The following is a 288358-nucleotide window of genomic DNA, read 5'->3' on the forward strand; positions in this document are numbered from 1 at the left end:
TGCTGCAGGATTATTTTTCTGCTGTAGTAAAGTGACTCAAATTATCCTACATCTGTAATATAAAAACAGTACTCGTCGTTTTTTATTATAAAAAAATGCTGTGCATCACTTACATAAGTATAAAAATTGGTTATTAAGTCTGGGCCTAATGACCACAAACTTCAAAGAGAAGCTGGGATTACATTAGAGAGATAACTGCACCCAGGTGAGTGGCAGAGCTTCAGTCCATCTCACACTGGCCTCCCCTACAGCAGACAATGGGCCTTTATATGTAATAAGCTAGCATTGCCTCTCTCTCTCTCTCTCTCTCTCTCTTCTCTTAGATGAGCGGATACTTGATCTCCCTGGGCCTGAAACTATTTGTCCAACTAATCTCCTCAACCTCCCTATAGCTCTGCCTTTCATCCCCAGGCTGAGCCCTAGAATGGAAACACTGTATTGGAGGAGTAGGCAGAGCACTAACAGAATGAGACTGCTAGTGAGAGCCTTGCACACGTCAGGCACAATCTTACTTTAGGAGGTTTGATTCCGTATGGAAACACTAAGGGAAAATACACTGTTAACATCTGACAGAGAGACACCATACTTGTCCCACTGCCAGTGGCTGCAGCAGTGAGTGAGTAGGGTCTGGGTCTGGGGGTCTACGTCTGGGGGTCTTGTGTCTGGGGTTCTGTGTCTGGGCTGGAGCTCTGCTCTACAGTGTGAACTGGAGGTGAGCATGTGGCCAGGGAATACAGTATTCTGTAGTCCAGACTCTTTGATCTCTGAAGTGGGCAATAATGGATCCCTGGTATTCATCTCAGCATAATACAGTTCATACTTTACACACATTGATTATAAAGTCAGAAATCAGGCATGTATCTCTAAACACATCCTGCCAGATAGACACACAAAGAATTAGAAATCCATCAAATACAATTAACTTTTCCAATAGTGCAAACAAACACAAAACGTTGCTGACAGATAATTTGTGTAATAGCTAAACATATTTAACATATAAATGAAACATAAACTATCTAGCTATTTGTATGCTTCCTGAACAATGGTTGACTGATGAGATGAGTGCATCATTCCTGTATCATGTAGCAGTGAGGTTTGAATGGGGACCGGTGCATTCTGCAGTCAGGAAATGGTTTCATTAAGGGGATGACGTGTAGCTGACAAGGTCATCGCTACGGGTCAGACTGGAAGATGTAAACAAAGACCATGTCACCCAGAGACCTTAGTATGAAAGAGCACCATGTGAAAGACTCCTGAAGGAAGGTCCAGCTCACTGGTCCCCAGGCAGGGGGGAATCTGTATCCAACGGGTTGACCTAACAGTACATTATGATGGAGGACCATAAATCAAAGGCTTAGACATAGGTATGAGGATGATCTGCACCGGCCATGTGTCTAAAAATGCAGCTGGGCAAATACACTCCATCATCCCCAGCTTTATATAGTCATCAGAGATGTTACGAGGACGTGTCCTGTAGTAGAATTATTAGAGCGGGAATATTTACAGATGAGTAAAAAGGGGGTGAACACATGATGTAATACTGTTGTTGTCACATTCTATTTTTAGGATAGATCACTACAGATTACAGAATTTCTGATGTTCTACAAGGCCATAAGAAAACCTTTGTTTATTAAGGATGTACCCACATGTGCTGGCAATGAAGAACCTTGCTTCATATGGATCTGTTTAGAGGAGTCTCTGTCTTCTGGCTAAAGTATAATACCCCATGATGAACTAAATAACAGCAAAGAAAATCTTTATATGGCAAAAACAAGCATGTCAATGTCTATCATAGACGTAGAGTAAACAAACCATGGGCTAATAACCAGGATGAACATACATACACTGTGCTACAGTACATCAACACAATCACAACAGTGGGATTCCTAAGCAGTTCTGTATTTATCACCTGGGGACAATAGTGTTACTATAGTGAGCACAGCAGCAAATGTATTTGACATTAAAGTCTACAACCTGATCATCACAACTATGAAAAGGTTAGTGAATTCTGCCTACAGTATCTAAATGGTCTGGTGGTTCCCTACCGTGTAAGATGCTCTCCATTGACCCTCCAAACACAATCCAAAGAGGAAAGAATCCAGCATTAAGCAGCCCAGTATCCAGGTAAAACACTGCATGGCTACAGTACATTACAATAGGAGAGCACCACTCCTACTACACCCCTCCTAGTCCACAGGAGTCCTCCCTGGCAAAGTATGCAGTGCTCTTTCCCAGTGCCTTCCCCGTGAGCAGGAACACATAGACACACCCTGGGCTGCGCTCCCACTCTCAATCTCCCACCCACAGCTCGGCTTGGCTGCCTGGGATGGGGTGTGGTGGGGTGTGGCGGCTGGGTAGGCTGGCTCGGTGTGGTGGGGTGGTATGGGATGGAGTGTGGTGGCTGGGATGAGATGGGATGGGGGCTGGGTGGGTGAGGTGTGGTGGGTTGAGATGGGGTGGGGTGGTGTTTGATGAGGTGTGGTGGTGGTGTGGTGGTGTGGGTTGGTTGGGTGGGGTAGGATGGGATGGGGTGTGGTGTGGTGGAATGGGGTAGCTAGGTGGGTGGGATGGGATATTGTGGTGTGGGGTGGCTGGGCGGGCGGGCAGGACGGATGGGGTGTGGTGGGATGGGGTGGTGTGAGGTGGCTGGGTGGGTGGGTGGGTGGGTGGATGGATGGTTGGTTGGGGTGGTGTGGTGTGGTGTGGGGTGTGGTCGGATGGCTGGGTGGGTGGGTGGGGTAGAATGGGATGGGGTTTGGTGGGATGGGGTGGGGTGGCTGGTTGGGTGGGGTGTGGTGGGTGGGTGACTGGGTGGGATGAGGTGTGGTGGTGTGGGGTGTTGTGGGGTGGCAGAGTGGGGTAGGGTGGGATGGGGTGTGCTGGGATGGTGTGAGGTGGTTGGGTGGCTGGGTGGGGTAGGATGGGGTGGGTGTGGTGGGATGGGTGGTGTGGTGTGGGGTAGGATGGGGTGGGGTGGGGTGGGTGTGGTGGGATGGGTGGGTTAGGGTAGGGTGGGTGGGTGGGTGGGTGTGGTGGGGTGGTGTAGGGTGGGGTGTGGTGGGATAGGGTGTGCCAGGCTAAGCCAGAGGACAAGAGGATGGATACCCATCACCTCATCACTCTATCTCGGCTGCTGAGGTCCAGGTGGATCTTAGGACTTCCACCACTAGACTTCCTGTACTTAGTGATATGAATGTATGCACTAATGTTGTATGATTAAACATACCAAGCTGTGAATGAGATAACTTGGTGGTAAAATAGGAAGGAGAACACACATACTGTAGCTGGTAAAGATACTTCAGAGCTGTTGAAATGGCACAGAGGCCACAGAGGCAGATGTAATATATAAAAAACCACAGCTATGATCAGCTAATGATCTGACAGATGCTAATTTGATTGAAGAAAACGATTAAGCTGGAGACCTACAGCATTCAGAATCAAAGCAGCAGTGACCACAAGGAGGGATTATGGGTATTAATGAGAAACCATGGCAATAGCATAAACCAAGGGAAACCACTACAGAATACGCTTTACTTAAGAGTGGGAAAAATCTCTTGAGGTTTCCCCCATTTTCACTAGACTGGAGACATAAGAGGAAAATCCCTTAGCAAATGAACTTGCATCAGTACCATCACCAATCTACACAGGCTTGCTAACTGCTCCCAGAGCCTCTGTCTATGGAATAAGCTGCTGTCTACACTTACCACATCGAGGCCAGGCCGCAGTATATGGCATGTGGTTTCCATTAAAACATAAGGTGAGAGAACACATTTTTCTCATGTACATTTTAGCAAGGGTGTGAATAGAGATGGGAGACAATAGGCTAGTAATAAAGCAACCCTTTTTTCAGCGCCTCCCTCTCTTCTCATATATTTTTTTATTTGGCTTACTAAATTATAGCCCTGTGAATATGATTACAAGTTTCAGTGGTCTGAGGTCAAAGTCGCAGATGATAGACTAGAACTGCCAATGTGGACGAGAGATGAGAACACAGAGCTGTGTGATACAGTACCAGCTCAGAACAGAACTCCCACAAGCCTGGGCCATAATTACTCTGCTCACTAGTGAGGTACAGTAGCTTGGCAACCATGAGTCATGACTGCTTCTTTCTTGTTCCTCCCTTTTGCCATTTCAATGATGTGACTTACAGTATAAGCTACCATAGGTGGATGCATGCAGTACAGCGACAAACCTGTGGATGAATGTCCCAATCTCATATGCTGATAGATGGCAGAACAGTCAAGAAATGTTATTTCGAACCTGCTACTTGGGATACAATGTAATAAAACACCACCATAAGGTTGTGAGTCATGAGGTTGAGGTTTGCGTGAAATAGTTGGCAAGTTGTAAATGGTATTGCTCTTGGGCTGATGTCTGATCTAGATTTTGCCTTGACTTGTGCTAAATGGCCCTTGCAAACTCACCTTTTATTCTATTGCCCTTTGTAAAGTAATCCTCTAATGGTGGTTCATTAACAGGTTAACCTATGCATTAGTGACAGTATGGACATCAGGTCAACAGTCCTCACACTTTCACTTTCAGCACAGAGGTTGTAAGGTAATGGATAATGGAAATAGACCTTATCTGATCCTGAGTTTCAGTACTTGTGAATTATGATCCAGAGGCTCTTTGGCACCTTCTGTGGCCCATATCGCTCATCTTAAAAGGAGAAAGTGAGTACACATCCTATGGGTGTATTATGGGGGTCAGACAAGAATTTTTTTGAATCATTTGACCTCTCAACAAGTGAAGTGGAGCCCACAAGGCCGACTGCAAGTCTTAACACTTTGAGATGAAGATACAACTCAGTACTTCCCCCCCATTTAGTGGTTGACTGATGATCTAAGACAGGTATGGACTGGTGAAACTATCATTGTTATACTAAAGGTATGTTACTTTGGGCATTTGAGGACTTTCAGTTCAGTTCAATAAAAAAGTGAAAACCCTTAATGTACTTCTCAAACATCCTGTGTACGTAAAACAGATTAACAAAGACCATTTAAACAGAGCGTCATCAAGTCTAGAACTGCCACGGACAACCAGATTTCAATAAAGCAAAGAAATGTCAACTTGAACATAACAATAATGAGGAAAACGTCTTGTCCAATGTTTACACTGAAGTGTATACTAATGCTGAAGTATGCACTTGGTCTTTTTAAGCCTATAGTAAAGAGCCTGTGCGGTGGGTAATGACATTTGAGGACAGCTGGTAAAAGTACTCTGGATGTATTTGTGAGCTGCAGTCTAGTGTGTGAGACCCAGGGCCAGGGCAGCCCCTTATCCCTCCCTGATGGGGCATTTGTCAAAGCCAGCGCCGCTTTCAGCACACACACACTGCTCTGAAGTGGCCAGCGCTGAACCAGGCTTGTTCCCAGTACTCTAGTGAATCACAGCCTTCCCCATTAGGAAAATAAAACTAGGGGTTTATGGGGACAAATGAGAAATCAGTGGAATTTCCTCACCTCACCTCCATCAATGATACACTTCCCAGATTGTTCAGGCAATATCTCTAACCAACCACTACATCTGTCACTTATTTGCCTTTAATAGTGTCGTAAGCATAGATTACTACAACTGTTACTACTGGTACACTGGAACACTGTACAAAGCACATGTAAGGGACCCATTATCCCCTAATGCACTATAATTCAAAAGAGATTAAGGACTTTAAAACCAGGCAAATCAGTGGCTTTTGTCTAAATTGGGCTGACTCACATGGCTTTACATCAACTACTGTACATGACAATGGAATTATCTCCCTATCAAAGGTACTCACCATGACAGCATCCCCTTTATCTGTGGAACTCTCTCTGGAACTCCCTGTACTGTATGTCAAGTAATCTAGCAGGTCACCAGAGGACAACTCGGCATCCTAAAATATTAAGAAATTAAAAATTAAAAGGCAGTAGATGTAAAAGAATAGATCTAAATGGCATACTGTATAATAAATTGTCTCGTTTTTAATTCCAGTATAAATTACATACATATTGTCTTATTTTGTTATTATTATTATTATATTTCATAAAAAATTATCTTGATATTTCAGAGAGGACTGCAAAGTTCTGTAGTTAATTAGTACCTGGTGTGTGTGGGGTGTTCTTGGGGAGCGTGGAGCTTTGGGGGCTGTTCCATCACACATAGGGAGGTGGAGGTTACATTGGTGTCTGGCTGCGTCGGGGTCACCCATCACAAAGGTCATCTGTCTCAGAGCACCCTGAGACAGACAGACAGGTAGAAACCTGAAACACTGTTGCTGAAAGGTAAGGAGATCCCTCAGACACACAGTAAGGAAGGCTTCACCTTCCACTTTCCACTTTTCACCCAGCCTAATTACTTACAACAGTCACAGTATAAAGTACTGGATTATCTCACTGATCTATGTGAGATTTCTTTAGGACAGGTCAATTGGACAGGCAGCTAAGTGTAAATACCCATGGATATCCAACCCCGACTGTGAAGTTCCCATGCCATCCCTTCCAACGAGCCCAGCCAGCTCTTCGGTCCCCAACCTTTAGTCTTTGCAGTACAGTAGGCTGACATCATCCAGATAATTTGACAGTACAGTGATAGTAATATTGGAACTGACTAGAGCCAATAAGATATGGCAACCAGACCCTGCCTGTGTCCGTCCGTGATGAATTGACACCGAGAGTAACGGCTCTGGATTCAATTAAAGTGAAGAGAAGCTGGTTTCAGGAGAATCAGTAAACTCTCTCTGGGAGGATTAATGAGCAGGCAGAGAATGACCAGATTCCCTAAAACAATTTCTGTTTACATTTTGTCACATAACTTAAGATGACAAACTTTATTGTATGATTGAATTCAAAAATACATTTTGGATTTATGATATATAGTATTACAACTGCAGAAAACCAACAGCAAATTAAGTGAAATCATTCTCAGCGAGTAAGTCAAGCTGACAACTGCCTAGTAATTGGTGACGGGACATTAACTTCTCTCTACTGCCATCGAGTGGCAGGCACCTTCTCTCTGAACATATCAAGTGCTTGAAATCATGAGGAATAGAAAAATATTCAGATTACTATTTATTATATAACGTTACATTACTAGTGAATACTGTAGACGAAAGTGGGAGTGAAATTTGAGTATCCGAGAAACCCTTACCTCAAATGGAGTCTCAAAGCCCTCTATGATGCCCCCCAGCATCAGCAGACCATCAGTGGTAATGTCCTGTCCAGGGTAGGTCCAGTTCACCCTCTCCACCAGCTCACAGTCCACATAGAGGGCCAGCCAGCTGGAGGACACACCTACAGAGACCTGGTGCCACTGGCCGTCAGGCAGCATACCTACTGGGAACCTAGAGGGACAGGACGGAATGGGAGGTAAATTTACTTCACTTGTTTTGCTTGACTTATTGTTTTTAGCTGCAAGTGGAGCAAAGCACCTCAGCTTCATTTACTATACTGTACAAAAAGTCAGAAAGACAGAATTCATCTAAACTAGGAGGTGAAACTAACAACGTACTCGTAATGTCTGTGGTGAGTGGAGACGAAGGTGACCGTGTGTGGGCTGAGACGGAGCTGCAGCTGGATGTGGCTGTAGGGACTGAGCACGGTGACCAGGCTACTCTCCTCCTGCTGAACACTATGCAGCTCCATCAGCACACTGAACTCATCTACAAACCTGGGAGGGAGCACAATATATGTGAGGTAGCACAATATAAATAACTTAAACAAAATGTTAATTTACGTCAGTATAATATAATATAGTATGTTAATAGGAATAATACCTTGGTCCAAATGCCTGGTGTGTGGGCATTGCCAGTGTGGCGTACAGGCCAATGTGAAGAGTCAGACAATTCTGGGTCCCCACAGATAAGGATACATTAGTGGTGTTGACGGCCAGCTGGGACAGGTGCTCCAACACGTTCACCTTCTCTGTAGGAAGAACAGGACAAGACAGCAGCCATTCACTACACCTCTTTCACTACTGAGTACCCTGGCCGACATGACAGATTGAACAGCGTTTCCATCCGGGTCTCATTCTCCTTTAAAGACTGCACTTCTCCACATGTAGTCACAGTAGAGCCAGTCTAATCATTTAGCAGAGCAGGAGCACAGAGAGCAGTATTTTCTCTGAGTGCACACAATGGGTGAGAAATGACGCCCTAATATTGCTCATTTATTTTTGAGTGAGGACTGGGGTAGCAGCCCAGGACAGCAACAGCCTTGAATGAAGGATGATGAACAAACAGACACTTCATCACCGCTGCAGAGAGAGGACCTCCGGCCGTCAAGACGTTAACAGTAATGGAGCCACAAAATGGTGCTGGAGTCATGCACTGTGTCACTTGAATTTTAAATAAGAATAGACTGCGTGTGAGTGTGTGGTGAAAACACTCATGTTAACTGCAGATCACATGAATCTTTCAGTCCCCTGTCTCTGCAAACAATACCCCATAACGACAAAGCACTTTTTTTTTTTTTTAAGTTTGCAAATGAATTAAAGATAATTATTCTGAATAAAAATACATAAGTATTCAGACCCTTTGCTATGCAACTCGAAATAGAGCTCTGGTGCATCCTATTTCCATTGATCATCCTTGAGATGTTTCTACAATTTGATTGGAGTCCACCTGTGGTAAACTCAATTGATTTGACATGATTTGGAAAGGCACACACCTATCTATATAAGGTCCCACAGTTGACAGTGCATGTCAGAGCAAAAACCAAGCCATGAGTTCGAAGGAATTGTCCGTAGAGCCTCCCGAGACAGGATTGTGTTGAGGCACATATCTGGGGAAGGGTACCAAAAAGGGGAAGTGTACCATCATTCTTAAATGGAAGAAGTTTGGAACCACCAAGACTCTTCCTAGAGCTGGCTGCCTGGCCAAACTGAGCAATCAGGGGAGAAGGGCCTTGGTCAGGGAGGTAACCAAGAACCCGATGGTCACTCTGACATTGCTCTAGAGTTCCTCTGTGGAGATGGGAGATACTTCCAGAAGGACAACCATCTCTGCAGCACTCCACCAATCAGGCCTTTATGGTAGAGTGGCCAGACGGAAGCCATTCCTCAGTAAAAGGCACATGATAGCCCAATTTGGAGTTTGCCAAAAGGCACCTAAAGACTATCAAAACATGAGAAACAAGATTCTCTGGTCTGATGAAACCAAGATTCAACTCGTTGGCCTGAATGCCAAGCATTACAACTGGAGGAAACCTGGCACCATCCCTACGGTGAAGCATGGTGGTGGCAACATCATGCTGTGGGGGTGTTTTTCAGCAGCAGGGAGAATAATAAGGATCGAGGCAAAGATGAATGGAGCAAAGTACAGAGAGATTCTTAATGAAAACCTGTTCCAGAGTGCTCAGGACCTCAGACTGTGGTGATGGTTCACCTTTCCCCAAATACAGGTGTCATACCCAAGAAGACTCAAGGCTGTAATTGCTGCCAAAAGTGCTTCAACAAAGTACTGTGTTAATTATCTGAATACTTATATAAATGTAATATTTCTGTTTTTCATATTTTTTTATAAATTAGAAAACATTTATAAAAGCTGTTTTTGTTTGTCATTATGGGGTATTGTGTGTAGATTGATGAAGGGGATTTTTAATTTTTTTAATCAATTTTAGAACAAGGCTGTAACCTAACAAAATGTCGAGAAGGTCAAGGGGTCTGAATACTTTCCGAAGGCACCGTATATGTGTACTGAGAGGATCAAGACATCACAGGCCTCAGGGTTCTCCTTCTTCAATGCCAAGAGTTCCAGAAATATCTGATTTTACCCTTTCATCTTGGCGGATGGGTCCTTCTTGAATTACGGTAGCATTTGGACATGGCATTTTTAGATACTACTGCACTGTTACATAATGCTGCTCTGTTGGAGCTAGGAACACAAGCATTTCACTACACCTGCAATAACATCTGCTACATATGTGTATGTGATCAATACAATTAGATTAGATTTGATTTTTGGGAGGGAAAATGCTTATTTTTTCTAGATGTGGTTACATCTTCCCATTCTAAATAAACTAATATGGCAGCTTAATGACTTTAAATCATTTTTACCATAATATTGTGCTACCAGTAGGAGTAGCACCACCAATTATGGTAACACCAATGAGACATTTTAAGTTATTGAGGATGATAACAGATGATCAAATCTAAGGTCATAAACCATTCCAAAATAATTTATAAAAAGTATATGATTAATCATTTTGCTCACAATGTTATTTCCATTCATTTAAATTGAGTAACACCAAGTGACACCTTGGATTTAGACACAGCAAATTATCAATGGAATCCTCAAATTTATGACATACTATAAGGGTGTGATTAGCTAATCCTTTTCATTAATAATAGACCCCTCCCCCGATAACTGTTTGCACACTGGAGGGAATACTCAATATAACACCAATGACATAAAACTGAGGGACAGACATTATATTAGTAATAAAGAAGTATTTTAATAGCCTTCTTTATTTTTATTGATCTATACAATATATTAAATAGTTTTGTTCAAAATAATAGATATCTCTAAATCCACAAAACATGTCACTACAACTCTACACATCACTACTGGGACAAGTCAATTTGCTTACCCTAAGTACATTAATCAATGCATAAACATAAAGTTTTGCAGTATAAAGGACTTGCATTGTTTTATCATTGAAAAACAGTTAAACATAAACAAAAACATGTAGGATGTGTAACTATTTGTATTTTAAAGTGTTTTTCATGGTTGCAAAGGCAAGGGATGCAAATACCACAGCAATTCAAGAACGACCCGGATATACATACGGAAAGCCATGGATTTTTGTCTGAGTTTCAAGTGTTATTAGTCGTATGTACGTGATACACATGGTATACACCGGCCAACGAAATGCTTACTTACAAGTTCCTTATCTTGAGTGTGTGTGTCACAGGAGGCTGCTGAGGGGAGGACGGCTCATAATAACGACCGGAATGGAGCAAATGGAATGGCATCAAACACCTGGAAACCATGTGTTTGATGTATTTGATACCATTCACTTATTCCGCTCCAGTCACTTCAATGAGCTTGTTCTCCCCAATTAGAGTGCCACCAACCTCCAGTGGCGTGTGTGTGTGACTATGTGTGTGTGCGTGCATATGAGTGTTCCTGCGTGCATGTGTGTGTGTGGTGAAAACACTCCCATGTTAACTGCAGATCACATTAATCTTTCAGTCCCCTGTCTCTCACACTACCAGCCCGCAGCGCAGCAATCTCCCTCCAGACCTGGAGGACTCCAGTCACACATGACTACTCTCTGATAACGTGATGAAAAGCCTGCTGTGAGCCACATTCAGCATTCCACAACTCACCAGGGCATATAGTCTACTGTACAGCTACAGCACGGTACTGAACAGAGCAAGGTGTTGAAAACAAGGTGCTTATGGTTGGACATTCCAGCATGCCTGTATTAAGCCTAATCCATTGATTTCTGTATTGTTATGTTCCATTATAATACAACATTATCAAACGGTACACATCTTCTTATGCACGTATCAAGGTAAATCCTGAATCAGAGATTACAAGAAAAGGCCATTTACCTGAGAACCCCCCACTTACCACATACTGGCACAGCTGAAAACATGTCTCTCCCGCTAGAAAAGGTTAAAATGAAAACTACCTGATAGAGATTATACTCTAATTGGTTGGCTAGTTGGGCTTTGTAACAACATGTCTAGAAGTCCATATTCTCTGTTGAACCGAATTCTCAGAGAAAACGGGTAACATGGTGGGTCCATGCTGTTACCTAGACAGTGCAGTAGAGCCGTCAGCGGCTCTTTTTAAACAGCTCAGTATGACATGTAGAGGCTAACAAAAGGGAACACAGCCATATTTGTGGAGTAGGAAAAGGGAATTTCAAAGCCGACTGAATGACCTGCATACAGGTGGGAACGGAAAACTCTGACAAGCATCTTGAGTCCATGTGCTGAGAGAGGAACCGGGAAAGGAGGAGATGGTGAAGAGGTGGAGAGACATGAGGAGAGGAGGAGAGACAGGAAGAGAGGAACAAAGTGGAGAGGAGATTATAGGTCCCTGCCAGTGCCAACACTACAGTGCATCTGTACACCACAGGGAACTGCGAAAAATACCTGACAAACTAACAACTAAGACCACAGTAGAGTGGAGTCTGCTTTTGTACAAAGTAAAACATCTAGGCTGGGAAACTGGGAGATAATCTCAGCTGAATAATGTGTTTTAAACCTGTCCCCCTAAAACTGCCTTTCAGATTCTGCAGGACAAACAAAACCTATCTTGCCTCCACACTTCAAGTATCGGCAGAGTTGTGTTTTCCTAGAGAGAGAGAGAGAGAGAGAGAGAGAGAGAGAGAGAGAGAGAGAGAGAGAGAGAGAGAGAGAGAGAGAGAGAGAGAGAGAGAGAGATAAGGCTGCATTATTAGTGGAGGAAGGGGATAACATCTATTACCTAAGGAGTTTACTTGACCACAATCCTCTTGTGTAGACAGACTGACAGATTGGAGCTATTGGAAAATGCCTTGTAGCCTATGCTGTTCCAACACAGGGACAGAACATGCTTCAGTTGTCATGTCTGTCTGGCAAACCGAACAGGGAATTGTTGCCAGGGTTGTATACTCTGGCTGGTTCATCTTGAATTACATTGTAAATTGTTAGGAACACATAGACAGGAACTCTGTTGACTGCCAAATAGTAATCTCAGTTCATTGAGCTGGGAGAGTTCAGTAAAGCCTTGGGGTCTAATGTCTGGCTGCAGTTGCATGGTCAATTAGCTCCCCCTGCACTGGTGTGTGTTTCATTTACATGGATGGTTAACTGAAGTTCAGTCTTGTGGGACCCATTATGTTTGTCTGGGGAATAAAGGGGAATAAAAGCTGTGTTTCTTTCCCTTAATTGTGCTCTTAAAGGTAATCAAGGATGGATCGAGTACACTGGCTGACTAGGGCACTTCCTGATGGGATTGCTGGGTTACATGGCATTATTTAACTCAAACATAGGATAGCCTATAAGACAGTACGGTCATCCAACACTGTAACTTTAAATCTATTTTATATCTCTTCACAGTTCATACGATTAGTAGTGGGGTCCCTACAGGGTAGCCTAGCAGTTAAGAGCTTTGGGCCAGTAGCCAAAAGGCCACTAGTTCAAATCCCAAAGCTGACTAGGTGAAAAATCTGCCGATGTGCCCTTGACCAAGGAATTTAACCCTAATTGGTCCTGTAAGTCACTCTGGATAAGAGAGTCTGCTAAATGACTAAAATGTCCCAATTGGGGTTCCATCACTCTTGACCTCCTTGCAGATTATCAGATCTTCAAATTCCTCAAGGCCTTGTTGATTGTGCATTCATGGCTATGAATGGTATGAGTGACAACTTGCAGAGGAGTGTTGTTATGCACCTTTACCCAGAGTGAGATGATACACATATGGAATGGCATCTGCTATACTGTTATGAGCCTGGACCATCTCTGCGGCACTTCACCAATCAGGTCTTTATTGTACAATGGCCAGACCGAAGTCACTAATCAGAAAAAGGCACATGACAGCCCACTTGAAGTTTGCCAAAAGGCACCTAAAGACTCTCAGACCATTAGAAAGAAGATGTTCTGTTCTGATGAAACCAGGGTTGAACTCTTTAACCCAACGGTGAAGCATGGTGGTGACAGCATATGTTGTGGGGATGTTTTTCCTTGGCAGGGACTGGGAGATTAGTCAGGATCGAGGCAAAGATGAATGGAGCAAAGTACAGAGAGATACTTGATGAAAACCTCCTCTAGAGCACTCAGGACCTCAGACTGAGGCGAAGATTCACCTTCCAACAGGACAACGACCCTAAGCACACAGCCAAGACAACGCAGGAGTGGCTTCGAGACAGGTATCTGAATGTCCTTGAGTGACCCAGCCAGTGCCTGGACTTGAACCCGATTGAACATCTCTGGAGAGACCTGAAAGTAGCTGTGCAGCAATGCTACCGATCCAACCTGACAGGGAGAAACTCCCCAAATACAAGTATGCCAAGCTTGTAGCGTCATACTCAAGAAGACTTGAGGCTGTAATCGCTGCCAAAGGTCTTTCAACAAAGTACTGAGTAAAGGGTCTGAATACTTGCATAAATGTGATATTTACGTTGTATTTTTAAAAATAAATGTGCAAACATTTCTAATTACCTGTTTTTGCTTTGTCATTGTGGGGTATTGTGTGTAGATTGGTGAGGGGAAAACATTATTTAATACATTTTAGAATAAGGCTGTAAAGTAACAAAATGTTGAAAAAGTCAAGGGGTAATGAATTCTTTCCGAATGCACTGTGTGATGACTTATTCATAACAAAAAACAGATCCCTAAATATAATAACAAGATGCAATAATTTGCTGTTAGTGAGAAGAGCGAAAATCTATTCATTTTATCTTTACATTCAAAAATAATTAATCTATTTCCGATTATTTATTTAATTATCATTCCACAATAAATTCCTTATCTTTTCTGACTGTGATGGTTTCATATAGGGCTAAGAAAATAGGGATAAGAATTGAGATATATAAGAGAGCCATGTGAGTGAGAGATGCTTCAGAGCACGGCAGCCAGGAAAAGGTATGGATTTTTTAGGGGGCATTACAGCAACACAAGTGGGATACCGCCGGGAAATACGAGGCCTGAATGAGAGACTGATGAAGTGTGTGCAGCCTGCACAAGAAACAAATCAGAGCTCATTCTTTTCATATTTTTTTTCTCATTAGAGTCGTATCATGCAGCATTAGAATGTATTAAAAATCATACAAAACATATAAGCCAACGCATATAGGAAGATTTGTTTCTTTGTTTACTGCTCAAGACAGAGTGCATGTGCGCACTTCCTTGCAAATCATTTGGAGAAAAGATCCTTTCTATTTCATTCAGCTATGTTCAATTGTATTCTTCGTACTATAAAATATATTTTTTAAATGCCACAGAATTGTAAGCAAATCGTGTCTGCTAAATGAACTAGTGTAGCCCACACCCATATGGCATAGCCAATTCAGGGCCTAAGAAATTCTGTTTTACCTGATAATTAATTCCACCCACCTGGTGTCCCAGGTCTAAATCAGTCCCTAATTAGAGAGCGAGCAACAATGAAAAGATGCAGTGAAACTGCAGAGTTGAGTTTGAGGGGTGTATGCTATTTAAAATAGATTTTTTTGACTTTTTAAAATGTAGACGTTCCAAAGGTCTGCATCAGTGGCTTGTAGGCTATGTGTGGAAGCCAGGAGATGCTAAATGTGTTTATGTTAATTGTTGTGGAAATTACTGGGGAGCCAGGCCCAGCCAGTCAGAATGAGTTTTACCCCACAAAAGGGCTATATTATAGAACAAAATACTCCGCAGTGTCATCAGCTGTCTGGGTGGCTGGTCTCAGACGATTCCGCAGGTGAAGAAGCCAGATGTAGTGGTTCTGGGCTGGCATGGTTACACATGGTCTGCGATTGTGAGGCCGGTTGGACGTACTGCCAAATACTTAAAAACGACGTGTGAGGTGGGTTATAGTAGAGAAATGAACATTCAATTTTCTGGCAATAGCTCTGGTGGACATACCTGCAGTCAGCATGCCAATTGCACACTCCCGCCAAACTTGAGACATCTACAGCATTGTGATGTGAGACAACACTGCACATATTAGAGTGGCCTTTTATTGTCGCCAGCACAAGGTGCACCTGTGTAATGATCATGCTGTTTAATCAGATGGATTATCTTGCTCACTAACAGGGATGTAAACAAATTTGTGCATAACATTTTTGTGTGTGTGAAAAATTTCTGGGATCTTTTATTTCAGCTTATGAAACATGGAACCAACACTTTACATGTTGCGTTTATAATTTTGTCAGCACTTTCTTTTATGAACTGTCATGGCCCAGTTTCAACACCTCCAAATCATGCAGCAAATTAGGCCATTTTTGTCAAAGGTGAATGGAGATCGTTTTCCACACTCATTTATGAGCGCAGAAATAAAGTATGGCTCTGATTTATCAAAGAAAACTTGTATATGTTGCGTGCAACAACAATTATTTGTTGCGCATGTGAATTCTAGAATCTCCACCACATACACCAGAATTTTGTTAGAAATATATGCATTGTTGATACTGTAAATAAGGCCCCAGATGTTGTTGCATGCTACTGATGAGTGATGTAGTCTATTGCATTTAGAGTGGTTATGTGGATTTGCTAATGGTTTAGTAATGGGTTCGTTTTGGTAAATTAATGGTTTATTGTTGTAATAATTGTTCTAAAAGCCATTTATAACCATTGCATACATTTTACACTAAATATCTGCGCACGCTATTTCTGCGCACGCACAGATTTACATTTATAAACGTGGCATATGCCATACATACACACATTTCCCGTTATAAAGCAGACCTGTCGAAGAACTGTGCGTGCGTGAAAGAGCATTATAACTAAGGCCCACTAAATACAACATGCTTACCATGAAATGGGCAGAATGTTGTAATCTTAAGCAGTGACTTTTAAAAAATATGAATAATGCATGCTGCCTATAGCGAGTGTCAAACACTGGCCACGCATTCAGCAAGATTGATTGTCTATTGAACAATTTAAAAGTAAATGCTGCCTACAGCCTACATTTCTATGCAAAAGATGAATTGTTGTTCAATATTTTGTTTATCAATACATGATTGTGTTTCTATCTCCTGCCTTGGTATAGGCTCTGAGATTAAATAGGCTATTATGTCGCGCTCCTATCGCACAGCAATACTGTAGCCGACCCATACTGTCTTAGGCTACTGGTCTACACTACATGACCAAAAGTATATGGACACCTGCTCGTCAAACATCTCATTCCAAAATCATGGGCATTAATATGGTGTTTGTCCCCCCTTTGTCCCCCCAGCCTCCACTCTTCTGGGAAGAGACGTTGTTTCCAGAGGCAATATGGAACTCGGTAGTGAGTGTTGCAACTGAGGAGAGACGATTTCTACGCGCTATGCAATTCAACACTCGGTGGTCCCGTTCTGTGAGCTTGTGTGGCCTACCACTTCGCGGCTGACGCTTTGTTGCCCCTAGACGTTTCCACTTCACAATAACAGCACTTACAATTGACCGGGGCAGCTCTAGCAGGGAATACATTTGACAGACTGACTTGTTGGAAAGGTTGCATCCTATGATGGTGCCACATTGAAAAGTCACTGAGCTCTTCAGTAAGGCCATTTTACTGCAATGTTTGTCTATGGAGTGTGCTCGATTTTATACACCTGTCAGCAACGGGTGTAGCTGAAATTGCCGAATCCACTAATTTGAAGGGATGTCCAAATACTAATGTAAATATAGTATATTTACTTTCTAGCATGGTTGGCGATTGAATGAGCAGGTATAAACCAGTAATGTCAGAAAAGGAGAGACATGCCCTGCATTATGATTTTGATTTAGGCCTATATAATAAAAGTACAATTTATATTCTAGCGAATTTGAGTGGTAACCCCGACTAGGACTCAAACCCGGGTCCAACTTAATCTTTATGAGGTCGCTACGTGTTGGTTTAAGGTCGTTACAATATTTTAGGCAACATGATGCTATGCGATCTTCTTACCAACGGAAAATGCATCTGTTAGGCCAACATTTTGGAATTACTGAAAAGATGGCGCTGAAGAACATGGCTGACGCTGATCCTTGTACTTAGTCCCCTCCAGTATTCTGTGTTCACCCACGACTGCGTGGCCAAACACGACTCCAACACCATCATTAAGTTTGCTGACGACTACAGTGGCACTACTTTTAAACTCAGACAAAACAGAGATGCTTGTTCTAGGTCCCAAGAAACAAAGAGACCTTCTGTTGAATCTGACAATTAATCTTGATGGTTATACAGTCGTCTCCAAAAAAACGGTGAAGGACCTCAGTGTTACTCTGGACCCTGATCTATCTTTTGACAAACATATCAAGACTGTTTCAAGGACAGCTTTTTCCATCTACGTAACATTGTAAAAATCAGAAACCTTCTGTCCAAAAATGATGCAGAAAATGTAATCAATTATTTTGTCACTTCTAGGTTAGACTACTGCAATGCTCTACTTTCCGGCTACCCAGATAAAGCACTAAATAAACTTTAGTTAGTGCTAAACACGGCTGCTAGAATCTTGACTAGAACCATTTTTTAAAATCATATTACTCCAGTGCTAGCCTCTTTACACTGGCTTCCTGTTAAGGCAAGGGCTGATGTCAAGGTTTTACTGCTAACCTACAAAGCATTACATGGGCTTGCTCCTACCTATCTTTCCGATTTGGTCCTGCAGTACATACCGACATGTACGCTACGGTCACAAAACACAAGCCTCCTAACTGTCCCTAGAATTCTCCTACAGAAGCCTACCCAAGTGAGGGACGCAGACTCAGTCTCAACTTTTAAGTCTTTATTGAAGACTCATCTCTTCAGTAGGTCCTATGATTGAGTGTAGTCTGGCCCAGGAGTGTGAAGGAGAACGGAAGGCACTGGAGCAACGAACTGCCCTTGCTGTCTCTGCCTGGCTGGTTCCACTCTCTACACTGGGATTCTCTGCCTCTAACCCTATTACAGGGGCTGAGTCACTGGCTTACTGGTGCTCTTCCATGCCGTCCCGAGGAGGGGTGCGTCACTTGAGTGGGTTGAGTCACTGACATGATCTTCCTGTTTAGGTTGGTGCCCCCCCTTGGGTTGTGCCATGGCGGAGATCTTTGTGGGCTATACTTGGATCTTGTCTCAGGATGGTAAGTTCGTGGTTTGAAGATATCCCTCTAGTGGTGTGGGGGCTGTGCTTTGGCAAAGTGGGTGGGGTTATATCCTGCCTGTTTGGCCCTGTCCGGGTGTATTGTCGGACGGGACCACAGTGTCTCCTGACCCCTCCTGTCTCAGCCTCCAGTATTTATGCTGCAGTAGTTTGTGTCGGGGGATAGTTTCAGTCTGTTATATCTGGAGTATTTCTCCTGTCTTATCCGGTGTCCTGTGTGAATTTAGGTATGCTCTCTCTAATTCTCTCTTTCTTTCTTTCTCTCTCTCGGAGGACCTGAGCCTTAGGACCATGCCTCAGGACTACCTGGCCTGATGACTCCTTGCTGTCCCCAGTCCACCTGGCCGTGCTGCTGCTCCAGTTTCAACTGTTCTGCCTGCGGCTATGGAACCCTGACCTGTTCACCGGATGTGCTACCTGTCCCAGACCTACTGTTTTCAACTCTCTAGAGACAGCAGGAGCAGTAGAGATACTCTTAATGATCAGCTATGAAAAGGCAACTGACATTCACTCCTGAGGTGCTGACCTGTTTCACCCTCGACAACCACTGTGATTATTATTATTTGACCCTGCTGGTCATCTATGAACATTTGAACATCTTGGCCATGTTCTGTTATAATCTCCACCTGACACAGCAAGAAGAGGACTGGCCACCCTGGCTGATGTAAGAAGGGCTTTATAAATACATTTTATTTGATCACCGACAATGATGAGACGGCCTATAGGGAGGAGGCCTGATCACCGACAATGATGAGACGGCCTATAGGGAGGAGGTCAGAGAACTGGCAGTGTGGTGCAAGGACAACAAATCAAATCAAATCTTATTTGTCACATACACATGGTTAGCAGATGTTAATGCGAGTGTAGCGAAATGCTTGTGCTTCTAGTTCCGACAATGCAGTAATAACCAACAAGTAATCTAGCTAACAATTCCAAAACGACTACCTTATAGACACAAGTGTAAGGGGATAAAGAATATGTACATTAAGATATATGAATGAGTGATGGTACAGAGCGGCATAGGCAAGATACAGTAGATGGTATTGAGTGCAGTATATACATATGAGATGAGTATGTAAACAAAGTGGCATAGTTAAAGTGGCTAGTGATACATGTATTACATAAAGATGCAGTAGATGATATAGAGTACAGGATATACATATACATATGAGATGAATAATGTAGGGTATGTAAACATTATATTAGGTAGCATTGTTTAAAGTGGCTAGTGATACATCATTTCCCATCAATTCCCATTATTAAAGTGGCTGGAGTTGAGTCAGTGTGTTGGTAGCAGCCACTCAATGTTAGTGGTGGCTGTTTAACAGTCTGATGGCCTTGAGATAGAAGCTGTTTTTCAGTCTCTCGGTCCCAGCTTTGATGCACCTGTACTGACCTCGCCTTCTGGACGATAGCGGGGTGAACAGGCAGTGGCTCGGGTGGTTGTTGTCCTTGATGATCTTTATGGCCTTCCTGTGACATCGGGTGGTGTAGGTGTCCTGGAGGGCAGGTAGTTTGCACCAGATGATGCGTTGTGCAGACCTCACTACCCTCTGGAGAACCTTACGGTTGTGGGCGGAGCAGTTGCCGTACCAGGCGGTGATACAGCCCGACAGGATGCTCTCGATTGTGCATCTGTAGAAGTTTGTGAGTGCTTTTGGTGACAAGCCGAATTTCTTCAGCCTCCTGAGGTTGAAGAGGCGCTGCTGCGCCTTCTTCACGATGCTGTCTGTGTGGGTGGACCAATTCAGTGATGTGTACGCCAAGGAACTTAAAACTTACTACCCTCTCCACTACTGTTCCATCAATGTGGATAGGGGGGTGTTCCCTCTGCTGTTTCCTGAAGTCCACAATCATCTCCTTAGTTTTGTTGACGTTGAGTGTGAGGTTATTTTCCTGACACCACACTCCGAGGGCCCTCACCTCCTCCCTGTAGGCCGTCTCGTCGTTGTTGGTAATCAAGCCTACCAACAACCTCTCCCTCAATGTGAGCAAGACAAAAGAGCTGATCGTGGACTACAGGATAAGGCGGGCCGAACAGGCCCCCATTAACATTGACCGGGCTGTAGTGGAGCGGGTCGAGAGTTTCAAGTTCTTTGGTGTCCACATCACCAACGAACTATCATGGCCCAAACATACCAAGACAGTTGTGAAGAGGGCATGACAAAACCTTTTCCTCCTCAGGAGACAGAAAATATTTGTCATGGGTCCCCAGATCCTCAAAGGTTTCTACAGCTGCACCATTGAGAGCATCCTGACCGGTTGCATCACCACCTGGTATGGCAACTGCTCGGCAGCTGACCATAAGGCGCTACAGAGCCCATCACTGGGGCCAAGCTTCTTGCCATCCAGGACCTATATATTAGGCGGTGTCAGAGGAAAGCCCAAAACATTGTCAGAGACTCCAGTCACCCAAGTTATAGACTGTTTTCTCTGCTACCGCATGGCAAGCGGTACCAGAGAGCCAAGTCTAGGACCAAAAGGCTCTTTAACAGATTCTATCCCCAAGCCATTAGACTGCTGAACAATTCATAAAAATCGCCTACGGACAATTTACATTACCCCCTTGTACACTGCTGCTACTCGCTGTATGTTTGTTACCTATGCATAGTCACTTCGCTCCCACCTACATGTACAGATTACCTGAACTAGCCTGTACCCCTGCACACTGACTCGGTACGGGTGCCCCTGTATATAGCTTCGTTATTGTTATTCTTATGTGTTACTTTTTATTTAAACTTTTTATTTGAGCCTACTTTTTCTTCTTCTTGAACTGCACTGTTGGTTAAGGGCTTGTAAGTAAGCATTTCACGGTAAAGTCTATACTTGTTATATTCGGCGCATGTGGCAAATAAAGTTTGATTTGATTTAAATGTTTTTATTAGCCTAGCATTATTATAATTTCCGTACATCAAACAGCTCCATTTCCCCCAAAATAACAGTATTTACTTCCAATACAGTTGATCAACCACTGGAAGTTGTGCGTAAACATGGTCTGAGATTTGCGTAGAAATACACTTTCCCGTCAAGTTCAACAATTAAAATTGTTGAACTTGACAATTGTTTTCCCTCTGCGGGAAGTATTTTTTTGTGCGCATGCACCTTTGATAAATAAAGCCTCTGCTCTGTGACACATGGCGAATGAATGAGGGATAGCACTATGGTTTGCCCTGATAGGACCTGAGCAGAGTCATGAGCCGTGAGCCCTGGGGCCTGTCCTGTTTAGACCATCAGTGAGACCAGGACCAGGTCATGCAGTGCAGTGCAGTGAGGTGTTTAGGGCTCCGAGGCTGCCTGGATCTGGGTTCACGCTGGGTTACAGGAGGGCTCTGAAATGCTCTGCAGCCCATCCATCACCTGTCTGTCTGCTTTCTGGTTTTGGCTCCCACAGCCTCTCACACTACTCTGACTGTCCAGTCTGTCACAGGGCACATCCACACACAGCCCAGTAGCCAAGACTGAAAAGTAGAGGTTAGCGAGAGGCCTCCTTTCAAGAGCTCTGTACACTACTACTAATTAATACCATATGGTTCATGTATTAAGTACAACGAATGAAAACATTACAAGGATGTTTTGAAATCCAGTGATGCACTACTTTAGTCACTTTGAACATGTTCTCATCTATGTTAGCCAGAAGGAATTCCCTGCTGAATGCTCTGTCAGATAACAGACAGAGCAAAGCCATGCTGTGCATAAGTGCTCTGGCATATTATTTTTACAGGTGTTGCCACACTTGGAGGACAGACAGAGACAGTCTGAAAGTCATATATCATGTCTATCTCAGTGCTGTCTGACTGGTGAGACCTAGCAGGAGCACTGGCTGCCTCTCTGTAGGCCTGCTGGGAAGCAGATGCCAGGAACAAAGGCAAGAGGTTCCTCTATATGGACAGATACTGTAGGAATGACTGCACTGAACATCACATCCAACATACAGTATTTTTAAACTGTAACCCAAATGCTGATCTCAGCTGATTGCAGACTGCAGAGGCCTCTCTCAGACCCAACATCCACATATGCTACGGTCAAAATGTAAACTCACTGCTCACCAGCCATTCTAGCAACATTCCTTAAATCAACCATTTTAGAGATGTTTCGATGACATCGCACGTCTTAAAAGTGATACACAGTACAGTGCCAAATAGGGAAAAAGTCTGCACAAACTTTGTTCTGCAGGAGACAGAAAGTCCAACAGGAGACCCTAAGATGGCAATGATATTTCAGTGTCAATCAAATGAAACAGAGCTCTCTCGGGTGAGGCGCTCGAAGGAAAACAAGCCAGATGACACTTACTAGACACATTTAGGAAAAATCTCAAACAACAGAAGAATGGGATATAAAAACACAAGTTTTGTTCCCAGACTCCCTGGAGAAAAGGTGATTCATATCGAACACACACAGCTAGGGCAAGGGAAGGAGAATTCAAGATGTAAAGAATAAAAAAGACCAAGGTTATTCTGCCAAGAAATGTACATTCAAAACTCATTATCACCATCCGGTAGTTGTTTCTCAGTCAGAATCATTTGTGATGTATTTCCCAGATGTTACCATGACAACTTGATTCCCTAGAAAACACCTGTTGGTTCCCTAGAAAACCTGGCCTTTTCAGCAACACAATTAATTTCAACTGAAGCCTTTTTACATGTAGCGTACTGGCACATTTCTTTATGCATGGCTTATGCTTTGACTGCAACTAAAGTATTCAACTCTACATAGAGTATTAAAGTTCCTGTGAGGAGTCACGTAGACAAGTAGCTCTCAAAGCTCTTCAGTGGCGATGGCCAAGGGTCAGGGTCAGTCTGGACGAGCTCTTTGTTGAGAGATGGAATCAGAGGCAGTGTACAGTAAGAAGGTGCACATTCCTCCTATTTAATGAATCCAGGGTGCTGAACACACATGGAGAGATTTGAGACTGCGAAGGTTGGTTTGACATAGACCTGTCAAAAGCTTTCTTTCCTGGCCTCTGGCCAAATATCAACTTTATCTTTTTGGAAGGGATTCAACTATCCACCACATCTTGCATTAACATTCACCATGAGATCATGTCAAGATGCTTGAACCGCTGTACTGTACATTTCCACAATGAATTCATCTGCTTAATGGAACTCTTAGGAAAAATCAAGACTATAAAGGTGCTGATATACTGAACAGACAAATCCGAAAATATTGGCACCCTTGATAAAGATGAGCACTTAAAATAAATAATACAAATACTGAGCTATATATTTATGCCAAATATTTTGGGGGAAATTATATTATTTTATACTAATACAATTGCTCAGAGAAAAAGATAGGTGTTCAAATTATTGGCACCTGTTTTCAATATCCTCCTCTTGCGAGGATAACGTCACTTAGCCTTTTTCTATAATGTTTTACGAGATTGAAGAACACATTGGGAGGGATGTTAGACGATTCCTTAGTTCATAGAGAATATTTCCCGATCCTTGATATGCTTCGGTCTGTGCTTATGGACTGCCCTCTTTAATTCAAACCACAGCTTTTCAATGGGGTTCTAGTGCAGAGATGGCCATTGCAAAATGTTGATTTTGTGGTCAATTAACCATTTAATTGTGGTACTTGGTAGAGTTCATGATGCCGTTGACCTTACTTAATAAGGGCCCCAGGACCAGTGGAAGCAAAACAGCTTACAGCGTCAAAGATTCACCACCATATTTTACAGTAGGTATGAGGTTATTTTATGCATCCTTATTTCGATGCCAAACCCACCACTGGTGTGCGTGGCCAAAGAGCTTTATTTTTTGTCTCATCTGACCATAGCACTCAGTTCCAATCCAAGTGCCAATGCAGTTTAGCAAACTCCAGGTGATTACATTTGTTGATTGCTCACAATAAAGGATTTTTTTCTGGCAACCCTTCCAAAGAGCCTATTGGCATGGAGGTGTCGTCTAATTGTAGATTTGGAGACTTGGTGACCCTAAGATGTGGCCAAGTTCTGTAATTCTCCAACAGTGGCCCCTTGTTCTTTTCTTTGCCTCCCAAACCATCTTTCTCATGGTGTGTGGGGACAAGATAAACTTGGGTCTTCTTCCAGGCAAGTTTACCATTGTTGCTCTAATAGTGTTGAGGTTTATTTGTATCCATTGCCTAATTTATGAAAGTCAAAAACCATTTATCATTTGTGAGTTCTTTGCCTTTCCCCATGGTGATGGATGACAAATGGATTTTACCTGGGCGTTACCTCATTTCTATAGGAAGCCATGATAGGCCACAATACAGTTCCTTAAACTGATATGAATGCAAATGAAATGTTGTTAGATTTTATCTTTAGGAGTGCCAATAAGTTAGACACTTACCTTTTTGAGATTTCTTTAAACTAGTTAAACAAAATCTCTTTCTCTGAGCAATTGTATTAGTATAAAATAATATAATTGTCCCATTTTTTGGAAAATACAATATAGATTTTTTTGCCCTTTAATCAAGGGTGACAATCATTTTGGATTTGACTATATTCATATCGGCACCCAGAACAAAATCAGCAACTTTTAATGTTAAAGCTATAATATGTAACTTTTTGGGCGACCGGTCTAAATTCACATAGAAATGTGTTATAGATCTATAATTTTCATTGAAAGCAAGTCTAAGAAGTGGTAGATCTGTTCTATGTGCACTATTTCTATGCTTCCCGTTCTTAAGTTTTGTTTTCGCGTCTTTTATTTTCAGATTTGTACACCAGTTTTAAACAGCTGAAAATATAATATTTGGTTATGGAAAATATATTTCACAGCTGTTTAGATGGTACAATGTTTCTCTACACTCTACTTGATTGTTTTGTCACAAACTGAAATTAGGCAAACTGTTGTAATTTTAGCAAACAGGAAATAGCAGAGAGATTTCTGCATAGTGTATCTTTAAGGCTGCCACAAGAGACTAGCCTACTACACAAGTCAGTTGATAATATTATACCGTTTTACAAATCATAGCCACGAATCACGTTTTACTGGTTTCTTAACATTTCTGTTGAGATGGATTTCACAAAAAATGCCTTTTATAGGCCTTGTATTTTATGACATGTACCCAAATAGTCTTTCATAGTTCACTGTTACAAGCACAAAGCACAAGCATCCCACCAATGGAGCTGGAATGAGGTCTGTCAAGTATGTACTTTGTAGATTTTTATAGGACTTGACCTCTGATGTTGACACATGATTTTCGTGCTGACCCCCCAGGGCCAGCCTTGTGTTGCCCCGTCCTCCTCAGGGGCTGACAGCGTCTAGGGGGGCAGACTGCCACAACATGACATTACAGCATGACTTCAGTATGCCAGGGCTCCAGCTGGGTAGAACCTGCCCTGGCGGAGCCAAACAGCCATGGCACTGTGCACTTGAAAACCATCAGGAGGAAATCCATCATTCTTACAGTACATTGCACTGCGCATCACAGGCAATAACTACATCTGAGTGAGCCTGAGAGCTACTGAGCTGCTCCTTTCTAGTTGCTGCAGTTGGACAAAAATATTTTAACAAGAGTTTTACAATGCGGTCATGAGATGCAGGTTTAACTTGAAACATTTCAATCGTCTCCTCACTGTAGGTGGAGTATACATCATAAATGGTGTGTGTGTGTGGGGGGGGGGGGGGGGGGACTCGTCTGTGAGTTACAACAATAATTGAGGGAACACTAGCCCTGAGTGTTCTCAAAGCAAGGAGGTAGGCCTAGGTCTGAATGTCAGTGCTGTTGCAGCCAAATCCACCAAGTGTGTTTGCAAAGTAAAGCAATACTCTGCATTTGGCATCTATAAAGGAAATCCAGACTGACATATGCCCCCTTTATACATTTGAGAATAATGTTGTGTTAATTTTAATCTGGATAGACATCATAGAGGTCAATAAATGTTTTGGTTAGGGGCTGGTGTGTTGTGAATATGAAATAATGCCATATGGAATATTCAGAGCAACAAGGCAGGCAGATCATAATTGTATAATGTATGTCATTTCTGTCTGCCTAAACCAATTTGTGATCAATTATAAATTGCTGCATCTGAAATCAAGGTTGGAAATGAAATAGCCTACTTGGAATTTCGGGTTTCCCATGAGCTAGCTAATGGTGCCAAGGAAAGTCAGTGATTGTTATTAACCACAACATATCTCCCTTAGTCTCCAACAGGCCAGCCCCTGTCTGACTCTTGCCAGGCTAAATCCATTCAGCACCTCAGCTCAGCCAACTGTTGTTCTTGGATATCCCTGGCCCGAACCGTCGGTCCATAATTGAAAAGACACTGCAGCTCTTAGTGGAGCTTTTCACAGTTCTGACTGGTGTTTGGAGAGCCAGGTCGCTGATGTCAGGACCCAGACCCCCAGACCAGGAGACAGAGATAGAATTCAGGTTAGGGAGGATTTAAGTAACAAACCCACACAAACCAAATGTGGCCCTGTGGAGAGGGCTGGCTATGGAGGTCAGTTGAAAGTGAAGTAAAGATAAAGTCAAGTCAATCAAATCAAATCAAATTGCAATTGTTACATGCTTCGAAAACAACAGGTGTAGAGGAAGAGTGAAATGCTTACTTACAGGTCCTTTTCCAACAACGCAGAGTAGAAATAGTGACACAAGGAATAAATACACAGTGAATAACGAATAACAATAACGAGTAAAAATAACATGGCTATATACAGGGAGTACCAGTACTGAGTTTTTGTGCAGGGGTACTATGTACATATAGGTAGGGGTAAAGTGACTTGGCAACAGGATAGATAATTGACAGTAGCAGCAGTGTATTTGGTGAGTGTGTGTGTGTGTGTGTGTGGCGTCAGTATGCATGTGTGCGCGTGTTATGTGTGTGTGGGAGTATGTAGTGTGTGTGTGTGTATCTTCATGCATTGGGGTGTCATTGTATAGTATATGAGAGTGTGTGGGTAGAGTCCAATGTGTGTGCATAGTCAAGTCAGTGCAGGAGAGAAAAATAATAATAAAGCGAACTGGATGGAATATGGGGAAAAATGCTGTCAATTATTGTTTTTATCTTCAACATAGAAAATGCTACCAAAAATTATTTACTGAAACTTGTTACTAATAACAGCGTCACCGATGATTCACCAAAATATATTTGAAAGAGGAATCAAAGTACTTTTAGCATATGTTTTCATTTCTCCAATTAATAATAAAATGAACAGCTGTACAGAAATACTAATGTGAAGCCCAAATTACAGAAGAGGAACTTCTTGATGCAAATAAAGCCTTTAAGTCTGGCAAAACCAGGGCTGGATGGGATACCAATTGAGGTATACCAAACCTTTTAGATGTACTCAGACGACTGTTATTAGCATGTTTTAACCACTCCTATAAAAATGGTAGATTAGCAAATACTCAAAAAAAGGTCTGATTTCATTACTACTGAAAAAGGACCCAAGTGGTAAATATAAACATCCAGTCCATTTAAAAAATTTGAGGTCCCTTACACTTCAGTGTTGTGATGCCAAAATTCTAGCAAAATGCATAGCGCAAGGAATTAATAAGGTATTGTCGACATGGACGATAATTTGGAGATAATATAAGACAAGTACTGGAAACAATAGAACACTATGAAAAATCTGGGAACCCAGGCCTGATATTCATACCTGACGTTGACAAGGCTTTTGATAAAGTACGACTGGAATTTATTTCCATTTTGGAGAATCTCTTATACACTGGGTTAAAGTTATGTATAGTAATCCTAGGTGTAAAATCGTAAATAATGGCTACTTCTCAGAAAGTATTAAACTGTCAAGAGGTGTAAAACAAGGTTGTCCACTATCTATTGATAGTCTCGAACAAGTTTGTTCTCCAGTGACTGCACATTTGCCAGCCACGACTGTAAGAAACATAGAATATAGGGCCTCCCGGGTGGCGCAGTGGTTAAGGGTGCTGTACTGTGCCATCATGGGCGCCAGCTGTGACACCAGAGACTCTGGGTTCGCGCCCAGGCTCTGTCGTAACCGGCCGCGACCAGGAGGTCCGTGGGGCGACGCACAATTGGCCTAGAGTCGTCCGGGTTAGGGAAGGCTTGGCCGGTAGGGATGTCCTTGTCTCATCGCGCACCAGCGACTCCTGTGGCGGGCCGGGCGCAGTGCGCGCTAACCAAGGTTGCCAGGTGCACGGTGTTTCCTCCGACACATTGGTGCTGCTGGCTTCCGGGTTGGATGCGCGCTGTGTTAAGAAGCAGTGCGGCTTGGTTGGGTTGTGTATTGGAGGACGCATGACTTTCAACCTTCGTCTCTCCCGAGCCCGTACGGGAGTTGTAGCGATGAGACAAGATAGTAGCTACTAAAACAATTGGATACCACGAAATTGGGGAGAAAAAGGGGTAAAAAGAAAAAAGAAACATAGAATATTGTCTTGTTGATTTTTCGGGTCTTTCGGGTCTTGTTGATAGTCTCGAACAAGTTTGTTCTCCAGTGACTGCACATTTGCCAATAGAACAGTTTCATCAGGATGTTCATCCAAATCAAGGTTTGTAAATGCTGTTCTGATGTCCAGAAGCTGGTTACGGTTATAGGAAATGATAGTAGAGACATTATGTACCAAACAAAGTTGAGATCAGTGTTAAAAAAAACACAGAATTGGTCAAGAGGAGCCCGTAACATGGCTACTACCCACCGCAGAGCCATTGTGTGTAAGCGTAAATAAGAACTTGGAATGCTTTTCCAGTACTATGGCCTATTTATTGCCTTATGTCCTTTGCACACACTGTATATAGATTTTTCTATTGTTATTGACTGTACTTTTGTTTATCCCATGTGTAACTCTGTGTTGTTGTTTTTTGTCGCACTGCTTTGCTTTATCTTGGCCAGGTCGCAGTTGTAAATGAGAACTTGTTATCAACTGGTTAAATAAAGGTGAAATAAAACATTTTAAAAAACATAAGCAAGGTTAATTAATCTAAACACTGCCTTGAGTTCCTGACCCATGATTAAAATTCACACAGATGACAGTGAGCATTTATTCATTCTAAGCCACAGCATAACAAAGTTTGTAGATTTCTGCCAACAGCAGAACTGCAATTATCCTGCCTACTTAAATTCTTTAGCAATCACCTCACCAAATAGGCCACCTAAGCAGACAGGCATGATGATAACTCACAAGAGATGACATTGGGACAGCTGGATGGCTAAAGCCAAATACTGTAAAGTTTTAGCTGCAACTCCCAATACAGTACTTAACCACGCATAACAATGTCATAATTCAACATGGCCTTCTAAAATTGTGAGGACATGTCTGACATTTCAGAGGGTTTTTAGCCACCACTGTTGGTTTCCAAACTGAGCAACCTGAAAAATTAATTATTTTGTCCAGCATGTCTAATGCAGGTTGGCGTTTATTGTCATGAATCTTGCTTGCCCTAGAGGCAGAACTGAGTGATTTCTTCTAAATGCGCCAGCTGCAAAGTCATGATTGTCTATATCGTAAGTCATGAAAACAAAAGCACTTAAAAAAAAAAGTTTTAAGGTTAGTGTTAGGCATTAGGATTAGCAGTGTGGTTAAGGTTAGGGTTAAGGCTAGGGTTAGGTTTCAAATCTGATTGTATGACTTTGTGGCTGTGCCAGTTAGTTATCACTCCGTAGAGCTGCCTACAAGGCAAGATTCATAACAATAAATACCAACCTGCATGTCTAGCATGGATAGCCCTCCCAAATGTATTATATAATTATTTTGACTCAATCTGACAATCGCTCAGAAAATAATGTTTTCGTGTTTCCCCTGAATGTCAAGTTTCTAAAATATTCTCAGCCATAGTTCCACCAGGTGCCCCTGGCCTGGCCTATGTAATGCTGCCCAGACACACAATCAGCAGGGAGATGTTATTCTCCCCTGGACACATAGTTATGGTTATAAAACCAGGATAACATTAATTACTGTCTGTATGTCTGGCATTCAGGCCTCAGTAGTATGGCTTTGGAGTGGTGCCCCTCAGACCCAGACAGCACAGACGCTTTGATCTGCACTCAATGACACGATATAGGAACAGAGAGCAAACAGATCCCATTCCTGTCCAAGCCAGTTAATTATACAATTAAAACATGACATTACATACCATAATTTACATGGTTAATCATTGGAATTACTTTGTTCCGATGTCACATAGCAAAGCTTTAATAACAGATAGATTAGAAAAACATATTTATGGAGCTGTTACCTCATGGTAACATATTGCATTTTTTTAGCACAATAATTATCACTAAAATGTGAATAAATAAATCTCAGTAAGGTTATGGTCGATATTCTGCAATATAGCTTTCTTTAGAGATACTGGAACCAGTATCTTTGCATAGGCTAATTGAAAGTCTATTCACAGAAAAACTGCTCAAGCAACAGTGTGCTAAGTGGGCTTGGGTTCTGCAATCCAACCTAACCCAAGGGACCCTCTTGTAACAATGTGGGCAGCCGCCCCTTGCTCTATTCAATGAACCAACATGGTCGCCAAGAGGCAGAACCAGACCTCCCTCATTCTCATACAGTCCAGTCTATAACTGGCTCTCCCAGGCCAGACCAATTAATTCTGACCCTGAGCCTGTGGGCCTGTTCACTCGCAGAGCTGCACTGGGAGCAGCTGGATGAAATGTGGCTCATGAGATCTTATGGTAGCACAAGCACTATTAGAAAACATTATAAGCATATTTCCCCTTCACATATGGACAGCGTTGTATAAGAGCAGATATTATGGAATGTTGGAATGAGGTGGTGACATTCTATGGGAAATTATGGTAATTACTTAACTCTGTGTTTACTGTCTGAGGCTACTATGCATATTCTGTAGCCTATATGAACCAAATTCTATACTTATTGATTTTCACAGGTACAGCAGATAATTAAGTGATAGCCGGTGTTTGGAGGATATATTTGCATGGGTGTGGCAAACCGTGCCAATATATCTTCCAAACACCGGCGTTGAGGGCATTATCACTTTTAAACAGTGTTACCAACCTATTCAAATTATAATTGACATATTTTCATAAAAAACATAATTATTTTGATGAATTTATTCATACTATTTCATCCTTTCACGAGATATAATCCCGACACAAATCTAAGGTTGCTACCCAAGCTGGCTGGTTGTTTGTTCTGTCGGTTTGGTTGCCAGAGACGTGACCCAGTTGTTAAGTCTTTTTGTCCGGTATCTATGGACGTTCATTCACTCTAAATGTTTCATTGCCATATTGGCTGGCAACGTTCTTAAACCTTGCTTGCTAGCTAGCCAACTACAGCTAACCTTTCAGGCATGTTAAACAGTGCAGCCAGAATAACAGAAAAGTAGCTCCATTTGTGTTTGTTTAAGCTGTTTTCTAGTGACATTTATTTGGATACATCCATAACAATGAGTTAATGATGCGTGATTTCGCCTAGCATAGAAATGTGCTCTCTCATCAGAGGAGGTAGCCAACAACACAGCTAACACAATCACTACAAACTGAAGCTGGAAAGACTGCAAACTATCTGCATTTAGTTTAACCTGTTTTCTATTGACATTTCTTTGTATATATCCATAGAAATTATGCCAGCTGATTCATGATTTCAACTGGCTGACAAAAGTTGTCTGCCTGTGTGTCTCATCCCAACATGTTCATTACTAAGGGACAGCTGGAGAACGAATTTCAATATGGTAACAATGTTGCAAATGTTGAAGAAACAGACAGCAAGGTTTATACAAATCTCCATTGTTGAAAACCAAATGCTAATCTAAAAGACATGGGAGACAATGTCTAGATGCTTTTATAGTGGAGATCAAGTTTATAAATTGCTTGGCTGGGCTGATGAGTCAGTGGATTGGGCAGTCTGATGGAATAGAGTAAATAGGCATTTCAACGTCATAGTTTTAGCCGGTGGTAACTTGTGGAACAGACATCGTCTGGAATGCGTTTTTAACCAATCATCATCCAGGATTAGACCCACCCATTGTATAATTAAAAAATAAGGCCCTAGGGGTGTGGTATATGGCCAATATACCACAGCTAAGGGCTGTTCATAGGCACAATGCAATCCAGTTTATAATGGAGGTTAAACAACTCAACCTGCCTGCCTAGTGGTGCCTACCTGAGCCTCTTTCCCTCAATGATAGAACAGGGAATGTTTGGAAAAGCATTGATTTTCTATTAGAACTAAGCAGAATTTCCAGAGTAAAACACATTATTCCCATCTTGCCTCAACATGATATAAACTATTATTACGCTATAACTGTAATACATGCTTGTTTGTGGTGACAATGTAGTTTACTAAAAACGATCAACAGCTGCTCCAAGTGGTTGAGCATGGTATTACTGCATCGTGAATATCAACGTCTAAACAGACTGGGGTACAGAAATATGGGCTACTTAAGTTCGTAATATTAGCAGTTGAGTTAGAACAGTGCACGAAGTGTCTAAAATGTTTCATTCTATCATAGAAAATATTGCAAGAGAGATTAGTTTTTTCAGACACCCGTTGAGACAACACATTTGCCAATACCAAATTCATATGAACGTTTTAGAAGATGGAGAAATAACATCAAAGTAGAACGATACAAAGTACGTGTGTGATACATTGATGTGCTCTGTCTTACCTTTCCCAAGATTCTCCGAGCCCATATCCTGTTCAAAATCATCAATAGCGGCTTCAAGAGAGTAAATAGCCACTAATAATATCATCAATTCTATCGGATATAACATAGCTCTTGTTCTGTTTAGATACACAACAGCAATGACAACAAAAGTAACAAAACATTATCATTAATTCAAATATCTTTGTGGAAAGACTCCTCTATATGTTAGGTTGTCAATATTACTTTACATCGAGAAAAAAACAGAGGTATGTTTGTTGGTAAAGTGCTGTCTTGTTTTAGGCAGGCTCGAGATAGTTGATGCTTCAACCGTTTCCCGCGACTCGAGCATCACCGGGATGTTGAACGATGTGTATTTTGGGAAATGTCTCCGCCCACTGTGGGCTGTTGACCAATGACATTGCGCCGTTGACACCTACAGAAGATACACCTTCACCCATCCATCCTAAATCGATAAACATCTACTGGTCATTCATTGTCTGCTTATGCCATAAATAAAACATATTCCAGCTATTATACATATTGAAGCATGTTTGTTTCATATAATTTTTTTAATTCAAGGAACTTGGTTGCATACAAAATGTAAATGTAGAAACAACTTCAGAATTCTAAGTCTGGCCAATAAACATAATCAGGCAACAAACATCTCACTTTCAAGACCCAAATAATGTTCCAGCTCTGTTGCATGGCTGGAACTATCAACATTGTTCAATACTGTTTCTATATAAAGTTTTTTTTTTCCAACAAACCCCACAGTTTATATCAAAGATCAATAAAAATGAACAAGAAATGAACAGATGGCATCAAAAAGTACCAATATTTACATGCACATACATTGTCAGAACATGCAAACATTATTTTCTCCAGAAGCCACATGTACACTGCAGTTGGTATGCAGAACGAGAAATAGGAACAGTTCAATGTTTGGCAACCAACTGTTAGAGACTAGGGTGTGGATATGTTTCTTATGAAATAAATAATACAGAGGCCACAGAGATGAAGGAAGAGACTGATTGTATATGTATGTTTTTGACCCACTATGGCAACATGTCAAGGGGTAATCAATGAATGTATCTGTACAATAATGTGGAGAATTTGTTCCTGTCTCATACAAAATAAAACCATTACAGTTTATTCAATATTTCTGAACACCCTCCACTGAAGCGATCACCCCTCTCAGGTGACCTGACACGGAACAGATAGAAATAACCATAACATTGTTCACTTACTGTTTAAGACACAGGTTTACCTCTTGACATCATCAAAATGGGCAAATTGTATGCATGCAAATATATAGAAGTTGCTGTATTTCTAAATACTTTATGAATTTCCACTTTACTCGTTGTGCCTAATGCATTTTTAAATACATTTTTATCATTTTTAAAAAACAACGTTTTATATAAAACATTTGGTCACAATCATGCTGAAGAATGAATCTGGAGATCTCAGCACGTAAAGCTACAGAATGGATGAAGTATATGACCTTAGTGTCTTGTTGCATAGCCCTACTTTCCCTGTCATCAAAACCCTGCTTCTGGGAAATATGCAGTACAGAACCCAGACGAGTGTGTGGTCATGGCAACACCTGGTCCAACCTACAGTATCTCTGCTACTATCAATAATTGAGCAACACCTTCACTGGAGTAGAGCATCCTTTATGCAGCATACCTTGTTACATTCCACCCCCAATGTACTGTAGAATAGAAAATAGCAAAAACTTTTAGCTATCCAAGAATTAGATCATCAAACCCAGGGCAACATTTTCCATGATATTATATTACTATCCATGTATAATATCTGAAGCTTTTTAGAGGCAGATGTGAATCATCAACATCAGCGGTTATCATGGGACGGGTAGATAGAAAGATAGAAGGTGTGAACCAGATTTATATTATAATCTGACAGCTGGGAAATCCTCTTCTTAAAAATGGAAGCTTAGATGGGGGGGCTAGATCTTAGTCACGTGGGTCCGAGCCAATGGGGAGACTTAAAACCTTACCACAGAGGGGTCTGAGCCAATTGAGAGACACAGAGGGTTCCGGTGTGCTGGTGCTAGGGCCCCAACTCAGCACACTCTCTCATCAGGGATCTGTATTCATCTTTGCTTCTCAAGAACATCCATCCAAAAAGTGCACACTGTTTGTTTATCATCAGATTCCTTATGTTCTTTACTAAGTCTGCAGTTCTAACATTGAAACAGAAGGCAATACAGAGGTTGCAATGCTATCGCAGTTGAGTATCCTCACAAGGAAAATAAATATACACTACTACTATCTTCATAACTGTGGTCAACCAGGTTTATGATTTAAACATGCAGTTGTGTTACTCTGATAATGCCTTCCTAACTGGACTGATATGCTACTAATGCAATTAATGCATGTTTGTTAAGTGTTCATGATATATGCTTTTGCACTAGCTTTCATTGTACCCCTCACATTGATTAAATATATTTACCAAAAAGACAATTAAACAAGAAAAATATCAGCAATCATAAGGTAATTAGTCATTTCCATTCAAATGTTATGTTTTTCTCAAATAAAAGTTAGCGTTTCTCAGACAAGGCTGGCTGTACATCTTGTTCTCCTGCAGAACTAGCCAATTGAATAAACTGCTTAAGTGTTGATGCTTTCCAAAAACGGTTGACTTTGCATCTTTACTACAGTATATCTAAAAAGGATAGGCACTTTGTATTAAACATTGGAAGCAGAGAGTATGTAAGAAACATTAGACCTGAAATTATGACAAACTGTAAGCAATTTACATAAACAAAGTGGTTTTTACATCATACAGAAAATGCAGACAGTGGAAAGATAACATCTACAATAGTTTTATATAAAACAAATAACATTTAATTTCCATTCCTAATTTCTCTCTAGTAGTGGTAGTGAAGTTTGATGGTTAAACAGCAGCAAATCAACAATCATTGTCTGGAATGACAGCATCAATCCCTCTGCTCTATCAGGCTGTATCTTCTGACAGGAAAGGATTGGGCTACTATATAATGGATTGGGCTACTGTAAATCCCTTTATATTATTGAATGGTAAGAGTCCCAAAGCAAAGCAATAGCTGTTTAGGATATTTTCCCGTGTGTTTCTTAGGGAAGTTTCGATAAGTATTTCCTAATCATGTGTTATTACACTTGCTTAACAGTGTCTAGGTATTGTCATGGGACTTTGAGCCGGTCATGGGACTTTGAGCCATTGAGCCGATCACTCTGCTCATCGCAGAGACAGCAACGAGGGCTGCTGCTCACCCATCTCTACTCTGTGTACCTGTAGGAGGGTTTCTTATGCTACTATCTGGGTCAATATCAAGACTGAAAAATAATTACATTTGATAAAGAAGCAAAGCAAAAGAGCCCTCAATGAAAAATGCCATTGTCTTCAGTGCATAAGACACCTTACAGTTGGTCAGATCCAACTGAATTACCAACAATTCACCAAATCCACATCCACTTTCATATTCATCCAGGTCCTAAAAATGCTGCTGCTTTGTTCGCATTCAAATGAATTCCACCCCTCCATGATTTATTTCCCATAATTAGCTTATCATACAGCAACCGTGTAAACTAAAGCCTTCAAAAAAGATGATAAAACTCATCACGATTCCTCAAAATGCATTAAAAACATCTGTTCAAAGCCATGCTAGCACCATTCATTCTCCTCTGCCTCGTGATAGTACCTGGGTGGCCTGGCACCAGAGTCAGAGCCCAGGCTGGCGTTGCCATTACCACCAAAGGTAAAGTGGCATTCGTTGGGCACCACACGTCTCTTCTGGGGTGGTAGAGGCAGGTGGAGGGCCCCCGGCCTCATTTGAGGACGTGCAGTCCGAGGGGAGCGTGCTCTGGCAGCATAAGGGCTCATCAGCTCGTCCCGGAGGTTGCAGTACGGGCTACCCTGGCCCTGGGGGTCACTGTGACTATAGACCAGGAAGGGCTCAGAGCTGATGCGGGTGATGGGGGAGGGGATGTGAGAGGTGCCACTATGCAGCAGGGCATTGTGCTCAGACAGCCCACGGCTCAGCCGGCCAGGACTCAGGGTGGGCAGGCCGCTGCCACACTGGGCAGACACAAAGTGCACAGGGGAGGAGTTTGCAGTCTTGAACGTCACCCCGGGGCGGGGGGTCAGGGGGGTCTGTGGGAGTTGCCTGCGTCCACGGCTAGGTGTAATAGCCCCTGAGGTCAACATCACTGGGCTGCCTTTAACCGAACCACTACCCTAGATGAAAATTGGACAAATCAATTTGAAACAATAAATAAATCAAAAAGATGAGACCGCACAGGAGAGGAGGTGACAGGGGGACAGGGTCACCAGAACGAAGGGAAGAGGAGAGATGGTAAAGAAAGAGAGCATAGTGGGAAAGGACAGACAAAACAACCAGGAAGGACAGAGAGATGAAAGGACAGGACAGTCATTGATGGGAAGGAAAAGATAGGAGAAGACAGACAAAATGGACAGAAAATGGTGAAGAAGAAGAAGAGTGGAAAGAGAATTGAAAGGCCATGAGTGGTTGCACTAAAGGGCAGAAAGAAGAGAAAGTTGAGTTTCAGTGGAGACAGAAACAGAGAGCAGACAGATCATCACTAAGAGAGTTGCACACAATATACATTGTGCTGTACTAAATCAGACAGACATAAACTTACGGATAATGTCTAGAGTGTGTATTATTCATTGCATACCCTGATTCCTTTCCATGCCCTGCCCATATCATACCATGCCCCACCTTGCCAGACCCATACTGTTTCCTGCCCTGCCCATATCCTATCCTACCCTGTCCATGCCCTCCCACCTGCTTGTTGATGTTGGGTTCCTGCACCTTGCTTGGGGAGGTGGCACAGCTGGCAGACTTGGTGGTGTGGCAGTGTTCCCTGCTGCTGTAGCGATCACAAGAGTAGTAGCGCTGCTTCTCCCCTGCCGTCGAGTGGTTCTTCCTCTCATGGGAGCGGCCGCGGTCCTGCACCCTGTCTCTAGGTGAGGGCTCTGCAGCCGGGTCTCCTGGTGCACCTTAGTGGAAATACAAACCAGGGTTAGTGTTAGGCCAGGGTTAAGATTGAACCGGGATGTTGACATGAAGCTAGAGTTAGCGTTAGGCCACGGTTAAGATTGAACCAGGATGTTGACATGAAGCTAGAGTTAGGGTTGAAGTTGTGGTTGAGACTAGGGTTAGGCTTGGATGTGGTCAAACCTAGCCTAATCCTAATCCTAGCATTACCCCAATCTTGGCATAATCCTAACTCCAACCCTAGCATATGTTCAATCCTGGCCTCAACCTAACCCAACCCTAAACCCCCTCCACCTCTGAATTCCCAATTCAACAGCTGATTGCACCCATTCTTTACCCTACTCTGAAACATAAGATTCTTAAACACGTACAAAGGACAGACTACTAGCAGGCTTTTTCTTCACTAAAAATGATCCTCTCCTCAGCATTGCCCTGCTGAGACAAGAGGTGCCCATAAATTAGCAGGTCATTGGGTAGCCTTTGGTCTGTCAGTCCCTTTTATCTGTGTAATAAAGATCAGCTGCAGAGCTCCACTGTAACACCCATTCCTGAACGATGCCTCCATTGAGCATAGTGCTGATCTCTATAACAGATGAATCCCAGCCAGCTGGGCTGTGGTCTGCTTCTCACACTCTGATTGGATGGAAGGCAGTGAGGCAGTGAGGCAGCGAGGCAACAAGGAAGAGAGGCAGTAAAGCAGCGAGGCAGAGAGGCAGTGAGGATGTGAGAAAGAGAGGCAGCAAGGCAGTGAGGAAGAGAGGCAGCGAGGCAGTGAGGAAGAGAGGCAGTAAGTAAGAGAGACAGTGAGGAAGAGAGAAAAAGAGACAGTAAGGCAGTGAGGAAGAGAGGCAGAGAGGGCTATACATTCTAGTAACACTGGGGGAACAGTGGACTTTATGGTTAAATACTCACATTTTGTAATCAGGGTATTGGCATCACTCGTATAACATATAACACAAAGAGACCCCTAATTGCACATTAAAAACATGATGTGTTTATAGCGTGTGTCTGTGCACTAACCAATGGTGCTTGGCGTCCTGTCCAGTGACCGCTGCTTCTTGTCCCTCTCTCGGTGGTGGTGGCAGCGGTGGTGGTGGTGGTGATGGTGAGGCCTTTCTTGGGTGCTGGGCCTCTCCAGGGTGTATTCATGCAGGTTCACCTCCTGGGGGCGCTGGGGGGCGTGGGTGGACGCAGAGCGTTTCACTGGGCTGCAGTCAGGAACAGGCTGTGTGGGACCAATAGGAATAGGTGGGGATCACTGACTTGTCCATGAGGATAGGGATCATTGACTACTCCATGAGGAATAGGGATCACTGACTAGTCCATGAGGAATAAGGATCACTGACTAGTCCATGAGGAATAGGGATTAAAATGAGCCCGTCCTCCTATAGCTCGTCCCACCAGCCTCCGTGGTGTATTCTACAGCTCTCTGACTCCCTTGTGAAACACCATTTCCACCTAGTGGAGATACATCTGTCCTGCAGAGCCTTGCTGCAAAATATAATACATTTTCACTGTCCTCAAAAACATAGCAGCCTACCTAGATTGTTGTTGGTAAAATCATAGACACGACTACCAATTTCCCTAAGTCTTAGATGCCTGCTTGAGGAAAAGAGCATTAAAGAGGAAACTAAGGCAGTTTCCACCTGTAGCAGCATACCATTCTCTCTCCAAAACAGCTCCCTCAGATCACTAGTTTACTACTGACAAACTCCATGGGCTTGGTATCTAAGAGCAGGTTGGCATCAGCAGCTGTGTTTTAATGAGTGTTGTACAGTCCCCACAGAATGATCAAAGGAACAGTCTCCTCGACGAGGCACTGTACCTGGCTAGACCTTTGATTTACAGTTTTACAGTGAGCTTAACTCTCATCCTAAAATCACACAGTATAGCCCCCACATTGTATATGATAGAACACACATGTATACTGGGTTGTTAATGTCCTACCTAGTGTCAAACACTGACATACTGTACAATCATATGCTTGCAGAACCTACCATTTTACACACCTGTGCAGCCAGTTAATACTAAATAGAATCTAGTTTAACACATACTAGTACTTTGGGATCAACAAACAAAGTAGAGGAGGTGTAGAGGAGATGATGAGGGAGAGGAGACAGGGCTACGTACTGCCAGCAGGGTCCCCGGGGAGTGGCGCGACTTGCTCCTCTGTCACACAGCACAGGTGGAGGAGGAGGAGGGGGAGGAAGAGGAGAGGTCCATGGGAAAGCATCAGGCCAGAGAGACCGGAGACAATAGGAGGGTAGACAGAGAGAGGTGACATTGAACAGTTAGGAGAAGAATAAAGGAGAAGCAGCAGGAAAATGATATGCTTATTAAAAATAAATGATCCGCTTGTAAATATGACATCGTTACGTTTAAATGGCCACTGAGGGAATTTGGCTTTCAGTATGCTCTTTTTAAAGGAAGGTGATATCTCATTGTGTTTCAGCACCTGGCAATAAGGCAGAATTACCCATTCCAAGCAGACAGAACTCCCCCATGTCTTTAGATACTCAATAACTCCTTGACCATTAATAGTAAGATATCCTAGAAAACACATCTGGCTCTTTAGCTTTTGTTGTTGTGAGCCAAGCTACTGACCTGGCAGAGAGCCAGGTGGGGCAAGTCTATCGGCCAGAGCTGCCTCTAGGGAATCAAAAGGGTTTCATACATATTAAAAGGTGCTGAAACCACTAAATCAACAAGTACAGCCTCTTATCATCCAGCACTCCAGTTTAAAAGGATTTGGGCTTAGCTTCTCACTGGGCTTCTTTGAAAATGAAACAAGGGGCATTTTCCCTCTTCGAGAGGCTTCATGTGAGGGTTCATGTCTGCCCTGGGTGTCACATGTCACTAGTGCACAAAGAGGATGTTGAGGAGGTGGAGGCATGCTGGGAGATTTACGGCCCTGATCGTGCTGGCATCGCCAGGGAGAGGGAAATGAGGCATTACCCCAAAAAGGAAGGGAAAAAATGTAATTAAGCGATGGAAAACCAACCCGGAGACAGAGGTAAATCCATCATCTGTTTCAGGGTAGAGTTCAGGGTACATGCCTCCACATTTCACTCTAACAATAGCAAGCCATCTCAGAAAGGCCATCTCTAAATGTATTGTTGAAGGATTTCCTGCCCTTAGAAGAGGTGAGAAAAATTACACAACAGGTCACGATGCAATCCTCTTCTCCTCTCATCCCATTTATCGCTCTTTACATTCTCTATCCTATAGTAACTTGATTACTCTCTTCTTCCCTGACCGCATGAAGGATCACCCCTCTCATTTTCTACACCCATCCATTTTGAGCCACTATAATCAGTTTCCAGCAGAGGAAAAACGATACTGGACAAATAGTTGGCGGTCTGCCAGACTCTAATCAAATTCTCAAAGACTTCTTCTGTGCACTAAAAGTAGGATCAACACACATCCATTCTAACCTGAAAGGAATGCACTTAAACACAACAATCGATTAACATCAATATCACTCAGGAAATGAGGAGCTATTTATATTTCTTGGGATGAATTGAAGGAATTTTTCTTTCAGCAGTTATACTGCAGTAATATCGAATGAAATTCAACCCCCCCATAGAGATGGACACCTGACCATAGTAATCTACCCACAGTATAGCCAATGAGAAACACCATGCAACCATGCTTTCCCTAAGAGAGTTTAGTTATGGCATGGAGCATCTGCTGTGCTTCACAAATGATGTGTGTGTGTGTGTGTGTGTTAGGGTGTATCTGTACCTGCAGCTCTGCGTTGAGGCGAGGCATGGACACAGCTCTTCCCTGGCTCTCCAGTCCAGACCCAGGACCAGGCACTGTGCTGCAACTGGTGTCCATCTTCCTCATCTCCACTGACTCCTGAGGGACATATCACACACATACGTACACATACACGAATGCATGCATGCACACACACAGATAAGTGCTTGCACAGAGATAAGTACATCCAGTCAAGTAAAGTACTGTGAACAGATACATCAGGAGAGAAAATGCAGGTAGCAGGCCATGATGTTCATGTGTGTGTAATAAAGCAGAGGGCAGTCTGGTCTGGCTACAGTACCTGGGGGATGGTTAGGTTTGGGACATCCTCAGACTGGCCCCTTTGGACATGTGTCTTATTCCTGGGTCTGTGGACCTCTCTAGACTTCTCTGACACCCAGGAGGATGATCCTTTCATGGTGCCATCATGGCCTGGCCTGAATTATTAGACATAAACAGATGAAGATGTTACTGTCATTCTATTATTATTTAATCTTTTTGCCAGGATAGTCCACTCCACTCAGTTACAATTGCCACTGTTTTCCAGGTGGTCCGGTCATAGAACTATCATCTGATTGTTTTAAAGTTAAAAGCTTTAAAATTATAAAGTATTACAGTATTTTATCCCAAGACAAGAGAGACATGGCCACTGGCTGTATGTTAGTGAACTCACAGTGTGCCTCCATTGTTGAGCAGGGTGGAGCTGGGTCTAGGTAGGGCCTGGGGCTGAGGCAGTAGCTCACAGGGAGGCTCCACGTTGGTCATGGCCTTCTCCTTCCCTTTATCCTGCTTGTGAGTCAGGGGCAGTATTGGTTTAAACAGAGCCCCCACCTTCCCCTGTGGATGAAAGACGACAAGATGCTGATATACTGAACATACTGCACAATATTGATCCAGGTCTCTACCTTCAGAATATAATCAATCAAAACTTGAAATTTGAATCAGCATATTGGTTTTGGCAGGACATGGTAAAAACATTTTCATGGGGGGAATTTGTGACTCCTGGGTATCAGTAATAATGTGTGTGTGTGTGTGTGTGTGTGTGTGTGTGTGTGTGTGTGTGTGTGTGTGTGTGTGTGTGTGTGTGTGTGTGTGTGTGTGTGTGTGTTTGTGTGTGCTACCTGGGAGCCAGTAGCATTCTGCTGCTGCTGTTGCTGTTCCTTGAGCCTCTTGGCTCGGTTCTGCTTGTAGTAGTCAAAGATCATCAGGGCTGCATACACCTTCCCAACAGTAAGCTCATTGGCTGAAAGAGAGACAGAGAGGAGTGGGTGAGGAAAACTGCTTTCTCATCCATCTCTATTGGTCTCATCCAAACCCTTTGATATCACTTCATCTCCAATACAATTCAGTCAAGCCAAAGGTATCACTTGTAACAAAGAGTGATTTAGCTGTTTGAAGAAATTTGGTGCATGCCAGGCTTGAGAGAAGGAGCATCTGTCTAGAATATCATTGTTCTCAGGTGAGATACTTAGATCCTGCCACAAGATGTCAGTGGAGACAAAGCCAATGACTAGAATCTTAACTGATGGCAAAGTAAGAGCAAGGGTTCTGGTTGTTATGGCAATATATGTGTCATATTGTTTCAGAGTGAGGAGTCTGGGGCTTGCCACTTTAAGATGTAGCATGAAATACACTCCAAGTATCCTTTTTGTAAATATTAAATATATCAGTGACAAGGACAAGGATCAGTGACAAGGTTCCGAGGGGACTGCCATGCAGATGTGCTTACGTTTGTGTGGTGTCACCAACAGATCCATAGTTTTCTGTGAGAGGCTTGGCCAAACCTGGGAGAGCTCTTTCTTCAGCTCAGCATCAGAGAGACGCTGGGCAACCATCCCTGAGGAGAGGATCACAAGAGAAAATATAATCTTCTAGCATCAAATACACACAATGATCTAATTCAAGAAGTACAGCATCAAGCAAAAAGACAGGAAAGTAAACATGAGTTTTTAGAGTCTTTGTGGAGGTGAAGCAGACAGAGAATAAAGAATAGCTCATTAAAAGCGGCAGTGAGCAGTGAAGCTAGAGAAAAGCACAATGTACAGTGCCATCCTTCACTCTGCAGGCCCTAAACACATAGCCCACCAGAGTAGGCTAATGACACCCAATGGGACCCAAATATACTAATGCAAACCCCTCTGTAAGCAACAAACAAGCAGCATTTGCACCTGCTACACATCCAGGGGACATAATGTCTGTCTGTCTGTCTGTCTGCCTGCCTGCCGGCCTGCCTGCCTGCCTGCCTGCCTGCCTGCCTGCCTGCCTGCCTGCCTGCCTGCCTGCCTACCTGCCTGTCTGTCTCTGTCTGTCTGTCTGTCTGTCTGTCTGTCTGTCTGTGAAGACAACAAGCTACATTTACAACTCATGTTTTTTGCTTGAGTTAAAATGAATTGCCTCTTTTATTTTTATTTCACCTTTATTTAGCCAGGTAGGCCAGTTGAGAAACAACTGCGACCTGGCCAAGATAAAGCAAAGCAGTGCAACAAAAACAACAACACAGAGTTACACATAAACAAACGTACAGTCAATAACACAAAAAATGTAGAAGATTAGGGAGGTAAGGCAATAAATAGGCCATAGAGGAGAAATAATTACAATTTAGCATTAACACTGGAGTGATAGATGTGCAGATGATGATGTGCAAGTAGAGATACTGGGGTGCACAAGAGCAAAAAGATAAATAACAATTTGGGGATGGGGTAGTTGGGTGTGCTATTTACAGACTGGCTGTGTAAAGGTACAGTGATCGGTAAGCTGTTCTGACAGCCAATCCTTAAAGTTAGAGAGGGAGATATAAGTCTCCAGCTTTAGTGATTTTTGCAATTCGTTCCAGTCATTGGCAGCAGAGAACTGGAAGGAAAGGCGGCCAAAGGCGGTGTTGGCTTTGGGGATGACCAGTGAACTATACCTGCTGGAGCGCGTACTACAGGTGGATGTTGTTATCCTGACCAGTGAGCTGAGATAAGGCGGTGCTTTACCTAGCAAAGACTTATAGATGACCTGAATCCAGTGGGTTTTGCCAACGAATATGTAGCGAGGGCCAGCCGACGAGAGCATACAGGTCGCAGTGGTGGGTAGTATATGGGGTTTGAAGACAAAACGGATGGCACTGTGTTAGACTACATCCAGTTTGCTGAGTAGAGTGTTGGAGGTTATTATGTAAATGACATGGCCGAAGTCAAGGATTGGTAGGATAGTCAGTTTTACGAGGGTATGTTTGGCAGCATGAGTGAAGGAGGCTTTGTTTGCGAAATAGGAAGCCGATTCTAGATTTAATTTTGGATTGGAGATGCTTAATGTGAGTCTGGAAGGAGAGTTTACAGTCTAACCAGACACCAAGGTATTTGTAGTTGTCCACATATTCTAAGTCAGAACCGTCCAGAGTAGTGATGCTAGTCAGGCGTGCGAGTGCGGGCAGCAATAGGTTGAAAAGGATGCATTTAGTTTTACTAGCATTTTAAAGCAGTTGGAGGCCACAGAAAGAGTGTTGTATGTCATTGAAGCTCGTTTGGAGGTTTGTTAACAGTGTCCAAAGAAAGGTGCAGATGTATAAAGAATGGTCTCGTCGGGCCTCCCGGGTGGCGCAGTGGTTAAGGGCGCTGTACTATCAGAGTCCCTGGGTTCGCGCCCAGGCTCTGTCGTAACCGGCCGCGACCGGGAGGTCCGTGGGGCGACGCACAATTGGCCTAGCGTCGCCCGGGTTAGGGAGGGCTTGGTTGGTAGGGGTGTCCTTGTCTCATCGCGCACCAGTGACTCCTGTGGCGGGCTGGGCGCAGTGTGCGCTAACCAAGGTGGCCAGGTGCACAGTGTTTCCTCCGGCGCATTGGTGCGGCTGACTTCCGGGTTGGATGTGCGCTGTGGTAAGAAGCAGTGCGGCTTGGTTGGGTTGTGTATCGGAGGACGCACGACTTTCAACCTTCGTCTCTCCCGAGCCCGTACGGGAGTTGTAGCGATGAGACAAGATAGTAGCTACTACAACAATTGGATACCACGAAATTGGGGAGAAAAAGGGGTAAAAAATAATATTTAAAAAAATAAAAAAAGAATGGTCTCGTCTGCGTAGAGTTGGATCAGAGAATCACCAGCAGCAAGAGCGACATCATTGATATATACAGAGAAAAGAGTCGGCCCTAGAATTCAACCCTGTGGCACCCCCATAGAGACTGCCAGAGGTCCGGACAACAGGCCCTCCGATTTGACACACTGAACTCTATCTGAGAAGTAGTTGGTGAACCAGGTGAGGCAGTCATTTGAAAAACCAAGGATATTGAGTCTGCTGATAAGAATGCAGTGATTGACAGAGTCAAAATCCTTGGCCAGGTCGATAAAGATGGCTGCACAGTACTGTCTTTTATCGATGCCGCTTATGATATCGTTTAGGACCTTGAGCGTGGCTGAGGTGCACCCATGACCAGCTCGGAAACCAGATTGCATAGTAGAGAAGGTACAATGGGATTCGAAATGGTCGGTGATCTGTTTGTTAACTTGGCTTTCAAAGATTTTAGAAAGGCAGGGCAGGATGGATATAGGTCTATAACAGTTTGGGTCTAGAGTGTCTCCCCCTTTGAAGAGGGGGATGACCGTGGCAGCTTTCCAATCTTTGGGGATCTCAGATGATTTGAAAGAGAGGTTGAACAGGCTAGTAATAGGGGTTGCAACAATTTTGGCTGATCATTTTAGAAAGAGAGGATCCAGATTGTCTAGCCCAGCTGATTTGTAGGGATCTAATCAAGTTGGCCTCATTAAAAGTGAAGGATAGATTCCAGAGGCACAGTATGCACCGCTCCTATCAGGAATCACACATTCCAAGAGTGTGTTGTGTGTTGGGCAGTGGAATTTTTACAGACACCCAGCAGCTGACAGGGCAGGGATAGGGAGAGAGAAAAGAGAGGGGTGAGTGGACAGGCAAGAGGGGGCACAGGATAGGGAGGGAGAGGGAACAGAGGAGGGGGACAGGGAGGAGGGAGAGAGAGGGGGCAGGGGGGACAGGGGAAGGGGGAGGGGGGCAGGGAGAGAGAGAGAAGGGACAGGGGTGGGGACAGATGATAGGAAGAGAGAGGGGACAGGGGAGAAGGGAAGAGAAAAGGGAAAGAGAGGGGACAGGGGAGAGGGCAGAGTACAGGGAAAGAGAGGGGACAGAGCTGTCTGACCTGAGGCCAGTTTGATCTCCAGAGCCGTCCGGATCAGGGCCATGAGTGTAGAGGTGAAGTGGACTGTGTTGTCATCAGCGATGGGCATGTTCATCTTGACTAGCCGCTGGAGAGAGTGTGTGGACAGAGGGGAAGGTTAGAACACACTTTTACTGTTAACACTTCAGCCAGACCATTGGCCAATCAGAAGAAACCAGACTGTGTGCTGCTGGTAATATTCACAGAGGACTCATGTAGAGTATATTGAGTGCTTTACCATGCTTTTATTTCAACAATACAATAAGATGCGATTGTTTGTTCTTCAGATTTGGTCTTGTAAATGAATCATATGGAAGGTTTTAGGATTTGGTCGGGATAATTTAAGTACAGCACACAAAACGCTTTCTCAACTAGTACAACAAGGAGACAAACTAAACATTGCCATTCACTGCTATTGGCTACAGTATGCACTATGCTGCAAGTCAAAGTGCACCGGTGCAAGACTGACATTGATCAAAATAATGGTGAGAAAAGGCATGTACACATAACCATGGAAGTGCCTCAAAGATCTCAGGAGCTCGACTCTGTGGTTGCCTCCTAACAATCATAAAATTAGTTTAAAAAAGAATCAGTCCTGCTCAAGTCAATAACACCTTGAGGGCTAAGACCTAGCATCTACAGAAAAACCACGTGTCACACACAGTCCATTCAAAATCACCAGAACTGCTTATCAAAGGGATGATATCTACACCACTACATGCATACATAGCACTATGTTTGATATTTAAGCTATTGTGGTAGAGTTGAGCTCCCCTGAACACAAAAAGCATTCACCTACTATCAGAGGCAGTGCAAAAGTAAGGCTGACCCAAGTCAGAATGAGAGAGGAGAGGAGGGGAGGGGTGAGACAAACACACCTACCCACACATGGGAACACCCATCGATAGAGAGAAAGTAGAGATGAAAGAAAGGATGAGAGAGAATGAGAGATAGAAACAGAGGGAGTAAAACACACAGAAGCCACACACACTGGCAAGACAAAACCCTCAGTAGGCACACAACTCGGGGGATAGATTCAAATAAGGTAAGGGAGAGGGAGAGCAATACTAAACCCCTTTCAAATAAGACTGTATATTGATTGATACATGATTGAAATTGTCTGGGGACAGTGCTCGATAGGTCTAATATTACTTCTTGTATGCATTGTAAAATAACATATACAGATAATTCCAATTATTCATCTGTGCATGTCTGCTGTGTTGGATGTATTAAATGACAGAGAATGGATTATATGAAATCTTATGATGTAATTATTATCCATATTTTAGGAGTTTAACACCTACCACTGTATATGTAACAAAATGCTTAGTAACAAGCATTCACATAGTGTTGATACTGTATGTATCTCATGGTCTACTGTTTCTCTCTGCCTTTAGCGGATATCACCACACCAGCTGCTCCAAAGAAAGAGGGGGAGGGAGGTGGGGGGCTACACCAAAAAGATCAGAGCACTAGCAAAACAAACAAGAGAACATTGCAGAGCACAGAGATTGGCAGGAGGTTAAGCCAATGGGAAGGCAGGTCAAGCAGAGGGAGTGGCTACCTTGTAGGCGACTCTTGGCGGACATTTCTTTCCCAAACCTAAGGGTGGGGACATGTGGAGGAGTATCTGATACATATCGAGGTACTTGATACGGCCACTTCACAGAGTAGGAAACAAAAAAACAAATATAGAATAATAAGGAAGTTAAAGAAGGAGGAGAGGAATACAAAGGAAAAAATAAATACAAAATTAACCAAAAGGAAAAAACAAAAAACAGAAATCTGTGTTATTTAGATTTCCAGTAGTGACATGGAGATGGATGCCATCTTTGGCCACGGTGGACCAGGGATGCATCAGTGCGGTGGTGAACTCAGCTCAGGAAGAAGTGAGCTGCTCAGATCCCTGAGGGGAGACATGGAATGGAAGAGTGAGTCTGTAGTGAGACGCAGAACACACAGGATGCTAATGGGGAGAGAATGACAGCATCGTACGTAGTGAGGATGTCTGCTTCCGCATGCTGAGAGACATCCAGGGGGAGGGGGTTCACCAAGAGCACGGAAACAAAGGTATCAATGCCAGAATTAATTCAAGCCTTCTCTTCTCTTTACAACGTTTACATCTAGGATCCCAAAAAACACATTACAGTATGTAAATATGTGGATCCAATTCAGATGTTTTCAAGATCTGAATCAAATGATCAATTTGGGACTAAACATCAGTTATTAATGTTTAATCTAACTGTACATAGATAGGAGACGGACCAGGTACAGACCAGAATGTGTTCACTTTATACCTCAACCTACCATATAGAAAGCAGGCATTGTGTAGGGATTCAAATGTCAGGCAAAGTTGGGGCTTTGAAAGCTTTGTTTCCTGTCCGGCGTCATTAACCAAAGCCAGTCAGTCTAGAAGGGCAGGAGCTAGTGTGTAGGCGAGTCATTGGTGCACAGCCATTCAGTTTTGTCTCTTGGCATAGGAACACAAAGCACCCTTAGTGGAGGAAATGTTCTGGGGTTGCTAACCTTGTACGCTACCCTATTAGGGCAGTTCTTCCCTAAGCCAAGGGGGGGCGAGATAATTCGTAACAAGTTGTACATATCGTTATAGCGAATCCGTCCGCTGCAAAAAGAACAAGCAGATATATAGAAACAACAACTTCAGGACAGCTTCAAGAGAACAATGATCATCAGAGGGCTGACTGCGTACTAAGAGGTGTGCTATCATACCATCTACATAGAGGATTGTCAGAAAGTCACAAAGTGTCAGGCAGTGTCAGTCAGTCCCCTCCATACTAGTAGCAGTAATACTAGATTCCACTCTGACTGGGTCAGATACAGTAGGAGCCCCAGCCAGCCAGATGGAGGGAGGGAGGGAGGGAAAGAGAAAGGGCAGGGGACACATACCAGGCAGCAGGGTCGTACTCAGCCCAAACACGGATGAACTCATCCAGATGATGAGGCCCCAGTATAGAAGAGTCTCGAGTCAGGTATTCAAAGTTATCCATGATCACAGCCACAAACAGATTAAGCATCTGGAAGAGAGGTTTAACAAGGATTTAAAGGAATAGACACAGTATGACAACAAAATCGACAGCTAAATAGTTTTGCATAACATTAGGGCAAATCAAATATTTTTTTTTTCTATTTAAATAGTTTTGCATAACATTAGGTAACTACTAATCCTACGTTTCAGACTTATTACCAGGCTGCACATCAGTGGAGGCCAAATTCCAACTGACATTTACTCCTGAGGTAATGACTTGTTGCACCCTCGACAACTACTGTGATTATTATTATTTGACCCTGCTGGTCATTTATGAACATTTGAACATCTTGGCCATGTTCTGTTATAATCTCCACCCGACACAGCAAGAAGAGGGCTGGCCACCCTTCATAGCCTGGTTCCTCTCTAGGTTTCTTCCTAGGTTTTGGTCTTTCTAGGGAATTTTTCCTAGCCACCGTGCTTCTACACCTGCATTGCTTACTGTTTGGGGTTTTAGGCTGGGTTTCTGTACAGCACTTTGAGATATCAGCTGATGTAAGAAGGGCTTTATAAATACATTTTATTTGAAATTTGATACCATTTCACGTCAGTCATTACCATGAGCAAGTCCTCCCCAATGAAGGTGCCACCAACCTCCTGTGCTGCACATCAACACAAATCTAACGGTTATGTGTGTATGTTTGATGACATCAGTACTAACCAGGAAAGAGCAGAGGAAGATGAAGGACACAAAGTAGAAGTAGGCAAAGTCACTGCCACACTCCTTCCCCAGGTTGCCTGACCTCTCATCACAGGCTCTGTGACTCAAACACGACAGCATGATCTCATGCCACGCCTCCCCTGTGGCACTCCTGGAGAACACAGGGGTGGACAGACAGACGGACAGACAGACAATGGACAGACAGACAGAAAATCAGCAGACAGACAGTGGACAGACAGACAGACAGCAAATCAGCAGACAGACAGTGGACAGACAGACAGAAATAGTGACATACAGCAACAACAAAAAAGTGATTTTATTTTGAGTAATTTGGAGATGTTCACAGTGTACTAAAACATGTTCCCAGTTCCTGTTCCAACTCTGGTGGAGGATCCTTCAGAGTAGCAACTCAAACTGCATGCTCACTCTGCTGCTTGCCAGAACAGGGAAGAGGCCAGACAGAGCAGGGTGGCTGTTCAAATAATCTGTTTCCTGGAGTTAGTCGACTAATATAAACCTATCATCATAAACCTGATGATCTGGACTGGAGGGCCCTGAGGAAACAAAGGGATGGTGTGGCAGGGTCGGAGAGGAGGACACAAGACCACTTTCATTCCCAGGCAACGCTACCCAGAAGACCTGGGGGTGGGGGGGGGGGGGGGGGGGGGGGGGTGGAGCCTGGCACAGTACAGAGCACACAGCCCACTCTGCTGCATGCACCAATTACAAGAGAATATATAGAAACCCTGGCTTACAGTCACAGGAGGGAAAGGGAGAGGGAGAGGGAGAGGGAGAGGGAGAGGGAGAGGGAGAGGGAGAGGGAGAGGAGGAGATGAGAGAGGGAGAGAAACAGGGACAGGGTTATTTAATCATGTACCTGAACAGTAGCATGAGAGCCTGAAGAAAAGTGCGGAAGTTGTTGTGGTGAGTAATGGATGTGTCCTCGTTGAGCTCAATGTTTCCGAACACCTGGAAAAGTAAGGGATCGATTATACCCACAGATCATGACAGTAAATGCCTTACATTGCATAACAATTTTCTTATTCAATAAAAAACACAATTTCACACCATTAGTCTGTAGGCATGTATAATCAAATTATTTTGAGGGAACATTTAAGGAGATAAAGGAAGCAGCACCCACCTGCATACCGATGATGGCATAGATGAAGAACAGCATTGCTATCAGAAGGCAAACATAGGGCAGGGCCTGGAAGTAGAGGATTTTTTAGGCTAGAGTGGGTGGGATCATTAGTCCCATGGCAGTGGGTGAGTGTCACTAAGTTCTAGGGAGGGGCTGTACAGTCATTGCTTTTGTCCAATCACAATGCAACTTAGGTTTTGGGTTACACAGCTACGAGGTGAAAAAGGCAATGCTTGTGGAATGATCTTAGAGAACTGTTTATTCTCTGTGGGTTGGGGAGTGATAGTGACTACGGTGGGTCATCTAGGTGATTAATGGTTCATGTTGGCCTGGTATGGTTCCCAATCAGAGACAGCTGTTTATCGTTGTCTCTGATTGGGGATCATATTTAGGCAGCCATTTCCTCATTGTGCTTTGTGGGATCTTGTCTACGGATAGTTGCCTGTAGCGTCACGTTTTGTTTGGCAGTTTGTTGTTTTTGTTCGGTGTTCATTTATTAAAGGATAATGTACGCCTACCACGCTGCACCTTGGTCTCCTTCTAACAACGGATGTGACAGAAGATCCCACCAACAACGGACCAAGCAGCATGCCCGGGAGATAATGGCATCCTGGTCTGTGGAGGAGATTAGGGAGAGAACATCCTGGACTTGGGACAACATAACAGCAGGAGAGAAGAGCCTGCCATGGAGGCAGGCGAAAGCAGCGAAGGAGGGACAGCGACGAAGTTGGGGAGGTAGGCCACAGAAACCCCAATATTTTTGGGGGGGGGCACATGGTGCAGTCGGCGGAGCCGAGGAGTGAACCAGAGCCAGTCTGGGAGAAAGAGAATTTGGAGGAGAGAGAAATGGGAGAATTGTTGAGTTGGTGGAGAATGAGTTGGTGGAGAATGAGTTGGTGGAGAATGAGTTGGTGGAGAATGAGTTGGTGGAGGATTTTAGAATAAAGGAACGTGTTGTCAGTTTGGTGCCACCTGAGTCAGCTCCCCGTACTCGTCCTGAGAAGTGGATTAAAGTTCCGGTACCTTTGATGCCGGCTATACGCACCAGGTCTCCAGTACATCTCCACAGCCCGTTACGTCCTGTGCCTGCTCCTCGCACTCTCCCTCAAGTGCGTGTCCCCAGTCAGGTCCGTCCTGTTCCTGCTCCTCGCACTCGCCCTGAGGTGCGTGTCATCAGCCCGGTGCCACCTGTACCGATCCCACGCATCAGGCCTCCAGTGCGCCTCCACAGTCCAGTACATCCTGTGCCTCCTCCCCGCACTCGCCCTGAGGTGCGTGTCATCAGCCCGGTGCCACCTGTACCGGTCCCACGCATCAGGCCTCCAGTACGCCTCCACAGTCCAGAGCTTTCGGCGACAGTTCCCAGTCCAGAGCTTCCGGCGACAGTTCCCAGTCCAGAGCTTCCGGCGACAGTTCCCAGTCCAGAGCTTCCGGCGATAGTTCCCGCACCAGAGCTGCCATGGAGGAAGACGTCGTATCAGCGAGCGGAGTGGGTACTTCGCCCCGCACCGGAGCCGCCCCCCCGACGGTAGATGTCCATCCTGACCCTCCCCTATTGAGTCAGGTTTTGCGGTCGGTGTCCGCATCTTTGGGGGGGAGGGGGGGGTTCTGTCACGCCCTGACCATAGAGAGCTGTGTAATCTCTGTTAGTTGGGGCGTGATAGTGACTAGGGTGGGTCATCTAGGTGATTAATGGTTTATGTTGGCTTGTTTGTTTTTGTTCGGTGAGTTTCGATTTATTAAAATATGTGGAACTCTACGCACGATGCGCCTTGGTCCAATCATTATAACGATCGTGACAGTGAGGTGTGTATGTGTGTCTGTGTGTGCAGGTGTTTGTGTGTGTGTATCACCTTAAAGGACTGGACGAAGGTCCACAGCAGGATACGGATGGTGTAGCCTTGCCTCAATAGTTTGATGAGACGAGCTGCTCTGAACAGCCTCAGAAAACTCAGGTTCAAAAGCCGGTCCTGTGGGGCCGGGTGACAAAAACCTTACAGCCCATTCACTGGAGGCATTCAAAACATGACCCCATCACTACATAACGACAATAATGCAGATTAAATAACATGATTGTATTTGGTTGGTCTAGTTTCAATTTGCTGAAGGAGGCCAAACAATGCAGCCACACAGATCTGTACACACAGTGCTGTAGATAAAGTAAAGACTGGAAGGAGAAAAAGTAATGGGACGGGAGGGGTAGTCATTCACCCCGTGGTGGAAAAAGTAATGGGACAGGAGGGGTAGTCATTCACCCCGTGGTGGAAAAAGTACCCACATGTCATACTTGAGTAAAAGTAAAGATACCTTCATAGAAAATGACTCAAGTAAAAGAGAAAGTCACCCAGTAAAATACTACTTGAGTAAAAGTCTAAAAGTATTTGGTTTGAAATATACTTAAGTATCAAAAGTAAATGTAATTGCTAAAATATACTTAAGTATTGAAAGTAAAAGTATAATATTGTCCCTATATTAAGCAAACCAGACGGCCACATTGTCTAGTTTTTTACATTTACGGATAGCCAGGGGAACACTCCAACACTCAGACATAATTTATAAACGATGCATAAGTGTTTAGTGAGTCCACCAGATCAGAGGCAGTAGCGATGACCAGGGATGTTCTCTTGATAAGTGCATGAATTTGTCGAATTTTCCTGTCCTGCTAAGCATTCAAAATGTAACGAGTACTTTTGGGTGTCAGGATAAATGTATAGAGTAAAAAGTACATAATTTTCTTTAGGAATGTAGTAAAAGTGTTCAAAAATATAAATAGTAAAGTACAGATACCCAAAAAAACTACTTCTGTAGTATTTGAAAGTATTTTTACACCACTGCACTCACCGTTGTCTATAAGAGCAGTTGTTTAGCCGTAGCAGATGGTGGGCACATCAGTGAAGACATTCAACAAGAGGACAATGCAGAAAGGGCGACAGGGAGAGGGAGAGAAAGAAAGACAGAGAGAGAGAGAAACAAGGAAAAGAGAAAAATAGAAACAGTAATGACAAAGCCTGTAAGCTCAAAACACACACTTAAATCAGTCAGAGCATTGGACAATGATACAGATACTGTAGGATACTGGACAGATAAAGATATTGTATCACTACAGTAGGAGAACATTAAAAAGTACTACAGGGACTGACAGAAACATGTTGAAGGATTCACATAGATTTGCTCATAATATGACTAGGAGATGATAATGATACACACAAATCCCATTCCATGTTGCACTCAGCTGAACTGCCTCACGTTCTCACTCAGAGCCCATATCAGGCGCCAGTGAAGAATCAATAACGTTAACATGTAGCTCTGTTCACAAACTCTTTCTCTCCTTCTCTCCCCCTCTGGGCCCGAGCTAAGCCATCTTTGCTGAGACGGCTATTCAGCACATCAGGGTTGAGAGTGTGTACAGGTCAAGCCGACTCTGTTTACACAAACTGTCTATACAGCCTTATGTCTCTGCATGTCACTAAACTACCAATACTTTGCCTTATTAACCTTTTACTGCAGTGGGATAAACAGGGCCACACAGAGTGTTTCTTGCTTGTCTTAAACAAATCTACTTCGAAACAAAAGTATACAACCTCACACAAATGGTTACGAGCTTAAAAATAAGACACTATGGCAGATATAGAGTTGAAATGTATCTAATTTTGGTTTGCATCCAAATATAATACTTTATATACACCACAGACGACAAAAATGTAACAAAACCGTTTGACAAAGAAACACCAGATTTTTGGTGTTTGAAAAATACATGTTTATTATTTATGAAATTATGAAAAATATTAATAACATTCCACTACCATGTATTGTAATGTATATAGAGGAAGGTGGAAGAAGCACATTGTGTGCTCTGCTGATTTCTTAGCTTACATTGATTTCTGTGACCACGATGTCAGTTATACTTCCCAGCACGGTCACAAAGTCAAACACGTTCCAGGCATCCTTCAGGTAGTTCTGGAACGAGAAGGGATTGAATATCACTCACAAACTCAAGGCGGCATGCAGTGCACCTTCAAATCATTGATAACCTTTGCCATATTGATAGCATGCAGATAAAGAGGAAGGAGGACAGTAAACCCACCAGTGGTCCGAAGGCGATGATCTTCAGAATACACTCCAGAGAGAAGAGGGCAGTGAAGACGATGTTGAAGTGCTTCAACATGGCCTCGTAGAAGTCTGGAGCTCCATGGAACTGGTGCAGGGTGGGTGAGGGAATGAGATAGAGTGAGAAAGAGTGAGAAAGAGTGTGAGAGAGAGAGCGAGAGAGAGAGAGAGAGAGAGAGAGTGTGTGAAAGAGAGAGAGGGAGAGAACGAGAAACTTAATAAGCAGATAGCTAATATACCTCCTAAAACATCAACACTGTGTGAATAGGAGTTTTTCCTGACCACTCGATCAGACAAGGAAAATCTCCAGGCCATAGTTATATCCTGCTGTATTTTTTTGTGACTGCGATGGACTGTACCAACCTTCATCATGAGCACCACGGTGTTCAGGGCGATCATGATCATAATGGAGTACTCAAACGGAGGTGACACCACAAACTTCCACATCCGGTACTGGAAGGACTGCACGTTCTCTGGCATGTAACGCGTCAGTGGCTTGGCGTTGATGGCAAAGTCAATGCAGGCCCTCTGAAAAGAACGAGACGAAAATGACATGCGTCCAATGTTCCCTTTCAAATTCATTCATCCATTTCCTCATCATCATGACCATCAGCACCAATCACCAGTTATCAATCCATCACTCTTTCAACCATTACCTTCATCAGGACCACTGAATCTGTATCATCAGCTCAGAAGGAAATACTGTGAAGAAAACAACTCATATCTTACGAGACAGCAAGCAGAGAGTCCTGATTCTATCAGAGCCATGTGCAGAGGAGATGTCTGAATCCAGAGGATGGATAAATGGCTAGTTCCTTCTGGCTGTACTATGGCTCCAGTTAGCCGAGTCAGGTTAGGTTAGCAAACAAACAGACACATGGAGACGTATCTGTTGTGTTAGTTCAGAATAGGGACAGAGGGAGATATTGTATATCTATCTATCTGTGGTTGCCTAATGGGGTCTTGGTAGACATGGGGAAGGGGGATAGGGGATGACTCGCTGGGTTGGTGTCCGCCTGTGGAACCACAGATGGGGCTCCAGAATGAATCGTGGACCTGTCACACTGGCGCTCACCAAGTAGGCTGTACTGCATCGGTTGCTACTGCAGGATCCACTGCAGCCTTACCGACTCAACACGCACAACTGAACCCAGCATAAAAAACAGCAGCAGCAGTGAGAGAAAGACGGTACCTGCACTGAGTACTCAGCATTATATAAGGGTGGTAACATCTACAGAGCATCGTGAGCTTTGCACTGCACAGGGCACTGATGCCCAACACGTCACAAATGAAGAAAGTATACTTGGAAGAAATACGAATTGTTATTGCTTTGCTTCAAAGTGAGTTATCGCCCGTGCTGTACCTCGTTTTTCTCCAGGCTGCACTCTGACATGGCCTTGTCCCCTTGCTCCTGGAAGGTAATGATGATCAAGGCCACAAAGATGTTGACGAAGAAGAAGGGAAAGACCACGAAGTAGACCACGTAGAAGATGGAGATCTCTATACGGTAGCCTGGACTGGGACCCTGGTCCTCAAAGGTAGCGTCCACAGAGTGCTTCAGAACACTGGAGAGAAACACAGGAACCATGCTGTCAATATATGGAACCACTCACAACAACAGTCAGCTTTGGTTAAACTGCTACCAAGTTTCCTACAGTAACTACAATACGACTAAAACCTAACTGGAAACGATTCAACTATTTAAAGTTCAATATCTAAAATTAGGGACATAGGCAATTAAAATCCTTTGTTAAAATGTAATAGGCATGTGATTCATGTTCAACGTTGCTGATACAAAGGTTCATTTTCATCTGCCGTGTTAAGATGGTCCTTACAGTAAAAGTCCAGCTGAGTGAGAGAGAGACTGGCCACTAACCCCCTAGTCCTCCAGGTCATGAGGACTGAGTCTTATTTAATGGACTTCATTTTGACATATCATAAATCACTGGATTGTTTAATAACATAGCTAATTCAATTATTTCATTGAGGAGGACAGAGGAGTTGGAATAAGAAGGAGAAGTATGGACAGGCTGGAAATTGCAGAGAAGGCACTCTGGTGTGCTGACCCGACAAGCTGGCACACTTTGCTTGATTATATTTAAATCTCATTTTGTCCTCATTCGGACTAAGTCCTTAAACATTAAAATACAATTTATAATACAATCATATTTTCACATATAACACACGGTTACAAACTGACATATTGACCAGATAAATACTGTGACACTGAAAATGTAGATTGGTTCCTTAATCTACCGTAGTCATGCACAATCTTCCAATGTATTATATGTAAGTGGCTCTATGGTATTGTTTGAATTTAGATATTGATAGGTTTCTGGTTTGCTCAGATAAATTATTCATTTTCTTTGATGCTCTGAATCTAAATGTTATTTTGCCTATTTCTCTTCTCTGCCAGGATCCGACTGTAGGTGGTGGACAATCTATTCCTAGTATTGCCTGAATGTGTCTCTTACCAAATGAATCCTGTTGGGAATGGAGTTTGGCCATTTAAATGATGTACATTATGAAATCAAATAAGCATGTTTTTTTTTCCAATAATCTTGTTGATTGATGACCACCCAAGAGCATTGTGCATGACTACAACAGAATAATCATATTTCTACCTTAGAACAATCCTTGCTGCTTTATTCTGGGCAGTTTGCAGCCTCCTAATCTCACTTGCGGATGCATTTCCTCAACCACAGAACAGTAGTTCATCTGACTCCCAATTAATGATTGGGTTGTTTGCTTAAGAATCTTTCATGGTAAATATTTTGCATGCAGTTCTAATTATTTTCTTATATAGATGAGTTATTTGAGACAATTACAGAGACTAGCACAGCACATTCTCAGAACATATCCCCAGGGCAGGCTTATTCACAGTCTACTGTTCTAATGTCAGTCTGTCGGTCAGTCTGTCTGTCTGTGTATCTGCCTGAGAGCCACAGCACATTCTCAGAACATATCCCCAGGGCAGGCTTATTCACAGTCTACTGTTCTAATGTCAGTCTGTCGGTCAGTCTGTCTGTCTGTGTATCTGCCTGAGAGCTACAGCACATTCTCAGAACATATCCCCAGGGCAGGCTTATTCACAGTCTACTGTTCTAATGTCAGTCTGTCGGTCAGTCTGTCTGTCTGTGTATCTGCCTGAGAGCTACAGCACATTCTCAGAACATATCCCCAGGGCAGGCTTATTCACAGTCTACTGTTCTAATGTCAGTCTGTCGGTCAGTCTGTCTGTCTGTGTATCTGCCTGAGAGCTACAGCACATTCTCAGAACATATCCCCAGGGCAGGCTTATTCACAGTCTACTGTTCTAATGTCAGTCTGTCGGTCAGTCTGTCTGTCTGTGTATCTGCCTGAGAGCTACAGCACATTCTCAGAACATATCCCCAGGGCAGGCTTATTCACAGTCTACTGTTCTAATGTCAGTCTGTCGGTCAGTCTGTCTGTCTGTGTATCTGCCTGAGAGCTACAGCACATTCTCAGAACATATCCCCAGGGCAGGCTTATTCACAGTCTACTGTTCTAATGTCAGTCTGTCGGTCAGTCTGTCTGTCTGTGTATCTGCCTGAGAGCTACAGCACATTCTCAGAACATATCCCCAGGGCAGGCTTATTCACAGTCTACTGTTCTAATGTCAGTCTGTCGGTCAGTCTGTCTGTCTGTGTATCTGCCTGAGAGCTACAGCACATTCTCAGAACATATCCCCAGGGCAGGCTTATTCACAGTCTACTGTTCTAATGTCAGTCTGTCGGTCAGTCTGTCTATCTGTGTATCTGCCTGAGAGCTACAGCACATTCTCAGAACATATCCCCAGGGCAGGCTTATTCACAGTCTACTGTTCTAATGTCAGTCTGTCGGTCAGTCTGTCTGTCTGTGTATCTGCCTGAGAGCTACAGCACATTCTCAGAACATATCCCCAGGGCAGGCTTATTCACAGTCTACTGTTCTAATGTCAGTCTGTCGGTCAGTCTGTCTGTCTGTGTATCTGCCTGAGAGCTACAGCACATTCTCAGAACATATCCCCAGGGCAGGCTTATTCACAGTCTACTGTTCTAATGTCAGTCTGTCGGTCAGTCTGTCTGTCTGTGTATCTGCCTGAGAGCTACAGCACATTCTCAGAACATATCCCCAGGGCAGGCTTATTCACAGTCTACTGTTCTAATGTCAGTCTGTCGGTCAGTCTGTCTGTCTGTGTATCTGCCTGAGAGCTACAGCACATTCTCAGAACATATCCCCAGGGCAGGCTTATTCACAGTCTACTGTTCTAATGTCAGTCTGTCGGTCAGTCTGTCTGTCTGTGTATCTGCCTGAGAGCTACAGCACATTCTCAGAACATATCCCCAGGGCAGGCTTATTCACAGTCTACTGTTCTAATGTCAGTCTGTCGGTCAGTCTGTCTGTCTGTGTATCTGCCTGAGAGCTACAGCACATTCTCAGAACATATCCCCAGGGCAGGCTTATTCACAGTCTACTGTTCTAATGTCAGTCTGTCGGTCAGTCTGTCTGTCTGTGTATCTGCCTGAGAGCTACAGCACATTCTCAGAACATATCCCCAGGGCAGGCTTATTCACAGTCTACTGTTCTAATGTCAGTCTGTCGGTCAGTCTGTCTGTCTGTGTATCTGCCTGAGAGCTACAGCACATTCTCAGAACATATCCCCAGGGCAGGCTTATTCACAGTCTACTGTTCTAATGTCAGTCTGTCGGTCAGTCTGTCTGTCTGTGTATCTGCCTGAGAGCTACAGCACATTCTCAGAACATATCCCCAGGCCCGTTCACCCATTCTACTACCGGTCTGTCAGAGCAACCAGTCCACCAGAGACCTCAACTTTACAGAGCAACTCCAAAGGAACCTGGAAAGTGGACTTACTCGGGCCAGCCCTCTCCGGTGGACACAGTGAAGAGAGTGAGGAAGGCCCACAGCACGTTGTCATAGTGGAACTCATACTTCTTCCACACCCGAGGCTGGGCGGCCACCTCATCCTTATCGTAGTCCAGGAAATTACCTCTGTTTAGGGGAGAGAGAGAGAGAGAAACAGGGGGAGGGGAGAAGGAGAACAACTTACTGCACACATGAACACATACACAAATATAAATACTCAGATACTATTTTGATTATAGACTGACAAAACATGTCCCTGTGAAAAATCAATAGGATCCTCAAACAAAAACACATAATTACTGCAATCATTTTCAAAGCAGCACTGGGCTGTGCTTCTCTCTATTGGGGAAGATACAGTAATTGTACACTGGCATAGCGGCATTCAAAGCTGCAAGCCAGAGCCAGGCAGGGCTGTACCACCACAGCTGCCTTGGAGGGGGAGCCCTCCCCTGAGCTGTTACCGTTATTAAATGGTTTATTCTATCATTGTTGGGCCCAGTGCCTTGGTGCCAACGATGTTCATACTGTATGCCTTCTCCTGTTTCATTTCATAATGCTGTAGAACTACCTGCAGTCCTTCTCCAGTGCCTTGGACTCATCGGAGCAGTAGAAGAACTTCCCCTTGAACAGTTGCACAGCGATGACAGCGAAGATGAACATGAAGAGCATGTAGACAATGAGAATGTTGAAGACGTTCTTCAGGGAGTTGACCACACAGTCAAACACAGCCTGAGAGAGGACACACACACACACAAACACACACACACACACAGAAACATGGGGTTGGATTAGATACTGTACACACTGATGATTATGTTCTGACAACAGCAGTGAATACGTGTGACGGTAGAGCAGTGTAAGTCCATACTGTACCTTCAGCTTTGGCAGGCGCTTGATGGTCTTGAGGGGCCGTAAGACTCTCAGAACTCTGAGGGACTTGATGGTGCTGATGTCCTTTCCTTTGGACCCTCTGCACAAGAAAAACACTAAGTTAGACATCACACCTGTAAGGTCATCACTCAACTGCTAAACCCTGTGAGAAGATAGTTGTGTACAGAAACTGCTCAAACAACAATTGCATTACAAAAGAGGCAAACCACGTGTGACAGAAACCAGTAGCTTGTTGATAAATCACTGTTGGTTTTAAATGTTTCATGAATTGTAAGGTTTCGACTAATAAACAAAGTGTTTGAAGAATGCTCTCTAGAGGTCTTGACCAAACGTGACAGGAAATATTTAGTAGGAGAACGGATGGTACTATCCTCCCATCTCCCACTACTTTAAATACATTGTATTCTATACAAGACATTCAGAATGATTTGTGGTCGAAAGATACAAGGCATAATACATGGGTATGAACATGTTTGTCAAAGCTATAGATGCCCTTAGGATGGTAAATTGTCTGTGACAACCAAGCACCCAACCCCAACTGAGAATGGATTAGTAATCTCACATAGGATCATGCCTCTCCAAATCATTCAGATAGGCGTGGCATGTAATCCTGGATTACATGAGAAAATTAGACACTTTCAGGATTTATTGCATGCCGATAAATGCACCTTCTCTGAAGATTATATCTCAACACATATTTCTCCATGCAAATAATACCAGACAATAAATCAAGTAAATACCAACTATAGACTGTGCATCAGATTTCTGCAGAATAACCGCTAACCAGTGATACAAAAGAAACAGTGATGTTTATTTTTAAAGGAACCAATGCTGTTTCATACACACATCCTCGCTAAGTCGTTAAGCTGGGATGGTGAGACAGACAGGCGACTGAGGGAAAAGAGAAAAGGATGTACATGAGTGTGTAGAGTATTAAGACTGATGGGGAAATACAGGAGCAAGTGATTTAATAGACTTTCTCAGACACAGTGGGTGGAAGAACAGAAGATCTTCTGAACCGACGTCAAGAATTCTGAGCAGAATCCCATTAACACTCCGTGTACATTAATGTTCCCTACAGACTCAGAAAAGCTCTTGCTGAATCAGCACCTTGGGGAGCTGTGGGAATAGCAATATAAATGCCTCACAATGCAGGCATCTCCAAACGAAATACAATGAAGTGATTGAACATATTGCATGTTATCTAAAATCATGGTGCAAAATCATGTCCCGATGTATTGTACAGTACACAAAATGGCAATGATTTAAGGGAAAGCATCCCATTTGTGAAAGAATGAGGGATTTCAATGACCCCAATAAACAGTCAACAACACATAAATAACCAGACATTATCAGTATGTGATACTTCACATCAATAAATGTCAACTTCTATATCATAACACAGGGTAAAATGTTCCACACCCATGTCACTTCATCTCATCTCTGTATTTCTAAATTTGGAGAGATTACTCTTAAATACCACGTGAATTCATCTGTTGTTAAAGTCAATCCTACACAGCAGTCACTGGCCGTTTCTCACCAACTGATAAAGAGAGACTTGTAAAAACACTTTGTCCTTTAATGACTAACATGCACCAACAATACAGTCCAGGAGGAGGAAAGCAACAAATTTGCCAACACACCACATCTTCCCCTTCCCTACCCTGCCTCCTCTCTGTCTGCCGGCAGCTGGAATCGCACACACACACACACACACACACACACACACACACACACACACACACACACACACACACACACACACACACACACACACACACACACACACACACACACACACACACACACACACACACACACACACACACACACACACACACACACACACACACACACACACACACATCACTTCCCATTGAACTGGGAATAAAAGCCATCCTGTAACTCTCGTATTCCCAACATAGCATGGTCATGTAATATGATGGTGTGGTTCCTCCCTCCCAGAGGCTCTGTTATAGCTCTACTCTACCACAGCAGCATGCAACGTTCATGCTCTGATGCACATTAGTCCAGCATGCTTTCACAGTAAATAGAGCCTGTGGTTTGAGATCACACAACACCCACACATGACAAACCACACATGACATTCTGATAGCTTTCAAAGAACGTCTGATCAGTTTGTAGAAAAACACGTGTGACTTGGGAGGTTCATTGGGAGCGTTTGGAGTTTTCTGCAGGGTCTGGATGGTGGCAGCTATGAGAGAAGCTGGCTAAATATTTAATGAAGACATCATTATCAGGTACAGGTGGCTGGTCTGTAGCATACTTCATCTCCCTAGAAGGAGAACCAAAACTGTCAGCCAAAATAACCATCATGTTCTGTCTCAGCACCAGCTATTTTTACCACTACTCTAATGGTAGTCTTAGATTCTCCCTCAGTACAGTCTGGTTTCACAGGGACAATGTTTTAATGTGTGCACTGATAGGGCTCTGCTTGGTGTGTCACCTAGAGAAAAGAGTTAACAGAATAAGCATGAATGTGTGTTTACATTAGCTGAGAATGTTTGACTTGGGCATAAAAGAGTGAAAATAAATACTAAGAGTCTACATAATGATTATAATTGCAAGTATAGCCAGTGTTGATGCTGGAATTTAGGCCAAGCATCAATTATGAACACGTTTTACTTGAGTCTCCAGTTACAGTCAGATTGGAGAGAGAGGTTTATATTGAAAGCTATCAGAGTGAGATGGCAAAGGCTCCTTGTCTGTAAAGGAAACCCTTTACTCATACAGGTTTAGAGACGTGATCCTGGTCTAAGCAGAAGAAAGAGGGGTAGAGGGGAGAGGGGGGTCCCCACCTGGGCACACCTTGTGGCGGTCTGATGGGGAAAACAGTGAAAAAACACAAAGTACAGAGCACAATTATGGCGACTTCCAATACAAAGAAAATATGAATATGTTTGCATAAACAGGTACAATCTAAACAATACAATATTATGAATGGAGATGGGCCTATAATATATCAAACAGATGTTTCTAGTTTGCTGTAGTACTCATTTATCAGCAACAGACAGTTGAATGCTGTTGTGGAAGTGAGAGGATCTGATCCAACTAGAAAAAGCCCTATGCCACATAGCATTTTAGGCCATAATGACACTTCATCAAGGATAATTGGGTTGAATAATGTCATTCATTGTTCAAGGCAATGTTCATAAAACAGACACAAATCAAGTTGTATTTGCCAAGAAGACACTCCTGCCACTTGTTTGGGTTGCACAAATAACAGTTTGTTTCTTCTGTACGATCAGGCATACAGTATCTAATGGACAGAGGGCACCTGACAGATGAGGAATGTCTGAAGGAAGACAGAACAACGCCATGTTGTTGAGAGATTTAAGGAAGCAACTTCCCCTTAAACACATCCTGCAACATCTCCTGAGCGGCGTTCGAGGCAGCTAGCTCCACAGTTTGTCGCAGCAGGATGGATGTCAAGAGGTGCATCCAACACAACGACAGCTGCAGATCACTGAGCCAGGCAGTTAGAGTCCCCTGACAGTGTACAGTAGTGGGTGACACATGGCCGTGGCGGTACGGTTCACTCACAATGAGGCAGTGGATCACATGGAGAATGAGTTCCGAGACATGCAGGGAGAATAATGTCCATCCATCAACACGGCCGGCTGTCTGTCAGAGTGGCTAGGGGAGGGTGTTGTAAACAAACACACGAGTGGGAATGGAGGCTGGAACTGTCTGGTCACAGTAAGCAGTCACCAATTTAGATACCTTGATGACACCAGTTTTGAAGACACTGTAAAGTTCCATGCAGAGAAAATGGCTTTCTTTCTTACTACCTTGTATTAGTAGTCACTGCTTAACTATGTGTGTTTTGTAATGAAAGCATGAGCTGCTATAGAGTAGAAGGATCATTCTCATCACAGCAACAGATGTATTTGTCTAGTGCAGTCCAAGTGAATATGTAGTCATGATAGGAGACAAGGAGAATGAACACTGAGGTGACATGCCCCCTGTAGCAGAGAGGAACATGGGCACCACAGATGATCTATGGTCAAGCAGATGAATGTGAGAGAAGACAAGTGGATTATGAAAAGATGAACAGCAGAGAAAGAGAGATGATTGTGTCCCAATGATTGAGCATAGACCCTGCTACCTCTCACACACAGAGACAGGCAAGATGAGAGAGAGCGAGTGTGAGAGGGAGAGAGAGAAAGAGAGTGAAAACATTACCCCATGAAGCTCCTTCAAGAGATCCAAGCCACAAGGAAACAGAAGAGTAACTTTGAGTCAATAGCACACAAAACACATGTACACACACACACACACACACACACACACCATGAAATATGGCATTTTGTGGAGGTGAATTTAACGCAATTACAACCCCTACTACTGCAAAACACACCAACCGGTTGCTCTATCAGCATATAAACGACTAGGACATTAGGTATTCCTATTCTCCAATTGTGTTTTTATGGAACTAATGGTAAGTTCAGTCAATACCCCAGGCAGCAGCAACATTAGCAAGCATACAGGAGTAAACAAAGTGTTTCAACTGAATGGCCCTATTCTCATAACAAAAACAGTTGGACCAAAAACTGAGCCAATAATGAATACAATATTGCAGCAGTAAGAGGTAACAGACATCATTATTCAGGAGTACATATTCTACAGTATTGTACTGATGCAAGGAATTTCATGATAAGGAATTTCTCTGATGGGAAATTACAGACTAATTATAGTGTATGTAAAAATGCATGCACAGCATGTCTACATATTTTACAACCAGTGTCTGGGAAAGTGCAATGAATCAGTTCTTTGGTCAAATTTGACGTGTGCAATTCTTCTTCTTTTTTTTTTAAATGGGGGGGATTATGAATGTTAGTAAGAAAATATTAAACTTACGAAAATGCAAATGCCACCAGTGCTCCACTGACCACAATGAAGTCCAGAATGTTCCAGAGATCTCTGAAGTAAGAACCAGGATGGAGCAGAAGGCCCAGGTCAACCATCTGGACCAATCAGAGAGCAGGGTTAGATGCTACAGTACACTGAGTGTGGCAGAACCTCCCATAGTCCTACACCAAATGTATTAAATTAAAGCTCCCATGCAGTCTTTGTCATTTTCTTTTTAAATCATAACTGTATGTCTTATACATCACTGTGTGTGTTTATTTGAATGAAAATAACTCCAAAATAGATATTTTATCATATATTTCCCTGAACCTCTTTGTCCGTTGAAATGCTCAGTCTGATCATGTGGGCTTCAGGAAACACATTTGAAGATATTTACATACACAGCTCTGACTGGCTCATAGGATAGTCTAGAACCCACTCCCTTGCCCAGATGAACAGTCATTGGTCTATTATAATCAGATCACATTTTGACATCATGATGTGGGCTAAAAGTTCCGTCCCACCTGAAGAGGATGAAATTCCAGGCATAAAAAAAAGAAAGGGCATTCCCATCATTTTCACAATTTCAGAGTGTTATTTCGACCTCCTTGAGTGGAAATATTATTGAACAAATGAGAAAATCATGTTTTTAACTGCACTGCCCTTTTCATCAACCAGTTGACATGGTGCCCTAATAGCAGCCTAAGCACAGATCTCCTTTTTGGTGTTTCAAATATATATATATTTTTATTATAATTTGTTGATAACATCACATTTTTATTGCTTATATCTGGAGTTTTTGAGCCATGGATTTGCAAGTAGACTGACTGGTTAACACTTTTTGGCTTGGCTAGCTAGTGTCATGACTCTCCTGTGAGGGTCCAAAGATCAGGTTTTCAATTAATCAACTTCTATCAGACCCCTCTCCAAAATAATGTCTTTGTCCGCCAGCCCAAAGCTCTAATGTCCAAAAAATTCACTTTGGAACAATATTTCTAACATCCGAATGTGGGAAATAGTCAGATGTAAAAAACTAATGTCATATTGTGTGAACCAAATACTGTATCTAAGGAAGGAAACCCCCTTTAGCTGTCACGTTTTCATCCAACCTGATGTGAATAGAATATGAAGAATGATTAAACTATTTTTGTTAAGATAAGAATGTGATTTTGGTTTTCTAATGAGATAATGGTTTTTGATGTCCTTTGCACATTAAGTAGCCATGCCCCAAGTGAGGTCAGAAAAACCCTTTTCGACCAGAGTGCTGAGAACTGGCTAAGAATTAACATGTCAGACCAGAATGACGTGAGACTTTTGTACACACGTTGAAATCGTAAGAAACTCAAACTCTCAATACAAAAATGTACTTACAAGACAAGGACATCGCCAGTCTGCAACTGTGCGTGTAAAGTGGTTTGGAACTTTGACTATCTACCCGAGGAAGAGGAGAAGAAACCTCCCCTCTCAGACAATCAATTTGTATGGCTAAGTAGCTGTTCTTTGGAAACAGCCCATTGGAGAACAGACAACTAAGAAGAAGGACATTGTGTTCTCTAGTGGACAATCAGAGCATGTACAAGTGGCCCACAGGAAAGGCTCACCGAAACAACTTTCCGAGAGGGCTTGGTTCCGACCGAGGTAAGCGATGAACGAATGGCATTCAACTCGTACATTGATTCATTATTAATTTTTTCCAAACAGGCGGCGGTTTGTGTGCAAGGTATATGATTAATGTGAAGACAGTCCTAGAATGTATCCGCAATAAATGTCCCTTTTTCTCTCGCTCTCTACTTTCCCCACCCCCTTCTCCATCTCTGTGTAATAAGCCAGCATATCTTGTCAGTTGCCTAGGGACCTTTGTCTCATGTAAGTGTGTATGTGTATTCTGTGTTATTGTTTAGTTAGCTAGTAAATAAATAATTCAACCAATTTGTGCAGATCCAATAAGGTTACAACTGTTCAGAATGAGACTGATATGAGGTAATGATTAATAAGTTACTTATCAATATATAACTTATCTATCTTCTCGAGTTTAATTCGGGAGATGGTAACTCGTTAAACAACTTCTTCTGTGGTGCCCTAAATCCTAATGAGTTAATTGTTACATCATTCATTTAATTGAGTTACAATTCAACATAGTTAGTGGATTAAATAAATAACAGCCATTAGATTAATGAAAGTAAAGTCACAACACTAGCTAAAAAAATGCATCTGGACACCTGTTTCACCTGGCTGCCAATTCCAGATCTTTTGAGAACATCATTTGAGGAGTCGCCTGAAGCATGAGAGGAATGGGAGACAGAGGAATACAGCCGTGCTAAGGCCAAGGGCTCATAGTGTGGACAACTGGCTACTATTCTGAACTTTGTGTGGTGAGCTTTCTGGCGCCCAAAGCTGCTGAGACATCACCCAAGTAGATGCTACACAGAGTGGAAGAGGAGAAGTCCAGTGGCTATAGGACTCTACAAGATCATCAGCAGACTCCATCACCATCATCTACCTTCCCCTGTCCAGCTCCCTTCACTCAAGCAATGAACTGACCCTCTCCATCTTTGGATGTTAAAGACTTGGCCTCTATTGGTTGACCTGTCATGATATATTGCTTCTTTGTTTTTTTTTGCTCTTGAAGCACTTTGAGATTCTATGAAAAGTGCTATAGAAAAGTAATACATTATTATTATTAAAGGGCTCTCACTTAGTAATGCATTTAATTAAACATGGGATGTGGCATGAGGCCAATACAACTATAGAAGTAACTGAGTGAAAAACAAAGAAATCAATCCTAGTCTAATATAGTGGAAGACTAAGACAGCTGCCAAAAGGATCTGAAAACATCAGTCATTTAGCATGTAGTAAACATCACATGCTACCCAAGCTCTTACCTTAATCACCATCTCAAATGTGAAAACTCCCGTAAAGACGTAGTCCAGATACTTGAGCACCTGAACAGGAGAGTGAGTGCATTAGTAACTAAAAAACACAGCTAAGAGGCCATGCAAAATTAATTATTCCTCCAGCTCATTTGAACAGCTGTCTGGTCCTCTCCTTGCTTACAGATCGATTTGGAAGAACTTTGTTGTCACACCTGTCATTATTTTTCTGACTGAGTCATCAGAGATGTCATAACAGTGTAGATATAAACCAGGGATGGGCAACTGGCAGCCCGCAGATCAATTTCCCCAAAATGTTGTGTATCAGCAGTTTTTATCTCGGTATGTCAGTCACTGACAGTCACTCAATTAGCACTTGTCAGCAAAAGGGCCCGCTCTGACTGCACCTCAGATTTTTTGTGGCCCCCACCCCCATAAAAGTTGTCCATCCCTCTGGTGTACATGTAGATGTACGGACTATGGCTGCCAGATTGAGGGGACGTGTGTGTGTCTGGCATGTCTGCCTGTGTGTGGTGTGTGTGTGTGTGTGTGTAGACTCACATTGTTGCGTGGAGCGTTGGCCTGGACAGGGTCCTCAGCAGCCAATGCAATGCTACTCATAGATATCACTACCAGGATACACATCTCAAAGTACCGCAGGCTCACAATGTAATGACACAGACGCCGTACCCTGGAAAAGACGGAGAGAAAGAGAGAGTGAAATATATACACAGCTAACCTGCGAGACATCATCTAATGTTAACACTGTTCCTAGTAATGGCTGGCTGCATATAGACAGGCTATCACAGTGTCTGGCTGCATATAGACAGTGTCATAACTCTCCTGTGAAGATCTGAAGGATCAGGTTGCAGTGGGTCCGCTCTACAGCGCCCTCTCTCTCTCGCAGAGGGAGGGTGGAGGGGGCCACTTTATGGCGGTCGTAAAATACGCTGCCTCTATGCTCTGTAGTGTTTGAGATTGGAATGTAAACTCTGGAACACAGAGACACACTAGGACACATATGTCAGAGTCAAGGCCCGCGGGCCACATCTGGCCCGCAAGAAGGTTTTTTACGGCCCCTGGGATGATCTTGATTTATTATTAGAACCGGCCCGCAGCAAGCCGGCAGCCCGCAGATCTTTTACACGCACCAATACTACATTTCCCACAATGCAAAGGTGACGCACCGAGCAGTAGGCTGCTTCATTTCAATATTTATTGGCACAGCAGTCGTCAGCATCACAGTAAAATTAACTTTCAGATACCCATCAAAAATGGCAAAACGGAAGGTGGATACTGAGAACCGGGGGTTTCAAACAAGGTGGGAGTCGGAGTATATGTTCACGAAGGTAGCTGGAAAACCTGTGTGTCTTCTGTGTGGAGAAAGTGTGGCGGTACTGAAAGAGTATAATCTGAGACGACATTATGAAACGAAACACGCGGACAAAAACAAGAATATGGACATGGAACAAAGGCTACAAAAGGCAGAGGAATTAAAACGAGGCCTCAAATCTCGACAGGCTCTGTTCAAAAAAGCCAAATCACAAGGCCAGGCTGCTGTCAAGGCCAGTTTTATTTTGGCAGAAGAGATCGCTAAATCAGCCCGGCCATTTACGGAGGGGGATTTCATCAAAAACTGCATGATTAAAGTTTGTGACGAAGTTTGCCCAGAAAAAAGGCAACTCTTTTTAAATGTGAGTCTGAGCAGAAACACCATTGCCGAGAGAGTAGACCAGTTGTCCATCAATCTAAAAGAGCAGCTTGTGAAAAAGGGAAAAGATTTTATTGCATATTCCTTGGCTGTGGATGAGAGCACCGACATTTCTGACATTGCCCAGTTGTCAATTTTCATCCGCGGAGTGGACTCCAGCCTAAGCGTGACAGAGGAGTTTTTGGCTTTACGTCCTATGCATGGCACAACTACGGGGCATGATTTGTATGAAGAGGTGTCAAGATGTGTAAATGAGATGGAGCTGCCTTGGGAAAAACTCGTGGGTTTGACAACCGACGGAGCACCTGCGATGTGTGGACACAGGAGCGGACTGGTGGCGAAGATACGGGAAAAGATGCAAGAGGAAAACGCGACAGGTGAGCTGACAGCTTATCATTGTATCATACACCAGGAAGCGTTGTGCGGTAAAGCCTTGAAAATGGAGCATGTAATGAGCATCATCACGCGCACAGTTAACTTTATCAGAGCCAAAGGTTTGAATCACCGCCAGTTCAAGGCATTTCTGACGGAGTTAGAAACGGAGCATGGTGATTTGCCTTATCACACAGAGGTGCGATGGCTAAGCCAGGGAAAGGTGCTTCAAAGATGTTTCGAGCTTCGTGAGGAGATTTGTCTATTCTTGGACAGCAAAGGGAAAGACACAACACAACTCCGAGACGAAATGTTTCTGTGTGAAATGGCTTTTCTGTGTGACATTACGAGTCATCTGAATGCAATAAACTTGCAGCTGCAGGGTCGGGATCGTGTCATCTCTGATATGTACAGTACAGTGAAGGCATTTAAAACCAAACTGACTCTGTGGGAGACGCAGATGCGGAAAGAAAATTTGAGCCACTTTCCCAGCTGCCAGACCATGAAAGAGAAGCTCTCTACCAGTGCGTTCCCGAGCACACAGTTGGCTGATAAAATAGGTATGCTTACCACTGACTTTCGACGCCGATTTGTTGACTTTGAAGCACAAAAAAGCAGGTTGGAACTGCTCGGTAACCCATTTGCTGTTGACGTGGAAAGCTCACCACCAAACCTCCAAATGGAGTTGATTGACCTCCAATGCAATGATGCACTGAGGGAAAAATATGCGGCAGTGGGTGCTGCGGAGTTTGCCCGTTTCCTCCCCGGCACAATGCCCCAGCTGCGCATCCAGGCTGCTCAAACGTTGTCTATGTTTGGCAGCACATACCTGTGTGAACAACTGTTTTCTTTGATGAACCTGAACAAAACATCACACAGAAGTCGACTTACTGCTGAACACCTCCACTCAATTCTGAGGATTTCTTCAGCTCAGAGCCTTACCCCGAACATTGATGAACTTGTGGAAAAGATGGGACACCACCAAGTATCACCCTCAACCTCAAACAAGTGAACATTACTGTGCAATCACATATTTAGAGTTTTTACTCAGTTCAAGTTTAAAAGTTAAAATTTAATATTTGTTTTCACTGCATGTTACTTCTCCTTAAACAAAGTGTTGTTTTTGATTAATAGATTTTTGCACTTTATTTTTTTGTATTTCAATCCAATTATATTTTAAAAATATTTCAGTTGAGTGGATGATAGAAAATTGCTATTATTGTTTTTTCTTTGAAGTAAATTTAGCCCACTTTTGCTAAAATAGAAAATATAGTCTACTGATGGTGCCTTGAATACCGGTTTCTTTCATTTAATGTTCATGTTATGGGGATATTTATATAAAGGAAATTTGTCTTTTGTGTCTGTTGAAAATTAAAGATTACTGACAGAGCCATAAGAAAATATTGCTTTATTTATCTGATCATATTGTAATATATTTGTTAGGTTTTCAGTAGGTTCAATTAGGTTCACTAGACTATATGCGTCATTTAAAAAAATTTCAATGAACATTCGAACAGTCCGGCCCTCGTCTTGTAGCTGATTTTTTTATTTGGCCCTCCGTCCATTTGACTTTGACACCCCTGCACTAGGACATCAAAAGTTTGAATAATTGAACAGTATTTCTGTATTCCAAGCAGTTGAAATGGTCCGTGGACACTTAAGGGACAATCAGGTTGAGTTTTTTCATTTGGTGACCTCTCGAAGGACAGGAAACACACATTATTGTATCTTTGGTTGTGTCCACTTCTCAATTATGGGGTTTACATCTAAATGTTGTGAAACGTATATGATTACATATGAAACTATTTGTGAAAAGATTAAATGTGATGTTAGCCTTCTAAAAGAGAGGATGGGTTTTCATATAAAGTTTAACTAGTCAGTGGCTACGCCCCCGTGAGTACATACATTTACATTGGCGTCATAGAAAGCCCCCTTCTTCCACAGAGTATAAAACCACTTGTGACAAAATTTACATTAGACCAGAAAATATGGCACTGTCGCTACATGTTGAAATGGTTGGCAATACAAACTAGAGTCAAGATAACGCCCGAGACGAGGTCCCCACGTTGGAATGGCTATCACTCTAGAGACCAAAACATGCCGGGTGAAGTACAACTCTATCAAAGGACAAGACCAGAAAACATGAAGCGGTAGCTACCCGTTGAAATGGTTGGCAACTCTACAAGAGTCAAAAACGCAGGGACGAGGTCCCCACATTGAAATGGCTAAGAAATCTACAAACTAAAGAACAATTATTCAGGCTGCAGCTGTTTAAAAACTTTAGTCTGGTAAACGCATCCAATCTAAGAACATTTCTGAATGGGACTCTGAAGTATCCATTATAACAACCTAAAACTCAGATGGACTCTGATCTCTGGTGGACAAACCAGAGGCTTCCTGTAGACTGACTATCTAGCAGACGGACCGGCGATCGCAGAGAGGGACAGCCAAAAATTGTAATTTGCAATTTATTTTTGAATGAGCGGTTGTTCATGTTCAAAGTATTAGCAATTGCTATGAGTGTAGTTATCCTCTCTGAGTTTCCCACTCTTGAGTGTCCCCACACCCTTTCATTGTCTACCAAGCCGTCATATCGGCTTAGTCCACTAGGGACTTTTCTATCAAGTCAGTAACCAATGTATGACCTATTTGTGTGTGTGTTTTATGTAATTCTGTGATTGATTAAGTTAGTTAGTAAATAACTAATTAAGCCAATTTGTATATTGCTGATTCATTATCTAGGCTAGGTTTCGAGCAGATAGCCAAGGGTTTGAGACATTCAGAATATGACTGATGAGGTTATAATCCATTAATACGTGAATGTAATCGATAAGACATGAAAATATCAGAAGAGTTATATTCGGGAAATTGAAACTCTATAAACAACATATTCCCGTGGTGCCCCGACTTCCTAGTTAATTAAAGTTACATGATTAGTTTAAATTGCGTAATTAAATTACACATAGAGAATTGATTTGATAATATACAGTGATGATATGATGACATATGAATGATAGTGAATGATAGTCAACACTACAACGAAAGGCTAACACAATGGCTGGCTGCATATAGACAGGCTATCACAGTTTGCTGTTAATTGATCGTAGGTTTATGCAAAGGTTTACAGGAAATCTACAAAGATGGACATTTGAGTGAGTGTGTGGATTTAAAGGAAAGTGCTAGTCAATTGCCTTTAAGATATGCACTATAATGTTAACAGGAGTTAAAAGTGGGACCATGTGACAATGTTCTCATGGACGGCAGAGTGCGTGTGGTTTGAATGGTATGAGTTGTGTAGCATATAGTATAGAGCTGCCCACGCCACGTGGCCCACTCACATGTTGGTCTGGCCAAACACAAACATGGAGCTGTAGGGGAGGATGGGTCTGGGTCCGGTCCGAGTCAACGCCTCCAGGGTCTTCTTCTCCTTGTTCATAGGTATGGTCTCACAGTCTATACTGTTCACTGGGACACATATACAAAGCTTTAGATACACCTCAGCAACACAGGACACTAAACTAACAGTACTAGAGTGAAAATAGATTTACGAAACTGACTGGGGATGAGTGTTAGGGTTAAGGTTGGTACTGACTGGGGATGAGGGTTAGGATTAAGGTTGGTACTGACTGGGGATGAGTGTTAGGGTTATTGTTGGTACTGACTGGGGATAAGGGTGGTCTCCCCAGGCGGGGAGGTGATGGTGACAGGGGGGATGTGGATGGCCGTCCGTCCTGTCCGTCTGACATTCCTCTGATTGTCTGAGTCCTCAGGTATCTCTGTGCCCCACCTCTGATCTCCAGGGTCCTGCTGGGTGCTAGTGGCCATGGAGTCGCCCTCAGATTCCACATATCTGTCCCTGGGAAACAGAGGAAATGACCATAGAGCAAAACTCATTGATCTCTGGTACTAAGTATACATATGTTCCTCTAAAATAACGTTATGGGATATGCTTTCATCATTGCAAAATGATATGCCATATAGATTTGCAGTAGTTAACCAATACAGTCATGCAGAAGTCATCTGGAGACGTAAGAGAGACAGCCAGGGACTGAGACAGTCTTACCTGTGGCCCTTCCCCCTCTCCCTCTCACTGTGCTCCTCTCCCTCCAGTGTGGACTTGCCCCTGTAACTGTGGGTCTTCTGTCTCCTCCTCTCCCCATTGGCCCCGTTCTCTCCCCTGGAGCATATCTCTCCCGAGCGGCCATCTTTGTGGCGTGACCTGCGCTCATCCTTGCGTCCGCTGTTGACAGTGCCATTACCCTCTCTGGCCTGTCTGTGGGAGTGGTGGTGGTGGTGCTCTCTCTCTCCCGTCCCAGTTCCCCCTCCACCTCCCTCGTCCACTGAGGTCTGGTGGTGGTGCCTCCTGCCACCCTCTCGACTGTGCAACCGCTCACTCTTCCCCTCCTTGCACCGAGTCCCGTTGGGGTCCTTGCTGCGACTGTGATGGACATGGTGCCTACCCTCTTTGCCTGAATCTCCAATCTCATTGGCCTTGTCGATGGGTCTCTCCCTGTCCCGGTGGCGCCTACGTGGCTGGGGGCCGGCTGGGTCCCCAGGGTTATCTGTCTTCTCAGGGGTCCAGGGCTTGAGGTAGCCCATGGGGCCGGGGCCATCGTGGGGCTCCACGACCAGGGGCCGGTCCAGGTGGGTCTTCATGTCAGGGCGGATGTGCAGGGCGGAGGACATGCGTAGCCTCTCCTCAGGGTCCAGCTCGCTGTACAGGGCCTCACTGCTGGCCCGCAGGTTGTGTCTCCTCAGCTGAGTGGTGCGCTGCTCCCACACTGTCATCATCTTCAGAGACTTCTGCTGCTCCATACTGCAGGTGGACAGACAGAACAGAGGGACAGGGTAGTTCACCTTTAATAGGGTACACTGAAAAACTCTCCTTGACTGCATGAGTTACATGTATTTGATGTATTTGAAGAGAAGGATAAAAACAGAATTATGGAATACATCACATATCAGAAGACATAAAACTCCTGCATGCTGAATTATATACAGCATGCAAGTACAATGGACGTTTCTTCACAGCAAAACAGTCTGTTCCCACTCCATTACCACAGGTAAAAAGAAAGCCTTTATGGACAGGCCAAGCATGGTAGACCAAGGCCATGTTCTGACATGCTTCATTTGCGTGTCTTTAGAGTATTTTGAAATGGTTGAACACATGTATTCTAAATCAGTTGTCTTCCTACCACATGTATTCCAATACATCATACATTACTTCCTTTGCTGTGTATAAAACAGAATTAACTTTCCTACAACAGCATGACAACTATATACAGTTGAAGTCGGAAGTTTACATACACCTTAGCCAAATACATTGAAACTCAGTTTTTCCAAATTTCTGACATTTAATCCTTTAATTCCCTGTCTTAGGTCAGTTAGGATCACCACTTTATTTTAAGAATGTGAAATGTCAGAATAGTAGTAGAGAGAAAGATTTATTTCAGCTTTTATTTATTTCATCACATTCCCAGTGGGTCAGAAGTTTACATACTAGTATTTGGTAGCATTGCCTTTAAATTGTTTAACTTGGGTCAAACGTTTCAGGTAGCCTTCCACAAGCTTCCCACAATAAGTTGGGGGAAGTTTGACCCATTTCTCCTGACAGAGCTGGTGTAGGATTTGTAGGCCTCCATGCTCGCACACGCTTTTTCAGTTCTGCACTTCAAATGTTCTATAAGATTGAGGTCAGGGCTTTGTGATGGCCACTCCAATACCTTGACTTTGTTGTCCTTAAGCCATTTTGCCGCAACTTTGGATGTATGCTTGGGGTCATTGTCCATTTGGAAGAACGATTTGCGACCAAGCTTTAACATCGTACGACTGATGTCTTGAGATGTTGCTTCAATATATTCACATAATTTTCCTGCCTCATGATGCCATCTATTTTGTGAAGTGAACCAGTCCCTCCTGCAGCAAAGCACCCCCACAACATGATGCTGCCACCCCATTCTTCACGGTTATGGCCAAACATTTCTATTTTTGTTTCATCAGACCAGAGGACATTTCTCCAAAAAGTACGATCTTTGTTCCCATGTGCAGTTGCAAACCGTAGTCTGACTTTTTTATGGCGGTTTTGGAGCAGTGGCTTCTTCCTTGCTGAGCGGCCTTTCAGGTTATGTCAATATAGGACTCGTTTTACTGTGGATATAGATATTTTTGTACCTGTTTCCTCCAGCATCTTCACATGGTCCTTTGCTGTTGTTCTGGGATTGATTTGCACTTTTCACAAGCAAAGTACGTTCATCTCTAGGAGACAGAACGCGTCTCCTTCCTGAGTGGTATGACGGCTGTGTGGTCCCCATGGTGTTTATACTTGCGTACCATTGTTTGTTCAGATGAGCGTGGTACCTTCAGGCGTTTGGGAAGGATGAACCAAACTTGTGGAGGTCTACAATTCTTTTCTGAGGTCTTGGCTGATTTATTTTGATTTTCCCAAGAGGTACTGAGTTTGGAGGTAGGCCTTGAAATTCATCCACAGGTACACCTCCAATTGACTCAAATGACGTCAATCAGAAGCTTCTAAAGCCATGAAATAATTTTCTGGAATTTTCCAAGTTGTTTAAAGGCACAGTCAACTTGGTGTATGTAAACTTCTGACCCACTGGAATTGTGATACAGTGAATTATAAGTGAAATAATCTGTCTGTAAACAATTGTTGGAAAAATTACTTGTGTCATGCACAAAGTAGATGTCCTAACCGACTTGCCAAAACTATAGTTTGTTAACAAGAAATCTGTGGAGTGGTTGAAAAAAAATTAATTGTAATGACTCAAACCTAAGTGTATGTACACTTCCGACTTCAACTGTATACTATCATGTCTACTTGTTCTAGCCTAGTGGTCATTTTCAACCCCAGGGCTGCAATCTTTCCTCCATTACTTACCTGACAACAGAGTATAGCTCTAAACTATGAGGTCTCTGACTTGGGGTGAATGGAGGGGAGGCAGGGGATTATTTGAGTGAATTTACAGTATAGTGTACGGTATACTACTGTATAAGGAGGAAATGATACATGCTTATGTAGGGCAAAATAAAGAAGAGGGACAAGAGTTTGGTTCCATCCTGCTTCAATAATGTAAACACGATGATGATGATCATCACCAGGAAGGTATGTATGCTATTCAAGTAGATTGACATGGCCACCATAAGATAGTTGACCTCAAGTAGTGATGGACTGGGGAGCAGACATAACTCCTAAAACACATAAAGGAGCACATTGAAACAAACAAGGGGCAGACTAAGAGTAAGCTCCCTGCCATTAACAGGTTAGGAGACATTGAAAACAAACACAGGTAGAAACAAGAGTTTATAAAGGCTGACAGAGGAGAAACATGGGGCGACACAAATAACACAGAATCCAAATAACTTACTTCACTGAGAGGAGAACTAAAACTAAAGGAGACAAGGGAAAGATCCAGATGTTGGTATTGCACTACGATAAGGAGATTTAGTACTTGACTTTATCTTAAACACGTGTGTGTGTGTGTGTGTGTGTGTGTGTGTGTGTGTGTGTGTGTACCTGCGTGCAAGTGTGTGTGTGTGTGTGTTTTGCCTCTCCAGCTGCTTGACAGTGGCATCTGGTCCTGTGGCACATGGTGGCCATTACAGAGCTGCTCAGATGGAATTGCTGACTCACTGAGCGTCAGCGACAGTTTCTAGTGGCTTTGCTGTGGGTCATTAAGACAGGGAGTGAGAACGGCTTTCAGTATCTCCCCTACAGAACGTCTACTCTACACAGCAGGGGCTTGCTGTTAACCCAGCCCAGCCCAGTCCAGCAGCACAACAGACTACCTCTGAGTGGTAAACCCAGTATAGGCAGGAAGTCATTCTTTAGAGAGGGAGAGTCACGAGGAGAGCTCAGTCACTGCAACTGCAAGTGCAGATGTACAGTATTCAATACATTCACTGGTCCATCATGACAAACATGCAGTATGTAGATACAGCATGAGCATACCATCTCATGACACCCATTACTGAGGCAGGCTTCCACATTCATCTGCAACAGTTCAACACAGTGGAAAACTCATAATGGTATGACACCATGCTCAGTTGGGAGTCAAGGGGGAGATGGAGGAAGGGGAGGGGAGGGGGGGGGGGGGGGGGTAGCCTGGTGGTCCAGTGTGGGCTTTAGCCAACTCTTCTCTGTGTTCGTTTCCAGCCAAGCCCAATATTAAAGGCATGATAACGATAGAAGAATTGGCTACTGTACATAGTGAATGGGACCCAGGCTAGGGAGGAGGAGGAGAGTGATGAGGTAAAGTGTAACGGAGAGTAAACACTCACAGTGAATTAACGCTGCAGACGGACGAGCTGCAAGAGAGTGCACCTCGACTTTGCTTTACAAAACTGCACATGCAAAAAAACAAAAGTTGGGGAGGGAGAACAAAAGAGGGGGAGAGTTCAGGGTCAGAAGGAGGACAGGACACCCTCTTTCCATCCATCCACCTGTCTGTCCCTGTACTTTCGTATTAGACGTCAACTCAATGGGAGTCTCAGTTTGAGACCAGCAGACTGAGGAAACAAAGGAATGATAGTAGCAGTTTTGAGATGTTCAACCTCCAAGACAATAGTGAATATAGTCATATCTCGCAATGCAGAGACAGAAATCTCTGTGCAAGAGACTTAAAGGTGCCATGTTTCAAGTCCAGTTACATTACATTTATAATTTGTTTGAGGAAATATGGAGGAAAAAATACTCAAAACAAATATTAATAAGCTTCTCAAATTGATGGCTACATCACATGTTTAAAATAAGATAAAACAGTGCCTTGAAACATTTAGGACAAAACATTTAAAACAATGACAGAATCACATATCCTGCTACCATCTACTATGAAGACACTAATTGCAGATGTTATACATAGGTGAACGGCAGTACAAGGATATAGTGCCACATATAATGACTGATATGCTCAATATCTCATGTGGACTATCTATTTAGATAGTCAATTGACATTTTATGTTAAGTGCCTGTCACTCAAAAGAGATTAGTGGTGGAGTCCAACAATGGTATACACCACAGAACCATATGTCTGAATGCACAGCATTGCATGCTCAATCTATGCTCATTATTTATGAAATTACCTTGCTGGCATTGCCCTCTCCACTCCATGTTGGCCTGTGTACAGCATACTGTGTAGCCTATGTGGGGGTGGGAGCCAGAGTATTAAGGTATCTCTGACCCTTCTTAATCCTTTTACTAACTGCTTCTCACACATTTACAACATTGAGCCCTACAGTGCCTCAAAGAGAGACCACATGATCAATCAAAACACCAGACATTGGGAACAGAAGGGTTAAATCATTCGAAACTCAGAACACCATCAACAAAAAAACTGGGCCTACAGACAGTATATTGAGCCACAAGCAACACAACCTCTCATGTAGACAAAACTAAAAATAATATAAAAGAGCATCTCTCAGGAGGGGAAGACAGAGTGGTGTGCTTGGAGGGGGGGGGGGGGGGGGGGGTAAGCAGGGGGAAACTGGATCAAACGCCATATCATGACTTACGCTGTGATGGAGATGTTAGCTGCCGAAATGGGGCTGACCTCCTTCACCTCCTTGACCTTCTGGAGGGCCATCTTCTTAGTGATGGCCACCTCCTGCTCCTCCTCGTCCTGGGGAGTACACACACACAGAGGAAAGAAGATCACACAGGGGTGGGTAGGAGGGCCATCAATGGAGACATGATGATAAGCCCTGCCACAAGCCAACAAATCAACGACATCAACTCTTTCTGGAGTGACCACTAAGATTTAAGCCTCTTCCCCATAGCTGAAATATTAATGGTCGAAAATCCTACAACCAGTTAGGAGATTCATTGCTTTGAGTTATTGACCAGGAAAAACAGCAGTCATCCCAGAACAGCACCAGACGACAGGAACTAGTAAAGCAAGGCACTCTATATCCTAATAGGAATATTACCTGTCTAATTCAACAAGCATCAATGAAATTAATTCACATGTGTCGTTTGATTAGACAGCTGACTTTTATGATGGATCATCAGCTGAACTCTTGCTCTCTCTCTCTCGTTCCGAGGCTGGACGCCCTACTGTAATATGTACCATTACCTTAGTGAGCTCCTGTGCGTTTGCAAGGTTGTCAACAGCGATGGCCAAGAAGACATTGAGCAGAGTGTCTGATCAGTGAGTGGTCAGGTAAGTTCAAACAGTCAATCAATCAATATTTACATCAGATCTTAATCTTCCTATACAGCAGAGCTTGACATGAACTATTTGTTGCCACTTTCCTTTCAGACAAGTAGGACTGATTTTTCACTTGCCCCCCCCCCCCCCCCCCCCCAAAAAAACTTTACACTTTACAAAATAAAATGCATTACTATATTTTTTACCATAGAGAATCAGACCAAAATGTAGGCTACACGCTGTCTATTGGCTTCTTTGCATATTCAAGCCTGCCTCAAAATACAACACTGCCCCTTTAACACAAATCAAACATTTTATTTGTCACATGCGTCGAATACAACAGGTAGACCTTACCATGAAATGCCTAGTTACAAGCCCTTAATCAACAGTCCAGTTAAGAAAAAATAAGAGTTAAGAAAATATTACAATAACGAGGCTATATACAGGTGGTACCGATACCGAGTCAATGTGCGGGGGTACAGGTTAGTCAAGGTAATTGAGGTAATATGTATGTAGGGTTAAAGTGACCGTGCATAGATAATAAACAGCAAGTAGCAGCAGCATAAATAAAGGGGGGGGGGGGTCAAGGCAAATGGTCCGGGTAGCCAGTTCATTAACTGTTCAGCAGTCTTATGGCTTGGTGGTAGAAGCTGTAAGGGAGCCTTTAACCCAATTAGTTCCACTATACCGCCGGCACATTTTGGACGAAGCCCTTTTAAATATTTTGTGTTTGAGCTACAGACCATTAGTTTGTGTGATAAACAGGGACAGAGCTAGAGCAGTGTTGGTGAGACAAGGGTGGATCCCAAATGACTTTATACAAACATTTCCGTAGAGTCCAAATGGTTTGAGTTAAAAACTGTTAAAAGCTATCTATGAACAGCTGAGACTCTCATGAACCTGCACATGTAACATGTTTTGTTTACAAGCTACACAAGAGTGGTTAGAAGGTAAGGGGTTCTTCTACATAGAAGATCATAGGAAAGTAAATGGTGCCGGAGGGGATGGCTGCTGTTTTACGGGCTCCTAACCAATTGTGCTATTTTGTGTGCTTTTTTCCCACATTGTTTGTAACTTTTATGGTACGTAATGTTTCTGCTTCCATCTCCTATGACCGAAAAGAGCTTCTGGATACCATAACAGCAATTACTCACCTCGATCTGAACAGAGATTATTTCTTTAATGAGTCTGACGCGAAGGATTTACTGCTGCTTCAGGACCAGGCCCCAATCCCCCTCATTCACATGAAGAGGAGACTGAGATACAGAGGCGCGGATCCGGGTGCCTTGTGAGAATTTGTTGGCGAGTGGGTAACCCATTTCTACCCTCTTTCCTATTGGCCAACATGCAATCACTTGAGAATAAACTGGATGAGCTCTGTTCGAGACTATCCTACCAATGGGACAGTAGTTCGTGGCTGAACTACAACATAGATAAACAGTTGGCTGGATTTTCTGTGCATCGGCAAGACAGAACAGCTACCTCAAGTAAGATGAGAGGTGGTAGCCTGTGTTTATTTTTCAATAACAGCTGGCGTACAAGCTTTTGAGTTTTTGCTCCCCTGCGGTAGAGTATGTGATAAGCTATAGACCACACTATCTACCAAGAGAGTTTTCATCTATATTTTTTGTAGCTGTCTATTTACCACCACAAACCAATGCTGGCACTAAGACCACACTTAAATAACTGTATAATGCCATAAGCAAACAAGAAAATGTTTATTCAGAAGCGTCGCTCCTAGCGGCCAGGGACGGCGCTCCTAATGACAGGTACAAAGCTCTCCCTCGCAATTCATTAGGCAAATTTGACTATAATTATATCCTCCCGATTCCTGCTTACAAGCAAAAACTAAAGCAGGAAGTACCAGTGACTCACTCAATACAGAAGTGGTCAGATGACATGGATGCTAATCTACAAGACTGTCTTGCGAGCACAGACTGGAATATGTTCCGGGATTCATCCAATGGCATTGAGGAGTACACCACATCAGTCCCCAGCTTCATCAATAAGTGCATCGATGACGTCATCCCCACAGTGAACGTACGTATATACCCTAACCAGAAGCCATGGATTACAGGCAACATCCACACTGACCTAAAGGCTAGAGCTGCCGCTTTCAAGGAGCGGACAATAATGCAGACACTTATGAGAAATCCCGCTATGCCCTCAGACGAACTATCAAACAGTGAAAGCGTCCATACAGGACTTAGATTGATTCCTACTACACCGGCTTGGATGCTCGTTGGATGTGGCAGGGCTTGCAAACTACTATGGATCACAAAGGGAAATCCAGTCATAAGCTGCCCAGTGACGCAAGCCTACCAGACGAGCTAAATGCCATCTATGCTCGCTTCGAGGCAAGCAACACTGAAGCATGCATTAGAACACCAGTCCTTTGAAAGGCAGGTCATGGCTCACAACAGCATCACCCCGGAAAACGTAGACCCATTCCAATTCGCATACCGCACCAACAGATCCACAGATGATGCAATCTCAATTGTACTCCACACTGCCCTTTCCCACCTGGACATGTACTCCACACTGCCCTTTCCCACCTGGACATGTACTCCACACTGCCCTTTCCCACCTGGACAAAAGGAACACCTATGTGAGAATGCTGTTCATTGACTACAGCTAAGTGTTCAACGCCATAGTGCCCTCGAAGCTCATCCCTAAGCTAAGGACCCTGGGACTAAACACCTCCCTCTGCAACTGGATTCTGGACTTCTTGACGGGCCGCCCCCAGGTGGTAAGGGTAGGCAACAACACATCTGCCACACTGATCCTCAACACAGGGGCCCCTCAGGGGTGCATGCTTAGTCCCCTCCTGTAATCCCTGTTCACCAATGACTGCGAGGCCAAGCACGACTCCAACACCATCATTAAGTTTGCCAATTACACAACAGTGGTAGGCCTGATCACCCACAATGGTAGTGTGGTGCCAAAAAGTGCTTCAGCTGCACCATTGAGAGCATTCTGACTGGTTGCATCACCGCTTGGTATGGCAACAGCTCTGTATCCCAATGTGGGGCCAAGCTTTCTGCCATCTAGGACCTCTATACCAGGCGGTGTCAGTGGAAGGCCCTACAAATTGTCATAGACTGTTTTCTCTGCTATGGCACAGCAAGTGGTACTGGAGCGCCGAGTCGAGGTCCAAATGCTACTTAAAGCTTCTACCCCCAAGCCATAAGTCTGCTGAACAATTAATAAAATGGCTACCTGGACTATTTGATTTGACCCCCTTTTTTTACGCTGCTGCTACTCTGTTTATTATCTATGCACAGTCACTTTACCCCTACCTACATGTACATATTACCTCAATTACCTTGACTAAACTGTACCCTCGCACATTGACTTGGTACCCCCCGTATTTAGCCTCGTTATTATTATTTTATTGTGTTATTTCTTTGTTTGTTAGTATTTAGTAAATATTTTCTTAAAATTGCATTTCACGGTAAGGTATCGGTTTGGACATGAGGCTGCAGCCAATATGCATATCACCTAAACTTTGACATGTAGGCTTTTTATTTATGTACATGAAAAATAGATTTTAATATTATTCCAATGTTAGCCTCTCTGATCGGAGGAATTGTTTGACATTGTGATTTTAGTTCGATTTTTTTATACTTTTCTTTTCGGACAATTGAAATCTATATTGTTGTCCAAGACAAGAGGACAAGTGTTAATGTCAAGCCCTGCTATACAGTATACACTGAGTAGACAAAATATTAAGAACACCTGATCTTCCCACGAGATAGACTGACCAGGTGAATCCAGCTGAAAGCTATGGTTCCCTTATTGATGTCACTTGTTAAATCCACTTCAATCAGTGTAGATGAAGGGAAGGAAACAGGTTAAGGAATCATTTGATTGCGTATGTGTGCCATTCAGAGGGTGAATGGGTAAGACAAAAGATTCAAGTGTCTTTGGACAAGGTATGGTAGTAGGTGCCAGGCGCACGGGTTTGTGTGAAAAACTACAACACTGATGGGTTTTTCACGCTCAAGTTTCCCATGTGTATCAAGAATGGTCCTCCAAAGGACATTCAGCCAACTTGACACAACTGTGGGAAGCACAGGAGTCAACATGGGCCAGCATCCCTGTGGAATGCTTTCGACTGCTTGTAGAACCCATGCCCTGACGAATTGAGGCTGTTTTGAGGGCAAAATGGGTGGTGTTCCTAATGTTTGGTATACTCAGTGTATATTTAAATTCTTATAGTGTACAAATCTGTGCCAAATCATGTTACTATCACAGGCCTCGTGATGCTTATAGAGAAGTTATCATTCGTTACTCATTGTGTACTTATTCTCCGTGCTACTATCTTTTTTTTCTCTCTGCATTGTTGGGAAGGGCCCATAAGTAAACAATACACTGTTCGTCTACACCTGTTGGTTACGAAGCATGTGAAAAATACTATTTTATTTGATTTAATCAATGCAGGTCGATCATCCAGAGAGGATACAGTTTCCAAACAGGGTGAGAACGATGAAGTAGATAGAGGAGAACATTCCCCACCGAACGCCCCCCTGGGACTCTATCCCATGATACATCACTGCATTCCAGTCCTCTCCTGTCAGAATCTAGGAGACACAAACATATTGTCACGGATTTAGCTAATGGTATTACAGTAATTACAATATAAAGTGATTTTCAAAAGGCAAACAAAGCACAACTTCATTGAGCATTTTGTAAACATCACCTGGAAAACTGTGAGAATGGCTGCTGGAAAGGTGTCGAAGTTTGTTGTTGGTGTCTCCTCTTCAAAATTAAACCTGCAGTCGGAAACACAGATTAGAGAGGTTGTTAACTTTGAGCTATGCCTGGCTATCACACAGGTTCACACTATATTTTATAATCCCTCATCACTTTTGTGACCATTGAAAAATGTAGAAGAATCACACTTAGTAATAATATATTATTGCGTTGCTCCAGCAACAATATTTATAGTACATCTTGCTACTGTCAGAGCCCTAACAGCTTGGTTGGCTAACGTAAAGCTCTCCGTCAAGGCTGATCTCACAGCAGAACACATTCCTAGCTAATGGGGAGTTGAAGATACATTTATGCTAATCTTGATATTCTGTATTGCTATGTGAGAATCTACAGGGACCTCATTACACTTTCCAACAATGAGAGTGATGTAGAAAGCAAACTAAATGTGTCTTCTCTCTGCCTGCTAAAATCCTTGGTGCATATACAGACATTCATTAGTACATATCTCATTAGTTTCCCAACTAGAGAAAATACAATGCAGGTCAGCATAAAACCCTGTTTAATCCACCCTACTGTAAGGTACAAATATGTGCAACTGTACAAGTGAATCATGATAAAATACCAAATATAATAGATAAATACAATAGAACACAATAGATAAAACAAGTGACTTCGGGTATAGTGTGCATCTAATACTGTATGCATCTCACTATGCATCTCACTATGCATCTCACTAAATGTGTTTCTTTTCTTTTCACTGGAACAGGCATGATGTTAAATATACACTGAATGTACAAAACATTATTTATCCTTCATTATATTTCTCAAACACGACTGGCATTTAGCCTGTATTTACAGTGCATTCGGAAAGTATTCAGACCCCTTGACTTTTTCCAAAATATTATATTATTCTAAAATGGATTAACTGTTTTTTCCCCCTCATCAATCTACAGCCATAATGACAAAGCAAAAACTGTTTTTTTTTTTAGAAATGTTAGCTAATTTATCAAATAAAAAAATAAAAATGAAATATCACGTTTACATTAGTTTTCAGACCCTTTACTCAGTACTTTATTGAAGCATCTTTGGCAGCGATTACAGCCTTAAGTCTTCTTGTGTATGACGCTACAAGCTTGGCACACCTGTATTTGGGGAGTTGGGCTGTCATGTACCTTTTACTGAGGAGTGGCTTCCATCTGGCCACTCTACCATAAAGTCCTGATTGGTGGAGTTCTGCAGAGATGGTTGTCCTTCTGGAAGGTTATCCCATCTCCACAGAGGAACTCTGGAGCTCTGTCAGAGTGACCATCGGGTTCTTGGTCACCTTCCTGACCAAGGCCCTTCTCCCCCGATTGCTCAGTTTCGCCTGGCGGCCAGCTCTTGGAAGGGTCTTCGTGGTTCAAAACTTCTTCCATTTAAGAATTATGGAGGCCACTGTGTTCTTGGGGACATTCAATGCTGCAGATTCTTTTGGTACCCTTCCCCAGATCTGTACCTCGACACAATCCTGTCTCTGAGCTCTACGGACAATTCCTTCAACCACATTAATTGTTTTTTGCTCTGACATGCATTGTCAACGATGGGACCATATATAGACAGGTGTGTGCCTTTCCAAATCATGTCCAATTAATTAAATTTACCACAGGTGGACTCCAATCAAGTTGTAGAAACATCTCAAGGATGATTAATGGAAACATGGTGCACCTGAGCTCAATTTCGAGTCTCATAGCAAAGGGTCTGAATCAAATCAAATGTTATTTGCTTACTTATATGCTTACTTACAAGCCCTTAACCAACAATGCTGTTAAGAAAAAAAGTGTTAAAGTATTTACTAAAATAAACGGAAGGAATGTTTTTTAATAAAAAAAATAAAAAAAATCAATAAATACTTACGTAAATAAGGTATTTCTGTTTTATATTTATAATACATTTGCAAAAATGTCTAAAAATCCCTTTTGCTTCGTCATTATGAGAGATTGTGTGTAGATTGATGAGGAACATTTTTAATTATATCAATTTTAGAATAAGGCTGTAGCTTAACAAAATGTGGAAAAAGTAAAGTGGTCTGAATACTTTCCGAATGCACTGCATGTAATTAAAAGTCTCATTAAATTCGTTCAGGCGCCTCCCTCATATCAGCATCAGTTTGGACACAAGGCTGTAGTCAATATGCATATCATCTACACTGACATGTAGGCTTTTTTTATTCATGTACATGAAAAATAGATTTGAATATAATTCCAATGTTGGCATCTCTGATTCAATTCTAATTGAAGTAATTGTTTGATATTGTGATTTTTATTACTTGTCCATTCGGACAACTTAAATGTAAAAAATGTTTTACTTTCCTGGACAAGAGAACAAGCGTTAATGTCAAGCCATGCTATAGAGTATAGACTAAGTATACAAAACCTTACACCTGCTCTTTCCATGACATAGACTGATCAGGTAAATCCAGGTGAAAACTATGATTCCTTATTGATGTCACTTGTTAAATCCACTTCAATCAGTGTACATGAATGGGAGGAGACAAGTTAAAGAAGGATTTTTAAGCCTTGTGACAATTGAGACATGGATTTTGTATGTGTGCCATTTAGAGGGTGAATGGGCAAGACAAAATATTTAAGTGCCTTTGAAAAGGGTATGGTAGTAGGTTTTTCACGCTCAACAGTTTCCTGAGTGTATCAGGAATGTTCCACCAAACAAAGGACATCCAGCCAACTTAACACAACTGTGGGAAGCATTGGAGCCAGCATCCCTGTGGAACGCTTCGACTGCTTGTAGAGCCCATGCCCTGACAAATTGACATTCTTCTGAGGGCAAAAGGGGGTGCAACTCAATATTAATAAGGTATTCCTCAGTGTAGATGATATTCAAGAGTGCATAATGCAAAATGATTCATGCACCTGGATGGAGTACCTCAGCTCAAGTCGATTTGTCTAGCATATACATTACCAGTCAAAAGTTTGGACACACCTACTCATTCCAGGGTTATTCTTTTACTATTTTCTACATTGTAGAATAATACTGAAATATGAAATAACACATATGGAATCATGTAGTAACCAAAAAAGCGTTTTTAATTTTTTTTTTATATAATACAAAAAATAAATATATATGAGATTCTTCAAAGTAGCCACCCTTTGCCTTGATGACAGCTTTGCACACTCTTGGCATTCTCTCAACCAGCTTCATGAGGAAGTCACCTGGAATTAGTTGTGTTGTGACAAGGTATTCCAGGTGACTTCCTCATGAAGCTGGTTAGATTTTTTAGATTTTAGATTTTTTCAACACTTTTTTGGTTACTACATGATTCCATGTGTTATTTCACGAATTTGATTATTATTATTCTACAATGTAGCTAAATAGTACAAATAAAGAAAACCCCTTGAATGAGTAGGTGTGTCCAAACTTTTGAATGGTACTGTATTTCCTGAACAGCTTGAGGGGTCAGGCTTTGGCTGGATCTGGCTGTGTGAAGCAGCTTCACAACAACTAGTCCTTAGTATATTTCTGATTGAACACTGCACTGCACTGGAAGGTCCTGGACAACACAGATGGAACACTGCACTGGAAGGCCCTGCACACCTTATACTGACTGAACACTGCACTGAAAGAGCCTGAACACCACAGACTGACTGAACACGGCACTGGAACAGCCTGAACAACAAAGACAGAACACTGCCCTGGATGGGCCTGAACAACACCCATCCTGATTGAACACCTCACTAAAAGGGCCTGAAAACACACACACTGACTGAACACTGCACTGGAAGAGCGTGAACAACACACAGGCTGATTGAACACTGCACTGAAAGAGAATGAACAGCAGATTGACTGAACACTGCACTGAAAGAGCCTGGATAACACAAACTGAACACTGCACTGAAAGAGCCTAAACAGCACACAGCCTGATTTAACCTGTTGAGTGTAGGGGGCAGTATTTTGATGTTTGGATGAAAAACTTACCCAAATCAAACTGCCTATTTCTCAGGCCCAGAAGCTAGAATATGCATGTAATTAGAAAACACTCTAAAGTTTCCAGAATTGTCCAAATATTGCCTGTGAGTATAACAGAACTGATATTGCAGGCAAAAACCGGAGGAAAATCCAACTAAGACGTGCCTCTTATTTTGAAAGCTCCCTGTTCCATTGCATGCCTTCCCTCCATTTAAAGGGATATCAACCAGATTCCTTTCCCTATGGCTTCCACATGGGGTGAACAGTCTGTAGACATAGTTTCAGCCTTTTATTCTGAAAAATTAGTGAGAATGATCACATCACATCAGTGGATGGCTGGGTGCCAGCAGAGTTTTGCATGCGCAACAGCTTGGAGCAGACATTTTCTCTCTCTCTCCTATTGAAAAAGCTACGGTGTGGTTGAAATATTATTGATTATTTATTGTAAAAACAACCCGAGGATTGATTATAAAAAACGCTTGACATGTTTCTACCAACTTTACGGATACTGTTTGGAATTTTTCTCTGCCCCGTCGTGACCGCTCAAGCTTGTGATTTCTGAACAAAACGCGCCAAAACAAATGGAGGTATTTTGGAGACAAAAATAATCTTTATGGAACAAAAGGAACATTTATTGTGTAACTGGGAGTCTCGTGAGTGCAAACATCCGAAGATCATCAAAGGTAAGCAATTCATTTTTATTGCTTTTCTGACTTTCGTGACCAATCTACTTTGCTGTTAGCTGTTTGTAATGCTTTGTCTGCTGAGAGAGATGTCCTTACATAAACGCTTGGTTTGCTTTAGCTGTAAAGCTTTTTTGAAATCTGACTCGCCAGGTGACTTAACAACAAGCTAAACTGTGTTTTGCTATATTGCACTGGTGATTTAATGAAAATTAAATATTTTTAGTAATTTAATTTGAATTTGGCGCTCTGCAATTCAGCGGATGTGGACAAAAATGATCCCGCTAACGGCATGGGTGCGCCAATAAGTTTTTAACACTGGACTAGAAGGGCTTGAACAACACATATGCTTTAACAAAGTTAACCATTTTCACCGTAGTGTCCAAAACATCTTTCAAGCCATCAGGCATTCCTTTGGCAGCAAGAGCCTCTCGATGGCTGCTGCAGTGTACCCAAGTGACGTCGGGAGCAACTACTTGCATGCGCGTTACCACTCCACTATGTCTCCCTGTCACTACTTTTGCGCAATCAGTACAGACACCAACACATCTTGACCACCAAAGTCCATTTGATGTCACAAAGCTGTCCAGTGCTTTCAAAATATCCTCTCCTGTTGTCCTGGTTTCCAGAAGAGGATGTCTTCCTTAATTGACCCCCCATAAACGTAACGGACATATACCAGGAGCTGTGCCAGGCCCGCCAGGTCTGTTGACTCATCCAGCTGTAACGCATAGCATTAACTGGCTTGTATGCGAAGCAGTAATTGTTTCAAAACATCTCCTGCCATGTCACTGAAACAGTGTTGTTTGATGGAGCCATTGTCTGTATAGTTTTTGGGGCCTTTTCCCCCAGCATTGTCCCAGCCATATCCGCGACAGCAGGAAGAATTAAGTCGTCCACAACAGTATGGGGCTTGCCTGTCCTAGCCACTCGGTAGCTCACCATATAAGACTCTTCCAGCCCCTTCTTATTAAATGTATCTGTTGCTTTTATACATGTCTTACCACTCAAAAGTTGTCTTTATTCTCGCTCAAAAAACTGCTGTCTTATTTTTCAAATGGGCATGTTTTGTTTCTAAATGTCTGCACAAGAGTGAAGGTTTCATCGAGTTGTGAGATAGTACTTTTGCACATATAACACACTGTGGCTGAGGAAAGGCACTACTCCCAATATAAGTGAACTTCAAATCAATGTATTTCAAATCAAATCAAAATGTATTAGTCACTTGCGTCGAATACAACAGGTGTAGTAAATACAGATAAGAATAAGAGATAAAAGTAACAAGTAATTAAAGCGCAGTAGTGAAATAACAATAGCAAGACTATATACAGAGGGGTACCGATACAGAGTCAATGTGAGGGGGCACTGGTTATTTGAGGTAGTACAGTGCCTTGCAAAAGTATTTTGCCCCCTTGAACTTTGCGACCTTTTGCCACATTTCAGGCTTCAAACATAAAGATATAAAACTGTATTTTTTTGTGAATAATCAACAACAAGTGGGACACAATCATGAAGTGGAACGACATTTATTGGATATTTCAAAAAAATTTAACAAATCAAAAACTGAAAAATTGGGCGTGCAAAATTATTCAGCCCCTTTACTTTCAGTGCAGCAAACTCTCTCCAGAAGTTCAGTGAGGATCTCTGAATGATCCAATGTTGACCTAAATGACTAATGATGATAAATACAATCCACCTGTGTGTAATCAAGTCTCCGTATAAATGCACCTGCACTGTGATAGTCTCAGAGGTCCGTCAAAAGCGCAGAGAGCATCATGAAGAACAAGGAACACACCAGGCAGGTCCGAGATACTGTTGTGAAGAAGTTTAAAGCCGGATTTGGATACAAAAATATTTCCCAAGCTTTAAACATCCCAAGGAGCACTGTGCAAGCAATAATATTGAAATGGAAGGAGTATCAGACCACTGCAAATCTACCAAGACCTGGCCGTCCCTCTAAACTTTCAGCTCATACAAGGAGAAGACTGATCAGAGATGCAGCCAAGAGGCCCATGATCACTCTGGATGAACTGCAGAGATCTACAGCTGAGGTGGGAGACTCTGTCCATAGGACAACAATCAGTCGTATATTGCACAAATCTGGCCTTTATGGAAGAGTGGCAAGAAGAAAGCCATTTCTTAAAGATATCCATAAAAAGTGTCGTTTAAAGTTTGCCACAAGCCACCTGGGAGACACACCAAACATGTGGAAGAAGGTGCTCTGGTCAGATGAAACCAAAATTGAACTTTTTGGCAACAATGCAAAACGTTATGTTTGGCGTAAAAGCAACACAGCTGAACACACCATCCCCACTGTCAAACATGGTGGTGGCAGCATCATGGTTTGGGCCTGCTTTTCTTCAGCAGGGACAGGGAAGATAGTTAAAATTGATGGGAAGATGGATGGAGCCAAATACAGGACCATTCTGGAAGAAAACCTGATGGAGTCTGCAAAAGACCTGAGACTGGGACGGAGATTTGTCTTCCAACAAGACAATGATCCAAAACATAAAGCAAAATCTACAATGGAATGGTTCAAAAATAAACCTATCCAGGTGTTAGAATGGCCAAGTCAAAGTCCAGACCTGAATCCAATCGAGAATCTGTGGAAAGAACTGAAAACTGCTGTTCACAAATGCTCTCCATTCAACCTCACTGAGCTCGAGCTGTTTTGCAAGGAGGAATGGGAAAAAATGTCAGTCTCTCGATGTGCAAAACTGATAGAGACATACCCCAAGCGACTTACAGCTGTAATCGCAGCAAAAGGTGGTGCTACAAAATCTTAACTGAAGGGGGCTGAATAATTTTGCACGCCCAATTTTTCAGTTTTTGATTTGTTAAAAAAGTTTGAAATATCCAATAAATGTCGTTCCACTTCAGGATTGTTGTTGATTCTTCAAAGAAAATACAGTTTTATATCTTTATGTTTGAAGCCTGAAATGTGGCAAAAGGTCGCAAAGTTCAAGGGGGCCGAATACTTTCGCAAGGCACCGTATGTACATGTAGGTAGAGTTAAAGTGACTATGCATAGATGACAACAGAGACTAGCAGTGGTGTAAAGAGGGAGTGGAGGGAGCACTGCAAATAGTCTGGGTAGCCATTTGACTAGATGTTCAGGAGTCTTTTGGCTTGAGGGTAGAAGCTGTTTAGAAACCTCTTGGACCTAGACTTGGATCTCTGGTGCCGCTTGCCATGCCGGTAGCAAAGGGAACAGTCAATGACTAGGGTGGCTGGAGTCTTTGACCATTTGTAAGGCCTTCCTCAAACACCGCCTGGTATAGAGGTCCTGGATGGAAGGAAGGTAGACCCCAGTGATGTACTGGTCTGTTCGCACTACCATCTGTAGTGCCTTGCGGTCGGAGGCCAAGCAGTTGCCACACCAGGCAGTGATGCAACCAGTCAGGATGCTCTCAATGGTGCAGCTGTAGAACATTTCGAGGATCTGAGGACCCATGCTAAATCTTTTCCATCTCCTGAGGGGGAATAGGTTTTGTCATGCCCTCTTCACGACTGTCTTGATGTGCTTGGACCATGTTAGTTAACTTGAAGCTCTCAACTTGCTCCACTGCAGCCCCGTCGATGAGAACTGGGGCGTGCTCTGTCATATTTTTCCTGTAGTCTACAATCATCTCCTTTGTCTTGTTCATGTTGAGGGAGAGGTTGTTGTCCTGGCACGACACGGCCAGGTCTCTGACCTCCTCTGACCTCTAGGCTGTCTCGTTGTTGTCTGTGATCAGGCCTACCACTGTTGTGTCATCTGCAAATTTAATGATGGTGTTGGAGTCATGCAGTAATGAGTGAACAGGGAGTACAGGAGGGGACTGAGTACGCACCCGAGGGGCTCCAGTGTTGAGGATCACTGTGGCGGATGTGTTGTTACCTACCCTTACCATCTGGGGGCGGCACATCAGGAAGTCCAGGATCCAGTTGCAGAGGGAGGTGTTTAGTCCCAGGGTCCTTAGCTTATTGATGAGCTTTGAGGGCACTATGGTGTTGAACGCTTAGCTGTAGTCAATGAACAGCATTCTCACATAGGTGTTCCTTTTGTCCAGGTGGGAAAGGGCACTGTGGAGTGCAATAGAGACTGCATCATCTGTGGATCTGTTGGGGCGGTATGCAAATTGGGGTGGGTCTAGGGTTTCTGTGATGATGGTGTTGATTGATGTGAGCCATGACCAGTCTTTCAAGGCACTTCATGACTACAGAAGTGAGTGCTACATTTAGGCAGGTTACCTTAATGTTCTTGGGCACAGGGACTATGGTTGTCTGCTTGAAACATGTTGGTATTACAGACTCGGACATTGATAATGTCAGTGAAGACACTTGCCAGTTGGTCAGCGCATGCTTACATTACACGTCCTGGTAACCCGTCTGGCCCTGCGGCCTTGTGAAAGTTGATCTGTTTAAAGGTGATCACACACTCTTCCGGAACAGCTGGTGCTTTCATGCATGTTTCAGTGTTGTTTGCCTCGAAGCGAGCAGATAAGTAGTTTAGCTCGTCTGGTAGGCTCGTGTTACTGGGCAGCTCTCGGCTGTGCTTCCCCTTGTAGTCCGTAATGGTTTGCAAGCCCTGCCACATCCGACGAGCATCAGAGCCGGTGTTGTATGATTCGATCTTAGTCCTGTATTGACACTGTCTGTTTGATGGTTCGTCTGAGGACATAGCGGGATTTCTTATAAGCTTCTTATAAGCTTCTGAGTCCCGCTCCTTGAAAGCAGCAGCTCTAGCCTTTAGCACAGTGTGTATACTGCCTGTATTCCATGGCTTCTGGTTGGAGTATGTACGTACGGTCACTGTGGGGACGACGTCATCGATACACTTATTGATGAAGCCAATGACTGATGTGGTGTACACCTCAATGCCATCGGAGTATGGATGTGGGCCTTACTTTTTAGAATAATTTATCAATTTTGAGCAAACAGAATGAGCAGCAGCTACGTATGGCTACATAAGGACCGTTAGTGAAATTCCCGCGAGAGAGTAACAATTAATGTGATTGGATGTTAATTATTTGACTAGCCTACCTGTATTTGACATTGTGATGTTATTTCGCTGAACACTAGATGGTTTAATGTTATTTTTGGCAATGAAACGAGGCTACTCATTTTATGTGACATTTTATTTGGCGTACCCCCGACAGCACTGCGCGTACCTCTGGGGGTACCGCAGTTTGGGAATACCAGTTTGGGAATACCAGTTTGGGAATACCTGTACTAGAGCAACAATGTAATGTACTAAATGGTAATGTTAACAATAATACAACTGGCTAATAATACAACTGGCTAATGGGTATTACAGTACAGTGCGTATTCTGGACAGGACCTTTTTACCATCGATGACCACTTTGGAAACAAGCGTTTTAATTAACACTTTTAAGTGATATCCTCTGGGTCCATATTGTACATTTTGTTGTATATGTCTGTTACCCAAGTCAATTAAGTTGACTCACATTCCCCCAAAGAGCTGCATGCCCAGTAGGGCGAACACCACGATGAAGAGGAAGAGGAGGAAGAGCAGGCTGATAATGGACTTCATGGAGTTGAGTAAAGAGACCACCAGGTTCCTCAGAGAGTTCCAGTACCTTCAGGGACACAGGAGAAGGACGAAGAGGGGAAATAAGGAGAGGATAGCGCTACATGTATAAGATTGTGTCATGTAAAGTTATCATGTCATGTTTTGGATGACAGCGTAACAGATCACTCACTTAGTGACTTTGAAAATCCTGAGCAGACGGAGAGCTCGCAGGACGCTGATGCCGTAGGAAGCCCCAGGTTTCACAACTGCCCAGATCACCTCAAAAATACTGCCTATAATCACCTGGAAGGAGAGTACATTGAATTACTTAAAATGTGCTTCTCCTTAATGCAATGCAGTGTAATGTAATTCTCTACAATACAGTTTTCAGCAGTGCCGGTTTTATTGAATTTTAGTCTCACTCACTCCAAAATCAAAACAATTGAAAGAGGAATGGAAGTAGTTCCTAGGTCCTAGTCCATACATTTTCATGGACATCTCAGTCAGAAACAAGCCCAGGAATACAAACTCTGCCAAATCTGCCGGGGAGAGGTAAAACACACAGATAAATTCACTGAGTCAAATATGTCTTCACCCTGATGTCTGAAGTGAAGGCACTGATTAAATATGACTAATACACTATAGATTGCATTGTACAAACAGCAAATAAATAGAACGACAGGTTTGGTTGGTGTTGGTGGGGAAATCAATGGTAATGTACAGTATTCCCTCCCATGCAGGGGGGGCATTGGGCAGGACTTACACAGCGCATAGGTGAGCCACTCAGGCTGGTCATAATGGACAATGGCCACACACAGTGTGTTGAGGCCCACCAGACACAGGACTGTCCAGTAGAAGCTCTGGGCCTTCACCAGGCGTCTGATGGTGAAGCGGAGCCGCTTCTCTTTCCTCCGGAAGTAGGAAGCACTGTCATTCTTGCTGCTCTTCAGGCTGGCCCGGGTGAACGGAGAACCTGGGGGAGTAGCCCGGGTGAACGCAGACCCTGGGGGAGCAGCCCGTATGAACGGAGACCCTGGGGGAGCAGTGGGGGGAACAGCACACACACACACTGGACATAAAGCAACACAATCATCAATACTGTATTTCTCATTAAAATCATTTTAATGTAACTTGATGACCTGAAGGTTTTCACTTAGTGGGGACAGCCTACAAACATTGTTAGACACCATGAGAGGAAAAATAACAACATTACAGCTAATAAACCCCAGCTCTGTACTGTGGCTAAAACAAACCACAGCATAGAATGCCAAATACAGCAACTTCTATGTAAATTAGAGGTAATTTATAATATGACCAATTGCAGATTGATCTTTACATTTCTCTTTAATAATGATGCATCATATTGTTCAGATGGACAGTATCCTTCTCAGTGTCCTCCTGGCTAGTTCATGGCATCCATAAAGAACTCTGTGCACTGCCCTCCTCCTTTCTCCTACATCTCCCAGCCCCTGTGCCGTAATAAACCCTCTGTAACTTAAATTAGTGGGGCTGGACCAAAAAAATAAAGGTGAAAAATGGTTCATTAGCATCTTGTTAGTGGCCCAGCAGAAGAGGGAGAATCATAATTTCCTGGGCTATTTTCTTCTCCAAATCTTACTCTGTGTGAAGCATCATAAACTAAGTACCAAGTCAGGTTGCCCTTTTCCTTTCTCTTTTTCACTCTCTCCCTCCATCTCCCTCTCCTTCTCTGTGTCATTTCTCTTTTTATGGGATTCTAATACTGAGCCAAAACACACAATTTCCCTTTAATTACTGTGCAGTGATGCAGATCAAATTAAGGAGTATTAATAATCACTTATGCAGCAGGACTGAGGAGTTCAAACACATAGTAGTTAGCAACCAACCGCCAAGAAGGAGAGAACAGTTGGAGATGACTTTATTATTTTTTAATAAGAGTCTATTGCAATGCTTCTGTCATTAGTCTTTCTTAAAGGTCACTTGTCTAACAGAATAGACAAAACCAGGAGTCATTATGTCACATATTGTAGGCAATTGGCCCAATACCGCTGAAAAGACAAACTACTAAAAATACAAAATGATTTAATATGCAACATTATTCAATCGAAGGACAGTTTGAAAAAATATCATTCCAGACTTGCAGTTGAGACTGACATTAGAGACACGAGACAGCCAGTACATAGGTAGATCAGTATACAGCAGTGAGCAGTGTGAAAGCTAACAGGTTGGTTGAGAGGTCAGAGGTCACGGGCATTGGCCTTACCAACAGATGAGATGTCAGTGAAGTGGTCTTCGCCCTCCTCAGCGTTGATCAGGTCATTCTTGCTCTTCTTGGCTCTTTTTAACACTGAACACACATTAGAACAATACTGTAGGGTTAGCAGTACTGATGGGTATGACATCGGCTCTCAGAGAATTAAAACCCTTAGCCTACAATTTCCACACCCCCGCAGAATTCTAATTAACATAATACAAAGATTCCCATCAAAATCCATCTGTTTAAGCTAGAGATATCTGTTTTTGCATGGGCTGCTTAGACAGGGCTTAGACTCTAGAGGGTTATTAATCAGACTTACATTCAAAAAAGCAGCCCACAACTTGAACCCTTCACATTTATGACAGCTTGTGAAACAGCATCTCATGAGAGGCCTCTTAGGTCTTGTTGGCGCAATAGACCATTCAAACTTGACTGGCAACACAGCCCCCTCACACACACTCTCCCAGGCAGGCTCTCTCTGAACTGTAGCACTGTGCACCTCTCTCCTGTTTTAATCGAATTTACATGTTGCCCCAACACCCAGAATTACTGTGGATTCACACTCGGGCTGTGATTCATTCTGTGCTGGGCTAACAAGCAGCAGCACAATATCTAAATCAGAGAGGGTGGGTGGCATCAGCCCAAAGCCTGACATAGCCACAGCCAGAGAGGAGCCTGGGAAGACAGTCCTGGGCAGACACAGGGAGACAACATAGACAAATCTCATCCCCAAGGTCCTGAGTTTTCCCTGATCAGATCAGGCAGTCTGAGCAGCCTAACTCAGGGCCCGACTATACCCTTCACCTGGGTTGTTGTATTTCCTCTTGTACCACACTCCATCCAGAGGAGACATCTCTTCAGCATGCTTGTCCTCCTCTGCCAGCATCACCTCCTCTGAAACAAATACATAGCCACACACCATAACATGAACACACACACACGCGCGCACGCACACACAGATTTCCAAACCATCAGCATAGTTAATATTACATATCATAAAACCCTAGGACTAATGCTATGTCAGCATAATGTAATATACTGTATATTTCTAGGCCATATAGCTAGATATAAGAAAATGTGCGGTAGATTACTGCATATAGTATCAACTCCCATTTGCCTGTAACTAACCCTTGAGCAAAATCTGAAGCAGTATTTAAGTAAACTTAAGTATTAGAGTAAAGTTAAAGTTTTAAAAGTAAAAGCGAGAAGGAGTAGAGGGCAGTCTGACCTGCCTTGCATATCCATTCCAGGTATCCAGTCAGCTCTCTCTCGATCTGCTGCTGCCTGCGAAGCTTCAGAAACTCCTGCCTCTTCTCCACACGCTCACGCTCCTTGGCAAACTCCCTGCGGGGACAAACACACACACTTATCGGACAAGCCTGGGAGCAACACACACAGTTGTAGCTACAGGTCAGAGCCTGGAGCACTCATCTGCTGACAGCAGTCTGCCACCCAACTGTGGAACTGGCTGTGAGTGAAACTTTTTGGAGAGACACTTCTAGTCTTTGCTTCCTCTACATTAAAAATTTCAAAAAGCATGATTTTGCGAGTCCATATTGCCAATACAGTCAGGGGTGTATGAAAACATCAGATCTCTGTGGTTACACCATGAAGCAATCATATTTCTGACACAATCTGATAATATCTTGGAACAACAAGCAACCCAGTTTCCCTTGCAGAAAGACAAATAGTCAAACCTATTTAATAAACAAACATTTACCCGACACAGGCCCAGAGATCATTAGCTGAAAGATAAAGTTTCCTGCACTGTACAGTAAAGGATGATATACTGTAACTGCACTCTACACCAGTGTTTTCCAACCCCTGGCCCTCGAGTGCCCCAACAGTACACCGTTTCGTTGTAGCCCTTGACAAACACACCCACATTGAGGGCTTAATGATTAGTTGAGAAGTTGAATCAGGTGTGCTTGTCCAGGGTTACAATAAAAATGTATACTGTTAGGGGTACTGTAGGACCAGGGTTGGGAAACACTGCTCTACACAATGCATGCAATTTCACTTTGGAAATCAAATGAGCGTCATTCATTTGCATCAGTGCTTGTTCCGAATGCACTCACAACAAAGAACAGTCAATTAAAGAAACGCTGAAAGGTGCATGTGGTGGTTTGTGTAACCACAGACCCACAACTCATTATCTAGCCAATTAAATAAGCCCATTTAAATTATTATTATACAGGTGTATCCTGGGAATAAATAGGCCTACTGCTGATTGGGTAAAGGTTGGATTACCAAGACAAAGAGGGGGAGGTCTCACTCATTAACCTGCACTGTGAAGCCACAAACAGAACATCACTGTTGCCATCTCCCTGGATTGAGTAGCTGAGGTTGAGGACATGCTTTTATTTATCTTCCTCCTTCCACCCACAACTTCTCTGTGTGTAGTACTAGCTCCTTAAGACCTGTTAACGGAGGGATGGGAGGGGAGGGAGGAGGACAGAGACACACAGAGAGAGAGGGACAGTAGTGAGACAGAGAGAGAGAGACGGGGAGAAAGAGAGACAGGGACAGGGAGAGAGAGAGAGGGAGAGAGAGAGAGATAGGGAGAAAGAGAGACAGAGAGAGATAGGGAGTAAGAGACAGAGATGGGGAGAAAGAGAGATATCGGGAGAAAGGTCCACAAATACCATCTAGACACCAATGCCCTAGAGCACACAAAAAACTATACCAACCTCGGCCTAAACATCAGGACCAATTCGACATCCCAATTAGGATCTGCCTAAAAATACTTGAATCAGTTACAGATAACCCATTGCTCTTTATGGTTGTGAGGTCTGGGGTCCGCTCACCAACCAAGAATTCACAAAATGGAACAAACACCAAATTGAGACTCTGCATGCAGAATTCTACAAAAACATCCCGGTGTTCAAAATAAAACACCAAATAATGCATGTAGAGCAGAATTAGGCCGATACCCGCTAATTGTCAAAATCCAGAAAAGAGGAATTCTACAACCACCTAAAAGGAAGCAATTACCAAACCTTCCATAACAAAGCCATTACCTACAGAGAGATTAACCTGGAGAAGAGCCCACTAAGCAAGCTGGACCTGGTGCTCTGTTCACAAACACAGACCCCACAGAGCCCCAGGACAGCAGCACAATTAGACCCAACCAAATCATGAGAAAACAAAAATATAATTACTTGATACATTGAAAAGATTTAACCAAATAACAGAGCAAACTAGAACGCTATTTGGCCCTAAATAGAGAGTACACAGTGGCAGAATACCTGACCACTGTGACTGACACCAAATTAAGGAAATATTTAACTATGGATAGACTCAGTGAGCATAGCCTTGCTATTGAGAGAGGCCGCCATAGGCAGACCTGGCTCTCAAGAGAAGGCGGGCTGTGCACACTGCCCACAAAATGAGGTGGAAACTGAGCTGCCCTTCCTAACCTCCTGCCAAAATGTATGAGCAAATCAGAGACACATGTTTCCCTCAGATTACACAGACCCCCAAAGAATTTGAAAACAAATCCAATTTTGATAAACTCCCATATCTATTGGGTGAAATACCACCGTTTGCAATCACAGCAGCAACAAGAAAAGGGCAACCAGTGAAGAACAAACACCATTGTAAATACAACCCATATTTATGTTTATTTATTTTCTCTTTTGTACTTGAACTATTTGCACATCGTTATAACACTGTACATAGCCATAATATGACACTTTATATGTCTCTATTCTTCTGAAAGTGTAATGTTTACTCTTCATTTTTGATTGTTTATTTCACTTTTGTTTATCTATTTCACATGTTTTGGAAATGTAAACATATGTTTCCCATGCCAATAAAGCCCTGTGAATTGAATGAATTGAGAAAGAGAGATTTTAGGCTGGGTTTCTGTACAGCACTTTGTGACATCAGCTGATGAAAGAAGGGCTTTATAAATACATTTGATTGATTGATTGAGGTATACAGAGACAGACAGAGCAAAAAAAGAGAGAGAGGGGCAGATGCAGAGAAATGAGGGATCCCCTCCCTGTGTGTGTGTGTGTGTGTGTGTGTGTGTGTGTGTGTGTGTGTGTGTGTGTGTGTGTGTGTGTGTGTGTGTGTGTGTGTGTGTGTGTGTGTGTGTGTGTGTGTGTGTGTGTGTGTGTGTGTGTGTGTGTGGGAGGGCTGTGAGGAGGTGGTACAAGCTCCACAGCAGTCCCTCAGGTGGGGGAGTGAGTCAAAACACTCCTCAGCAAGCCTCACACCAGCACTGAGCGCAGACTCTCTCTCATCTTTCTTTCTCTCTCTCTCTCGCATCTTTCCCTCTCGCATCTTTCTCTCTCTCTCTCATATTTTTCTCTTTATTTCTTTTATACACAAACAGATTAGCTAGACATACAGGCGATCCCAGCTACACACTCTCTCACTCAGCCTGTACAGTACACACAGGCTCACCGAATGCAGAGAGATTGCAGAGTAAAACACACACAACAAGCAATCACTCATAGACACATTTTGCAAGCAGCATGGAGGGCGCACAATATCAAACTGCTCAGAGCTGGGATACTATGCCTGAAAATGGGAAACTGTTTTAAGCTAAAGCTACAGTATAATAATAAAGGACCTGGAAAATCTAAAGAAACTGTAGCTTACATATCACACACAATATAAGCAACAAGAACATGAGTCAGAAGTCAAGGTTCAGACCAAGTGGTACAGTATGTGAATATTGATTTACAGCTGTACAGCTGTGAGTTGTGGAGCAACAGGACACAGCATGAGCCTCCACCTGACTGACAGATGGACATTACCCTGCTGGGAAGGATCTGAAAAACCTGACCTTCTACTCCACACAGAGGAAAAGAGGGAGGAGGAAAACATAAGGGAGAGAGAGAAGGTGTACATTTCTATTGTGTATTTCACTTTAGTTTATTATCTACTTCACTTGCTTGGGCAATATTAACATATGTTTCCCTTTTTTTTCTTTAACTAGGCAAGTCAGTTAAGAAAAAATCGTATTTTCAATGACAGCCTAGGAACAGTGGGTTATCTGCCTGTTCAGGGGCAGAACGACAGATTTGAACTCGCAACCTTTCAGTTACTAGTCCAACACTCTAACCACTAGGCTACCCTGCCACCCCATGCCAATACAGCCCTTGAATTGAATTGAGAAGGGGGGGTAGAGAAAAATATTAAAAGCCAGTGTTGTGCCTCAAGCTGGGCTGTCTGTGGCACTCCCTTTGTTCTAATCAAAGCCCTCACAGAGTAAGCTGATGGGGTGATTTGGGCAGGAGTGCAAGATGAGCCTTGCTGTCTCTGCCCGCTGCTTCTGGGGCTGTGGCCTCTAACCCCTGTGTGTGGCTGCAGCCCTGGCCCCGGCCCCCTGCAGGACAGACAGTGGCCTTTAGAATGTGACACAGCCCTGTCACAGTGCATCAGTGACCTTTATCCCTTCTGACCACAGTAAACACGGCTGACATGTTTTGGTATCCTTCCCCAGATCTGTGTCTCGACACAATCCTGTCTCTGAGCTCTACGGACAATTCCTTTGACCTCATGGCTTGGTTTTTGCTATGACATGCACTGTCAACGGTGGGACCTTATATAGACAGGTGTGTGCCTTTCCAAATCATGTGCAATCAATTTCATTTACCACATGTGGACTTCAATCAAGTTGTAGAAACATCTCAAGGTTGATCATTTGAAACCGGATGCACCTGAGCTTAATTTCGAGTCTCATAGCAAAAGGTCTGAATACTTATGTAAATAAGGTATTTCTGTTTTAAATTTTTTATGAATTTGCAATAATTTCTAAAAACCTGTTTTCACTTTGTCATTATTGGGTATTGTGTGTAGATTGATGAGGAATCAAGTTTATTTAAAACCTCTTAAATGTTAAGGCCCCATATTTGGGGACCCTATTGGATTTGTTTTATTCAATTCATTATGGTATGAGAACAGTAGCCCCTATTTGCAAAAGCAAAGTGTCTGCGGAGAGTTGAGTATCTTGGCTATTGATCGGTATCTTAAAATATTTGGTGTGAATTACTACCATACATGGGCATACAAACTTATAAGGGCAGGCTGAGCTGATGACCTTATTTCAAGATGGCTGCTACCTACATTCCGTTTAGCATTGTGAAGCATAAACAAAATAAACACGGAATACGTTGATACACACCAAAAGCCGGGACTCCATAGATCATGAGGATGTCTTATTTGTCTGCCTGGGACCTATCGTTATTGATCACCATACCCGAGAGTCAAAAATTTTATTTTACACAGCGTTTTCACCAAATATCTTACAAGATAAGCTTCCATTTGGTCTGTGTTTGAGCTATGGCTACATGAGGGGTATACAATTAATCCCTATGTTGGTAGGAACAAATATTGCCTATTGCCGATGTTATCTGATGATGTATGACTTAATGGACACATTGAATGTCCACATTCGCGTCACATCTTTGAGCTTAAAAAATATGACGATACCTGCTTACTCGCTGTAGACATCCATTACACAGGGGATTGGCTACTGGGGCACCTTGACAGTCTTGTAGCCAACGAGATAAGCTTTCCAGGGATATGCAGTTAACCTGGGTGGGACAAAGCAAGGCCTAGAACCTTTTATGCATACCGCAAACTATTACTACCGGGCTCAGAGACAAGACGCACCGAGCACGATTTAATTTAATTTCTTTAGCATAAACGATAGTTTCTCAAGGGTGAAAAAAAGGTAAAAATTAAGAATATCGAACAGGAACCTAAAAAGAAGGCAGCTAAGAATAATTATACCGACATAGAAACTTTGAATAAAATACTGGAGTCGGACACGGATTAGGGGAGCGATTTGGACAACGAGAATTTCGACGAATTTCGGACGACGAAGATTGCTTTCTAGAAGGATTGGATCCACTGTTAGATCTGTAAGTAAATTATCTTCATGACTTTATATAGCTAATTTACTATATGTATTTCATTTTTATAAGTTGTCTGCTTTTTGTGCTTTGGCTTTAGTTTACATAGGCCATTGTAACAAGTCATTTCAATGTTATATAATTACAAAGTAGGTATTGTCTATGTTTCATATTAGTTCACTGTTTGCTGTTCTAAGTTTCATCCTTGTAACTTTGAAGAGGCCACTAAACTCTTATGGCCATTGTTGATTTGTGGTTCTCACCTCTTCCTTTGTGTGCTTCACACCTTCTATGTGAGTCACTGCACAGGTAAAGTTGACCCTAATGTTGTTTTGTACATTTAGTCAACTGTGATTCTGTGTGTCTTATAACGAACGATACATCCCTTTATTTTATTCACAACAAAGTGGAGGATGCAGAGGATTTGGATGATGACGTTTGGGAGCCACCTCTCCCCAGCAACCGCACCTGCTGGTCAAGGTCTTCATCCACTACCGCTATGTCAATCACCCTGTCTAATGGTTCCACATCCACTTTTCATAGACTTCTTGAAAAAGAAAATACAGTTGAAGTCAGAAGTTTACATACACTTAGGTTGGAGTCATAAAAACTAATTTTTCAACCACTCCACAAATTTCCTGTTAACAAACTATAGTTTTGGCAAGTCAGTTAGGACATCTACTTTGTGCATGATACAAGTCATTTTTCCAATAACTGTATCACAATTCCAGTGGGTCAGAAATTTACATACACTAAGTTGACTGTGCCTTTAAACAACTTGGAAAATTCACAAAAATGATATCATGACTTTAGAAGCTTCTGATAGGCTAATTGACATCATTTGAGTCAATGTGTACCTGTGGATGTATTTCAAGGCCTACCTTCAAACTCAGTGCCTCTTCGCTTGACATCATGGGAAAATCAAAAGAAATCAGCCAAGACATCAGATTTTTTTTTTGTAGAACTCCACAAGTCTGGTTCATCCTTGGGAGCAATAATAATAATAATAATTAAAATAAAATAATACAAAAATGGAAAGATTATGGCACCACAACAAACCTGCCAGAGAGAGGGCCGCCCACCAAAATTCACAGACCAGGCAAGGAGGGCATTAATCAGAGAGGCAACAAAGAGACCAAATACAACCCTGAAGGAGCTGCAAAGAGGAGATTGGAGTATCTGTCCATAGGACCACTTTAAGCTGTACACTCCAAAAAGCTGGGCTTAACGGAAGAGCGTCCAGAAAAAAGCCATTGCTTAAAGAAAAGAAATAAGCAGACATGTTTGGTGTTTGCCAAAAGGCATGTGGAAGAATCCCCAAACATATGGAAGAAGGTACTCTGGTCAGATGAGACTAAAATTAAGCTTTTTGGCCATCAAGGAAAATGCTATGTCTGACCCAAACCCAACACCTCATCACCCTGAGCACAACATCCCCACAGTGAAGCATGGTGGTGGCAGCATCATGCTGTGGGGATGTTTTTCATTGGCAGGGACTTGGAAACTGGTCAGAATTGAAGGAATGATGGATGGTGCTAAATACAGGGAAATTCTTGAGGGAAACCTGTTTCAGTCCTCCAGAGATTTGAAACTGGGACGGAGGTTCACCTGCCAGCAGGACAATGACCGTAAGCATACTGCTAAAGCATCACTCGAGTGGATAAGGGGAAACATTTAAATGTATTGGAATGGCCTACTCAAAGCCCAGAACTCAATCCAATTGAGAATCTGTTTTATGACTTAAAGATTGCTGTACACCAGCGGAACCCATCCAACTTGAAGGAGCTGGAGCAGTTTTGCCTTGAAGAATGGTTAAAATTCCCAGTGGCTAGATGTGCCAAGCTTATAGAGACATACCCCAAGATCCTTGCAGCTGTAATTGCTACAAAAGGTGGCTCTACAAAGTATTGACTTGGGGGGGGGGGGGGTGAATAGTTATACACACTCAAGTTTTCAGTTTCTTGTCTTGTTTGTTTTCACAATAATATAAAAATTGCATCGTCAAAGTGGTAGGCATGTTGTATAAGTCAAAAGATACAAACCCACCAAAAATGCTTTATTTAGGGATAGACAGGAGCACACTCCAACACAACAAACAAAGTATATTTGTGTAGTGAGTCCGCCAGATCTGAGGCAGTAGGGATGACCAGGCATGTTATCTTGACAAATGCATGAATGTGACCATGTTCCTGTCCTGCTAAGCATTCAAAATGTAATGAGTACTTTGTGTGTCAGGGAAAATGTATGGAGTAAAAGGTACATTATTTTCTTTAGGAATGAAGTGAAGTAAAAGTAGCGCAAAATATCAATAGTGAAGTACAGATATCCCAAAAAACTACTTGACAAATGTAGTAGTAGTACTTTAGAGTATTTTTACTGAAGTACTTTACACCACCGGATTGTATGAAGTACACAGAGTCTTACAGAGTCAGAGTTTACGCCATCTTCGCAGATGGGATACTGAGTGCAGCCAGTGACGAGACAACAGGTAGGAGGACTGACTTTCTGACAAAGTAACACACAAGTCTTTAAAGACCATGATACACCGGCGTTTTTTGGGGAAATTTTGCTGGAAATGGAGGTGGGTATGAGACACTGGAGCAATGAGCAACATGAACATTAATATTAGATCAATAGATCAATTTAAGCTTATTTCCCCCATTTATTTACTCCTCTCCTATAGCTTGTTATTGACTGCCACATCTGTACTGAAATTCACAGCTGTGCTCTGTCCATCAACTCAACCTGCTGCCAGTCAAGTCAATGGCAATATAGACAAAGATAACTAGCTACATTAAGCAAACTTCCAACTTCATAATCGTAAACTAGAAAGATGTAAATGGTTTTAAGATAGCTAGCCAGCTAGTTAAACATACAAAAAAACTATCTAAAATGAAATGTACACAGCTATAGCTAGCTAACACTCTACCTGGCTAGCTAGATAGCTAACTTAGCCAGTTTGTCCCATTGACTTTGCATGAGCTCTGGTTAGCATCCAACCATGGATGTTTTTGTCAGTTAAACATGACAAACTGTGCACAGTATATATTTATTAACATATGACCATATACTGAGTGTACAAAACACCTTCCTAATATTGAGTTGCACCCCGCCTTTTGCCCTCAGAACAGCCTCACCTTGTCGAGGCATGGACTTGACAAGGTGTCAAGCGTTCCACAGGGATGTTGGCCCATGTTGACTGAAATGCTTCCTACAGTTGTGTCAAATTGGCTGGATGTCCTTTGGTGGAGGGCCATTCTTGAAACACACGGGAAACTGTTGAGCATGAAAAACCCAGCAGCGTTACAGTTCTTGACAAAAACCGGTGCGTCTGGTACCTACTATCATACACAAAGGCACTTAAATAATTTGTCTTGCACATTCACCCTATGAATGGCACACAAACCATGTCTCAAATGTCTCAAGGCTTAAAAATCCTTCTTTAACCTGTTCCTTTCATCTACACTGATTGAAGTGGATTTAACAAGTGAAATCATGATGGCCTAGCAGTCAGACGTCTTGTCGTGTCCCTTGTATAAATAGTTTTTTTTACATATTTTTACATATTTTTCTTCGCATATCTTTTAAAACATGTTGCTAAACCTCAACATCTAAATGCTCTCCTGCAACCCGCCTCACCCAATGTAGCATGGATCTGCTTTTTTTTCTAGAGTATTTATATTTACTTCGGATCCGGAACCCCTCAAATGAAGCTAGCCAGCTAACCATTGCTAGCGGTCATCAGCTAACCTTTAGCTCGGAAAGCTCTCGCCAGTTCGAACAACGCGACTCTAACCAGAGCATAACGGACCTATTATTTTTATCCCCCGATTCCCACCGCAAACGGAACATTCTCATCTGGATCTTCACAACTAGCTAACCGCAACCCCGGATGATTACTCCTGGCTAGCGTTTCCATCCACTTAGCTTGAAGTTAGCCCGGCCAGAGCTCCTGTGCTACCACCGAAGCATACTCCTGGGCTACAATATCCGGATCCACGACCGGTCTATCGATGTCACCGCATGAAGAGGCATAAACAGACTTAACCCCATCGCAACGTCCCCCAAAGGCTAACTTTCTAGCCCTTGCTATCTGCTTGCTTGCTAATTCGGCCTGCTAACTGCTAGCTTGTTTAGCCCCGGTCTGCTAACTGCTAGCTTATTTAGCCTCGGCCTACTAACTGTAAGCTTGTTAGCACAGGCCTGCTAACTGTCTGAATCGCCGCATCCCCAGCCAGCCCAACCACTCACTGGACCCATATTTACTTTCAATCTCTTTTCGATTTTTAATTCGATTATACCTCCCGGTAACCTGCCTCACCCAATGTGATACGGAATCGCTATTATTTTAAATTTTTAGCTACAAGCTATTTAGTCATTGTTAGCCACTGCTAGCGGCTTTAACCTTCTGCACAGCCAGACAGTTTTTTTTAACCTGGATAATACCTGCCAGTCTAGCTTCCCTGCCCCATCCACCGCTGCCCCCTGGACACTGATCACTTGGCTACATAACTGACGCATGCTGGACTGTCCATTTAATCACGGTACTCCATTCTGCTTGTTTATGTTTTATCTGTCGGCCCCAGCCGACCCTCCCTGCCTAGTCAACGCCATTTTACCTGCTGTTGTTGTGCTAGCTGATTAGCTGTTGTTGTCTCACCTACTGTTTTAGCACGCCCTCCCAATTCAACACCTGTGATTACTGTATGCCTCGCTGTATGTCTCTCTCAAATGTCAATATGCCTTGTATACTGTTGTTCAGGTTAGTTATCATTGTTTTAGTTTACAATGGAGCCCCTAGTTCCACTCTTCATACCCCTGATACCCCCTTTGTCCCACCTCCCACACATGCGGTGACCTCACCCATTATAACCAGCATGTCCAGAGATACAACCTCTCTCATCATCACCCAGTGCCTGGGCTTACCTCCGCTGTACCCGCACCCCACCATACCCCTGTCTGCGCATTATGCCCTGAATATATTCTACCATGCCCAGAAATCTGCTCCTTTTATTCTTTGTCCCCAACGCTCTAGGCGACCAGTTTTGATAGCCTTTAGCCGCACCCTCGTACTACTCCTCCTCTGTTCCGTGGGTGATGTGGAGGTAAACCCAGGCCCTGCATGTCCCCAGGCACCATCATTTGTTGACTTCTGTGATCGAAAAAGCCTTGGTTTCATGCATGTCAACATCAGAAGCCTCCTCCCTAAGTTTGTTTTACTCACTGCTTTAGCACACTCTGCTAACCCTGATGTCCTTGCCGTGTCAGAATCCTGGCTCAGGAAGGCCACCAAAAATTCTGAGATTTCCATACCCAACTATAACATTTTCCGTCAAGATAGAACTGCCAAAGGGGGAGGAGTTGCAGTCTACTGCAGAGATAACCTGCAAAGTAATGTCATACTTTCCAGGTCCATACCCAAACAGTTCGAACTACTAATCTTAAAAATGACTCTCTCCAGAAATAAGTCTCTCACTGTTGCCGCCTGCTACCGACCCCCCTCAGCTCCCAGCTGTGCCCTGGACACCATTTGTGAATTGATCACCCCCCATCTAGCTTCAGAGTTTGTTCTGTTAGGTGACCTAAACTGGGACATGCTTAACACCCCGGCAGTCCTACAATCTAAGCTAGAGGCCCTCAATCTCACACAAATCATCAAGGAACCCACCAGGTACAACCCTAAATCTGTAAACAAGGGCACCCTCATAGACGTCATCCTGACCAACTGGCCCTCCAAATACACCTCCGCTGTCTTCAACCAGGATCTCAGCAATCACTGCCTCATTGCATGTATCCGCTACGGAGCCGCAGTCAAACGACCACCCCTCATCACTGTCAAACGCTCCCTAAAACACTTCTGTGAGCAGGCCTTTCTAATCGACCTGGCCCGGGTATCCTGGAAGGACATTGACCTCATCCCGTCAGTTGAGGATGCCTGGTCATTCTTTAAAAGTAACTTCCTCACCATTTTAGATAAGCATGCTCCGTTCAAAAAATGCAGAACTAAGAACAGATATAGCCCTTGTTTCACTCCAGACCTAACTGCCCTCGACCAGCACAAAAACATCATGTGGCGGACTGCAATAGCATCGAATATTCCCCGCGATATGCAACTGTTCAGGGAAGTCAGGAACCAATACACGCAGTCAGTCAGGAAAGCAAAGGCCAGCTTCTTCAGGCAGAAATTTGCATCCTGTAGCTCCAACTCCAAAAAGTTCTGGGACACTGTGAAGTCCATGGAGAACAAGAGCACCTCCTCCCAGATGCCCACTGCACTGAGGCTAGGTAACACGGTCACAACTGATAAATCCATGTTTATCGAAAACTTCAACAAGCATTTCTCAACGGCTGGCCATGCCTTCCGCCTGGCTACTCCAACCTCGGCCAACAGCTCTGCCCCCCCCCGCAGCTACTCGCCCAAGCCTCTCCAGGTTCTCCTTTACCCAAATCCAGATAGCAGATGTTCTGAAAGAGCTGCAAAACCTGGACCCGTACAAATCAGCTGGGCTTGACAATCTGGACCCTCTATTTCTGAAACTATCCGCCGCCATTGTCGCAACCCCTATTACCAGCCTGTTTAACCTCTCTTTCATATCGTCTGAGATCCCCAAGGATTGGAAAGCTGCCGCAGTTCATCCCCCTCTTCAAAGGGGGAGACACCCTGGACCCAAACTGTTACAGACCTATATCCATCCTGCCCTGCCTATCTAAGGTCTTCGAAAGCCAAGTCAACAAACAGGTCACTGACCATCTCGAATCCCACCGTACCTTCTCCGCTGTGCAATCTGGTTTCCGAGCCGGTCACGGGTGCACCTCAGCCACGCTCAAGGTACTAAACGATATCATAACCGCCATCGATAAAAGACAGTACTGTGCAGCCGTCTTTATCGACCTTGCCAAGGCTTTCGACTCTGTCAATCACCATATTCTTATCGGCAGACTCAGTAGCCTCGGTTTTTCTGATGACTACCTTGCCTGGTTCACCAACTACTTTGCAGACAGAGTTCAGTGTGTCAAATCGGAGGGCATGCTGTCCGGTCCTCTGGCAGTCTCTATGGGGGTGCCACAGGGTTCAATTCTCGGGCCGACTCTTTTCTCTGTATATACAGTGCCTTGCGAAAGTATTCGGCCCCCTTGAACTTTGTGACCTTTTGCCACATTTCAGGCTTCAAACATAAAGATATAAAACTGTATTTTTTTGTGAAGAATCAACAACAAGTGGGACACAATCATGAAGTGGAACGACATTTATTGGATATTTTAAACTTTTTTAACAAATCAAAAACTGAAATATTGGGCGTGCAAAATTATTCAGCCCCCTTAAGTTAATACTTTGTAGCGCCACATTTTGCTGCGATTACAGCTGTATGTCGCTTGGGCTATGTCTCTATCAGTTTTGCACATCGAGAGACTGAAATGTTTTCCCATTCCTCCTTGCAAAACAGCTCGAGCTCAGTGAGGTTGGATGGAGAGCATTTGTGAACAGCAGTTTTCAGTTCTTTCCACAGATTCTCGATTGGATTCAGGTCTGGACTTTGACTTGGCCATTCTAACACCTGGATATGTTTATTTTTGAACCATTCCATTGTAGATTTTGCTTTATGTTTTGGATCATTGTCTTGTTGGAAGACAAATCTCCGTCCCAGTCTCAGGTCTTTTGCAGACTCCATCAGGTTTTCTTCCAGAATGGTCCTGTATTTGGCTCCATCCATCTTCCCATCAATTTTAACCATCTTCCCTGTCCCTGCTGAAGAAAAGCAGGCCCAAACCATGATGCTGCCACCACCATGCTTGACAGTGGGGATGGTGTGTTCAGCTGTGTTGCTTTTACGCCAAACATAACGTTTTGCATTGTTGCCAAAAAGTTCAATTTTGGTTTCATCTGACCAGAGCACCTTCTTCCACATGTTTGGTGTGTCTCCCAGGTGGCTTGTGGCAAACTTTAAACAACACTTTTTATGGATATCTTTAAGAAATGGCTTTCTTCTTGCCACTCTTCCATAAAGGCCAGATTTGTGCAATATACGACTGATTGTTGTCCTATGGACAGAGTCTCCCACCTCAGCTGTAGATCTCTGCAGTTCATCCAGAGTGATCATGGGCCTCTTGGCTGCATCTCTGATCAGTCTTCTCCTTGTATGAGCTGAAAGTTTAGAGGGACGGCCAGGTCTTGGTAGATTTGCAGTGGTCTGATACTCCTTCCATTTCAATATTATCGCTTGCACAGTGCTCCTTGGGATGTTTAAAGCTTGGGAAATCTTTTTGTATCCAAATCCGGCTTTAAACTTCTTCACAACAGTATCTCGGACCTGCCTGATGTGTTCCTTGTTCTTCATGATGCTCTCTGCGCTTTTAACGGACCTCTGAGACTATCACAGTGCAGGTGCATTTATACGGAGACTTGATTACACACAGGTGGATTGTATTTATCATCATTAGTAATTTAGGTCAACATTGGATCATTCAGAGATCCTCACTGAACTTCTGGAGAGAGTTTGCTGCACTGAAAGTAAAGGGGCTGAATAATTTTGCACGCCCAATTTTTCAGTTTTTGATTTGTTAAAAAAGTTTGAAATATCCAATAAATGTCGTTCCACTTCATGATTGTGTCCCACTTGTTGTTGATTCTTCACAAAAAAATACAGTTTTATATCTTTATGTTTGAAGCCTGAAATGTGGCAAAAGGTCGCAAAGTTCAAGGGGGCCGAATACTTTCGCAAGGCACTGTATCAATGATGTTGCTCTTGCAGCGGGCGATTCCCTGATCCACCTCTACGTAGACGACACCATTCTATATACTTCCGGCCCGTCCTTGGACACTGTGCTATCTAACCTCCAAACGAGCTTCAATGCCATACAACACTCCTTCCGTGGCCTCCAACTGCTCTTAATTGCTAGTAAAACCAAATGCATGCTTTTCAACCGTTCGCTGCCTGCACCCGCACGCCTGACTAGCATCACCACCCTGGATGGTTCCGACCTTGAATATTTGGACATCTATAAGTACCTAGGTGTCTGGCTAGACTGTAAACTCTCCTTCCAGACTCATATCAAACATCTCCAATCGAAAATCAAATTTAGAGTCGGCTTTCTATTCCACAACAAAGCCTCCTTCACTCACGCCGCCAAACTTACCCTAGTAAAACTGACTATCCTACCGATCCTCGACTTTGGCGACGTCATCTACAAAATAGCTTGCAACACTACTCAGCAAACTGGATGAAGTTTATCACAGTGCCATCCGTTTTGTCACTAAAGCACCTTATACCACCCACCACTGCGACCTGTATGCTCTAGTCGGCTGGCCCTCGCTACATATTCGTCGCCAGACCCACTGGTTCCAGGTCATCTACAAGTCCATGCTAGGTAAAGCTCCGCCTTATCTCAGTTCACTGGTCACGATGGCAACACCCACCCGTAGCACGCGCTCCAGCAGGTGTATCTCACTGATCATCCCTAAAGCCAACACCTCATTTGGCCGCCTTTCGTTCCAGTTCTCTGCTGCCTGTGACTGGAACGAATTGCAAAAATCGCTGAAGTTGGAGACTTTTATCTCCCTCACCAACTTCGAACATCTGCTATCTGAGCAGCCAACCGATCGCTGCAGCTGTACATAGTCTATCGGTAAATAGCACACCCAATTTTACCTACCTCATCCCCATACTGTTTTTATTTATTTACTTTTCTGCTCTTTTGCACACCAATATCTACCTGTACATGACCATCTGATAATTTATCACTCCAGTGTTAATCTGCAAAATTGTAATTATTTGCCTACCTCCTCATGCCTTTTGCACACAATGTATATAGACTCTCTTTTTTTCTACTGTGTTATTGACTTGTTTATTGTTTACTCCATGTGTAACTCTGTGTTGTCTGTTCACACTGCTATGCTTTATCTTGGCCAGGTCGCAGTTGCAAATGAGAACTTGTTCTCAACTAGCCTACTTGGTTAAATAAAGGTGAAATAAAAAAATTACAAAAATAAATAAATAAGGGATCATGGCTTTCACCTGGATTCACCTGGTCAGTCTGTCATGAAAAGAGCAGGTGTACTTAATGTTTAGTATACTCAGTGTATATTGTAGTAAGACATCATTTGAGACGTGGAAGTCCAACTTTTCACTCCAAAACGGGAGTAGTTTTTCTCTCACTTCAGATCAAAAACGGTTGTTTTCCAAAACATTTTAGGATGGTAGACTGATCACATGACCAATATCTGTGCTCTGATTGGAGGATTTCTAGAATTTTGCCCATTAGGTGGCGCTACCGATCAAAACCCCGCAGATAAAAAAAAAAATGTAATTTTCAAAGATTTTTTTGTTAGTTTATCATGGCTTTATGAAGAGCATAATGCCACATTGATAGTAGAGAAAGAGCTGAAGCCATTTAGTGGAACAGCAAGTGAGAATTAGATTTGGTTTCCGAGAAGTAATAAATTCAAGTCCTAATAGCAGCTAGTACAGCACTCATCAGGAGGCCTTCCATTAAGCTCTGCCAGTTTGTGTGTTTGTGTGTAAGTGAGAGAGAGAGAGAGAGAGAGAGAGAGAGAGAGAGAGAGAGAGAGAGAGAGAGAGAGAGAGAGAGACATGCCCCCAGGGCTTCAAAACAATGAACAGAAAAAAACATATACATTCCAAATTACATAGCATTGGCATTACACTCGAGTCTACGACATGATTCACCAGACATTGATGGTATATGTGTGGGAGTAGCTGCCTTCAATCCAGGGACTACTGTACTGTAGTGTAAGGACAGTAAATGCTATAAACCAATTTAACAGAAATAAAATGCTATTTTCCCTTGACAGTAATTTGAACAGGGTACAGAATGGATGACACATTCAGAAAACACCTCTATTGTCTATGTAGGACTATTCTACCTCCAGTGTTGTCCTGGATTACTCTGCTGTTCAGTGAATCTAAAGGAGGGAGTCTAATACAGCTCAGCACTTAAGAGCTCTGTACTGTTCTGTTCTGTACTGCTCTGTACTGCGCTGTACTGCTCTGTTCTGTAGTGTTCCGTTCCGTACTGTTCCTTACTGTTATGTTCCTTACTGTACTGTTCTGTACTGTTCTGTTCCTTGCTGTTATGTCCTGTACTGTCCTGTACTGTTCTGTTCCTTACTGTTATGTACTGTTCCTTACTGTTATGTACTGTTCTGTTCCTTACTCGTTATATTCTGTACTGTACTGTTATGTTCCTTACTGTTATGTACTGTACTGTACTGATCTGTTCCTTACTGTTATGTCCTGTACTGTACGGTCCTGTACTGTTCTGTTCCTTACTGTTATGTACTGTTCCTTACTGTTATGTACTGTTCCTTACTGTTATGTACTGTTCTGTTCCTTACTGTTATGTACTGTTCTGTTCCTTACTGTTATGTACTGTACTGTTCCTTACTGTTATGTACTGTTCCTTACTGTTATGTGCTGTTCCTTACTGTTATGTACTGTACTGTCCTGTACTGTTCTGTTCCTTACTGTTATGTACTGTTCCTTACTGTTATGTACTGTTCTGTTCCTTACTGTTATGTACTGTTCTGTTCCTTACTGTTATGTACTGTACTGTCCTGTACTGTTCTGTTCCTTACTGTTATGTACTGTTCCTTACTGTTATGTACTGTTCCTTACTGTTATGTACTGTTCTGTTCCTTACTGTTATGTACTGTTCTGTTCCTTACTGTTATGTACTGTTCCTTACTGTTATGTACTGTTCTGTTCCTTACTGTTATGTACTGTTCTGTTCCTTACTGTTATGTACTGTTCCTTACTGTACTGTTATGTACTGTTCCTTACTGTTATGTACTGTTCTGTTCCTTACTGTTATGTACTGTTCTGTTCCTTACTGTTATGTACTGTTCCTTACTGTACTGTTATGTTCTGTTCCTTACTGTTATGTACTGTTCTGTTCCTTACTGTTATGTACTGTTCTGTTCCTTACTGTTATGTACTGTTCCTTACTGTACTGTTATGTACTGTTCCTTACTGTTATGTACTGTACTGTTCCTTACTGTTATGTACTGTTCCTTACTGTACTGTTATGTACTGTTCCTTACTGTTATGTACTGTTCTGTTCCTTACTGTTATGTACTGTTCTGTTCCTTACTGTTATGTACTGTTCTGTTCCTTACTGTACTGTTATGTACTGTTCCTTACTGTACTGTTATGTACTGTACTGTTATGTACTGTTCTGTTCCTTACTGTTATGTTCTGTTCCTTACTGTTATGTACCGTTCCTTACTGTACTGTTATGTACTGTTCCTTACTGTTATGTACTGTACTGTTCCTTACTGTTATGTACTGTTCCTTACTGTTATGTACTGTTCCTTACTGTACTGTTATGTACTGTTCCTTACTGTTATGTACTGTTCTGTTCCTTACTGTTATGTACTGTTCTGTTCCTTACTGTTATGTACTGTTCTGTTCCTTACTGTACTGTTATGTACTGTTCCTTACTGTACTGTTATGTACTGTACTGTTATGTACTGTTCTGTTCCTTACTGTTATGTTCTGTTCCTTACTGTTATGTACTGTTCCTTACTGTTATGTACTGTTCCTTACTGTTATGTACTGTACTGTTATGTACTGTTCTGTTCCTTACTGTTATGTTCTGTTCCTTACTGTTATGTTCTGTTCCTTACTGTTATGTACTGTTCCTTACTGTTATGTTCTGTTCCTTACTGTTATGTACTGTTCCTTACTGTTATGTACTGTACTGTTATGTACTGTTCTGTTCCTTACTGTTATGTTCTGTTCCTTACTGTTATGTACTGTTCCTTACTGTTATGTACTGTTCCTTACTGTTGTGTACTGTTCTGTTCCTTACTGTTATGTTCTGTTCCTTACTGTTATGTACTGTTCCTTACTGTACTGTTATGTACTGTTCCTTACTGTTATGTACTGTTCTGTTCCTTACTGTTATGTACTGTACTGTTCCTTACTGTTATGTTCTGTACTGTGTGTGTGAAAACATTCCAGTCAGGTCACTCCCAATGCAAACTCTTGGTGGGCAAGCATATATTTCACAAAACACTGCTTCAAATGTGAGAAAACAGGGAAAATACAAACACTGTAAACTATGTAAATTAATACTCCCATTCGATTAGGCTAACGCCATGCCAATATAGTCAGACAGAAGCTTCATGTTAAACAGAGCCAGCAGGTAAGTGAAATGACTTGTAAAGAGCACTATACTGTATGTGCTTCATAATAGTGGGTTGATAACAACACCTTTCCCACAGACAGGGATGGTGTCAGGACATGATGTTGACACTCACCCAGACAGGACTCCCAGGACCAGGTTGAGCATGAAGAAGGATCCGATGATGATGAGGGGGATGAAGTAGATCCAGTTCCAGGTGTTCCCTGAGGCATCGTTGGCCTGCAGAAACACACACAGAGAGAAGGACGGGTGATACTTTTTTACATTAGCAACGGTGCTTATTGAACATTGTGCCTGGGGAAGAAAAAGAGTAGCAATAAACAATACCGTTTTCTTTTGGTGTGCTACAAAAATTACAAGATTCTGTTTTATTATTATTGCTATCAATATGATGACATAATGGGGGGAAAAACTCAAAGTAGGTTTTAACTGGAGGGCTGAGTGATGACTGACATAGATGAATGACTTTCCTAAGAATGACTTTCCACCTGCCCGCCTTCTCCCTCTCCAGCCGATCCCATCGACCACAACTCCCGACCCCCCTCTCTTTCTCCTGTTCTCCATGATCCCACTCTATAAGGATGGAAATTCATGGCAGTGATGGTAAGAGTAACAAACACTTTACAAGGTCAGATCTTCTCTTAGGCCATTTCAGTGCAACCCAATGTACTGTATATTATCTGTAATTGCGAGAGGGACCTGGGGCTGCTGAATAAGCAGACAAAAATACAAATTGCAGACAACCCCCCTCACCCCCTCATAATCTCTAAAGCATCCAATCCACTGGATAAACCTCCGCCCTCTTCCCCCCTGTCCGTTTAGCATGTGTATGTGTATATTATTATTATGTATGTGTATATTATTTTGTAAGGCAATATTTTTGGCAAGGAAGCACAAAAGTAGCATCCTCGGTTATGCCAAGTTACAGTATTGACTCAGAAATGTAAATACATTTTGTAAGCGCTGAGTTGAGGGATATATTATATGCTCCACAGTATGGGTACGATACACAATGCACGTTGGAGAGTTGCAATCTGTAATCGTCCTTGGGTCCGAAGCAAGATATGTCACGACACCTACCGAAGATGGCTCCTCTTCCTGTTCGGGTGGTGCTCGGCGGTCGTCGTCACCAGTCTACTAGCTGCCACCGATCCCTTTTCCCTTTTCTGTTGGTTTTGTCTTATTAGTTACACCTGTTTCTTGTTTACGTTTAGTTGGGCTATTTAAGCTGGTCGGCCCGCCTGCTCTTTGTGCTGGCTTATTTTTCCCACTGTGTTTGTGTGTGGTAGTGTATTGGTAGCGTGTTTCGTTTTGGGGTTTTCCCTCTGGACTTGTGAGGTCCTGGTTTCATGTATCGTGTTTGTTGCGCCCGTGAGTTTTGGCGCACACGATTTTCCCCGTGCCAAATAAAGCACAACTCAGTACTTTCTGCCTCCAGCGTCTGACTCCGCACCCACTACGCTTAAGTGCGTCACAAGATATTACATTTCTGGTGTATAGAGATCTTTTTCTGCTTGAATTACAACTGTCCCACTGGAAAACTAAAAAAGTCAGAAGAGGGAAAAATCTAAATCTTTATCTGGAGTTAATCCAGTTTTTTACATGGCAAGAGGCGAATGTGGCTGTTTCTAAAGTCTGAGAGCCACTACATTACAGTAGAGTAGGTCCACTCCACTCTAAAACCTATCTACTATAAAAGCCAGGTGTTCAGTAAACGCTTTCTCAGTTGAGAGACCCCTAGACCATGACATTCAGAATGCAAGCCCAATAGAGATACTGGTTTAATGTTAAGAGGGCAAATATACAGCAGGGGACTGAGACAGTAGGAGTCAAAGTCATTGTCTGTGGTGAATTGGATTTGTATGTCATAGTGACATCTAAATCCCCACTGCAACAATGTTTATTCCGGCATTTCCCTGCTCATCTAGGGCCCATATGGTTTTCATGACCCCTGTGAGAAAAGCAGAGAACCTCAATGGAGGCTCCTAATCAATTACTAAACCTTATCTCAGTATTAAAATATATTTGTTTCTCCATGTCTACGCCACAGTAAAAACTAGATTATGTGAGGGATTTCTATGTGAGGAAGTCTACTGCTGAGGGCAATTGGATCGCTGAAAATTGGCTGAGACATTAGCGGAAGAAATCTTTCTTGGTGGGTTTTCTTTCTGGATAACGCCGTTAACGGATTGTCAGTGAAATGCTTACACATGCAGAACTCCCTCACCGGCATGTGCAGTGCCTACAGAATCAATGCCTAGGTTTACCTCCAATGTACTCACATCCTTCCTTACCTTTGTCTGTACACTATGCCTTGAATCTATGATATCGTGCCCAGAAACCTGCTCCTTTTACTCTCTGTTCCGAACGTGCTACACGGCCAGTTCGTCTAGCATTTAGCCGTATCCTTATCCTACTTCTCCTCTGTTCCTCTGGTGATGTAGAGGTTAATCCAGGTCCTGCAGTGCCTAGCTCCACTCCCACTCCCCAGGTGCTCTCATTTGTTGACTTCTGTAACCGTAAAAGCCTTGGTTTCATGCATGTTAACATTAGAAGCCTACTCCCAAAGTTTGTTGAACTCACTGCTTTAGCACACTCTGCCAACCCGGATGTCTTAGCCGTGTCTAAATCCTGGTATAGGAAAACCACCAAAAACCCTGAAATCTCCATCACTAACTATAACATTTTCCAAGATAGAACTGCCAAAGGGGGCGGTGTTGCAATCTACTGCAAAGATAGCCTGCAGAGTTCTGTATTACTATCCACGTCTGTACCCAAACAATTCGAGCTTCTACTTCTAAAAATTCACCTTTCCAGAAACAAGTCTCTCACTGTTGCCGCTTGCTTCCTCCCTCTGCCCCCAGCTGTGGCCTCGATACCATATGTGAATTGATTGCCCCCCATCTATCTTCTGAGCTCGTGCTACTAGGTGGCCTAAACTGGGACATGCTTAACACCCCAGCCATCCTACAATCTAAGCTTGATGCCCTCAATCTCACACAAACTATCAATGAACCTACCAGGTACAACTCCAAATCCGTAAACACGGGCACCCTCATAGATGTCATCCTAACTAACTCGCCCTCCAAATACACCTCTGCTGTTTTCAATCAAGATCTCAGCGATCACTGCCTCATTGCCTATATCCGTAATGGGTCTGCGACCAAACGACCACCCCTCATCACTGTCAAACGCTCCCTAAAACACGTCTATGAGCAGGCCTTTCTAATCGACCTGGCCGGGATATCCTGGAATGACATTGACCTCATCCCGTCAGTAGATGACGCCTGGCTATTCTTTAAAAGTGCCTTCCTCACCATCTTAAATAAGCATGCCCCATTCAAAAAATGTAGAACTAGGAATATATATAGTCCTTGGTTCACTGCAGACCTGTCTGCCCTTGACCAGCACAAAAACATCCTGTGGCATTCTGCATTAGCATCGAATAGCCTCCGTGATATGCAACTTTTCAGGGAAGTTAGGAAAAAATATACACAGGCAGTTAGGAAAGCTAAGGCTTTGCATCCTGTAGTACTAACTCAAAAAGGTTCTGGGAGACTGTAAAGTCCATGGAGAATAAGAGCACCTCCTCCCAGCTGCCCACTGCTCTGAGGCTAGGAAACACTGTCAACACCGATAAATCCACTATAATTGAGAATTTCAATAAGCATTTATCTATGGCTGGCCATGCTTTCCACCTGGCTACCCCTACTCCGGGCAACTGCCCGGCACCCTCCACAGCAATCCGCCAAAGCCCCCACCATTTCTCCTTCACCCAAATCCAGATAGCTGATGTTCCGAATGAGCTGCAAAATCTGGACCCCTACAAATCAGCCAGGCTAGACAATCTGGACCCTTTCTTTCTAAAAATGATCTGCCAAAATTGTTGCAAACCCTATTAGTAGCCTGTTCAACCTCTCTTTCCTATCGTCTGAGATTCCCAAAGATTGGAAAGCTGCCCCAGTCATCCCCCTCTTCAAAGGGGGTGACACTCTAGACCCAAACTGCTACATACCTACAGTGCCTTGCGAAAGTATTCGGCCCCCTTGAACTTTGCGACCTTTTGCCACATTTCAGGCTTCAAACATAAAGATATAAAACTGTATTTTTTTGTGAAGAATCAACAACAAGTGGGACACAATCATGAAGTGGAACGACATTTATTGGATATTTCAAACTTTTTTAACAAATCAAAAACTGAAAAATTGGGCGTGCAAAATTATTCAGCCCCTTTACTTTCAGTGCAGCAAACTCTCTCCAGAAGTTCAGTGAGGATCTCTGAATGATCCAATGTTGACCTAAATGACTAATGATGATAAATACAATCCACCTGTGTGTAATCAAGTCTCCGTATAAATGCACCTGCACTGTGATAGTCTCAGAGGTCCGTTAAAAGCGCAGAGAGCATCATGAAGAACAAGGAACACACCAGGCAGGTCCGAGATACTGTTGTGAAGAAGTTTAAAGCCGGATTTGGATACAAAAAGATTTCCCAAGCTTTAAACATCCCAAGGAGCACTGTGCAAGCGATAATATTTAAATGGAAGGAGTATCAGACCACTGCAAATCTACCAAGACCTGGCCATCCCTCTAAACTTTCAGCTCATACAAGGAGAAGACTGATCAGAGATGCAGCCAAGAGGCCCATGATCACTCTGTATGAACTGCAGAGATCTACAGCTGAGGTGGGAGACTCTGTCCATAGGACAACAATCAGTTGTATATTGCACAAATCTGGCCTTTATGGAAGAGTGGCAAGAAGAAAGCCATTTCTTAAAGATATCCATAAAAAGTGTTGTTTAAAGTTTACCACAAGCCACCTGGGAGACACACCAAGCATGTGGAAGAAGGTGCTCTGGTCAGATGAAACCAAAATTATACTTTTTGGCAACAATGCAAAACGTTATGTTTGGCGTAAAAGCAACACAGCTCATCACCCTGAACACACCATCTCCACTGTCAAACATGGTGGTGGCAGCATCATGGTTTGGGCCTGCTTTTCTTCAGCAGGGACAGGGAAGATGGTTAAAATTGATGGGAAGATGGATGGAGCCAAATACAGGACCATTCTGGAAGAAAACCTGATGGAGTCTGCAAAAGACCTGAGACTGGAACGGAGATTTGTCTTCCAACAAGACAATGATCCAAAACATAAAGCAAAATCTACAATGGAATGGTTCAAAAATAAACATATCAAGGTGTTAAAATGGCCAAGTCAAAGTCCAGACCTGAATCCAATCGAGAATCTGTGGAAAGAACTGAAAACTGCTGTTCACAAATGCTCTCCATCCAACCTCACTGAGCTCGAGCTGTTTTGCAAGGAGGAATGGGAAAAAATGTCAGTCTCTCGATGTGCAAAACTGATAGAGACATACCCCAAGCGACTTACAGCTGTAATCGCAGCAAAAGGTGGCGCTACAAAGTATTAACTTAAGGGGGCTGAATAATTTTGCACGCCCAATTTTTCTGTTTTTGATTTGTTTTAAAAAGTTTGAAATATCCAATAAATGTCGTTCCACTTCATGATTGTGTCCCACTTGTTGTTGATTCTTCACAAAAAAATAAAGTTTTATATCTTTATGTTTGAAGCCTGAAATGTGGCAAAAGGTCGCAAAGTTCAAGGGGGCCGAATACTTTCGCAAGGCACTGTATATCTATCCTACCCTGTCTTTCTAAGGTCTTCGAAAGCAAAGTTAACAAACAGATTACTGACCAATTCGAATCTCACCGTACCTTCTCTGCTATACAATCTGGTTTCAGAGCTGGTCATGGGTGCACCTCAGCCACGCTCAAGGTTCTAAACGAGATCATAACTGCCATTGATGAGACATTACTGTGCAGCCGTATTCATCGACCTGGCCAAGGCTTTCGACTCTGTCAATCACCACAATCTTATTGGCAGACTCGACAGCCTTGGTTTCTCAAATGTCAAATGATTGCCTCGGCTGGTTCACCAACTACTTCTCAGACATAGTTCAGTGTGTCAAATCGGCAGGGCCTGTTGTCCAGACCTCTGGCAGTCTCTATGGGGGTGCCACAGGGTTCAATCCTCTGGCCGAATCTCTTCTCTGTACACATCAATGATGTTGCTCAAGCTGCTGGTGATTCTCTGATACACCTCTATGCAGACACCATTCTGTATACTTCTGGCCCCTCTTTGGACACTGTGTTAACTAACCTCCAGACGAGCTTAAATGCCATACAACTCTCCTTCCATGGCCTCCAACTGCTCTTAAATGCAAGTAAAACTAAATGCATGCTATTCAACCGATCACTGCCAGCACCTGCTCGCCCGTCCAGCATTACTACTCTGGACGGCTCTGACTTAGAATACGTGGACAACTACAAATACCTAGGTGTCTGGTTAGACTGTAAACTCTCCTTCCAGACTCACATTAAGCATCTCCAATCCAAAATTAAATCTAGAATTGGCTTCCTATATCGCAACAAAGCATCCTTTACTCATGCTGCCAAACATGCCCTTGTAAAACTGACCATCCTACCGATCCTCAACTTCAGTGATGTCATCTATAAAATAGCCACCAACACTCTACTCAACAAATTGGATGCAGTCTATCACAGTGCCATCCGTTTTGTTACCAAAAGCCCCATACACTACCCACCATTGCGAGCTGTACGCTCTCGTTGGTTGGCCCTCGCTTCATACTCGTCGCCAAACCCACTGGCTACAGGTCATCTACAAGTCTCTGCTAGGTAAAGCCCCGCCTTATCTCAGCTCACTGGTCACCATAGCAGCACCCACTCGTAGCACGCTCTCCAGCAAGTATATCTCACTGGTTACCCCCAAAGCCAATTCCTCCTTTGGTCGTCTTTCCTTCCCGTTCTCTGCTGCCAATGACTGGAACGAACTGCAAAAATCTCTGAAGCCGGATACTCATATCTCCCTCACTAGCTTTAAGCGCCAGCTGTCAGAGCAGCTCACAGATCTATCTACCTACCTCATCCCCAAACTGTATTTATTTATTTATCTTGCTCCTTTGCACCCCAGTATCTCTACTTGCACATTCATCTTCTGCACATCTACCATTCCAGTGTTTAATTGCTTTTTTGTAATTACTTCGCCACCATGGCCTATTTATTGCCTTAACTCCCTTATCTTACCTCATTTGCACTCACTGTATATAGACTTTTTGTTTTTTGTTCTACTGTATTATTGACTGTTTTGTTTATTCCATGTGTAACTCTGTTGTTGTATGTGTCGAATTGCTATGCTTTATCTTGGCCAGGTCGCAGTTGCAAATGAGAACTTGTTCTCAACTAGCCTACCTGGTTAAATAAAGGTGAAATAAAAAAATGTAACTTCATGATTCCATATGTGTTATTTCATAGTTTTGATGTCTTCACTATTATTCTACAATGTATAAAATAGTAAAAATTAGGAAAAACCCTTGAAGGAGTAGGTGTCCCAACTTTTGACTGGTACTGTACATTGGTTTGAAAATCTATGGCAAAGCTTAAAAATGGATGTCTAGAAATGATGAACAACCAACTTGACAGAGCTTGAATACATTTTTAAAGAGTGGACCAATATTGTACAATCCAGGTGAGACTTACTCAAAAAGACTCACAGTTGTAATCGCTGTCAAAGATGATACTAACATTGCTTCAGGTGGTTGAATACTTATCTAATCAAGATATATATTACTGTTTTATTTTCCATTAATTAAATATTTTTTTTGAATTGTTCTTCTTTTTTGACAAAATAGTATTTTGTCTTGATCGTTGACAAAAATGACGGTTCAATCCATTTTAATCCCATTTTGTAAAACAGATAAATGTGAAAAAAGACAAGAGGTGTGAATACGTTCTGAAGGCACTGTAGGAAAAGCATGCTCCACTGTGAATTACATTGACAGTAACATAACAAAGCAGGAAAAACACTATTCTACAGAGAGAAAATACATTCTATATGTACAGTACCTTCAGAAAGTATTCTTACTTCTTGACTTATTCCACATTTTGTAGTTACAACTTGAATTGAAAATATAAAAAAATCTCACCCATGAACACACAATACCCCATAACGACAAAGTGAAAACATGTTTTAAGAAATGTTTGCAAATGTATTGAAAATTAATAGAAATATCTGATTTTCACAAGTATTCACACCCCTGAGGCAATAACAATTACAGCTGTGACTGCTATGTCTATCAGCTTAGGCACATCTGGATTTGGGGAGTTCCTCCCATTCTTCCTTGCGGATTTTCTCAAGATCTGTTAAATTAGATGAGGCGCGTCGGTGAACAGCAATCGTGGTCTTTCCACAGAATTTCAATGGAATTCAAGTGTGAGCTTTGGCTTGGCCACTAAAGGACTATCACATTCTTGTTCTGAAGCCAGGGTTGCTTTGGCTGTATGCTTGGGGTCATTGACCTGTTGGAACAAATCTCCCCCCCCCCCCAGTTTAGGTAAGACATACAAAACCTTGCAGAGGACCTAATCAACTGACAAGTTCTTATACATAAATATATATATATATTGTCATGACGCTGGCCTGGGGGGTAGGTTCATGACAGTCATAAATACCTCTTCCCCACTTTTTCCTCTCTCTACCCTACTGATGTTACATTGGCAAAACCCATGGTTAACATAGAGATTCTGGGAACATCAGAAGGTGGGGGGAAATGAACTATATTCTGGTAATCCGAACAATTGAACATATGCGGTGGTACTTAATGAATATGATGTCAGTTCGGTTGTCATCTGAGACATTCTCATCAATGATAAGATGACATAAACTCTACAGTGGAAAGTCTACACATCAGAGTTATGGTATTCACATGTAATTGTTGTTCAATTTAAATGTTTGAATATGAAATTATTCGTGATGGGATGAAATGTGATTTTAGCTTCTAAAATGTGAGATTTGGGTTTTCATAAGATAGGGCTCTGCTCAATCAGTGGCCCGCCCCTGTGAAGGGACATGGGCTATAAAACCTTTCAATCACACCCTCCTCTCCCTTCCTATATAAGCCCTTGAAGACAATGTAACTTCCTGTTCCGAGGATGTAGGACGACGGTCCGATGTCAGAATGGTTCAGATAATAACTACAAAATGAAGCCAACATCAGCGTGAGCTTTGGTTGCGAATGGTATGAACTTTGAACTCTTATTCACTACAGAAGTTATACCTCCTAGCCGTTGAGTTAGCAACAGCAGCTGCAAACGCAGGTTAGGAAGGAACAGACAGAGTATCCCGTCTATCACACAACGACGTTACTACAACTTATCCAATTGACCACCAGAGACATTCTTCAAAGGACAAAGGACTCGGTTTGACAACACGGTCTTCCATCTACCACCAACCTACTGAAGCGCAGCTCAGAGTGAATATTTATTGCATTTTCCTTTTCCAAATGGGCGGTAATTTAGAATGCATAAGATACTGTATTTACGATAGCACAGCTTCGCCCTTCATTCCTCAGTCTTCCCGCTCTTTCACTCAAACCCAGACCCTTTTCTTTTGTGTAACAAGCTGTCATATCTGTTCCGCCCGCTAGGGACGTTTTCCTTTAGGACGTCATTTGTAATCAAGTTATTATTTAATTATGTGTATGTGTAATTCTGTGTGATTAGTTAGGTATTTAGTAAATAAATGATTAAACCCAATTTTGTATTGCTGATTCAAGTTGTTAGCCAGGGTTCGTGCAGATAACCAAGAATTTACAACTTTCAGATGAGACTGAATTAAGATGACGATTAATATCGACTGCTATTGATGTAAAATATTACTAGGTCTTTAAGAGTTTATTTGGAAGATAACAGCTCTATAAATATTTTTTCATGGTGCCCGACTCTCTAGTTAATAACATTTACATGATTAGCTCAATCAGGTAATATTAATTACGGAGAAATGATTTTATAGAATAGCTTGTCATATCACTTAATCCGGCATAGCCAAAGACACAACAATAAATATATAACTATTGGAACTTAAAGACTTAAAAATACTTAAAAATAACTAATATTGGTACAATACGGAGGGAGTGATGGAACATAATTAATGAAATTACAGTAAATGAAAAATTACACTTAATCCAGTCTAAACTCATTTACAGAATTTATTATATAAATGACAACATTCATAAATTCTACAACACAACAATAGAGTTATGTCTTAAGTGTCAAATGAATAATGACTCAATAATTTAGGCCTTCTAGAAATACTATGAAGTACAAAAGCTATGAGTGGAGTTAAAGTTGGTTGTCAGAAGTTCTGGAATGTAAATGTACTTTTAATCTGTCTATCTGCATACTGTAAAACATGGTATATGATGGTGCGGTGAAATACCCAATGGGTTGGACCATACTTTTCTCATCAATCATTTTGGAAAGAAAATTACTTAAACTGGAAATCAAATGATCCTCCATCGTTAAGAGAGTAGAACAATCAATTATTTCAATATTGAAAAAGTGTGGGGGACAGAGAGAAACAGAATAGCACAATTTGAGGCCATATGGCTTAGAGTCTTATAAGCACTGGAAGATAGATGTGGTGGGAACATGTGGGTCTGAGCAGGTGTGATGTCATTGATGTTTGCGTGCGTCTGTCTGTCGTCTTTTGTCTGTATATGTTAATATTGTTTGAAAAATATAAATAACGTTTTTTTGTTGTTGATGGGATTCAAGTCTGGGCTTTGGCTGGGCCACTAAAGGACTTTCACATTCTTGTTCTGATGCCATTCCAGCGTTGCTTTGGCTGTATGCTTGGGGTCATTGTCCTGGTGGAACATAAATCTTTTTTTGAATTCATGCTGTAACACAACAAAATGTGGAATATCTCAAGCGGTATGAATACTTTCTGAAGGTACTGTATATAAAGGCTTTTCACTTGTTCAAAACTGAATCAAACATCCCCAGATCAGGCTGTACAGTACTGTATATACTGAACTCCTACGAATGCACTGCCACTGACTGAATGAGGACAGAGGAAATTTGTGCTGGGTTAATGTGGGCATGCCTGATGAGAGTATAACATGCTAAGCACACCAAATGAGAAGTCAGGACGGGGGCAGTAAGGCAGCCATGTACAAAGCCTGCTACTGTACTGTAGCACACCAGACAGAGACCGACATTTTACACACTTCCACACTAATCTCATAGGACATAGAAATCCAACCACAAGAAAGACTGCATCGAACCACACTTGTGATAATATCTAATCTCTATATACAATTATCGATGTGGTAGCAGCAGTCCATTTGGGCTGTTGAACTGGAGTGCAGAGAAAGGAAGGGCTCTAGCCCATGGAGAAGAGCGGAGGCATATTGACCCAAAGTTCTTGTTCAGGATAACATGATTAAGTGGGAGAGAGCAAAGCTAGAGTCTGGCAGGCAGGCTGGAAGAGAGGGGCATTTGTTTCCCATTATCCTCTGGTCTCCTGCAGCAAATGCTCGCATCGCTTCCCCCCCCCCCCCCCCATTCTTCTTCATCAGGCCCCCCAGGGAGAGAGCAGAAGAGCAGCACAGCAAGGCCCGGCCTGGACAGGATGGGAATGTTATCTCATACAGCCTGAGTACTCTGTCTCTCTCTAATACAGGCTACAGGCAAGGAACGGCCCGTACCAGCATTCAGGAGGGACTCCAAGAGCAGATACAGAGGATGAATAATTTTCATTTCACTGTAATTAATTTCAATGTATACGTGCATTGATGTGGAAGTTGTTACTTACATTTCAGCAGTGTTGTGAAAGCTACCAAGCTACCAATTACTTCACACTGGTAGAAGTTAAGCGACACTAAAGCTAGCCTTAAGAAACATATTGTTAAATTAACTAAAGATACTTTGGAAAAGTAGTTCACTACATCCAAACTACCTCGTGAAAATGTATCCAAATCTGAAATGTTTTAGACTACAAATTGCAACAACAAATCACTCCTGGGTCAGATCTTAACAGAATGTGTAATATAGCCTATTAAACACAAAAACTGTGTATCAAGTGAGAATTAGACGGGTCTGATGTCAAAAAAGAAAGGAAATTCATGCCTACTTTACCCATATTTTATACTGAACAAAAACATAAATGAAACATGCAACAATTTCAAAGATTTTACGGAGTTACAGTTCATGTAAGGAATACATTTTTATCAATTCATTAGGCCCTAAACTAATCATAAGGCCTTGAATCAGAAAACTAGTCAGTATCTGGTGTGACCACCATTTGCCTCATGCAGAGCGACACATCTCCTTCACATAGAGTTGATCAAGCTGTTGATTGTGGCCTGTGGAATGTTGTCCCACTCCTCTTCAATGGCTGTGCAAAGTTGGAACACACTTTTAGAGAATTGGAACATGCTGTCGTACACGCCGCTCCTGAGCATCCCAAACATGCTCAATGTGTGACATGTCTAGTGAGTATGCAGGCCATGGAAGAACTGGGACATTTTCAGCTTCCAGGAATTGTGTACAGATCCTTGTGACATGAGGTTGTGCAAATCATGATGAAACATGAGGGGATGGCGGCTGATGAATGGCACGACAATGGACCTCAAGATCTCTTCACGGTATCTCTGTGCATTAAAATTGTCATCATTAAAATGCAATTGTGTTCTTTGTCTGTAGCTTATGCCTGTCCATACCATAACCCCACCCCCACCATGGAGAAATCTGTTTACAACATTGAGAAAACCACTCACCACACAACACCATTCAAGTGGTCTGCTTTTTGTGCGTATGGAACATTTCAGGTATCTTTTATTTCAGCTCATGAAACAGGGGACCAACACCTTACATGTTGCGTTTATTTTTGTGTTCAGTGTATTTTACAAAAATGCAAAAAAAGCAGCGTGTAGTTCCAGTAGTTAGCTACACCACTAAATGGCAAAAAGTTATTAACTTCTGAAAACACTACCAAGATTTTAATTTAGTTCAACTGCCACCAAGCTACAGCAAAATGTAATGAAATTACTAGTTGAACTACATGTAGGTCACTAGTCCCCATCACTTCATTTCAGCACCATGATCTTGTCGTCTTTCTACCTCTTTCTTTTGTTACAGGCTGCTGCTGCACCAATGAATTAACTAACACACCAGTCTCTCTCTGTTGCATTGGGTCATTTAGAATTTCAGAACCATGGACATCAATATAGCCAAGTTGCATTCATTTTCCTTTCCAAGCATTGCATGCAGTCTCAGAGTGTGCTGTTTTATGTCTGTTGAAGAGAGCATATGCCTTTCCTTTACTCTTTATTGTATTGGGGTGGCAGGAAACCTAGTGGTTAAAGCATTGGACTAGTAACCGAAAGGTTGCAAGATAGAATCCCCGAGCTGACATGGTAAACATCTGTCGTTCTGCCCCTGAACAAGCCACTGTTCCTAGGCCGTCATTGAAAATAAGAATTTGTTCTTAACTGACTTGCCTGATTAAAGGTAAAATAAAAAAAATTGCTACTGCACCAGTGATGTAGCTAGCTAACCCACCCAGACAGACTGGGCTCTCTCTTTGTTTTGCTGCTGCACCAGTGAAGTAGCTAGCTAACCCACCCAGACAGACTGGGCTCTCTCTTTGTTTTGCTGCTGCACCAGTGATGTAGCTAGCTAACCCACCCAGACAGACTGGGCTCTCTCTTTGTTTTGCTGCTGCACCAGTGAAGTAGCTAGCTAACCCACCCAGACAGACTGGGCTCTCTCTTTGTTTTGCTGCTGCACCAGTGATGTAGCTAGCTAACCCACCCAGACAGACTGGGCTCTCTCTTTGTTTTGCTGCTGCACCAGTGATGTAGCTAGCTAACCCACCCAGACTGGGCTCTCTCCTTGTATTGCTGTTGCACCAGTGATGTAGCTAGCTAACCAACCCAGACAGGTGTGGCTCTCTCCATTGCATGTAGTCATCATCCATCTCTGCTCCCTGAAACATTTCACGAGTGATTAATCAATGCAGCAATCAGACAAACAAAGCAAGGGGCAGCAGGCTGGGTGGGTGACACAACTGCACAGCATACTGACGGACCTTCTATTTCCACAGACTCAACAGTTTACAACCAACATCCTCCCAACAGGTCCATATATGCAGCTAACTAAAGGTACACACATAAAGTTACTATATAATGACATAATACTAGAGACTAAGCTACTTGGTAGACCATCACTTATAATATGCTCTTAGCTGGTGACAGATAAACAGAGATTTGAACCTTGGCTTAAAGAAGAGAGGGAATACACAAGCAACCCCATAAGCCTCAATGAGCTTCACCTAAAAGGGCAGCCATCAATCCAGGGGAGTTAACATTTTCAAGCCTAACCCATCACAACATTGAGGACAGTGGTCATTCAGAGTGTAGCATAAAATACATTGAGTGTCGTAAAAACTGGGCAAACATCAGGAAAATCTGAATTTGGATTCCGTGACGCAGTTAGCCTCAGTTAGTGGAACCACTTTATCTGTCCAGGTAGCAGCTAACGTGCTTGCCTCGAAGCGAGCATAGAAGACATTTAGCTCATCTGGTAGGCTCGCGTCGTTGAGACACTCAGACTCCACCAGAGTTGGCATAATAGGATTAGCAGGATTTCTTATAAGTGTCTGGATTACTGTCCTTAAAAGCGGCATATCTCGCCTTCAACTCAGTGTGGATGTTGCCTGTAATTCAAGGCTTCTGGTTGGGCTATGTACGTACGGTCACTGTGGGGCAGAGCACGTGAGCAGAGCAGAGCGAAGAGCGTAGCTTGCCCAATTTGCTTGGAGCGGGAGCGAGATTCCCAAAGGCTGGAGCGTCGTCCTTCTCGCCCTTCTCGCTCTTCTCGCCCTTCTCGCCCTTCTCGCCCACTCCAATTTCACTTCAGTAGCGCTCCAGTAGCACTCACTTCACGAGCTCATGGAATGTCTGCCCCAGCATGCATTTGTAGTCTAATTGCGTGCTGCTATAGCCCCTTGCTTTAGCTACTCTCATGGAGTAACACCTGTGTTAAAAAATGTATAACGCAGGTGTTAAACCAAGGTGAGGGAGTGCTGGGATTTAGTGTCCGCAATTAAATAATCATTGTGGAATCTGAATAGACACATATCCCAAAAGCATGCTATGCGCACATGCTAAAAGAAAGGAAGGAGGTGGGTAGATAACTAAGTGTGTCATTGTAGTATTTATAAACTAAACATCAGATCTCTTAAATGTTTTGTTCATTTCCTTTCTATTATCTATACTATAGGCCATAATTGATTTTGGCCCAATAGGCCTGGCATTTTACCATGTTCAAGGAGCTTTCCGTTTTGATTGGGTTATTTTGTCTAAAAACCTTAAGGCCTACCTACAGAAAAATACAAAAAACAACTCTGCATCTCTGCCCAGCCTGGCAAGAGTGGTCAAAAGGGTGTTAAGCATCCTCAGTGGCTCTGCAAGTGTGGAGAGGATATTCTCTGCTGCTGGCCGGCTCTCCATGCACCATCGCATGAGCCTGAAGCCACAGACTGGCGTTTCTAAAAATGATTTAAAAAATGATGTCATTTTTCATTTAATTTGTATTTAAATGCTGAGGGCTTTATGTCTTCACAATATATTCACAATGTATTTCTTTGTAGCTATAGCCTTGAAATAATTTAAATAATATGGTCTAAATTCACATTTTTCGCTTCTTACATTCACCTTTTCATGTTTATTCAAATACTTTTCATTCAAATCCATATGGTTTGGTTTCAATACTTAAAAACCAATTGGTAGGTCCAGGTATCACAAAAATAGATGGTGTTGGTTAAATTGTGATTTTAATGAATGGAGCGCAGAGTGTTTTTTAGTGGAGCAGTAGGAAAGCATATGGTGCACAAGCACCGCTACCATGAGTGATGAGCGGGATTTTCAACAGCTCAATTGTACCACTTCCGTATTGATCGTGTCACTGGTACTTCCTGTTTGAGTTTTTGCTTGTAAGCAGGAAACAGGAGGATAGAGTTATGGTCTGATTTTTCAAAGGGAGGGCGAGGGAGGGCCTTGTCTGCATTTCTGTGTGTAATGACTTACTATCTCATAATTATCACTTAGTATCTCATTATTGTGACATAGTAAGTCATAGTTATGAGATTCTATCTCATAATAAGGACTTACTATCTCATAATTATAGCTTACTATCTCATAATAATGACTTACTATCTCATAATAATGACTTACTATCTCATAATTATAGCTTACTATCTCATAATAATGACTTACTATCTCATAATTATAGCTTACTATCTCAAACTCGGTCAGATGTTTATTTTTTCGGTGGCAGGAACGAGCTTCCATAATTTAGAGAGGACAAATCTTGTGACAGACAGATCTAAACAGAGTGCATATATCCTCTCTGCTCATGCAGCCTCCTCCTCTCCTCCCCTCCTCCCCTCGCTATGTCTGCATTGTAAACATGGTGTTATCTGTTGCCAGGATTCCATCAGAAGAACTGGAAGAGTGCCCGCTTTTTACAGGTGGTTTGGAATCCATGTCTGAGTCACATGGAGGCCAGGGCCCTCTCTTCCGGGTCAAGTTTCATCTGACCTTTCCCTGACCTTGCACTGGACCTCACAGAAGCAAAACCAGGAAAATATACAATGGATGGAATACATTTTTTTCCCGTTTTTCACATGTTGAGCATGTATTTTGTCCTACAAGCCTCACCATGCCTTTATGAGGATTTGCTGAGAAAAGCTACACTAAAACATTATCCTGTCCCCCTGGACATTTCTGGGATTGCACACACATCGCCCCAGTCTCCCCCATTAGGGAGAAGGGAGCAGGCAATAGCATGGTATCACATTACATCAGACTGGAGTGTGTTAATCTGAAAGGGAGCCAGGCCAGTGAACACAGCATAGGCTCTCTCTCTCACTCTCTCTGCACTGCCCTTTGTTAGGGCCAAAACAGCACTGTGTTACTGCTATTGCATCAGGGACCTTTCACAACTATTTACTACATAGAAAACACACCATTTCGTTTCTGCTCATACCGCTAGTGCATTAAGAGAAGGATATTTCTCACCAGAGGAAGGATATTTCTCACCAGAGGAGCAAAGGATTGTGGGGAAGGGGGAGATTTAATAGAAAGAGAAGGGAACATGAAGACAACAGTGTCAGTAGCTTCTAATTTATGTTAGCTGTAAACATCCATATGATTAGCACTCATTGGGATTGGATGATTGAAACAACAATACTGATGGACACAACTTTAAAGGAATATAACTATCCCAAGATGACAGAGAGATCGAACCATAGAGATACAATATAATACTATTTATTTCTGTGGATCGAACATCCAATATGAGCGTTCTCTCCCATGCCATCTGAGTGTTCTATCTGAGACTGAGACATACAGTACATTAGGTGCAGTTATCAGGGCTGATAGATGACAGGGCTGATGAAGAGAACACAGGTCCGATAATACGATACGATCATCTCAGCATGCCCTCCCTCCCGTGCTCAAAGGCTAATTCTGGATTAAAAGACAGTCATTCAATGTGATTATTAATCATGCTAATTGTGACACTCTCCGTGTCCGAAGACCCATACTTGAATCCTAAATTGTAGGCCGTTTGAGTATGCAAAAAAATACATTTGCAAAATTTTGAAAATCGAGTATACTTTAAATGCCAGGATGTCATTCTCATTTTGGCTTTGACAACGGCTGATCAATTAGATATGGGAATGTGCTACCAAAATCAACGAATAGCGGGAAACAATGCAATCAAGCATGAATGTTTGAGAGTATGTGAATTTTATACTAATTTTGCCTCTTCATCAAGTAGAATTCGATGCACACTTTTCCACAATGCATTGGAAGAGATGGGCTGCAAGTGATCGGCCCTAGTTCTTTTCAAGTAGCAAAACAACAAAACTAGGCTACTTAATTGGGAAGATGTCGAATAGCAAAGCTTCTGAAAACAGAAGACAGAAGTCTTTTAAACTAAATACTTTACCATCTTTTTTTATTTCTGAATGTATCGGCACTGAGGACTCAGGATGTGGCTGCTTTAATGATGTCATTTTATTTAGGCCTTTTGATTTGAACATATAGATTGTTTTAGTTTTGAAGTAGACTACCTATTTAATTTATGGATCAAGCCTTTAGCAGTCATTCTGATCTCTTTCCCAATGATCAATGCTTTAGTTGATTATGTTGCTGTCCAGTGGGTCGGACTTGGCCATGCACACGACTGTCCACGTTTCTCCGTACAATAGCCTTTTGGTTTGAACATTTGTAACGTTTTGGTGTCTGTACTAGGCTATTTGATTGAATTAATATGTGTTACAGCACTTTGGTTTCACTGATAAATATTTGTTATCTCTTTCTGTCTTCAGTCCCATAAAGCCCATCTAGGATACAGTAGATGGCTAAGGTTGAATGTGATAGTCTGCCTATAACCAGCCCGAATAAGCTTACAACTCCCTTCCTATTCTATTCAGGGTTAAATGAATAATTAAATAATAATTAAATTAATAGCTAAATTAATATAATTGGAAATGAGCTATTATCAGTCTGGTTAATGCCATGCATGTCTGGTGAATATGGAAAAATCCACCCGCACTCTGCCCTCCCCACCTACTCAGCCAGTCAGGATCCGCTACTGCGTTCCGGCCGTGTATGCGACGATAAGAACATAGTATGCAGTTTAAGTATGGCTATTCAGACACGGCCAGTGTCTAATGCTGACGGAGAAAAGGGGGAAAATATGCCCCACAATATTGAACGCAGAGATGGTAATGTGTGCTATTACGGAGTGAACCAAGGATCAGATCTATTCAGCAAACTTGATAAGCAGTCAATAAAGAGTGGATCAACTTCAGTAGGACACTTCAAGTGAATTGGAGCAACAGCTGACAGAGGAATGTGATTTCAGATAAACCATAATGAGGTCACATAGTTGGTCCCTCTCAGCATTCTGAGCATGTCTCCCCTCCCTCTATTTCAGGGGAGAGAGCTGGAAAGATATAGATCCCTCCTCAGCTGGAAGACTCCTCCCTCTGCCAGCGTCGGGGCAGCAGAATGGCACTGTGTTGCTAAGCACCAGGGAAGAGAGAGGCGTAGCAGAGTGAAGTGGTGGGCACCAGAAGACGGGCATATGCTGCTCCCCATCAGGCGTGGCAGGAGAGCGGGCATGAAGCTGGGATTGAGACACCACATGTGTCCATCCCTGGCTGTTTCTGAAGGAGCCTCCTTAATATAGACCAGTGGTTCCAAAATTGTAGGGTCGGAAGGGGGGGTGTGGAGAACCCTCCCTCCACTCAGTCAGGCTTTCAACTTACTCTTGGAAGTTTTAATAGTAATGTGCACAAGGAGCCATTTGAAACTTGGTAGTGCATCATCAGTTTTCCTCTTGTCATGTCAGTCATTGCATACCTTTGAGAGCTATTCATAACCTGTCAGAAATGTCCAGATCAACTAGCCCATGTCAGCTAATGATTTTTAGCTAGTTTTTTTAACCCATTGATATTGTTGTAATGTTTGACTCAGATATCACATGAACACACATAAAACTTGACTAAATGTGTATATTAAAACTGCAACAGTTTCTCTCCACCCCATGGCAAATACAAACAAATGTGACACGCAGGGGGAAAAGGCTGAGTGAAAAGGTTTGGGAACCGCTGATATAGACCACAGGGTGCATGGATGTGCATGGTTTAACATAGAGACTACTGTATTCACACAACATGCTCCTATCAGATAATGATAATTTACTGTCAAGTATTGGAGCTCAGCAAGTATTGTTTAAAAATGCTGTAGAAAATCCTACCAAGAGACAAATGCTGAGAGTGGTGTATAAATGAATCAATTCTGAACGCAACAGTATTCTAAAAACACCCACAGAAAGTCTCATTGTAAAATAGTAGATTGATAGCCTATCCTGGTTGGTAAAGTGTGGCACAAACCTTAGGAGAAAGAGTCCCGACTGGAAATGTAGGGGAAACAATGATTTGACATCCGAGAAGAAGACACCATCTCCCTGTCCCAACTTTACAGCTTTCAGCAGCAAAACAGCTATTGAGTAATCCAATCCCATTCCTAGGAAAGGCTCCACAGGTTGCAGAGAATGAGCACACTGTCTTCTCACTCAAGCTATTAAACATTTCACACTGTTACACAATCATAACCTTTTTTATTATCTAAATGTGACTCTTGTGCAAATGTCACAGGCTGGGATTTGTTGAAGACCAGGAGTAAACCTTGAGTCTGTCTCTAACATGAATCGACCCTGTGACACAGCCTTCCACATCCAGCAGACTCCGTCTCTGTCTAATAATGCCTCCAGGGTGCACTGGGACTGTACTACCAACCTGGGACAACCCTCCATGCACACAACAACCAGTTTACATGTCACTATTCAAGATCAAATCTTCTCACAAGTTTTTTCCCCGCTCCAAACGTTTCCACAAAAAAGGTCCATTGCATTCTATAGTGAATAACATGGAAAAGGGATCACATCAAAAACTTCATGAGAGCACATGAGCTCATGGTGCGCAACATTTCTATAGGCTATGCAATTGCATTAGAAAACAGTTTATTAAAAAGAGGAGGATCCCATCAGCTTTCTATAGGCTAGGCCTACTATATTTATTTCTCAACTTTCCTAATATTAAGCACATTGCTTCGCTTTACAACAGGAGTACAGCCTACCTGGCTGGCATGAACGTTTGCTATTAAAGTGCATAGATGACATGTTTTTCCCCTGCTCTGAGACAGGTGCATGATAATTGTCCATTCTAAATCAAAACTAATTTCACACATATTATTTAGTATATGTAAAGACAAAATTATTAGATCCAGCAATCTTCTGGTTACTGGCCCAACGCTCTAACCACTAAGCTACCTGCCGCCCCGGTGTAGAGCCTAACTGGCATACATAGGCAGCACGTGAGTTTCAAAATTGGGGAAGATAATTTTCACCATAAAAATATACCTTTATAATAAACTATTACATGCATAATCGCATTTGAGGTCATTTTTGCAAATGGCATTTTCCCTCTGATTGCATTTTTGAACATTTGCGCTTATAGTTTACTGCCGTGTGAGCATTGCTGCACTTGTAATGTGAAGAAATAGCCTAATAGTTTATCAACAATATGAGGCTGTTGCACCAGCAGTTGTATTAATTTGATATTTATCGAATCCCACAACTGTCCCAGACTATGTTTGGGAATATTTATTTCTCGTACAGAAGGACAAGTTGACCAATAGAATAGGTCAACTTTTGTTATATCACAGTAAAATGTACAGTAGGGTGAACTCACGTTATAGAGGATGTCCACCCATCCCTCCATGGTGATGCACTGGAAGACGGTCAGAATAGCAAAGAGGATGTTGTCAAAGTTGGTAATGCCGTAGTTGGGGCCGATCCAGTATTCCTGACACACAGTTCCATTTTCACAGGTCCTCGCTGGAGCCTCCAAACCACAGGGGAACTCTGCTGCCTGCTCACCTGAGACACACACAAACACAACAAGGTAAGTTCTGTGTGCAAACATGCAAACACAGACGAACATGCTTACAGTAGCTCCCAGAACTATAGGCTGTAGCTCAGTACATCATTTATATCAACTCTACATATGCAAGCTATAGCAGTTACACAAAACACAGGTGACTTAAGATTTCATAGCGATGTGCATTGTGCATACCTGTATCAGTCCTGAAGCAGGTCCGGTGGAACTTGCCCATGTAGAAGTCCAGGCCGATGATGGCGAACATGAGGATAGCGAAGAAGAGCAGCATGCCAATCTGCAGCAGAGGCACCATGGCTTTCATGATGGACTTTAGAACTACCTGAAGACCTGAGAGAGAGAGTTTTAACACGCATCACAGGAGAGACCCCAAATGGCCCTTTAAGTTCCTTCATTTAACATTTCTGGTTATCAGAATTACATAAGATGACATGAACAAAAATTAAATATGTAAATACATGTTTTAACGCTTAAATGGCAATCTTCAAAAATGTACATATCCAATCATTAAATTGTTTCTCCTTTTTCCAGTGATTCCAAAGTCATTGTACTTACTAGGGATTCCAGACACCAGTTTCAGTGGCCTCAGGACCCGTACTGCCCTCAGAGTTCTCAAGTCAAAGTCTGCTCCCACTGTAGCCAGCATCCTGGTCACAATCAAACAGACAATCAGACTGACAATACTACAATCTGTACCACTATCCATCATAAACATACAATATATCATTTGCATTATGAACGATTGAGGAAATTCAAGAGCTTCAATATAACATTCATTCCCATCTCCAAACATTACATTCCTGAAAAGAATGAGGAATGATTCCTTGTGTATTTTTAAAACCATTATCTAGCATTTCACGCCAATGTCAAATTTCTCCAGCATTCATGAAGGACTTGTATGTGAGATAAATCAAATTATAAACTGGGTGGTTTCAGCCCTGAATGCAGATCGGCTGACACCCATGATACATCAGACATAATAACATAAGTATGACAAAACATTTATTTTTACTGCTCTAATTACGTTGGTAACCAGTTTATAATAGCAATAAAGCACCTTGGGGGTTTGTGGTATATGACCAATATACCACGGCTAATGGCTATATCCAGGGACTCCGTAATGTGTTGTGCATAAGAACAGCCCTTAGCCGTGGTACATTGGCCATATACCACACCCTCCCGTGCCTTATTGCTTAAATGTCTCTGAAAAAGACGGCCTATGTATTGTATTACCTAATAATACAGGGGCTATCATGCGCTTTGTGTCAGACACTTATGTGTAATAGAGTATCAGCGGGGTGGTTTAGAATACATTACTACATCATCTGAAGCATCTACCAGGAGAGAGAGACAGTGTGGAGAATATGAATGATTTCACATGGATGTTGATATGCAGAGGGGGCCTTGACACAGAGAGTGAATACACAGCAAATTTGCTAATTGAATTTTTACACCAACAGTGTTACATTTTACACTTTCTTATAAATATGTGACTATCTCAAAGTAGTGTTAAACCAACACTTTTCAAAGTGTTTATAAACTAACACCCTGAAAGTGTTGGGAACCCTAACACCAAGGACGTTGCAAATTCCAACTTAAAATGTTTTATTTTTAGAGCTGATATTGTTAACACTTTCTCAGTGTTAAGGAATCAACATCTGTGGTGTTACAGTAACTAGGTTTGAGGTGTTGTTTTAACACTGTAGGGTGTAAAGCCTTATTTGTATATTTATTTCCCAGTGTGCCTTTCGAGTGAATTTTAGAGGTACCAGTACCGCCCATGACTGAGGTTGCTAGTGACAGAGACATGATTGTTGCATTGGATGGCTTTCAGAGTACCTAAGTTAATATTTTATTATAAATATTGTATTTTATATGACAATATATCACTTTTTTTCACAATACCATACTTCAACATCCCAGTTTTACCCTAACACAGTGGTCTGAAACTCCTGGTTTGCAGGCCACATTGGCAAGTCACATTATGCTGGCTCGCAAAGTGTTATATGATTTCTATTTGCATCCAACCAGAGTTAGGATAGCCAACAATTGGAGCTTTTAATCCCCTGCAACTGAGGTTAGAATTACTGCCAAGGTAAGGAAGATTGATAGATGACACTACCTAAACTGGAACAACCATCTCAATAAATAAGTCCTACCACTTACAGATGGGATTAGTTTACAGAAATGTATGTTATTTATCTCTGTGTAGTGTAAGATCCATTAATCCATGTGCATGCAGAAACATGGATATATGGCCAAAAACAAACTATTCTAAAAAGCAACCTTCCACAAAGCATGCTTGGAAATATAGAGGCCCCTCCCATGTCTTTTTCACTTTGAAAGAGTTCATGGAAATGAACTCAACACAGTCAAGTAACACCACCACACGGTGTTGATTCCACTGTGATTCAAGTAACACTTCATTTATTCACTGCAGGGGGTGTCAATTTCCAGCCTACTGGGGTTAACCCCACTATAATCAACACTGAGATTTTAACACCCGCAAATTGTCTGTGTAGCAGCTCATTAGAAATAACTAATTCAGATCCTCACTTTCCTTTTAGATTTCAGATGAAGAACCATTTCCTCATTCTCCTGGGGGTCTGACTGCATAATCAAGACACTTCTGCCTAAAACCTCACCACCATCGTAAGAGGATCTGACTGCAGTCTCATGGAGGAGAGGATGGGAGAGAGGAGAGCTGAAAGAGAGAGAAGGGGAGGGAGGGGAGGGGAATAGCTCCAGGGGAATAGTGTCATTGCTCAGCCTCTCCAATCTGAGGGAGGGGACAGCAGAAAGCATGGGGGGGGGGGGCAGCAGAAAGCATGAGGGAGGGGATAGCAGAAAGCACGAGGGAGTGGACAGCAGAAAGCATGAGGGAGGGGACAGCAGAAAGCATGAAGGAGGGGACAGCAGAAAGCATGAGGGAGGGGACAGCAGAAAGCATGAGGGAGTGGACAGAAGAAAGCATGAGGGAGGGGACAGCAGAAAGCATGAGGGAGGGGACAGCAGAAAGCATGGCGGGGGGCAGCAGAAAGCATGAGGGAGGGTACAGCAGAAAGCATGGGGGGGCAGCAGAAAGCATGAGGGAGGGGACAGCAGAAAGCATGGGGGGGGCAGCAGAAAGCATGAGGGAGTGGACAGCAGAAAGCATGGGGGGGGGGCAGCAGAAAGCATGAGGGAGTGGACAGAAGAAAGCATGAGGGAGGGGAGTGGACAGAAGAAAGCATGAGGGAGGGGAGTGGACAGAAGAAAGCATGAGGGAGGGGACAGAAGAAAGCATGAGGGAGGGGAGTGGACAGAAGAAAGCATGAGGGAGGGGAGTGGACAGAAGAAAGCATGAGGGAGGGGACAGAAGAAAGCATGAGGGAGGGGACAGAAGAAAGCATGAGGGAGGGGACAGAAGAAAGCATGAGGGAGGGGACAGAAGAAAGCATGAGGGAGGGGACAGCAGAAAGCATGAGAGAGGGGACAGCAGAAAGCATGGGGGGGCAGCAGAAAGCATGAGGGAGGGGACAGCAGAAAGCACGAGGGAGTGGACAGAAGAAAGCATGAGGGAGGGGACAGCAGAAAGCATGACGGAGGGGACAGCAGAAAGCATGAGGGAGGGGACAGCAGAAAGCATGACGGAGGGGACAGCAGAAAGCAGGAGGGAGTGGACAGAAGAAAGCACGAGGGAGTGGACAGCAGAAAGCACGAGGGAGTGGACAGCAGAAAGCACGAGGGAGTGGACAGAAGAAAGCATGACGGAGGGGACAGCAGAAAGCACGAGGGAGTGGACAGCAGAAAGCATGAGGGAGGGGACAGAAGAAAGCATGACGGAGGGGACAGCAGAAAGCATGACGGAGTGAACAGAAGAAAGCATGAGGGAGGGGACAGCAGAAAGCATGACGGAGGGGACAGCAGAAAGCATGACGGAGGGGACAGCAGAAAGCATGATGGAAGAGACAGCAGAAAGCATGAGGGAGTGGACAGCAGAAAGCATGACGGAGGGGACAGCAGAAAGCATGACGGAGGGGACAGCAGAAAGCATGATGGAGGGGACAGCAGAAAGCATGACGGAGGGGACAGCAGAGAGCATGACGGAGGGGACAGCAGAAAGCATGATGGAAGGGACAGCAGAAAGCATGAGGGAGTGGACAGCAGAAAGCATGACGGAGGGGACAGCAGAAAGCATGATGGAAGGGACAGCAGAAAGCATGAGGGAGTGGACAGCAGAAAGCATGACGGAGGACACAGAGATGTTGGTGTAGCTGCTAGCGAATCCAATTACTAATGGCAAAAGAAAGGTTTCAACATTACCTAAAACACAAACTGTTTTTAGAATAATACGATCATGAAGTATACTTCATATTAACCAGAATAATATACCTTGCTTTGTGAAAATGTGTGCCACTTTAGGACTCTACTGTATGCAACAAAGATGTGATACCCACAGAAAATAGGTTAACATATGGAAAGTAGGAGTGGGGTCTCTGCCAGTATAGCTTCACTGCAGGGCGGTGAAACCTAGAATTGTTTTGGTTCTTTCCATTAAAACTGACATTTCCTTCCCTTTCCCCTGGATGTGAATTAATCACAGCCTACTAAAACACTCCCAGATGGGATTACCTTCATTACAAAGGAAAGAATTAGGAAATGAAGTGAATCTCATTTTCCCCACATCAACTAGTACGTATCAGACTCTAGAAAATATATGGTACGGCTGGAGAGGAGATGGCCATCATCTCTTGCTTATGGCTTCTCCCAGTGAGAACACCCCATCTTCTAGCATGATCTGGCTTGCTATTCTAATGTTCCAGACTGCAGCTGGCATCCTGAAATATAGATATCTTATCTTCAGTGAAATCAGCCTCCCAAGACTCCCTCTCCTCTCTACTCTGATCAGAGCACTGCTTTTCTGCCTGCCTGCCTCCCTCCCTGCCTGTTTGCCTGCCTGCCACTATAGAAAAGACAGAAAGCCTCAGGACCTGGTACATGCTCCCAACTGAACCAATCCCAACATGAGGCAACACACTGGTATGGCCAACACAGTGGTCCCTGGTATGGCCTCATTTTTAGGGCTTATATTGTAGCTTTACAATACATTGCTTTAATATTCCAAAAACAGGTTTGAGATGACAATGAATGAAAAAAGTTCAACACCAACCCAACCAGGACCTATCTGACTCGGATATCACTGGGGTTTAAGTTCTGCTGTCACTGCTTCAGCCACCAGAGAGAACAAAGCAGGTTTGTGTGTGTTTCCCCATATTCAAAGTGGCCAGCATGGGTCAGAGGACAGTGCAGTGAGAGGCCTACACTGGGCTGCTCCCAGGGGTCTTTCTTCAAGCGGATCAGAGACTCTTTCTGCCATCTCTCTATCTATACTTACGCCTGCCAGCAGACAGAGCAGACAGAGGGAGCACAGTGAGGGCAGTGAAAACAGAGCGCCAGCCAAAGACAGCATTACGATGTTGCCCGAGCATTGCAGAGTAAGGGAGACTATGAAATGCTAGTCCCTTAAGTATAGGCCTCCACTAAGCTGCTATAAGAGGTACAACGTGGCAGATGTCTTTCTTCACTATGAATATAGAAGCTCCACTAAGCTGCTGTAAGAGGTACAACGTGGCAGATGTCTTTCTTCACTATGAATATAGAAGCTCCACTAAGCTGCTATAAGAGGTACAACGTGGCAGATGTCTTTCTTCACTATGAATATAGAAGCTCCACTAAGCTGCTGTAAGAGGTACAACGTGGCAGATGTCTTTCTTCACTATGAATATAGAAGCTCCACTAAGCTGCTGTAAGAGGTACAACGTGGCAGATGTCTTTCTTCACTATGAATATAGAAGCTCCACTAAGCCGCTGTAAGAGGTACAGCGTGGCAGATGTCTTTCTTCACTATGAATATAGAAGCTCCACTAAGCCGCTGTAAGAGGTACAACGTGGCAGATGTCTTTCTTCACTATGAATATAGAAGCTCCACTAAGCTGCTGTAAGAGGTACAACGTGGCAGATGTCTTTCTTCACTATGAATATAGAAGCTCCACTAAGCTGCTGTAAGAGGTACAACGTGGCAGATGTCTTTCTTCACTATGAATATAGAAGCTCCACTAAGCTGCTGTAAGAGGTACAACGTGGCAGATGTCTTTCTTCACTATGAATATAGAAGCTCCACTAAGCCGCTGTAAGAGGTACAACGTGGCAGATGTCTTTCTTCACTATGAATATAGAAGCTCCACTAAGCTGCTGTAAGAGGTACAACGTGGCAGATGTCTTTCTTCACTATGAATATAGAAGCTCCACTAAGCTGCTGTAAGAGGTACAACGTGGCAGATGTCTTTCTTCACTATGAATATAGAAGCTCCACTAAGCTGCTGTAAGAGGTACAACGTGGCAGATGTCTTTCTTCACTATGAATATAGAAGCTCCACGAAGCTGCTGTAAGAGGTACAACGTGGCAGATGTCTTTCTTCACTATGAATATAGAAGCTCCACTAAGCTGCTGTAAGAGGTACAACGTGGCAGATGTCTTTCTTCACTATGAATATAGAAGCTCCACTAAGCTGCTGTAAGAGGTACAACGTGGCAGATGTCTTTCTTCACTATGAATATAGAAGCTCCACTAAGCTGCTGTAAGAGGTACAACGTGGCAGATGTCTTTCTTCACTATGAATATAGAAGCTCCACTAAGCTGCTGTAAGAGGTACAACGTGGCAGATGTCTTTCTTCACTATGAATATAGAAGCTCCACTAAGCTGCTGTAAGAGGTACAACGTGGCAGATGTCTTTCTTCACTATGAATATAGAAGCTCCACTAAGCTGCTGTAAGAGGTACAACGTGGCAGATGTCTTTCTTCACTATGAATATAGAAGCTCCATTAAGCCGCTGTAAGAGGTACAACGTGGCAGATGTCTTTCTTCACTATGAATATAGAAGCTCCACTAAGCTGCTGTAAGAGGTACAACGTGGCAGATGTCTTTCTTCACTATGAATATAGAAGCTCCACTAAGCTGCTGTAAGAGGTACAACGTGGCAGATGTCTTTCTTCACTATGAATATAGAAGCTCCACTAAGCTGCTGTAAGAGGTACAACGTGGCAGATGTCTTTCTTCACTATGAATATAGAAGCTCCACTAAGCTGCTGTAAGAGGTACAACGTGGCAGATGTCTTTCTTCACTATGAATATAGAAGCTCCACTAAGCTGCTGTAAGAGGTACAGCGTGGCAGATGTCTTTCTTCACTATGAATATAGAAGCTCCACTAAGCTGCTGTAAGAGGTACAACGTGGCAGATGTCTTTCTTCACTATGAATATAGAAGCTCCACTAAGCTGCTATAAGAGGTACAACGTGGCAGATGTCTTTCTTCACTATGAATATAGAAGCTCCACTAAGCTGCTGTAAGAGGTACAACGTGGCAGATGTCTTTCTTCACTATGAATATAGAAGCTCCACTAAGCTGCTGTAAGAGGTACAACGTGGCAGATGTCTTTCTTCACTATGAATATAGAAGCTCCACTAAGCCGCTGTAAGAGGTACAACGTGGCAGATGTCTTTCTTCACTATGAATATAGAAGCTCCACTAAGCTGCTGTAAGAGGTACAACGTGGCAGATGTCTTTCTTCACTATGAATATAGAAGCTCCACTAAGCTGCTGTAAGAGGTACAACGTGGCAGATGTCTTTCTTCACTATGAATATAGAAGCTCCACTAAGCTGCTGTAAGAGGTACAACGTGGCAGATGTCTTTCTTCACTATGAATATAGAAGCTCCACTAAGCTGCTGTAAGAGGTACAACGTGGCAGATGTCTTTCTTCACTATGAATATAGAAGCTCCACTAAGCTGCTGTAAGAGGTACAACGTGGCAGATGTCTTTCTTCACTATGAATATAGAAGCTCCACTAAGCTGCTGTAAGAGGTACAACGTGGCAGATGTCTTTCTTCACTATGAATATAGAAGCTCCACTAAGCTGCTGTAAGAGGTACAACGTGGCAGATGTCTTTCTTCACTATGAATATAGAAGCTCCACTAAGCTGCTGTAAGAGGTACAACGTGGCAGATGTCTTTCTTCACTATGAATATAGAAGCTCCACTAAGCTGCTGTAAGAGGTACAACGTGGCAGATGTCTTTCTTCACTATGAATATAGAAGCTCCACTAAGCTGCTGTAAGAGGTACAACGTGGCAGATGTCTTTCTTCACTATGAATATAGAAGCTCCACTAAGCCGCTGTAAGAGGTACAACGTGGCAGATGTCTTTCTTCACTATGAATATAGAAGCTCCACTAAGCTGCTGTAAGAGGTACAACGTGGCAGATGTCTTTCTTCACTATGAATATAGAAGCTCCACTAAGCTGCTGTAAGAGGTACAACGTGGCAGATGTCTTTCTTCACTATGAATATAGAAGCTCCACTAAGCTGCTGTAAGAGGTACAACGTGGCAGATGTCTTTCTTCACTATGAATATAGAAGCTCCACTAAGCTGCTGTAAGAGGTACAACGTGGCAGATGTCTTTCTTCACTATGAATATAGAAGCTCCACTAAGCTGCTGTAAGAGGTACAGCGTGGCAGATGTCTTTCTTCACTATGAATATAGAAGCTCCACTAAGCTGCTGTAAGAGGTACAACGTGGCAGATGTCTTTCTTCACTATGAATATAGAAGCTCCACTAAGCTGCTATAAGAGGTACAACGTGGCAGATGTCTTTCTTCACTATGAATATAGAAGCTCCACTAAGCTGCTGTAAGAGGTACAACGTGGCAGATGTCTTTCTTCACTATGAATATAGAAGCTCCACTAAGCCGCTGTAAGAGGTACAACGTGGCAGATGTCTTTCTTCACTATGAATATAGAAGATACATTAGTCAACTTACTTTCCATTCAATTAACTAAATTGACCGTAGCTAAGCAGGTTTCTAAATGAATGGCCGTACACCAAAATGCATTAAAAAAGTATATAATTTACTTAATTATGTTACATTTGTGATAGTTGTTTTCCTCTCAGCTGCAATAAGGAAATAAACATGTGATTCAACTGTTTCCTGTTGGTGATGGCATGTACAGTATGTGACTAACCGTGCCCGTGTCCTTTAAATCATTCCTGTTTCTATAATGGCTCTGCTCTTTGAGAGTGATTTCCTTTTTCTTTTTATATACTTAAAAATATATATATATTTGATCCCACCTTGTGGCAGTCTGTGAAGCATGCTAGAGAACGTAGTCCCTCTTCACGAAACAACATCTGGCCAACGCAGGGTAAAAGCCCCGTCAGTATCACTGCAGAGGCATGTACCATTAGATGAGTTACTTAATGGACCTTTAGGTAGTGGAGAAACACCATCCTCTCTGTTTTTAACAGCAGAACTGGCATCTGTTAGACTGTTGCTACGGCTACTGAATGACCATCTTAACTAAAGAAACAACCAATACTTTTATCTGGGACTAATATTGTATGGTTGTTTTTGTTTTGCCTACTTTCCTAATAATAATTTGGCAATGAATGTAAACAAACAACATAATATCACAAAGTGACTAGTTGATTTCCCTGAATAATTCTTTAGGGGACCTGGAAGCAAACTGCAATGTAGCGAAGGAATTGATCATAACCTATGCCTGGGGGAGCCGTATGATTAATTATGTTCCTCACATACATAAACTCTGCTGACATGAGAGTATAAAAGTCAAACCCATTATCTTGATTATCAATTAGTCAACCATGTATGTTTACAGCACCTCCCTGGAGAAGCCTGGGAAGAGAATCTCATTCTGCTGCTCCAATGGCAGGGAAATATAGGTGAAAACTAACACAGTCACAAGCTCTGTCTGGAGTAACACATCCATGTTAGATATGAGTGATACAGGATACCAGGGGGTGCAATATTTAAGAACATGTAGGATACTGAGCCAGGCTCTATTGGGGATACTTCTCTGTCCACATGTTCTATGGTTCTACCTCACTGACAGGAAAGTAGCAGGCTATCAGACATACCCTGTCTGTCTGTCTGGCTTGCTGGCTGACTAGCTGTTTGGCTGGCTGAATGTCTGTCTATCAATCTGTCTGGTTGTCTGGCTGAATGACTGTTTGACTGGCCGACTGGTTGTTTGGCTTACCCATTTTCTGTCTGGTTGTCTATCTTTCTGTCTGTCTGTTTAGCTGTCTGTTTGACTGTCTGGCTGACTCTACTGTATGGGATGTGATCTTATAAGAGGCTTGGCAGTATAATGACCTGCCTCCTCCCCTGTTCTGTAAATGACAGGCGGGACCATGTGAGTGGTCTGAGACGGAGGGGTGAGAGAGCATAAACACAGCAGACCCTGTCTGGTACTGTCTGGGCTCGGAGGAGAACACATTCATTTCAGCCCTGAGGGTTAGTTGAAAACAATACACTCTTCAATGTGCCTTTCATGATTAGGATCAAGAAAAAAGATCAGAGCTAGCTACGTACGTTTGTATGAGACTGAATGGATAGAATTGAGGTAAGATGTCTGTAAATACTCAATATGTAAAACTGCTTAACCCCCCTCAGTCAAACAAACGCTAAGGGAAAGACACATTTCACATTGACATTTTAGTCAATTCAGTGCAAAAGATAGTTTATAAACTGTTCAAGCAACATTTCAAAGTCCAGAGTACTCTATTACATAAGCCCATGAACGCCCAGTGAAGTGCCTGAGCAGCAGTTAATGGCTATGCCCACAGAACACTGTTATGCTCCTCAACTCCATCGGGCTCAAGCATGCACAATCATCAGTGTCATGGCTAGGAATGGGGAGGATTCAAAGAAATTATCAAAACATCCACTGACAGGTGAATCTGATTGGGGTTTCATAGGGACTAAGCTCTCCGATCATAAACAAATTATGTCAGAAGAGGGTGAAGGGTGAAATTGTGCAATGTCAGCATATTTCACAATTAATCTAATGCAGTTGAGTGTGAGAGGGAGGTTTTACAGAATTGACACAGTCACTGCTTTGTAATTTAGGAACTTTCTCCAGCTGATGAACTGTACATTTTGCAAATGGCTGTCTCGGTGTGTAGAGGGCTCTTACTGAGCATACTGCCTCGTGTAAAGAGGGAACTTACTGAGCATACTGCTTCGTGTGTAGAGAGCTCTTACTGAGCATACTGCCTGGGTGTGTAGAGGGCTCTTACTGAGCATACTGCCTGGGTGTGTAGAGGGTTCTTACTGAGCATACTGCCTGGGTGTGTAGAGGGCTCTTACTGAGCATACTGCCTGGGTGTGTAGGTGGCTCTTACTGAGCATACTGCCTGGGTGTGTAGAGGGCTCTTACTGAGCATACTGCCTGGGTGTGTAGAGGGCTCTTACTGAGCATACTGCCTGGGTGTGTAGAGGGCTCTTACTGAGCATACAGCCTGGGTGTGTAGGTGGCTCTTACTGAGCATTCTGCCTGGGTGTGTAGAGGGCTCTTACTGAGCATACTGCCTGGGTGTGTAGAGGGCTCTTACTGAGCATACTGCCTGGGTGTGTAGAGGGCTCTTACTGAGCATACAGCCTGGGTGTGTAGGTGGCTCTTACTGAGCATTCTGCCTGGGTGTGTAGTGCTCAGTAAGAGCCCTCAAAATGTCTATGTTATACTCCTCTCTGTGTGAGATGCATTTGATTGATTTCAGGTGGAAACAAAAGCAACCTGTTCATCAACATGTGAGATGCATACTGCATATGCAGGTCAGCAAGGGCCATGGAAATGATCTGAATGGAAAAGGACGATATCAGCACTTTCATCTCACATCAGTGGGCCAGCATGGATCAGTTTACTCTCCACAATAATGTAAGATAAAGTGCAACTCGAACAGAATTAGAAAAATGAAGAAAGCACTGCATTTCTGAGGAAAGCTGTGAAAGGCCATGCATAGCACTGAGAGAGAATCCATAAAGCTTTGCTCTACACAGAATGTGTCGCTTTGTAATTGGTGTTACAACACGTTTAGAGAATGCATGCATTATTCAGACCATTAAACCTGTTTTTAGTGGCCCTTACCTCACATAATGTTTAGATACATACAGTAGGACTCACTACACAACTCCCAGAATTCCAATGCTTAATGCAATGCAAATGTCCTCCCAGTTTGCACAACAACTCATTCAACATGCATTACAACTCCATTATTTGCAGTCAAGGAGACGCTCAGTGACTCAGTAATTACACCGCGTGCAATACGGCTGAGCACTAGAGATATGCCCCATGCACAGCACACGCACGCACAGCCCACCTCAGCCAGTTCCCTCTTCCAGCACCACGCAGCTGGGAGTAGTAGAGGCTGAAATAGATGACTATCTCACCCTGTCACTGGAATAGAACATCACACAGTCAGCCAGCAGCATCATCTTGCATAAACCAGGGAGGCCCATTAGCCCAGTCTAGTGCAGGTGAAGTGGAAAAGAGCCCATTATGTAAGGAGGACCAGCCGGCCAGCGGCACTACTCTACTGTATACTCACACTCAGCAGTCAGCTGGCAGGGCATTAGTTGGTCTAAAGCCAAGATTCCCCTGAGAATGATGCCTCCTCTGTCTTTCTCCATTTCCTGTCTGTTTGTCTGTCTGTCTGTCTGTCTGTCTGTCTGTCTGTCTGTCTGTCTGTCTGTCTGTCTGTCTGTCAATATCTTAAAAACTGGATGACATAATCTTTGTGAGAGCTTTACATTTCACAAATAACACATTCCCTTCATATTCTCATTGACTTTCGATATCTTAACAATGTCATGTTTGCAATAGGCATCTAATACACATCTAGTCATATAATGTGTTATCCATTTCAATAGCAGGACTGGGATTGGGACTAAATTATGGTTGAGAGATGTGAAGAATATGCTCCGAGGAAGCAGTAGGAAGGGAGCATCCTGTAGTGTGGAATCAGCCCCAGTGAGATGAAGGATGAGAGCTGGCAAAAATCACCTGCTCCTGTTTTATTAGAGGATCCTGAGGTCGACAAGGCTGGAATGGCTGCTGGCAGGCAGGGTAAAGGAGAGGAGCACACTCTTTGATGGATCACTGGGGTTGGGAGTATTCAAAAAGAAAGTGTGATTCTGCCTGAAATATGCTGTGATTGTCTCAGTACTTGCGACTGAACATGCAATACAGATGATGCCAAAAAGGCAATCTTTTTCCAACATGGCCTGGCACTAAGTTAAAGTCTATGACGGAGGTTCAAATTCCATTACAAATCATATTATGTGGTCCTTGTTTCCTTACAGTGAAGCACACTTTTTTTCTATAGAAGTTGGTGATCCTATCATCCATCCCACTGAACTGTTGTATCTTGCTCACTTTACGGCTGAAAGGTCAGGGGGGGAGAGAAAGAGAAAACAAAGAGAAACAGAGAGAGAGAGAGAGAGAGAGAGAGAGGGCTCTCCCAGCTATAGCAGTGGATGCGTTGTCTAAGTTGGCTGCACTGGGAGGGAAAGCCACACTGTAGACGACTGGAGGCGTCACCATGGAAACAAAGGAGGCTCCTCTGATCTCATTAGACTACAGCAGCCAGGAGACTGGGATTCTGGGAGCAAGGGAGCAGGAGGAAACAATAAGAGGAGGAACAAGCCAGAGATATTTGTTTTTTTTGCCTTACTGGTTATAGAAAGCAAAGCAAACCACTAACATGAAGACATCGCTCTTGACTCAGGCCTTTGCTGTTGTGGAAATACTTTATGTGGAAAAGCAAACAGACCCACTGTAATACAGAAGCTGCTGAGCTCAAATGTTCTTTATTTTATTGAATCCAAGCTAACAACAGAGGGATTTTCCCTGATAAAGCTGGACACGCAGCAGATCAAATCAAAGTTTATTTGTCATGTGCGCTGAACACAACAGGTGTAGTAGACCTTAGAGTGAAATGCTTACTTACAGGCTCTAACCAACAGTGCGATTTTTAAGTAAAAAACAGGTATTAGGTGAACAATAGATGAGCAAAGAAATAAAAACAGTGAAAAATAACAGTAGTGAGGCTACATACAGCACTGCTTAGTCAGGTTAATTGAGGTAGTATGTACATGTAGATATGGTTAAAGCGACTATGCATATATGATAAACAGTGTTGCAGTAGCTTAAAAGAAGGGTTGGCGGGTGGTGAGTGGCAGGACACAATGCAGATAGTCTGGGTAGCCAATGTGCGGGGGGGCACTGGTTAGTCGGGCTAATTGAGGTAGTATGTACATAAATGTATATTTAAAGCGACTATGCATATATGATAGACAGAGAGTAGCAGCAGAGTAAAAGAGGGTTTGGGGGGGGGGGCGAGACAATGCAAATATTCCAGGTAGCCATTTTATTACTTGTTCAGGAGTCTTATGGCTTGGGGGTAAAACTGTTGAGAAGACTTTTGGTCCTAGACTTGACGCTCCGGTACCGCTTACCATGCCGAAGTAGAGAGAACATTCTATGACTGGGGTGGCTGGGGTCGTTGACAATTTTTATGGCATTCCTCTGACACCGACTGGTGTAGAGGACCTGGATGGCAGGCAGCTTAGCCCCAGTGATGTACTGGGCCGTACGCACTACCCTCTGTAGTGCCTTGCCGGGCAGTTGCCTTACAAGGCAGTGATGTAACCAGTCAGGACGACGTCCTTGATTCACTTATTGATAAAGCCAGTGACTGATGTGATGTACTCTTCAATGCCATCGGAAGAATCCCGGAACATGTTCCAGTCTGTGCTAGCAAAACAGTCCTGTAGTTTAGCACCTGCTTCATCTGAACACTTTTTTTAAAGACCGAGTCACTGGTGCTTCCTGCTTTAATTTTAGCTTGTAAGCAGAAATCAAGAGAATAGAATTGTGGTCAGATTTACAAATGGAGGGCGAGGGAGAGCTTTGTATGCGTCTATGTGTGTGGAGTACAGGTGATCTAGATTTTTTGCCCTCTGGTTGCGCATTTAACATGTTGATAGAAATTAGGTAAAACTGATTTAAGTTTTCCTGCATCAAAATCTCCAGCCACTAGGAGCACCGCCTCTGGGTGAGCAGTTACCTGTTTGCTTATTTCCTTATACAGCTGACTGAGTGCAGTCTTAGAGCCAGCATCTGTTTGTGGTGGTAAATAAACAGCCACAAAAAGTATAGATGAAAACTCTCTTGGCAAATTATGTGGTCTACAGTTTATCATAAGATACTCTACTTCAGGCGAGCAAATCGGGCACCAGCTGTTGTTGACCCCCCCCCCCCCCCCCCCCCATCTTACCAGAGTGTGCTGTTCTATCTTGCCGGTGCAACGTATATCCCACCAGCTGAATATCCATGTCATCACTCAGCCACGATTCCGTGAAACATAATATGTTACAGTTTCTGATGTCCCGTTGGTAGGATACTTATGATCGTGATCGTCTAATTTATTGTCCAGTGATTGCACGTTGGCAAATAATATTGTGTCCTCTGTACCTGTGTCTCTTCCTCTTGCCAGTGACGGGGATGTTGGCCTTGTCAGGTGTTCGTAGTAAATCCTGTGCGTCCTGCTTGTTGAAGAAAAAATCTTTGTCTAATCCAAGATGAGTGAGCGCTGTCCTGATATCCAGAGGATATTTTTTGAGCGTAAGATACGGTGGCAGAAACATTACGTACAAAATAAGTTACAAATAACACGAAAAAAACCCACATAATAGCACAATTGGTTAGGCGCCTGTAAAACTGCTGACATTTCTTCTGGTGCCATTTTACAATAGATGACTCCATGGATGACAGTAGAGCATAATGTTCACACACAATGCTGTCCAAGGAAGTCAGTCAATTATTTGTTTTTATAATACAATATTATAGGAAATGCCTATTTGATATTTCTATCCTCCATCTCACCAATCCAAACTCTGAATCTGATCAACAGATGAAAGACACCACCATGGTAAGCTTGTCTCTATAGCAACCAATAATTATCATAAACGAGTGTCGGGACATTGAGCTCAGATCAGAATGATGATATATGTCTTTGATGCATGGTTATGTACATTCTAATGTCGTCTTGGACTTTCTTTCCATCAAAATAAATTGGTAAAATACTGTTACAGTAATAGGGCCTAAATAGAATCACATAATTGTCTGCCCCATTTAGCTATTTATGTCTGCCTCAATTGTCTGCCTCATTTATGGAACATGGTTGTGATTAGGCTTGGCTCAGTAGGCATGAGATGTGTTTGACAACACGGTGCACTGCTCCAGAGGCCTAGTGATGTGACTGAGCAGGTCAAAAACAGAGTCAATAAGAAAGACAAGAAATATAAGAAAAAGGACACTATCAACCTGTCTAACCACAGGTCAACCAACATAGTCCCCAGGTCCCCCTACCCAGGTGAGCCAGTCACCTACCACCCACACTGTAGGCAGCCTGGACCCTACCATACTCTTATCACAGTATTCATGAAAAATAAATTACAGAAATTACATTTGCCATTATGTTTTAGGAACTGTATACATATCTACCATATCATGAAAATTAGCTTAATGTTATCATATCAGCCATCTTTCAAATCACCACACAGTTCTAGTGCATAATGGTTGTGCCTTCAGTATACTATAGTAAGTAGCCTTGCACGAGCCATCTCCTGCTTCTGAAGTGTGAAGTACAACCCTTAAACAGGACGCTAGTCTATTGCAGGGCCTCACCCCAATCTCAAATCAAACTTTAATTTGTCACAAGCGCCGAATACAACAAGTGTAGACTTTACTGTGAAATGCTTACTTACATGCTCTTAACCAACAGTGCAGTTCAAGAAGAGTTTAAAAATTTTTTTTACCAAGTAGACAAAAATAAAAAGTATTAATAATAATAACAATAACGAGGCTATGTACAGGGGGCACCGGTACCGAGTCAGTGTGCAGGGGTACAGGTTAGTTGAGGTAATTTGTCTATGTACAGCGGCTTGCGAAAGTATTCAGCCCCCTTGGCATTTTTCCTATTTTGTTACCTTACAACCTGGAATTAAAATTGATTTTTGGGGGGTTTGTATCATTTGATTCACACAACGTGCCTACCACTTTGAAGATGCAAAATATGTTTTCTTCTTGTGAATCAAACAAGAAATAAGTTATTTAAAAAAAAAATAACTTCACCAATTTGGACTATTTTGTGTATGTCCAGGTTGTAATGCAACAAAATAGGAAAAACGCCAAATGGTGATGAATACTTTTGCAAGGCACTGTATGTGGGGGTGAAGTGGCATAGATAATAAACAGCGAGTAGCAGCAGTGTGCAAAAGGGAGGGGGGTGGGGGGGTGTCAATATAAATTGTCTGTGGCAATTTTATTAATTATTCAGCAGTCTTATGGGTAGAAGCTGTTGAAGAGCCTTTTGGTCCTAGACTTGGCGCTCCGGTACCGCTTGCCGTGCGGTAGCAGAGAAAACAGTCTATAATTTGGGTGACTGGAGTCTGATAATTTTATGGGCTTTCCTCTGAAACCACCTATTATATAGGTTCTGGATGGCAGGAAGCTTGGCCCCAGTGATGTACTGGGCCGTTCGCACTACCCTCTGTAGCGCTTTACTGTCAGATGCCGAGCAGTTTCCATACCAGGTGGTGATGCAACCGGTCAGGATGCTCTCGATGGTGCAGCTGTAGAACCTTTTGAGGATCTGGGGACCCGTGCCAAATCTTTTCAGTCTCCTGAGGGGGAAAAGGTTTTGTCATGCCCTCTTCACGACTGTCTTGGTGTGTTTGGACCATGATAGTTCGTTGGTGATGTGGACACCAAGGAACTTGAAACTCTCGACCTGCTTCACAACAGCCCCCTCGGTCTATCTCCTTAATGCTGAGCGCCAACCAGAGACGCATTGGGTCCCGATGTTACAGTCTTTGGTATGACTCGGCCAGGGATCGAACAGTCAGCCTTCCAATCTCAGGGCGGAAACTCTAACCGCAAGGCCAATGAGTTGGTGCAGGCCACTGAGTATACTGTAGTAGCAAACAGTATAACCTGAAACTCAGGCCATCCATCTATGTTATGTAGAGTTAGTTCAGATCAGCGATTAGAGTTCAGACGTTGGGGCCAAAGCCAAGATTCATGTAATGGATATCAGCTAACCTCTTGAAGCTAAGGGGCACTATTTTTATTTTTGGAAAAATAACGTTCCCAAAGTAAACTGCCTATTTCTCAGGACCAGATGCTAGAATATGCATATAATTTTCCAGCTTAGGATAGAAAACACTCTAAAGTTTCCAAAACTGTAAAAATATTGTCTGTGAGTATAACAGAACTGATATTGCAGGCGAAATCCTGAGAAAAATCCAATCAGGAAGTGACTCTTATTTTGAAACCCCTGTCTTTCTATGCATCCCTATTGCCCATTGAAAGGGATATCAACCAGATTCCTTTTTCTGTGGCTTCCCTAAGGTGTCTACAGCCTTTAGACGTAGTTTCAGACCTTTATTTTGAAGAATGAGCGTAAACATCCACATTAAGTAAGTGGTCAGTTGTTGGCTCTCAGTGTGATTTTTGATATATTATCAAATAGATATTTGAAAAACACCTTGAGGATTGACTCTAAAAAACGTTTGCCATGTTTCTGTCGGATATTATGGATATAATTTTGAATTTTTGTCTGTTGTCGTGGCCGCTATTTCCGATGGATTCCTAGGCATAACGCATCAAACTAATGGAGGTATTTGGATACAAAAAATATAAATATAATATAAAAAATATTTAGCGTAGTGGATGACAATTATCCCGGATCCAGGATGGGTGGTTCCAAGATTAACATATGAACAGATACACTCAATAAACCTACTATCTGGAAGGTAGACAGTTTGACCTATAACACATTCTAACAGTTCATCATCATGTCCGTAAGGGGGAGTGGCATCTGCAGTGTGACTGGATCTGCTCTATCTAGGCTCTTTTAAAGCTGAGACATAAGTTGCTTTTCCCAGCAGGTATTGTGGTAGTCTTGCTCTGAGCCATGATGATAGCAGGAAGGCCTGTGGAGACACTCCAGTCAGTCTCTGATAGAGACAGTGGCACACTGCAGACTCAAACCACTTCCTGACGATACACACACTGCACGGACTCACACACAACACACACACACACTCACACACACACACACACCACTCCCTGACAACAACAAGCCTCTAGATCAGGGATGGGCAACTGATTTCACCCTTTTGAAGGCCCTTGGATAGATTTCCCAAAAATATATATACAGTGCCTTCGGAAAGTATTCAGACCCATGGACTTTTCCACATTTTATTACGTTACAGCCTTATTCTAAAATGGATTAAATAAAAACTCCCCAATCTACACAGAATATCCCATAAAGACAAAGTGAAAACTGTTTTTTAGAAATATTTGCAAATTCATTAAATAAAAAACAGAAATACCTTAAGTATTCAGACCCTTTGCTATGAGACTCAAAATTGAGCTCAGGTGCATCCTGTTTCCATTGATCATCCTTGAGATGTTTTTACAACTTGATTGGAGTCCACCTGTGGTAAATGATTTGGAAAGGCACACACCTGTCTATATAAGGTCCCACAGTTGACAGTGCATGTCAGAGCTAAAGCCAAGCCATGAGGCCGAAATAATTGTCTGTAGAGCTTAGAGACAGGATTGTGTCGAAGCACAGATCTGGGGAAAGGTACCAAAACATTTCAGCAGCATTGAAGGTCCCCAAAAACACTAATTCCATTCTTAAATGGAAGAAGTTTGGAACCACCAAGACTCTTCCTAGAGCTGGCCGCCAAACTGAGAAATCAGGGGAGAAGGGCCTTGGTCAGGGAGGTGACCAAGAACCCAATGGTCACTCTGACAGAGCTCCAGAGTTCCTCTGTGGAGATGGGAGAACCTTCCAGAAGGACAACCATCTCTGCAGCACTCCACCAATAAGGCCTTTGTGTTAGACTCGCCTGTGAAATGAATTAAATGAAAAAATGTGTCATAACCCTTGTTTTGTCACTGTAAAGTGTGCCGATATGGTCAGTCTTCTGATTCAGAGGTAAACAAAGAACACTTTGGCTTGGAGTTTGCCAAAAGATACCTAAAGACTAGCAGACCATGAGAAACAAGATTCTCTGGTCTGATGAAACCAAGACTGAACTCTTTGGTCTGAATGCCAAGCCTGGAGGAAACCTGGCACCATCCCTACAGTGAAGCATGGTAGTGACCGCATCATGCTTTGGGGATGTTTTTCAGCCACAGGAACTGGGAACAAGTCAGGATTGAGGCAAAGATAAATGGAGGAAAGTACAGAGAGATTATTGATGAAAACCTGCTCCAGAGCGCTCAGGACCTCAGACTGGGGAGAGGATTCCCCTTCCAACAGGACAGCAAACCTAAGCACAAAGCCAAGACAATGCAGGAGTGGCTTTGGGACAAGTCTCTGAATGTCCTTGACTGGCCCAGCCAGAGCCTGGACTTGAACCCGATCGAACATCTCTGGAGAGACCTGGAAATAGTTGTGCAGTAACAAACCCCATCCAACCTGACAGAACTTGAGAGGATCTGTAGAGAAGAATGGGAGAAACTCCCCAAATACAGATCTGCCAAGCTTGTAGTGTCATACCCAAGAAGACTCGAGACTGTAATTATTGCTAGAAGTTCTTCAACAAAGCACTGAGTAAAGGGTCTGAGTACCTACAGTTGAAATCGGAAGTTTACATATATCTTAGCCAAATACATTGACACTCAGTTTTTCACAATTCCTGACATTTAATCCTAGTAAAAATTCCGTGTTTTAGGTCAGTTGGGAACACCACTTTATTTTAAGAATGTGAAATGTCAGAATAATAGTAGAGAGAATGATTTATTTCAGATTTTTATTTCTTTCTTCACATTCCAAGTGGGTCAGAAGTTTACATACACTCAATTAGTAGTTGGTAGCATTGCCTTTAAATTGTTTAACTTGGGTCAAACGCTTTGGGTAGCCTTTCACAAGCTTCCCACAATAAGTTGGGTGAATTTTGTCCCATTACTCCTGACAGAGCTGGTGTAACTGAGTCAGGTTTGTAAGGCCTCCATGCTCGCACTCACCTTTTCAGTTCTGCCCACAAATGTTCTATAGGATTTGGGTCAGGGCTTGTGATGGCCACTCCAATACATTGACTTTGTTGTCCTTAAACCATTTTGCCACAACTCTGAAAGTATGCTTGGTGTCATTGTCCATTTGGAAGACCCATTGCTCGTGCTTCTTGGCCCAAGCAAGTCTCTTTTTCTTATTGGTGTCCTTTACTAGTGCTTTCTTTGCAGCAATTAAACAATGAAGGCCTGATTCATGCAGTCTCCTCTGTACAGTTGATGTTGAGATGCTACCTAACATTAGGCTATAGCTAGCCAAGCAAATAGCTGTGAGATACGAATAAAAAGGTCATACACGTAACGTTAACTAGCCAGCTAGCTAGGTAAACAATGAACCATAATCACAACTCATGACATTACACCCTGCATGAATCTGCACATAGCTAACCAACCAGGTTCAATGTTAGCTAGCTAACACTAGGCTATAGCTAGCCAAACAAATGGCTATTTCTGCCAAGATTAGAAACATGTCATATCTAAAAATGTAGCTTGCTAGACTATCTTACCCTTATACATCATTCATGGTTGGACGCGTCTCCTGTTGAATGCCATGGCTGCCCTTAGTTTGAAGATGTAATCCAGAGATGTAATCCATTTTCTCAATCTCCTTGGCTATCATACTCAAATTCTCAGTCCTCCAGAAAATGGAGAGCAAAACTTATGCAGTTCTAATACACAACACGTTTTTTTTTAAAGCAGCGTTAGACAGGATTACCTAGGCATACTGACAAGTTCAAATAGACAGAAGCGTGCTATATGGCAGACCAATCCAAACTCATCTCTCAGCATGTCCAGCCCACTCATTATCTCAGCCAGTCATGGCTAACAGAAAGGTTGCTGACTTTTTCTTTGGCTAAACCAACTAGGGTCGTAATTTAACAATTGTATTTGTATTTAGAGATGGCATACAAGTTTGTTATTAAGGCACATGAAAGTTCACATGTTCGAGAAGACATTTCTGCCAAAAAACAAATTTTGATTAAAAAAAATATATTACCTTCAAACAGCTCTTCTGTGAAGTAGTGACCCTAGATTCCTGAAACGGGTCCCATATGGACTTGGTCTTTTACCAAATAGGGCTATCTTCTGTATACCAACCCTACCTTGCCACAACACAACTGATTGGCTCAAACACATTAAGAAGGAATGAAATTCCACAAATTAACTTTTAACAAGACACTGTTAATTGAAATGAATTCCATGAAGCTGGTTGAGAGAATGCCAATGGTGTGCAATGCTGTCTTCAAGGTAAAACATGGATACTTTGAAGAATATAAAAGTATTTTGATTTGTTTAACACTTTTTTGGTTACTACATGATTCCATATGTGTTATTTCATAGTTTTGATGTCTTCACTATTATTCTACAATGTAACCCTAACCCTAGAATGAGTAGGTGTGTCCAAACTTTTGACTGGTAATGTATACATTTTACTTCTTAATATGTTTTTCCCTAAAAGGTCCTAAAATGAAACGTGTATACTTTTTGTCAGCAAAAAAAAATGTAATTGCTAAGTTAGTTCAAACTAAAACTAGCTAAAACTAGCTTACCAGCCAGGGGGCCCTCGTTGATTTTGTTAGTCAGTCTCACTCAGATATCATATTAAAAACTGCAAACATTTCTCTCCACCCTATGGCAAAATGTGTAGAATTACAGGAAATTGTCTTTAAAACTGCAACATTTTCTCTACACCCCATGACAAAATGTGTAAAATTGTGTAGAATCGATGTGGGTTCGCGGACCTGCAAGCATCTGTGGACCCTCATGATGAGTTTATCAAAGTTCCCCATCCCTGCTCTAGATCAATCACCTTCCCCAGGGAGGGAGAACCAGCCAGCCAGAGAGAGACCCGTCCCCCTGACATCGATCCTCTGTCCCTGTCTGAGTGCGAGTCCAGGAGCTCCCTCCATACCAGCAGCCCCCTCGCTTTCTCCTCTCTAATTCAACTTCTTCCATTTCCTGTGACATTTGAAGAAGTCAAAATGAAGAAGAACAGCTATTCTTATCCAGTGGCCAGTGATTTGTGTTGGGTAATGAAAAGAGCGTCTGGAAATGCTCCAGACCTGAGAGTGTCCCAACTCCTAATCAGAATTGATTAAATTCTTCACTAGTCAGGTGGTTACTGATGTGTTTCTGTGAAACATTAGAAGAGCAAACAAAAACAGAAATCATGGTGGTCAGATCCCAGACAATGTCACTAATAAATTGGTATCTTTTCCAACCCCAACTTGTTAATAGCTTAATAATGCATCATGACTTCCTGGTTAGGACCATCTCACTTCCTGGTATAAGGCTGTTTTCTCACAGTCTGCCCTTAGATGTGGTTAGCACCGGGGGGCTATAGTCTGATAGAAATGATGGGTGTGAGGAGGGAGAGGGCTGTGATGGAAGGAGAGGGCTGTGACTGGAGAGGCTGTGACGGAAGGAGACATCAACTCCAGTCATCTAGCCCATAAAACACTCTACACACGCACACGCAGGCCCATTACACAATGTCGCTAAGAGCATGTATGCACTCATAAAATCGAAAGAACATGATTGTAAATGAATGTTCAAACCCTCATAATCAAGAGAGCACAGATCATGTAATAGTTTAGCTTTCCCTATTCAGTACTTAATGTCATCCACATAAATGTAAAGCACTATTCATGCTGCTTCAGGAGGACCTAAACCCAGACTAAAATATCTACAGGTAAGTCTACCTGTGAAGACACCCTTCCCATCAGAGCCTGTGTGTGCACATGCACGCACACACACGGCTCTGTTCCATCAGACACAGAGCACAGCTGAGAGGTGGCAGTGGCACTGGTTCCAATGGGAGCTCCACTCAGCAGGACAGCCTCAGCCAGCTGGCCCACATTCCACTAGCTTTCTCTGAAATATGTCATGCCACTCCAATAAATACTGGATTAAACCAACACACAGTACTCTGTAGGTGGCAGCACATGGCTCTGTTACATTAGGTTGAATGAATGACGTAAGATCGCTGGTTCTCTTTCCACCCCAGTTACTATGCTGATCATGTGTGGTGGATTTTTTTGGAAGACCGCATCAAGGCTCAATAGCCATGAAAACTGTAACTCCAATATATAAATGTCGCTGACTAACAATTGTTCAAAAGACCCTGAAATAACTCCAGGCCCAATTGATCTGGGGGGAATTCAACCATACCATAACATAATACCAAACATTTCATAATTTGTCAGTCCAGTAGAACGCATTTGTTATATGAAGCCATGGTTAAGACAGAGCATTCCTCAGCTATCCGTACAGAAGGAACTGCTGCTATGCCATGACTTCATTCATGCTCATAGGTCTTCATCTCAAAAGGCTTTTACTTCAGGTAGTCTCTTGCCTTTCGTTGGAATGATTCTTATAGCTCAAGACTCAGTTCATTGCAATTCCAAAGCCGTTGCAGTGAAACATTATTATTAATCAAGTGGTAGAAGATACATTTTAAAAAGGCATAAAATGTAGAAATAAAGCAATAAAATAGACCCTGACGACACACTGACAACTTCAACACCAGTAGAAGAGGTAAAAGACAAGTAAAGTGATGATAATCTTTATTTGAGGTATCCATAAATTCTCACACAGTTAAAGGAGCAGTTAAATCCTGTATTGTGCTGAGAAGGGAATATGGTAGCAGTAATGGGATACTACAATGTCCTGCCTATGGAACAGTTTAATTTCTTAACCTTTCTTATTCCTCTAAAGTGAGGGCCTACAACAGGGGGTCACCAACTAGATTCAGCCCTGGGACGTTTCTTTCTTGATGGTCGGATGGCCAGAACATAATTATAAATCATTAGTACTCAGCAAATTGACGCAAGAAAAACAAACAGATATTGTATTTGACAAAAATAACTATTTTAAACCTTGATTACACTGGTAGACAATCTCATTGTCTCTATATATGAGTGGAAATACTTGGGAATAGATTTCCTAAATTAAAATAGTTTTGAGTTGAATTCCTAGCGATTTGACAGTCTTGTATGTCCAAAAAAACGAATTCATATTGCTCAGAAAACTTTGGGGGACCACCGGTTGATGATCCCTGGCCTAGAAGGTCAGAGGATCATGTTAATGAAGTGTATAAATAATCCACTCCAGGGCTCATTTGAAAAAGAGATACCAATCTCAATGCAACTTCAATAAATAAATAAGGAATTAACACAATTATTTTAAACAATCAGAGTTGTTTTGCATTCTCCCCCATGAGGAATGATGGCCACCTACAGTACAGTTAAAGCACTGACATAGCACACACTCCACAGCCCCCCCAAAAAATTCTTATATTGATTTATTTCTTAGGTTGGGTCCCCCTGGAGGTCGGGCCGCCCAGATAGCATATAAACACATCATAAGCAACGACAGACATTTTTTGAATTACCAGAAGTTAGCTTTATAACTACAACATTTCTCTCAACCTCATGGCAAAATGTGTAGAATAACAGGACATTTGCTAACAGATTCTTTAGTTGTGACAATCCTTATCCTGCAGTTTTATTTTTATAGTTCAAAAAAATTTAAGATTTTGTTGCATTATTTTAGCTTACAATTTACATTTAGGGGAATTTTATAAAGGAAAATATTTATTTTTAGGGAATTTTAGAAATACCTCAAATATTATTAATGTCCATGCCGGCTCTATGCAAAGGACCCAATATAAAACTCGAAAAAAAGGTGTTCAAATTGAAAACACTGACAATAATGGATATTAACTGAAAAATGATCTTATGTACAGTTGAAGTCAGAAGTTTACATACACCTTAGCCAAATACATTTAAACTCAGTTTTTCACAATTCCTGACATTTAATCCTAGTAAAAAATCATTGTCTTAGGTCAGTTAGGATCATCACTTTATTTTAAGAATGTGAAATGTCAGAATAATAGTAGAGAGAATTATTTATTTCAGCTTTTATTTTTTTCATCACGTTCCCAGTGGGTCAGAAGTTTACATACACTCAATTAGTATTTGGTAGCATTGCCTTTAAATTGTTTTACTTGGGTCAAACGCTTCAGATAGCCTTCCACAAGCTTCCCACAATAAGTTGGGTGAATTTTGGCCCATTCCTCCTGACAGAGCTGGTGTAACTGAGCCAGGTTTGTAGGCCTCCTTGCTCACACACGCTTTTTCAGTTTTGCCCACAGATTTTCTATGGGATTGAGGTCAAGACTTTGTGATGGCCACTCCAATACCTTCACTTTGTTGTCTTTAAGCTATTTTGCCACAACTTTGGAAGTATGCTTGGTGTCATTGTCCATTTGGAAGACCCATTTGCGACCAAGCTTTAACTTCCTGACTGATGTCCTGAGATGTTGCTTCAATATATCCACATAATTTTCCTGCCTCATGATGCCATCTATTTTGTGAAGTGGACCAGTCCCTCCTGCAGCAAAGCACCCACACAACATGATGCTGCCACCTCAGTGCTTCACGGTTGGGATGATGTTCTTCGGCTTGCAAGCCTCCATTTTCCTCCAAACATAATGATGGTCATTATAGCTAAACAGTTCTATTATTGTTTCATCAGACCAGAGGAAATTTCTCCAAAAAGTACTGTCATGACATTGCCCTCTTTGGGTACAGCAAGCCCCATCCCCCTCTCCCTGCCTCCCCCTTGCCTCCTTCAACTAGGCTGCTGTGGTCAGAGAGAGGTCGTAAATTCCTGAGGAGAAGACCCTGCCTGATGACCACCCAGTATAAGAGACAGAGTGAATTTTCATAGAGAACAAAGGAATTTCTTCCACCTCACAGAACTTGAAGTCTGAACATATCTCATGTTCCCGGAGAAGGTCTAAAAATCGGTGAAGAATCCAGCTACGAACTGGTCCATTTGTTACAACTTGGGGAAGCTCATGGGAGACGGTGTGGCCACATTACCATAACGCTGTTTATATAATAGCCTCAGATATGAGGTTTACATCAAATTGTTGTATAAGATGAATGAGTGTGTATGATACTGTTTGTAAAATTGTGTGATGTGATTTTGGCCTGTTTTTAATGAAGGAAACTCCAATTCCCTATTGAGTTGAACTAAATCAGAGGACCGCCCCTGAGCCCAGTTAGGGCCAGGCATCCTGGGACAGCCCCTTTTCTGCAATTCCGAATAAAACCCAACTTAGAGAAATTCTCAAGTAGACCATGTTTCTCTCAATCACGGGAGTACAAAGGTTGCAGACCATTGCTGAATCTTTGCCGACAGAATAAGAACAAGTCTTTGATATTAATTACTAGTCTGCAGCTAGGAATTCGGTATCATTGAACGCGAATAACAACAACCTCCGAAACATCCATTCTATAACAAATGAATGAATGTCACTCTGAACAATCTACTCTAACCACAACAGAGAGGGAGAGGGAGAGAGACGGACAATTCTACAAAATAAATAAACTTTTCACCAGCGATCAAGACGACACACTGAGCGTAAATATATATATTGATTGCAATTGTTCCCAAATGAGTGAGCGTTCATGTGCAAAGGATTAGCATTTCAATTGTTATAATGATCAACTCTGTAGTGACTTCTCAGCTGACCCCCAATCCCCGTTTTGTCCACCAAGCCGCGATGCCGGTTTAGCCCACTAGGGCACATTCCCCTATCATTTCTTGTAACCATATTGACTTTGTTTGTTTGTTTATGCATTTCTGTGAATTTCTTAGTTAGTAATAAATAAATGATTTAAGACAATTGATGTATGGATGACTCATAGTGAAGACTGGGTTCGTGCAGATAACCAACCATTTACGACGTTTGGAATGAGACTAATGTGAGGTAAAGTAAATAATTCATTAATCAGAAGACTATTGATCAGACATGAAAATATCTGAAAAGTTATTTTAGGAAATTATAACTTTATAATCTGAATATTTTCGTTGGTGCCCCGACTTCCTAGTTAATTATAGTTACATGATTAATCAGTTTGATCGCGTAATACTAATTACAGAGAATCTTTGATAAAAACTAAAAGTCTTCAATTTAATGATAGTAAAGACACGACAGCACAATCTTTGTCCCCATGTGCAGTTGCAAACCGTAGTCTGGCTTTTTTATGGCAGTTTTGGAGCAGTGGCTTCTTCCTTGCTGAGCAGCGTTTCAGGTTATGTCGATATAGGACTCATTTTACTGTGGATATAGATACTTGTATACCTGTTTCCTCCAGCATCTTCACAAGGTCCTTTGCTGTTGTTCTGAGATTGAGTTGCACTTAGGCACCAAAGTACGGCCATCTCTAGGAGATAGATCGCGTCTTCTTCCTGAGCGGTGTGACGGCTGCGTAGCCCCATGCTGTTTATACTTGCGCACTATTGTTTGTACAGATGAACGTGGTACCTTCAGGTGTTTGTAAATTGCTCCTAAGGATGAACCAGACTTGTGGAGGTCTACAATTTACTGATTTATTTTGATTTTCCCATGATGTCAAGCAAAGAGGCACTGAGTTTGAAGGTTGGCCTTGAAATCCATCCATAGGTACACCTCCAATTGACCCAAATTATGTCAATTAGCCTTTCAGAAACTTCTACAGTCATGACATCATTTTCTGGAATTTTCCAAGCTGTTTAAAGGCACAGTCAACTTAGTGTATGTAAACTTCTGACCCACTGGAATTGTGATACAGTGAATTATAAGTGAAATAATCTGTCTGTTAACAATTGTTGGAAAAATGACTTGTGTCATGCACAAAGTAGATGTCCTAACCGACTTGCCAAAACTATAGTTTGTTAACAAGAAGTGTGTGGAGTGGTTGAAAAACAAGTTTTAATGACTCCAACCTAAGTGTATGTAAACTTCCGACTACAACAGTAATTTCTTGCAATAGCCCTCTGTGATTTAAAATTGTGAATCCTAAAAGATGTGTCCGGAGATTTGGTCAACTCCGTCAGATGTGTCTAAAATCCTCAATTAATCAGGAATGAGCAGGGTGTCACGCTCGCTATCCTCAAACTCCCTGTCATAAATCGACCAAGGCGCAGCGTGCATGTAGTTCCACATCTTTTAATGAAAGTGACATTTTGAGAATGACACAAATATTAATTTCCACAAAGTTTGCTGCTTCATTGTCTTTAGATATTTTTGTCAGATGTTACTAGGGAATACTGAAGTATAAGTTCAAGCATTTCATAAGAGTCAAAGGCTTTTACTGGCAATTATATGAAGTTGATACAAAGAGTCAATATTTGCAGTGTTGACCCTTCTTTTTTAAGACCTCTGCAATCCACCCTGGCATGCTGTCAATTAACTTCTGGGCCACATCCTGACTGATGGCAACCCATTCTTGCATAATCAATGCTTGGAGTTTGTCAGAATTTGTGGGGTTTTGTTTGTCCACCCGCCTCTTGAGGATTGACACAAGTTCTCAATGGGATTAAGGTCTGGGGAGCTTCCTTGCCATGGACCCAAAATATCAATGTTTTGTTCCCCGAGAAACTTAGGTGCTCCTTCATGCTGGAAAAAGCATTGTTCATCACCAAACTGTTCCTGGATGGTTGGGAGAAGTTGCTCTCGGATGATGTGTTGGTACCCTTCTTTATTCATGGCTGTGTTCTAAGGCAAAATTGTGAGTGAGCCCACTCCCTTGGCTGAGAAGCAACCACACACATGAATGGTCTCAGGATGCTTTACTGTTGGCATGACACAGGACTGATGGTAGCGCTCACTGTCACGCCCTGACCTTAGAGATCCTTTTTATGTCTCTGTTTTGGTTGGGTCAGGGCGTGAGTTGGGGTGGGCATTCTATGTTTTCTATTTCTTTGTGTTTGGCCGGGTATGGTTCTCAATCAGGGACAGCTCTCTATCGTTGTCTCTGATTGGGAACCATACTTAGGTACCCTTTTTCCCACCTGTGTTTGTGGGAGGTTGTCTTTGTTTGTAGCACTATAGCCCTTAAGCTTCACGGTCGTTTTGTATTGTTTATTGTTTTTGTCAGCGTCATCTGAAATAAAGGAATATGTACACTCACCACGCTGCGCTTTGGTCCCTCACTCACCTTGTCTTCTCCGGACAAGCTTTTTTCCAGATGCCCCAAACAATCGGAAAGGGGATTCATCAGAGAAAATGACTTTACCCCAGTCCTCAGCAGTCCAATCCCTGTACCTTTTGCAGAATATCAGTCTGTCCCTGATGTTTTTCCTGGAGAGAAGTGGCTTCTTTGCTGCCCTTCTTGACACCAGGCCATCCTCCAAAAGTCTTCGCCTCACTGTGCGTGCAGATGCACTCACACCTGCCTGATGCCATTCCTGAGCAAGCTCTGTACTGGTGGTGCCCCGATCCCGCAGCTGAATCAACTTTAGGAGACGGTCCTGGCGCTTGCTGGCCTTTCTTGGGCGCCCTGAAGCCTCCTTCACAACAATTGAACCACTCTCCTTGAAGTTCTTGATGATAAATGGTTGATTTAGATGCAATCTTACTGGCAGCAATATCCTTGCCTGTGAAGCCCTTTTTGTTCAAAGCAATGATGACGGCATGTGTTTCCTTGCAGATAACCATGGTTGACAGAGGAAGAACAATGATTCCAAGCACCACCCTCCTTTAGAAGCTTCCAGGCTGTTATTCGAACTCAATCAGCAAGACAGAGTGATCTCCAGCCTTGTCCTCGTCAACACTCACAACTGTGTTAACGAGAGAATCACTGACATGATGTCAGCTGGTCCTTTTGTGGCAGAGCTGAAATGCAGTGGAAATGTTTTTGGGGGATTCAGTTCATTTGCATGGCAAAGAGGGACTTTGCAATTAATTGCAATTCATCTGATCCCTCTTCATAACATTCTGGAGTATATGCAAATTGCCATCATACAAACTGAGGCAGCAGACTTTATGAAAATTAATATTTGTGTCATTCTCAAAACTTTTGACCACGACTGTAGTGCGCCAAGACCACTTGGTCTGTTAAGTTCTCAACCTTTGATAGACCTGTTTGGTAGGCTGTTATTGTAAATAAGAATTAGTTCTTAACTGACTTGCCTAGTTAAATAAAACAAATAAAAAATGTGTTGCGACAAGGTAGTAGTGGTATACACAAGATAGCCCTATTTGGTATAAGACCAAGTCCTAATTATGGCAAGAACAGCTCAAATAAGCAAAGAGAAATGACAGTCCATCATTACTTTCACACATGAAGGTCGGTCAATCCAGTTGCCAAAACCATGAAGCACTACAGTGCCTTGCGAAAGTATTCGGCCCCCTTGAACTTTGCGACCTTTTGCCACATTTCAGGCTTCAAACATAAAGATATAAAACTGTATTTTTTTGTGAAGAATCAACTACAAGTGGGACACAATCATGAAGTGGAACGACATTTATTGGATATTTCAAACTTTTTTAACAAATCAAAAACTGAAAAATTGGGCGTGCAAAATTATTCAGCCCCCTTAAGTTAATACTTTGTAGCGCCACCTTTTGCTGCGATTACAGCTGTAAGTCGCTTGGGGTATGTCTCTATCAGTTTTGCACATCGAGAGACTGAATTTTTTCCCCATTCCTACTTGCAAAACAGCTCGAGCTCAGTGAGGTTGGATGGAGAGCATTTGTGAACAGCAGTTTTCAGTTCTTTCCACAGATTCTCGATTGGATTCAGGTCTGGACTTTGACTTGGCCATTCTAACACCTGGATATGTTTATTTTTGAACCATTCCATTGTAGATTTTGCTTTATGTTTTGGATCATTGTCTTGTTGGAAGACAAATCTCCGTCCCAGTCTCAGGTCTTTTGCAGACTCCATCAGGTTTTCTTCCAGAATGGTCCTGTATTTGGCTCCATCCATCTTCCCATCAATTTTAACCATCTTCCCTGTCCCTGCTGAAGAAAAGCAGGCCCAAACCATGATGCTGCCACCACAGTGGGGGTGTGTTGCTTTTACGCCAAACATAACGTTTTGCATTGTTGCCAAAAAGTTCAATTTTGGTTTCATCTGACCAGAGCACCTTCTTCCACATGTTTGGTGTGTCTCCCAGGTGGCTTGTGGCAAACTTTAAACAACACTTTTTATGGATATCTTTAAGAAATGGCTTTCTTCTTGCCACTCTTCCATAAAGGCCAGATTTGTGCAATATACGACTGATTGTTGTCCTATGGACAGAGTCTCCCACCTCAGCTGTAGATCTCTGCAGTTCATCCAGAGTGATCATGGGCCTCTTGGCTGCATCTCTGATCAGTCTTCTCCTTGTATGAGCTGAAAGTTTAGAGGGACGGCCAGGTCTTGGTAGATTTGCAGTGGTCTGATACTCCTTCCATTTCAATATTATCGCTTGCACAGTGCTCCTTGGGATGTTTAAAGCTTGGGAAATCTTTTTGTATCCAAATCCGGCTTTAAACTTCTTCACAACAGTATCTCGGACCTGCCTGGTGTGTTCCTTGTTCTTCATGATGCTCTCTGCGCTTTTGACGGACCTCTGAGACTATCACAGTGCAGGTGCATTTATACGGAGACTTGATTACACACAGGTGGATTGTATTTATCATCATTAGTCATTTAGGTCAACATTGGATCATTCAGAGATCCTCACTGAACTTCTGGAGAGAGTTTGCTGCACTGAAAGTAAAGGGACTGAATAATTTTGCACGCCCAATTTTTCAGTTTTTGATTTGTTAAAAAAGTTTGAAATATCCAATAAATGTCGTTCCACTTCATGATTGTGTCTCACTTGTTGTTGATTCTTCACAAAAAAATACAGTTTTATATCTTTATGTTTGAAGCCTGAAATGTGGCAAAAGGTCGCAAAGTTCAAGGGGGCCGAATACTTTCGCAAGGCACTGTATAATGGAACTGGCTCTCATGAGGACCGCCACAGGAAAGGAAGACCCAGAGTTACCTCTGCTGAGGATAAGTTCATTAGAGTTAACTGCACCTCAGATTGCAGCCCAAATAAATGCTTCACAGAGTTCAAGTAACAGACACATCTCAAAGTCAACTGTTCAGAGGAGACTGTGAATCAGGCCTTCATGGTATAATTGCTGCAAAGAAACCACTACTAAAGTACACCAATGAGAAGAAGAGACTTGCTTAGGGTAAGAAACACGAGCAATGGACATTCAACCGGTGGAAATCTGTTCTTTGGTCTGATGAGTCCACATTTGAGATTTTTGGTTCCAACTGACATGTCTTTGTAAGACGCAGAGTAGGTGAATGCATTATCTCTGCATGTATGGTTCCCACCGTGAAGCATGGAGGAGGTGGTGTGGTGGTGCTTTGCTAGTGACACTGTCAGTGGTTTATTTTGAATTCAAGGCACCCTTAACCAGCATGGCTACTACTACAGCATTCTGCAGCGATACGCCATCCCATCTGGTTTGCGCTTAGTGGGACTATTATTTGTTTTTCAACAGGAAAATAAACCAACACACCTCCATGCTGTGTAAGGGCTATTAGGGATGGAGTGCTGCATCAGATGACCTGGCCTCCACAATCACCCAACCTCAACCCAATTGAGATGGTTTGGGTTGAGTTGGACTGCAGATTGAAGGAAAAGCAGCCAACAAGTGCTCAGCATATGTGGGAACTCTTTCAAGACTGTTGGAAAAGCATTCCTCATGAAGCTGGTTGAGAGAATGCCAAGACTGTGCAAAGTTATCATCAAGGCAAAGGGTGGCTACTTTGAAGAATCTAAACTTTGTTTAAAGCTTTTTGGGTTACTACATGATTCAATATGTGTTATTTCATAGTTTTGATGTCATCACTACTATTCTACAATGTAGAAAATAGAACAAATTAAGAAAAACCCTTGAATAAGTTGGTGTCTCCAAACTTTTGACTGGTACTGTGTGTTACATTTAATTAGGTTTTAGAGCCATAAAGTAACTGAGGAAAACCAAAATTGCTACTGTGTATACCACTTGAATGACATTTTTTTGTGTGTCTAATGTCAACTCCGTCAGAGTGCTGAAAGAGCTGATAGAATGGTTATGTTTTTATTGGGGATTTTCAAATGTATAATTTTCCATATTTTACAAATGTTTGTATTGAACTTTTATTTTTAGAGGCATAAATATATCTGTTGTCAACTCTGTCAGTGGCTTGTCAACTCAATATTTTGTTGTCAATATCCCCAAAAATATTTTAATCAATGTTCTGCAACATTAAACAATTAGTGTTTTCTGTGCTAGACCTAACAGGCTGACTACACCGCTCGTGTCACGTGCGCGAGCGTTGCAAAATAAATTTAGAAATCTATATGATTCAATTATTGCACCCACACTGGTCGCATGAGCGTCTGCGTTGCCAAGGGATAAAATAGAAGTCAGTTCTAATTCTGACGCAGATCGCGCTGCAAGTCCTGCATCTCCCATCTCCTCATTGGTTTACAGAAGCAGGTACCCACGTGCCATCTCCTCATTGGTTATACCTACGTGGGTGACTTAAATACGAAATAGGTCAGTGGCGGTAATGCACCTAATTTATGAAAGTTGCCAATAGCAATATAAAGTCAAGAGAAGAAAAAGCCTGGAAGGAGGAGAGATGACCAGAAACGATTCGGGTGACCGTTTTATGTGTGGATCAATTGGTGGAGTAGAGGACCTTAAGCATTCCAGGTAAAATAACAACTCAATGTTTGTATCCCAGAACAAATTAGCTAGCAACAGCAGCTAGCTAAAATAGGACAAATTATCTAGCAAGTGCAAGCTAGCTAGCTAGATTGCCATAAATGTTTAATGCTTTTAATGCGACCTGTCCCCAAATTAATACAATTGGTTCAGAGTTTGTTTTGATATTTTAACCTGCGTGTCGTGATCGCGTTTGGTGTGGAGGGACAAAATACATTTATGGAGCACGATGGCACATGCGTGCAGCCGGTTTGGGTTACGTGTAAGGGATAATATTTGCTTTATAAATGTTGTTTTTTAGAAAATCTAGAAAAACGTCAAAATGCTAAAGAAACTAGCCCTGGAATATTTAATAGTGCTATAAAACAAAACAAAAATATGTTTGGAGATGTGTATTACATATTTAAACAATCTAATCTTAGAATAAAAAATCAAGGCCTTCAAACACACAACAATAATTAAAATAAATAAAATAAATAAATAAAATAAAATCCCTTTTATGGTGCCTGCATTTTTTAAAGAATTTTCTGAAGGAAGATGCATTTTCTGAAGAAGAAAATGTATTAGGAGGTTGTTTCTTTACATGGTTTGATAGTTTGGTCTATAAAAACATATATTTTAAATGTTGGTAATATTAAGACAAATACAGTATTTGCAGAAAAAAGTTGATTGTTCTTTCTTTCAAGAATCCCTGACCTCTAAAACTGCAATATTTTCTCTCAGCCTCGTGGCAAAATGTGTAAAATAGCATGAGATTTCCTATAATACTGCACAATTGTCTCTGCCCCATGGGAGGGGGGGGGGCTTGCTCCGTCCTTGTAGGTGGCCCCACGAAACTGCGCTACGCCACTGCAGTACAGGAGTAACAGATAGCACCTCTGGGCTATACCTGGGTTCACTCTGCAAGGGGACAGTGCATGATAACGCATCCAATTCCACATAGCTCATAGGTGTCACTGCACAATTGACATTGGAGAGTAATAGCTCGTATCCTGAAATAACACCCACTTTAATAAATGGCACCTAATGCAATGCTTGGAACAAAGCTAGTCCGTCTCAGCCAGGTCCTTTACCGCTACACTCCACACAGCAAGCCACCAGTGCAGTCAGCAGAACAAAATCAAGTTAAGAGCTTCATCATCACCTTCACATTGAGCTGAGGACAAGAGCAAAGTGCCTCTGAGAAAGGTGGGTCAGGATTGGTGGGGTTAAGACGCAACAACCTTTTGACGCTTCACTGAGCCGGGCAGTCATCTATTGCAGAAGTATTGAAGAAGGTAGCTATGATGGTACAGATGTAGGATCTTAGTTTGATCACCCTGTTGCAGGACATTTTAAACGTGTAGTGTATTTGAGGCTTAAAAAAGGCTTCTGAAGTTTGTAATTTCTACTTTGAAATGTCAGACTTGATTTTCAAACCATACAAAAATGTCCATTAATTATAATCTACATAATAATTCACACTTCCTGTCGCTGCAGGATTTTTTTACCTGCTGTAGCAAACTGGCTCAAATTACTTACTCCCAAATCTAGAAAAGAAGTCCCACTGCCTTTCATTTATTTACAGCCATTTAATATACCGTTACAATATTTTTTGTAATAGTCAATGGTTTATAAAGCATATGCTAAACCTTTTCACAGTGGATCAAACACACACCCCAACTAACTGGGCGTATTCATCCACACAGTGAAACACCATTAATAATTCAGCTCTTTGTTCCATTGCTGTTACTTTTGAGAGTGGCTGGCTGATTAGAACACACTACAACCACACAGTTCATTTGATGAATATCTGCCCCGTATTCTGCATTAGCCCTAACAACAGCACTTGGCCCAATCTCCTATCCCCATCTCCTCTCACTTCTAACAAGCTATGCCAGTAAAAGCCTTACCTCAGAGCTGCAGCTCCTGCTAGGCTTGTGATATTGCTCAATTCTCAGCACAACATCACAATGATTCAAAACCCTTACATGTATCACACATCTGGTAGTGAATCTGTTGTTGCTACTGCTTGCACTGTGGGGAAGTGTAGAACAACCGCAACCACACCTGTTCCTATTGTTAGAATTTTAGAGGAGGGGAGACTCTGGAGAGAGAGTTAATGTCCAGTCTCTTGACAACAAGGTAGACAAAATGGAAGGGTTGCCTTCCAGAGAAACATCAGAGATTGTAAGATTCTCTGTTTCACGGAAACACGGCTCACTCGGGATATGTTAGAGTCGGTACAGCCACCTGGTTTCTTCACGCATCACGCCGACAGAAACAAACATCTCTCTGGTAAGAAGAAGGGCGGGGGTGTATGCCTTATGATTAACGAGTCGTGGTGTGATCTTAAGAACATACAGGAACTCAAGTCCTTTTGTTCACCTGACCTAGAATTCCTTACAATCAAATGCCGACCGCATTATCTACCAAGAGAATTCTCTTCGTTTATAATCGACGGCCCTGAAAAAACTTCATTGGACTCTATGTAAACTGGAAACCACATATCCTGAGGCTGCATTTATTGTAGCTGGGGATTTTAACAAGGCTAATCTGAAAACAAGGCTCCCTAAATTTTATCAGCATATCGAATGCGCGACCCGGGCTGGCAAAATTCTGGATCACTGTTACTCTAATGTCCGTGACGCATACAAAGCCCTCCCTCGCCCTCCTTTTGGCAAATCTGACCACGACTCCATTTTGTTGCTCACAGCCTATAGACAGAAACAAAACAGGAAACGCCCGTGCTCAGGTCTGTTCAACGCTGGTCCGACCAATCTGATTCCACACTTCAAGATTGCTTCGATCACGTGGACTGGTATATGTTCCGGATAGCGTCAAACAACAACATTGATGTATACGCTGATGCGGTGACCGAGTTTATTAGCAAGTGCATCGGTGAAGTTGTACCTATGGCAACTATTAAAACCTTCCCCAACCAGAAACAGTGGATTGATGACAGCATTCGCGCAAAACTTAAAACGAGAACCACTGCTTTTACTCAGGGCAAGGCAACCGGAAACATGACCTATTCCCTCCGCAAGGCAATCAAACAAGTTAAGCGTCAGTATAGAGACAAAGTAGAGTCGCAACTCAACGACTCAGACACGAGAGGTATGTGGCAGGGTCTACAGTCAATCACGGACTACAAAAAGAAAACCAGCCCCGTCACGGACCCCGATGTCTTGCTCCCAGACAAACTAAACAACTTCTTTGCTCACGTTGAGGATAATACAGTGCCACCGACACTGCCCGCTACCAAAACCTGCGGGCTCTCCTTCACCACAGGCAACGTGAGTAAAACATTAAAATGTTAACCCTCGCAAGGCTGCCGGTCCAGACGGCATCCCTAGCCACGTCCTCAGAGCATGCGCAGGCTGGTGTGTTTACGGACATATTCAATCAATCCCTATCCCAGTCTGCTGTTCCCACATGCTTCAAGAGGGCCACCATTGTTCCTGTTTCCAAGAAAGGTAAGGTAACGACTATCGCCCCGTAGCACTCACTTCCGTCATCATGAAGTGCTTTGAGAGACTATTCAAGGATCATATCACCTCCACCTTAGCTGACATCCTAGACCCACTCCAGTTTGCTTACCACCCCAACAGGTTCACAGACGACGCAATCGCAATCACACTGCCCTAACCCACCTGGACAAGAGGAATACCTATGTAAGAATGCTGTTAATCGACTACAGCTCAGCATTTAACACAATAGTACCCTCTAAACTCGTCATTAAGCTCGAAACCCTGGGTCTCGACCCTGCCCTGTGCAACTGGGTCCTGGACTTTCTGACGGGACACCCCAGGTGGTGAGGGTAGGTAACAACATCTCCACCCCGCTGATCCTCAACACTGGGGCCCCACTAGGGTGCGTTCTCAGCCCTCTCCTGTACTCCCTGTTCACCCATGACTACGTGGCCATGGATGTCTCCAACTCAATCATCAAGTTTGCAGATGACACTACAGTGGTAGGCTTGATTACCAACAACGACAAGACGGCCTACAGGGAGGAGATGAGGGCCCTCGGAGTGTGGTGTCAGGAAAATAACCTCACACTTAACGTCAACAAAACAAAGGAGATGCTCGTGGACTTCAGGAAACAGCAGAGGGAGCACCCCCCTATCCACATTGACAGGACAGTAGTGGAGAAAGTGGAAAGTTTTAAGTTCCTCGGCGTACACATCACAGACAAACAGAAATGGTCCACCCACACAGACAGCGTGGTGAAGAAGGCGTAACAGTGCCTCTTCAACCTCAGGAGGCTGAAGAAATTTTGCTTGTCACCAAAAACACTCACAAACTTCTACAGATGCACAATCGAGAGCATCCTGTCGGGCTGTATCACCGCCTGGTACGGCAACTGCTCCGCCCACAACCGTAAGGCTCTCCAGAGGGTAGTGAGGTCTGCACAACGCATCACCGGGGGCAAACTACCTGCCCTCCAGGACACCTACACCACTCGATGTCACAGGAAGGCCAAAAATATCATCAAGGACAACAACCACTCGAGCCACTGCCTGTTCACCCAGGTCAGTACAGGTGCATCAAAGCTGGGACAGAGAGACTGAAAAACAGCTTCTATCTCAAAGCCATCAGACTGTTAAACAGCCACCACTAACATTGAGTGGCTGCTGCCAACACACTGACTCAACTCCAGCCACTTTAATAATGGGAATTGATGGAAATTGATGTAAAATATATCACTAGCCACTTTAAACAATGCTACTTAATATAATGTTTACATACCCTACATTATTTATCTCATATGTATACGTATATACTGTACTCTATATCATCTACTGCATCTTTATGTAATACATGTATCACTAGCCACTTTAAACTATGCCACTTTGTTTACATACTCATCTCATATGTATATACTGTACTCGATACCATCTACTGCATCTTGCCTATGCCGCTCTGTACCATCACTCATTCATATATCTTTATGTACATATTCTTTATCCGTTTACACTTGTGTGTATAAGGTAGTAGTTTTGGAATTGTTAGCTAGATTACTCGTTGGTTATTACTGCATTGTCGGAACTAGAAGCACAAGCATTTCGCTACACTCGCATTAACATCTGCTAACAATGTGTATGTGACAAATAAAATTTGATTTGATTTGATTTGATTTCAATTAGAGACAACAATTACCAGCTGCAATTATGGAAAGACCTGTGTGTTGTCCTTGTAAATGCAGACAGAGAAGAGCTCCAACTTGTTATTCATAGCCTCAATTTTGTTCCGCTCATTGAATATAGTTGCGGAGAGTCCCTGTAATCCTAGATTCAGATCATTCAGGCGAGAAAAAACATCACCAAGATAGGCCAGTCGTGTGAGAAACTCATCATCATGCAAGCGGTCAGACAAGTGAAAATTATGGTCAGTAAAGAAAACTTTAAGATCATCTCTCAATTCAAAAAAACGTGTCAATGCTTTGCCTCTTGATAACCGACGCACTTATGTATATTGTAAAAGCGTTACATGGTCGCTGCCCATATCATTGCATAATGCAGAAAATACACAAGAGTTTAGGGGCCTTGCTTCAACAAAGTTAACCATTTTCACTGTATCCAAAACGTCTTTCAAGCTGTCAGGCATTCCCTTGGCAGCAAGAGCCTCTCGGTGGATGCTGCAGGAGCAACTGCTTGCACGCACGTTACCACTCCACTATGTCTCCCTGTCATGGCTTTTGCGCCATCAGTACAGATATCAACACATCTTGACCACCAAAGTTCATTTGATGTCACAAAGCTGTCCAGTACTTTTTTCTCCTGTTGTCCTGGTTTCCAGAAGAGGATGTCTTCCTTAATTGACCCCCCATAAACGTAACAAACAAATACCAGGAGATGTGCCAGGTCCACCATGTCTGTTGACTCATCCAGCTGTAACGCATATCATTCACTGGCTTGTATGCGAAGCAGTAATGTCAGCCTGTCATAGCCACTCGGTAGCTCACCATATAAGATGCTTCTAGCCCCTTCCTATTAATGTTATCTGTTGCTTTTATACATGTCTTACTACCTGAAAGTCATCTTAATTCTCATTCAAAAAAACCCTGTGGCTTATTTTTCAAATTGGCATGTTTGTTTCTAAATGTTTGCACAAGAGTGAAGGTTTCATCAAGTTGTGAGATAGTTTTTTTGCACATAACACACTGTGGCTGAGGAAAGGCACTACTCCCAATATAAGTGAAGCCCAAATCAATGTAGTTCATCATATTTGCGCCTCTTCAATGGTCCAAAGTCCCTGTCTGTTGTTCGGTGCTTTCCCGGGTAAGGGGGCAGTAGCTCTTCGGCTATATCAGATTCACAACCGCCAGTGTCCACGCTAGCTGGGCTAACAACAAATGTAAAATTACTGGTGCTAGCATTGGATGTGCTCGTGGAAGCACAACTTGTGTCGTCGACAGGTGCAGGTATAGTACTGCTGGTAGTAGCAGTACTACCAGTAGAGCTGGTATGTGTCTCTATGGACGCGGGCCTTACCTTTTTTAACCATTTATCAATTTTTGAGCAAATGGAATGAGCAGCACCTACGTTTGGCTACATACGGACCGCTAGTGGAATTCCTGCGAGAGAATAACGGTTAATATGATTGGATGTTAATTATTTGACTAGGCTACTTGTATTTATTTCGCTCAACACTAGATGGTTTAATTTTATTTTGGCAGTGAAACGAGGCTACTTAGGTGAGAGAAAAAAATATAAATATATATATATATATATATATATATATTGTTAACAGACAGATTATTTAACTTATAATTCACTGTATCACAATTCCAGTGGGTCAGAAGTTTACATACACTAAGTTTGACTGTGCCTTTAAACAGCCTGGATAATTATGTCATGGCTTTAGACGCTTCTGATAGGCTAATTGACATCATTTGAGTCAATTGGAGGTGTACCTGTGGATGTATTTCAAGGCCTACCTTCAAACTCAGTGCCTCTTTGCTTGACACCATGGGAAAATAAAAATAAATCATCCTTGGGAGCAATTTCCAAACGCCTGAAAGTACCACGTTCATCTGTACAAACAATAGTATGCAAGTATAAACTGTATGGGACCACACAGCCGTCATACCGCTCAGGGAGGAGACGTGTTCTGTCTTCTAGAGATTAACATACTTTGGTGCAAAAACTGCAAATCAATCCCAGAACAGCAGCAAGGGACCTTGTGAAGATGCTGAAGGAAACAGGTACAAAAGTATCTATATCCACAGTAAAACAAGTCCTATATCGACATAACCTGAAAGGCTGCTCAGCAAGGAAGAATCCACAGCTCAAAAAACACCATAAAAAAAACAGACTACGATTTGCAACTGCACGTGGGGACAAAGATCATACTTTTTGGAGAAATGTCTTCTGGTCTGATGAAACAAAAATAGAACTGTTTAGCTATAATGACCAACCTTATGTTTGGAGGAAAAAGGGGGATGCTTGCAAGCCGAAGAACACCATCCAAACCGTGAAGCACAGGGGTGGCAGCATCATGTTGTGGGTGTGCTTTGCTGCAGGAGGGACTGGTCCACTTCACAAAATAGATGGCATCATGAGGCAGGAAAATTATGTGGATATATTGAAGCAACATCTCAGGACATCCATCAGTAAGTTAAAGCTTGGTCGCAAATGTGTCTTCCAAACGGACAATGACCCCAAGAATTCTTCCAAAGTTGAGGCAAAATGGCTTAAGGACATCAAAGTCAAGGTATTGGAGTGGCCATCACAAAGCCTTGACCTCAATCCCATAGAAAATGTGAGGGCAGAACTGAAAAAGTGTGTGACAGCAAGGAGGCCTACAAACTTGACTCGGTTACACCAACTCTGTCAGGAGGAATGGGCCAAAATTCACCCAACTTATTGTGGGAAGCTTGTAGAAGGCTACCCCAAACGTTTGACCCAAGTAAAACAATTTAAAGGCAACGCTACCAAATACTAATTGAGTGTATGAAAACTTCTGACCCACTAGGTACGTGATGAAACATATAAAATCTGAAATAAATAATTCTCTACTATTATTCTGACATTTTACATTCCTAAAATAAAGTGGTTATCCTAACTTACCTAAGACAGGGAATTTTTTACTAGGATTAAATGTCAGGAATTGTGAAAAACTGAGTTTAAATGTATTTGGCTAAGGTGTATGTAAACTTCCGACTTCAACTGTATGTATGTATGTATGTATGTGTGTGTGTGTGTGTGTGTGTGTGTGTGTGTGTGTGTGTGTATGTATGTATGTATGTCTTCTTTAAAAAAAAATGTGAATCATATTTTTAGTTGGTGTACCCCCGTCGGCAATGTGTGTACCCCTGGGGGTACGCATACCCCAGTTTGGGAATACCTGCCTCAGCTCTTCTGCTCACTGCCCCCCCCCCCCCCCTCTCTCTACAGGCCCCACATTCATCAACTCTAGAGCTCACTGCTCCCTCTCTCTCTCTCTCTCTCTAAAACCTCAGTCATCACCGTTCACGTCTTTGAGCAAGATAACAGTCGTCGCGCTCAAATGTTCAATTCAGGTTATTCACAGTGCTTATCCACTGTCTCTCAGACATCTAGGATGTACTGTGTTAAGTGATCTGTACACTACATGCAAGAACATACTCAGAAAATGACAGTACTTCACTGAAAACCTGCACATAAGTTTGATTTAAATATAAGTTTTCCACAACGTCTGACAATTTATGATAGCCTTTGCACAACTGCAGCCATGATAGAGCTGTTCATAAAGCATCCCAATGGTCAATCCAATAACTTCAACCAAAAAAGTATACCAGTATTGACAAGTAAAAGTCCATTGAGGGTTGAACAGCAACATAATATACCCCGCAAGGACTGTAAATAGATAGAGAAACCAAGAGATTGGATAGAGGATAGAGAAACCAAGAGATTAGTTCAGGAAGTGCAACTGCTGCAACAAAAAAATATATATTGGCAGAAATGTAGAACAACCACAATATAAGATCATAAAACAACAACAAAAAAACTGAGGCAACTTGAACACAATGATAGCTTCAAACTAAATAAGGAGAATTCTGGGCTGACAGGCGGAGTTGCATCACAGTACAGCTGGGTTGGGAGCACTCTGCTTCAACACCCAGAGCGAGACACACACACACACACACAGAGTGAGACACACACACACACACAGAGTGAGACACACACACACACACACACACACTGCTGCTGCGTTGATCCACACAGTCATAAAGAAGAGTGCTGAAGTGATTCTAACCCCTGTGTGTTTGCTTCCATACACTATTGATCTGGGTGTGAGCACAGAGAGGTAGACACAGTGCCTTAAAAAAGTATTCACTCCCCTTGACTTTTTCCACATTTTGTTTTGTCACAAAGTGGGATGAAAATGGATTTAATGTCATTTTTTTGTCAACAATCTACACAAAATACTATGCAATGTCAGAGTGGAAGAACAATTCCAACATTTGTCAAATAAATGGTCATCTTTATTACATACAGTAGAAGTCGGACGTTTACATACACTTAGGTTGGAGTCATTAAAAATTGTTTTTCAACCACTCCACAGATTTCTTGTTAACAAACTATAGTTTTGGCAAATTGGTTAGGACATCTACTTTGTGCATGACACAAATAATTTTTCCAACAATTGTTAACAGACAGATTATTTCACTTATAATTCACTGTATCACAATTCCAGTGGGTCAGAAGTTTACATACACTAAATTGACAGTGCATTTAAACTGCAGGGCTTTGTGATGGCCACTCCAAAACCTTGACTTTGTTGTCCTTAAGCCATTTTGCCACAACTTTGGAAGTATGCTTGGTGTCATTGTTCATTTGGAAGACCCATTTGCGACCAAGCTTTAATTTCCTGACTGATGTCTTGAGATTTTTCTTCAATATATCCACATAATTTTCCTGCCTCATGATGCCATCTATTTTGTGAAGTGCAGCAGTCCCTCCTGCAGCAAAGCACACCCACAACATGATGCTGCCACCCCCGTGCTTCACGGTTGGGATGGTGTTCTTCGGCTTGCAAGCCTCCTCCTTTTTTCATCCAAACATAACAATGGTCATTGTGGCCAAACAGTTCTATTTTTGTTTCATCAGAACAGAGGACATTTCTCCAAAAAGTACGATCTCTGTCCCCATGTGCATTTGCAAACCGTAGCCTGGCTTTATTATGATGGTTTTTGAGCAGTGGCTTCTTCCTTGCTAAGCGGCCTTTCAGGTTATGTCGATATAGGACTCGTTTTACTGTGGATATAGATACAGATATAGATATAGATATAGATACGCACCAAAGAACGTTAATCTCTAGGAGATAGAACGCATCTCCTTCCTGAGCGGTGTGACGGCTGCGTGGTCCCATGGTGTTTATACTTGCATACTATTGTTTGTACAGATGAACGTTGTACATGATTTTCCCATGATATCAAGCAAAGAGGCACTGCGTTTGAAGGTAGGCCTTGAAATACATCCACAGGTGCACCTCAATTGACTCAAATGATGTCAATTAGCCTATCAGAAGCTTCTAAAGCGATGACGTCATTTTCTGGAATTTTCCAAGCTGTTTACAGGCACACTGGAATTGTGATACAGTGAATTATAAGTGAAATAATCTGTCTGTAAACAATTGTTGGAAAAATTACTTGCACATGCACAAAGTACATGTCCTAACCTAAATGATGCAGACAATTACATTGATGGAAGGTACAATCTATTCACAATATTAAAGCTGATCCACCCCCCCCCCCCCCCCCCCCCCCCACACAAAAAAAAAAGAATGGGTTTCCTTGATAATCAGTGAGTTAGTCATTACTATGGGGATTGATTTCCTGCTAGTAGCAACCTGTAGTTGACTGAAGGGATAGCGGGCAGTGCTTTGGTGTGCATGCAGCACATAGTGATCCAATCGCTATCAGAGACTGACAACATGGGTCAATCACTCACTGTAGCATGGCACTGATAACAGAGCCAGACTGCTCCTGTAATGGCTCTCATCCACCACCCAGCCCTTCAATTACGGTTATCATGCCAGGTTGCTCTGTCCCAATTTAATCAGCTCTGCCTCCCCTCTTACCCTCTCCCTCCCTCCATCCCCCCCAGTCAGCCCTATCCCCACGTAGTGGCAGTGAATATGTGAGGTAGCCAGCCAGAATGATGCCCTGTGTGTTCAGTGATGGTGACAGGTCCAAGTAGAGTACGTGACACTGTCAATAACCCTAACGACATGCTGTCAATAACCCTAACGACAAACTGTCAATAACCCTAACGACACGCTGTCAATAACCCTAACGACACGCTGTTAATAACCCTAACGACAGGCTGTCAATAACCCTAACGACACGCTGTCAATAACCCTAACGACAGGCTGTCAATAACCCTAACGACAGGCTGTCAATAACCCTAACGACACGCTGTCAATAACCCTAGCGACAGGCTGTCAATAACCCTAACGACAAGCTGTCAATAACCCTAACGACAGGCTGTCAATAAACCTAATGACAGGCTGTCAATAACCCTAACGACAGGCTGTCAATAACCCTAATGACAGGCTGTCAATAACCCTAACGACAGGCTGTCAATAACCCTAACGACATGCTGTCAATAATCCTAACGACACACTGTATTGACAGATAAGCTGCAAGCTACCTTTTTCTCTACAGCCCTCTCTCACACCTGGCTTTGTGTGAATGTTACTCTGAAACGAGACCAATTTCAGGAATTGGGCTTATTACATTGCAGTTGGCTGTTTCCCCCTATGTGCACTGAGTTGGAACAAAAGGTTTGAACACTAAGCATTACCTCCAGTGGGTGGAGCAGGCCTTCCAGAGAATCTGTTTATTGCAACGTGTCAAAACTTACGTAAGCCCCAATAGATGGGCCAAAGAAATCTCAGAGCCTTTATTAAGGAACAGAAAGCCAGGACTCCCCTTAGTGATGCTAGCAACTCCCCTGGGAATCTCTCCAGCGTAACAGTATCCTCGTCATTACCCCTCCATCCTTTCCCCCCCATAGTTACTCAGTAAAGGCCTACAGTAGTTACCTCATACTCCTCCGCCACCCATAGTTCCACTCCTATTGCTGCATTGACATACTAGCTCTTAAACTCAATCTCTTCTCTCAGTGCTACCACTTCTACTTCTGTTCTTGTGGCCCTATTGTTTTTTTTTGCAAAGATACCATTTATGGTATAGTTCATTATAACATCCTGTATTGTTTTCCTGAATATCTATTCTAGACAAGAGTTCCCTTATGGAAAAACCACATGAATTTCCAAAAACTAATTTTCATGTGATCATGTGTAAAGTTAATGTGATAACAGGTGACCACATGTAAAACAATATATGTATGATAACATGAAACTACACATGTGAAATCACATAGGTTATTTTACTGCTTCATATTCAATCATACAGTTATGGCTAAAATAACAGGATTATGTAGCCAATCAGGGTTAGAAATTCAGTCATTCCCTGTCTCCAGTTCTGCGTGATGTCATTAGAAATGTAAAATTACCTTACATACATTAAAATTGTGCTTCCTCATTAATCCACTGAGCATCAGGTTTGTCAGTTTGAAGCCATTGTGAACATTTAGCATAAGCCATTATCTCAGTACTCACCCTGTTAGTACCACCACAAAGTCCATTACGTTCCAGCCATTCCGAAGATAGGAGCCTTTGTGAAACGCAAAACCAAGGGCGATGATCTTAATGCCAGCTTCAAAACAAAATATTGCAATAAAATAGGGCTCTGTGTCGTCCTGTTAAGACAAGAGGGTGAGACTGTAACCATTGATATCCATCATCATTAGTTTGTGAATATGATTTTGTGGACATGATTTTACAATTATGGACTGAATGTGAGTTAAAAAGCAATTTGATGGCTTCATATCATGACAGAGTGAGTCACATCTGACAGAGTCTTGGCCCATCTGGTGGAGTGGATCAATAAGAGGGTGAGGCACTTTCCCTGAAGGGAGTGACATTTCATTCTTAAAACAACCAGCCTGCCCCAAGCAGCTAAGTCTATTTGATTGGACAGAGGAGCTCACAGCATTTACCCTTTCAATGGCACGACTTAACAACAGAGTTCAATAGGGAGCCTAAAGTGGCTGTGAACAGGGAATCAAAGGCAGCTCTGTGTGATACTGGTGACCTGACTAAGCACAACTGGTGAGAAACCAAAAGCCTTCATGGGTAACATGCACAACGTGTCATTCAACTCTGTAATACTAGTACAGTATGTAGATAGTATTCATGCATGTGAGAATATAATGACTGACACCTATCATTCCCTTGGCGAGAGGAGTACAGTTAACCAATAATCAACCAAATATGATATAATATTGGTATGGTACATGTAACCCATGTGATGGTTGCTTACCAGGCGCTCTGACATGGGGGTTTTGTCGCTGGCTGGTAGGTGCTGCTCCAAGGCAAGGACGATGCAGTTGGCTATAATGGTGGCCAGGATCAGGTATTCAAATGGAGTGAGACGGTTAAGAAAAACACACTGTATAAATGTTAGGCATACCATCTGCAATACATTAGAAGAAAACAGAAATATTCTGCAATTACCACATGCAAAAGCTGCTTAACAGAAGAGTACCATACATTTTACAAGAACTGAAGCATAATGACAATGGGTGCAGTAATAAGCTACCAAAACTTAATTGAGTTGGACTGGATCTCAGAATGCAACACTATACATCTGTAACTGAGAGAAACGGAGTGATTTGTCAGTTGCTGCTGTTCCTGTAATTGCATGGTTGTTTATGGAGGCTATATCTCTCCTCTGGAAACATTGGTGCACAGAGGACTAGCACCTCACCTCAGCCAATGGGCTACAGTACATCAACAGCCAATGTGACATCATTCACTGGTCTAGGGCTACTACAATGGCCCCATAACCCTAGAATCTAACTCAAGGGAGAAAATAGAAATACTGCAGAGTGTTTTGGAAATACACAGGTAAGCTAAAGGCTGAGAAGTGTTTACTCAGCACCAGAGTTAACCAAGCAGTTATGCAAGTAATGGATACCATAAAACAAATGTATGCACATTAATTGCAATACCTCAAAAGGCTAATTAATCAAATCTCATGAAATAGTGACTGTTTCTCTATGCACAGTTTTGACAAGCTGTAGAGGATATTGATATCCCTCATTTGGAAAATTCTATAACATATCTCACTCATATCAACAGGTGGTCAACACTGCCAGAGCATTTTATGGGACATAAAGGACCATTTTTGTTTATCCCTATTTTTGTTCCAATGCCTACCAATAATGGCCTACACCGGAGTTAGTGTCTAAACATGATCATTCTATGTTTGACTTTGAGAGAAATCGACCAGCACATAATTCTTATGGATCACTGCTTTGATAGGACACACACGCAAAATAGCCTGTCTGTGTTTAATAAACAGCCTTCCCGCTATTTTCCCATGTACTGTTGAGCAGCATTTTGCGCGTGGGTAAATTTAGCACCTTGGAGAGCGCTGGTGCTGAAACGTGTACACAGTAGCTACTGTAGGTTAGTGATATAAAACACCAAAATTGCTTTGGTTGCTAGGAGAGACTTGGTCCCAGAAACAAATGGGGCGATGCCGCAGCTATTTGATATGTAACAATGGCATAGTCCCCTGGGCAGACTATCACATAGGCTTGTTTACTTAGCCCATATACCGGAATCGATTGCATTAGGAAAGTAGAACGTAAAATGCGTAGGCCTAATCACTTATACATGTATGGTGCTTCACAAAATCCAGTCAAAATATCCGGCTGAGCAGTATCACCAATTACTCCATTGTAGTGGGTCCTCTCATCCGAGAGTGGTTATAGGCTATATAGGCCTACTGAGATGGGTTATACTGTATTACAAAGTCAACAGCTGTTGTTCCTCCATGCCATATTACAGCCTACAACAAATTCACTTAAAACCATGCCCTATAGTCTAGAACTTTGCCCCCTGTGCGCAATCACGTTGACATTAAATCCCATTGATAAGCTTATAAACAAATAATGTACTGGTACCAGAAATAGGTTGTTTTAAGCAAAAAAGGATATGGCCATTCGGTAATCTTTTTGGCATATTTCCGTATGATACAGTCCTCACTAAAGATGAATAGAGAACGGTTGACAGTAAGACAGCTCTGCTTGACAGGGATGGGGTTGTAAATGGCCATTGTCCTGGCTCGTTGGGCCATTGATTGTTTGTACACCCTAGGACCGCTTGGGGGGCCTGCTGGCTTACCTGCCCCTCTTGGTGGGCCCGCTTGACAGACCCCTCCACGCCGGTTAGATAGTTCCTCTTCGAAGCGAGCCATTCTAGAATCGCACTAATCTTACTCAAAAAATCTAAACTGACACTAGATAAAAGATAGAGAAAAAGCATCACAACACACACAGTTGTTCCAGCCACGCGATCCTTTCGGTGTGTGGAATGTTCAAGAGAATATTCAACAAATACAATTATTTTTCTTCAGAGATTCGGTTTGGTTGTCTCCGCCTTGTTACTTCCCATAATGTCAATTGTCCAGATGTCCAAATGATATGAAAAATGAAGGATAAAGTTTATATTTCCATGTCACATATTTGTCCATTAGTGTTCTTCTGGCTGAATGGATATATATATTTTATATATATATATTATATGTCCTCTTTCACTGGGCTATAAGCTTTAAAAAAAACATCCAGTTTAACACATGTCGAGCGATAACAATTCGCCTCATTCGCATAACATAAGTCTATGACTGCATAGCTGACTTACAATACGGTCCACATAAAATAGATGCATTTATCTGGTGTTTCCGAATCGATTGGTTTGCCATTGCGCGTTCAAGTTAATATGTTTTATTACCTCCTACGTGTTTTATCAAAACGAGATACCTCACATGATCCGTTCCATTAATCTCCCTATTAATTCGGGCACGGTGTAACGAGAAAACACGGGGTTGGCACCTCTGCTTCCGCTAAATCACTCCCTGGCAATGTATAATGTAACCACTTTCTCCAGCCAGTACTCCTTATGAATCGACACACGTGACTAAAAAGACGCCAGGCAGTGGCTCCACCTGTACGGTCTCTGTATCCATAGCACCAGGGAGAAAGAAGGAATCAGCTCCTCTCTCTCTCCCTGATCAGAATAATCACGGTTTCTTGAGAAATCGCGTCAAACAATGCAAAATGTTGAAATAATGAAGCCACTCCCCCCAAAAATGTATTTATTTTTTCATCCGCTATCTCCTGGAATGTTGCTGTCCTGGGCATTAGTGATGTGCGAGTTGACTAATAGTGTCATGACATATTGTGTGGATGAAGGGCTGGTGGGTGACGGTTGGGTCATAATTTGTTTGGGCCATCTGACATTAGTGCGTTAACCTAAACTTTCCGGCATTACTTTACGCGCCAAATATCCAACACACCAATCGCTTTTGAGAACCTGCAGAAAAAGTTAATGTAGATCCACTGAGGCAGAAAGGACAATGTCTCTTCAATAAGAGAAAAGATGCGAACCGGAGAGTTGAAAATAAAGAGAAGGGAGGGCCAAAAAAGTAATGTTCGGGAAAAATTTAGTGAAGTGGTAAAAAAAATATGATAGCAGTGCCGGCTATGTTACGTGTGATGATTGTGAGGCGCTATACAAATTCGACAGTCACAAGACCGGGACTTGAAATAGGTCTGAGGCACGTCAAGGGAACTGTAGCCTACTTTTGAGATGGGTGAAATGAAATGTGGACACTGACTGTAGGTCTATAACTCTTCACATAGTCTTAATATGACCTGCAGAATTCAGTGCCAACAGAAACTATATTTGAATCTTATAATTTGGCATTTTTATTTGGATATTGAATTAGGATGCAATATTTTTTGAATGTTTAATGCACAAATTGAATTCATAAGTGTAACTTTCATTTCATTTTAAACTGAACTGAATTAATATTGCATTACATTTAAATGTAATTTAATATTGAAATTAAGTATTTATATATATCTGTAACAAGTTTGCAAACCATTACAGCCGGTTGTGATACAGCCCGGGATAGAACCAGGGTCTGTAGTGACGCCACTGAGATGCAGTCCCTTAGACCGCTGCGCCAGTATGGAGCCCGTGAATTAGGCTCTAACGTTTGAACTGCTTTGGCTATAAATTATTATGACCCCATTCCTGAAATCTGAGACTTTGGAACATGTATATGCTTTCTGTTCCCCATCAGAGGGCATCCGCCCTCCCATTCAAGTAACATTGCGCTTTGGATTATCATGGGTGTTGGACCTGTTGGGATATATGGCGCAATTTCAGTGGCAACAGAAATTGAATTTGAATATTATAATTTTGAATTTGCATTAGGACATTGAATTAAAATGTCATATTTTTGAATGTTTAATGCACAAATTGAATTCATAAATTGAACTTGTCTGAGAAGTTGAATAAATTAAACTTTGATAAACTTGAAATAGCTTGTAAACTTGATACACAGACAATGAACACAATATCTACCATATTGAAACTGAATATATAAATATTGAATATTCAATTAAAGTTTAAAACTGAATGCAATATTAATTCATTTCAGTTAAAATTATGAATTCCATGATTCAATTTGTGCATTACAAATTCAAAAATATGTCTGTAGGCACTGAAATCGCTCCATAGGGGTAGCCTAGGCTACAGCAGATTATTCTTTGGTAAACCCTAAACACTCAGCTGTAATCTGCTTTGTATCATGTTATTTTTCAATATGCAAAAATTAACACAATTTACTACGTGCCTGCTTCTTGTCTTGTGTGGTGCTTCAAGTGCCTTTAAATATATAGCTTAATGGGTGGAAGTAACATCAAATTCAATACCAGCCTATAGCCTAACTGTATCTGTCATCACTGCTGTCAAAAGTGTTCAATCCCTAGGATACTATAATTGACATATTACATTATTTATGGATAAAATAATATATTTACATTATCCTACTATAGGCCATTATTCATTGGCATCTCCCATATTTCTTGTAAACTGGAATACCCATCAACAAATCCGACAATTAAATGTTTTATAATGCACTTTATTACTATATTGCACACTTAATTAAAAAAAGATACATGGAAAAGGTGAGCATTTGTCACAGTCTAGGGCTAGGCTACCCTTAGCATTTGATTTCTGTCTGCAAAGCCATTAAAATGACATTTCATATCAGTCTACATTTAAAAAAGGAGTCATAGTGGTGATAAGGGAGAGAAAGATCCCCACCATGGCTGGGGGAGGACCGAGGTGGCATAGGGGTGTTATGATTGTGTTACGGCAGTATGGGCACATGACTGTTGGGCTGGGGCTGGGCTGGTCACCCTCTCTAAGCTCTGGGCTCTAGTGGCTGACGAGTGTCTACACCTTGGAGAGAAGCACTGGCAGCTGTAATACTTGCTCTTGACCTTCCAGAAGTGATCACCGTAGTCAAACCTGAATGGGGAACACAGGGTAGCCATCAATGCACATGTACTGGAGCCTATTGCTAGAGTATTTTGATTGATTCTATAGCCTGACATTAATACAACGTAGAAAATTCACCATCTATGTAATTATTGTTTTATGCGTCTCACCCAATCTGATCGCCTGACTGAATGGGCTTTCTGGAGAAGAAGGCAATGCGTGGAAACCGAAGGTCCTGATGCATGGTGAACACTCGGACTGCTAGCAGGTTAGGTTCACACAGGTGGTTAATAAACCGGCCAATGTTGCCAAAGAGTCGCGCATCAATACAGTGCACATCACCCACCTGCAAGACAGTAGATGAAGCAATCACTCACTCAATGAATTTAATAGAATCACACATTAGTAAAGGCTGTCATGTTGATCCCTCCTGTGAGGCAGTAGCATACAGTCATTAAATTGTACATGTTTCAGTGTAACAAATAGCCAACAAGCAAACACACTAGAGAAGTGCTGTAAGAGGAACATGTATCAAAATAATGTTGTCTCGGACTCTGTGGCATTGTGTGCTCTGGAGCACCTCCCATTGGTATACAAAAGCACTGTACAAACATGCTACAGTAACAATACTACACTCAACTTCAGAATACCCCATTGGCCAATAAAAATGTGAGTTTCTCATAGACTTAAAATGAAAAATCACCTTATTGTCCAGGGTGAAGAGGAATGAGTCATTTTCTCTGCCATCTGCCTCGGCATCAGTAATAATTTCACCCACATACCTGCACAATAAAGATCCCGCTGTATATAATCTGTGTAACCACAACATTAAAATGAAAAACATACTTCCCGCTTTAACATGATCTGTTCATGACATCAATATTGGCTCATGTAATTTGTATGCTAAAAACATACATTGTAAGTGTTCTTCCTGATTCTGAAACTACAATTAAAACAATACATTTTTAGTTATGGTTAGGCACTTTTCCAAACGCTTGAATTCAAGCATGTCTTCCATAACATTCAGGGCCTCACTCGCAAATGAAAGTTCCTTGAGGAATATCCTGCAGTGCCCTCACACCCCAGCCCATCCTCTGGGTTTTATAGAGCTGCAGCCGAGCCCTGAAAACAGACAAGACAAGATCCAGTCCAACTAACTAATAACAAGTACCGTACAGGAAATAGACAAAAATATATTTGTCAGATATGACTGTGCAGTGTTACACCGAAGCCATATTTGAAACTAATGTTATCGTGCTTGGCTGAAATACTGTATTCAACAGAAAAAAGGTAGACAGGATGCTGGTGGGTAAGGGAGGCTCTGTTACCTAAGTCCATTCTGAACCACACGGTTCCTGCAGCTCCTCCAACAAGAGCAGGCGTGGTTACACTCAAACAGGACCGGAGGCTCCTTTTGACAGAACTCCAGAGGCAGACGCCCCTCCTGAGCAACCACAAGCAACACACTTTACACATTAATATAACACAGCTAACACATCATATGGGAGCTGCAAGAGTCCATAATGTCCATTTGAAATACATAAGAGCAATAACTTTGCCTTGATGTAGTTATGTACTTACTTTGTCATACCAACAGCGCAGGCTGAGCTGGGCACACATGCAGGTATTTGAAGAGCAGTCATCTGTACATACACAATGCTGAAATAGGAGGAGTGAGATCTTCCTTAAACAACACTTGTCAAGAGTAAGTATGTCACTTGTTCTGGCCCACAGTAACTTATGAAGCAGAACACGATGGGATTGGACATTGACTGTGTTTCACAGAGCACTGGAGGTTCACCTGTAAATGAGTGATGTCCTTGTCTATATTAATTGGGGAGGTAACACAGCTGTCAGGGACGTATTTGTAGTTATCAGGACAGGAGTCACTGTCCACCCCGTTCACACAGGCGATGGGGACTGCCTCATATCCCCGAGAGATGTCCCTGAAGAAGACAGAGAGGACGACAAATAATCAACACATATACAGTAATTACATTGTATTTGACCTCTTCATGTTCCCTCTTCCCTCCATAAGCTAGACCATGTTGTTCTACCTGCTAAGGACCTTCTCTCTATGACTGTCCCTGCTTCTCCTGGCATCTGTCAGCTTCTTATTAGTTTTCAGGGACACCCACACCTTAGAGTTGTAGATACAGCAGTCCAGAGGGGTCTCCCCCTCTCTGTTCTTCAGGTTCACATCTGCTCCTTGGGACAGAAGCAGTCTGGAGGAGCAGACATCATACTGGATATGGTTAGAATCTCTCACACCCCCAGCAAGGCTATGGTTCAGCAGCATGCCTGCCCCCCACTGGCCAGGCTAGAGCAGTCACAGTCTCGTATGTGAGTGTGTGTGAATATATATAAAACTGCGCTCATTGCAGGCTAGTGCGCTTATGATCTATATATCCAGGTGGGATAGGCTATCGTTCAAGAACAATCTGGTGTCATGCTGCAGCTCTGGGAGAACAGAGACCGGTGTACTACTCACGTCACACATTCCAGTTGATTCTCCCTGGCAGCGATGTGTAGAGTTGAGTCCCCATGGACGTTGACTGCATGGAGGTCACATCTGGCATCAAGCAGAATCTGAGCGATGTCATTGGAGCCAGACAGGGCTGCCCAGTGGAGGCAAATGTTCTCTTCCTAGAGAGGGGTCATAGGTCAACATGGAAAACATAGCCAGAAGAATACCTTCCCCAAACACCACAGAGGTTAAAAAAAAAAATACAAAAAAAAAAATTACAAATATTTTTATGTAAAACGTAACAATACACAGGTATGTCACCTACGGTATACAAATGTCTGAGGAATAAATTATCCTTATACAGACCAGTTGATATATTCTCTTTTTTCAATAGTTATTGCTATGACTTAAGTAGTTCCTTCCTCAAGAAAGTAAGTGGACTAGTAAGTGTGCTCCCAAGGTGACATTCCGAAGTATCCCTTTAATTTAGATTACAACATATACTGTAGGTGAAACACATGCACCCCATGGGATCCATCCCACATGTCAGTGAGTACTGGAACCGTGCCTGTGTCTAGCCTCCCTCCCCAGGCTGTAACAGGTGTGAGAACAGAAGGTAGGTAGGTGTAAGGTGTTGCGATGAGATGTACAGTAGGATGAACAGTATGCATCCTATACAGTACTGACCTTGTCTCGGATGTTAACATCAGCCCCTCTGGAGAGCAGCAATAGGACCAGCTCTCTGTGCTTGTACTCTATAGCCCAGGTGATGGGGGTCCACCCACCGTCATCCTGAAACCAAGCACAACCAATCGTTGCTTTGCATTCTGTTGCCTATTTGAATATTGGAGGTATGCTTCTACCAATGGATATAAAAGGTGGCTTTAGATTCCTTTATTGTACATGTATGTGAAAAGGCTTAACTTTACTAACAGTTTGTAGGCATTAAAATGAAAGGCAAAACATGGTAAATCCCCTGGAATCACGATCATCTCAGTCTAACTTTCCTGTTAAGGTCAGGAGTATTACAATCCATTTAATACTACCCACAACATATTTAACATCCTAATAGACACTGTTGAACTGGGCTGACTTCCAACAGCACTGACCTCCAACTCATCCTGCCAAACACTTGCTGAGAGTACACATGAATTATGCATGGATAAAAGAGTGGAGGTTTGAATGAAGCAGTTAAAATGTCAACAGGACCTGTCAGTAGAAGAGGGAGCAGGGCATGGATCTGTACATACCTGACAGTTGACCTGCTTGGATGCCTTGGACAGGAGATGTTGAACTACATCGTAATGTCCAAGTTTAGCAGCCAGATGCAGACAGGTTGAGCCCTTGATATCCTGACAGGAGAAGATGAAAATGTTAGTCAGTCTTTTTCTAAATGACTATTTAAAGAGGCACAGATCTTGAGCTGCTACAGTATCTGGTAAATAGTTTTAGACATGTGCGTGTCATGGACTTAAAACAGTTTGATCACTTTCCACCAGAAACCAGCTCATTTAGCAAAGGTCTTGTCAATTTAGCATAATTTGGACAGCTGCTGCATGATTCATTTCTGTGCTCATATGTGTAAGAAATTGAGAGTTCCGGCAAAAACGAAGTCTCCACCCTCGCAAAAGGAACCCCCCCGCGTGTGCCCACAATCCGTGTGGGCACACGCGCGAAGCAGTTTAAGCACCATCTTCCCTAATCCTAATACGTCCAAATAACCAGTGACAAAAAAACAAAACAAAACACAGAACTAATGTTGTTCGGATCTCACGCATCCCATTTATTTCTGCCAGATTCTCTTGGTCTTCACACAGAATCTGCCCACAGGAGATGATATGAACGGTAACAATGCTGGTTGGGTTAACAGAAGATCATGGCTATCCATGGGGTGATCAATGAGCTATGCTCCACACACTGACCTTATGGCTGAGCGCTGCCCCGGCCCTCAGCAGGTACTTGACTGTGTCCAGATGGTTGTTCTCGCAGGCGTCCATCAGGGGGGTTCTCTGCTCCTCATCAAACATGTCCAGGTTAGCTCCAGCCTAGGGGGGATAGGAAATCTGAAACCTTTCACCCATGTATACTTACACAGTATAATGGAGCGGGAATTCTGTTAGTTTGGGACGCAAAACATCAACCCTCTGCACAGTAAACACAACATTCTCAAGAAGCACCATCAATACTGACCCAGAAAAGCAAAGACATGTTCTTGTTGTGGGGGACAGTACTTCAAATCTCTGAAGGAATGCAGTAGTGAAGCTAACTTAGCCATCTGCCACACTTGTACACCAAGTGATTATATTGTGAAAAGATAGCCAATACCTGCTACATGTCAGAGTACATCTCCTCACCTGGACGAGCATGTGACAGACCTCCTGGTGTCCTTCAGATGCTGCAGCATGTAGAGGGGTCCTCTTGTTCTGGCTGTACATCAGGTAGTTGGGGTCTTTTCCATCCACTGGAACAAAGTTGTCAACATGACTCAAAGGGTAATTAACAACTTTCTCCTCTGGGACAATAAAGTAGATCATATAATATCATTCATGAAAATAAATCAGTAAGTTATTGTGATCTTTTTCATTGAAGTTAAAATATTAGAAGAGCTGCCTCCATGTAGGAAGTAACTAGGCTTATAAAGCGGAGATGTGGTGTGTACATACCCAGCAGATGGATGACTTTCTGGAGCTCTCCGTGATGGGCAGAGATGTACAGCTGCTTTGTGTGATACTTTACTTTCTTCGGCCTCATACTATACACAAAAGAGAGAGGGCGGGGGGTTGTATCAGCATCTGTAAGAGTGCTATTATATTCATCATTGACATGAAACAATAATGACCTGCTTTGTGTATAATATAGTATTATCTCATCCAAATTGTTAAACGTTTAATAAGGAAAGACTTTAAAAATAGCCCCCTTGTAACTTTACTTTTCATCATCCAGGGCCATTAGGATGCTCTCCAGTGACGTTTTAGCTGGTTCCTCTCCATCACCTAACATCTCCCTCTTCAGGCTAGTGCAAAACAGCATACAGCAATCATTAGCATTACATATGAACCTAAATAGCCTAGCAAATGTTCCATGCTCGCACTAATGCAAAGAGAAAAAGATACTACAAGAGACACAAAGATAGAGGGGGATAATATTGAGAATGGAAGAGTCAAGCCTAAACTGCCTGTTGGGGGAGGTGTCCAGACTCCTCTCAAGCTCAGTGGTCTTCTTTGCCCTGTGAATGAGGGGCCTGGTGGACACAACGGGAAGAAGTGCCACAGGGTAAACAGCAGGAACAGCTGGCACAGAAGGAAGTACAGGTTCAGCTTTGGGAACAGTGACAGGATTGGAGATGGTTTTGGGAACAGTGACTTCCTGGGCCCCGGTGGCATCCTCTCCACAGTGGGGACAGAAGCTCTGGGCCTTGATGACTGAGGCACAGCCACGGTGGAAACGGTGAGAGATGCTGCCATACGGTCTGCACTCCATGAAGCTCCCCTGCATAACATACATTAAATAGTCAGATATTAAAAAGGCAAAGGAGTGTTAAGAATGAACAACCAACATGCATCATAAAGCAATGCGACTGGTGTGACCAGCCAGCCAGGTCTATTTTGGTTGATCCCTGCTGCATCCCTCCACTTACCGCTCTGCAGAAGAGGCCACAGCCAGGGCAGCACTGGTGCTTGACCATGCCGGCTCTGTGGTCCTCACACAAAACCAGCAGATGCACTGTGTTGGAGGGACGCATCATCTCATACTTCAGCACACTCCTCTGACACCGACTCACCTGTAGTGAAGAGATGAACGGAGGGATTGATAGAAGAAGAAGAAAAAACGGAGTGCAACACACAAAGGCTGGGAACGGTTAACTTTGTCCCAAGGCTACTTCAAACTTTGGGGCAGAAATCTGGAGCGCAAGACTAGGGAAAGTTCGCTTCAGAGCAGGTCAGCTTTACCAGGCCATCCACACTCTCTGTGGCCATGCAGGTGTGCTCAGTCTGGGACAGGCTCTCCCCACTGCATGGGGTCTCCATGCGACAGCAGCACAGAGGGAGCTCTTCAGACAGGTCTGTCTCTGTCACCTCACCATCAGCTGGAAAGCCTGCAAAATAACACATCCAGATCAACAAAACAGATTGAATGTACAGCATAGTAATGTATTGTACAAGAATCATTTAATAACTCATGACGAAATGTGTAAACCATCTCTGGGTAAACTTACCTGAGAGAGGAGGAGAGAACAGCTCCTCTTGGGCTTTCAGATCCAGAGATTCTAAAGTCAGTTCAGTGTATTCCTGCTTACTGCAGCTGTCCTCTTCCTCCATTTTGTTTCCTTTGCTTACGTCAGTTGCCTTTTCTTCACACTGCTCGGCTAACAGTGCTTGGCTTTCTTTTATTTCACAAATCTCTCTGTGCGTCAGGTCTACTCTCTTCTCTCTGCCGCTTTCTTGCCCTGCCTTTACAAATGAGCTCTCTTTCTGCAGGGAGAAGAGGATAATCATTCAGACACTATTAGAGCGAAACAAAGTTCATCATTTCTACACAAATCTTTACAATAGAGTAGATGGGTCTCTAACCTTCAACACCTTGGATTTTTTCTTAGGGACAAAGTTATACATTCCCATCTTCCTCTTCCTCTTCCTAGACCCTGCAGACACATTGGGACGGTGATGTGGCAGAAGGTGGTCCAAGCAGGCAAGTACAGTATGTCATAACTAGTCCCAACTTAGTGCAGGTGCCAACTAACTACAAGTGCCATCACTACATAGAGTGGAGATATGAGACAGTTTAGATAGAAGAACAGTCTTACCAGCAAGGCAGACTAACCTGGCTGTGACTTGGTAGAGACAACCCTGTTTCCTTTACAGCTCGGAGGTAGCTTGATGTGGGAAGGTGCCATTGTCTTTTCCATCCCCAAGACTTCCATGCTCGACTCTGCTCCGTCCCTGCTTAAACGCTTCACAACAGACTCTTATGAGTTCAGACACCAGTCATTTAAAAGCATGAAACATCATGGACTGGGGTTGGATGAACATTACCTTCAGTGCTGCCGGATTGCAGGCAGGTTTGCCCATAGTCTTCCATGCACACTGTGTACTGGATGTTGGGGCAGGGTCCAGACATGGATAACTAGGAGTTTGTACATCTGAGATCCCTGCTATAACAGCTTCTCTACCACTGTCTGCAGGAGTTGGAGGGGTTTTGCTTGGTCCATGGGGTGAACCACCTTTCCTTTGAGGGGTTGCCCTCGCTTGTTTTTTATGCAGAATAAAACCATTGGACCCAGCGACTGAGCCGTGAACAGATGTCATCTTAGCTTTGGATTTTTTGTTCACGTGCGATTTAGCACTCAGAGCCTTCTTCCCCTTGGCCCCTGTGGGTGTCACAGAGCGGGGGTTAGGATGTCTTTTCCCTGCCTCTGATTCCTGACTGACTCCCCTGCGCTCCATGGCTTTCCTTCAGGAATACTCTGGCCTCTCCAAAATCGTCACCTAAAAGATTACAGCTGTTAGTACCATTAAGTGGAATAGGGTGAAGGCAAATAGCCTAATGGTTAAGAGCGTGGGGCCAGTAGCTGGAAGGTTGCTGGTTTGAATCCCCAAGCCAACTAGGTGAAACAGCTGTTGATGTGCTATGGAGCAAGGCACTTAATCCCAAATTAACCTCCTGTAAATTGTTCTGGATAAGCACATCATGTAAAAGAATGGTAGGGGTAAATGAGGCCAGTGTGAGAGTGATTAATGAATCACTGAATCACTCACTAGTCCCCCTTAGTATTTTTACAAATGATGCTGTACTGTAAGAATCCAACCTTCAAATCCGTAAATCACTCACAAAAAAAGGTAAAAGGTTGAGAAAAACAAAACAAACAAATCTCAAACTACTAGGAAAACACACAAAGTACAGCAAATGCAAGTAAGATCTAGAACAAGGCCCTTGAAAAAGTTTAGAAAAATAGAGTAGCTTCATACCTGCTTTCTCGATGGCCTTAGTTGTTGAGCGAGAGTAAGACGGGGGGCAGGGAAAAAGAACCGAGCCAAAGTACACTGCTTCCCCTTCCTTTCCCCACCCGGCGCACACGTTCAGCCACGGTCATGTGACAATAGCTGCTGTTCTATTGGTTCCTTCTGCACAGCCCAGATGGAGCATGCTCAGTCGACATGTGTGTCTACTTTTCAGAAGGAGCAGCGCATCAGCCAGCCAGAGTGTGGCACAGCAGTACCATAGATATCTTACGCAGTATAGCCAAATATTTGTATAACTAAACGTGTGGTATAGCTCCAGCAAAGACCTTTCACTTTACAACCACATTGAACAATATCTTCTTCGGTGGGGTTTTAGGGCAGACTACATTCTGAAAAGGTGTATTGCAGCCCACTACTGGATACGAAAACTAAAAGGAGGGAAATCCATATTGTTTTTTTTTGTCAAATACTTTATACAAAAACAAAAATTCCAGAAATCTATGCCAAAATTACCAATTTCAGATCAAATTCAATCATCTAGTTAAAACATCATCCCTAGTTAATAACAAAAATAATGACATCTTGAATCATAATTCGATTTTTTCTGAGTAAATCCAATTGCCCTGCTTATTTTTATGTTTTTATGTGTATGTATTTAAAGTCTTCTTGTTTTACCTGAATGTTTTGTTTTGCAATATAATTTTCAAAATAATTTAAAAAAAGAGAGAATGGGGAAAATACATTTTCGCTCTTAAAGGCCCTAAAACCTGCTTTTCTGATAAAGGGCATTACATCTGCAGGAGCCCTTCTTTTTACTTCTATTGATCCATTGTTAAGGTATGTTTCCAGTACACATGAGGGCTGCGGGGGCGCAGTAGGTGGCGGTAAATGCAACTTTATAGTTTACTGGCGGTAGACATCCACAGAAGAAGAAGAAGCAGGCTGCACTGAGTTGTCACTAGTTACCACAGCCACAAAGTCAAAATTGGCCATCATAAACATTTAAGAAAACAAAAATTATATTTTTGGTCTTAATTTAAGGTTAGGAATAAGATTACCAGTGTGGTTAGGGTTAAGGTTTGTGGCAACAAATTACGACCAATGATGTATTCTCTCCTGCGTTGGCGCAGGAAGAGATAGGAGACCATAAAACAGTAGCTAACCAATTGTGCTATTGTGTGTGTTTTTTCGTGTTATTTGTAACTTATTTTGTACATAATGTTTCTGCCACCATCTCTTATGACCGAAAAGAGCTTCTGGATATCAGGACAGCAATTATTCACCTCGTACTGGACAAGTAATTTTTCTTTAACGAGTCGGACTCGATTTACTTCAGACACCCGGCAAGGCCCAAATCCCCGTTATTCGCATGAAGAGACATAGATATCGGGGACGTAAGTTGGGGTGCCTTGTAAGTATCTGACAGCGAGTGAGTAATTCCCCTTCTACCATCAGTCCTATTAGCCAACGTTAAATCATTGGACAACAAAATGGATGAGCTCCGATCAAGATTATCCTACCAACAGGACATTAAAAACTGTAATATCTTATGTTTCACTGAGTCGTTGCTGAACGACGACATGGATAACATACAGCTGACGGGGGTTTCAGTCCATCAGCAAAATAGAACAGCTACATCCGGTATGACAAGGGGTCTGTGTGTATTTGTAAATAAAAGCACATAATCTAATATTAAGGAAGTCTCAAGGTTTTGCTCGACTAAGGAAGAGTATCTCATGATTAGCATTAACAACCTCTCCCTCAACTTGATCAAGACAAAGCAGATGATTGTGGGCTACAGAAAAAGGAGGACCGAGCACAGCCCCCTTATCATCGACGGGGCTGTAGTGGAGCAGGTTGAGCGCTTCAAGTTCCTTGGCATCCACATCACCAACAAACTAACATGGTCCAAACACACCAAGACAGTCGTGAAGAGGCCCAACAAGACCACACTATTTACCAAGAGAGTTTTCATCTATATTTTTCGTAGCTGTCTATTTACCACCACAAACCGATGCTGGCACTAAGACGGCACTCAACGAGCTGTATAAGGCCATAAGCAAACAAGAAAATGCTCATCCAGATGTGGCGCTCCTAGTAGCCAGGGACTATAATGCAGGGAAACTTAAACCCATTTGACCTAATTAAATGTGCAACCAGAGGGGGAAAAAAAACAAAAAAACTCTAAAAAGTAGCTTTGGACAAAAACGATGGACATTATCGAACAAAACAAACATTTAATGTGAAACTGGGATTCCTGGGAGTGCATTCTGATGAAGATCATCAAAGGTAAGTGAATATTTATAATGCTATTTATGACTAATGTTGACTACCCAATATGGCGGATATTTTTTTGGCTGCTTTGTTGTCTGAAAGCTGTACTCAGATTATTGTATCGTTTGCTTTTTCCGTAAAGCTTTTTTGAAATCTGACACAGTGGTTGCATTAAGGAGAAGTGTATCTATACTTCCAAGTCTAACAATTGTATTTTCATCGACATTTATAATGAGTATTTCTGTAAAATGATGTGGCTCTCTGCAGTATCACCAGATGTTTTTGGAACTAGTGAACATAACATGCCAATGTATACTGAGATTTTCTTTATATAAATATGCACTTTATCGAACAAAACATACATGTATTGTGTAACATGAAGTCCTGTGAGTGTCATCTGATGAAGATCATCAAAGGTTAGTGATTAATGTTATCGCTATTTGTACTTTTTGTGACTCCTTTCTTTGGCTGGAAAAATGGCTGTGTTTTTCTGTGGCTTGGCTATGACCTAACATAATCGTCTGTGGTGCTTTCGCTGTAAAGCCAATTTGAAATTGGACACTTTGGTGGGATTAATAACAAGATTACCTTTAAAATTGTATAAAATACATGTATGTTTGAGGAATTTTAATTATGAGATTTCTGTTGTTTGAATTTGGTGCTCTGCACTTTCACTGGCTGTTGTCATATAAGAAGTTTTAAGCAGACCATCATAGTCCTTGTTCCCAAGAACACCAAGGTAACCTGCCTAAATGACTACCGACCCGTAGCACTCAGATCTGAAGCCATGAAGTGCTTTGAAAGGCTGGTCATGGCTCACAACACCATCATTATCCCAGAAACCCTAGACCCACTCCAATTAGCATACCACCCCAACCGATCCACAAATGATGCAATCTCAATTGTACTCCACACCGCCCATTCCCACCTGGACAAAAGGAACATCGACGTGAGAATGCTATTTATTGACTACAGCTCAGCATTCAACACCATAGTGCCCTCAAAGCTCATCACTAAGCTAAGGACCATGGGACTAAACACCTTCCTCTGCAACTGGATCCTGGACTTCCTGATGGACCGCCCCCAGGTGGTACGGGTAGCAAAACATCTGCCACGCTGATCCATAACACAGGGGCCCCTCAGGGGGCATGCTCAGTCACCCTCCTGTACTCCCTGTTCACCCATGACTGCATGGCCAAGCACGACTCCAACACCATCATTAAGTTTGCCAACGACACAACAGTGGTAGGCCTGATCACTGACAACGATGATAGCCTATAGGGAGACCTGGCAGTGGTAAGAGACCTGGCAGTGTGGTGCCAGGATAACAACCTCTCCCTCAACTTGATCAAGACAAATGAGATGATTGTGGACTACAGAAAAAGGAGGACCGAGCACAGCCCCCTTATCATCGACGAGGCTGTAGTGGAGCAGGTTGAGCGCTTCAAGTTCCTTGGCATCCACATCACCCACAAACTAACATGGTCCAAACACACCAAGACAGTCATGAAGAGGCCCAACAATGCCTATTCCCCCCTCAGGAGACTGAAAAGATTTGGCATTGGTACTCAGATCCTCAAAAAGTTCCACAGCTGCACCGTCGAGAGCATCCTGACTAATTGCATCACCGCCTGGTATGGCAACTGCTCAGCCTCTGACCGCAAGGCACTACAGAGGGTAATGCTTATAGCCCAGTACATCACTAAGACCAAGGTTCCTGCCATCCAGGACCTCTATACTAGGAAGTGTCAGAGGAAGGCCCAAAAATTGTCAAAGACTCCATCCACCCTAGTCATTGACTTGTCTCTCTGCTACCGCACGGCTACCACAACAGATTCTACCCCTAAGCCATAACACTCCTGAACAGCTAATCAAATGGCTACCCAGACTATTTGCATTGTCCCCACCCCTTCCCCAATTTTCACACTGTTGCTACTCTCTGTTAATTATCCATGCAGTCACTTTACCTCTACCTACATGTACATATTACCTTGACTAACTGGTGCCCCAATACATTGACTATGTACCAGTACCCCCTGTATATAGCCTCTCTACTGTTATTTTATTGTTGCACCTTAATTATTTGTTATTTTATTTATTCATTTTTTAACAAATACTTTAACACTTTTTCCCCCTTAAAACTGCATTGTTGGTTAAGGGCTTGTACATAAGCATTTCACTGTGAGGTTGTATTTGACGCATGTGACATACAATTTGATTTATTTCCTTATGGAATAATAGCCACGTGAAGGGTTCTGAATATACTGCAGCACGCCTGATAAATTGAAATACATTTTATGGTTATGGAATTACAGCTGTCTGTTCAGAAAGAAATCAAATTCAGAATAGCTTACTACACCATGATAAGTCCTATAATTTAGCCACAGAGATGGATAGCCTAGCTGTGGATTGTAGCCCAATAACAATTAATAGCCTGCAGTCGGGAACGACCGGCAAAGCTGTCAGTGAACAAACAGCATGCAGACAAAACAGGCCTTTCGCAATATTTCAAATACAGACTATCAAATCAAATACAGGCTACCAAAATATTTGGTCAACTTCCAAATATTGTTTTACAATAATATACCCCTCAACCACAAAACACAATAATGATAATATAGAAGAAAAAAAAAGATATATATATATATATATATAGTCCAAGATATATATGCACATACACACATGTACAGTACATATTGTTGCTAGGGACTCTCCTGGAAGAAGCTAGCTAGCTAACAAAGAATAACAAAGAATATCTAGTTAACAGAAGAAAAGAAAGACAAAATAAGGACAGAAGAAAAAGGACATCAAAGTGAAACAGTCCTCTAAAGACACAAGAGACAATAGTACAAGAAACAACGCTTCTATTGCGTTTATATTCTATTTCTATAGCTTCTTCAAGGGTTCCAAGATGGCATAGCAGTCAGACGTCTTTTGTCCTCGTCTTGTCCTGTGTATATATGTTTTGTATCTTTTTGTATTTTTCTTCGCATATCTTTTTATATATTTTTTCTAAAAACTCAACTTCAAAACACTCTCCTGCAACCCGCCTCACCAAATGTGGTGAGGATCTGTTTTTTTCAAAAGTATTATTCACCTCGTATCCGAAATCCACAACAGAAGCTAGCCAGGAGTTAGGCAACTCACTAGCTAACGTTAGTATTCAGCTAACCACGGCTAGGGGTCATCAGCTATCCTTTAGCTCAGAAAGCTATCGCCAGTTTTGTACAACGTGACTCAGACCAGAGCATACCGGACCTATTTTCTCTCCATATCCCCGGATTTCTACCGCAAGCTCTGGACATTTACACCTGGATCTTGCAGCTAACTAGCTGCTATCCAAGTGACTATTGGCTAACGTCGATTCCGAAGCAAACACCAATTATCCCGGAGCTAGCCAGCTGAAGCGTTCCATCAGCCACTCCTGGGCTACAATCACCTATCCGGACCCGTTTTACTGCCGATGCGGAGCCCCACCGGGCCTTCACAACTGGAATACCGACGTTATCTGCCCGAGGGAGTTATTCAACTGGCCCCTCCATCGCGACGTAACCTGAACACCCATCTGCTAACTGCGGCCCGCTAATCGTTAGCTGTCATGAGCATATCGGCTGCTATCTGAACAGGTCCATCGAACAATCTTCTTGGGCCACTATAACTATTTTGACAATTGGATTGGTCCCCTCTACCACACGGAACCCACTAATCTACCGACGGAAACGCACGGGGTGGCTAAAAACAGACCTCCATCTTCTGCTAGCTTGCTACCCATGGCCCGGCTAGCTGTCTGAATCGCTGTTACTCCAACCAACCTCACTACTCACTGGACCCTTATGATCACTCGGCTAAGCATGTCTCTCCTTAATGTCAATATGCCTTGTCCATTGCTGTTCTGGTTAGTGTTTATTGGCTTATTTCACTGTAGAGCCTCTAGCCCTGCTCATTATACCTTATCCAACCTTTCAGTTCCACCACCCACACATGCGATGACATCACCTGGTTTCAATTATATTTCTAGAGACAATATCTCTTTCATCATCACTCAATGCCTAGGTTTACCTCCACTGTATTCACATCCTACCATACCTTTGTCTGTACACTATACCTTGAATCTATTTTATCGCCCCCAGAAACCTGCTCCTTTTACTCTTTGTTCCGGACGACCTAGATGTCCAATTCTCATGGCTTTTAGCCATATCCTTATCCTCCTACTCCTCTGTTCCTCTGGCGATGTAGAGGTGAATCCAGGCCCTGGAATAGGAGTGGATGACTTCTTTGGAGTGGATGACTTTTTTGATGAATTCTGTAACTGTAAAAGCCTTGGTTTCATGTATGTTAACATTAGAAGCCTCCTCCCTAAGTTTGTTTTATTCACTGCTTTGGCACACTCTGCCAACCTGGATGTCTTAGCCATGTCTGAATCCTGGCTTAGGAAGACCACCAATAACTCTGAAATCTCCATCCCTAACTACAACATTTTCAGACAAGATAGAACGGCCAAAGGGGGGCGTGTTGCAATCTACTGCAGAGATAGCCTGCATAGTTCTGTCCTACTATCCAGGTCTGTACCCAAACAATTTGAACTTCTACTTTTAAAAATCCACCTCTCTAAAAATAAGTCTCTCACCATTGCCGCCTGCTATAGACCGCCCTCTGCCCCCAGCTGTGCTCTGGATACCATACGTGAACTGATTGCCCCCCCATCTATCTTCAGAGCTCGTGCTGCTAGGTGACCTAAACTGTGACATGCTTAACAACCTGGCCATCCTACAATCTAAGCTTGATGCCCTCAATCTCACACAAATTATCAATGGACCTAAGCAGGTACAACCCCAAAGCCGTAAACACGGGCACCCTCATAGATGTCATCCTAACCAACTTGCCCTCTAAATACACCTCTGCTGTTTTCAACCAAGATCTCAGTGATCACTGCCTCATTGCCTGCATCCGTAATGGGTCAGCGGTCAAACGACCGCCTTCAACGAACAAGCCTTTCTAATCGACCTGGACCGGGTATCCTGGAAGGATAAAGACATCTTCTGTTGAATCTGACAATTCATCTTAATGGTTGTACAGTCGTCTCAAATAAAACTGTGAAGGACCTCGGCGTTACTCTGGACCCTGATCTCTCTCGAACATATCAAGACTGTTTCAACGACAGCTTTTTTTCCATCTACGTAACATTGCAAAAATCAGAAACTTTCTGTCCAAAAATGATGAAGAAAAATTAATCCATGCTTCTGTTACTTTTAGGTTAGACTACTGCAATGCTCTACTTTCCGGCTACCCGGATAAAGCACTAAATACACCTCAGTTAATGCTAAATACGGCTGCTAGAATCCTGACTAGAACCAAAACATGTGATCATATTACTCCAGTGCTAACCTCCCTACACTGCTAACCTACAAAGCATTACATGGGCTTGCTCCTACCTATCTCTCTGATTTGGTCCTGCCGTACATACCTACACGTACGCTACGGTCACAAGACGTAGGCCTCCTAATTGTCCCTAGAATTTCTAAGCAAACAGCTGGAGGCAGGGCTTTCTCCTATAGAGCTCCATTTTTATGGAATGGTCTGCCTACCCATGTGAGAGACGCAAACTCGGTCTCAACCTTTAAGTCTTTACTGAAGACTCATCTCTTCAGTGGGTCATATGATTGAGTGTAGTCTGGCCCTGGAGTGTGAAGGTGAACGGAAAGGCTCTGGAGCAACGAACCGCCCTTGCTGTCTCTGCCTGGCCGGTTCCCCTCTTTCCACTGGGATTCTCTGCCTCTAACCCTATTACAGGGACTGAGTCACTGGCTTACTGGTGCTCTTTCATGCCGTCCCTAGGAGGGGTGCGTCACTTGAGTGGGTTGAGTCACTGATGTGATCTTCCTGTCTGGGTTGGCACCCCCCCTTGGGTTGTGCCGTGGCATAGATCTTTGTGGGCTATACTCGGCCTTGTCTCAGGATGGTAAGTTGGTGGTTGACGATATCTAGTGGTGTGGGGGCTGTGCTTTGGCAAAGTGGGTGGGGTTATATCCTTCCTGTTTGGCCCTGTCCGGGGGTATCATCGGATGGGGCCACAGTGTCTCCTGACCCCTCCTGTCTCAGCCTCCAGTATTTATGCTGCAGTAGTTTGTGTCGGGAGGCTAGGGGCAGTTTGTTATATCTGGAGTACTTCTCCTGTCTTATCCGGTGTCCTGTGTGAATTTAAGTATGCTCTCTCTAATTCTCTCTTTCTCTCTTTCTTTCTCTCTCTCGGAGGACCTGAGCCCTAGGACCATGCCTCAGGACTACCTGGCATGATGACTCCTTGCTGTCCCCAGTCCACCTGGCCGTGCTGCTGCTCCAGTTTCAACTGTTCTGCCTGTGATTATTATTATTTGACCATGCCGGTCATTTATGAACATTTGAACATCTTGGCCATGTTCTGTTATAATCTCCACCCGGCACAGCCAGAAGAGGACTGGCCACCTCTCATAGCCTGGTTCCTCTCTGGGTTTCTTCTTAGGTTTTGGCCTTTCTAGTGAGTTTTTCCTAGCCACCGTGCTTCTACACCTGCATTGCTTGCTGTTTGGGGTTTTAGGCTGGGTTTCTGTACAGAACTTTGAGATATCAGCTGATGTACAAAGGGCTATATAAATACATTTTATTTTGATTTGATATCAACCTCATCCCGTCAGTAGAGGATGCCTGGTTATTTTTTGTTAAATGCCTTCCTCACCATCTTAAATAAGAATGTCCCATTCAAGAAATTTAGACCCAAGAACAGATATAGCCCATGGTTCTCTCCAGACCTGACTGCCCTTAACCAACACAAAAACATCCTATGGCGTTCTGCATTAGCATCGAACAACCTCCGTGAAATGCAACTTTTTAGGGAAGTTAAAAACCAATATACACAGGCAGTTAAAAAAGCCAAGGCTAGCTTTTTCAAGCAGAAATTTGTTTCCTGCAACACAAACTCAAAAAAGTTCTGGGACATTGTAAAGTCCATGGAGAACAAGAGCACCTCCTCCCAGCCGCCCACTGCACTGAGGATAGGAAACTCTGTCACCACCAATAAATCCACAATAATTGTGAATTTCAAAAAACATTTTTCTACGTCTGGCCATGCTTTCCACTTGTCCACCCCTACCCCGGTCAACAGCACTGCACCCCCCACAGCAACTCGCCCAAGCCTTCCCCATTTCTCCTTCTCCCAAATCCAATCAGCTGATGTTCTGAAAGAGCTGCAAAATCTGGACCCCCACAAATCAGCCGGGCTAGACAATCTGGACCCTTTCTTTCTAAAATGATCTGCAGAAATTATTGCAACCCCTATTACTAGCCTGTTCAACCTCTCTTTCGTGTCGTCTGAGATTCCCAAAGATTGTAATGCAGCTGCGGTCATCCCCCTCTTCAAAGGTGGGGACACTCTAGACCCAAACTGCTACAGACCTATATCTATCCTACCCTGCCTTTCTAAGGTCTTCGAAAGCCAAGTCAACAAACAGATCACCGACCATTTCGAATCCCTTCTCCACTATGCAATCTGGTTTCAGAGCTGGTCATGGGTGCACCTCAGCCACACTCAAGGTTCTAAACGATATCTTAACCGCCATTGATAAGAAATAATACTGTGCAGCCGTATTCATTGACCTGGCCAAGGCTTTCAATCACCACATTCTCATCGGCAGACTCAACAGCCTTGGTTTCTCAAATGATTTCCTCGCCTGGTTCACCAACTACTTCTCCGACAGAGTTCAGTGTGTCAAATCTGAGGGCCTGTTGTCCCGGCCTCTGGCAGTCTCTATGGGGGTGCCAAAGGGTTCAATTCTTGGGCCGACTCTCTTCTCTGTATATATCAATGATGTCGCTCTTGCTGCTGGTGAGTCTCTAATCCACCTCTACGCAGACACCATTCTGTATACTTCATTGTGTTAACAACCCTCCAGACGTGCTTCAATGCCATACAACTCTCCTTCCGTGGCCTCCAACTGCTCTTAAATGCTAGTAAAACTAAATGCATGCTCTTCAACCGATCGCTGCCTGCAGCTGCCTGCCCATCCAGCATCACTACTCTGGATGGTTGTGACTTAGAATTTTGTGGACAACTACAAACACCTAGGTGTCTGTTTAGACTGTAAACTCTTCTTCCAGACTCACATAAAACATCTCCAATCCAAAGTTAAATCTAGAATTGGCTTCCTATTTCGCAACAAAGCATCCTTCACTCATGCTGCCAAACATACCCTCGTAAAACTGACCATCCTACCGATCCTCGACTTAGGCGATGTCATTTACAAAATAGCCTCCAACACCCAACTCAACAAATTGGATGCAGTCTATTACAGTGCCATCAGTTTTGTCACCAAAGCCCCATATACTATCCACCACTGCGACCTGTACGCTCTCGTTGGCTGGCCCTCGCCCACTGGCTCCAGGTCATCTACAAGACCCTGCTAGGTAAAGTCCCGCCTTATCTCTGCTCGCTGGTCACCATAGCTGCATCCACCCGTAGCACGCGTTCCAGCAGGCATATCTCACTTGTCACCCCCAAGCCAATTCCTCCTTTGGTCGCCTCTCCTTCCAGGTCTCTGCTGCCAATGACTGGAATGAACTACAAAAATCTCTGAAACTGGAAACACATCTCCCTCACTAGCTTTAAGCACCAGCTGTCAGAGCAGCTCACAGATCACTGTAAATAGCTATAAATAGCCCAAACAACTACCTCTTCCCCGACTGTATTTATTTATTTTGCTCCTTTGCACCCCAGTATTTCTACTTTGCACACTCATCTGTCAAATCTACCATTCCAGTGTTTTAATTGCTATATTGTATTTACTTCGCCACCATGGCCTATTTATTGCTGTTACTTCCCTTATTTCACCTCATTTGCTCACATTGTATATAGACTTATTTTTCAACTGTATTATTGACTGTATGTTTGTTTTACACCATGTGTAACTCTGTGTTGTTATATGTGTCGAACTGCTTTGCTTTGTATTGGCCAAGTCGCAGTTGTAAATGAGAACTTGTTCTCAACTTACCTACCTGGTTAAATAAAGGTGAAATCATTTTTTCTTTTTTAAATATATGTAAACATATTCACAGGACACTCAATTTCCCTCATCTCTTTTCCTACATCAGATATGCAGGTGACATTTCCACCTGGATGACAGCACACGAGACGGAGGGAATGCGAGGGAATGCCTGACCATTCTCAGATGTTAGATAACCGAGATGATCTCGTAATTTGCATTCCAGCCATTGTCAGCTCGATTTGACTACTTCAACTCACACCCTGCTGGAATCCCTGCATTCTCAGGTTCCTCTGTTATTAATCTCTATATTGTAATCAATAAAGTTTTTCAAAATGCTGTACTTTTATTAACATATGTTCAGATCATTCCTGAGAGAGAAGGGGTGTAATATCTCCAGATGGGCGTGTGGTACCCTTCCACACCCATGCCAACAAGATGTTACTTCTTGTGGGGTCTTTGCCTTGAAAGTAAGTTTGAGACTATAATTCATGTACAATTAACCTAGTGAAAGTATACTGACTAAATGGCAAAACAGAACTGTCAAATTATATTATAGCTATGTCGTTGTATACTTGCGAATTAGAATCTTAAGTGTAACAATTTTGTTGGGGAAAATGAAATGGCCATCACATTTTTTTACCCAGTTAGCTGAATGTTTTCTGGAGGAGTAGATTGTCTTTTCAAATACGGACGAAGATGTTAACATCATGAGAGAAGAAATAGCAGTCACTCTCCTCTTAAACACTGGTATGTTCCATTTCTAATTTAATATAATTGTAGAAAAAACAAAACATTTATATGGATCTTTCAAGGTTATCTTTGATCCAACTTCTGACTAGATGGCCACTACAACACATGTATTTAAATAATTATGTTACAAGAAACCTATACTATTCCCTTGCTCCCTGTTTGCCCAGAAAAACACATGTAAAGATGAATGAACTACTTGACATTATGTTTTGCTAGATGACCTGAGCCAACTGTGCCACTTCTGTGGGGAGGTGGACAATAATGAGGAAGACACTAACTGGGTAATTGCTTGTTCACTTCTAAAAAAAAAATTTTAAAGGCACATTTTTAGGAGTACGAATGTTTTAGCAGTAATATTTCTAGAGGTAGTATCATCCGCTGTGTCTGATAATGAAATAAATTGTAATTCAAGAAAATGTATTTAATGTTTTAAATAAACATTTTATCATAAATTTCAGATTGGTTGTGACCACTGCCCACGATGGTTCCACCAGTCCTGTATGAAAACCATAACATCATTGGAGGATTGTGTCTGCGCTGCCTGTCAAGACTAGGTTAGGCTTGAGTTGACGGTATCACCTGGAAAACCCTCCATAAAAAGTGTACTAAAATGTTCAGTCGAGCTGTTGCAGCTTTCCAATATTTGTTTGTTATGTCTTTTTATATTTGATTTAGTCATTTTATATCTTATTATGCAAAGATGGAAATTTGTATTTCTAATTTAATGTTTGTTAAAACTTAACTTTGATGTTTTTCTGTTACTGTGTATTATCATTTTTTTCTTAAACATTACAAAATGGGAGGGCAGAATTTCAGCAGGCAAGAAAATAGCCTTGCTGAAATCCTCCCCACCCCCTTCTAATTTCCTTAATTTTGTGGCTCGAGTCAAATACTTTGTAGCACACTCCAGAGTCAAATACTTTCTATAGAACAAACTCCACATCAGGATAGGCAACTGAAATTAAAGTATGTGTTATATTGAAACAGAGGAAGTAGTAAAATGTAGGCAAGCAATAAACATTTCAGAACAACTACTAGTAAAATAAGACATGGGAGAGATAACGAATTTTGGTAGAGATTTATTTATAGACTAATACACTTGAAACAAATAGCCAAACCAAAAACTGCAGACATTACTAGTTCCTCCCCCGCAATCACACAGACATAAAAAATAAAGTGAAACACAGCCTAACTTGATCAGAAATCCCAACTTGCAAGTAACAGCAATGAAGAATTGAGTGCTTGGGGGGGGGGGGATTCTGGCAGGAGGGAACTTTTCGGCACAACACCGGCACCTCCCAATTTACAAATGAAGTACTAAACCCAGCAAACAAAGAAACGTCTCTCACTGTCAACTGTGTTTATTTTCAGCAAACTTAACATGTGTAAATATTTGTATGAACATAAGATTCAACAGACAAACTGAACAAGTTCCAGACATGTGACTAATGGAAATTGAATAATGGTGTCCCTGAACAAAAAGGGGGGTCAAAATCAAAAGTCAGTCAGTATTTGGTGTGGCCACCAGCTGCATTAAGTACTACATTGCATCTCCTCCTCATGGACTGCACCAGATTTGCCCGTTCTTGCTGTGAGATGTTACCCCCACTATTCCACCAAGGCACCTGCAAGTTCCCGGACAATTCTGGGGGGAATGGTCCTAGACGTCACCCTCTAATCCAACAGGTCCCAGATGTGCTCAATGGGATTTAGATCTGGGCTCTTCGCTGGCAATGGCAGAAAACGGACATTCCTGTCTTGCAGGAAATCATGCACAGAACGAGCAGTATGGCTGGTGGCATTGTCATGCTGGAGGGTCATGTCAGGATGAGCCTGCAGGAAGGGTACCACATGAGGGAGGAGGATGTCTTCCCTGTAACGCACAGCTTTGAGATTGCAGGCAATGACAACAAGCTCAGTTCAATGATGCTGTGACACACCGCTCCAGACCATAACAGACCTTCCACCTCCAAAAATCGATCCCACTCCAGAGTACAGGCCTCGGTGTAACACTCATTCCGTCGATGGTAAAAGCTAATCCGACCATCCCCCCGATGAGACAAAACCGTGACTCGTCAGTGACGAGCACTTCTTGCCAGTCCTGTCTGGTCCAGTGATTGTGGATTTGTGCCCATAGGCAACGTTGTTGCCGGTGATGTCTGGTGAGGACCTGCCATACAACAGGCCTACAAGCCCTCAGTCCAGCCTCTCTCAGCCTATTGCAGACAGTCTGCGCACTGATGGAGGGATTGTGCGTTCCTGGTGTAACTCAGGCAGTTGTTGTTGCCATCCTGTACCTATCTCGCAGGTGTGATGTTCGGATGTACTGATCCTGCGCAGGTGTTGTTACATGTGGTCTGCCACTGCGAGGGCGATCAACTGTCCGTCCTGTAGCGCTGTCTTAGGCGTCTCACTATACGGACACTGCACTTTATTGCCCTGACCACATCTGCAGTCCTCATGCCTCCTTGCAGCATGCCTAAGGCACATTCACACACATGAGCAGGGACCCTGGGCATATTTCAGAGTCAGTAGATAAGCTTCTTTAGTGTCCTAAGTTTTCATAACTGTGACCTTACCGTCTGTAAGCTGTTAGTGTCTTAACGACCATTCCACAGGTCCATGTTCATTAATTGTTGGGAAACCGTATTTAAACCCTTTACAACGAATATCTGTGAAGTTACTTGGATTTTTAAGAATTATCTTTGAAAGACAGGGTCCTGAAATAGAGGCGTATCTTTTTTTTGCTGAGTTTAGATGTTTATACACCCTGGATTGCTGATGCTATGTTTTGGCCAATGAGAGACTTTGAAGCCACTGGGTGGCCATATTGGCAGTGCCCAGAAAAATCAGTCCTCCATAGTAATGAATGGAATTCTACAGTATTTCAATTAAACGTTAAGGACAAAATTATATGTATTTAAGTATTTGTTGTAGCAGTGGGGACAGTAATATATTGTTTTACTTAGTTATAAATGTACTAAGGAAAATGTTATACATTTTATACAAATAAAAAAGTATGTTTAGCTCACAATATCGTTAAAAGTGTGCATTAAATGTGTCTGTAATAGAAAAGACATGGCAAAAACAAAAAGGTAGACATTTATAAATGCATTTCCATAGCTTCCCCAAAAAATTGTGGTGAAGTGCCAAGATGGAGGCACAGTGGCTTCAAAACAGAGCCCCTTTAGTCATCATGAGATAGATATATATATAGAGCAGACCACACGGCACTGCTTTCCCGCAGCTCTATAAATGACAGCAGGTTCTGTTAACGACAGCAGGTGTTTGACAGGCAGGAGCGATGGACACCTTGTGCTAGCTAGCTAAGACTTCAGTACACAGCAGGCGGGAGCATCAAAATATTTTTCCTGAATATTGACAAAAATATTCTAATCTTAAGAGGTTTATCCATCAGTGATGGAGTTGACAAGCCTCTAACAGAGTTGACAGATACTCAAAACAGACATATTGTTGCTTCTAAAAAGTCAATAAACGTTTGTAAAATGTCAACAATCCCCCCCAAAACAACCAGTATGTCAGCACTCTGTCAGAGTTAACGCCGTTGGGGAAGCAGCCGAGTGGTTAGAGCTTTGGACTAATAACCGAAAGGTTGCTAGATCGAATCCCCAAGTTGACAATGTAAAAATCTGTTGTCCTGCCCCTGAACAAGGCAGTAAATCCACTGTTCCTAGGCATTATTGTAAATAAGAATTTGTTCTTAACTAGGCAATTCAGTTAAATAAACTTTTTTAAATCAAGACGGAGTTGACAAAAATAGTTTTTTTCTTCATTTAAGTAGTATACAAAGTAGCAATTTAGTTTTTCCTCGGTTGCTTTGACTCGAAAACCTCGTTTAAAAAACATTTGAATAAAAATTCCTATTTATCTGGGAGAGAGATTTTAGAATTTTAAACACTTTTCTGGACAGTTTGAAATTTGGATGCTCTGCTCCAGACAAGGGCATTTCCAGGCATACAGCTTTACCTTACAATTCCACTAAATATGATTATGCTTTAAAAAGTGCAACTATAAAAATAAAGTTTCCCTGTCAGACAAGAATTGTACCGACTTGCAAGAATCCCTGTCGAGCAGACATCTATATTGGAGTGCAAGACCCTTCATGTTTACAACTGATAAATGGGCCTAAAACTAGAGATGTACAATTACCCTGGCATAGTAAACAAAGCAAAACAAAAATGGCTAAACATACAACACAATTTTATTAGGTTATGCATTGTAGAGTATCAAGGCACTGTATTTCCTATGCATAAAACATTATTTGGATATAGAACATAGTGAATTGTCTATGAATAGACAGTTTAGTGAAAACAATAAATAAACATACAGGTTACATAAAACATAGCCTGGGCAGTTGCTAGTGGGCTTCATGGATCTTCACTTGTTTCAATCATAGGTGTTTTGGCTCCCGAGTGGCACAGCGGTCTAAAGCACTGCATCTCAGTGCTAGAACCTCACTAGACACCCTGGTTCGATTCTAGACTGTATCATAACCGGCCGTGATTGGGAGTCCCATAGGGCGGCGCACAATTGGCCCAGCTTCGTCCGGGTTTGGCCGGGGTAGGCCGTCATTGTAAATAAGAATTTGTTCTTAACTGACTTGCCTAGTAAAAAAAAAAAAAAAATACAATTTCAACATATTCTTAACTAATTCTACCCTGACTTAACTTTGAAAATGTGTCTCCAGCTATAAAAATTGTTTATGTAAAAACATTACTGTCCTGAAAGCGCAAACAATGTGTGAAAGCAATCAGTAATCATAAAAAAGGTGTTGCTTAACCTGGGCTGACGTACTTAAGAGGTCTATCTGGCAGCATGATCGAGTAGAAGGGAGGTTGGTTGTCATGTTCAGTGTTGCCAGCAGTCTCTCCTGTGTCATGACGTTGTTTTATGTGTTGCTGCTACAGCTCTCGACATAGCTGGGAGGAGCCTCTGTAACAGAGGACAGCGGATATTAGTTAGCAGACAAAGACATTATTACACAAGACCCACCTAACTACATGAGGTCACAGCAAAACTTACAAAGCAAAGACATAACTGTCTAAGGTGTGGCAATTAGACTCATTCATAATGGATATTAGCCAAGACTCTCAAACCTGCCACAACTGATACATTGAGATGACAATAATAGAAACACCTTACCCAAATACTAAATATCAAACTGTGCAATAAGATAACTGAGTAAAAAGTAAATAGCATTAGCACCGCCAGTCACTACAGGAGTGTAAGACTGACCATGTGGGAGTGTTGAGGTGCTGTACTCAGGAGGCAGGAGTGGGTAGAGGGTAGGCTTGGGGTTGGTACTGCCCTCAGAGAAGAATGGGATGGTGGCGCCTGTGGACACACAGAACAAAGGTCCCGTTGGGTTTGTGGCGTCACTCTGGGACTGGTTCTGGGAGAAGGTGAGGCCTGGGGCATAGCTGAAGGCACTGGGGGAGACAGTGGCCTGAGAACTCAAGAAACCAAGCTGGGAGTGGCTCTCAGTTGGGAGGGCCTCGGTCACCTGCCCCTTAGCGCCCATGACCAGATAGTCCATCTCAGCTGGAGGGGCACTGGGGGAGGCAGGGGAGGAAGTGGAGACTCTGATTCTGGGAACAGGTTTTGGGGCTGGGTGGTGGGAAGGGCAAGGGGTAGTAGGAGTTTCTTTGTCTTGGGAGGACGGCTCAGAGCGTCTGCTATTTTCTAGCTTGGCAGGGTTTGCGGAGGAGCGAGAAGGATCGGTGGTTGGAGGAGGGGGTCTGGAGGGTCGTGCTGACGTGGTATCCACTGAGATGTTTCCAATGTGGATGGGCAACAAAAACGAAGCCTCGGGAGATTTCAAGGAGATCTAAAGTACCAGGGAGTAAAGAGGAGAAGGTATTATCAAAACATGGGTGCTAAACTGTAGAGAAAAAGGGTTTCACTGTAGAGGAATGTTATCATGAAGAGAAAAGTTGCTTACTTGAATAAAGTATTCCATGTTTATTAGACCACAGTCAGCCAGAGATGACTGGGGCAGAGGAGGTACAATAATCTTCTCCTTCCATTCAGCTTGTTTGCCAGCCTTCACCCCAGCACCCTCCACCTGCACTAAAGTCCTCAAGTCAATGGTAGGCTTCTTTGTCTGGTAAGTTACTTTCTGTTGGAGATGAGCACACAGAAATAGGGTAGATAATGTTTGAGTGACTAAAATAAAGCAATCCCTTTTTTATCTCACCTGAGACAAGAATTACCCCATTGCAGCTTTATAGTGTCATTAACACAACCACACGTTGTTGAAACACTTCCCTTAGCCTTGCTTTATTTCAAGCACTGAAGACTAGGTCAGTACTCTATACCTGAATGAGACAGGCTACCACAGTCCCTGTGGTTTTCCCAGACTGGTTGTGGAGTTCTGTGGTCAGTTGGATGACCTGACCAGGCGTGTAGCCCTTCATGTCACTATGGGCCTTCAGCACCACAGTTCCTGTCTTTACCCCCAGCAGGTAGGTGAACTTCTTAGTAATGGAAGATGAACTACGTCCCTGGAAACAGGTGGGAAATATAAAGTTAAGACCAGATTCACCAATCTCCAGTGTCTGAGGTTTGGATCTCTGATAAAGTGAAAAGGTATCAAAATCAGCCAGGGAGCTCTCACATGGATGTCAGGTACATCATTGAGGTTGAGGAGACTCAGCAGGTAGAAAGGCTTCTCCACCTTATAGTCCTTAGAGAAGCGAGGAGTGTCAATGAAAGCCCTCACTCTGTACATAACTTTTCCATAGTTTCCTTCAAAGGATGTGGGAACAGAGGCTATATGGGAATGGAAGGAGTAGTTATTTAGCACAGGATGTATTTTCATGGTGGCAAGAATAGGCAAAAATAGTGGCAACACAAATGGCCTGTATCTAAGTGTACATTGAACAGCAGATGCAAGTTTCAAATCAGAATGGACAGTTGAGAACCAGTTAGGTTGGTTTGGGTTTCTGTGGTATGGATCACCTACATTGTTATGAAATATAACTTTGTCAGAGGGAAAGTGAATCCCTTCTCAACTGGACAGGCAGTCTGTCGGTCAGTCTGACAGATCTTAACAATAAGTAATGAGCGGAGGGTTTATGTTATCATAGGGCTCCTCTACCTGTGAGCTATTGCATAGATAAGGCAGAATGTGATATAGTTCATATAATGATCTATCGGATTCATTTCCTTAGCATGCAAAGTGTAACGGTCCAATAATCAAGAGTCATACTTTGAAACAAAAAAAGAGAAGTAGGCCATACCAGATTGTTAGTATGAATGACCATGAGACAAAACATAAGCGAGGAAGCCACGGTCATACCAGTACAGAGGATAGTATAACAAAGATAACAGGTGGCTTGAAACAGCAGGTGAAATTGGGAACTAAGCAGTTCAGCTAACACATCTCAGGGTATCAATGCTCTCAGTCCCTACCATACTAGTCAACAAGGGGAAAAGGAGGCACAATCTCAACAAACGCATTAAAATGGTTCATTACAGAATTATTTTTTTTAACAGACATACAACCAGTCAAAGTTTGGACACCTACTCATTCAAGGGATTCTTTATTTTTATTATATTCTACATTGTATAATAATAGTGAAGACATTAAAACTATTAAATAACACATATGGAATCATGCAGTAAACAAACAAAAAAGTTGTTAAACAAATATATTTGAGATTCTTCAAAGTAGCAACCCCTTTGCCTTGATGACAGCTTCGCACACTCTTGGCATTCTCTCAACCAGCTTCATGAGGAATGCATTTCAATTAACAGGTGTGCCTTGTTAAAGTACATTTTATGTGTTTGAGCCAATCAGTTGTGTTGTGACATGGTAGGGGTGGTATATAGAAGATAGTCTTTTACCAAATAGGGCTAAGTCCATATTATGGCAAGACCAGCTCAAATAAGCAAAGAGAAACGACAGTCCATCATTACTTTAACACATGAAGGTCAGTCAATACGGAAAATTAAGAACTTCAACGTTTCTTCAAGTGCAGTAGCAAAAAACATCAAGCACTATGATGAAACTGGCTCCCATGAGGACCACTACAGGAAAGGAAGACCGAGAGTTACCTCTGCTGCAGAGGATACATTCATTAGAGTTACCAGCCCACATAAATGCTTCAGAGTTCAAGTAACAGACAAATTGACAAATTTGACAAATTGCTGCAAAGAAACCACTACTAAAGGACACCAATAAGAAGAAACTTGCTTAGGCCAAGAAACACAAGCAATGGACATTAGACAGGTGGAAATCTGTCCTTTGGTCTGTTGAGTCCAAATTTGAGATTTTTGGTTTCAACCGCCGTGTCTTTGAGAGACAGAGTAGGTGAACGGATGAGCTCCACATGTGGTTTCCACCGTGAAGCAAGGTGGTGTGATGGTGCTTTGCTGGTGACACTGTCAGTGATTTATTTACAATTCAAGACACACTTAACCAGCATGGCTACCACAGCATTCTGCAACAATATGTCATCCCATCTGGTTTGTGCTTAGTGGGACTATCATTTGTTTTTCAACAAGACAATAAACCAACACACCTCCAGGCTGTATAAGGGCTATTTGACCAAGAAGGAGAGTGAAGGAGCGCTGCATCAGATGACCTGGCCTCCACAATCACCCAACCTCAACCCAATTGAGATGGTTTGGAATGAGTTGGACCGCAGAGTGAAGGAAAAGCAGCCAACAAGAGCTCAGCATACATGGGAACTCCTTCCAGACTGTTGGAAAAGCATTCCAGGTGAAGCTGGTTGACAGAATGCCAAGAGTGTGTAAATCTGTCATCAAGGCAAAAGGTGGCTACTTTGAAGAAACTAAAATATATATATATATATTTTTTTTTTGTTTAGCACTTTTTTGGTTACTACATAGTTGATAGTAACCATTTCATAGTTGATGTCTTCTCTATTATTCTACAATGTAGAAAATAGTCAAAAGAAAAACCCTTGAATGCGTAGGTGTGTACAAACTTTTGACTGGTACTGCATGTATGTATGCGCTAATAATGAAACATTTATGAACTACTTATAGCCCTTCTATAAGGGAAAGGGAGATACCTAGTCAGTTGTACAACAATGCATTCAACTGAAATGTGTCTTCCGCTACCTTAACATAAATTGTTACCTCAACCTCATGGCCAAGAGTAAGTTATTTTAGAGGCTCACATCAATTACTCTGCCAATGTGCAGTCATTTGTAGCGCCATTCTAGACACATGTCAACGGTCCCCATGGTAATCCACATCCTCAATCATTAATGTAGAGATTCAGGAACTGTACTACATTCCTCATATTACTTCTGCTGATAACGAGCCATGTCAAAACTAAAGTATCTACTCACATGCCAGGGCATGTCCGATTATAAAACATGAGGAAAACCCATATATTTTAAAGGATGTGGTGCATAGGTCTGCAAAGCTCCATCACTCAGCGGCCTTACATGGAATGAGAAACTTGAACGGAAAACTGTGATCTCCCGGTTTCAGGGTTCCTGGGAGACAGGAAGAAAGATAAGCACCAGATCAGCTGTCTGGAAAACATTCTGTCCATTAACAATGTCTGTTGTTCCTGTTCTATGAATCACATTCAACTTTCAGGGTAGAAGGGGAAGCTCTCAGAATAGGGATTCAATGTTTGTTTATCTCATCCTTCTTGCATATGTAGGTGATAAAAGAAAATCATTACAAAAACAAAGACTGACTGGAAGGTGTGTACGTGTCATTTCAAAAGAAACAGTTACACCATAACTGAAGTGTCAGTAAGAAGTGGAAAAGGGAGGTGAATGTGGCCTATAACTGTAAACGTGAGCAGGTAATGAACCAGTTGACAGCACCTTTATCTGCCACAGAGAGCGTGCTGCTGAAGTACTGCTCTTCCACCATCCAGGCTGTGTCATTGCTCTTGCTGGTGACACCACAGAAGCCTTGGCAATTCACTTTGATATCTGCAGGGATAATACACAGAACTATTAACTTCACAACAAAAGAAGAGAACTTAAGGTCCCTAGAATGTTTGTATCTGCCATTTGTTTGGCAGATGCAGACCACAGCAATCAATTATTCACAGGCCTTTGAGGAGAGTTTACATTGAGGGAAATTTTCCTGCAAACACGTAACATGTCACACAGAACATATTCGTAAAAACCAAACTCAAATAACGAGGGATCCTAAAACAAAGACAAGTCAAACAGACAAAACAGTTTCTGGCGTGACGCAAAGCAACACACTTGAACAGTCTGTTTTCTTATGTAAGTCACATACCTGGCAGTGAAACTCAAAACACACCAAAGTCACACAAGCCAATAGGGTGGCAGGTAGCCTAGTGGTTAGAGTGCTGGGTCAGTAACCGAAAGGTTGCTAGATCGAATCCCTAAGCTGACATGGTTAAAGTCTGTCATTCTGCCCCTGAACAAGGCAGTTAACCCATTGTTCCTAGGTCGTCATTGTAAATAATATTTTTTTCTTAACTGACTTGCCTAGTTAAATAAACAAATAAAATGAGCACATCAATTAAAGGTTGCTAACTGGGAGTCCTAGAGGGGATTGGAAACAGCTCTTGGCCAGTAGTGGGTTATGACCCACATTAATTAATAGTTCAATCAATCATAATTCTGGATGGAGCCCAATAACACACCGTCCTGGAGAAGGACAGCCAAGTAAAAACTAATCAAAAACCCCCGTGGAAGTATAAAGTTCAGTACTCTGATATTCAGCTAAATTATACAAGTTAAAATTAAACTTAACTTCCCATAACGACAATTGAATAACATTAAAACAAGTATACTTGTTAAGAGCATGTTGATGATTGTGGGGGGCTGTCTTGTTATACTTCAGTGCAGCTTTTCACATTATTGATCATAGTCTGCTGCTGGAAAAACTTGTGTTATGGCTTTACACCCCCTTCTATAATGTGGATAACGAGTTACTTGTCTAACAGAACACAGAGGGTGTTCTTTAATGGAAGCCTATCAAATATAATCCAGTTAGAATCAGGAATTTTAACATTTTTACTAACGACATGCCACTGACTGAGTAAAGCCAGAGTGTCTATGTATGCGGATGACGAAACACTATACACGTCAGCTACTACTACTGAAATGACTGCAACTCTCAAAAAAAAGAGCTGCAGTTAGTTTCAAGGTGGGTGGCAAGTTATAAGCTAGCCCTAAATATTTCAAAAACTAAAAGCATTGGGAACAAAACAGTCACTAAACCTCAACTAAATCATGTGGAAATTGAGCAAGTTGAGATGACTAAACTGTTTGGAGTAACACTAGACTGCAAACTGTCATGGTCAAAACATTGATGCAGTAGTAGCTGAGACGGGGAGAAGTCTGTCTATAATAAATCAATGTGCTGCCTTCTTAACAACACTTAATAACACTTCTTATCAAGAAGGCAGGTCCTACAGACCCTAGTTTTGTCACACATCGACTACTGTTCAGTCGTGTGGTCAGGTACCACAAAAAAGGACTTATAAAAATTGCAATTGGCTCAGAACAGGGAGCATGGCTGGCCCTTGGGTGTGCACAGAGAGTTAATATTAATAATATGCATGTCAATCTCTCCTGGCTGAACGTGGAGGAGAGATTGACTTCATCACTACTTTTATTTATGAGAGGTATTGACATGTTGAATGCACCGAGCTATCTGTTTAATAAACTACTGGCACACAGCTCGGACACCAATGCATACCCCACAAGACATGCCACAAGAGGCCTATTCACAGTCCAAGTCCAGAACAGACTACGGGAGGCACACAGTACTACATAGAGCCATGACTCCATGGAACTCTATTCCACATCAAGTAACTGACGCAAGCAGTTAAATTAGATTTAAAAAACAGATTTTTTTTAAAACACACCTTATGGAATAGCAGGGACTGTGAAGCAACACAAACATTGGAACATACATGCATACACACACGATAACATCAGCACTATACATACTAGAGGTCGACCAATTAATCGGAATGGACAATTAATTAGGGCCGATTTCAAGTTCTCATAACAATCAGTAATCGGCATTTTCAATGTTATGACACCAATCATGGCCGATTACATTGCACTTCACGAGGAGACTGCGTGGCAGGCTGACTACCTGTTATGCGAGTGCAGCAAGGAGCCATGGTAAGGTGCTAGCTAGCATTAAACGTATCTTATAAAAAACAATCAATCTTAACATAAATCACTAGTTAACTACACATGGTTGATGATATTACTAGTTTATCTAGCTTGTCCTGCGTTGCATATAATCGATGCGGTGCCTGTTAATTTATCATTGAATCATAGTATACTTCATCAAACGGGTGATTTAACAAGTGCATTTGCGAAATAAGCACACAGTCGTTGCACCAATGTGTACCTAACCATATACATCAACGTCTTTCTTAAAATCAATACACAGAAGTATATATTTTTAAACCTGCATATTTAGTTAAAAGAAATTCATGTTAGCAGGCAATATTAAACTAGGGAAATTGTGTCACTTCTCTTGCATTCATTGCACGCAGAGTCAGGGTATATGCAACAGTTTGGGCCTCCTGGCTCGTTGCGAACTAATTTGCCATAATTTTACATAATTATGACATAACATTGAAGGTTGTGCAATGTAACAGGAGTATTTAGACTTATAGATGCCACCCGTTAGATAAAATATTTCACTGAAAGAATAAACATTTTATTTTTGAAATGATAGGTCATTAATATGGTCAAATCTGGAAACTAAGGCTTGCATTTCTGTGTGTTATGTTAGACTTAATTATATGATTTGATAGAGCAGTCTGACTGAGTGGTGGTAGGCAGCAGCAAGCTCGTGAGCATTCATTCAAACAGCACTTTGTGTTTACCAGCAGCTCTTCGCAATGCATTAAGCATTGCGCTGTTTATCACTTCAAGCCTATCAACTCCCGAGATTAGGCTGGTGTAACCGATGTGAAATGGCTAGCGTTTCAAACGTCACTCGCTCTAAGACTTGGAGTAGTTGTTCCCCTTGCTCTGCATGGGCTGCGGCGATGGGTAACAATGCTTCGAGGGTGGCTGTTGTCGATGTGTTCCTGGTTCGAGCCCAGGTAGGGGCGAGGAGAGGGACGGAAGCTATACTGTTACACTGGCAATACTAAAGTGCCTATAAGAATATCCAATAGTCAAAGGTATATGAAATACAAATGGTAGAGAGAGAAATAGTCCTATAATTCCAATAACCCCAACCTTCTTACCTGGGAATAGTGAAGTCTCATGTTAAAAGGAACCACCAGCTATCAAATGTTCTCATGTTCTGAGCAAGGAACTTAAATGTTAGCATTTTTACATGGCACATATTGCACTTTTACCTTCTTCCCCACCACTTTGTTTTTGCATTATGTAAACCAAATTGAACATGTTTAATTATTTATTTGAGGCTAAATTGATTTGATTGATGTATTATATTAAGTTAAAATAAAAGTGTTTATTCAGTATTGTTGTTATTGTCATTACAATTATTTTTTTTAAATAATAAAATCGGCCGATTAATTGGTGTCAGCTTTTTTTGGTCCTCCAATAAATCGGTATTGAAAAATCATAATTGGTCGACCTCTAATACCTACACATGGATTTAGTACTGTAGATATGTGGTAGAGTAGGGGCCTGAGGGCACACAGTGTGTTGTGAAATCTGTGAATGTAGTATTGTAATGTTTTAAATTTGTAGAAACTGACATTTTGCTGGACCCCATGAAGAGTAGCTGCTGCCAATGGGGATCCATAATAAATACAAAGATCCACTTTACAGAGTCTAAAAATGTGACATTGTTGAGTACCACCGGTTGTGAAAATCAAATGTGAAGTCCTCAAAACAGGTCAGATAACCTTCCCAAGTTACTGCAGTATTGGTTATGAAGTTCTTAAGACATCAGTTAAAAACAGAGCAGCCAGTGACACTGTATTCCATATCTAAATGCATGACTCAAGCTGCTACAGCCTGATCTGTTTTTCCTGACCTGGAATGTAAACAAACCGGAGCTATAACACAAGACATTGAGCCAAAACACCCATGACACAAAACATCTTCTGTGTTTTAAGAGGGCAATTTAGTTCTCATGTTCAATAAGGTTCAGAGAAAATGTATCTTAAAATATGTGTTTTACCATGAACATATTTTTCGGGGGTTGTTCTTTAACTCCACCTACTGTCTAAACAGCAGTGGAAATAAATAAATATATATATAAAAAAATGTGTGACCAACTCAAAACATGTTTGATCACCCCCAGTGCAATTTTGATGAATAGATTAATTATTTTGTTCTACTATAACAGGTGATAGGGATGAGGGTGACCACCAGCTGTCAATAGCTATTTGATACAGGGAAAGCCCTTTGAGATCCTTCCTTTCATTAGGCACACAGATATTGTCCCATTGAACAATTCAATGTTATATCCTACCACACACACACACACACACACACACACACAGCTTGAGTTGATCATTGCCCCTTCTATGCTTGCAAATGAATTATTTGTATAAATGTTAATAGTTTGACTAATCTTGTTCGCATCGTTTTACTTTTTAGATATGGTAAAATTACAAATTAAGTTAGTCAACAGACCCCAAAAATGAGTCCAATTTGCCTCCCTGACAACAAATGAGACTTATCGCCTTGGTTTTGTTTTCCTTCAAACACATCTAAAGAAAGTGTCTGTTCGAGTAAAAGCCCTCCCAAGAACATGATACAAGTCAGTCTACCTGAATTCTTTACACATTAAGTTAGTTGTACACGTTCATCACCTGAAAATAATACAAAGATACAATGTAGGCTACTGTAAATAAAACGTCACAAATCACAATTGCATAACCATTGTTTGCTTCAGTGGAACACTAACGCTACTTCCTTGTCCGAGGAGACGACAAATTCACGACAGGTGAGAGAAAGTTAGCAATGATTGTTAAATGGTGACGTTTTCCAGAACCCTACCTTTACATAGCAGAGCTTCGGTGGTTGTGATTTTCAGAGTGCCTGAAAGTGACTCTCCAGGACTATAAACAAGTTTATTGTCTTTAAAAGTTATGTCGAATTCTTGGAGTTTTCCCATGTTTTCCACCACGAGAAGGTGGCACCGACAACTGAATCACCTGTGCTCACTACGCAGTAGTGGCGTTTTCTTCCCTGTCCAAGTTGATCCACCGTGACGTCACTAACAGGAAACAGCTCTTTTTTATTTTTTAGCGTCTCGTATTAAATAAAAATTAAATATAAATATATAAATATATCTCACATAAAATGTATCTCACATGTATCTGTTAAATACGTATTTAAATGTTGTGCATGTGTCCTTTTTACTGTAAACAAAATATCATATAATATTTTTCAATGGTTAAATCCATTTGAATTCCATCACTTTTTGACAGCACCCCTTTTGTTTGAAACGAAACTTCCCAGAAGTGGTTAGAAAGTGACTTTTGGACCTGAATTAGATAAAGGTGCTCAAAGTTGACCCATTTTGCATACCTCACGCTAGCTTTAGACATCCACGTCTTCATCACTAGAAAAGATAAACGTTTGAGTTTAATATCATTAACACGTTTATTAATAAACATTGTAATTTTTTACCTTTTACGTCAATTATTTATAAACGTGTAAACTTGAAATATTCGCATTGTTTCGTTTAGAAGCTATTTTACATAATCTGAGTTTTTTAAAATTTTTATGTGCCCCATTGGTTGAGACACATGCTCTTGATTACAAGGTGGGCGTCCGTTTAATCATAGAAATATAATTAATAGAATGGACCTATCCCTTCATACCACTGCAATTGATCTGGTACACCAGTGGTTCCCAAAATGTTATAGTCCCTTACCTCTTCAAACATTCAACCTCCAGCTCCGTACCACCTCTAGCACCAGGGTCAGTGCACTCTCAAATGTTGTTTTTTGTCATCATTGTAAACCTGCCACACACACACTATACGATACATTTATTAAACATGAGAATGAGTGTGAGTTTTTCTCACTACCCGGCTCGTGGGAAGTGACAAAGAGCTCTTATAGGACCAGGGCACAAATAATAATATTATAATAATAATCACACATTTTGCTCTTTATTTAACCAACTTACATATAAAATCTTATTTGTTAATCGAAAATTGTGAATAACTCACCACAGGTTACTGAGAAGGGTGTGCTTGAAAGGATGCACCATAACTATGCAATGCTGGTATTGGAGAGAGTCTCAGTCTTAAATCATTTGCCAAGAATCCACTCTCACATAGGTAAGTGGTTGCAAAGGGCATCAGTGTCTTAACAGCGTGATTCGCCAAGGCAGGATACTCTGAGCGCAGCCCAAACCAGAAATCTGGCAGTGGCTTCTGATTAAATTAAATTTTCACAGAACAGCTTGTTGCAATTTCGATGAGGCTCTCCGTGTTCAAATATCGGTAAGTGGACTGGAGGCAGGGTATGAAAGGGATATTGAATCCAGTTGTTGTGTCATCCGTTTCAGGAAAGTACCTGCATAATTGCGCACCCAACTCACTCAGGTGTTTCGCTATATAACATTTGACATTGTCCATAAGCTTGAGTTTATTTACACACAAAAAACATACAATGATGGAAAGACCTGTGTGTTGTCCTTGTTAATGCAGACAGAGAAGAGCTACAACTTCTTAATCATAGCCTCAATTTTGTTCCGCTCATTGAATATAGTTGCGGAGAGTCCCTGTAATCCTAGATTCAGATCATTCAGGCGAGAAAAAACATCACCAAGATAGGCCAGTCGTGTGAGAAACTCATCATCATGCAAACGGTCAGACAAGTGAAAATGATCAGTAAAGAAAACTTTAAGGTTGTCTCTCAATTCAAAAAAATGTGTCAATACTTTGCCTCTTGATAACCAGCGCACTTCTGTATGTTGTAAAAGTGTTACATAGTCACTGCCCATATCATTGCATAATGCAGAAAATACACAAGAGTTAAGGGGCCTCTCTTTAACAAAGTTAACTATTTTCACTGTAATGTCCAAAATGTCTTTCAAGCTGTCAAACATTCCCTTGGCAGCAAGAGGCTCTCGGTGGATGCTGCAGTGTACCTAAGTGGAGTCGGGAGAAACTGCTTGCACACGTGTTACCACTCCACTATGTCTCCCTGTCATGGCTTTTGCGCCATCAGTACAGATACCAACATGAGCAGCAGCTATGTTTGGCTACATACGGAGTTAGTGGAATTCCTGCAAGAGAGTAACGGTTAATGTGATTGGATGTGAATTATTTGATTAGGCTACCTGTATTTGACATTATGTTGTTATTTCGCTGAACACTAGATGGTTGAATTTTATTTTTGGCAGGGAAACGAGGCTACTCAGGCGAGAGAAAAACCTCACCTAAATATATGGCCCCATTGGAAAATATAAATGGACTTTTGAAAATGTGAATAATGCATTTTTTTATTAAAAACCATGTGAATCACATTTTATTTGGGGTACACCCGACAGACAGCATTGCGCGTACCCCTTGTGACCCCTTTTATTAAACATTTAAGAAGAAAGAAATTATAAGATAGTTTGACAACCGTGTTTGTAAGCTTTTAAATGATATCAATCTCAACTGTTTATCTTTTCCAGCGATGAAGACATTGATGTCTCAAGGCACTGTGGAGTTTGCAAAAAGGGTCAACTTTGAGCACTTTTATCTCTTGAATGTTTTGGCATTCAAGTCCAAAAAGTCACTTTCTGAGCACTTCTACAATGGTCAAATACAGTACATATACAAAAGTATGAGGACACCCCTTCAAATGAGTGGGTTCGGCCATTTCAGCCACACCTGTTGCTGACAAGTGTATAAAATCGAGCACACAGCCATGCAATCTCCATAGACAAACATTGGCAGTAGAATGGCCTTTCTGAAGAGCTCAGTGACTTTCAAAGTGGAACATTAAAAGATGCCACCATTCCAACAAGTTTGTTTGTTAAACGTCTGCCTTGCTAGAGCTGCCTCAGTCATCTGTAAATGCTGTTATTGTGAAGTGGAAACGTCTAGGAGCAACAACGGCTCAGCCGCGAAGTGGTAAGCCACAGAAGCTCACAGAACATGACTGCTGCGTGCTGAAGCGTGTAGGGTATATAAAACCTCTGTCCTAGTTTGAAACACTCACTACCAAGTTCCAAACTGCCTCTGGAAGCAACGTCAGCACAATAACTGTTTGTCAGGAGCTTCATGAAAGGGGTTTCCATGGCCAAGCAGCCACACACAAGCCTAAGATTGCCATGCGCAATGCCAAGCATGGAGCAGTGGAAATGCGTTCTCTGGAGTGATGAATCACTTCTCCATCTGGCAGTCCAACAGATGAATCTGGGTTTGGCAGATGTCAGCAGAACGCTACCTGCCCCAATGCATAGTGCCAACTGTAAAGTTAGGTGGAGGAATAATGGTCTGGGCTGTTTTTCATGGTTTTCATGGATGGTTTCATTCAAATCAAAAGGGGTGCTGTCAGAAAGTGATTGGGGTAAATCCATTTGAATTCCATGTCATTTTCGTTCATCAAATTGAAATTGGCTAAGTAAAACATTGTTTTTGGTTACAAGACTGAGACAAATTAGGGTGTCTGATATGCTTACTGTATGGATAGTCAACACTCCCACCTTAGTGAGTTTGTGAAATGAGAACTATAGACAAATAGAGGTACATTTTCTTTTAATCCGGATTTTGAACAGGTACATTTTGAACCTCATACATTATTATTTTCTCAAATAAAAGCAAAAGGTCAAAGAAACAATAATTACATTACAAAATATGATAACAATTCATACACAAGGAAAATAAAAAACAATTTAGTTTAACAGTTAAAAAGTTGACCCAATATGACCCCAATCCAGATAATTATCAATGAGACATGAATATGAAACAGAGAAAGCAGCATACTGTAGATAGAACGTGATATATTCAATAATATTGCAGTGTAATTGATAACCTCTCTGTCTCCGACTCACTCAAAGCTCTGTTGTACTTCTTTGAGTGTTCATCCGACCCACACTGAAGGATCCACCCTGAAATGCCTTTCTAAACGTCTGGGACCCAAAACAATACAGCAGAGGATCCAGGCAACTATTGACACCTGCCAGGATGAATGACACATAATATGCCGTATCCAAATGTCGAAGCATCGTACAAGCTTCACTGTATTTGTTTACCACTACCCCTATTGTCCGCACTAAATTGAGTGGTAGAAAGCAGAGCCCAAATATCACTAAGCAGATACCTATCATCCTCTGTGATTTGATCTTAACGGAAAGGCCCCTTGCTGAGTTGATATTGAGTTGAGACACTGAGTTTGCCAGGCGACGATAGCTTTCTGCAGCCACTGAGAAAGGCAGAAGGAATCCTAAGATTAATAAGAAGAAGTTAATGACAAAGTACACATCTGTCAGATCATGCTGATGGATGGTCAGACATTGGGTTTTATCTCCCTCCTTACTGGGTGGAAGAAAGTAAGTTAGGACAAGAGCTTCTACTAGAAGCAGCAACCAAACTCCACCACATAACTTCCTTACAAACCCATTTTGTTTCATATGGGAGCTTTTGTTGAATTTGACAACCACCACATAATGATGAATGCTGATGAGCATGAGGAACAGGATGCTGCCTAAGAAGTGTGCACTTAGAAGGACAATCTTGAATACACACAGTAATGGTCCAAATGTCCAGTTGCTGCCATTGGTTAAGTATACAGCCATCAGGGGAGTTGCAGGGGTGCCAAGGGCATCACTCAGGGCCAAGTTGAACTGCAGGGTGGTACCAGAGCTCCAATGTGGTATACGGAGGCAGAAGACCCACAGACTGAAGCTGTTGAGGAGGAAGCCAACCACAAAGACCAGGATTAGGATCACAGGGATGGAACCATGTTGGGATTCCACTGTACAGAGCTCAGTGTTACTGCTGTTGGCTTGGATGGTGGTTATGTCGGCATTTATGTTTGCTGGGATAGTGGTCAGGGACTGGAGGGACATGGAGTGTGACTCTGTGCTGGTCATCTTGAGAAGAAATCGATGTAGAGTGGAAGTAGATATTCTTGAAACACCTTTGAAGGAAACATTTATGAAGAGTAATATTTAGGATGGGAAAATTATTACCCCCAAAAATATATCAAAATGTTGTTTCTCATTTTCATGCATTTAAACAATTTTATTGTATCTTGCAACACTTCATAGACTGATGTCAAAGGATGCTATTGCATTGAACTTTTCCTGTGTTGCCACATTTTCTTGCACTGCCTCTCAACAATTATATCTCACAATGGTAAGATTGTCTAAGAATATCCAGTTCACAAACCCAGGTACAGATCTGGATTTAAACAAAAACATCTGAAATGTGAGTAAAGGTAGCCTAAAACGAAACATTTATGAACCATGATATTAAGATCAAGACTGTAATTCTCAATTTATAACTGTATATTGTTAACAGTAAGCAAATATGTGCATCTCTCTACCATCTGCCTTTGTCAGAGACAACCTGCTATTATAAACCCGTAAGAGAGACCTTACCAAGCCTTGTAAAGCATTACACCAGTCACACTTGCTGCTCTCAGAATGGGACAGTGAGAGCACCTCTTCTCACAACACCTCTAGTGACTTCCTGCATGATGCGGGGAAAGTAATTACAATATTTTTTCGTCATCAGCAATGCAATCATCAAACCACAAAAAAAAGTGACTTTAAACAAAACCCTACAGTATAACTGACTAAAATGGACTTATTACAAATGAAGACTGTGGAAAATATCTTCCTTTTAAAATGCATTCAATATACATTTGAATTTGTTTAAAACAGAGCATGTTTTGTTTTACAATTACAGTATGCCATATGACAGTATCTAATTATATTATAACACATCAATAAAATAATACATTTATGATCACCCTCAGGTAACTTTCAAAATAAAGGAAACACCAACATAAAGTGTCTTAATAGGGCGTTGGGCCACCACGGGCCGACAGAATAGCTTCAATGTGTCTGGAACTCTATTGTGTCTGGAACTCTATTGAAAGGATGCGACACTATTCTTCAACGGGAAATTCCATAATTTGCTGTTTGTTTGATGGTGGTGGAAAAATCTGTCTCAGGCTCTGCTCCAGAATCTCCCATAAGAGTTCAATTGGGTTGAGATCTGGTGTGTGACTGACTGACTGACTAGCCATTGTAGCCAAAATCATAGGCAACTGGGCATTTCTATACATGACGCTAAGTATGATGAGATGTTAATTACCTAATTAACTCAACAACCACATCTGTGTGGAAGCACCTGCTTTTAATATACTTTGTATCCCTCGTTTACTCAAGTGTTTCCTTTATTTTGGCACTTACCTGTGCATTCTTCCTTCACAGGTCCCATGTCAATGTTAGATACTATTTATGTAAAAAAAGAAAAAGACACTGAGCAAACACAATAAACAATAAGCCAATGTGATTATACTACTATGAGGTTCCTTATTCAAGACGTGTTCGAATGCTGGGTGTGGATGTCTTCTAAGTCAATGGAGGGAGACTCAATAGCAGTATCATAGATGATCTGGTCATTTGTGGCCGGGTCTTTTTTAAACTTAACATCAAATTTTCTGAGAGACCTATGAATAGCCTTGACAAAGTTGTGTGATCCAAAACAATAAAGCAATGGGTCCAGGCAGCAGTTTGCTCCAGCCAAAATCCAGGAGATATAGTATGCAGTCTCCACCTGCAGGAGAAGACTGCATTGTTCTGGAAAGTACTTCTTTAATATGACAGCCACAGTTCGTATCACGTTCAGAGGAGTGAAGCACAGTGCAAATATCACCAGACACATGGCCACCATTTTACGTGACTTGGCCTTTATATCACGGCCCTTGGACATGTTGATATTGATACGAGACATTGATCTTGCTAGCTGAACATAGCAGGTCACTGCCACTGAGAGAGGCAGCAGAAACCCAGGGATGAGCATAATGAAGTTGATGGCGAAGTAGACGTCAATGTATTTTTCCTGATGAATGCTGAGACATTGTGTGCGGTTTCCCATTGGGCTTGTGTTCAATAAGAAGAAACAGGCAATTCCCTTAGCCAGCAAAACCAACCAGACTCCAGCACACAGATTCTGAACAAACGCCTTTCGTTTCATACAGGAGCCCCTTTTAAACTGGACAACTACCACGTATCGATGAATGCTGATGAGTGTAAGGAACAGGATACTGCCATAGAAGTGAATGCTCAGCAAGGCAATCTTCAGCTTGCACAGAAAAGCTCCAAAGGGCCAGTGGCTACCCATAACAAAGTATGTTGCCATTAATGGTGCGACTGGTGTGATAACAGTGTCACTGACAGCCAAATGAAACTGCAGGACAGTACCAGAGCTCCACTGTGGTATACGGCAGCAGAAGACCCACAGACTGAAACTGTTGAGGAAGAAACCAACCAGGACAACCAGGAGGAGGAAAACAGTGATGGACACGTGTTGGGGTTCCACTGTACAGGACTCAGAGAGACTTCTGTTGTCCAGAGGCAACACGGACGGAGACACTGTGCTGTTCATTTTAGGATGGGATGAATGGGGTATGCCGGCTATTAACATTCACCTTAAGAAAAAATAGAGCAAATTGCTTAGATTACTAGTCAGACCACAAAGAAACTGTGAAATGTTACATTTTGTACAATAAATGATGCAGACATTGTGTGTTGCGTCCTTGTTAATTCTTATAAAGGTGGTGTTCAGTGTAGTCAGACAGTAGAACTGAAAACACATTAAACAGGATGTAGAACTTGAAGTGAGAACAGATCTCACCCCAAGTCAACTATCGCAGGGACATCACATCTGTCACAAAATAGCTTTAAAATTCTAACAAAACAAATAGAACTCTCTGATTTAAAGCATAACCACATTTTAAAATGAACATTCAATCAATATATGCACAATATATGATTTAAAGCAACTTCAAGCTTACATACACTCCCCTCCATATTAAAAACAAACAAAAAAATGTTTACATTTGGCTCTATACTCCAACATTTTGGATTCCACATTTTAGCCTCACTGTCCAAAAAAACAAGAGGGAAGTGTAACTGAACACAATTGTGAAAAGTTTATCAGAATCCAATTAGTTGCAGGTTAAAATATCTATACACAATGACACATTTAAAGGAAAATACTGCATTATGGAGGAGCTTGTGATCCTGATGAAAGGTTATAACATCTACTTTTGAGTAGGCTACTTACTTAAGCTCGCGCTTGCAGTCCATCAGTGGGACAAGTCCTGAATGACAAACTAGTTATTACTTCCCCTGACTTCTATATGAGGATTTGGTCTGCTGTAGTCGCACACAACCATGATATGTAATATATACAGGCAGAAGCAGAATTGGTCTTTCTCATAACCACGTGTTGAAGCACAAATATGGGCTAGATCAAATTATTCTTCCTGTGTGGTTATAAGAGTCAAAACCCCCAACTTTATTATAGCCAGGATGTGAAACCACTTCACCGAATGCTTACAGTACATGCTTGAAATCTTACTGTAGCATTGGCAGTTGTCATTGTGTAAAACTTGGAACAGTTCTTGAGTAATGGATTTAAATATACAAACAGTTAACATTTTTTTATTAAATAAATGTTTAACAATTATTCTAACTTTGTCTTTCCTATAAGTCCAATCATTTAGATTTGTTGTATTCTATTTTGAGTCTAATGTCTTGAAATGCTAAGAATAGAATCAGTATTTCTACATTGTGAATTCCAAATTCTTTACTTTGTCCAGTTACCATAGCAATACCAAGGAACTTTAAATGAATAGGTGTCGCTATGGTAATTAGACAAAGAATTCACAAGAATGCAGCAATAATGATCATATTATTAAGATTTGAGACAATAAAAAAATACTAAGTTTGTTCATTCTGTATAATCATGTAGCCTACCTGCTATAAAGACACATTTGTCATTTTTCTCACATTCAATGTTTTGACAGATAAAAATGTCCAGTTTGTGGAAACTCAAACAAACCACTCCACTGGCACCAGAAAAAAGCTCTGGAACGCCCCTGGATTTTGTGCAATGCATTGGTAAAGCACTGCTACAGCCCAGGTCAGTAGCCAGACACAACACAGCAAGACAGACTCCAAATCAAGTGAGAAGAAAACAGGTAGGTGAATCATGATGCCAGAGGCACTAATTTGCAAATCATCTGACATTTAACTGTTTCAAAACTATAGCCATGTCTCTTCCTCTTATATTATTTTGTTATGCAGATAAGATATACTATCAGAAGCAGGTCAGCATGCTTCAAGTCATCCTCAAAGCATGAGAACACATCAATGCTTTCCATTGATCCACGGTAGGCTAGCAAAACTGTACATTCTATTAGAGACTAACATTAATCACACCAGATGAAAAGATAATAATGCTAGAGATGTACATTTGAGAAGGCCTATGCAAGTCTGGCCAGACATGATGTAGTGTGAGATTGAAACTGGAACTGATACTATCACCTTTCCAGTTGTAACACAGTTACATGGAGATGTGTGATGTCGGTTCGTTCCGATGCGTTCAGGGTTCTTTATGATGAGTTCTTAGTATCCCATTGTAACAGGTCGGGGACAGTCAATGTGGACAAGTGGAGTCAAAGAGAGCTGTCTGAATGGGACATCAACAGGATCAGCAGTGGTGGCGGCAGGATTTTTTCACTGGGGTAGCTATGGGGTAGCTTGTTCACTGCATAGGGGTGGATTACATGCACACACGCGATCACGTCCGTGAGGTGAGGGAGAACGATGTCGACCTCGATCACCAAATATCTTCGAATTTACATATGTACTCAACATGTCATTGAAAATCATGTTAGGGTTTGCAAGAAACCAACGGTTAACTCCCAAACAACAGCCCTCCATGACTCCAATGCCAATTAGCTTGGGTTCAATATTTTACAGCTAGTAGCCTACTGTTATAGCTATAGGAAACAACACAGCTATCTGCAAATCAGTGCAACAATTTTGAAACAATAGGAATCGGGTCGTAAAACAGATCAATGGTCAGATACACACACATCCTGATTTAAACTAATTTAGCTAGCGATTTAAAAGATCTGACACTGGATCAGGGGATAGCTACAGGCAAATTTTACATAGTTCAAAGACATATCAGTCAGATGGATTTTTCAACCACTCAAATTCAAGACATTCTGTCAGAGCCAATGAGGAGGCACGGTGTTATGTAGGCTGGACCCTGAGCAGTCAGAGCTCGTTTGTGAGAACAGGATTTTGAGAGACAGAAAAATTTAGACTCATTATATATATTGAAATTAAAACATTATTAATTTCTTTCTTGGGGGTGCTAGGCCTATTTTTGACGGCACTTCAGCACTGTCTTGCCCCGGCCCAAAGCCGCCACTGAGGATCAGGAATTCCCGAATGTCCAAGCCCTTTAGAATACCAAGCGCAGTATCACAGGTGAGTTGACTCTTGCTAACACAAACTCTTTCATGAGTATTGAGGGGAAAGAGGAAAGATAACATCAATGATGTGTCTCTTCCTTCAGAGTGTCAATGTCTCACGGGTAAACACTGCTAGGACCCAACACTTACATGATTTTAAGACCGACACACTGCAGGACAGCCGGAGTCAGCTCAGAGCTGATACCAGCCTAAAGAGCATTGATCTTAAGCAGTACAGGAAATCAGTCCATGTGAGGAATGGTGGTTTGAAGCCTTTGAAACCTGTTGGCCCACAGAGACCAAGTATATTCCAGTGTACTGGCATAACTTCAGGTAAAATCACATTGTTCGTTCTTTCATTTAAAACATTCTTCAAACTTTCTACTGTAACCATTGATAAAACATTTAGTTGTTCAAGACTGTTTCACCTTTTGTTATGTGATGATAAATCACATTTCCTCCTAAGACCCTATGAAGAATGTGCAAGAGAAATACCACCAGGGTGACAACACGGCTCCTGTGTTCAGGCGCTTCTATGAGGTGATGCTTGAGGAGCCACAGAGAAGACGTCAAGACAGGCAAAGGCAAGCACTGACATTTCCTTGACAACTCGGTCACAGTTTGTTTGGCTCGCAGAATTAGCTAACTGGTAATATTCACTTTCCCTCAAACATGATATCATTGTTTCCCTCCTATAGATCTGCCCACACATCAGGAACGTTCGGAGGTCACATGGATGATGAACACCTAGAGACTGCAACATCAGATTACTGCCTGGAGGTCCGTAGCTGCTCCCCAGACGCCCTGCAGCTTCAGCTAGAGGGCCTGTGTCTGCAGGGGGAGTGGGGCCAGCTGGGTGGGGGTAAGAGGTATAGCTCACTACCTACAAGTCACCCAGTAAAAGAGACTTTCTTCAAGAGCATGGTGTCAAATGACTCCCATAAGGACGCAGGGTGTGCGAGTGGCAGGAAAATAGAGGACACAAGTAAAGAGGACAGTTCGAAGGACACAGCAGACCCTTTCTTCATTAACAAGTGGGATCCAGGCCAGCTTAAAGTCACCTTCACACTTAAAGACTCAAATGAGCAGATGATAAAGAGCGTCCTCCAAAAGCCACCCTCTTCCTGAAACTCAGCAAGAATCGACTCCATATTCTTTACAGTGGTCACTTGACATCAGAGGTGGAAAAAGTACCCAATTGTCATACTTGAGTAAAAGTAAAGATACCGTAATCGAAAGCGACTTAAGTAAAAGTGAATTTCACCCAGTGAAATACTACTTGAGTAAAGGTTTAAAAGTATTGGTTTTAAATATACGTAAGTATCAAAAGTAAAAATGATTTCAAATTCCTTATATTAAGCCATACAGACAGCACCATTTTTTTTTCATTTACGGACAGCCAGGGGCACACTCCAGACATAATTTATAAATTGACCATGTGTGTTTAGTGAGTCCGCCAGATCATAGACAGTAGAGATGACCAGGGGTGTTCTCTTGATAAAGAGCGTGAATTGGACCCTTTTCCTGTCCTGCTAAGCACTCAAAATGTAACGTGTACTGTTGGGTTTCAGGGAAAATATATGGAGTAAAATGTACATCACTTTCTTTAGGAATGTAGTGAAGTAAAAGTTGTCAAAAATATAAATAGTAAAGTACAGAAAAAAATACTTCAGTAGTACTTAAAAGTTGTGTAAGTAACACTTTACACTGCTGCTCTACATTGTGAGGTCTGAGATTAAATTAAAAAAGGTCTGGCTGCTATAGTTTCAACATTCTGTATGTCTGATATTTTAACTCCTGTATGAGTCATTGCTGCCCTTGTCAACTTCCATTTTTTTATACTATTTTTGGAATTCAAGAGACACTATACGGTCAAAAGTATATGGACACCTGCTTGTCAAACATCTCATTCCAAATTAATGGACATTAATGTGGAATTGGTCCCCCCTTTGCTGTTATAACAGCCTCCACTCTTCTGGGAAGGCTTTCCACTAGATGTTGGAACATTGCTACAGGGAATGGCTTCCATTCAGTCACAAGAGCATTAGTGAGGTCGGGCACTGATTGTCATGCTGGGGACTGAAATGTGACTGAAGGAACACAAACATAGGCACAGGCATACAAACACATGATAACATACGCACTATAAACACACGCACTATAAACACAAGTACACATTGATTTTGTGTTGTATATGTGGTAGTGGAGTATGGGCCTGAGGGCATAGTGTGTTGTGAATTCTGTAATGAAAGTATTGTAATGTTTTTAAAATTGTATAACTGCCTTCATTTTGCCAGACCCCAGGAAAAGTTGCTGCTGCCTTTGCAGCAGCTAATGGGGATCCATAATAAATACAAATGCTGAAACAGGAAAGGCCTTCCCAAAACTGTTGCCACAAAGCTGGAAGCAGAGTCGTCTAGAATGTCATTGTATGCTGTAGCGTTAAGATTTCCCAACACTAGAACTAGGGGCCTAACCAGAACCAGCCCCTTATTCCTCCACCACCAAACTTTACAGTTGGCACTATGCTTTCGTGCCTGTAGCGTTCTCCTTGCACCAGCCAAACCCAGATTTTTCCGTGGGACTGCAAGATCGTGAAGAGTGATTTATCACTCCAGAGAACACGATTCCACTGCTCCAAAGTCCAATGGCAGCGAGCTTTACACCACTCCAGCTGACGCTTGGCATTAAGCATGGTGATCTTAGGCTTGTGTGAGTCTGCTCGGCCATGGAAACCCATTTAATGAAGCTCCCGACGAACAGTTCTTGTGCTGACGTTGCTTCCAGAGGCAGTTTGGAACTCGGTAGTGAGTGTTGCAACAGAGGGCAGACGTTTTCTTACCGCTTCAGCACTCAGCGGTTCCGTTTCCTTGAACTTATGTGGCCTACCACGTCGCGGCTGAGCTGTTCTTGCTCCTAGACGTTTCCACTTCCACAATAACAGCACTTACAGTTGACCAGGGCAGCTCTAGCAGGGCAGAAATTTGATGAACTGACTTGTTGGAAACGTGGCATCCAATGACGGTGCCACACAAAGTCACTGAGCTCTTTAGTAAGGCCATTCTACTGCCAATGTTCGTCTATGGAGATTGTAGGGGTGTCCACACACATCTACATATAGTATAAACTTTTTTTTAACCATTTATAAATGTATTTATTTAAAGCTTGCGTCACCACCGACACAATACAAACAGTACATACACACACATTGACATTCAGTCTTCATAGATCCAGTACATAAGAAAATATACTTACAACAATAATTAAGCAAGACTACGTATTTCTAAAATTAAAAAGTAATAATTCACACTGAAAAACATTGGCAACTGAGTTACATTGTTAAAGCTGGAAAACTGCTTCAAATACGACATCTTAATAAAACAAGTATTAGAAAACAAACTAAACCTTAACCATAGTACTCAGAGGAAATTACATTTAGTCGTTTTTTTTGTGGTTTCATGAGCCAACCTAAATTAAACATGTAATATCAGCATCCTTTTTTCAGACTAATTGGTGTCCTTATTTTGCTGCTCCCTCCCACCTCCTCTCTCAGAGCGATGTTGTTGGAGTGGAAGCTGTAGTGGGCACTTTAACAGGATGGAGCCCCAGGTCCAGGGAGGGGGCTTCGTCTGGCTGGGGAGGACTTATCTTTTGGGCCTCCAGTTTCTCGGTCAGCTTGGTGTACAGCTCCTTTACCTGGTCACTGCTCTGTGGACACCAGACAAGCACAGAGAACAGAGAATGAAGAATATGGAAATACAGTCGTTATGCCATAGGGCTAGGAGCTTTCCCATGGCCCTGACTATGGGACGTGACTATGTGACCTGAGTAGGAAAAACTATTTTATAAGCCACATGTAATTTTCAGAACAGTAAAACGTGAGGTTACTTGATATAACCCCAGCTCTATGATAATATTAGTGAGGAGTCTCACAATGGGTATCGCCTGGGGGTGGAGCCAATCTAGGAAGATCCAAATATAAGTGGCTGTAATACACTTTCATCTCACTTCTAAGTACAGTTGAAGTCAGAAGTCTACATACACCTTAAAAAAAAAAAAATGTATTTGGCTAACTCAGTTTCACAATTCCTGACATTTAATCCCAGGAAAAAAAATCCCTGTTTTAGGTCAGTTAGGATCACCACTATTTTAAGAATGTGAAATGTCAGAATAATAGTAGAGATAATTATTTATTTCAGCTTTTATTTCTTTCATCGCATTCCCAGTGGGTCAGAAGTTTACATACACTCAATTTGTATTTGTTAGCATTGCCTTTAAATTGTTTAACTTGGGTCAAATGTTTCGGGTAGCCTTCCACAAGCCTCCCACAATAAATTGGTTGAATTTTGGTCCATTCCTCCTGACAGAGCTGGTGTAACTGAGTCAGGTTTGTAGGCCTCCTTGCTCGCACACGCCTTTTCAGTTCTGCCCACAAATTTAAGGGATTAAGGTCAAGGCGTTGTGATGGCCACTATAATACCTTGAATTTGTTGTCCTTAAACCATTTTGCCACAGGTTTGGCAATATGCTTGGGGTGATTGTTCATTTGGGACCAAGCTTTAACTTCCTGACTGATGTGTTGAGATGTGGCTTCAATATATCCACATAATTTTTCATCCTCATGATGCCATCCATTTTGTGAAGTGCACCAGTCCTTCCTGCAGCAAAGCAACCCCACACCATGATGCTGCCACCCCCGTGCTTCACGGTTGGGAGTGTGTTCTTCGACTTGCAAGCCTCCCCCTTTTTCCTCTAAACATAACGATGGTCATTGTGGCCAAACAGTTCTATTTTTTTCTTCTTCATCAGACCAGAGGACATTTCTCCAAAAAGTGAGATCTTTGTCCCCATGTGCAGTTGCAAACTGCAGTCTGGCTTTTTTAATGGTGGTTTTGGAGCAGTGGCTTCTTCCTTGCAGAGTGGCCTTTCAGGTAATGTCAATATAGGACTCGTTTTACTGTGGATATAGATACTTTTGTACCCGTTTCCTCCAGCATCTTCACAAGGTCCTTTGCTGTTGTTCTGGGATGGATTTGCACTTTTCGCACCAAAGTACGTTCATCTCTAGGAGACAGAACGCGTCTCCTTCCTGAGTGGTATGACGGCTGCGTGGTTCCATGGTGTTTATACTTGCGTACTATTGTCTGTACAAATGAACGTGGTACCTTCAGGCATTTGGAAATTGCTCCCAAGGATGAACCAGACTTGTAGAGGTCTACAATGTTTTTTGAGGTCTTGGCTGATTTCTTTTGATTTTCCCATGATGTCAAGCAAAGAGGCACTGAGTTTCAAGGTGGGCCTTGAAATAAATCCACGGTTCACTTCCAATTGACTCAAATGATGTCAATTAGCCTATCAGAAGCTTCTAAAGCCATGACATCATTTTCTGGAATTTTCCAAGCTGTTTAAAGGCACAGTCAACTTAGTGTATGTAAACTTCTGACCCACTGGAATTGTGATACAGTGAAATAATCCGGCTAAACAATTGTTGGAAAAATTACTTGTGTCATGCAGATGTCCTAACCGACTAGACAAAACTATAGTTTGTTAACAAGTAATTTGTGGAGTGGTTGAAAAACTAGTTTTAATGACTCCAACATAAGTATGTAAGTGTATGTAAACTTCTGACTTAAAATGTACATGTGGTCTTCCTTACACAGAGCGTGAGGGAAACACTGAGTCACCTCACTCATAATATCATAGACCGTGGGTTATGTCAAGTAACCTTATGTAGGTAGGCCGTCATTGTAAGTAAGAATTTGTTCTTAACGGACATACCTAGATAAATAAATAAAAATGTAGCCAACTCCAGTAGAGCTCCTAATCTCTCCGAAGCCAAGTCTAGACAGGATCAACCCTCAGAAGTCCTGACAGTAAGCACCGTATGCTCTAATGAGGGCACAGTGATGTCCAGTTGGTATGGGGGGGTATCCCTGCATTACAGACCTCTTGAACAGAGACGCTTTTGAACAATGCCCGTGACACAGCCATATGTCTGTTGGAGTGAGCACTCAGGCCCTTCGGAGGTTGTAAACCCTTGCTGTTATATGCCAGTAAAATAGCCTCCATCTTCCGATGGGATAAACACTTGTGAGAAATTGGTCCCAAGAGACAAAGAGCAGATCGCTCTTTCATAGGGCTCTCGTCCGGGCATTTAGATATGCAATGGACGTACTGGACACAAGCAGTGGAGACGCTCATCCTCCATGGAGGACAAGGCCGGCGGGTGAAAGGTCAACAGCTGTAAAGTGAGGCGATTATAAGCACGACTTACTTCAGGCACAAAAGCGGGGTTAGGATGCAAGGTAACTAAACTTGGATGACCACAGGGCAAAGCTCAGGCACTAGTGGTGGACTGACAGAGCGTGCAATTCCCCCACCTGTTTTGCAGATATAATGGCTAAAAGCAGTTTTAAACGAGATAAATAACATTTCCATGCTTTCCAGCGGCATGAACAGCTGCTGTGAAATGTCCTCAAGCACAGCAGAAGGGTCCCAGGATGAGACTAGCCTTTTGGGTACTGGGCACCCTTTTAAAATGACGGACGAGGTGGTACTTCTCCGCTGTACCATTGTCGAAGCCTATGTTGCAGGCCAAGTACACCTTTGCAGTGTAAAAGGCTTGTCCTTGTCCAAAAGGTCCTGCAGGAGGCAGAGTAACTCTGGAATTGAGCAAAGAAAGGGAAGGATCTGTTTCTGATCACACCGTCTATCAAGCACACCGCACTTCTTGTTGTTGTGTTGAAGGGGCTGTAATGCTCTGTAGTTTCCACGACTTTCAGCGGCAGGCCTGTCGCATTAAGATTAATCCTCTCATGGGCCAGGACTAAAGAGCCCCAATGTTCGGATTGCGATGGAAAATCATTCTGTTCACTTGGGTCAGCAGATTGCGTACCGGTAGTTGCCAGGGCTGGTCGAACAGGAGTGAGAGATCTGCTAACCATAGCCGTCCTGGCCAGAAAAGGGCTATCAGGATGAGAGACCACTGCTGTTCTGACTCTGGAGAGAATCAGACAGAGGGGGGAAATGCGTAAAGCTGTACTCTTGGCCATGGGTGTGCCAGCGCGTCTACCCCTAGTAGCGCATCATTGCTTGTCATTGAAAAGAACAGCAGGTAGTGTGTGTTTTTGTGTGATGCGATCTACAGACGCCTGTCCTAATTTCTCCCATATTCTGGCCAATATGTGGGGATGGATTCCCTCTGGACAACAAGTCCGCTCCTTTGTTCATTGGGCATGGGTCGCGCCTGGGGCATGGGTCGCGCCTGGGGCGTAACAAATGGCGATATGCGCTGCTCCACAACAGGAGTTTGTGTGGGAGGCGCAGGGATTGGGTGCCACCCTGGAGGTTGATGTATGCCACTGTAGTTCTATTGTCCTTTCTGATTAGGACTTGACAATTCCGGAGAAAAGGCAGAAAGGGCTTTAGGGCCAGAAGTAGAGGTCGACCGATTATGATCTTTCAACGCCGATACTGATTAAATCGGCCGATTTATATATATATATATATATATATATATATATATTTGTAGTAATGACAACTACAACAATACTGAATGAACAATGAACACTTATTTGAACTTAATATAATACAAATAAAATCTATTTAGTCTCAAATAAATAATGAAACATGTTCAATTTGGTTTAAATAACACAAAAACAGTGTTGGAGAAGAAAGTAAAAGTGCAATATGTGCCATGTAAAAAAGGCTAACGTTTAAGTTCCTTGCTCAGAACATGAGAACAAATGAAAGCTGGTGGTTCAATATTCCCAGTTCTTCAATATTCCCAGTTAATAAGTTTTAGGTTGTAGTTATTATAGGAATTATGACGCGTCGACTATTTCTCTCCATACCATTTGTATTTCATATACCTTTGACTATTGGATGTTCTTATAGGCACTTTAGTATTGCCAGCCTAATCTCAGGAGTTGATAGGCTTGAAGTCATAAACAGCGCTGTGCCTCAAGCTTTGCTAAGAGTTGCTCGCAAACGCGGTAAAGTGCTGTTTGAATGAATGCTTACGAGCCTGCTGCTGCCTACCACCGCTCAGTCAGACTGCTTTATCAAATCATAGACTTAATTATAATAAACACAGAAATAAGAGCCTTAGGTCATTAATATGGTTAAATCCGGAAACTATCATTATCATACTAAAAATGTATATATATTTTTTATTTCAGTTAAATACGTAACCGTTCAGGTGGCAACCCTAAGTCTAAATATTGCTGTTACATTGCACAACCTTCAATGTTGTGTCATAATTATGTAAAATTCTCACAAAGAGCCAGGCAGCCCAAACTGTTACATATACCCTAACTCTGCTTGTACTGAACACAAAAGAAGTAACTCAATTTCCCTAGTTAATATTGCCTCCAAACATGAATTTAGTTTAAGTAAATATGCAGGTTTAAAAAATATACAAATACTGTATATTTGTTTTAAGAAAGGCATTGATGTTTATGGTTAGGTACATTTGTGCAATGATTGTGCTTTTTTCGCGAATGCGCTTTTGTTAAACCATCCCCCGTTTGGCAAAGTTGAAGTAGGCTGTGATTCGATGATAAATTAACATGCACTGCATTGATTATATGCAAAGCATGACAAGCTTGTTAACCTAGTAATATCATCAACCATGTGTAGTTAACTCGTGATTATGTGAAGATTGATGGTTTTTTATAAGATATGTTTAATGCTAACTAGCAACTTACCATGGCTCCTTGGCAGCCACAAGGTCCTTTTCCACACTTGTGGAAATAGGCATCCTGCAAATCAACTGTAATGAACCAATAGCCTTGACGAATGAAGAGAGACCACACGTTTCGCCTAACATTATAGAACGTGGACTTTCTCAGATAGCTGATGAGGATCCGTAGGTCCAATATGGGGTGCTGCCCTACCCTTCTTGGGAACCAGGAAGTAACGAGAGTTGAAACTGCTCTGGGCTTCTGCTGCTGCTACTACTCTGATCTTCCTTTTACTCAACAGAGTGGAGATCTCCTGCTCTAGTATTTGAGTCGCCAGTCACTACAGAAACCAACATTCTGTTCTAAGTTTGGCGGTTCTCTGCTGAACTGAAGTCGGAAGCCTCTCATAACCATGGTTAGAACCCAGGGATGGAAGTGTAGCAAGTGGGTCACTGCCGTAGCACCCTGTGGTCCTCTTTTGGTTATGTGTTCTGTGCTCCTGGCGAAATGCTTTGGTGCAACAGTGGTATTTTTATTTGAAAAGGCAATAAAATGCACACAATCTGGGACAGTGCTTTGTGGCAACTGAAATCTTGTCTTTTGGCCTCTGACTCAACCAACAAGGGTGTTGAGGTGAACACTACGGTATGGAGGACACTCCGGGGGAGAGTGGTCTGCTCCATCTTTTCTGTGCTTTGATATAAAAACGATCGGCCGCTGCACTGGGAACGCGCTCTGGTGGAGCAGAGTGCCCCTCCTGCAGTCTTCAGCCCGGGAGGGGGCAGGGCCGAACATTGTGTGAACCATGCACTGCTCCCCTCTGCTGCTGGGGAGGGACCCCTAGGACCGTCTTACCCCCCTTTCCTCCAGGAGAATCGTTGGGGCGGGACCTTGAAACATCTACAGCGAATGACCGCTCGGTCTCCTGTAGCTCTCCTTGACAGGCCATCAGTGAGCGGTAACGTACAGTGCCCTAACAGAGCATGCTGCGGACACATACGCCATCTGGAGGATGCTAAGCGGGCAAAGGCTAGCTGTGAGCCTCAAACCTGAGTAGATTTTGTTGTGAGCTCAATCCTCTCGACGAGAAGCTACTGTCCTATGCTTGGCGGTGGAGTCCTTCATTTTTTCCTGCTAACCTGTTCACAGGTGACAGAGGTCCAAGTCGATCGTTAGGAGAGTCGTAGAGGATCTACATCAATTCCGTGAGGAAGACGAAAGAAGTGAGATGAGAGCGCATTACGGCCACTTATATGGGAAGTGGAGTGTCTACAACAATCATGTTGTGTGATTGGATCTTCCTAGACTGGCTCCGCCCCCACCTAGTGTGAGCGACAGACATTTTTTTTTTTTACATAACCCCAATCATTGATCTTATGTGGTTAATATTACGTTTTCAAAAATGCATGATTACACCATTAGTTATTTAGGTGTTTCAATTAAAGATGAAAGGTTCTGTATAATTTATGCCAGTAATTTTGAAAGCAGTGCTCATGAGCCAAAACGGATCTCTGAAAATTGTGCACAATTGTTTACATCATCATTCATTTAGTATGATATCATGCAAATAAAACATGTAATAATCCTGCAATCCCGAATTGCAATTTATACAATGTGTTACGAATTTGTAAGTGCTCAAGATCCTGTTCAATCTCCTTTGGAACCTATTTCATGTAATATGGCAGTTTGCCCACCTGTTTTGAGGGTTCCAGGGTTTTCACTAAGGTCTCCACACAAGATGGCAGCACTTTCTGGTGAAGGTGAAGCAACAGGCGTAGGTTGTGTCTGTGGACATTGTCTTTACTGGAATACACATAAAAATATGTCAGGGTGTAATGTGAGATAAAGGTAAAATATATGACCATTAGTACAGGAAGTACAGTACTCTACCTCAATTTCACACATTTCATAAATGTTTAGTAACATTTCCATTAATTTCAAATGCAATACTTGCAGTAATCTCCTGTATGTCCCAGGAAAAGACAGACCTGGAGAAAGAGTTGAGGAGGAAGCCATCAAACACAGCAGAGCAGAACTCTTCAGTCCCAAACTCATCAGAGAGCAAGGTGAGGTGTGCTGTCAGGAGGTGCAGGAAGATGTCCCCAAAGGCCATGTCGTTGTAGGTCTCCACTGCAGTTACATGATAGAGACAAAACAATGGTGAGAGCCAGGTTAACAACAATTTACTAACAGTATTTATTTATATTAACCTGTGGCAAAACAAGTGCAGAACCTACCCAATGCGGGAAGTAACCTTTGTAAGGCATTCTTGTTCCTCTGCTTGGCAATGTGGAGTGCGTAGTACAGACCCATCTCACAAGCCACCCTGTTCTCCTGCAGGTACCTAGGGCAGGGGAGAACTTACTTTAATCAAAGAGGGTCCTCATTCAGACCTCTGTTCAAATACATGTGTATTTAAACATGTTATTTAAATACTTATTTTCTGTGTATTTGAGTATTTTCAAGTGATTTATATAATTATTTTTGAAAATACTTCAATACATAGCCTACTATTTGAAAGTATTTTAAATACGTATTTCAAATACTATTTTTAAATACCTGAGTTAAATGCATGGTATTTGATTCAGTGTATTTGATTATTTTCCAAAACTTTCAAAGTGCATTTCCAAATACATTCCAATATTCAACTACTTGTCTTTACTTAGTTCCAAATATCTTTGAAAGTAATTGAAATGCCCTACATAGTATTGGAACCAAGGTCTGTCCTCATTAAACATATAGCAGGTTCATGTACACTGTTAATAACACTGATCATTTCAATGTATATTTTAGAATATCAATACTACTTGTTTTACATGATAATGTTCTTAATGTCAACACACATATACAAAATTGAATTACAGGCATGCCACGTCTACCAAAGTAACAGTATGTCCTTTCCCCAGTGTGACATCCCATCCCAGTAACTACTTGTTGAAGTTATCAGGCAGGGCTGTAGGGTAGGAGAGGGAGGTCTTCTCCTCACTAGGGAGTTTCTGCTCTACAGTGAAGGTATAGTCGTCCACAAGTACTGACAACATGGCTGGGAGAAAATGGGTCACAACTTCCAGTTCCTGAGAGGGAAAGAATCAAATATGATGAGTCTCTGCCCTGGCTGGTTATGTCACATCTACGCCATCTAGCTGTAGTTCATTGTATTATTTTATTTTATTTTATTTTACCCCTTTTTCTCCCCAATTTTGTGGTATCCAATTGGTAGTTAGTTGTCTCATCGCTGCAACTCCCGTACGGACTCGGGAGAGGCGAATGTCGAGAGCCGTGCGTCCTCCAAAACACAACCCAACCAAGCCGCACTACTTCTTGACACAATGCCCATTTAACCCGGAAGCCAGCCACACCAATGTGTCGGAGGAAACACTGTACACCTGGCGACCGTGTCAGCGTGCACTGCGCCTGCCACAGGAGTCACTAGTTTGCGATGGGACAAGGACATCCCTGGCGGCCAAACCCTCCCCTAACCCGGACGACGCTGGGCCAATTGTGCGCCGCCCCATTGGTCTCCCGGTCGCGGCCGGCTGCGACAGAGCCTGGACTCGACTCTCTAGTGGCACAGCTAGCACTGCCTTAGACCACTGCGCCACTCGGGAGGACCTAGCTGTAGTTCATTGTAAAGAGGTTGTTTTCCTGCTCTGCACAACAAACTATTGTTGCTGTGCAGCTCATAAGTAATGTAATACAGACAGGTAAACTCACTGAACAAAAATAAGTGATTATAAAATAATACTAATAGAAAGAAATTACTGCATACCAATCGAGGCTCTTTAAAGACCTGGCTGTCAATCATATCCCAAGCACCTTGTCCAAGAGACAGCATTCTGAGTAACAGCATCAGGTCTGGACTGTCCTGTTCATTCACACAGAAACATCTCTTTAGTAGTGGCAATAGGTCTCCACATAGCATCGACAGAGGCCACGAATGACAACATTGAATGTCTTACTCTGGGTAGAGCATCCTGGCTTAGCAATTCTTGCAGGTTTCGGACCGTACTCAAAACCAGGGTGTTACTGGAAAATGGGTCACACAGTATCATGGACAGGTCCCTGGAAAGCAAGACCATTAACATTTTTGTCACATCTTTTTATTAATCCTAAAATGGTGCAATAAGACATTTTCAATCACATTTCCCCATTCTTCTTCTCTCACCCAAGTACTTTCTCCTGTCCTTTCTTCACTCCATCCAGAAAACCTTGCAACTCCCGGGCTCGCTTGGCATCCACAAACTTCTCACGGATACAGGCATCTAAGCACCAGGTGAACTGCCAAGATATAGACGTACAGCACTCTGCACAAGCATCCAGAACATTCGCCAACGTATTTGCATATATTTGAAATCAATACTACTCCTGTTTGCTTACAGAAGACATGCTGTACACATGCGTTAGGCCATACCTTGTGGCAGGAGTCTACTGAGCAGATCTCACTGATGTCCAGGTCATGGAGGGACATGAGCAGCTCTGCACGCAGGGTGCAGTAGTGGACATTACGAGTACGCAGGAAAAGTGTTCGCAAAAACTGGAGCACCATGTCATATAGTTTCACATTCTTCCCAATCATCTGGGTCAGTTTCAAGACTACCTAAAACAGAAAAAGGGTTAGTCTCAAGCACACCCAACTCTCTCTTGAATTTAAAGACTAACAAATGGTTGACTGAGGAAAACTATGGAAAAAACTATGGACTCTTGTTATTAGGGCCGGGATGATACTTGTTAGTTTCATGGCAAGGAAACAAAACCTTAAGCACATTTAACTTCTTTAGGAAAACAATCTTAAACAATCAGTTATGCTGTCATCCAGTCAATTATTTTCCAAGCTATAGCATGCAATATTTTACATACAGCAGGTTTTTAAAGAACCAAAGATTTTGGTCTGCGTTGTGTTATCATTTTGGCCATAAAAATAATAGTGATACTGGTATCATCACAGCCCTACTTGTTATAATGGGTTCACGGCCCTAATCATAACAAATGCTTATTGGAATGTGAACAGAATCTATTGGGAGTGAAAAAGTAATGAAACGGTCCAGATGTACTGGGGTGGCTCACCTCTCCTTGGCGTCTTGCTTTGGGGGAGGGGCTGAAGAAGTTGTGCAGAATAGAGAGATCGCTGCTGAAAAGTGCTGCCTCCTTTGCCACGATATACTGCTTGAGCAAGGGCGAGACCTCATCTCCGAAGAGAGCCTGGTTTTCCTGCCAGATCTGCCTCTTCACCTCAACAGCACAGACCTTATACAGTTCCTTATCAGCCATCACAAGCTTCAGCTTTTTCTCTGGTACCTGTTCATAGGAAAATAAACACTCAATCAGAACATTTCAAACACTGAGCTGTGGTAGAGATCAAGGTGCTTTGGAGAAAGAATCATGGAAAACAAGTCACTTCTTATGGCTAATGTGATTTGCAAAGAACTATAAATTGAAAAAGAAGTGCATTCACTTAAAGCTAGAATCATTCAAATTGGTGAAACTGCTACATCTGTTTGGAATATTAAAACAAAGAAGTTACTGCAAGCAACAAACACTTTTTTTCCCCCGCCTCGGACATCATTGCACAGGAGACTGAACAGCGGAGTACGTACCTGTCTTTACCATGCTGCCGGAGGCTCCTCTCTTCTATTCCAACAACAAAACTATAACAAAGGAGCTGGGGAGAACAGTGGAGCTGTTTCCCCTAATGCAGATTGGATTTGAAGGTGGGAAGACCGAGACTTGCCTTTGGAAGATGCTTCAGCACCTGCATGACCACTGGCTGAATGGAAGGCATCTTCACCAGCGGAAAGCTCTTCTCCAGCAGCTCTTTAAGTTTACCATAACTGTAGAGGGAGCAGGAATACCCAGAAACTCAATGCCTAAAATACATGTACAATGGTTGATGACTTCTCTATGAAGACCTGCTGTTTACTAGCATAGATGTCGCACCGGTCCTCATCCTTGCCCTCCGCGATAGTAGCGACTCGCTCCATCAACTTGTCACGAAGCTCGTCAAAGACAGACTGGTGAAACTCCAACCGAGGAGTTCCATGAAGGTCCAGGAAGGGAAGAGCTGACTGAAGAGTTGGTAACAAAATGCCATTTTCTGTCTGCAAAACAACACAGCCCAGACAGACCAAAAACAGACTGATGAAGGTGAGATAATAATCAATGCACTGACATGGTGGTGTTACACATTTGATAATCATTGCAGGGATAATTGTGTAATCTAACATTACTCATGGAGCCTGCTTACCAGGGTTGGGTGGGTTACTTTCTAAATGTAATCTGTTAGTTACTATTCACCTGTCTAGAAATGTAATAAATAACAGAATTTTGGGATTACCCAAACTCCATACCAATCTAATTACTTTCAGATTACCTTTGCCTTAAGAGCCATTAGAAAAAGACAAAAGGATCCATGAGTCTAAATAGTGGTCTCGGGCTTGTGGATCAGACTTGCTCAAGTGGAACGAACTTAAAAAACGTGTGCCTTTTTTCATGCTGAATTGAAAAACATTCAGGAAAACAGAAAAGGTATTTTCTTCACAAACATCCTTCCTGGATTTAAAAGTAATACAAAAAGTAATGATTACAATAATTTAGCTGGTAACAAATTATTACAGTTTAAAAAAAAATTGTAATCATTACATGTACTAGATGGTGAGCTGAAGCAAGCCATTTGCTTTAGTTTTGAAATTATCAATCTATGTCAAGAGGAGCTGGTTTTTAGATAGTGTATGTTCCTTCTGAATACATTTCCATTTGTTGGCCATGTCAATTATTGCACATTTGTTCTAAATACTTATGTTCACTAGCTGGACAGCCAAATGCTGTCGACTACTAAACTGTAAACCAATCAAAACTTGTTCACTATCCAGATACCATCTCTGCTGATCACATCTGCCAATCACATTCTCTTTATCTAAGGTACTAAACACAGCTGGTAACAGCTCAAGAAAGAGTCTTTATTTAATTGTAATCTAACTATTTAGCTGTAAAATGACTCCCAACTTAAAATGCATTAGCCTTAGTAATGTAGCTAGCTTGTTAGTTAGCTAGCTAGGTACAACAAGTAGATCAGTTGCTAGTTAGCAGGAGCAGATAGCTAGTGATTTTAAAGCTATGTCATTCCAGGACAAGGAGTGTTTTAGCTATCAATTTAATCCAAGTAATAATTTCAGACAAAAAAAACGAATCTATAGGTTAAGTAGTGTAAAGGGAATACAGTCATCAAGGCAGGACCCACTAATTTCATTCATACTGACAAATAAGAAATGCCACATTATCCCTGTCGATAGCTAGAGTAAGATGATTGGAGAGCAACCTGACTCAGACTGCTAGGATGTTCATTTTCTAGCTCACAAACTACATTCCTTTGTCGTGATCATTTATTTTACTCATATGTGGCCTGAGCACACAAATTATCCTAGATAGAAGGGAGAATACTGAAGCATGCGTTGATGACAGTTCTACAGTCTCCATCAAAGGCCCGGGCTTTTGGCATAGATGGTAAAGCTCTCATTTCTGGACTGTAACATTGTAAGATTGTGCCCGCCACAACACGTGACATATACAGCGCATTTGGAAAGTATTCAGACCCCTTGACTTTTTCCATATTTTGGTGCGTTACAGCCTTATTCTAAAATTGATTAAATTGTATTTGTTCCTCATCAATCTACACACAATACCCCATAATGACAAAGCAAAAACATAAGTATTAAGTCCCTTTACTCAGTACTTTGTTGAAGCACCATTGACATCGATTACAACCTTGGGTCTTCTTGGGTATGACGCTACAAGCTTGGCACACCTGTATTTGGGTAGTTTCTCACATTCTTCTCTGCAGATCCTCTAAAGCTCTGTCAGGTTGGATGGGGAGCGTTGCTGCACAGCTATTTTCAGGTCTCCCAGAAATGTAAGCTCGGGTTCAAGTCCGGGCTCTCGTTGGGCCACTCAAGGACATTCAGAGACTTGACCCGAAGCCACTACGGCATTGTCTTGGCTGTATGCGTAGGATTGTTGTCCTGTTGGAAGGTGAACCTTCACCTCAGTTTGAGGTCCTGAGCGCTCTGGAGCAGGTTTTCATCAAGGATCTCTATGCTTTGCACAGTTCATCTTTGCTTTGATCCTGACTAGTCTCCCAGTCCCTGCCGCTGAAAGACATCCTCACAGCATGATGCTGCCACCACCACCACCACCATGGGGAAGGTGCCAGGTTTCCTCCAGACGCTTGGCATTCGGGGCAAAGAGTTCCATCATGGCATCTTGTTTCTCATGGTCAGAGTATTTAGGTGTCTTTTGACAAACTCCAAGCGGGATGTCATGTGCCTTTTACTGTGGAGTGGCCACTCTACCATGCTGCAGAGATGGTTGTCCTTCTGGAAGGTTCTCCAATCTCCACAGAGGAACTCTGGAGCTCTGTCAGAGTGACCATCGGTTTCTTGGTCACCTCCCTGACCAAGGCCCGTCTTCCCCGATTGCTCAGTTTGGCCGGGCGTCAATGTCTAGCAAGAGTCTTGGTAGTTCCAAACTTCTTCCATTTAATAATGACAGAGGCCACTGTGTTCTTGGGGACCTTCAAAGCTGCAGAAATGTTTTGGTACCCTTCCCCAGATCTGTGCTTCGACACAATCCTGTCTCGGAACTGACAACTACAGACAATTCCTTCGACCTCATGGCTTGGTTTTTGCTCTGACATGCACTGTCAACTGTGGGACCTTATATAGATAGGTGTGTGCCTTTCCAAATCATGTCCAATCAATTTAATTTACCACAGGTGGACTCCAATTAAGTTGTAGAAACATCAAGGATGATCAACGGAAACAGGGTGCACCTTGCTCATTCGACTCTCATAGCAAATGGTCTAAACATTTCAAAAAGCCTGTTTTTGCTTTGTCATTATAGGGTAGTGTATATATTTTATTTTAAATCCATTTTGCAATAAGGCTGTAAAGAATATGGAAAAAGTCAAGGGGTCTGTATAGTTTCCAAAGTATGGTTGGTTACACTATATTTAGATAATTCAAATACTGCCTGAGACACCTTTGCTATTTGTCTCTGTACTCAATAAATGGTGAAACACTATTTGGGATTGTGTTCGAATGCATATGCATGAAATGTACATTATGGAAACATGCCTCACACCCAGTCATAGTTACTAGAATAATAGATAATTGTTAATAACCTTCTAAAAGTTTATGGTGCCAAAGTTACTAACCACCTAAATATACTCACATTCACTGAACATTTAGTATTTGCAACTCAAACTATTTACCAAATGCTTTTTCTATAATCCTACCGACCCTTTATCATTCTCCATATCTTACATTCCAATGCATCCAACATTATGCATACCCACTATGGGATTGGGCAGCTGCTATTTGACAACTGATCTAGTTTAGAAATCAAACTCTGATTATATTATTGCAAGGCACATTGTACAGCTGTTTTTAGAGAGGATTGTATTTCAAGGTATGCCATGTGTGTAGGCTGTGCCATATGTATTGGTTAATACGCATATGCAGCTGTCATTTTTAAACCTTCATTCTAGCATACATGACACACACACATCTTTCCATCAACATTTTATTTGGGTTTCTATGCAAATTATATGATTGAATGTGTCTTTAAGCCTGCAGCTAAACTCAGCAAAAAAATAAGCGTCCTCAATGTCAACTGCGTTTATTTTCAGCAAACTTAACTTGTAAATATTTGTATGAACATAACAAGATTCAACACCAGACATAAACTGAACAAATTCCGCAGACATGTGACTAACAGAAATTGAATAATGTGTCCCTGAACAAAGGGGGGGGATCAAAATCAAAAGTAACATTCAGTATCTGGTGTGGACACCAGCTGCATTAAGCACTGCAGTGCATCTCCTCCTCATGGACTGCATCAAATTTGCCAGTTCTTGCTGTGAGATGTTACCACACTCTTCCACCAATGCACCTGCAAGTTCCCAGACATTTCTGGGGGGGAATGGAGCTAGCCCTCACCCTCCAATCCAACAGGTCCCAGACGTGCTCAATGGGATTTAGATCTGGGCTCTTCACTGGCCATGGCAGAACACGGACATTCCTGTCTTGCAGGAAATCACGCACAGAACGAGCAGTATGGCTGGTGGCATTGTCATGCTGGAGGGTCATGTCAGGATGAGCCTGCAGGAAGGGTACCACATGAGGGAGGAGGATGTCTTCCCTGTAACGCACAGCGTTGAGATTGCAGGCAATGACAACAAACTCAGTCTGATGATGCTGTGACACACCGCTCCAGACCACGGCAGACCTTCCACCTCCAAAATCGATCCCGCTCCAGAGTACAGGCCTCGGTGTAACGCTCATTCCTTCGACAATAAACACAAATCCGACAATCACCCCTGGTGAGACAAAACCGCGACTCGTCAGTGATGAGCACTTTTTGCCAGTCCTGTCTGGTCTAGCGACGGTGGGTTTGTGCACATAGGCAACATCGTTGCCGGTGATGTCTGGTGAGGACCTGCCATACAACAGGCCTACAAGCCCTCAGTCCAGCCTCTCTCAGCCTATTGCGGACAGTCTGAGCACTGATGGAGGGATTGTGCGTTCCTGGTGTAACTCGGGCAGTTGTTGTTGCCATCCTGTACCTGTCCCGCAGGTGTGATGTTCGGATGTACCAATCCTGTGCAGGTGTTGTTACACACCACTGCCACTGCGAGGCCGATCAGCTGTCCGTCCTGTAGCGCTGACTTAGGCGTCTCACAGTAGGCGTCTCAATGGCCACATCTGCAGTCCTCATGCGTCCTTGCAGCATGCCTAAGGCACATTCACGCAGATGAGCAGCGACCCTGGGCATCTTTCTTTTCATCAGTAGAAAGGTCTCTTTAGTGTCCTAAGTTTTCATAACTGTGACCTTAATTGCCTACCGTCTAAGCTGTTAGTGTCTTAACGTGTTCAATCATATTTATGGTTCATTGAACAAGCATGGGAAACAGTATTTAATCCCTTTACAATGAAGATCTGTGAAGTTATTTGGATTTTTACGAATTATCTTTGAAAGACAGGGTCCTGAAAAAGGGACATTCCTTTTTTTGCTGAGTTTAGTTACATGAAATGAGACAATCGTGCCAAAACATTGAAATTAAATTCACTGACAGAGATAGCTAATGAAACACTAGCTTCCTGAGCTAGTACATTGACAATATTAGCTAGCTAGGCAACTGTAACATTGGCTTGCTTTCAATAAATTGGCAAAATGGTCACCGGAGTTACCTCTTCATATGATCAAGACCTGTACGTTGTATCAAACAAAACAAAATCTTTGGAAATAACAGAAAACATAGCATCATTAACACGCCTGACATATATTCTTTAGTAGGACCATTATTGTTCTAGTGAAGGAGGAGCAATACTTTTTGATGACATTATGAAGAATGAATCAAAACAGGCCTGGCTGCGCTTCGGGCTGTTGCACACACAAAGACAGAACCGGCATGCATACATGACACACAGCATAAAATAATGCACTGTTTACCAACTTATGGTAGCCAACACACTATAACCAATAGTGACAACAACAGTGTCACATCAAAGGTGACAGGCTTATGGTGCTGAAAGGACAGCAACATAATACCTTTGCACTCCATGGCTCTGAAGGAGACAATTTTGGTCAAACACAGACACTACTGATAGACAGGAGACAGCAGTCACACACAGAATCAAATAATGTTAAAGAATAGGCAGCCCATTCACTCCATTAGGCCCCATGAAATCATACCAATATGAAAGCACAACCACGTCATGTGCAAAATGAAATTAACAAACCAGCTATTCCTTCCCATTGCAAATATATTTTATAGCTTTCATCACACTAACCAGTGATTTAAAGTTTAAATGTAACAACGTTTCTCAGTCATTCTTTTCAAAGAGATAGCTAACAACAAGTGAGCTGCAACAAAAAACAGTGCTACGAACCAGATGATGATAATTTGTAAACAAAGTTTGAAAGTCAATCTTGAAAAGGGTGATGCTAACAAACATCTACCCTTAAAGTTGATAACAGCTGCTGCAGCCGCAATTTTCACACTACTACAACACCTGCTAGCTAACATTACTAGCGTTAACATGGAAAAACTACTGCTTGCAACACTGATTATTTTCTCTTGCTCTCCACAAACCCCATGTGCCTTATTTAGATTATAAACGGTTCACCAACGTAATTTGAGCAGTACAAATAAAAGTTGTGTCCTACCCGTGGTATACGGTCTGACATACCACAGATTTCAGCCAATCACAACATCTGCATTGAGCTAAAGGGTAGAGCAGCCGCTTTCAAGGAGCGCGACTAACGCGGAAGCTTCTAAGAAACCCCGCTATGCCCTCCGACGAACCATCAAACAGGGAAAGCGTCAATACAGGACTAAGATCGAATCGTAACTACACCGGCTCCGATGCTCATCGGATTCCATTGCAAAACGTTGTGATGGACTCTCCTGGGGTGCATTCTTTGAACCAATTCTGTTGCTAAACGTTTTGCAACAGGAACAGTTTACTCCAGGACACCTACACCACCCGATGTCACAGGAAGGCCATAAAGATCATCAAGGACATCAACCACCCGAGCCACTGCCTGTTCACCCCGCTATCATCCAGAAGGCGAGGTCAGTACAGGTGCATCAAAGCTGGGACCGAGAGACTGAAAAACAGCTTCTATCTCAAGGCCATCAGACTGTTAAACAGCCACCACTAACACTGAGTGGCTGCTGCCAACACACTGACACTGACTCAACTCCAGCCACTTTAATAATGGGAATTGATGGGAAATGATGTAAATATATCACTAGCCACTTTAAACAATGCTACCTTATATAATGTTACTTACCCTACATTATTCATCTCATATGCATACGTATATACTGTACTCTATATCATCGACTGTATCCTTATGTAATACATGTATCACTAGCCACTTTAAACTATGCCACTTTGTTTACATACTCATCTCATTTGTACATACTGTACTCGATACCATCTACTGTATCTTGCCTATGCTGCTCTGTACCATCACTCATTCATATATCCTTATGTACATATTCTTTATCCCCTTACACTGTGTACAAGACAGTAGTTTTGGAATTGTTAGTTAGATTACTTGTTATTACTGCATTGTCGGAACTAGAAGCACAAGCATTTCACTACACTCGCATTAACATCTGCTAACCATGTGTATGTGACAAATAAACATTTGATTGATTTGATTTGACAAATGCTCTTCAACATCATATAAAAGCTGTTGTGTTCTTAAACGGAAGTAGTGGTTATTTTTTAAATTGTATGGATTCCACGTGTTGCCATTCCAATCTGAGTAATCTGTGAAGTTGCAAATTGCACATCTCAATTATCGATTGTGGAAGTGGAGAAGTCTGCAGGGTTTTTTCTTCCAGACGCTGTTGCAAAACGTGTCTTATACAGAAGCAAATGGAACGGGGAGGGGACCTAACTGAATTTGTCCAATTGAAACTCCGTTTGGCTGTTAAATTGTAAACGGTTTCCGTAATGAATACACCCCAGAACCCAACAGCGTTAGGATTAAACGCTTCAGAATCGGTGTAATGAGTACACCACTGGTTTTCGTTGCAAAACGTTTTCCGTTTGAAATACACGACTTTAGAGCACTTTGACATCATACAGGGGTTGGCCGTCATTGTAAATAAGAATTTGTTCTTAACCGACTGGTTAAATAAAGGCTCGGGTCCACGCGCATGCGCACTCATATTTTGGAGAAATTAGAAGGCGCGAATAGAAAGAATTGTTCTAAATAACTCCAGCAGCGTGTTTACTTTGGAAATTATGTTACCTACGTTTACTGAAGCCATTCCCAAACAAAATTCCCCCAGTGGGGTGATTTAATGAACGATTAATTCAGGGCGACCGTGGAAGCGCTGCCGAACGATGCCCTGTGTCATTGCTAGCTAACATTAACTGACTAGCTAACGTTATTTGAATGACCTACGTTGACTAACCACTAACTTAACTGATATTTATAGTAACCAATGTGCACAATACATAGTTTGAACCACTGTACTGTCGATACGCTAGTATCAACATGCTTTTAGTCCTGTTTTATCTAGCTGCTAGCTAACTTCAGGTTAGCTTACCTGAAACTGGTCAATGGCTTTCAGAGGCTCTGTGCAGTTGGTCAGTGTTTCTTTTAAATCCTCGCCATTAGATATCCCAAGCTCAGGCAGGCCCGCAAACATTTTGTGTGTACAATAGAACTAGCTATATTAATCAAATAAACACAGGGCTAATAATACAATACGTTCATGAATGAATGACTGACTACAAGTTCTCAACTTTGGTTCTTCTTGGCAAACCAAAGATTATGAATAAATAAAGATTACCACCCGAAAAAGCCCGTTCCGGTCTACATAACTGAGTGTGTATCCCATAGAAGCTGGGTCTGGTCTACTTAGGGTGCATTCGTAAATTGTCTCCAGTGCGCCGCTCTGGGGTCGTTTGTAAATTCGGCTCGCTGTTAAATTATCAGTTTAGAGCGCACACTGGAAGCTCTGACGGAGGAGAAGGGTTGATCCGAGATTTCTGACATCACAACGGCAATCAAACACCCAAGCTCACTGGCTAAAGTTGGCAAGCTTGCTAGCTACTTCCAGACAAACAAGGGAACACCTCACTGACCATGTTACTCGCCCTAGCAGAGTTGGCTTGGCTGTTTTCATGTTATATATCAAATGTTATTTCTCACATGCGCCGAATACAACAGTGAAATGCTTACTTATACAAGTCCTTAACCAACAATGCATTTTAAGAAAATGCACCAAAAAAGTAAGAGATAAGAATAACTAATTAAAGAGCAGCAGTTAATAACAATAGCGGCACTATATACAGTGCCTTGCGAAAGTATTCGCCCCCCTTGAACTTTGCGACCTTTTGCCACATTTCAGGCTTCAAACATAAAGATATAAAACTGTATTTTTTTGTGAAGAATCAACAACAAGTGGGACACAATCATTAAGTGGAACGACATTTATTGGATATTTCAAACTTTTTTAACAAATCAAAAACTGAAAAATTGGGCGTGCAAAATTATTCAGCCCCTTTACTTTCAGTGCAGCAAACTCTCTCCAGAAGTTCAGTGAGGATCTCTGAATGATCCAATGTTGACCTAAATGACTAATGATGATAAATACAATCCACCTGTGTGTAATCAAGTCTCCGTATATAAATGCACCTGCACTGTGATAGTCTCAGAGGTCCGTTAAAAGCGCAGAGAGCATCATGAAGAACAAGGAACACACCAGGCAGGTCCGAGATACTGTTGTGAAGAAGTTTAAAGCCGGATTTGGATACAAAAAGATTTCCCAAGCTTTAAACATCCCAAGGAGCACTGTGCAAGCGATAATGTTGAAATGGAAGGAGTATCAGACCACTGCAAATCTACCAAGAACTGGCCGTCCCTCTAAACTTTCAGCTCATACAAGGAGAAGACTGATCAGAGATGCAGCCAAGAGGCCCATGATCACTCTGGATGAACTGCAGAGATCTACAGCTGAGGTGGGAGACTCTGTCCATAGGACAACAATCAGTTGTATATTGCACAAATCTGGCCTTTATGGAAGAGTGGCAAGAAGAAAGCCATTTCTTAAAGATATCCATAAAAAGTGTTGTTTAAAGTTTGCCACAAGCCACCTGGGAGACACACCAAACATGTGGAAGAAGGTGCTCTGGTCAGATGAAACCAAAATGGAACTTTTTGGCAACAATGCAAAACGTTATGTTTGGCGTAAAAGCAACACAGCTCATCACCCTGAACACACCATCCCCACTGTCAAACATGGTGGTGGCAGCATCATGGTTTGGGCCTGCTTTTCTTCAGCAGGGACAGGGAAGATGGTTAAAATTGATGGGAAGATGGATGGAGCCAAATACAGGACCATTCTGGAAGAAAACCTGATGGAGTCTGCAAAAGACCTGAGACTGGGATGGAGATTTGTCTTCCAACAAGACAATGATCCAAAACATAAAGCAAAATCTACAATGGAATGGTTCAAAAATAAACATATCCAGGTGTTAGAATGGCCAAGTCAAAGTCCAGACCTGAATCCAATCGAGAATCTGTGGAAAGAACTGAAAACTGCTGTTCACAAATGCTCTCCATCCAACCTCACTGAGCTCGAGCTGTTTTGCAAGGAGGAATGGGAAAAAATTTCAGTCTCTCGATGTGCAAAACTGATAGAGACATACCCCAAGCGACTTACAGCTGTAATCGCAGCAAAAGGTGGCGCTACAAAGTATTAACTTAAGGGGGCTGAATAATTTTGCACGCCCAATTTTTCAGTTTTTGATTTGTTAAAAAAGTTTGAAATATCCAATAAATGTCGTTCCACTTCATGATTGTGTCCCACTTGTTGTTGATTCTTCACAAAAGAATACAGTTTTATATCTTTATGTTTGAAGCCTGAAATGTGGCAAAAGGTTGCAAAGTTCAAGGGGGCCGAATACTTTCGCAAGGCACTGTACAATGGGTAGCGGTGTTGAGGTAATATGAAAATGTAGGTGGAGTTATTAAGCTGTTTAGGAGCCTTTTTGACCTAGACTTGGTGCTCTGGTACTGCTTGCCGTGCAGTAGCAGAGAGAACAGTCTATGACTAGGGTGGCTGGAGTCTATGACAATTTTTAGGACCTTTCCTCTGATACCGCCTGGTATAGAGGTCCTGGTTGGCAGGAAGGTTGGCCCGTTGATGTACTGGGCCGTACGCACTACCCTCTGTAGTGCCTTGCGGTCGGAGGCCGAGCAGTTGCCATACCAGGCAGTGATGCAACCCGTCAGGATGCTCTCGATGGTGCAGCTGTAAATCCTTTTGAGGATCTGAGGACCCATGCCAAATCTTTTCACCGACAACGATTAGACAGCCTATAGGGAGAAGGTCAGAGACCTGGCGCAAGAATAACAACCTCTCCCTAAACGTGATCAAGACAAAGGAGATGATTGTGGACTACAGGAAAAGGAGGACCGAGCACCCCCCCCCCCCCCCCCCCATTCTCATCGACGGGGCTGTAGTGGAGCAGGTTGAGAGCTTCAAGTTCCTTGGCGTCCACATCACCAACAAATGAACATGGTCCAAGCACACCAAGACAGTAGTGAAGAGGGCACGACCAAACCTATTCCTATTCTAATCGTTGTCGGTGATCAGGCCTACCATTGTTGTGTCATCGACAAACTTAATGATGGTGTTGGAGTCCTGCCTGGACGTGCAGGCATGAGTGAACAGGGAGTACAGAAGGGGACTGAGCACACACCCCCGAGGGGCCCCCGTGTTGAGGATCAACATGGCGGATGTGTTGTTACCTACCATTACCACCTTGGGGCGGCCCGTCAGGAAGTTTAGGATCCAGTTGCAGAGGGAGGTGTTTAGTCCCACGGTCCTTAGCTTAGTGATGAGCTTTGAGGTCACTATAGTGTTGAACGCTGAGCTGTAGTCAATGACTAGCATTCTCACATACAGTTGAAGTCGGAAGTTTACATACACTTAGGTTGGAGTCAGTAAAACTTGTTTTTCAACCACTCCACAAATTTCTTCTTAACAAACTATAGTTTTGGAAAGTCGGTCACGACATCTACCTTGTGCATGACACAAATAATTTTTCCAACAATTGTTGACATACAGATCATTTAACTTATAATTCACTGTATCACAATTTCAGTGGGTCAGAAGTTTACATACACTAAGTTGACTGTGCCTTTAAACAGCTTGGAAAATTCCAGAAAATTATGTTATGGCTTTAGAAGCTTCTGATAGGCTAATTGACATCATTTGAGTCAATTGGAGATGTACCTGTGGATGTATTTCAAGGCCAACCTTCAAACTCAGTGCTCCTTTGCTTGACATCATGGGAAAATCATAAGAAACCAGCCAAGACCTAAAAAAATAAATAAATGTAGACTTCCACAGGTCTGGTTCATCCTTGGGAGCAATTTCCAAATGCCGGAAGGTACCACGTTCATCTGTCCAAACAATAATACACAAGTATTAACACCATGGGACCATGCAGCCGTCATACCGGACAGGAAGGAGACGCGTTCTGTCTCCTAGAGATGAACGTACTTTGGTGCGAAAAGTGCAAATATATCCCAGAACAATAGCAAAGGACCTTGTGAAGATGCTGGAGGAAACAGGTACAAAAGTATCTGTATATCCACAGTAAAACGAGTCCTATATCGACATTACCTGAAAGGCCACTCAGCAAGAAAGAAGCCACTGCTCCAAAACCGCCATAAAAAAGCCAGACTACGGTTTGCAACTGCACATGGGGACGAAGAGCGTACCTTTTGGAGAAATGTCCTCTGGTCTGATGAAACAAAAATATAACTGTTTGGCCATAATGACCATTGTTATGTTTGGAGGAAAAAGGGGGAGGCTTGCAAGCCGAAGAACACCATCCCAACCGTGAAGCACTGGGATGGCAGCATCATGTTGTGGGGGTGCTTTGCTGCAGGAGGGACTGGTGCACTTCACAAAATAGATGGCATCATGAGGATGGAAAATTATGTGGATATTTTGAAGCAACATCTCAAGACATCAGTCAGGAAGTTAAAGCTTGGTCACAAATGGGTCTTCCAAACGGACAATGACCCCAAGCATACTTCCAAAGTTGTGGCAAAATGGCTTAAGGACAACAAAGTCAAGGTATTGGAGTGGCCATCACAAAAGCCTGGCCTCAATCCTATAGAAAATGTGAGGGCAAAACTGAAGAAGCATGTGCGAACAAGGAGGCCTTCAAACCTGACTCAGTTACACCAGCTCTGTCAGGAGGAATGGGCAAATATTCACCCAACTTATTGTGGGAAGCTTGTGGAAGCCTACCCAAACATTTTACCCATGTTAAATAATTTAAAGGCAAGGCTAACAAATACAAATTGAGTATATGTAAACTTCTGAACCACTGGCAATGTGATGAAGGAAATTAAAGCTGAAATTAATAATGATCTCTACTAATATTCTGACATTTCACATTCTTAAAATAAAGCAGTGATCCTAACTGACCTAAGACAGGGAATTTTTACTGCAATTAAATGTCAGGTATTGTGAAAACTGAGTTTAAATGTATTTGGCTAAGGTTCATGTAAACTTCAACTGTAGGTGTTCCTTTTGTCCAGGTGTGAAAGGGCAGTGTGGAGTGCAACAGAGATTGCATCATCTGTGGATCTGTTGGTGCGGTATGCAAATTGGAGTTTCTAGGATAATGGTGTTGATGTGAGCCATGAACAGCCTTTCAAAGCATTTCATGGCTTCAGACCTGAGTGCTACGGGTCCGTAGTCATTTAGGCAGCTTACCTTAGTGTTCTTGGACATAGGGACTATGGTGGTCTGCTTGAAACATGTTGGTATTACAGACTCAGACAGTTAGAGGTTAAACATGCCAGAAAAGACACTTGCCAGTTGGTCAGCCCATGCTCTGAGTGCACGTCTTGGTAATCCATCTGGCCCTGCGGCCTCATGAATGTTGACCTGTTTAAAGGTCTTACTCACATTGGCTGCGGGGAGCCTGATCACACCGTCATCTGGAACAGCTGATGCTCTCATGCATGTTTTAGTGTTACTTGCCTCGAAGCGAGCATAGGAAGTGATTTAGCTCGCCTGGTAGGCTCGTGTCACTGGGCAGCTCTTGGCTGTGCTTCCCTTTGTAGTCTGTAATAGTTTGCAAGCCCTGCCACATCCGACGAGCATCGGAGCCAGTGTCATACGCTTCGATTTTAATCCTGTATTGACGCTTTGCCTGTTTGATGGTTCGGAAGGCATAGCAGGATTTCTTATAAGCTTCCGTATTAGAGTCCCGCTCCTTGAAAGCAGCAGCTCTACCCTTTAGCCCAGTGCGAATGTTTCCTGTAATCCATGGCTTCTGGTTGGGGACTGTACGTACAGTTACAGTCACTAACATATAGTTCGTTAGCGACTTACTGTGCTGCTGGCAATATTTAATTACAGGTTTTTTTGCCGACATTTGCTGACACTGGTCAGATTCAACAGGTGTTGCGAGTTTTTAAATTCATCATTTATTCTAGGCTCTGGCACACTCAGATGTGAGTGCTCTGAAATCAGAGTATATAGAGTGATTTTATGAACTAGTTGACTTTCATTGAACCAGGAAAGAAAACAGAGAGTGGGGTGCCTCTCCTCATCTTCTGTCTCTGACCATTGTTACGGGAAACTTTTTTCGTCACTTCAATAACGAGGTTAGGAGAGCATTTTAGCTAACCCTAATCCTTTTCCTAAGTCTCCTAACCTGCCACTTTAATTATCCTAACCTACTGCTTAAATTCTCCTAACCTGCGACACAAAAAGTAACTTTCAGTCATAGCTGTACTCCCTCTAGTCAGAACATAGAGTGAGGACTCATCTTTGTATCTGTGCTATTATAGCATCCGTGACAGCATGGGCAATTTTGAAGTTGTCCAACTTTCTTATTCACAATGATCCCTCCTGATTGGACATGATCTCTTCAATCTTTCCATGGTACGGTTTGTCAAAATGACAGATTATCAACATGGAAAAATAAATAAACTTAGCTTATTTAAAATTACATGACATTCTAGCAGTGAATGCCATACACACACACACACAGTCCTGAGTCAACACAAAGTCTAAAAACAGCATAAAAAGACCATTCATGAATTCAGACGGCTCACTTGCATTTCAGCATTGTAGAATATGCAGGTACACTTTAATCACAGTAGGTTGGTGGTATCTTAATTGGGGAGGACGGGCTCGTAGTAATGGCTGGAGTGGAATAAGTGGAATGGTATGAAATACATCAAACACATCATTTCCATGTGTTTGGTGACATTCCATTTACTCCATTTTGTTCATTATTATGAGCCATTCTCGCCTCAGCAGCTTCCTTTGACTTTAACCTCTGATAGAATGGTTCGGAATTACAGTGCATGCCATAAAATCACTTAATCATTACCAAAAGTTGTACAAAGTGTAGTTTGAATGGCAATCAATACATCTGACTACAAATTAAATATACATCTCCTCGTCAATTTGGATATGCTTTTCTTCTGTGGCCTCCTCTGAAATGTGTGACATTGGAATGATTGAAACTCTAGGGACTCTATTTTAACAAACCAAACACTAACGTAATTCTGAGTGCACTCTTGCGGTGCAGTTGAGTCCTGGGTGTGTCAAAAATATTATGGGCGTAACGCCTGGCGGTAGCGTAAAGAGGCAGGAATGAATTAACACGTTGAAGGTGTGACCACTCACTGGCCAATGAAAACCTACTCCAAAGCTTTCTGTGGTTGCTTCAAGTTGTGTATTTACGCTGTTTGATGTTCTTTTGTCATAAACTGTGTCGGGAGAGCATGGATGTTTGTCCTATCCATTGAAGATAGGGACTACTATTTTATTAAAAAGCATACAGTAACTCTATAATAGTCCTAGTTATAACAAATGTTTACGTATCCAGTTTTTCATATACCTTTTTAAAAACAGCTATGGGCTTCAACATGGGAATGTTGCATTTGAATTTCTGTAGCCTATAGGCTAAATTGCATTGCATATCTGAGCAATAGACATTGCCTACCAAACGTAATAAGATTAGCCTACCTTCGCCGTTGAGATGGTCTCTATGGTGACTTTGCCACGTATATAATTGTAAAGGTAAACAATCAGTCAAATATTGGTCTCCCTATAGGCAGACAGATTGCCTCCTACAATGTATCTGTCCACCTAGGGTCGGGTTTACGAGACGTGGGCAAATATCAATACAATAGCAGATTCAGTGCCACGGACAGTGAACATAATTCAACAGAGGACACTGGAAGATACATTTTTCAACTAAATGATAAACGAGAAACAAGAATGCCTTTTAACAACTTGATGTTTCTAAATAGGCTTGACATTTTTCATTCCAAGGCATCGCACGTCGAAACTTTTCCCAGGAGCTGGACATAAATATTATCCAATATAATGAAAAAAGGGGTTGACTGTTTTGCTGCTCCCAAAAGTGATATTTTAATTAAACATTTGTGATATGCTATTCTATTGATTAGGATACTGTGCACCTTCGCTGGCGAAATCCATACCATAGACAACTGCCCTACCGCTAAAACCAGATTTTGTTCTGTATTTGAATATCCCCAAAGCGCTGTTGACACGTTGGCGCACTTCAAATATTTCCATCCCTCCCTCCCCAGTGCAAGCAAGTTGATATAAGACAGGTCAATTAACAACCCTGGCACAAGGGTTTGAAAATAGCAGAGCGGCTGCTTTAACAGGTCGAAAATGTTTAAAAGCGTGAATTTGAGAATTGCGCTGGGTTAAGGCAGCCAAAAAAGTACATATTCTGACTGGTGAGAAAATGAACCAAAATGTGTCCTGAAGACATACTTAGATGATGCCGTCACACTGCCCTTCTTCTTTTGGTAGGTCTTAAGTAGAAGATATCCAGGCGCAATGAGGATGAGTAAGACAAAAAGGAAGATGAGACAAGACCAGGCCTTGGGGGGCAGAGCCTTCCTCAGTCCCATGCGCTCCCCTGGCAACAGAAAAGGGAAAAGGGATCGGTGGCGGCTAGTAGGCCGGTGACGACGACCGCCGAACACCGCCCGAACAAGTAGGGGAGCCAACTTTGGTGGGAGTCTTGACAGTACCCCCCCCCACGTCGCGTGGCTCCCGCAGTGCGCCGCCGCCGGCCTCGAGGGTGACTCGGGGGGCGAGGTGCCGGGCGATCCGGGTGGAGGTGGCGGAAGTCCCTCAGGTGTGAAAGGTCCAAAATGTCCCCCACCGGTACCCAGCACCTCTCCTCTCCTCCCCCTCCCAGTCCACAAGGTACTGTAGGCCGCTCGCCCGGCGTCTCGAGTCCAGAATGGCACGTACTGTGTACACCGGGGACCCCTCAATGTCCAGAGGGGGCGGAGGGACCTCAGGCACCTCACCTTCTTGTAGGGGACCAGCCACCACCGGCCTGAGGAGAGACACATGAAACGAGGGGTTAATACGATAATAAGTAGGAAGTTGTAACCTATACCTCACCTCGTTTATCCTCCTCAGGACTTTAAATTGCCCCACACACTGCGGCCCAAGCTTCCGGTAGGGCAGGCGGAGGGGCAGTGAGGACCCCGGTGCGAACACGGGGGCCTCACTGCGGTGCTGGTCAGCGCTCTTTTTCTGTCATCCCCCAGCCAGTCTAAGTGATTCCTGGACGGCTCTCCAGGTGTCCTTTGAGCGCTGCACCCATTCTTCCACCACAGGAGCTGCGGTCTGGCTCTGATGCCATGGGGCCAGGACCGGCTGGTAGCCCAACACACACTGGAAGGGAGACATGTTAGTTGAGGAGTGGCGAAGGGAGTTCTGAGCGAGCTCTGCCTATGGAACATACCTCGCCCACTCACCCGGCCGGTCCCGGCACTACGACCTCAGAAACCTGCCCACATCCTGGTTTACTCGCTCCACCTGCCCATCACTCTCGGGGTGGAAACCCAAGGTCAGGCTGACCGAGACCCCCAGCCTCTCCATAAACGCCCTCCAAACTCTGGATGTGAACAGGGGACCCCGATCAGAGACGATGTCCTCAGGCACCCCGTAGTGCCGGAAGACATGGGTAAACAGGGCCTCCACAGTCTGCAAGGCCGTAGGTAGACCGGGCAATGGGATAAGAATGCAGGACTTCGAAAACCGATCCACAACGACCAGGATCGTAGTACTTCCCTGTGTGACCGTTGTGGAACAGGGAGGGGCTGTAACTTCCCTCTAGGCAGTTGTCGGGGAGCCTTGCTCTGAGCGCACACCGAGCAGGAGGAGACATAAAACCTCACATCCTTTGTCAACGTGGGCCACCAGTACCTCCCCCTAAGACTCTGCACTGTCCTTTCGATGCCAGGATGACCCGAGGAGGGTAGAGTATGGGCCCAACGAATTAACCTGTCACGGACACCCCGTGGCACGTACTGAGCGCCTGCTGGACACTGAGGGGGTGCAGGCTCCAACCGTGATGCCCTCACTATCTCCGCGTCCACCTTCCATACCACCGGTGCCATCAGACATGAAGGTGGAAGAATGGGGGTCGGCTCGATGGACCGCTCCTCGGTATCATATAGGCAGGACAGTGCGTCGGCCTTCGTGTTTTGGGAGCCTGGCCGGATCGAGATGGTGAAACGAAACCGGGTAAAGAACATGGCCCAGCTAGCCTGACGCGGATTCAGTCTACTCGAGATCACAATGGTCAGTCCAGATGAGAAAAGGGTGCTTAGCCCCCTCAAGCCAATGTCTCCACACTTTCAGAGCCTTGACTACAACTAGCAACTCCCGGTCCCCCATGTCATAGTTTCGCTCCACTGGTCCGAGCTTCTTCAAAAAAAAGAAGCAAGGGCCCTAATGGTCGGCTATCTAAGGAGTGCATGGGGAAAGGTTGGTCTAACGACACCAGGGGAATCCCTAGCCTTAGTGCAAGGCCACGATCCATGAAGTTCCCAGCTGCGCCTGAATCGACTAGCGCCTTATGCTGTAGAGAGGGAGAAAACCCAGGGAAAGACGTTAGCACAAACATATGGCCGACAGGAAGCTCTGGGTGAGTCTGATGCTGACTCACCTGGGGTGAATGAGTAGTGCTCCCAGACAAGCTCCTCTAGCACCGGTTGGCAGTGTGTCCTCGCCGACCACAACTGGTGCAGGAGGAAACTCCTCCTCCGGTCCCCCTCAATGCAACCCCCCCTAACTCCATGGGGATGGGAGCAGGAGGGCCTGGTGGTGGAATCGACAGGGCCCGTTCTGGACGCCCGCGGGCAGCCAGCAGGTTGTCCAGACGAATGGACATGTCTATCAGTTTATCCAGGGAGTTGGTGGTGTCCCGACACTCTAGCTCCCTGCGGACGTCCTCCCTGAGGCTACAACGGTAGTGGTCCGTCAGAGCCCTGTCGTTCCACCCCGCCCCTGCGGCCAAGGTCCGGAACTCCAGGGCAAAGTCCTGCACGCTCTTCGTCTCCTGTCGCAGGTGGAACAGCCGTTCACCCGCCGCTCGGCCCTCTGGTGGGTGGTCGAACACAGCCCGGAATCAGCGGGTGAACTCGGGGTAGCAATCCCTCGCCGAGTCTGGGCCATTCCACACTGCGTTGGCCCACTCCAGGGCTCGCCCCGTCGGACAGGAAACGATGACGCTCACGCTCTCCTCCCCTGAGGGAGTCGGACGGACGGTAGCTAGGTACAACTCCAGTTGTAGGAGAAACCCCTGACACCCACCCGAAGGCCACTCCCAGACAATTATCTTGTCCCATAAATATCATGAGGCTGTGGGCTGTTTGTCTACATGCTTTGGCTTACAGTGAACAAGCCTAAGAATGAAAATGGAAAAATAGTTTATTATTCTGACAGAATTTCTGAAAATAAATTAATCTGATTGTTAACCAAAGTATGTTAAAAAAAATATTAGGATATTATGTACATTTGAATAAAAAATGGGATCAATTCTAAGAAACAGTGAACCATAGATTGAACCTTTGATTGATCTTCAAGAGTAATCCCTGCATGGGGATCCTCCTCACCATGAAGCTGCTCCATCAAAGGAGCACTTGGAGAAAGAAGAGCTTGGACATATTGCCAAGGCACTGCTGGTAATTCCCAGTGCCCGTGACTGTCAGGGAGACTTGGGGGCTGTAGGGAGAGGGCCTTTGGTCTGCCGTGCATGGGGAGTCAAACACCTTGTCCAGCTTCATGGAGACATTGAAACCTGCTGGATAGTAGGGGTGTGATATATGGGGCCCAGCACATTGAGTCTGAGAGACAGAGCAGACTAAAGACAGCTCTGTTGTCATATCGTGATAAGTGCCTATACAGTATGCACTATTTTAGCCTAACATTGTTCTATTGTTTTAGCATTACTATGCACTTTGGTTTGTGATGTACTCAATCAATCTGCATTTGTGATACTACTGTGTTTTAAGAGAACGTTAGTTACCTTGACCAAGTGAGCCAGCAGTCTGCGTAAGACCTGGTCCCTGCCGTAGCACAGGAAGCTCTGTGTGTAGGGGTGATCGTCTCGACCATAAAAACGTAGATCCAAGACATTACTCTTATCCTCCACCACGTCTGTGGTCTCAAAGGTAATCTGAGCGGAGGCACCTCCGAAGTCCAGAGCACCCACTGTATCTCTGCCAGGACTAAGCCAACGCCCCACAAAGCCATACCAAGTGACAAAAGAAAGAATGAGAAGGAAATGACAAGGGACAGTTTGTCTTGAGAAACAATGAAAACAAACCAATGTTTCTAATTCATCATTCTTCATGGCCAACACTGCTTAACATTCATTCCTCAGTGTTCTTGAATAGCTCTGATGCCGGATCTGAAACTGTGAAAACTTCACCTTGATAAAGTTGTCTAACAGGTAGTTGACAGTGACCCAGCCATATGCCCCCTCCTCCTGTCCACTCAAGATGGTCTCCCCTCTGTCAAAAGGATAAGTACGCAATTTGCTGCCTACATCCTTCAGTATCTGCTCTGACTCTGTGGGGTTGGATATACTGTGGGAAAGAGAGAGAAAAGAGGGGACAGAACTAGACAAAAAAAGTTATACAAATGTTGACATTAGCCAACATATTGTAAAGCCCTTCTAAGGTGGTAACTCACATAACCCATGAACAGAAGATGCTATGATACTGTGCATCTGATCTGAAACTACATCTAATGTTATGTTGTGCATCTCCACTCACTTCAGTAGCCTCATTCCGGCTGTGGCTCCCAGATACACAGGAGTGAAGCGGTGTCTGGATTTGGGGATGTTCTGCAAAGCCTATTCCAGACCGGGTTCCAGACTGCTCCCTGCACCCCTTCGTTCCCCTGCATAGCTGGATATCCCTCCCCCTGAGTAGGTAGACATTCAATAAAATATAATGCAATAAAATACAATACAATACAATATTAATCAGAATGTGAATACCCCAAAGTGTATATGTCATTTCTGCAAATTTTGACTTGTGCATGACCTTTTCTTTCATGTCAGCAAGAAATGTAAACTTACTGTATCTGAATGGATGCAATATAATTTCAGGAGTTTTTCTATGATCACTTGCCCAACTGAAACCAAACTTATGAAATAGAGGAAGAACTGAAGAGGGCATACAGCTTACATGGCAATAGAAAAGAACCGGAACACTCAGTTAAGAATCCCAATTACGCAAAACATAACTGTTTGGTAAATCCGACCTCAACTCTATCCTTCTGATTCCTGCTTACAAGCAAAAATTAAAGCAGGAAGCACCAGTGACTCGGTCTATAAAAATGTGGTCACATGAAGCAGATGCTAAACTACAGGACTGTTTTGCTAGCACAGACTGGAACATGGAGTACACCACATCAGTCACTGGTGTTGTGTCTTTACTATCATTAAATGAAGACTTTTAGTTTTTATCAAAGATTCTCTGTAATTAGTATTACACGATTAAACTGATTAATCATGTAACTGTAATTAACTAGGTAGTCGGAACACCAAGGAAAATATTCAGATTACAAAGTTATAATTTTCCTAATATAACTTTTCAGATATTTTCATATCTGATCAATAGTCTTCTGAATTAATTAATTAATTATTTTACCTCACATTAGTCTCATTCCAAACGTCGTAAATTGTTGGTTATCTGCACGAACCCAGTCTTCACTATGAGTCATCCATAAATCAATTGTTTTAAATCATTTATTTATTAACTAACTAAACAATCACAGAAGTGCACACACAAACAAACAAAGTAAATATGGTTACAAGAAATGATAGGGGAATATGCCCTAGTGGGCTAAACCGGCATGGTGGCTTGTTAGACAAAAGGGGAGTGGGGGTCAGCTGAGAAGTCACTACAGAGTTGATAATTATAACAATTGAAATGCTAATCCTTTGCACATGAACGCTCACTCATTCGGGAACAATTGCAATCAATATATATATTTACGCTCAGTGTGTCATCGGGATCTCTGTTGAAAAGTTTGTTTCTGTTGGAGAGTGTCCGTCCTCTCTCTCTCTCTCTCTCTGTCGTGATTAGAATGGATAGTTCAGAGTGACATTCATTCATGTCGTTATAGAATGTGTTTCGGCGGTTGTCGGTCTTCCCGTTCAATGATACCGAATTCCTAGCTGCAGACTAGTAATTAACATCAAAGACTTGTTCTTATTCTGTCGGTATCGATAGTCTAAGAGTTTAACCACGTGGGATGGTTAAAAGATTCAGCAGTCTGGTCTCAACCTTGGCCCTCTCGTTATCGAGGTAAGCTGGTCTGCAACCTTTGTCCTCTCGTAATTGAGAGAAACATTTTTATTCGGAACATCGAAAAGGGCTGTCTCATGATGCCCGGTCCTGTCTGTACCCCTGGGGGCGTGCCAAGGACTTAGTGAAACTTTTTAGGGAATTGGAGTTTCCTTCATTAAACAGTCCAAAGTCACATTACACAATTTTACAAACAGTATCATCCTCACTCATTCATCTTATACAACAATTAGATGTAAACCTCATATCTGAGGTTATTATATAAACAGCGTTATGGTAATGTGGCCGTATTGTCTCCTATGAGTTTCACCAAATTGTACCAAACGGACCAGTTCATAGCTGGATTCGAAACCGATCTTTTATACCTTCTCCGGAACATAAATGTTTTTCAGACCTCAAGTTCTGTGAGGTGGAAGAAATTCCTTTGTTCTCTATGAAAATTCACTCTGTCTCTATACTGTGGCCATGAGGAGATAATCTCCTCCAGGAATGTATGACCTCTCTCTGACCACAGCAGCCTAGGTGTAGGAGACAGGGAGAGGGGGATGCGGCTTGCTGTACCCAAAGAGGGAAACGTCATGACACTGGCTTTATCAATAAGTGCATCAAGGACGTCGTCCCCACAGTGACTGTACATACATACCCCAGCCAGAAGCAATGGATTACAGGCAACATTCTCACTGAGCTAGAGGGTAGAGCTGCCGCTTTCAAGGTGCGCGACTCCAACCTGGAAGCTTACAAGAAATCCTGCTATGTCCTGCGACGAACCATCAAACAGGCAAAGTATCAATACAGGGCTAAGATTGAATCATACTACACAGGCTCCGACGCTCGTCTTACGTGGCAGGGCTTGCAAACTATTGCAGACTACAAAGGGAAGCACAGCCGCGAGCTGCCCAGTGACACGAGCCTACCAGACGAGCTAAATCACTTCTATGCTCGCAAGCAACACTGAGGCATGCATGAGAGCATCAGCTGTTCCAGGCGACTGTGTGATCACACTCTCCGTAGCCGACGTGAGTAAGACCTATAAACAGGTCAATATACACAAGGCTGCGGGGCCAGACGGATTACCAGGACGTGTGCTCCAGGCATGTGCTGACCAACTGGCAGGTGTCTTCACTGACTTTCAACATGTTCCTGATTAAGTCTGTAATACCAACATGTTTTAAGCAGACCACCATAGTCCCTGTGCCCAAGAACACAAAGGCAACCTGCCTAAATGACTACAGACCTGTAGCACTCACGTCTGTAGCCATGAAGTGCTTTGAAAGGTTGGTAATGGCTCACATCAACACCATTATCCCAGAAACCCTAGGCCCACTCCAATTTGCATACCGCCCAAACAGATCCACAGATGATGCAATCTCTATTGCACTCCACACGGCCTTTTCCCACCTGGACAAAAGGAACACTTACGTGAGAATGCTATTCATTGACTACAGCTCAGCGTTCAACACCATAGTACCCTCAAAGCACATCACTAAGCTAAGGATCCTCGGACTAAACACCTCCCTCTGCAACTGGATCCTGGACTTTCTGACGGGCCACCCCCAGGTGGTGAGGGAAGGTAACAACACATCTGCCACGCTGATCCTCAACACTGGAAAAAAGCTGTCCTTGAAATAGTCTTGATATCTTCGTCAAAAGAGAGATCAGGGTCCAGAGTAACGCCGAGGTCCTTCACAGTTTTATTTGAGACGACTGTACAACCATTAAGATTAATTGTCAGATTCAACAGAAGATCACTTTGTTTCTTGGGATCTAGAACAAGCATCTCTGTTTTGTTTAAAAGTATAACGTTTGCAGCCATCCACTTCCTTATGTCTGAAACACAGGCTTCTAGCGAGGGCAATTTTGGGGCTTCACCATGTTTCATTGAAATGTACAGCTGTGTGTCATCCGCATAGCAGTGAAAGTTAACATTATGTTTTCGAATGACATCCCCAAGAGGTAAAATATATAGTGAAAACAATAGTGGTCCTAAAACAGAACCTTGAGGAACACCAAAATTTACAGTTGATTTGTCAGAGGACAAACCATTCACAGAGACAAACTGATATCTTTCCGACAGATAAGATCTAAACGAGGCCAGAACTTGTCCGTGTAGACCAATTTGGGTTTCCAATCTCTCCAAAAGAATGTGGTGATCGATGGTATCAAAAGCAGCACTAAGGTCTAGGAGCACGAGGACAGATGCAGAGCCTCGGTCTGATGCCATTAAAAGGTAATTTACCACCTTCACAAGTGCAGTCTCAGTGCTATGATGGGGTCTAAAACCAGACTGAAGCATTTTGTATACATTGTTTGTCTTCAGGAAGGCAGTGAGTTGCGGTGCAACAGCCTTTTCAAAATTTTTTGAGAGGAATGAAAGATTCGATATAGGCCGATAGTTTTTTATATTTTCTGGGTCAAGGTTTGGCTTTTTCAAGAGAGGCTTTATTACTGCCACTTTTAGTGAGTTTGGTACACATCCAGTGGATAGAGAGCCATTTATTATGTTCAACATAGGAGGGCCGAGCACAGGAAGCAGCTCTTTCAGTAGTTTAGTTGGAATAGGGTCCAGTATGCAGCTTGATACTGGACAGATTTAAAGAGGAGTCCGTAATTTGCTTTCTAATAATCATGATCTTTTCCTCAAAGAAGTTCATGAATTTATTACTGCTGAAGTGAAAGACATCCTCACTTGGGGAATGCTGCTTTTTAGTTAGCTTTGTTAGCAATGCCAACTGTATATCAAAAATACATTTTGGATTGTTCTTATTTTCCTCAATTAAGTTGGAAAAATAGGATGATCGAGCAGCAGTAAGGGCTCTTCGATACTGCACGGTACTGTCTTTCCAAGCTAGTCTGAAGACTACCAGTTTGGTGTGGCGCCATTTCCGTTCCGATTTTCTGGAAGCTTGCTTCAGAGCTCGGGTATTTTCTGTATACCAGGGAGCTAATTTCTTATGAGAAATGCTTTTAGTTTTTAGGGGTGCAACTGTATCTAGGGTATTGCGCAAGGTTAAATTGAGTTCCTCAGTTAGGTGGTTAACTGATTTTTGTCCTCTGACATCCTTGGGTAGGCAGAGGGAGTCTGGAAGGGCTTCAATGAATCTTTGTGTTGTCTGTGAATTTATAGCATGACTTTTGATGCTCCTTGGTTGGGGTCTGAGCAGATTATTTGTTGCATTTGCAAACGTAATAAAATGGTGGTCCGATAGTCCAGGATTATGAGGAAAAACATTAACATCCACAACATTTATTCCATGGGACAAAACTACTTGTGAGGCACTGCTTATTTAAAAAAAAATGTATTACAAAAAACACAAGGGGTAACATTAAACTATTAGAACATGAAGGACAAACAATACAGCATCAAGACACTATCAAACATGTATCAGTCTTTCCGAAACAGAGCCATCCTTATGTGAGGGTGCAAGTGCATGAAAGTGATATAAAATATGTCGTAGTTTCCTTTTTCATGATCACAATCTTGTGAAACCTGAACCCTCCAAGATCCCCCACACAGGAAAAAAATAAAATAAAATGAATGCCATTCCCCAACCCCAAGAACCCCCTAATGCACCAACAACCAATAGAATGAACTAAAGAGAAAAAAGGAAAAGACAAGAAAACAGCAAACAACAATGCAAAAAAAAACCAACCAAAACATTTTAAAACAAAGGACATCAAGGGCAACTGAAATCATAACAGCAATGCCAACTGTATATGTTTGTGTGCATGTCTGGTACTATTACATGTATGTGTGTGTTCTTGTATATGTTTATTTGAATGAGAGTGTGTGTATATGCATGTGTGCAAACACCTGCACGGTATCAGCCTCAAGCAACCCGGCATTAGTTATAAAAACACTGCCACTTAGTGACATTCAAATGTACTTTTGCTATGTTTTATTTAGACTTTTTGGACTTTTTTTTTTTTCTTCCTTTATCTTTTGACCATGTCTCCAATTCCACATACCAAACCACATACCAGCTTCCCTCAGCCCATCACAACCCTCAGCTTCCCTCAGCCCATCCCAACCCTCAGCTTCCCTCAGCCCATCCCAACCCTCAGCTTCCCTCAGCCCATCCCAACCCTCAGCTTCCCTCAGCCCATCCCAACCCTCAGCTTCCCTCAGCCCATCACAACCCTCAGCTTCCCTCAGCCCATCACAACCCTCAGCTTCCCTCAGCCCATCCCAACCCTCAGCTTCCCTCAGCCCATCACAACCCTCAGCTTCCCTCAGCCCATCCCAACCCTCAGCTTCCCTCAGCCCATCCCAACCCTCAGCTTCCCTCAGCCCATCCCAACCCTCAGCTTCCCTCAGCCCATCCCAACCCTCAGCTTCCCTCAGCCCACCCCATCTATCTCTGCTGGCCACCCGCTTCGTGTTTCTATGCAACACATATCTTTCAATTATGCTATGATGTTTAACGTACAATTTGAATCTATCGAATAGAATCTACAGATTGCGTGTTGAAGATAAATACTTTTACTAAGAGTATTAGTATATTAGTAATTGACTGATTTTACTGGGCTGATGGTGCCTGCATCTGATGGTCAGTCTCAGCGGTGGGATGTCGAGAGGCGCAGCGGAGGGAGAGAGCAGCAGACTGAGGGTCCGCCTCTCAACATCCCTCCTTTCTCCCTTCCCTCTACTGAAACTGATCAAAAAGGGACCACGTCGTCCAGCTGATGGCGAAACTTGAGTTGCACAGCATTATTTCTGCCTCATGCACAAATTCTTGTTGTTACTCCTATGAACAGAGAAAGTGAAATACTCCCTGATATTAAAAAGACCCAAGCCGCTAAAAATAACGATGCAAGCCTATATAGTAGATACACTTTCCTACTCATTCATTACTGCTGCAGTGCTTGTTGTAGCGCTGAGTGGAAATAGGAAGAATTAGAATTTTATGGCTTTGGCTTATAAAAGTGTTGAATACAAAGTGTTCACAGTGTTGAGTTAGAAGTTAAACATGAACTCACACATAAAAACAGAAGCACTTTGCTGTATTCGTTGACAGTCTCTAATAATGGATTTAAATGTTTTGAAATCTCACAGAATCAACTTTGCTGTAGCTTTCTTTTATGCCTGCTATGTTACTGAGGACATGGAAATCTGAGCCATTCAACTGGCCAGAGGTAGGCCTTCAGTGCACTTGATATGCTCTCTGTCCCGGCCGGGAAGGCAGAGTTTGTACCTTCAGACACATGAAATGGTTCAAAATGGAAACAGTTTTCCTACCCAGCGCACAGGGCAGCTGAATCGGGTGCACCTACTGCCAACGGCCTGAGACTTCTCTTTGTGGGCTGATATTTCTGCATTGTGGCAGTCTCGGGGGTATTGCGTGCACCTGCAGCTTAGTGGGAACAATGACTATAGGGAAACAAGGTACAACATACTATGGGGAGTTGCACTCTCGCGACTTCAGTTGAAGGATTTACAATCACACCTGACAAGGTGCAGGGCCAAACGTGTTGTACCTAGGGCTGTGGCGGTCATGACATTTTGGCAGCCGGTTATTTTCATGCAAAAGGATGCCGGTCTCACAATAATTTACCATTAATTAACATAAACACATTTAGAATCTCCAGGCCTCAATACATAGGCTACAAGCCAGTCGTTGATGCATGCCATTGGAACATCTATATTTTAAAAAGTATAATAAAACTATTGAATATACACCAATCACAAAAAAATGTATTATTGTTGTCTGTCGTTTTCTTAGCCATCTTACTCATTGCATCAGCAAATTGAAGAATAACTCATTGTTTGTGATTAGAAAACACATGAGAATAAGTACAAACTTCAGCACCCAATGTCCAGGGGTTGAGCACGCTCTACCACTTTGGGACAGTTTAGTTTGTGCAAGGTAAGACAGTCTCGTTTTCCAATAATTTGATTTAGTAGCGTGAAACGTTCCGGTTCACACCGAGGCTTGAATCCGAGCCTCACGCTTATCACGTGTGGAAGGCGGGACTTCCTGCGAGGAGCGGATAATATTGACCTTGTCGGGCCTGATTGTATATCCTTCATCCAAAGTTGCGAGAGTGCGACTCCCTATAGTATGTTGTACCGAAATTGACTGACTGAAAGGGAACTTAGACTTATGAGTGTTTTAACGATGCATATTTTCTATGGGGAGTGGATATTTATGACGAGTGGATAGTGCCTTTAGAGAGAACATTCGCTAAGTGCGTCGTTGAGGCATAGTGTCAGTACTGACAGGATTGAAAGAAAGGCGTTGCTGCTCTCGGATCAGCTTTTTCCATTCAAATCTTACCTTAACTGTTATGTCTCGTGGGTTGCACGAGACATATAACAATTCAATAATGATGAGATGGGAATCAGTTCAACCATTTATCTGGAACGTGCTCGGTCTCAACATACACAACTCCCATGATGCTCTGCGGCACAATCCCAATACACAACAACTCTTCCCCTGCTTCATGAACTGTTGGGAGAGTCTGTTCTGGCCGTGCTCGCCGTGCTGCTGCTCCAGTTTCAACTGTTCTGCCTGTGGCTATGGAACCCTGACCTGTTCACCGGACGTGCTACCTGTCCCAGACCTGCTGTTTTCAACTCTCTAGAGACAGCAGGAGTGGTAGAGATACTCTCAATGATCGGCTATGAAAAGCCAACTGACATTTACTTCTGAGGTGCTGACTTTCTGCACCCTGGATAACTACTGTGATTGTTATTATTTGACCATGCTGGTCATTTATGAACATATGAACATCTTGGCCATGTTCTGTTATAATCTCCACCCGACACAATCAGAAGAGAACTGGCCACCCTTCATAGCCTGGTTCCTCTCTAGGTTTCTTCCTAGGTTTTGGCCTTTCTAGGGAGTTTTTCCTATTCACTGTGCTTCTACATCTGCATTGCTTGCTGTTTGGGGTTTTAGGCTGGGTTTCTGTACAGCACTTTGATACTGTATATCAGCTGATGTAAGAAGGGCTATATAAATACATTTGATTTGATTGATTTGTTCTCCAAGTCCAAACATCACTTATCTCTTGTAGGGTAACGGCAATCAACCTGACTATCAACAACAAAGTCTCTAGACTGTGGCATTGGCACAGGTGTAGGCATGTTTCATGGTCTGTATGACCCTCTCCACCAGCCCATTGGTAGATGGATGATACGGAGCGGACCTGATGTGCTGTACGCCTTTCACCTGTAGGAAAATGGCAATTTCTTGGGACACTAGCTGCAGTCCGTTGAAGCTAACGAGTTGGAGTGGCGACCCGAACCGAACCGGCTAAACACTTCTCCAAGCTTCTCGATGGTCTACCACGAGAAACATTCTCTCTTCAAATTGACCTGCGAAGTCGGCGTGTATACGTTGCCACACCTCCTCCGGACAAACCCATGGATGAAGAGGTGCAAGTTGAGGTATGTTGCAAGCCTTCTGACATGAGGAACATATTTTCACTTTCTCCTCAATGCTTCCATCCAATCCAGGCCACAAGAAGTAGCTTTGTGCGATTTTCTTCATGCGAACCATTCCACAATGACCCTAGTGTAGCAGCTGCAACACTGGTTTCTTCAGCCAAGGCGGAATAATAACTCTCCTCCCCCACAGCAGACAACTGGACTGAATTGACAGCTCAGTACTAACAAGTATTTTCTGGTGTTTCTCCGCGATTGTGTCGAAGTGACTGGTGCGTTTTCCACTTATCTGAAGTAGAAGATGTCCACTTAGCATGACTCTGGTTTGACCACAGGTAGTGGTAACCTGGAAAGTCCATCTGTGTTGCAGTGCAGTTCTGATGTCATAGCTGTGTGCAGCAAGTGACAGAATTCCAGTGTGTGGTCCAAGCTAGTTGGATGGGCAATGACCTGTCGAAGTGTGTCAATGCCTCAGATTTCAGGAGTGTTTCCTTGGTTTTCACAAATGCTTCCACACCTTACGGAGTCCATTTCCATGTTGTCCTGACAAAGCAACTGATGCAGCAGCTTGAGCTTTGTTGCTAAACTCAGAATAAAGCGTCCATAGTAATTCAGTAACCTCAGGAAAGAACGTAGTTCTGACGTTCTGAGGAGCTCTGGCATTTAAGATTGCCTTGACCTTGGATGGAGCCTGGATGGAGCCTGTCAATGACGTGTCCAAGGTATTCAACCGATGATTGGAATAATGCACATTTGTTCTTACGAACTCGCAGTCCGTAGTTCTTCAATGTATGGTCACATCCAAGTTCTGAAGATGTTCTTCTTCATCCATTCCAGGACAACAAGGATGTCATCCAGGTAGCATTATAATCCTGGAAATCCACTCAACATCTGGTCCATCAACATCTGGTCCATCACCCAAACGGTAGACGATAGTACCTGAAGAGCCCCTTGTGTGTCACAATGGCCAGCAGCTACTTTTACTTTTCAGCCACGTGCATCTGCAAGTAGACTTGGCAGGGGTGCTTTCAGAAACTTTGGTTTGCTGTCTGGCTTAAAGCTAAGCTTCACTGTAATGTTTTTTCATGCTACCCAGCTCTTCAGTAAAAACTCCATGTTTCCTTAAAATGGCAGGTAGGCCTGTGTCATTGTACGCACTGATGGCCAGACCAGTGTGATTATCTCTAGCCACGAACATTCCTGTAGTGATGGATAGTCTGCTCTCACCACATAGTGACAGCTCTTCAATATGTCAGTTTAACTGAACCGTGACCTCCGTGATGCCTTTCACAGCTAAAGTCTAGCACGATGTGTGCTGGTTGAAGTGGAAGTTGTTTTAGTGTCTTTTTGTAGACTGTGTCTGACACAAGAGATATAGCTGTCCCGTGTCAATCTCCATATGCACCGGATGCCCATCTAGCAAGGGGGAGACATAGTAGCTGTGCGGCCCCCTAGCAAAAGTCAATACATTCAGTTTGCCTTCCTAGTTTTATGAGTCACTCACCTCAATGTTATCCTGATCAACAGTATACTGTAGGCTATTTATCTTTTAATGCAGTCATCTAGGTTTTACATTTGAAGCATATTTTTATCCTTCTATTGTTTGTAAAAATTGGAAAGACATTGTGAAATTGGTATTTGTAGTCCTTTGTTGTGAAATTATCGCTGATCACAGAGAGACAGATTAACATATTGACTATGTTTAGCGGAGATCGTCTTTGTATAAAGTGATGCAGTAGCGGAAAAACACATCTAACGACGCATTTAGCTGTTCCACGAGTGGTCTGAGACCGTCTGTAAATAACAACACACTGGGCACCAGGTAGCTCGTTTTATCCAGGCTATGTCGTGAAATAATTGGCTACAGCCACTCATCGACAGATGTGTGCAAATTTAATCAGTGCACTTTCATTTTCCCCCAGTAAATCTGAGAATATGTAAAGAACGTTATTACCATGAGTTTCCCTCGTGTCTTCAATCGGGACAACGACCAGTATAATCCCTGTTATTCCCATTAGCAGGATAACCACGGCCGGGGCTATGACTTGGTCGTATCGGGTACTCATGAGGCTGCTGCTTCTGACAGAGACCGAATCAGTTTCTGATGCCAGCAATCATAAAATGAACATGCATAAGATTAACATGCGAACCCATGCACGAGTGATGTGAAAGGTTTGTGTGGGAGAAAGTGCAGATGTGGGTTTGGCCAGATATATTGGCCTTTCAACACCTGACCTGATTACATGAGGAGTTTGTTTTCTTGTCCATTTTCTATAGCCTATTGACTCTATACCAGGGATGGTACCTTAACTTCCTCAGGAGAATAGATTATTGGATTGAATAACAGTGTTTAGTAGGATGAAAGTCCTAATGGGGGAACGAATATAATTATGATTTGGATATTCACAGAGAGTGAGAAATATGTATTAAATGAGAATGATAATTCAAACAGGTTTTATGTACAACGACACAACCACCATGATAAACTAAACCGCTACATGTCCTAAAGACCAGCAAAATGCTTCAGTTCCCCATGAATGTTCTTATCCACAAGACCAGTTCCTTCAGTGGTTGACACTCATTATATTTTGTAATTCATGCAGATTGTCAGTCAGCTATGGTGTAATGATGCCCTGCAGTTGATCTGAAGCTACAGATGTTTCCTCTGGGAACAATATACACAGAGTGAGAGTGAAATCTGGAAGGACACACACACATAGACACACATAGACACACATAGACACACATAGACACACACACACACACACACACACACACTACACTGTGCTACCATTCTTTGATATTTTGACAATATTACAGCAGGACCACACACACACTCAATGTAAAAAATCCCAGCTAGCAGATAACGTTCTGAGAACCATATCCCACTGGGCAAAAACTGGTATAATCAACAATGTTTCCACATAAATTCCACCCCCCAAAACATTCTCTGCATATTTAAGAAACTTGACAAAAAAACATTATTTTGTTGGTATTTCCTTACTTTAACAGAACGTTTCGTAAAAGTTCAAACATGGTTACATTTAATTTACATTTACATTTACAACTGGTTTGACATTGGGAACGTTCTCAAATAGTTCAGAGAACGTTAAGAAAGAACGTCATTCTGTGGGAATTTGGGTACTTTGGCATAACATTTCCTACGGGTTTCCTCATGGTTCTATTTAAAGTAATGTTCACACATTGTTCTGTGAACGTTAGAATCAGTGTTCATCTGTGAGAATTTCAGTACTTCAGCATAATGTTTCCTATAGGTTTCTTTATGGTTCGATTTAAAGTCATGTTCTCACATTGTTCCAATAACATTAAGAAGCAACGTTTTTCTTCTGTGGGAATTTTTGAGTATAATGTTTCCTACAGGCTTCCTCACAGTTTTTGTTTTGAGTCATGCTCTCATATTGTTCTGAGAACATTAAGAAAACTTTCCAGAAAAAGGAAAGAAAACTTTAGTAATGTTCAGAGAAAGTTAAGAGAATGTTAAAACATTCTCAGCAGCAACAAAACTCTCTCTATCCTCTATCTTAAGTGTGTTCGGGTGTGTTGGCCGCACCCACTAATTGGTCACACCTGATCTTAAAGAGTGCTTGCTTCCTTTTGAAAAAGGGTAGTTTTGAATATACTAAAATTAGCAGGTTTGTATGATTTTTTAAAAAGATGGCATGCTAGCTCCATCCTGGTGCTCAGTGAACTAATTCCATGGATAGAGAACAGAAGATCATAGGTTTGAATCTCACTGATTTATTTATTTAACCTTTATTTAACCAGGTAGGCCAGTTGAGAACAAGTTCTCATTTACAACTGCGACCTGGTCAAGATTAAGCAAAGCAGTGAGACACAACCACACAGAGTTACAGATGGGATAAACAAACTTACAGTCAATAACACAATGGAAAGTCTGTATACAGTGTGTGCAAATGTAGTAAGATTGGGGAGGTAAGGCAAAAATTGGCCATAGTGGCAAAATAATTACAATTTAGCAATTAAACACTGGAGTGATAGATGTACAGTAGCTGGTTGAGTATTGAAATGTATAAGGTGTTTGTTACTCTTTATATCTTATCATATGCTATCTCTTCTCACCTCAGATGCCTGCCTTAGATGCCATTAAAGGAACAATGAAGATTCATCAGGTTATCAGTGTCTCACCAGGCCAGATAAAATACAGGGACATTACTTGTCTGTGCAAGAAGGATAGTGGCATGTTGGACTGTCCTTGTTTTCAGCTCAAAGAGGCAACTCTGTGTGACCCTGCAGCATCGAACCAGCTCCCTGCATCTCATGACAAGGCTGGCGTCTCATGACAAGGCTGACACCACATGGTGACCTGGCACCATTGAACTTAATCACGTAGGGGAGTGGTGTGTTGTCAATTATGACCATGAAGGATACCCTGGCATCATCATGGAGTAGAGGAACATAACATTAAGGTGAAGTGCATGCACCGGAATGGCAACAACAAATTCCAAAGTCCAAAGGAAGATATTTGTTAGTACTCAGTTACATTGTCAAATGTCAAGAATTTGTGTAATGACACGACCAACATCACACAATTATAAACTTGGATAAAATATCATTAATACATGTCTCAATTTAGAAAGATAAGATGCAAATTAGATGAAGTTGTCATGCCCTGATCTGTTTCACCTGTTCCTGTTCCTGTGAACCCTCCAGGTGTCGCTTATTTTCCACAGTGTATATAAAAAATATATATACAGGGTGTATATATATTTCACCTTTATTTAACCAGGTAGGCTAGTTTAGTACAAGCTCTCATTTGC

At 42.6% G+C, this 288358-nt stretch overlaps 6 protein-coding genes across 10 annotated transcripts; all 6 read right to left on the reverse strand.

Moving 5' to 3' along the window:
- Window positions 1–36879: 36879 nt before the first annotated feature.
- Window positions 36880–190281, reverse strand: LOC139411963 (voltage-dependent N-type calcium channel subunit alpha-1B-like). The gene is made up of 50 exons (XM_071158730.1): window positions 190022–190281; window positions 188338–188443; window positions 187575–187714; window positions 140998–141089; window positions 140620–140772; window positions 140236–140423; window positions 119143–119246; window positions 100220–100335; window positions 99796–99885; window positions 98998–99081; window positions 97519–97758; window positions 97182–97294; window positions 96946–97058; window positions 96691–96822; window positions 86584–86656; window positions 86347–86464; window positions 81807–81874; window positions 81247–81353; window positions 80818–80874; window positions 80017–80079; window positions 78892–78927; window positions 75788–76540; window positions 75387–75580; window positions 75063–75189; window positions 70203–70332; window positions 69654–69713; window positions 66781–66887; window positions 61882–61978; window positions 61577–61737; window positions 60997–61134; window positions 57485–57686; window positions 56485–56649; window positions 56099–56209; window positions 55888–55971; window positions 53868–53984; window positions 52015–52080; window positions 51751–51842; window positions 50874–51024; window positions 50074–50201; window positions 49693–49789; window positions 47149–47254; window positions 43728–43835; window positions 43120–43241; window positions 42672–42835; window positions 42300–42435; window positions 41981–42097; window positions 40367–40405; window positions 39257–39461; window positions 38024–38238; window positions 36880–37452 (listed from the first exon to the last, which is right to left on the reverse strand). Exons 1-50 carry the CDS (start codon window positions 190279–190281, stop codon window positions 36880–36882), a joined length of 7218 nt encoding a protein of 2405 aa, XP_071014831.1.
- A 2717-nt stretch (window positions 190282–192998) lies between these two features.
- Window positions 192999–201939, reverse strand: LOC139410780 (euchromatic histone-lysine N-methyltransferase 1a). Its single transcript, XM_071156276.1, has 23 exons — window positions 201810–201939; window positions 200877–201329; window positions 200665–200794; window positions 200415–200485; window positions 200060–200315; window positions 199794–199939; window positions 199481–199624; window positions 199019–199332; window positions 198773–198856; window positions 198507–198595; window positions 198198–198304; window positions 197766–197888; window positions 197094–197195; window positions 196531–196635; window positions 195868–196022; window positions 195434–195601; window positions 195178–195322; window positions 194958–195035; window positions 194705–194820; window positions 194412–194498; window positions 194080–194158; window positions 193547–193722; window positions 192999–193406 (listed from the first exon to the last, which is right to left on the reverse strand). Exons 2-23 carry the CDS (start codon window positions 201285–201287, stop codon window positions 193235–193237), a joined length of 3258 nt encoding a protein of 1085 aa, XP_071012377.1. The 5' UTR covers window positions 201288–201329; window positions 201810–201939; the 3' UTR covers window positions 192999–193234.
- Window positions 201940–218045: 16106 nt separating this feature from the next.
- Window positions 218046–229014, reverse strand: LOC139410781 (arrestin domain-containing protein 1-like). The gene is made up of 8 exons (XM_071156277.1): window positions 228793–229014; window positions 223678–223788; window positions 223285–223335; window positions 220479–220633; window positions 220180–220365; window positions 219804–219980; window positions 219098–219689; window positions 218046–218794 (listed from the first exon to the last, which is right to left on the reverse strand). Exons 1-8 carry the CDS (start codon window positions 228908–228910, stop codon window positions 218751–218753), a joined length of 1434 nt encoding a protein of 477 aa, XP_071012378.1. The 5' UTR covers window positions 228911–229014; the 3' UTR covers window positions 218046–218750.
- Window positions 229015–232484: 3470 nt separating this feature from the next.
- On the reverse strand, window positions 232485–237140 carry LOC139411964 (lysophosphatidic acid receptor 6). 3 transcript variants are annotated; one of them, XR_011634652.1, is made up of 4 exons: window positions 237047–237140; window positions 235168–236408; window positions 234349–234439; window positions 232485–233885 (listed from the first exon to the last, which is right to left on the reverse strand). XR_011634652.1 is itself a non-coding variant. In XM_071158731.1 (2 exons), exon 2 carries the CDS (start codon window positions 236402–236404, stop codon window positions 235295–235297), a length of 1110 nt encoding a protein of 369 aa, XP_071014832.1. In that variant the 5' UTR covers window positions 236405–236408; window positions 237047–237138; the 3' UTR covers window positions 232485–235294. The 3 variants fall into 3 exon arrangements, 1 of the variants encoding a protein (XP_071014832.1); XR_011634651.1 differs by having other exon boundaries at window positions 232487–233885; window positions 234349–236408; window positions 237047–237089; XM_071158731.1 differs by having other exon boundaries at window positions 232485–236408; window positions 237047–237138.
- LOC139411965 (P2Y purinoceptor 2-like) lies at window positions 232798–233838 on the reverse strand. Its single transcript, XM_071158732.1, has one exon. The coding sequence runs from the start codon at window positions 233836–233838 to the stop codon at window positions 232798–232800; it is 1041 nt and encodes a 346-aa protein (XP_071014833.1).
- A 5240-nt stretch (window positions 237141–242380) lies between the features above and the next one.
- LOC139410782 (negative elongation factor B-like) lies at window positions 242381–262468 on the reverse strand. 3 transcript variants are annotated; one of them, XM_071156278.1, is made up of 13 exons: window positions 262062–262468; window positions 253871–254031; window positions 253665–253764; window positions 253001–253231; window positions 252348–252533; window positions 252102–252214; window positions 251896–251998; window positions 251706–251801; window positions 250868–251010; window positions 250174–250280; window positions 249925–250066; window positions 249631–249739; window positions 242381–242960 (listed from the first exon to the last, which is right to left on the reverse strand). In XM_071156278.1, exons 1-13 carry the CDS (start codon window positions 262161–262163, stop codon window positions 242802–242804), a joined length of 1752 nt encoding a protein of 583 aa, XP_071012379.1. In that variant the 5' UTR covers window positions 262164–262468; the 3' UTR covers window positions 242381–242801. The 3 variants fall into 3 exon arrangements, with proteins under 3 accessions (XP_071012379.1, XP_071012380.1, XP_071012382.1); XM_071156279.1 differs by having other exon boundaries at window positions 262308–262399; XM_071156281.1 differs by having other exon boundaries at window positions 253871–254027; window positions 262062–262182.
- Window positions 262469–288358: the final 25890 nt, after the last annotated feature.

Source organism: Oncorhynchus clarkii, chromosome 6 (genome assembly GCF_045791955.1).
Source record: "Oncorhynchus clarkii lewisi isolate Uvic-CL-2024 chromosome 6, UVic_Ocla_1.0, whole genome shotgun sequence".
NCBI lineage: Eukaryota > Metazoa > Chordata > Actinopteri > Salmoniformes > Salmonidae > Oncorhynchus > Oncorhynchus clarkii.

What these genes read in the sequence shown, in the direction of transcription:
- LOC139410782 (XM_071156278.1), bottom strand. Translation starts at nt 262,163, where the DNA reads ATGTTTGCGGGCCTGCCTGAGCTTGGGATATCTAATGGCGAGGATTTA. An exon ending in CTGCCTGATAACTTCAACAA is followed by an intron (nt 250,281 to 250,867) that starts GTAGTTACTGGG and finishes CCCCTGCCCTAG; the next exon opens with GTACCTGCAGGAGAACAGGG. An exon ending in AAGGTTACTTCCCGCATTGG is followed by an intron (nt 250,067 to 250,173) that starts GTAGGTTCTGCA and finishes ATGTAACTGCAG; the next exon opens with TGGAGACCTACAACGACATG.
- LOC139411965 (XM_071158732.1), bottom strand. Translation starts at nt 233,838, where the DNA reads ATGACCAGCACAGAGTCACACTCCATGTCCCTCCAGTCCCTGACCACT.
- LOC139410781 (XM_071156277.1), bottom strand. Translation starts at nt 228,910, where the DNA reads ATGGGAAAACTCCAAGAATTCGACATAACTTTTAAAGACAATAAACTT. An exon ending in GCTCTCTGTGGCAGATAAAG is followed by an intron (nt 223,336 to 223,677) that starts GTGCTGTCAACT and finishes CCTGTCTCCCAG; the next exon opens with GAACCCTGAAACCGGGAGAT. An exon ending in CACCTCAACACTCCCACATG is followed by an intron (nt 218,795 to 219,097) that starts GTCAGTCTTACA and finishes CCTCTGTTACAG; the next exon opens with AGGCTCCTCCCAGCTATGTC.
- LOC139411964 (XM_071158731.1), bottom strand. Translation starts at nt 236,404, where the DNA reads ATGTTAATAGCCGGCATACCCCATTCATCCCATCCTAAAATGAACAGC.
- LOC139411963 (XM_071158730.1), bottom strand. Translation starts at nt 190,281, where the DNA reads ATGGCTCGCTTCGAAGAGGAACTATCTAACCGGCGTGGAGGGGTCTGT. An exon ending in ATGCCATCATCGGTATGCAG is followed by an intron (nt 51,843 to 52,014) that starts GTGGGTGCTGCT and finishes TTACTTTTCCAG; the next exon opens with GTGTTCGGAAACATTGAGCT. An exon ending in GTTGGTGACACCACACAAAC is followed by an intron (nt 43,242 to 43,727) that starts GTAAGCACATCT and finishes TCTCTCTTTCAG; the next exon opens with CCAATGAGCTTACTGTTGGG.
- LOC139410780 (XM_071156276.1), bottom strand. Translation starts at nt 201,287, where the DNA reads ATGGAGCGCAGGGGAGTCAGTCAGGAATCAGAGGCAGGGAAAAGACAT. An exon ending in GCAATCCGGCAGCACTGAAG is followed by an intron (nt 200,795 to 200,876) that starts GTAATGTTCATC and finishes TCTGTTGTGAAG; the next exon opens with CGTTTAAGCAGGGACGGAGC. An exon ending in AAAAATCCAAGGTGTTGAAG is followed by an intron (nt 200,316 to 200,414) that starts GTTAGAGACCCA and finishes TTCTCCCTGCAG; the next exon opens with AAAGAGAGCTCATTTGTAAA.